The following is a 288,358-nucleotide window of genomic DNA, read 5'->3' on the forward strand; positions in this document are numbered from 1 at the left end:
AAATTGTAACCTTTAGGCTAGGTTCACACTATTGAGAATTGGATTTGGGTTCACCACATCCGATTCGCATGACAGGAGAGTGTGACCGGCTCTCAGGGGAGCCGGTTCACACATCTCTGAAGCGGCAGCAGAGCACACTGCAGAAGGGTCCTTTGTGTCTTTGGCTCCGTTTCAGGTCTAAATTCAGGTAACAATTTTCTAACCTGATTCACCCCTGAAACAAAGAGCAAGGGACGCACCGGACTCCTACTGTCAGCCGCTCCGCACAGCAGTGTGAACCATGCATCCATAGAATATTTATGAATATTTTTAAATGCGATTATTAACTTTACACACATTTTTGTGGTTAGGTATCCTTTCTGTTAGGGAAATAAACAAAAAAATTTAAGAAAAAAGAGCTTCATGCAGAAAGATCTTAACAAAATAACAACATGGGATAGATCAATGCACATGACATTGATTGGGGTGATTTACTAAGGGAGCAGAGACTGTTCTCTTTAGGGTTGGTTCACACCTCATTCCTGTGTGGTGCGATTTTGCACTCAATTCATTCGAATGGCCTGCTAATTGCACTGGAACACAAAAAAAGTATTGCTTTTTTTCAAAAATGCACCGCACCAAATCGTATGGTAATGTGCTATTAAAAATCCTGTATTTTTAATATACCTCACACATGTTTGGGTATTCAAAGTGGCACAGTGGTGTAGTGGTTAGCACTCTCACCTAGCAGTAAAAAGGGTTGCTGGTTGAAATCCCAACCACGACACTACCTGCCTGGAGTTTGCATGTTCTCCCTGTGCCTGTGTGGGTTTCCTCCAGGTACTCCGGTTTCCTCCCACACTCCAAAGACATGCAGGTAGGTTAATTGGCTTCTGTCCAAAATTGGCCCTAGTATATGAATGGGGACCTTTGATTGTGGACTCCTTGAGGGTAGGGACCAATGGGAGTGTGCAATGTACAGGGATAGGGGTAGACACTCACTCAGGTTGAACTGGATGGACTAGTGTCTTTATTCAACCTTACTAACTATGAAACTATGAAAGTGAACACAGGTTCACATTATACACTAATACTGACTTTGCAGCCTGTGAACAGTTTCCACTTCAAGGATGTTAAAAATGTATGGCCATGTTCTTAGGCACCATTCACATGGGTGTTCTGCCACGCTGCAAATGGTATCAACGCTGCACCCTATATGCTAAATGCAATATAGCTGGAGAAGACTCTAAAAACAGGGTTTTTGATTTACTGTAAAATCCTTTTCTTTGCATTCATTAACCAGTTCCCTTCTAGCTCCTTTATTAGGATTAATTCACTAATAATGGCCATACACTATGCAAATTGCAACAGGAACTTGTCGCTCAGTGGGTGGCCATGTGGCCACCCACACACCTGACATCCTTTGATTCAAAAAGCATACCTGGATGAAACATTTTTGGCTAAACAACCCAATCCAATCAGATGCAGCCACTGTTTAGGTATTTTGACATCCTCCAACAGTGACTCTTAGGCCGCGTACACACGCGCGGACTGTTTGCCCAACCTTGTTCGTCAAACAGTTTCGGCAAACAGTCCGCTCAAAATTTGCATGAGCGGACTTGCCCACACACGAGCGGACTGTTTCAACGAACTGTTTGCCAAACAGTCCGCTCAACTTTTGAAATGAACGGACTCGCCCACGTAAGGCGGAGGCAAATCCGCCCATTTCGAGCGCGTGTACAGGTAGGCGGGGCCCGCGAAGGAGACGTCGCGGGCTCCGCCGCCTGGAATGGGCTTAAAGGGGAACCCCAACGCCGAAAAAAATCGGCGTGGGGGTTCCCCCAAAGTCCACACCAGACCCTTGTCCGAGCACGCTACCCGGCCGGCCAGGAAAGGGGGGCGAGCGAGCGCGCCCCCCCTCCTGAGCCGTACCAGGCCGCGTGCCCTCAACATGGGGGGGTGCCTTGGGGAAGGGGGGGCCACGCGGCCCCCCCACCCCAAAGCACCTTGTCCCCATGTTGATGAGGACAAGAGCCTCTTCCCGACAACCCTGGCCGTTGGTTGTCGGGGTCTGCGGGCGGGGGGCTTATCGGAATCCGGGAGCCCCCTTTAAGAAGGGGGCCCCCGGATACCGGCCCCCCCACCCTATGTGAATGAGTATGGGGTACAATGTACCCCTACCCATTCACCTGTGAAATAAAGTACAAAAAAAAACACAACACAGGGGAAAAAATATTTTATTGCACAGCTCCGGGGGTCTACCGTCTTCGGGGGTCTTCTCGCCGGACTCCTCCGCTATGTGTGTGTAGCTCTTTTACTAGCGGAGGAGTCCGGCTTTCTTCCTCCCCGCCGCCGGCCTCTTCTCCCGACTTCGGGGGTCTTGTCCCCCTCTTCGGTTCTTCTGCCGGGCCACCGCGCCTTCTTGTAGCTCTTTTGCAGGCGGTGGCCCGGTCTTCTGTCGCCGCTGCCTTCCGTTCTTCTGTCGCCGCCTTCGGTTCTTCTGCCGGGCCACCGCGCCTTCTTGTAGCTCTTTTGCAGGCGGTGGCCCGGTCTTCTATCGCCGCTGCCTTCCGTTCTTCTGTCGCCGCCTTCGGTTCTTCTGCCGGGCCACCGCGCCTTCTTGTAGCTCTTTTACAGGCGGTGGCCCGGTCTTCTGTCGTCGCCGCCGCCGCCGCCTTCCGTTCTTGTTCTTCTTGTTCTTCTTCTTCTTCCCCAGGAGATGTTGACTCGACGAGCTCTCCGGCCGGAATGCCAGAGCCGCGCTGTGCGGTCACTTATATAGTGACAATGGGGCGGTGTCACATGGTATATGTCACATGGGTTGGTCACATGGTGACCCCGCCCCCTTACGATGTCATAGTCCCCATGTGACATCAACCCATGTGACCAACCCATGTGACATATACCATGTGACACCGCCCCATTGTCACTATATAATTGGCAGCGGAGCGTGTCCCTGGCATTCCGGCCGGAGGGAGCGACGTGTCAACATCTCCTGGAGAAGAAGAAGAACAAGAAGAAGAACAAGAACGGAAGGCGGCGACAGCGGCGACAGAAGACCGGGCCACCGCCTGTAAAAGAGCTACAAGAAGGCGCGGTGGCCCGGCAGAAGAACCGAAGGCGGCGACAGAAGAACGGAAGGCAGCGGCGACAGAAGACCGGGCCACCGCCTGTAAAAGAGCTACAAGAAGGCGCGGTGGCCCGGCAGAAGAACCGAAGAGGGGGACAAGACCCCCGAAGTCGGGAGAAGAGGCCGGCGGCGGGGAGGAAGAAAGCCGGACTCCTCCGCTAGTAAAAGAGCTACACACACATAGCGGAGGAGTCCGGCGAGAAGACCCCCGAAGACGGAAGACCCCCGGAGCTGTGCAATAAAATATTTTTTCCCCTGTGTTGTGTTTTTTTTTGTACTTTATTTCACAGGTGAATGGGTAGGGGTACATTGTACCCCATACTCATTCACATAGGGTGGGGGGCCGGTATCCGGGGGCCCCCTTCTTAAAGGGGGCTCCCGGATTCCGATAAGCCCCCCGCCCGCAGACCCCGACAACCAACGGCCAGGGTTGTCGGGAAGAGGCCCTTGTCCTCATCAACATGGGGACAAGGTGCTTTGGGGTGGGGGGGCCGCGGCGGCCCCCTCTTCCCCAAGGCACCCCCCCATGTTGAGGGCACGCGGCCTGGTATGGCTCAGGAGGGGGGGCGCGCTCGCTCGCCCCCCTTTCCTGGCCGGCCGGGTAGCGTGCTCGGACAAGGGTCTGGTGTGGACTTTGGGGGAACCCCCACGCCGATTTTTTTCGGCGTTGGGGTTCCCCTTTAAGCCCATTCCAGGCGGCGGAGCCCGCGACGTCTCCTTCGCGGGCCCCGCCTACCTTTACACGCGCTCGAAATGGGCGGACTTTCCGAGCGGGAACAGTCCGCTCATTTCGAAAGTACAGCGGACAGGCCCACACACGGGCGGACTGTTCGCTCAAACACAGTTTCAGCGGACAGTTTTTCGGAATTTCCGAAAGACTTTGTCCGTCCAACTGTCCGCTGAAACTGTCCGCTGAAAGCCCACACATGAGCGGACTGTCCGCCCAAACACTGTTCAGCGGACAAGGTTGGGCGAACAGTCCGCCCGTGTGTACGCGGCCTTAGGCCGCGTACACACGGGCGGATTGTCTGCCCAACTTAGTCCGCTGAACCGTGTTTCAGCGGACAATCCGCTCCTGTGTGGGCTTCAGCGAACTTTTTCAGCGGACAGTCTGGCGGACTAAGTCTTTCGGAATTTCCGTAATTTTGTCCGTCCAAACTTGGTTTTGTCCGTCCAAACTTGGTTTCAGCGGACAGTCTGCTCGTGTGTAGGCAAGTTGGATGGACTAAGTATGGCGCATGCTCAGAAAGGATTTAGACGGCCGAAGGTTGCATTGCAGTGTATTGGACGTCGTTTTTCTAGTCCCGTCGTACGTGCTGTACACGTCATCGTGCAAGCTTTCAGCGGACTGTCTGTTCATCGTGTGTGGTCAAGTCCGTTCATTCAAATGTTGGACGGACTGTCTGTCGGATTGTCTGACGAACTTAGTTGGGCAGACAATCCGCCCGTGTGTACGCAGCCTCAGAGTACAATAGACATGGAGGGTGATTTGTCCATCAAGCTTTATAGCATTATAGGAATCTGTTCAATTTTTTTATTTTAGCGTACAGGAAATGCAACTGGAAAACAAATTTTATATGCAAGAAAATTAGGTGTTATACATAGGGTTGCCACCTTCAAGCCAAACCTGAACACTTTCACAGTGTAATTTTTTTGTAGTACACGCTATAGGATTGTAAAATACCTGGGACACCTTTTGAGTTACCCAAAGAGAGTAGTTAGAGGTGTGCTACGGTGAACAGTGGCTGTGGCCAAATTGCAATAAGAGTGGGGGGGAGGGCTTAAAGGGGCATGGTTAAATAAAAGAAAAGCATTTGTGTACTCATAAAATATGATTTGATTTATAAAAGAAATGTCAGTTAAAATATGAAACTAGCCTACCTTAAAAGTGGACACTGTCAGCCAGTAGAACAGTGGATGATGTCAGAAGGGCAGAGGACGGTATCTGTAAGGCAGTGGAAGGTGTCAGTAGAGCAGTGGATGGTTTCAATAGGGCAGTTGACAGGGTCAGTAGGGCAGTGGACGGTGTCAGTAGAACAATGGACAGTGGATGGCATCAGTAGAGCAGAGGACGGTGTCAGTAGAGCAGAGGATGGCTTCAGTAGAGCAGAGGATGGCTTCAGTAGGGCAAAGGGCGGTGTCAAAAGATCAGTGGTTGGCATCAGTAGAGCAGTGGATGGCATCAGTAGGGCAGTGGACGGTGTCAGTAGAGCAGAAGATGGTGTCAGTAGAGCAGAAGATGGTGTCAGTAGAGCAGTGGATGGTGTCAGTAGAGCAGTGGATGGTGTCAGTAGAGCAGTGGATGGTATCAGTAGAGCAGTGGATGGTGTCAGTAGAGCAGTGGATGGTGTCAGTAGAGCAGTGGATGGTGTCAGTAGGGCAGTGGATGGTGTCAGTAGGACAGTAGATGGTGGACAGTGGATGGCATCAGTAGAGCAGAGGACGGTGTCAGTAGTGCAGTGGATAGTGTCTGTAGAGCAGTGGACGGTGTCAGTAGGACAGTGTACCTCCATCCAAAAACCTGAATCAGTTCTACGGAAAACCCAACCCCATACAAACTGTTCACAAAGTGGCACTGTGCATTCTACAACCCTTTTAAGCACCTTTTATTTACAAAAAAAGCCAAAACAATTCCAAGCAATCCACAGGTACCCCACAAATAGAGAAGAACATACCAGATTAAATATCAGACAGTGCCTGTGCACCCCCCCCCCCCCCCCCCCCAATAGAGACCTCCATTACAACAAGACAAAACCTTTCGGGAGTTGCTGCAAAGATGTGTGTGTTTGTGAACCTGTTAGAGTCTGTAATACCATGCTTTCTCCTGAAAAAGCGTCCCTGGTTGCTAGGACACCAGTTCAATGGCCCTCCATTCACTGTCTCTGGTGGCATTGGCTTCGCCAGCTTGGTGGGAGAGAGAGAGCGCACAGACAGACAGTGCAATGTGACCCAGCTGCTGGACATTAGCCCCGCTGGAGCAGGGGAAAAAGGGGGAGGTGCATGCTGTTTGGGGGTAGCTGACAGAGGGGAGGGGTAGCTGACATGGCAGAGGAGTAGCTTACAGAGGAGGGGGTAGCTGACAGGAGGGGGGTAGCTGACAGGAGGGGGGTAGCTGACAGAGGAGGGGGGCCGACAGAGGAGGGGGTGGCTGACAGAGGAGGGGGTAGCTGACAGAGGGGGGTACTGACAGAGGAGGGGGGCTGACAGAGGAGGGGGTGGCTGATAAATAGGGGGGCTGACAGAGGAGGGGGGTGGCTGACAGAGAGGAGGGGGTGGCTGACAGAAGGAGGAGGGGGACTGACAAAGAGGAGGGGACTGACAGAGGAGGTGGGCTGACAGAGAGGAGGGGGGTGGCTGACAGAGGAGGGGGGCTGACACAGAGGAGGGGGGTGGCTGAGAGAGGAGGGGGGCTGACAGAGAGGAGGGGGCAGACAGAGGAGGGGGGCTGACAGAGAGGAGGGGGGCCGCCAGAGGAGGGGGGCTGACACAGAGGAGGGGGGCTGGCTTGGTGCTGGGGGAAGAGAGTGCACAGTGAGCTGCAGCATTCAGGATTCATTAGCCTAGCGCTGCATTGACAGGGGCGAGGGGGACCGGCCTGGGACCGACTCACCACTGCCACCAATTACCAGTGGCAGTGAAATTGCCAAAAATGGTTAGCCCTGCTGGAGCAGAGGAAGGAGGGGGAGCGTGCTGCTGGCGTTAGAGCGTGCATTCAGGGCAGGCTGCATTTGCGGATTGGCATTGGCACATTATGCTGTTGGCGGGAGAGTGTGCATCCAGCGACAGGAGGGGGTGGGCAGGACACAAGATGGAGTGCAATCAGCTACAAGAGCGGGGAGACTATGCTGCTGGTGGTCTGGAGGTATGAACACCCACTTCCCACACTGGCTGGAGCCTATGCTGCTGTGTCCGGGTTTCAGGAGGAGAGAAACCCAGGCACAGCTGTCAAAACCTGAACTGTCTGGGTCATTCCCGTACACGTGGCAACCCTAGTTATACATTGGATTTCATTTCATTAACCGTTAATTTTAAAGCAACAATAGACCAGAATTCTTTATATGAAACCTTATATTGTATATATCAGACTATTGTTTTCAATCCTATCCAAGTTGGGAAAGGAGAATACAGGAAGTAAAATGTAGTTTTAGTTACCCTCTTAAAGCGGTAGTAAACCCGCAAATTATTATTTTTTTTTTTACACCTGCAAAGCAAAAGGCATAATGAGCTAGTATGCACCGCATACTAGCTCATTATGAAATACTTACCTTAGAACGAGGCCCCGACATCTGGCCCGATCCATGCCGAGGGAGCTGACATTCTCCCTCGGCGTTTCTTCCGGGTATCGTGGCTCCGGCCACTCACAGCGCCGGGAGATTTCATTCCGGCCGCCGGCCACTGACGGATTTTCAGGCCGAGAATCCCCTTGTGCGCATGCGCCGCTGCAGTCAGCGGCGCATACCGAGGGGAATATCTCCTAAACCGTACAGGTTTAGGAGATATTTTTTTTACCTACAGGTAAGCCTTATTATAATTCGAGTATACAACCACTTTAAGCTGGTCATGCTGCTCCAAATTCATGCTGGTGAGTGCAGAGGTCAGAAGAAAGTAATGTACAGAATGCAGGGGCCAGGATATAGTAATGCACAGGGTGCAAGGTAATATGTGCAGCAGTGCATAGTAGTTGAAGGATATTCCACTTTGTTCTATGCTGCAGCATAGTCATTTAAAGATTTTCTACCTTGTCCTTTGGCTTGGAGGTTGCTCACATCCTAACTCAAATTCTGTCTTTTATTCTACCCCCTTTTTTCTTGCCAGGTTTTCAATCTACAATTCATGCACACTTCCCAGTTATGAAGGCATTATCATTGGCCACCGCTGAGCAGGTTAAAAATTGCCCTGAGCAAGTTCTAGCTCAACAGTGTTTAGCACTTGGCAGTCCACAGCACAGGTGCTCTCTCAGTAATCTCCATGTGCAATCCTTCATCCAGATTCCAAAATGGTGCCTCTGGAGCCAACTGCATGTGTGCAGCAAACTCACGGGTCACACACATGCAGGCGGCTCCATTGTTGCCATTCTGGATTCTGGATGGGCAATTGCTTTTCAAGCACCTGCACATAGGGCTTGCTGAGGTTACCTGGGGGGCCTATTTTCAAGAAGACAAACTCCTCAAGACAGGGAAAGTCCCTGGCAATCGGGGCATCCACAAAATGACACACCTATATACAGGGCAGCCATCAGAAATTGACATTGCTTTAGGCCTCACCCACCCCCCGGACCCGACTCCAAACATTCTCCAGAGCCCATCCACTGGTCATCCCACCAAATCCGACCATAGGCCATCCCACGAGTCTGGTGCACCCACTTTTATTTTAACACTTATACATCTTTGGAGACTGGAGGGATAGATGGTGTGGGTGGCAATGCATTGTGAAGACTGGAGGGATGGATGGTGCTGGGCGTGGGTGGCGATGTGTCGTGGAGACTGGAGGGATGAATAGTGCTGGGCGTGAGTGGCGATGCGTTGTGGAGACTGGAGGGATGAATGGTGCTGGGCGTGAGTGGTGATGCGTTGTGGAGACTGGAGGGATGAATGGTGCTGGGCGTGGGTGGCAATGCATTGTGGAGACTGGAAGGATGGATGGTGCTGGGCGTGGGTGGCGAAGCATTGTGGAGACTGGAAGGATGGATGTGGGTGGTGATGTGTTGTGGAGACTGGAGGGATGGATGGTGTTGGGCGTGGGTGGCGATGCATTGTGGAGACTGGAAGGATGGATGGTGCTGGGCGTGGGTGGCGAAGCATTGTGGGGACTGAAAGGATGGATGGTGCTGGGCACGAGTGGCGATGCATTGTGGAGACTGGAGGGATGGATGGTGCTGGGAGTGGGTGGTGATGCGTTGTGGAGACTGGAGGGATGGATGTGCCGGGCGTGGGCGGCGATGCGTTGTGGAGACTGGAGGGATGGATGGTGCTGGGCATGGGTGGTCATGTGTTGTGGAGACTGGAGGGATGGGTGGTGCTGGGCGTGGGTGGCGATGCATTGTGGAGACTGGAGGGATGGATGATGATGGGTGCAAGTGGGGATGCGTTGTAAAGACTGGAGAGATGGATGGTGCTGGGCGTGGGTGATGATGCATTGTGCAGACTGGAGGGATGGATGGTGCTGCGTGTGGGTGGCGATGCGTTGTGGAGACTGGAGGGATGGATGGTGGTGGGCGTGAGTAGGGATGCATTGTGGAGAATGGAGGGATGGATGGTGCTGGGCGTGGGTGGCGAAGCGTTATGGAGACAGGAGGGCTGGATGGTGCTGGGCGTGGGTGGTGATGCGTTGTGGAGACTGGAGGGATGAATAGTGCTGGGCATGGGTGGCGATGCATTGTGGAAACTGAAGGGATGGATGGTGCTGGGCGCAGGAGGGGATGCGTTGTGGAGACTGGACGGATGGATGGTGCTGGGCATGGGGGGCGATGCTTTGTGGAGACTGGACGGATGAATGGTGCTGGGCATGGGTGGCGATGCGTTGTGGAGCCTGGGGGATGGATGGTGCTGGGCGTGGGTGGCCATGCGTTGGGGAGACTGGAGGGATGGATGGTGGTGGGCGTGGGTGGCGATACGTTGTGGAGACTGGAGGGATGGATGGTGCTGGGCGTGGGTGGCGATACGTTGTGGAGACTGGAGGGATAGATGGTGCTGGGTGTGGTTGGCAATGCGTTGTGGAGACTGAAAGGATGGATGTTGCCGGACGTGAGTGGCAATGCGTTGTAGACACAGGAAGGATGGTGGGTGTGGGTATGCGTTGTGGAGAATGGAGGGATTTATGGATGGTGGCGGGTGGCAATGCATTGTGGAGACTGGAGGGATGGATGGTGCTGGGCGTGGGTGGTGATGTGTTGTGGAGACTGGAGGGATGGATGGTGCTGGGTGTGGGTGGTGATGCGTTGTGGAGACTGGAGGGATGGATAGTGCTGGGCATGGGTGGCGATGCGTTGTGGAGACTGGAGGGATGGATGGTGGCGGGCGTGAGTAGGGATGCGTTGTGGAGACTGGAGGGATGGATGGTGGTGGGCGTGAGTAGGGATGCATTGTGGAAAATGGAGGGATGGATGGTGCATGGCGTGGGTGGCGAAGCGCTATGGAGACAGGAGGGCTGGATGGCGCTGGGCGTGGGTGGCGATACGTTGTAGACACAGGAAGGATGGTGGGTGTGGGTGGGTATGCGTTGTGGAGAATGGAGGGATTTATGGATGGTGGCAGGTGGCGATGCATTGTGGAGACTGGAGGGATGGATGGTGCTGGGCGTGGGTGGTGATGTGTTGTGCAGACTGGAGGGATTAATGGTGCTGGGTGGCAATGCGTTGTGGAGACTGGGGGGATGGATAGTGCTGGGCGTGGGTGGCGAAGCGTTATGGAGACAGGAGGGCTGGATGGCGCTGGGCGTGGGTGGCGATGCGTTGTGGAGACTGGAGGGATGAATAGTGCTGGGCATGGGTGGCGATGCATTGTGGAGACTGAAGGAATGGATGGTGCTGGTCGCAGGAAGGGATGCGTTGTGGAGACTGGAGGGATGGATGGTGCTGGGTGTGGGTGGTGATGTGTTGTGGAGACTGGAGGGATGGATGGTGCTGGGCGTGGGTGGCGATGCATTGTGGAGATTGGAAGGATGGATGGTGCTGGGTGTGGATGACGATGCATTGTGGAGACTAGAGGGATGGTGCTGGGCGTGGGTGGCGATCTGTTGTGGAGACTTGGAGGATGGATGGTGCTGGGCATGGGTGGCGATGCATTGTAGAGACTGGACGGATGGATGGTGCTGGGCATAGGTGGCGATGCTTTTGTGGAGACTGGGCGGATGGATGGTGCTGGGCATGGTTGGCGATACGCTGTGGAGACTGGACGTATGGATGGTGCTGGGCATGGGTGGCAATGCATTGTGGAGACTGGGGAATGGATGGTGCTGGGTGTGGGTGGCCATGCGTTGGGGAGACTGGAGGGATGGATGGTGCTGGGCGTGGGTGGCGATGCATTGTGGAGATTGGAAGGATGGATGGTGCTGAGTGTGGATGACGATGCATTGTGGAGACTAGAGGGATGGTGCTGGGCGTGGATGGCAATCTGTTGTGGAGACTTGGGGGATGGATGGTGCTGGGCGTGGGTGGCGATGCATTGTGGAGACTGGACGGATGGATGGTGCTGGGCATAGGTGGCGATGCTTTTGTGGAGACTGGGCGGATGGATGGTGCTGGGCATGGGTGGCGATGCATTGTGGAGATTGGGGAATGGATGGTGCTGGGTGTGGGTGGCCATGCGTTGGGGAGACTGGAGGGATGGATGGTGCTGGGCGTGGGTGGCGATACGTTGTGGAGACTGGAGAGATGGATGGTGCTGGGCGTGGGTGGCGTTGTGGAGACTGGAGGGATGGATAGTGCTGGGCGTGGGTGGCGATATGTTGTGGAGACTGGAGGGATAGATGGTGCTGGGTGTGGTTGGCAATGCGTTGTGGAGACTGAAAGGATGGATGGTGCCGGGCGTGAGTGGCAATGCGTTTTAGACACAGGAAGGATGGTGGGTGTGGGTGGGTATGCGTTGTGGAGAATGGAGGGATTTATGGATGGTGGCGGGTGGCGATGCATTGTGGAGACTGGAGGGATGGATGGTACTGGGCGTGAGTGGTGATGCGTTATGGAGACAGGAGGGATGAATGGTGGTGGGCGTGGGTAGGAATGCGTTGTGGAGACTGGAGGGATGGATGGTGCTGGGCTTGGGTGGCGATGTCCTGTGGAGATTGAAGGGATGGATGGTGCTGGGTGTGGGTGACGATGCATTGTGGAGACTGGAGGGATGGATGATGCTGGGCATGGGTGAGGATGCGTTGTGGAGACTGAAGGGATGGATTATGCTGGGCGTGGGTGGCGACACAATGTGGAGACTGGAGGGATGGAGTAGATGCTGGATGGGGAATAAGATGATTGAGTTGCATTGTGAAAATGGATGAGGATGACTCAGGGTGGGGATGAGAGTTACATAGTGAAGAGGCTCTCCAAAATGTAGCCCTCATCTGCACCCATCCATTTTCACAATACAACTCAATTATACCAGCTTGTCAGCCTCAGGGTGTCCCATCCAAGAAGGAGCTAAATAAATTCCAAATAAAATCTACAGGCAGCACAGGGGGCACAGTCAGCAGCACACATTAAAATTTTGCGACTTAACCTCCATGGTGCATTCTCGGATCTATCTGCATGCACCTGTTATTGCTGTGTCCACATGCACCGTTGACAAGCTGGCCACGCCCCCTGCCCCTGTGCTTACCAATCACAATGCAGCAAAGCCAGCAGCAGCCAGCAGGCTCCGCCTCAGCAGGGAATGCTGCTGGGGATTTTGCCAGTCTGAAAAACAGCATTGGCTGGTGCTCGGGTAGCGGTCTTGTTAAATTTCATTACTTTGTGCAGAATACTTAATAAATGCTCTGCATAGCCACAGCCAGCGGGGAGGGGGGGGGGGGCTTGGGTTGGACTTGGGAGGGGCAGGTGAAAGTAGGTGGCAGAGGCTTGTCTTGTTTATGCTTCTCTGTAGGGGCACACAGATTAGCCGCAGAGCTGTTACAAGATGAATTTCATGTTCTGCTGTAGGGGGGAGCGGGCCCTGGCCGGCCGGGTCTCTAGGGATACTTTGGCCCCTTTTATGAGTACTGCCTGTGCTCCCCTGATGGTGGCCCTGCCTACATAAACTGTACCCGTTTATTTGCATTCTTTTCTCCCCCACAGCCTTCCAAAGTGCAAAGTTAAGATGATATTTCTCAGCTTCCAGAAGGAAGGAGGATTGGAATTGATGTCACATACTGCACAGCACAGAACTGAGTGTAATCTTGAGACCTGAGTGGAGGGAAAGGATACGCCCCCCTCTACACAGCCTCATAGAGAAACATGCCCATTTGAGGCTCTCCGTCAGCTTCTGTTTGCTGGGGATTACCTGGTGTCTGGAAAAACATTCAGAAGTTATTCATGCAGACAGAGGAAGGAGAGAGCAGACAAGATCGACATTTGCCATGGATTGAGGCAAGTACACACTACATAACATACATAGTTAGTAAGATTGAATAAAGACACCAGCCCATCCAGTTCAACCTGAGTGAGTGTCTACAATTGTCCCTATCCCTGAAATATAAAGATATACTTTGTTCATTTTTTATTTTAGAGGTTTACAAGCTCCCCCGTTCCCCAGTAATACACAATGTGCACAGTGCCCCCAGAGGCTGGAGGAATACTTGACTGACCATAGAACAGAGTTACCAATGTATAGCTGTCAATTCTTCCAGGAAATCCAGGAGACATTTGGTATTGGGGGGGGGGGGGGGGTCTTCTCCCAGGTCTCCCAGAGGTTGAAGAAAATCTGTTGAGTTTCTGGAAAATGATCAGTGACCAGAAAGCCCAAAACCTGTAGGCTTCATCTTTCCTCCTCTCTGTATATGATTGCAAAGTTTATGGGGGTTAGCTGGAACAGAGGGAGCAGTGGTGGAGCATGCAGAGGTGCTGTCAGGCAGCAAAGTCCGAGGTGTTGGGGTTCTGCATTGGGGTGTTGTGCAACAGGGAGGTTCAGAGTCAGGGGTCCAGGTTCAATGGTAGATGTGATGGGTAACAGGGAGATCAGAGTACCAGGGGTACTGGGATCTTCATAGGCTCCAATCCAAAAGCTGTCTTATCTCTTCACTGCACATGACTGCCATCCTCCTTCCTGCTTTTACCACCCCTCTTACATACCCCAACTTCACTCATTGCTGCACCCATGCCCAGTCTCTGTGTTTGTTACCACTACAGTGACACACCTTTCTTTTGTTTGTATATTACAAACTGTAACAGCACCCCGCCTTCCCCCTCTGCTTCCTGCATGTCCCCTACCTCTCCAAAGCACTATATATGCGGGGAGCCATCCAGCCAACACCTAGCCCCTTAAACACATTTTCCGCCACTCCACGTTTACTGGGTGCGATGCACCAGGCAGTGGGATCCCCTGCTGCGGCCAGTGTATTGATCTCCTTACACCAGCCGCAACCTTCCTCCCCCCCAGGCACCAGGGTCTGGCAGGCACACCTCACTCTTCTTCCCCATGCTGTGGGCTTTTTATCAGTGCTGTGATACATTGTTGCCCTGTGGAATATTTATCTGTGCTGTGTCCTATTGCCACCCCTCCTATACACTCAAGTTCCCCAATAAACACCTGCACATTGGGTCCCGTGTGATTTGCCTCCATGTGCTCTCTCTCTCTGAGCTCTTAGTCTATCACACTAACATAAATATAAATGTTTGAAAATTTTAAATTAGAGATTAAAATCATTGGAAAGGAACATTTACTGCGCTTCCTGCTTTGCAATAAAATTTAAAGAGCAATGGAGTTGATTTACTAAAACTGGTGTAAAAAACTGGTGCAGCGGTTGCATGGTAGCCAATTAGCTTCTAACTTTTTAACCACTTCTGGACCGCCCACCATTGTTATATATCGGTACTTTGAAGGAAGATATTGTTGTTATGGCAGCAGCTAGCTGCCATAACCCCCGGTATCCTCTTCTTCAGTGAGTCGCCACAAGATCACTTTTATCGGTGGTGGTGAGGGCCCCCCTGCCTCGATCCGTGCCCTCCGCCACTTACCGGAGCCAGCGGCGGAGGCGATCGCGTCCTTCTCATGGTCTGACATGGAGCCCCCACCCATCTCCATATCATTGCGGAGCGGAAGCGTCATCAAAACGCCACTTCCGCCTATTGCTCTTTTTGACCCCAGATCTCATATTTAAGAGGTCCTGTCATGCTTTTTTTGTATTACAAGAGATGTTTACATTCCTTGTAATAGGAATAAAAGTGACACAATTATTTTTTTTTTAAAACAGTGTAAAAAAAAAAAAAGTTAAAATAAATAATAAAAAAAAAATGTAAACGTGCCCTGTCCCAGCAAGCTCGCGTGCAGCAGCGAACACATATACGTGACTAGTGCCCGCATATGCAGACGATGTTCAAACCACACATGTGAGGTATTGCTGCGATCGGTAGAGCAAGAGCAATAATTCTAGCTCTAGACTTCCTCTTTAACTTAAAAAAATGCAACCTGCAGAATTTTTTAAACATCGCCTATGTCAATTTAGAAGGGTAAAAGTTTGTCGCCATTCCACGAGCGGGCACAATTTTGAAGCGTGACATGTTGGGTATCAATTTACTGTTGTCTTATTTTTTTAATAAAAAAAACTGTATTTTTTCCCCCCCAAAAATACACTTTTGTCTTATTTTACTGAGGTCTTATTTTTTAATTAAAAAAAGTGTGCTTGTAAGACCGCTGCCCAAATACGGTGTGACAGAAAGTATTGAAACAACCGCCATTTTATTCTCTAGGGTGTTAGGAAAAAATTTATGTTTGGGGAGTTCTAAGTAATTTTCTAGCAAAAAAAACCTGTTTTTAACCCGTAAACAACAAATCTCAGAAAGAGGCTCGGTGCGTACTTGCCCGCTGCTATGTTGTGCTATTGAGTGTTATAAGACTCCAAAACGTATTAACCGGATCGCTCATACCTATACCCACTTTCTAAACGTGTATCAATGTGCAAAATTATATTCAAAAGTGGTGCTGCTCTCCCAAATGCTAATGTGCTAGTGTCCCTTTTGAATCTGCTTGCATAGCAATTTTCAAACTCAGCATATCATTTCAAACCATATATAACATTAACAAAACAAAAAATGCATCAGTTCATAAAATGTCCTTTGGTATGAATTTGCTTTCATAAAAAAGCAGGCCTATGTTCACATATCCAAATGACTGCTTCATTAATTAGTTTTCATCACTATGTGCTCCAGTCATCAACATGCATTAGCGATAATCCCCTAATTCGATGTGCCCTCACCTGGGGGATAAGTCCAACCAATGGTCTATATGCGCTTTTGTCCCTTGCTTGGGATCTGTTTTATGATGTTTCACTCCTTAGCTGGCGATCCTCAGATTAGAATCCTCCTTCTCTTACACTTATCTCCATAAGCCAAAGTCGTGAAGGGAGAAAGTTAGACATAGTGCTTTATCTTTTAAAACAACCGGTTTATTGCTGGTGCTTAGAGTGCACCAAACTTTAAAAAGCATTCAGTCCTCAAAGTGCGGGTATAAGACAATCAGACAGTATTTAAACAGTATGCTCACAATTCTCGCCTCAGCGTGACAACAGATCAGCCCCTCCCCTATGTGTTACGCCACAGGATCCCGTGGCTTCCTCAGGGGGATTTCCTCCTGAGCATATGCAAGTGAATTCATGCCAAAGGACACTTTATGGACTGATGCATTGTTTTTTTTTTAATGTTATATATGGTTTGATATGATATTCTGGGTTTGAAAATTGCTATGCAAACAGATTTAAAGGGACACTAGCACATTAGCATTTGGGAGCAATAGCACTTTTGAATATAATTTAGCTTCTAACTTGTTCACTGAAGCATTGACAATAAAACATGGAAGCTGATTGGTTTCTATGCAGAGCTGCACTATATTGTGCACTCTCCAGTTTTAGTAAATTAACCCCACTAGCAGCTTCTCAATATGATCAGTAAATTACAAGTTCATTAGCAAAATCCATATTCCTACAAAGTACTTTATTACATGACTTCAGTGCAGTCCTTTTATTGTACGTATATCTTGATATTTCCCAGTCTTTCTATCTTTACCTGTGGAACATTTGAAGAGTTGTAGATAAAAGATATAGAATGAATGTGAAGTAGCGATTTTATCCCTTTATTGCAAGAAATGAGGGCTAGTATAATAAAAACATTTTCTATGATTTTCTTTTTTGTCAACCTATACTTTTATATGTTAAAATAATGGGCTTCATCACATAAAGTGAAATCATCAATTCTGAAAACCTGTGTCCATCCACACACACACAGATCTTCAGTGAACCTTACTAAACCATCCATGTTACAGAAATAAAACTTTCTCTCCATAGACTTTAACTTAAACTTTACAGACAAGGAAGCAACTAACATGTTAAAAGCTACTTTTCACAGTTCTTTTCTTTTACATGTACCATTGAAAACAGCTGTAATTCTGTACTCTGTCTTGGCAAAAAAAAAAAAGATGCAGCATTATCTGTGTCTGCTTTGGCACTCCCCAAAAAAAATCAGTTCTGCAGCTACTGGAATGGGCATGTTATTATTCCATTCACCTTTCAGGAGAAAGACAAACATAATCAGACTGTTAAAATGCAGGTAAACATATGTATGGTCAATAAAAATGGGTTGATAAACATGATAGATAGTAGACAAGATATATAGATAGAAGATAGATAAAAGACAAGATATATAGATAGAAAATAGATAGTAGACAAGATATATGGATATAAATTAGATAGTAGACAAGATAGATAATAGATCTATAGATAGAAGATAGATAGTAGACAATATAGATAATAGATCTATACATAGAAGTTAGATTGTAGACAAGATAGATCGATAATAGTTACAGATATATAATAAATAATATAATATATAATAGATATATAAGAAGCTATATAGATATTTAGTGAAGTTATAGATAGATAGATAATAGATAGACAGTTGGATAGATACCTTATTATTTAAACTATTACTCCTAGTATTATTATATTTTAGGTATTTATATAGCAAAGTCAATGTACGCAGTGTATTACAAATTGAACATCCGCATAAGTCCCTGGCCAATGTACAGTCTCCCCTAGATTTACCAACATTATGTAACATGAAGACAAACCTAAACAATCTGTATAGCTTGTATTCATGCAACATATTGATGGTACATCTAAAGGAGATTGCACAACCAGACTGTACAGTTTATGGTAAACCTAAGGACCCTTCCTGGCATGCAAAATAAATAGAGACAAAGATAGCTTCTTTTTAAAGTAACACTTCTATGGCTCGAGAAATTGATTCCTTCTATTTTAAGTTAGCATGATGGGGGTAGATATCAAAATATCAATTATGACTGGAGCTAGGTACGTATTTTTCAAAAAATATCACTTCTCTACTAGATAGATAGAAAGATGGAGAGATAGAAAGATAGAGAGATAGAGAGATAAATAAATAGGTACCTTCTTTTTATAATATCACTTCTATGATAAGTTAGATAAATACCTTCTTTTTTATAATATCACTTCTATTACAAGAGAGACAGATACTTTTTTTATAATATAATTTTTTATGACTGGATAAATAGATACTTTCTTTTTATAATATCACTTCTATGACAAGATAGATAGATACCTTTTTTTTTTTTTTTTTTTTTTTATATCACTTCTATGACTAGATATACAAATACATACCTTCTTTTTCAAAATGCCACTTCTACGACTGGTGGTAGATAGATATAAAAATAAAGCGATTCATAGTTCTTTTTCCAAAATCTGCCTGGTATGACCCCTCCAGAATGCAATGAGTTAAAGCCATGTGTTTTTCCCACTGATAAAGGCTTGGCATTGGGCCAATACAGGGGGGTCTTGCTGTGAACTCTTGACAGCCAGAGGGGCACCCAGACTCCGACAGATCTTCCCAGACAGATAAACCTGGACCGACAAACACGCAAGCCAAACATGCCACCAAACCCAAACAGATTAACAGATAAATGTGTACTAATACAAACACCAACTTCAAACTGAGAGATATTACAGCAGTTAGTAACAGAAAAAACAAAAAATCAGCCCATTGAGACAGACCCAGACAGACACATAGCAGACACATGCCGGTTGCTGTGCAGGGAAAAATGTGAAATGTTGGTGGGTCAGGAATGGAGGAGGTGTGCACACATTTTTTTTTTTTTGTCGAAAGAATGTACTTTATTTTCTATATAAAATAGATAAAAACAAATACTTTAGTGGGGTACAAACCACCCTGTACTGCAACGCAGCGCATTAATACACTACACAACAATATGCATCCATGGATCTTACCTGATGGACATGGCAGAGCAGGGGCAGACGCTGAGCACAGGGGAGGGGGGCAAGAATTGGACAAGACCACCAGACAGCAGCAAGACACCCCCAGACACACCCACCCACACACTCACAGCACCGACAAGTAGATAAAGTTCCAGCAATGTTCTCACATGTCAGACGTCACATTCCCAGACAGCTCCAGACAAGGGTCAGACACACAGCTCCACACATAAACAGGTGAAGCAATAGTAAAAAGTGGCCAGGCAGAGAGAGAAAACAGACAGCCAGGGACTTAGAGGAGAAGGAGGGGACAGAGAAGAAGGGGGGAAATCAAGAAGTGGGAGAGGAGGGGGCAGACTGATCTGTCCAATTCTTAGACACAGACACAGGACAGACATAGGGGCACAAATCAGGGGGAGATCCTGACACACTAGACAGAGGGAGGCACACCACAGGGGGAACAGACACACACAGGGAGAAGTGGCAAATAAACAGGGGAGGGACACGAATCACCAAAATCTCAGAAAGAGATAGGCTTGAAGAACAGACCTGCTCAGACACAGGGAAGGCATCAGAGGGAAAAAAAAAAAACCAAGGCAGCCTCTCACCCAGACAGCCAGACTTCAATCACTCACTCAGGTAGACAGCAATCAGACAGACTAAAGAGTTCCCATTCAAGCTGGGAACTTCGTGCACCATGCTACCATTCGTGCTGCTCACTCTCCTGCTGTTGACTGTTAGCCGATGCCACCCTATCCCTGGAGGGGACACAATGCAGACGGGTGAGTCACACCAGACCCCCCCCCCCCCATCCCACCCCTCCTCTCTTCTACACCTCCTGCCCTGGATGAACCCCATGCACTCTACAAACTCTGCCGGCACCATATATGGATCCACTATTGGTGGTCATACACGCTCCCGTAAATGATCCATTTCTTTTCCGATCGATCTCTCTCGATTAGGAATAATCGATCTATAGTCGACAACCCATTCGATCTATATGACACACACGGAGAAGTGGATTTCAATTGATAATTAGAAGATGCAATCAAGATCGTTATCGATCACATCTTTGTTTTCCCCATGCAATCTCATAATCAGAAAGACTATAGAATTCATGAACAAAGCATCTCAGTGCTGCTGATTGATGCAATACAATTGATAATTTTCCGCCTTGGCCGATTAACTCAGTTTGACTGAATCTGATCTAAATGAATTGGAAGAAAAATTATGTATTTTTGATTATTTGCAGATTTGATAATTTTGAGCAAATTGCACATCGTTCAGATAACAAAATTGAAGCGTGTATGGCCACCATAAGGGCTCATTCAGCCAAGAACTCAGCCCCTTGCAGCAGTCAGAGCTGTCTGTTTCCTATTTTTCCACAGCTGAGCTACGTTCAGGCAGCCCATAAAAACTGAATGGGTACACATTATCTTTGCAGACAGCTGAGTTTGACAGGTGTATGGACCTGGGTGCACAGCCTTTCTATCGGAGTCTGTGCACCCGTCCCTGCGTACCTGTCAAACTTGACTGTACACAGGCAATAGTATACCCATTTATTTTATATGAACTGCCAGAACACAGCTCAGCAGTGGAAAAAAAAAAAAAGAAACAGACGGCTCTGACTACTGCATGCGATTAAGAACCTGTGTGAATGAGCTCTAAGACTGGAACCAGAACCAATTAGCTTCTAGTTTTTATTTTCAAAGCTTAACTGAAGAAGCTGAAGCTTGGTTACTATGCACAGCTGCTCCACATTCTGTCTGCACCAGTTTTAGTACGTTCTACATGTACATCCCTTTACTCAGATGCTAGAAATACACACACAAAGATAATGGCCTGCTGCCTGCTTTTACATTTTTATTGCATACTGTCATCTTCCATTTTAAGGATCAGTCATAACTAAAAGTGGGTAACTTTTGAATGAATATTCCCAACCCTCTTCTATTGCACAATAGATTCATTTTCCTTTTTTATCTTATATTGGCCATGCACTGTTCAAATTTTAGCCAGTTCCTGGCGAAAGTCTATCAATGGATGGCCCTCTGGACCCCCTACCGGCCAACATTCCTTGGCTGAATAATCAAAAGAGCTAGGCGTAAAATGGTCAGTCGAAAAGCGGCTGCATCCAGTCAGCAGGAGATTTGTCCATCCGCACTGTGTAGCATGGATGGAGGAGCCTGCGAGCCAAATGTAATAATGTTAGCTAGCTTTAGTGCCTGTTTACACCTGTGTGTCTGCGATTTAGTTGCATTTTGTTTGTGATTTTTTTCAATGAGGGTTGTAGCATATTATGAGATGCTATCACACTATTCCTCACAATGCTGTAAAAGAGAGACATAAGGGTATAGATCGTATTTTTTAGATTGCGCTGCAAAATAATGTAGAGTTGTGAACACTGATTATTTCGGGCTATGTGAACTTGCATTGCAGTGCATAGCCCCTTTCAAACCTGTGCGATTTGTCTCACTTCAGCCGTTACACAACAAGAGGCATCCCAATACTGTCTATGGGGCTCCATACACACCTATGTAACACACTTTCATGTGACTTGGAAAAGGTACAGGTGCTTCTTATGGTGTGACTTTTTGCGTTTCTGGCCCTATAGACTTCAATGGGAACACATGAAAAACATATGAAAATGCAGACACTCCAGTGTAAACCATCAAACACTGTGCACATTTTGTCAGGTTCCTGATGAACCAGACCAAATTTGCTTCATGGATGGCCCCTTCTGCCTGACTTTGACTGAAAAATCAAAGGAGTTTGTGAGAAATTGTTGGCCAAACAGCAGGGTGCATCCGATCAGATGCAGCCACTGGTAGATAATCTGATAGCCACTGGTGCTGGCTGACAGACTACAGTACAACAGCCCAGCAGGGGATTGCGTCCATCCATGCTGTTTAGCATGGATGGGGAGTCTGTAAAGTTGTTTTTGTTTAGCTCACAGGTTGAATCAAAGAAATCAATTTGTGGCCAGGCTTAACCTCAGACATCAGAGTTCACCAGTAGAGACTGGTTGTGATCAAATGCACCATATACGGGGCAATTTTTCATAAGATTCAGCACAAATTTCATATCATCAGATTGTTGGTATAATTGCAAGTGAATGCTTGTAGCTTATATAATGTCATTTGCACAATTGCAGGGAGGTTGGTCTTTTTTTCTCATTTGGAAAAGTAGCAGATACATTCTAAGGTGGCCAGATATGTATAATTTTATGATCAGTTTAGGTAGGAACTATCGCAAACAAGAGATTCATCATCACTTAAGATGTCAAACAATGCAACACATAGGGAACCCATTAAAATACGATTGATCAGAAATGATCTATTGAAAATGATCATTAAATTGACTTGTATGATCAGTTGTTGACAAGCGTGCAGAAAATCGATTTAGTCAATCAGAAGTTCACAAAAAAATTCCTTCGCTGTTTATCAATTTGCAAGTGTCAAAATGAAACAAAAGCTCACTAAATTATTTAGAGGGTCTGTGGTTTACAAATCTTATTAAATTTGACCAATTAAGTTGCATTATATGATAGATATCGATACACATATCGCATCTTTAGGTTATAATTAGCCTTGATAGGGCCACCTCAGTAACCAGCCAACATTTGCACAGTGGCCAACTTTACATTGTATTTTTTGACCTGACTGCACCCATGTATTATTACTGCAGAAATATAATTATTGAGTACATTTAAATGTATAGCATGTTTGCCTACATATAGGATAATTCATGTAAGTGACCACCTATTCTTTTACTTTTACTGATTGACTAGATGATATCACACAGTGACTTATATAGGCAATCCCTGGGTTACAAACAAGATAGGGTCTGTAGGTTTGTTCTTAAGTTGAATTTGTTTGTAAGTAAGAACAGGTACATTTTTAAGTGTAGCTCCAGCCCAAAAAAATATTTTTACATTATTTGGATAGCATAGAGAAGGGTTAACACCCCTGTAACATTTGTTTTGCTGCCTTTGCCCCTGTTCAGAAGATTTCCCCTTAATTTCTGTCCCTGTGACAATTGGATTTTGAAAATGTTGGGTTGTTGTACAAACAAGGATTGGTGATAATTCTTCAGTGGAGACACCCTTTTCCCATGATAACTCTAATGCCGCATACACAGGACCGGACTTTCCACCAGAATAAACTCAAATGGTCTTCCCAATGGAGTTCCGACCGAACGGACTTGCCCACACACGATCACACCAAAGTTCTTTTCGAACACGATGACGTACGATGGGATTAGAACAGGAAGTTCAATAGCCAGTAGCCAATAGCTGCCCTTGCGTCGTATTTGGTCCCTTGGACCAGCATACAGACGAACGGTTTTCCCGATAGAAATTGATTCCGTTGGAAATATTTAAAGCATGTTCTATTTCTAGGTCCATCTGAATTTTTGAAGAAAAAAGTCAGATGAAGCCCACACACGATTGGACCTTTTCTGCCGGAAAGACTGGTCGTGTGTACGCGTTATTACAGGAGTGAATTTTCCTTCCCAGGGGTAGATTTCCTCTCACTTCCTGTTGTCTCCCTTCGTTTGTAAGTATGAGTCGTTTGTAAGTTGGATGTTTGTAACCCGGGGACCACCTGTACTCACTTCAAAAATCCAATTGGAATACAAAATTGAGATTTTTAAACATTTTTTATATAACCTGATTAGATAATCAGCCCCACAGATTTTTGACTAACCAGAAGAAACATATCTAGATAAATTTATAGATTTTATGCAGTTTGGTGTACTTTCTGACCTTATACTTTCATACATTACAGTGAAAATTAGGTCATGCAGTGCATTTAATTTATTGCAGATGTACCTGTTCACTTGCATGATGTAAGATGCATAGCTGCTCTCTGGTTTTTGAAATTGCCCCCATAAAAGGGCAAGGGTTTATGGAAAGTTCGGGTGGAATGTCTGAGGCTAGGCATGCCTGAGCAGATTGTTTGTCTGGGTCCTTTCAGAAGGACATCTAAGCCGACACTAACCTCACAAAGGGGCATCATCTTCATCAAGAGCCTTTGACCGTACACTTTGGCAGGGTTTCTTGACTAGTGTCAAATTAGAGACCTTTTCCGTATGATGTGGTTGCAAAGATTTAAGGAGATGCAAAATGCCCACTTTGATCCATGCTTGATTTTCCTGGAAAGACGTCATGTAAATAAAAAATCAACTGATGCCACTTGTCCTTGGCCCTCTTGCTCTGTTTCTGCCTTGGGTTTTACACAAGTTGTTCCTATATTAAAATTTGCTTACTCTTCTTCTGAAACAATACAGGGCCTCACAATAAAATGGCCAGAGTTTAGTTTAGGCTCCTGGAGTCTGTGTTTTCTTTTTTTTAGGACTGGGAAAATTAATTCCTCGATTAATCTTTAATTTTTTTGATCGATCAAAATACTTTTGATTGGTACTCTGGCTCTTTGTGTGCTGGTTGCATGTGTTTTATCTATTTTTTAACCATTCTTTTCCTTATTTTCACCTAGTAATCTGGCAAATAGCATACTTCATATCCCAGGGTGACTACATCACTCCTCCGCTTCACGTCATGGTTATCATCCTAGGCTGCTCTCCTTATATGAACTTCAAACATGTCCATATCTCTTCATCTTTATTACACTTGGGCCAGGGCAATTGGTAGTTTACAGTGGATAGCAAGGAAGGAAAATATAGTATTTCATCCTCAAATTTAGAGCAGAAGCACAGCTCACTCTGATACCCCTTGCCAGCAGTGGCTGGCAGCCCTGTAGTCAATTGTAAACACAGACCAGGGGCTCTGGTAGAGGGGAGCATGGTGAGCTGAATGATTTCAATGCTTCTGCTGTGAACATTCATGATGAATTGCTCCACTTTACCTGCAGCTACAGAGGTGGGGCCTGGCTATAAATTTAATTTAAATATGTAAATGTCCATATTCCTAATTTCACTTTAAATGTAGTGATTACATTTTGGATTATATGTTTAGTTTTTTCAAATGTGTTAAGTGTTATTTTCGAGCATAAAATATTATTGAGTTCCAATGCCCTGATATAAAACTGTCACCCATATTCAGATTTGTTTTTCAGTTAACTAAAAAGAATTGGTGCAGAGCACTGGTAAATCTATATAGTTTAGCATTTTTTGTTTCATTGTTTTTTCCATACTGCATTAGATGTAGCACAGAGATGAAAGAATTTCTCTGGTGTATTTCTGCAGGGGGAACATGCTGGCTCCTACAAGGTTCAAGTTCGACCTGCAGCTTGATGCTGTTAACAGCAGTAACATGGGATGAATGTTGTGGAGATGGACACCTAGACACTGCCTGGTCCAACTATACTGACCCCATGAACAAGATAGGCCTGCTGGGCTTCCTAGGACTGGTCAACTGCAAGCCCTGCAGAGGTGAGCCACAAATATGACTGGTGTCCTAGATGGATGAAATTAAGTAATTCAAGGCAAGGTGGTAGAATTTGAAGATTGCATGGGTACTGCAAATGTACTATACCTTCTTTTTTACGTGCCTAATAATATGGAAATATCAAAAGCTAATTGTAAGGTCCAACCATCAGACTACACTCCTCTGGGGGAATTGTACAGTCCACATAGAGAAAACCTTCATGGCTTAAAAACTGCTCACTTCAGTTTTTTCAGTGTTTGTTCCCCTAGGAGACAAAGTACATGTAGTACTTGTTCCCATGTTTCTATGTGCTTTATAAGCCTAGCTATGAGGTTACACATGCCACCCCTTTAACTCAAGGCCAACTGACAATGTAGCTAGCAAGGATATAACTGTTATAGGGCATGTCTTGCCACCAGGCCACTTGCCCAAGACAATCAACAAGAGGAATGCAAAGGGAAGACAGGGATGTCAGTCTCCTGTGCCTTTGCATTCCTCTTAACACTGCTTACCCTGGGCAAATACTTAGACAGGTGGCGATTATCAAATGGTTGTCTCCTGCCTAGCTACGTTGTTGGATGGCTGTGAGGGAGAATGGGGGCACTCTTTATATACTTGTAACTAGGCTTCCAAAGCTTGAAGGAACATGGGACAGTGTACTACATGCACTTTGTCTTCTGGGGATAGAACAATAAAATAAACTTAAATAAGAGCTCTTCTTTAATTTCCTAATTTATTTGACCCGCCTGCTCAAATCAGTTTAGTTTAAAGGAAAAGCATAAATGAAAACTAAACAAAAACTGTTCATTTTATTTGAAGTGGCATGTGATTAAAGCATGTGGTGTGTTAAGGAAAATTAACCTTCAGAACCCAACTATTGCAAGCCTCTGCGAAGACATCAAGGAGGATTTTTTTACACACTAACAGAATTAGTAGCAAGGCTATTCAGAAAAGCAGGTAGGCCTATGGAGAAGCTATGTGAGAGTAAAATCATTACTTCTTTAAATAGCTGTAATGAAATCATGGAGCACTGGTTGCCCTTAAGCTCATTATGGCATACAAAGCTGTGTAGGGTAAAACCGCTCCGAAGCAGCCTGTGGAGATCCCTGGCTGCTATGTGAATCCAGGATGCCTGCCTGGTCCGCAGCCAGACAAAAATGTAAAAGGAAAAGGAGGCTGGCGGCACTTCCAGGAATAACTGGGGCAATCCGCAACTATTACCGTAAGCACAGGAGTGTGAAACTGTGTCTGCTGACCAGTTTGTACCATGTTTGTCATAGCGCTGTTCTTATGGATTTGAAACAAAGAAGTACTTTTATTCCTGAAAGTCCAGCCTCCTTTTCCTTTTACTCATTATGAAATATTTTACATTTAGAAAAGGATACCCAAATGCAAACATTTGACATATTAGCTCCCACGATAGAAAACACAGAGGAGCAGCCTTGTAAATTCCATAAACTCTAGATTAGAGAAATTAAATGCAAATTTGTCCTTCCTGACAATGACCCGAAGTCCTCTCAGACAGTGGTACTCTTACGGTACTTCTTTAGTGTCTTTGACAGCGAAACATAAATAATTATTTAGAACAGGAACTTAACAGTTATGTAAAAAAATCTAAGAAAAATGAAAAAAGTTGTGCTTGATTAACCCCGCTAAAAATGAATAAAATGTGAATATGGATCAAAAATGGCAATCCAAAGGGTATTGAACCCAAGAGAAGTGAATATTACCTAAATGAGTAAAGTGAAAAGTCAATTGCACATATAAATAAAAAAATTGGTACAGACGTGAACGTCTCTGAAAGGTGAATAAATAATCTTAAATGCAACAATGTTCTCAAATAAGAAAGATCCAGTAAGATGAAATGTTCAAGGACTTTCACCACCATCGCCAAGCAAAATGGAGATCTCCGTGTGATAATCACTCAAGTGGGGACTCTTACTGGAAGGAGTGGACCTCCTGTAGCAGCGAGGTCAAAAGTGCCTGCAGATATAGCCCTCTGCAGGGTCAGAAGGCACGTCCCATCACAAGGATTCACTGGCAGTCTGCAGCAGTCTTCCTCAATATCCTGTTACCGTCCAACTCTCCTCCTAGAGATCCCGGTCCTCCAAATATCACAGAGCGTATGAAAGAATAGGAGCTCCAATAGTATATTATCATCAAAAACATATTTTATTACTTAAAATCCATGGTTGGATTTACATACAGTGAAAAAAACGTTTGCTGGCAAAACAAAAAATTCAAACACCTGCACTTCCGGGGTCATGTGGGGAATGGAATGGGACTAAAGAGTCTTTGTATACTTTAATGAAGGACTTAAATGATTATGATAGGGGTATTGAATTTAAGTATGAGGCAGATCTACATACCATAATTTTTTTAGATCTAAAAATATGGGCAGATGGATGCCAGCTCTTAATTTCCACCTATTCAAAACCACAGATAGGAATTTAGGAATTCCTTCATTCCTTGTAATAGTTGTCACCACCATTCATGGTTAGATTAAGTTCCAAAAAGCCAATATATGCCCCTAAGATGCAATTTTACTAAAATAGAAGTTTTTAAGGTACAGGCCAGTGTTTTAACTAACTGGTTCATCGAGAAAGGTTACTCTGCTCAAGTCCTAGATCAGAGACTGTTGGAAGTTCAAGAATTGAGTAGGGACGACTTCTATTGAGAGACCTAAAGTGACCAGTGAACAAACCGATTTCTCTTGGCCTTTTGTCACTGGATAATCCCACTAACATGTTTCAATTAAAAAACTTGTGCGTAAACACAGGTATATACTGAAAAATTATCACATGCTTGGCCCCATTCTTCCTGATAGACCACGGGTGGCATTTAGAGGAGCTTCTTCCCTTAAGGACTCACTAGCCCCTAGTGCTTGTGATCCCCCTAACAACAATAAATTAATGTTATTCCAGAATCTAGTAGGATATTATAAATGTAAAATTCCATTTCCACTAGCACTACCCAAGAATTTCAGATAAAATCCTTTATTACATGTTCGACTTCCCATGTAGTTTACCTTCTAATGTGTCCTTGCACATTGCAATACAAGGCATTACCTTGAGGTCCATAATCAAAACCCTAGAGGTACCTCCCTTATAGGTATAGATAAGTTGAAGTTACACTGGAGAGGAGGACCTAAGAGGCGTGCCATCTCTAAACTCGAAATTAGTTAGGTATACAGGGTTAAATGCCTCAGGCCTTTGGGCCTTAATGCAGATGTGGAAATGAATGCTTTTATTGATAATGCCTAATATTATTATTTATTTTTGCTTATAACCATTTTTTACTTTAGATTGTAATTATGAGTTGGGATTTTGTCTTTGAGATAGATCTAATATCCTTTTTCTGATACATCCACTAGAGGTACTCATCTCAATGTGACGACTAGAGACTAACTGGAGACTAACTGGAATTAGGTTTCAGACTTTTTTGCATCACAATATTTGTTTTTTATTCTCATTTATATCTATCTCATCTGCGGACTTGATCCTTTTGTCTATCGACAATTTTATTCTTCATATTTTGTGTCCTTGTTTTAGACAGCCCAATTGGTTCCCATATTTTGAAGTCACATTGAGACTTGGTTCTATTCTTCTCTATGTAATGAGCATTAATTCGATATACAACAGTTGCAATATGGTGGCAAGGTGAAAATGAGGCTTGGTTTCCTTGTTGTGCTATAAATTGGTGAGGGCTCAGCTCATCGTCCGTACCCCTGGAAGATATCATGTATGAAGAAAGCATGTCAGGCAGAGCTACACGCTGACATCATCACCCCCCACATGACCCCGAAAGTGCGGATGTTAGAATTTTTTGTTTTGCCAGCAAACTTTTTTTATGCTGTATGTATATCCAGCAATGGATTTTAAGTAATAAAATATGTTTTTTAAGTTAATATACTGTTGGAGCGCCTATTCTTTCATAAGCTCTGTGGTATTTGGAGGACCGGAATCTCTAGGAGGAGAGCTGGAAGGTAGCGGGATATTGAGGAAGACTGCCCCAGACTGTCAGTGAATCCTCGAGATGAGACGTGCCTTCTGACTACGCAGAGAGCTATATCTGCAGGCGCTTTTGACCTTGCCGCTACAGGAGGTCCACTCCTTCCAGTGAGAATCCCCACTAATTGAGTGATTATCACATGTAGATCTCCATTTTCCTTGGTGGTGGTGAGAATCATGGAACATTTCATCTTGCTGTATCTTTCTTATTTGAGAACACTGTTGCCTTTCAGAGACGTTCACATTTGTACCAATTTTTTATTTATTTATATGTGCAATTGACTTACCACATTACTCATTTAGTAATACTCACTTCTCTTGGGTTCAATACCCTTTGGATTGCCATTTTTGATCCACATTCCCAAGTTATTCATTTTTAGTGGTTCAATCAAATAAGCACAACTTTTTTTGTTTTTATTATTTGTGTTTGCATGAATATATCTCATGTTTTTTGTTGCTGCTGTTTGCATATTTTGATTAAATTAGTGCTGTATACCACTTCCCTATAAAGAAAATCTACACTAAGGGGTCCATTTATAAAAAAAAAAAAACAGTTGTACAGACGTTCTATGCTTTCTCTCAGTGGTCACAAATAACCCCTGTATTTTACCTAATATGTTTATTTCCTGTGATCATCAGCTTCATCTAGTGGCAATAAAGGTGTATTCTTATGATAAAGAAATTTCAAGCCACTAGATGGAGCTGATGTTCGTAGGAAATACACGTTAGGCAAATTACGTTTTCTTTTTTTTTGTAAATAAGCCCCTTAATATAAAAAAAAGTAAAGTAAAAGTAAAGTAAAAAAAGAAAATGCATTGCTTGAATTAGATCATGAGCCTAGTCTCTATGCAAGGATGAATAATATGGACAGATGTATTTTTACACCTAAACTCTGTGTAGATATACTAACAATATTGTGGATAACAAATGGTGTTTCTTACATAGATTAATGTATCCTATGTCAGAAATCTGTGTCTTTGTCCAGAAACTAGTTGTTTCAGCTCTGGTTTTCATGAGTAGTTTCATGTTATTGGAAGACGTCACCCAAACATCCTCAGTTTATTGAGGCAATGTGGATGTGATCACACCAGGGGTGTCTGCTGTCGAACATCCTTGCCATGATCAAGATCAGGTCTCCATCTGGCTCTGCCCGTTTTAATAGCAGGCAGGTTGTGCTTTAAAAAAGCACAGCTTCTTATTGGGACATACTCATAATCCCTGATAATGACTATTGCACTACCTTCAGAATCAACCAATTCAGTCGGGTGCATTATAGGTTGAAAACAGGCTTTGTAACAAGGAACATAGGGCCCCTCGTAACTCCTTTCCAGAGAAGGAAAAGGGCTGCAATTGACATCACATTTAACAAAACATGATTACAGTATCTGTAAAATACATGGCCTATATGGCCTTTAGCTCAAGGATTTTTTAATGTTATTTTCTTAATGCAGACAACTGTGATGGGGTCCAGTGCCCCCCTGGAAAGACATGTATTGTGAAGGATGGGCGTCCTCAGTGCGAATGTGCCCCTGACTGTTCAGGACTCAACGGTGATATTCCTGTATGTGGCTCTGATGGGAACACTTACCAGGATGAATGTGAACTTATCACCCACAAATGTCGTGGACAGCCAGACCTGGAGGTCATGTACTATGGAAAATGCAAAAGTATGTAACCCATTTCCCTTATACTGTTGTCTTTTGCATGTCTTTCTATACTAGTGATAATAATATAGGAAATATCTATGTAGGCATGTTTATTTATCACTAAGTGATTGTCTTTGAACTGTGAAAGGACTAATTTACGGCTTATTTAGTCTTATGTGTTCTCTCTGGTATTTAAGGTGCCTGAAAGTGTATTTTAATTCCTCCCCTTGTTAAGGAATGGAGCTGTTTAAGCATGTAGCACTTAAGCAACACATTAAGTCTAGGTTCACATCTATGCGGTTGTGGTTGATGCATTTTTAGGCACATTTTGCGGTTTTAAACCCATGTTTTTGATGCGTTTTTGCATGCATTTTTCATGCATTTTGCGTTTTGTGTTTTTTTTTTTTCTGTCCCTAAGGCCTAATTCACACCTATGCAGTTTGCAGTTTTCATATCGCAGGTGCATTTTGACTTTTTCAATACACGTTTTTCATCCATTTAAGTCTATGGAACCAAAAACCAGAAAAAAGTCCCGGGCCCTTTCCATTAAATGCACAGATATGGTTTCCTATGGATATAGTTCAGATTAAGTGGACTGTAGTGTGTTTCTGCAAAACTGAAAACGCACAAAAAAATGCATAGGTGTGAACCAGGCCTTCGGGTTGAACAAGGTTATATTTCCTCTCATAGGCCGGTGATACTTCAGTCTGGGTGTGGGCCTTCTGGTCTCAAACTAAAGATTCTGCAGGTGATTGCTCTTTCTCAAGCTCATTTTAAACAGACCCATCATCCTCTGACCACTTCATAGGCTCATTTGCACAAGCTTTGCTCTCTGAGATCTGCATTTTAACATCTAAAAACCTGCACCACCAGAACCATGTGCATTGCATGCATTTGAGGCGTAACCCCATTCAGTTGAACGGGTAATGTTCAGTGAACAGTATTGCCTTCTGAACGTGGGTGGGGGGAGGATAAAACATTGTGGCCCCAGCATGTGTATAACCCAATCCACTGCCTTTTCATCTTAAAGTGGAAGTAAACCCATCGATTTAAACAGTTAAAAAAAAAAAGGCATGCCAGGAATGCTAACTGCACATTGGCTGTGCTCTCAGCCAAACTATCAAACCATCCAATGGCTGGTGTCATAACGAATCACATGTGCAGCACCATAGCAGTTGAAGATTAAACAGAGGCAAAGATGGCAGCTTCCTTGGCTGAAAACGATAGAGGAGTTTACTTCCACTTTAAGGGAGAGTGGTTAGGGAAATGGTGAAAACGATTGACCATGTGTTTTTACCCCCCCCACAAGTGTAAGCATAGTTAAACAGCACTAGCCTGTGTTTTACCTGGTCCAGCTACAGTCTCTGTTCCAGCATTATATCTATTAATTATTCATAACACATTTTTGTTACTTTTTCAGATACCAAGCTATGCAATGGAATAGCATCCTTAAAGGATGTCTCCAACTTAAAGCCTCAATGCACTGTTTAATTGGGCAACTGTGTGGAAAATTAGGTTTAATGTTGATAAAGTTATGCATTTGGGGGCTAAAAATATGCATGCATCATATACGAGGGGGTAGAACTAGGGCAATCCATGGTGGAGAAGGATCTGGGTGTTCTGGTAGATCATAAGCATCATAATAGCATGCAATGCCAAGCAGTGGTTTCCCAAATGAGAAAATCCTTTCTTGTATTAAGAGAGGTATGGACTCTAGAGAGAGAGATACAACCATGTTGTACAAACCATTAGTAAGACCTCATCTGCTTTGGGCACCATTTCACAAAAAGGATATTGGGGAACTGGAGAAAGTGCAGAGAAGGGCATCAAAACTGATAAGAGGCATGGCAGAGCTTAACTATGAGGAAAGATTAGCTGAACTAAGTTTATTCTCTTCAAAAGAGGAGATTAGGAGGGGATATGAACAACATGTATAAATACATAGGTAGTCCATATAGTTTGGTGTAGAGGCATTCACTTTAAGGACATTACAGAGGACAAGGGGACACTCTTTACGGCTGGAGGAAAAGAGATTTATCTCCAAATATGGAAAGGCTTCTTCACAGTAAGCTGTGAAAATGTAGAGTAGATTGCCTTTATGACCAACTCAGTAGATTGTTTTAAGAAAGGCCTGGGTTCTTGGCCATCTTCTTATTACCCAGGCCATTTTTTATGTAGAGCAACAATTATTTTTTTCAGATCCTCAGAGGGTTTTTTGTCATGAGGTGCCATGTTGAACTTCCAGTGACCAGTGTGAGAGAGTGAGACTGATAACACCAAATTTAACACACCTGCTCCCCATTCACACCTGAGACTCTAACAAGTCACATGACACCAGGGAGAGAAAATGGCTAATTGGGCCCAATTTGGATGTTTGAGGGGTGTATTCACTTTTGTTGCCAACAGTTTAGACATTATTGGCTGTGTGTTGAGTTATTTTGAGGGGACAGCAAATTTACACTGTTATACAAGCTGTACACTCACTTCTTTACATTGTAGCAAAGTGTAATTTCTTCAAATTTATCCTATGAAAGGATATAATAAAATATTTACAAAAATATGAGGGGTGTACTCACTTTTGTGAGATACTGTATGTAACTGTGCAACTGCTTCTGTATATACTACCCTATTTCCTCAGCTACTGCACTTTACCAGCCTTTGCACCCCTAATGCCACGTACAGACGACCGGACTTTCTGTCAGAATAAACTCTGACGGAGTTTCGAACGCAATGACGTACGACGGGACTAGAAAAGGAAGTTCATTAGCCAGTAGCTAATAGCTTTCCTTGCTTCGTATTTGGTCCTTCGGACTAGCATACAGACAAACGGTTTTCCCGATAGGAATTGATTCCGTCGGAAAGCTTTAAAACATGTTCTATTTCTAGGTCTGTCAGACTTTTTGAGAAAAAAAGTCAGCTGAAGCCTACACACGATTGGAATATCCGATGAAATGATTCCGTCTGACCTTTTCTGCCGGAAAGTCCGGTCCTGTGTATGCAGCATAACTCTCTACTCTGCTAAGTTTCTTGGTTTTTCTATAGCCATTGCATACTTTTAGTTTGTTGGTGGTATGAGATTTGCTTACTGTATAGTGTGATGATGGTTACAGATTTTCCTGCAGCAATATGAGTCACTAATTAAATTAAACCTCAAATTTTTACTTGAACTGCAGAAATATTTACCTGTCAGCTGGTGTGAACTCTGTCAGGGTCCCATCAGCAGAAGACTTCTCTTTCAATAACACCTGTTTACTGAGGAAATGTGTGAAACTGTGCCACTGCCTCAGACAGCCGCATACAGCGCCGATAATCAACCGATAGAGGTGGATGTGGGGACAGCAGCTGGGGGGACACAAGTTGAAAGGCTGGCCATAGGCCAGCCAATATTTTTAGGAGGAGCCTGAGAGGGCTATTTAAACCTCCTCCTCTGTCAGGGCCAGTGTTGTTGGGATTTCTGGGTGATGCCGACACTGCTGGCTCCTTGCTGAGTGACAATCGCGTGTTACGTTGGGGTGGGGGTGCAAGGCACTAGCGGGGATACCATCCGCCGGCCACCCACCCCCTCTTCACTCTGATACCCTTTTGTTTTTCAGCTTTTCAGCTCTTTTCTCCTGAGCTGATCCGACGCCACGTGGGGGCTGCCCACCTGCTTTCTCCCGGTGTTACCGAGGGGGGTGGGGGGGTGTATCGGCTGCCCGCCAGCTCCTCTCGCCAGCAGATCTGGGGGGGGCGCCCCCCTGCTTCTCCCGGTGTTTCCACTGGGGGGAGGGGGGGTTGATCGGCCGTCTTTCCGTCCTCCACCTGCGCTTTCACCTCAGCTCTCCTGCTTGCAGCCCGCCCACTTCTCCCGGTATACCCGCCGGGGGGAGGGGGGTGATCGGCTGTCCTTCACCCACACTCTCCCCTCAGCTCTCATGCTGGCAGCCCGCCCGCTTCTCCCGGTATTCCCGCCGGGGGAGGGGGGATGATCGGCCATCCTTCGCCCACACTCTCCCCTCAGCTCTCATGCTGGCAGCCCACCCGCTTCTCCCGGTATTCCCGCCGGAGGGGAGGGGGGGTGATCGGCCGTCCTTCACCCACAATCTCCCCTCAGCTCTCCTGCAGGCAGCCCGCCCGCTTCTCCCGGTTTTCCCACCGGGGGAAGGGGGGGGCGATGATCGGGTGTCCTTCCGTCATCCACCCACACTCTCCCCTCAGCTCTCCTGCAGGCAGCCCGCCCCCTCCCCCCTGTATTCCCACCGGGGGGAGGGGGTGGGCGGTCGTCCTCCACCTTGCGATCTCCCCTCGGCTCCGGGTGGTCAGTGTGCAGCCGCCCGGCGCTCATGGGGTGGTGTTCGTCCGCCTCCTCGCGCCTGCTTCCTGGGCTCAGCCCCCCCCCCCCCTCAAAGAAGGAAAGGGGGAAAAAATAAGGGACAGGATGGCTGTGGAGTGTATGGCACACATTAGCAGTTAAATCTATACTTGTTTTCAGTCAGCATTTTCCGTCATGGCGTTCTGTTCAGCATTTTCCGTCATAGCGTTCTGTCCAGCTTTCTCTGTCAGAGTGTTCTGTCCAGCATTTCTGTCACTGCGTTCTGTCCAGCATTTCTGTCACAGCGTTCTGTCCAGCATTTCTGTCACAGCGTTCTGTCCAGCATTTCTGTCACAGCGTTCTGTCCAGCATTTCTGTCACAGTGTTCTGTCCAGCATTTCTGTCACAGCGTTCTGTCCAACATTTCTGTCATAGCGTTCTGTCCAGCATTTCTATCATAGCGTTCTGTCATAGCGTTTCTGTCCAGCATTTCCGTCATAGCGTTCTGTCCAGCATTTCCGTCATAGCGTTCTGTCCAGCCTTTCCGTCATAGCGTTCCGTCCACCATTTCTGTCACAGCGTTCTGTCCAGCATTTCCGTCACAGCGTTCTGTGCAGCATTTCCGTCATAGCGGTCTGTGCAGCATTTCCGTCACAGCGTTCCGTCCAGCATTTCCGTCATAGCGTTCCGTCCAGCATTTCCGTCATAGCGTTCCGTCCAGCATTTCCGTCATAGCGTTCTGTCCAGCATTTCCGTCATAGCGTTCCGTCCAGCATTTCCGTCATAGCTTTCCGTCCAGTTTTTTCTGTCATAGCGTTCTGTCCAGCATTACTGTCATAGCGTTCTGTCCAGCATGCCTGTCATAGCGTTCTGCGCCCGGACTTCTGTCATAGCGTTCTGCCATAGGACTTCTGTCATAGCGTTCTGCCATAGGACTTCTGTCATAGCATTCTGTCCCTGGACTTCTGTCATAGCGTTCTGCCCCAGGATTTCTGTCATAGCGTTCTGCCCCAGGACTTCAGTCATAGCGTTCTGCCCCAGGACTTCTGTCATAGCCTTCTGCCCCAGGACTTCTGTCATAGCCTTCTGCCCCAGGACTTCTGTCATAGCCTTCTGCCCCAGGACTTCTGTCATAGCCTTCTGCCCCAGGACTTCTTTCATAGCCTTCTGCCCCAGGACTTCTGTCATAGCGTTCTGCCCCAGGACTTCTGTCATAGCGTTCTGTCCAGCATTACTGTCATAGCGTTCTGTCCAGCATGCCTGTCATAGCGTTCTGCCCCCGGATTTCTGTCATAGCATTCTGCCCCAGGACTTCTGTCATAGCGTTCTGTCCCTGGACTTCTGTCATAGCGTTCTGCCCCAGGACTTCAGTCATAGCGTTCTGCCCCAGGACTTCAGTCATAGCGTTCTGCCCCAGGACTTCAGTCATAGCGTTCTGCCCCAGGACTTCTGTCATAGCGTTCTGCCCCAGGACTTCTGTCATAGCGTTCTGCCCCTGGATTTCTTTCATAGTGTTCTGTGCCAGTTTTTCTGGCTCAGCGTTCAGTCTCAGTGTTCTGGCTCGGAATTCAGTCTTAGCATTTCGGTCATAGCGTTTCTGCCTCAGGATTTCTGTCTTTGCATTTCTGTCTCAGCGTTCAGTCTCAGCGTGTTTTCGGGCATTGCATTTCTGGCCAGGATTCTGCTGTTGCGTCGCTGTCTCAGTTTTTCTGTTATAACATTTCTGCCCCAGGATTTCTGGCATTGCATTTATGTCTCAGCGTTTCAGTCTTGGTTGTTGCTGTCATTGCGTTTCTGCCCCTGGTTCTGTCTCTACGTTTCTGCATCAGCGTTAAGTTTCAGCGTTTTCTGTCATGGTGTTTTTCATCATGGCGTGTTGCATTTCTGTCTCAGCGTTTCTGTCTTTGTGTTGCTGCCAGCATGTCTGTCATAGTATTTCAGCCTTGGCCTAGCCTCAGAGTTTATCAGAGGGGCGTCGTTCACTCATGGCATACTCTGGTAGTCTTTCGTCTTTGTTGATTGTCATGTCCCATCGTGTCTGTGTCATGTTTTGTGCCTGGGTCAGGTAGCTAGGGCTCACACGTCAGGATCTGTCACGTCTCTAGATCCATATGGGCTGAGGTTTTCGTTTGTTAATTGATTGTTGTCCACAATCTTCTCGCCCGTATACCATACGTCATACGTTGCATGTTCATTCACCACATCCATACGACTACCCACCATGGCCTGTGGGTACACGAGCCCTGAGTTCTTCAGTTAATTACCTGTCTCTGCGCTGCTGGTTACTCGGGCTCACTTACCACTTACATGTGGGTGGGGGGGGGTCCATCGTCAGGTTCATTTTAGGTGCAGTGGTCTTGACTTTTCTGCTCATGTTTCATTCTTAGTTAGGCAGGGGGGTATTGTTGTTTTCATGTCTGGTTGTCTGTCATTTCTCTAGTTTGTGTTTCAGGTTGGGCCGTCTTGGCATCCATACCAATATCAACCATGCTTGCACTCACTTCTTTCAGCCCGGCTGTTGTTGGGGGCTAGTTGATTGGTGATGATGTAATTTCACCACTGGGCTCACCCTTGGGTCAGAAGCAGTCGCAATTTTTCTTCAGTTGATGTCCTGTTGTGTTGAGGCCCTGGTTACCGCCCAGGGATGTATAGTCTCTCTCAGGGTGTGTGCTAAGGCACGTCCCCGTGACGGTCCTTGGGTGGTAGGTTGGGCAGATGTCATAATGATTCTGGATTCCACTCTTGGCTCTGATCTTGTCTAAGTTATTGCCTGGAGTTCTACTTGGGGACATCAGTCCAGTCGTCTTTTCCGATCCCCAGCTTGTTCCAAGTTGGGGGGGCTTTGGTATGTCTGTATCATGCCATGGGACTATTTCCCCGGGAGGGAGTCTGGCCCTCCTTGGTTCAGCATTCTGACTCAGCTGACCGGGGTTCTGTGTCCGGCATGGTTTCTCCATTTTTGACAATAGTATTGCCATGGTGCATGGGCCTTATCCGCTTACTCCATCACATCCATCAGGTATCCAGCTTTCGCACTCCTTCTAGTGGTCATTCACCCTCTTGGGGGGGGTTATGTCTCTGGGCTATTTCACTGGTGTTCATTGAGGTATTTCGCCATAATTTGCAGGGGTTCCTCGGGCCAGGCCTTTTTCCTTTCCCCTCACGTATCCTCTCATTTCACAAGCAGTTCATTCTTGGGTCTGGGTGTCGCGGGCATCAGGCTCAATTCAAACTTTCAGGGGATGTTCAGTTGGGTTTGGGGTAGTGTCGCAGGTTTGATAGGGGGTTCCTTCTCATCACCAAGTCAGGAGTCGGTGTGTTCTTTTGCCACAGCAAATACTTTCCTGTTACTTGCTGGATACCTACTGTTGCCGTCCGGGAGCACACCTTTAGCCGTGATGGTTCATTACCTTCCCTTCACCTAAATTTTGTGTCTTTTTGCCCTCTTTTCAGGCATACTGACCAGCTAGGCCAAGGCACACCTCAGGCCTTCGTTCTTAGGAGTATCGCATTTCCCGCTTTAAGACTCTGACTACAAATGAAGTTCACAGTAGACAGTATATCATTGGTGCAAGGGATGTTTTGTATGACTCGTGTTTTGTATGCAACTTAGGTTTATAAGAGTTATTGGGGTTGATTTCCTAAATTCAAATATGCTGTTTACTTTTGCCTGCGAAGATGCACTTTGCAAGGAAATGTTACCCTGAGCTTAGTGACTGTGGTGAAATCTAATTTTTAAAAGATTACCCAATCATGTTCAAGGAAAATAAAAAATAGCATTTTTGCTTGCACGTGGTTTGATGATAGAAATGAGAAGAACTTCAACTCATTCTCTAAGCTCTGGAAAAGATTCTCCTGAAACTTCCCTTGCTAAGCTAGCACTTTATTTGCTTTCTTTTTTTTAAGCTTGGATATTGAAAAAAAAAAAAGAAGATGCATATACAAGCTACGCATGTTATAGCATTACAACAACATATTGTAGCCCAGACTCGTAACTGACAAAAGATACAAAAACTGATGAAAAAGCATGTACATATCGGAGATTATAAGAACAGCAAACGTGCCAGAATCACCAGATAAATATGTGTGTGCACATGCATCATAAACAACCACACAAAAAAGAAAGCTTACATAGAACGGAAAGACCAGAGTAAGCAATGTTGAATAGAATAACTACTCTAGTAAGTAGGTAGTACTAGCTTGTTCACCTGAAGTACCCCCCAGAACAAATTGTCACTAAAGACACAGTTACCGCTGTTGTCCCAACAGATTACAGTTGTACTCCGACCTCAAACTCAATTAAGGGTAGAGACAGTGAATCAGAATAGGACAAACTCAGGGAAGGAAAGTAATTATAATTCTAGTGTAGAGTCAGAAAATAAATGTAACAAGGAGTCACTAGTGTCCCGTATGTCTAACCCAAATTTTGGTGAACTTTCCTGTACACTCTCTCGCTTTATAAGTCAGTTTAGGTTTGGTTAATTAAATGTTTCTATAATCCAATATACAGGGGGTCAGAGCGTATCCAATATAACAAAGTGGTCTTCCTTGCATAATAAAGCAGTGAACGTAGAAATTGCCTGGCCCTAGTAGTAAGCTCAACATCATGGAACACCACCAGGAGGCACAATTTGGGGCTGCAAACATTAGGGAGGTCAAAATTTGCCAAAATAAATGCAGTAAATGCAGGCCAAAACAGTCTGACCTTATTACAGGGCCAGACCATATGGAAGAAAAAATCCCCATGTTCAGACTCACACTTGTGGCATGTAGGGGTGGTCCTTTTATGCATTAAAAATAAGTCTTATTTTCCTTTAGTAAATCCACTCGATACAGTTGTGCTCATAAGTTTACATAACCAGCAGAATTTATGATCTCTTTTGTCCATTTTTTCAGAGAATATGAATGATAACACAAAAACTCTTCTTTCACTCGTGGTTAGTGTTTGGCTGGAGCCATTTATTATCAATTAACTGTTTACTCTTTTTAACCACTTAAGGATCAAACCTCTTTTTCTTGGTGTTTACATGTTTAAAACAGTTTTTTTTTGCTTGAAAATTACTTAGAACCCCCAAACATTATATATTGTGTTTTTCTATAACACCCTAGAGAATAAAATGGCAGTCATTGCAATACTTTTTTTCACACCGTATTTGCGCAGCGGTCTTACAAGCGCACTTTTTTGGGGAAAAAAATCACTTTTTTGAATAAGAAAAAGACAACATTAAAATTAGCCCAATTTTTTTATATTGTGAAAGATGTTACGCCAAGTAAATTGATACTCAACATGTCACGCTTCAAAATGTCGCCCGCTCGTGGAATGCCATCAAACTTTTACTCTCAAAAATCTCCATAAGCGACAATTAAAAAATTCTACAGGTTGCATTTTTTGCGTTACAGAGGAGGTCTAATGCCGCGTACACACGACCGGACCTTTCGAAGGACTAAGTCCGACAGACTTTCGACGGAGTTCTGACAGAGTTCTGGCGGACTTTCCGAATGAACAGACTTGGCCACACACAATCACACCAAAGTCCGACGGATTCGAATGTGATGACGTACGACTGGACTAGAATAAGGAAGTTCATAGCCAGTAGCCAATAGCGGCCCTTGCGTCAGTTTTTGTCCGTCGGACTAGCATACACAAGAGCGGATTTCTTGGTAGGAACTGGGTCTGGCGGAGTTCTGGCGGAAAAATTTGAAACATGTTCCATTTCTAAAGTCTGTCAGACTTTTGCAAATCAAAAGGCCGCTGCAGCCCACACACGATCGAATGGTCTGCCGGAATCATTCCGTTGGACTTTTGATGTTGAAAAGTCCGGTCGTGTGTACGCGGCATAAGGGTAGAATTATTGCTCTCACTCTACCGATAGCGGCGATACCTCACATGTGTTGTTTGATTACCGTTTTCATATGAAGACGGTACTCACATATGCGTTTGCTTCTGCATGCGAGATCGTCAGGATGGGGCCCTTTTTTATATTGTGAAAGATAATGTTACGCCAAGTAAATTGATACTCAACATGTCACGCTTCAAAATGTCGCCCGCTCGTGGAATGCCATCAAACTTTTACTCTCCAAAATCTCCATAAGCGAACAGAGCCTGGCACACGGTCGCCAAATGCTCGTTCAACACAAATACCCTAGAGGCCGCATATAAAGTAATGTTCCGATGGTATTGGGTACCTGCCCGCACGGCTCGGGCATTCCCTGGGAGTACTGACAGATGCTTCCGCAACTGTGGACAGCGAGGTGATGTCATGCACACATGGTGGGCTTGCCCAAGGTTGGTGGGGTTCTGGTCTAGGATCTTTGGTTTACTGCAGACACTCTTTCATCTAACGATTCGAAGGGACGCTAGGCTAGCTCTCCTACATTGCCCGGTTCCTGGCCTGCGCGGCCCTCAACAGAAGCTGTCTACCTATCTGTTTATAGCGGCCAAGCGGACCATTGCCCAAGCCTGGAAGTCACAACGGGTAGATTTTCAAGAGGTTAAGACACGCATGACTGCTATGTTACTTCAGGAACGTATGTCCAGTATTGTCCATGATTCTCATGCTAAATTTCTAAAGATCTGGGAGCCGTGGATCTCTTATGAGTTCCCCACGCTCCAAGCGGCATGCCTGGGCTTGGTCTAAATTCCCCTGGCGGGGCGTCCGAGCCCGAGCTTTCCCCCCTTCCTTTCCTCCCCCTTTTTTTCTCCTTACCCTTCTTTCTTCTGTTCCCTGTCTCTCTTCTCTCTCCTTAGTAATCTCTCCCATTGCTAATAAAAACTGCTACCTCCCATGGACGGGGGTAGTAGGAACAGGGCTTACTCGCAGAACATGATTAAGGGACGAGTTGTTTGGCACTGAACCAGTCTAGATTCCATCTCTTGCTCATCTCCCTTCCTTATCTTGAGTTTATTAGAAATATATTGTGATGGTTAGCCCTTTGGATTTATATTCATGATTAGTGGCCCCTGTGAGGGCTCACAAGGAGTTGATTGTAATCTCTTGTTTATTACTGTTTATTCAAAAATTCTCAATAAACATATTGAAACAGAAAAATCTCCATAAGCGACAATTAAAAAGGTCTAATGCCGCGTACACACGACCGGACTTTTCGAGGGACTAAGTCCGACAGACTTTCGACTGAGTTCTGACAGAGTTCTGACAGAGTTCTGGCGGACTTTCCGAATGAACGGACTTGGCCACACACAATCACACCAAAGTCTGACGGATTCAAATGTGATGACGTACGACTGGACTAGAATAAGGAAGTTCATAGCCAGTAGCCAATAGCTGCCCTCGCGTCAGTTTTTTTCCGTCGGACTAGCATACACAAGAGCGGATTTCTCGGTAGGAACTGGGTCTGGTGAAGTTCTGGCGGAAAAATTTGAAACATGTTCCATTTCTAAAGTCCGCTGCAGCCCACACACGATCGAATGGTCTGCCGGAATCATTCCGTCGGACTTTTGATGTTGAAAAGTCCGGTCGTGTGTACGCGGCATAAGGTTAGAATTATTGCTCTCACTCTACAGATAGCGGCGATACCTCACATGTGTTGTTTGACTACCGTTTTCATATGAAGACGGTACTCACATATGCGTTTGCTTCTGCATGTGAGATCGTCAGGATGGGGCGCTTTAAAAAAAAAAAAAAAAAAATCTTATTTATTTTACTTGATTTTATTTATTTTTACACTGTTTTTTTTTTATTTTTTTTATTTGGATCACTTTTATTCCTATTACAAGGAATGCAAACATCCCTTGTAATAGAAAAAAGCATTATAGGTCCTCTTAAATATGAGATCTGGGGTTAAAAAGTTCTCAGATCTCATATTTGGACTTAAATGCAATAAAAAAAAAAAATTGTCATTTGAAAAAACGACATTGAAAAAATGTGCCTTTAGGAGGTATGGGCGGAAGTGATCTTTTGACGACGCTTTCGCCCTGCTATGGTATAGGGACGAGTGGGGGCCATCTTAGCCTCACTCGTCTCCATGCCACAGACAAGACAGGTCCCGATCACCTCTGCTGCTACCGACGGCCCCGGTAAGTAGCGGAGGGCGCGGGAGAGCTGCAGAGACCACCATTATTGTACACACGACTGGTGCCTGAAGAGATGGATATCTCGATTGTGGCAGCAGCTCTTCAAAAAGTGGACGTACATCGACGTACATTGTCGTACGCTAGCCGTAAATGGTTAAATCATAATGACAACAGAAACTATCCAAATTACCCTGATCAAAAGTTTACATACTCTGGTGATTTTGGCCTTATAACATGCACACAAGTTGACACAAAGGATTTTGAATGGCTATTAAAGGTAACCATCCTCACATGTTATCTGTTTGCTTGTAATTAGTGTGAGTGTATAAAAGGTCAGTGAGTTTCTGGACTCCTTGCATCTTTCATCCAGTGCTGCACTGACATTTCTGGATTCTGAGTCATGGGGAAAGCAAAAGAATTGTCAAAGGATCTGCGGGAAAATGTAGTTGAACTGTATAAAACAGGAAAGGGATATAAAAAGATATCCAAGGAATTGAGAATGCCAATCAGCATTGTTCAAACTCTAATCAAGAAGTGGAAAATTAGGTGTTCTGTTGAAACCAAACCACGGTCAGGTAGACCAACTACCCACAAACTTCAGGTGAAATACAGGACTCTCTAAAAAACATGTGGCGTGGCTGTTTGAAGATGTACAATAAGGAGGCACTTGAAGAAAGATGGGCTGCATGGTTGAGTTGCCAGAAGAAAGCCATTACTACGCAAATTACACAAAGTATCCCACTTACAATACGCCAAACAGCACAAAGACAAGTTTCAAACCTTCTGACACAAAGTCATTTGGAGTGATGAGACCAAGATTGAGCTTTTTGGCCACAACCATAAACGGTACATTTGGAGAGGAGTCAACAAGGCCTATGATGAAAGGTATGGAGGTGGATCACTGTTGTTTTGAGGATTTGTGTGCTACAAAGGCACAGGAAATTTGGTCAAAATTGTTGGCAAGATGAATGCAGTGTGTTATCAAAAAATACTGGAGAAACATTTGCAGTCATCAGCCAGGAAGCTGCGCATGGGACTTACTTGGACATTCCAACATGACAATGATCCAAAACACAAGGCCAAGTCCACCTGTCCTTGGCTACAGCAGAATAAAGTGAAGGTTCTGGAGTGGTCATCTCAGTCTCCTGACCTCAATATCATTGAGCCACTCCGGGGAGATCTCAGACGTGCAGTTCATGCAAAACAGGCCAAGAATTTACAGGAACTGCAGGGTTTTTGCCAAAAGGAATGGGCAGCTTTACCATCTGAGAAGATAAAGAGCTTCATCCACAAATACCACAAAAGACTTCAAGCTGTCATTGATGTCAAAGGGGTCAATACATGGTATTGAGAACTGGGGTACATAAACTTTTGATCAGGGCCATTTGGGTAGTTTCTGTTGTCATTATGATTTAACCACTTCAGCCCCGGAAGATTAGGCTGCTCAATGACCAGAGCACGTTTTACAATTTGGGACTGCGCTGCTTTAACTGGTAATTACACGATCATGCAATGTTGTACCCAAACAAAATTTGCTTTCCTTTTTTTCCCACAAATAGAGCTTTCTTTTGATGGTATTTGATTGCCTCTGCGGTTTTTATTTTTTCACAATATAAACGGAAAAAGACTGAAAATGTTGAAAAAAATGAAATTTCTTTTTCGTTCATTGACGGACACAGCATCTTCATCTTGACCTTAGCGTTATATCTCCCCTTTAGGACAGGACTAGGCATAAACATGTTAAAAACAGCAAAACTGCACAGTACCGCCCAGGGGGCGGTCCTACTGGCTATAACCCCTCACACTGCATCCAACAGCTCAGCCTAGTGTAGGAGAAGGACCTGGCTCTTGGTGGGACCATTGGTCCTGGGAATTTTTTCTGAATTTTTGATTCCTGTGATCTAAAATCAACAGCCGGGCTGGGTGACAGGCTGGATAATATACATCCTTGTACTCTCCCTAGCAAGCCATCGAGTGTGAGCAGACCTTTGCTACGCGCTGGGTCAGCCACGACATGCCCCATTTGATCCAGGGGCGGCCGGTGAGCTATATGCTCCAGGGCACACATATGACCGGGCTACTGCTGTCCATGTCACAGTGTGCCGTGGCCGACAGCCACCCTGTACTGCTCAGGTGATGGGTCTGTCCGTGGAATACATCCAGCAGACCCTGCAGGAGAGGTAAATATGGTTCCACCTGTCTCGGCAGGATGGAGCAGCTGGTCATTCCCTGGGAGGTTGACTAGGGGGTCTCTCACTCTCCCTTTCTTCTGTCCCTTCCCTCCTCCCTATGCTATGGGCCGCTGTGTGACTGGGCACATGGGGATGCGGTGCACGTACCTGGCTCCGGGTCCTGGCAGGGGGCTGCGCTGGGTGTTGAGGGTCCACTCGTCCTCTTCCCTGTTTCTGGGTCATGGTGGGGTGTTTTGGTGTGTATGCCATGTGGGAAGGCTGGCCATTTTTCTGTAGCCACAGCCAGGTTTTTCCTTTTGGCCATTTTCTTGAAGTCCGGCGACCATTTTCCCGGCGACCTCAGACGTTTTTTGCCGAGGCGACCTGCGGCCATTTTCTAGTAGCCTCAGCTTATTTTGCCTCTAGCGCTGGGTGCTTGTTTCCCTCAACAACAGCGTGCTTTTTACACAGATTACCTCGTGGCTGACACAGGGAAGAGCGGACAGCAGCAGCACAGCGCGGTACCAGGGTCAGGGTGGTGAGTACTGCGGGGGGCCCCTCAGTTTGTGGCAGCTCACCACTTAGGTCCCTAAGTGGTGACAGGCGATTGTGGGTCAGCATGGCGTCAGAAGCTGGCGCTTCTTCCCAATACATCCCTGTTATGGCAGCTGGTTCCCCTATACCTGTGGTGCCTATAGATGCTCTGTTGGCGGTCCTGGAGGCCTTTGTTGCCTGGGTGGAAGCGGCATGCAGGCGCAAGGGGGCTAAAAAACGCCCCTCCCCCACCATCTTCTAGGTTAAGCTCTGATTCAGACTCGGGTCCCGCTGTGGCAGACGGCCCCTGTTCTGACATGTCAGAGGATGCGGACCAGGACCGTTCGGACAGTGAGAATGACTCCATGTCCAGGCCAGCGCAGGAAAAAGCGCTTGTATCAGCACTTATCACAGTGGTGCGGGATACCCTAAAGATGGGGGATACGATGGGGGCATCTACAGAGGTGTCGGTCCCTTTCAGGGCCCACAAGCCGGCCCGCACGGCTAAGGTGTTTCCTTACCCAACTTATTTTGATACGTTTATTTACAAGGAGTGGGGAAGACCACAGCGGGCCCTTTCAGTCCCCAAACACATGGCAGTGCATTACCCCTTTGAGGAGAGTTTCCTGAAGAAATGGACATCTCCTCCGATTGTTGACCTCCCGGTATCCAGGTTAAATAAGGTAACCGCGATTCCGGTGGAAGGGACCCCTGCTTTCAAGGACCCTGCCGACAGGAGGGCCGAGGCATTTGCCGGGTCCATGTTTACGGTGGTGGGGTCAGCATTGTGGGTGTCACAGATGCTTACTGAAAGGGCTAAATTGTTGTACCATGAGTTGGAGAAGCAACAGGCTTCTCCGGTCTGCGTGGAGCTGGCAGATCAGTTGGCGCAGGGCCTTAAGTATGTCTGTGATGCGGCCTTAGATACGGCCCCCTTGCTCACTAGAGCCTCAGTATCAGCAGTAGTGCTACGTCGCCTGATTTGGCTGAAATGCTGATCTGCATCTAAGAAAGCACTGGCGGATTTGCCCTTCCAGGGAGAAAGCCTCGCTGGATGACATTATTAAGAATGTTACTGGGGGTAAGAGTACGTTGCTCCCACAGGTAAGGAAAGGTAAGGAGCCATGCCGTAGGCAAGGGCCCTCCTTTTCCGCTCAGAAGCAGATTTTTCGTCCGCCCAGGTCGGCAGATAAGCGTTCCCAGCCCGACAAGGTGCTCGCTGAGGGACAAAAGCGTCCCTGGTTTTGCAAGCCGAATAAGCCTGCGAGCAGATCTGTTACCGCATGAAGGTTTGCCCCCGCCCAACTCTCGGGTGGGGGGTCGCCTTCGGGTGTTTGCAGTTTGGTGGACCTCCCTACTTTCCAACCGGTGGGTCTGCAAACTGGTTTCATCAGGATACAAGATAAAGTTGTTCTTGTCCGCCAAACAGATTTTTTCCCTCCAACCTTCATCTTCTTCCGGCTCATCGGGAAGCCCTGTTCGGGGCAGTACAGGACCTGCTGTGGCATGGGGTGATGGTGCCTATACCGACGCCGTAAATGTTTCGGGGATTCTACTCCAATCTGTTTGTAGTCAAGAAGGAAGGGGTCCGTCCGGTCCTGGATCTCAAGGTCCTCAACAACTTTGTGAAAGTACAAAGCTTCAGGATAGAATCAGTTCACTCAGTGGTCGCTGCACTCCATCAGGGGGATTTTCTCGCATCCCTGGACATTAAGTGACACATACTTGCATGCCCACATATTCATCAAGCATCAAAGGTGTCTGCGATTTGCACTACCAATTTGTAGCTCTCCCTTTTGGCCTGGCATCGGCACTGAGGGTCTTCACCAAGGTGCTAACCCCAATTCTGGCTTTGCTAAGGCAGCGAGGGCTCACAGTCGTGGGTTACCTGGACAACCTCCTTCTGAGGGCAGCTTCCGCCTCAGAATTAAGGGAGGATGTGGCAATCACCATGCAAACTCTTTGGGAGTTTGGTTGGGTACTGAACCTCCAGAAGTCAGTGTTGGTGCCGACTTGCAGTACCTGGGCTTGCTTCTGGACTCCTCAGAGGCGAGAGTCTTTCTCCCTTCAGACAAGCTGCAGACTCTTCAAGCATGCGAGTCCTGGGTCTCATCGTAGCCACTTTCCAGGTGGTACCATACCATACCAATTCCACACTCGAGTCTTGCAAAAGGAGATCCTATCCAAATGGGACAAATCTCCGTTGTCCCTGGATTGTCAATGCGAGAGGACCTTCTGTCGCAAGGTCCAATACTTAATCCTGCTTTACCATAGCTGGCTTTAACGGCATGGCTGTTGAAAGCCAGGAGCTAAAGGACGGAGGTCTGTCGGATTCAGTAATCTCCACCATACTGAGGGCACGGAAGTCATCTTCTCTGAAGATTTATCATCGTATCTGGAAGGCCTACATCTCCATGTGTGAGGAGATGGGAATGTCGTCCACGCACATACTCAGTTTCCAGGATCCTGCTGTTTTTGCAGCGAGGAGTGGATCAGAAACTTGCATTAAGCACCATTAAGGGGCAGATATCAGCTTTGGCTGTCTTTTTTCAATGACCCTTGGCGACTCATTCATTGGTGAGTACATTTGTTCTGGGGGCTCCACATGTGGCCCCTCCGGTTCGACCACCGCTGCCTCTGTGGGATTTGAATCTAGTGCTCTCGGTGCTTCAGAAACCGCTGTTTGAAAATATTAGGGAGATCCCCTTATTGACACTTTCTCAGAAAGTAGTCTTTCTAGTGGCTATTACATATGCCAGGAGGGTTTCTGAGTTGGCGGCCTTGTCATGCAAGTCTGCCTACTTGGTCCTCCACAAGGATAAGGTGGTGCTGCGCCAGCAGCCTTTGTTTCTTCCAAAGGTTGTTTCAGCTTTTCATCGAAATGAGGACATTGTGCTTCCATCCTTATATCCTCGGCCATCCCACCCCAAAAAGGTTGCTTTGCATTCCTTGGACATGGTCCGGGCTCTGCGGGTATATCTGTCTGCTATGGCTCCTTTTCAGAGGCCGCACTCACTGTTTGTATTGGTGGCTGGTCCAAAGAAGGGCCTGGTGGTCTCGTTGGCCACCATTTCTCGGTGGATCAGACAGATTGTGGTTCAGGCTTATGCCATAAGGGGGGAGGCTCTAAAATATCCAGATAGCACAAAACCTCTCCAAATGACCCCATTTTGGAAAGTAGACACCACAAGGTATTTGCTAAGAGGCATGCTGAGTATTTTGCAGCTCTCATTTGTTTTTGAAAATGAAGAAAGAAAAGATAAAAAAAATGTTTCTTTTAAAAAAACTAAAACTAGTTTTTTTCAAAACTATGTGACAAAAAGCGAGATCTGCAAAATACTCACCATGCCTCTCAGAAAATAGTCTGGGGTGTCCACTTTCCAAAATCAGGTAATTTGGGGGGGGGTTTGTGCTATCTTGGCATTTCATGGCCTCCAAAACTGTGATAGGCAGTGAGCAGTGAAATCAAAAATGTACGCCCTTAGAAAGCCTGAAGGCGGTGATTGGTTTTCGGGGTCCCGTATGCAGTTAGACTCCCAAAAAGTCTCACACATATGGTATCCCCGTACACAGGAGAAGCAACAGAATGTATTTTGGTGTGCAATTTCACATATTCCCATGGCATGTTTGAGCAATATATCATTTAGTGACAACTTTCTGTAAAAAAAAAAAAAATTCCCCCAACTTCTGGCAAAATATAAAATATTGTAAAAAAGTAGAGAAAGTGCGCCAAACGAAGTGCAGTATATAAGAAAAGGCATTTATTAAAATGAAAGCATACAGCCAAGTGGCTACTCACAAAAGTAAGTAATAATCGGGCATGTAGGTAAATAAGGAGATTAATACATGACATACATAAAGAACTTTGTGTTCCATTTATATGCATGTAAATATGCTGATTATATAATAATAATATATATTGTTGTATCCGTAGTTATAATCCTTTTTGACCTATTTGCTGCTATTGGCCTTAGGCCTAAGAACATCTAGTAATCCCTGTAGATCATCTCATATATATTGTACATACATTTAAGTAGACATGTGCATTCGTTTTCGTCCGAATTTCAGCATCCGAAAAACGAAAGATCCAACATAAATAAATGCTTTATTTTCGTTTTCATTGTTATAACAGTTCGATATAGAATAGGAGATTCGACATGACTCTGACAATAACAATCTGTCTATAGAACCTGTGGTCGAATGTATCTAACCTTACCTCTATTAGTCCAAGATTATATAGAGAAAATATTCGACAGAGAAAAAAGATTTGACAGAGAGAAAAGATTCTGCAAGTTACTGTCCTAAAAAGTGTTTGGGGACCCGGGTCCTGCCCCAGGGGACATGTATCAATGCAAAAAAAAGTTTTAAAAATGGCCGTTTTTTCGGGAGCAGTGATTTTAATAATGATTAAAGTGAAACAATAAAAGTGTAATATTCCTTTAAATTTCATGGGGGGGGGGGTGTCTATAGTATGCCTGTGAAGGGGCGCATGTTTCTGGTGCTTAGAACTGTCCCTGCACAAAGTGTCATTTATGCAGGAAAAAAAGTCCTTTAAAATCACTCGCAGCTATTATGAATTGTCGGCTCCGTAATACAGAGAACACTCATTGAAAGTCATTGATAAAAAAAAGCGTGGGGGTCCCCCAAATTCAATTACCAGGCCCTTCAGGTCTGGTATGGATATTAAGGGGAACCCTGCCTCAAATTTAAGAAAAAAATTGACGTGGGGTTCCCCCTAAATATCCATAACCAGACCCTTCAGGTCTGGTATGGATATTAAGGGGAACCCCGCGTCAAATTTAAAAAAAAATTGACGTGGGGTCCCCCTAAAAATCCATACCAGACCCTTTATCCGAGCACGCAACCTGGCAGGCTGCAGGAAAAGAGGGGGGATGAGAGAGCGGCCCCCCCTCCCTCCTGAACCGTACCAGGCCACATGCCCTCAACATTGGGAGGATGCTTTGGGGGTATTTGACCCCTCAAAGCACCTTGTCCCCATGTTGATGAGGACAAGGGCCTCATCCGCACAACCCTGGCCGGTGGTTGTGGAGGTCTGCGGGCGGGGGGCTTATCAGAATCTGGAAGCCCCCTTTAACAAGGGGACCCCCAGATCCTGCCCCCCCCCCTGTTTGAAATGGTAAGGGGGTACAAAAGTATCCCTACCATTTCACAAAGAAAGTGTAAAAAATAGTTAAATAAGACAAACACACTTTTGAAAAATTCCTTTATTAAAAATAAAAAAAATAAAAAAAGATTCCAGCGGTGATAATCCACTCTTGCTATCCAGCGACGGACGGTCATCTCTCCAGCGATGGCTCATCTCATCCAGCGCAGCGAATCCATCCTTCTTCTGTCTCCATGGAGGAGACACTGCAGGAATTCAGGCGGTCTGACGTTTCTTATATACGGAGGGCGGGGCCATACGTCACCTGACCCCGCCACCCTCTGACGCAAGGGGAAACCTGGGGTTCCCTGTGACGTATGGGTGACCCCGCACCCCTCTGATATAACACAGGCAGGTTTCCGTTACATCAGAGGGGTGCGGGGTCACCCATACGTCACAGGGAATACCGGGTTTCCCCTTGCGTCAGAGGGGGGCGGGGTCAGGTGACGGGTGGCCCCGCCCTCCGTATATAAGAAACGTCAGGCCGCCGGAATGCCTGCAGTGTCTCCTCCGCAGAGACAGAAGGATGGATTCGCTGCGCTGGATGAGATGAGCCATCGCTGGAGAGATGACCATCCGTCGCTGGATAGCAAGAGTGGATTACCACCGCTGGAATCTTTTTTTTATTTTTAATAAAGGAATTTTTCAAAAGTGTGTTTGTCTTATTTAACAATTTTTTACACTTTCTTTGTGAAATGGTAGGGGGACTTTTGTACCCCCTTACCATTTCAAACAGGGGGGGCGGGATCTGGGGGGTCCCCTTGTTAAAGGGGGCTTCCAGATTCTGATAAGCCCCCCGCCCGCAGACCTCCACAACCACCGGCCACGGTTGTGGGGATGAGGCCCTTGTCCTCATCAACATGGGGACAAGGTGCTTTGAGGGGTCACAGACCCCCAAAGCATCCTCCCAATGTTGAGGGCATGTGGCCTGGTACGGTTCAGGAGGGAGGGGGGGCCGCTCTCTCGTCTCCCCCTATTTTCCTGCGGCCTGCCAGGTTGCGTGCTCGGATAAAGGGTCTGGCATGGATTTTTAGGGGGACCCCCACGTCAATTTTTTTTAAAATTTGACGTGGGGTTCCCCTTAATATCCATACCAGACCTGAAGGGTCTGGTTATAGATATTTAGGGGGAACCCCACGTCAAATTTTTTCTTAAATTTGAGGCAGGGTTCCCCTTAATATCCATACCAGACCTGAAGGGCCTGGTAATTGAATTTGGGGGACCCCCACGCTTTTTTTTATTTATTTTTTTTATTTTTTTATCAATGACTTTCAATGAGTGTTCTCTGTATTACGGAGCCGACAATTCATAATAGCCGCAAGTGATTTTAAAGGACTTTTTTTCCTGCATAAATGACACTTTGTGCAGGGACAGTTCTAAGCACCACAAACATGCGCCCCTTCACAGGCATACTATAGACAACCCCCCCCCCCTACGAAATTTAAAGGGATATTACACTTTTATTGTTTCACTTTAATCGTTATTAAAATCACTGCTCCCGAAAAAACGGCCGTTTTTAAAACTTTTTTTTGCATTGATACATGTCCTCTGGGGCAGGACCCAGGTCCCCAAACACTTTTTAGGAAAGTAACTTGCAAATTAGTCTTTAAAATTTGCACTTTAGATTTTGAACGTTGGAGTCCCATAGACTTTAACAGGGGTTCTAAAGTATGCTATATACTAGCTCCGTCGAATCTTCTTTATACATTTGACAGACACCATAAGCCTTCAAAGACAGATTCGACCGTAATTCATCTGGATTTTCGGACGAATGCAATTTTTGAACGAAAAACGAAATAAATAAAAACGAATTTCGGGAGTAACTAAATAAATTAAGTTTTCGGACGAAAACGAAATTCCGAAACAAAATATTTTACTCTGCACATGTCTACATTTAAGGCTGTTTCGGTTTTATTATGATAATATTGCTTTTATTATAATCTAAATAATCCCTTTATAAATATATACCCTATAACAAAATATAATATATCGTTTTATATAATAAAATATCCCCAGTACTATACTTTGGGCCCTTATACACACACAGATGTGTTTTCATATAAATAACCCTTTCTATACATATATATTGTTCATACCAATACACTCAATATACTCCATGCTGAGTCGCACTTCCGGTTTCGGCTACCCGACCGCCCGGACGCTGCAAGAGAAGCCACACCATTGTTATTAGAGCAAAGCGGCGTCTTTTACACCACCGCTCAGGACGCCGAGGAATTTCCACCACTGCCCTCTTTCTTGGCTTGCCAGCATTACACCAGCTCAGCATCACCGTGGATCTACCCGTGACGTGGATTAATCTCCTTATTTACCTACATGCCCGATTATTACTTACTTTTGTGAGTAGCCACTTGACTGTGTGCTTTCATTTTAATAAATTACTTCTTATATACTGCACTTAGTCTGGTGCACTTTCTCTCCTTTTTTACATTGCATCTTTTAGAGAACCCTGCTTCTCCTCTCAAGATTGATGCTGCCGACGGTGCATCCTCATTTTATCTTATTTTATTTTGGACTTTTTAGTCTATTTACCCTTGTTTTTATGTGTAAAAAGAGACTTAACAGTGACTGATCCCTCGCGCCATCTTATCCCATGTGTGTTTTTATCCTAAAATATTTCATGGACTCAACATGCCTCTCAGCAAATAGTTTGAAGTGTTTTCTTTCCAGGATGGGGTCATTTAGGAAGTTGTGTGCTATCTTGACTTTTCATGGCCTCCGAAACTAGTTAGGAAGTGAAATCACCATTTTACACCCTTAGAAAGCCTGAAGGCGGAGCTTGGTTTTCAGGGTCTTGTACACGGCTAGGCTCCCAAAATGTCTCACACATGTGGTATCCCTCGTACTCAGGAGAAGCAGCAGAATATATTTTGGGGTGTAACTTCACATATGCCTGTGGCATGTTTGAGCAATATATAATTTAGTGACGACTGTGCAAAAAAGAAAAAAAAATTGTTTCCTGCAACTTGTGGCAAAATTTAAAATATTCCATGGACGCCACATGCCTATCAGCAAATAGCTTGGGGTGTCTACTTTCCAAAAAGGGTCATTTGGGGGGGGGGGGTTTGAACTGTCCTGGCATTTTAGAAGCTTATGTCACACATCACCCACTCTTCTAACCACTTGAAGACAAAGCCCTTTCTGACACTTTTTTTGTTTACATGGAAAAAAAAAAATTTGCAAGAAAATTACTTTAAACCCCCAAACATTATATATATTTTTAAAGCAAAGGCCCTACAGATTAAAATGGTGGGTGTTTCAATATATTTTTTTCACAGAGTATTTGCGCAGAGATTTTTCAAAGGCATTTTTTCAATTTTAATGCAATAAAACACACTATATTGCCCACATGTGTGATGAAATAAAAAAAGATGATCTTATCCCGAGTACATGGATACCAAACATGACATGCTTTAAACGTTCAACAGCAACAAATTACATATGTTTTATAAAAGCCTTTACAGGTTACCACTTTAGATTTACAGAGGAGGTCTACTGCTAAAACGACTGCCCTTGATCTGACCTTCGGATGATACATCACATGCATAGTGCAATTGCTGTTTACATATGACACCAGACCGACGCTTGCGTTTGCCTTTGCACGTAAGCACGTGGGACAGGGGTGCTTTTTTAACTTTTTTTATTTCATGGAATGTAAATATCCCCTATGATAGCAATAGTTAGTAACAGATATTCTTGTTTGAAAAAATTGGGGTCTCTGATCAGCTCTGTCCACCCACTTCTAATGATAGGCATGCATGCACCATTTTTTTTAACTGTGGTAGTGAACTCACCTCCTACAGTGCTGGAGTCACTGATTTATGTATCGTGGGAGCAAACGCTGTTGCTGTCAAGATTAATAAATAAGTGCTGCAGCTGAATGGCATACCTGCTAAGCAAATTATGGTTAACAATAAAACAGGGTAACATTACAGTATAACAGTAACGCAATCTGTGACCTAAAAAATATATGCCGAAGCATGGGGGCAATCCGCCCCTAATGTTAGGATCAAAACGCTCCTCCACCCCTGCCCCCCATGCTTCGGCATATATGCTCTTTCCTTATCGTACATCACAGGACACAGAGCCATAGTAGTTACTATGTGGGTTATAGGCCACCTTCAGGTTATGGACTCTGGCACGCCTTAAGACAAAAAGTCCACTCCCTATATGCAGCCGGATCCATTCAAAGTGTCTTTTAGGCCAAATTGAATGGTACCCGGGCCTCGTCTCTGAAGAAACAAGGTTTTGCCTGTAAATACTTCTCTTTTTAGAGAGCTGGACCCCGACCCCCCCCCCCCAGGATCCAGTACTTTTGGTATTAAGGCCATAAAGTTTTACTGGCAGTGGTGCTATTACAGGTCCAGGATTGTGGGTTTCCCCGATGATCCCCAGCTCCTGAAGGTTTGTTAATGGAACCCACCGTGAAGGGTGAAGTTTGGGTCTGTTGGTTTTACCACAGAAAACCCTGCGTCAGGAAAGGGAAGTGGAGTTTTCTAAGACATTTTTGAATTTTCTTATGAATGTCTCCTTTAGTTTAGTGAATGTTGTCACCACTGGGTGCTGTATAGAGCACATACCTTCTCAAGCTTCCTCAGAGAGCTTGTGTTGTGTCCGGATCAACAGCTTCCCTCCAGCCAGCAGCAGACCTCCAGGAAGTCTGGTGGGGTTTTCCTCCCCACCAAACGCCGCCACCTGTGCTATTTTCTCCCCCTCTTCACATGGAAGAAGGACCAGGATTTAAAAAGAAAAGCAAATGGCATGCCGCCCTACTCTGTGACTTTCAGGCTCCCTGCTCGCCATTTTTCCCCCCTCACTGTACGATCCCATAGGATCAGAGGGGGACTATAGGCAACAGAGGGGGCGGGGCTTAGCATGGCGTTGGCATCCTCCAACATCCAGCGTGGGAAAATGTGTTTTTTAAAAGCACCATGGCTACTGCTACAAGCTGCGGAGAGACACAAGAGCAAGAGAGGCATGAAAGAAGTTTGGTGACACAGGCATTCCTTTTTTACACATTTACTATTTGCATCAGGCTGAGCATTAATAGCGGCGGCAGTGGCTGACTATTGCTCAAGTAATGGATGTGATTTCTTGTGATAGTACCTCTGCTTTGTGCATCGGCTATGTTCAGAAGGGGGGGGGTTGAAACACCTCCAAAAAAGGAGCTAAAAGGGTCTCCCTCAAGCTCTGGAAAGCCTACTCTACAAATGGCAAATTGCACTGTTTTCAACTCTGCAGCCCCTGTTCATTTTACTCTTTTTCCTCAGCCATGGTAGGTTTAAAAAAAAAAAGAAAATTTAGCGAATTTAATCGCATCCCAGTGTGGTCAATATGCGACAGGTTTTCTTCTATTTTCCTAGGACCCTCAGACTGAGGAGCTAGTGGCAGGAGAAGATTAATTCCCTCAGGGAACCGTGGTAAGGCTGATGACTCCTATTCTGAGGTGTCAAATGTGGGAGAGTCAGCTTTCACAATCTGTAAGATTGATGGTACAAATTCTCCACATTTATGTACCCTTAACTGAGTGTTTGGGTTCGCTAAAGCCTCCTCAAGCTGTACACGCCTTTTCCTGTCCATTCTTTGGAAAGGTTTTTTGTATCTGGAGGATCACCCAGATAAGCAATATATTTTCCTTTGTAAAAAGTTTTCACACTTTATCCTATGGTAGAGAAAATTCACTAAGTAGGGTATACCAGCAATTAACACTACTATATCCTTTGTGAGTAAGTTTGACTTGTCCGACAGACAAACAGGTGTTCAAGGTTATCATGCTCAGCAGGTCCAGGAGGCAGCTTTATGTTTGCAATAGTTGCTATGACAGATTCTATTCTTTGAGCTTTGCATCCTTCGCTAAGCATCATATAAGAAGCTCCTGGCTAGTTTTCCTTTTTGCGGTAAAAAAGGCTATCTGTGCATATTTTGCATAAAATATCCAAACAATTTCAAGTAAAAAAAAAGATACCCTTTTTGCCATATAAGTGGGGTAAATGTATTTTTATTTCAAAGCTCCTTCTGTACCAAGGGCCTGCCATCAGGTTCAAAGGCAAATCCTCAGGGTTAACCCCAGGAACAAAAGAGGTCTTGGGGGAGGAAGCCTACAAGATACTGTAGCCTTTTTATGAGGAGGTGCCCTTGCTTGCTCAATAAGGAATTCTTTTGCAGTTCTCAGGGATCTGGCAGAAGGAGTGTCAAGACGAATGGGGGACTTCCTTAATAGCTTCAATGTACAAACTGGAGTTTCAAGAGATTTTCTCTCCTCGTTTTTCTCACCTAAAGATCCAGAGAAAAATAAATATTTCTCTCAAGCATTGGACCATCTTTTGGCAAAATGGTGGCCCCCATGTAAGAGCAGAGGTTTGGTTAAATCCAAATGGACATTCTGGATCTCAAAAGATCAAAAATTAAATTCCTGAATATAATCTCTCTTTTTTTTTTGCATGAAGTCAATCCAATCTGTTATCTCCATCCTACAAGGAGGAGAACTTCTGGAGTCAATCGACGTCAAAGATGCATATCTCCATATGCCTATTCCCTTGTTCACTTGTAATATCTACTTTCAAAGTGGAAAATCTTCATTTTCAGTGTGTAGCTCTGCTTTCTGGTCTGCTGCACCTCGAGTACAAAGGCTCTGGCTCCTTTTTTTAGCCAGATTGAGGGCCCAAGGTATAATGATTGTGGTTTACCTTGTCAAGCTGTTCTTGATAGACCAGTCGGTAGCCCACTTAGAACAAAGTATGGTCACTACATTCGACTACCTGGAATATCTAGGTCGAATTCTCAGCCTAGGAGAAATCTTCTTAAAACCATGAAGAAAATACTTGGGTCTGATCATAGGTACATCCAGAAAAGGGGGTTCGTACCCCAGGCAAAGATCAGCACCAGAAAGGAACTAATTTAGGTAGTCGAAGCAAGATGACTTTCTCCTATTCAACTTTGCATGAGGTTGTTGGGAAAGATGGTGGCTTCATTCAAGACCGTTTTTTATGCTCAGTCTCATTCTAGACTCCTGCAAAACAGTATCCTATCGGCTTGAAACAAAGGTCTCTACATTCCCAATATGTCTGACTCCAAAGCCTTAAAGCCACAACACCCTGATAGTGCCAGATCTTGTCTGATCTTGGAGGCTAAGCAGGGTCAGGCCTGGTTAGTTCCTGGATGAAAGACCACCTGGAAATACCAGGTACTGTGAGCTGGGTGCTCCGGAGCCTCACTTTATTGTAAACAACCTCTGCACAGGGGAAAATTCTTCCTTCCTTCAGTTACCTGGAAAATAGTAAAATGGTCTTGCCCATTAACATTTTAGAAATTCAGGCAGAACACTTGGTCCTGAGGGCCTGAACGTTCAGTATAAGGTATTGTCCTACCAGGATTCAATCTGTCTATGTCACAGCAATGGCCTATATTAATCACCAAGGGGGAACAATAATTTGTGGTGCCCAAAGAAAGGTGAATCTTATCCTATCTTGGGCATAAAATTGTAGGCGGACTACTTGAGTTGCCAGCAGTTGTTCTCGGGAGAATGGTTCCTTCACCCTGATATTTTCCTGTCAGTATGTCGAGGATGGGGGATCCCAGACATAGATCTGTTTGCGTCCAGGTTCAACAAAGAAATCAACAACTTTGTGTCAAGAACAAAGGATCTGCTAGCATGCGGAACAGATACCTGGCTATTCCCGTGGAATCAGTTCTCACTGATTTGTGCATTCCCTCCTATTCTGCCTGCGTGCACGACTTCTTCACAGGGAAAGGAAGTCATTGATTCCAGGAAATCTTGGTATGCAGAGATGGTAGAGATGGCAGTAGGGGACCCATGGACCCTACCTTCACAGCCGGACCTTCTCTCGCAAGGTCCAGAGTTCCATCTTATTTTACAAACGATAAATTTAACGGTTTGGCTATTGAGACCTGCACTCTGAAGAAGCGTGGGCTGTCAGTGTCACGATCTGGAGGGAGGCCGAGATGCTGAGAGGGCTCCCCTTGCGGCCGAGTGCAGCACAACCCTGAAGATGAAACAGGGATGCAGTGCCCACAGTAGCACAGGTTGCCAGGTAGCAGCAGCAGATGACAAGAGCTGAGCAAACAGGTCTCCGGGGGCAACCGTGCTGGGAAGTCCAAGAGAGGGATAACAGAAGTCCAGTAGCAGAGTCAAGGCCAAGCCGAGGGTCAAACACAGAAAATCAGTCCTAGGATCGGAGCAATGGGTCCTGAGCTGAAGACCGGTGAGCAGGAGTCTAAGCCAAGCCGGGATCGGGTGCAGGGAGCAGACAAGGGACGTCGGGTAGGGATGAGCCGAACACCCCCCGGTTCGGTTCGCACCAGAACTTTCGAACGGACCCCAAATTCGAACGAACTTTAGAACCCCATTGAAGTCTATGGGACTCGAACGTTCGAAATTAAAAGTGCTAATTTTAACGGCTAATATGCAAGATACTGTCCTAAAAAGGGTTTGGGGACCTGGCTCCTGCCCCAGGGGACATGGGTCAATGCCTAAAATGTTTTTAAAAATGGCCGCTTTGGCGGGAGCACTGATTTTAATGACGATTAAAGTAACAAAAAAAAGTGAAATATTCCTTTAAATATGGTGCCTGGGGGGTGTCTGTAGTATGCCTGTGAAGTGCCACGTGTTTCCCGTGTTTAGAACAGTCCCTGCACAAAATGACATTAAACGGAAATAACGCCATTTAAAACTGCTTGCGGTTTTAATGTTATATCTGGTTCCTGCAATATGGTTGAAAATCATTGAGAAAAATGGCATGGGTAGCCCTCCCTGCCCATTACCAGCCTATTTGGGTCTTGTACGCATATTAAGGGGACCCCTGTACCCATATTAAAAAAAGGAAATGCGTGTGGACCCCAGGCCCTATATACTCAGAACAGCAGTATACAGGCGGTGCAAACAAGACAGGGACTGTGTAGGTTTGTTGTGTTAAGTTGAATCTGTTTGTAATTTTCAACTGGTACATTTTTAAAGTGTAGCTCCAGTCAAAAAAACTATTTTTAAGCTTTTTGGAAAACATAGGGAAGGGTTATCACCCCTGTATAATTTGTTTTGTCGTCCATCTTTTTTTATCTCACTTGCTGTTGTCTCCTTCCGTTTGCAAGTAGGAGATGTTTGTAAATTGGATGTTTGAAAGTAGGGGCCTGCCCTATATGCTCTGCAGAAATGGCGGAACAAGGTGTTGGTTTTACCACAACATTGTAAGCCCTCAAAGTGACTCTTGGTGGGCGCTGGAGCGCCCTGCTGTGAACGATTATATCAAGAATTGTAATTACATGCCATTGTTGAACAGTGGTAGAAAAATGTGACCTTTGGTGGTTGTGGTGCTGGTGCCACAACACTATAAGTCCTCACCGTTACTGTGGGTGGGCACAGGAAGGGGCCCTCCTGTGAAATATTATATCAAGAATTGTAATTACATGTCCCTGTTAAACAGGGGCAGAAAAATTTGGCCTTAGGCACTGCTGCTGGTGCCACCACACTGCAACCTCTCCCATATACTCTAGTTTTATTGCAGGAATTAGCCCTGCTGCAAAGCATTGCATCAAAAATTGTAATTAAACGCCCCTGTTAAACAGGGGCAGAAAAATTGGGCCTTAGGCACTGGTGCCACCACACTGCAACCTCTCCCATATACTCTAGTTTTATTGCAGGAATTAGCCCTGCTGCAAAGCATTGCATCAAAAATTGTACTTAAACGCCCCTGTTAAACAGGGGAAGAAAAATTGGGCTGATGGCATCAACCAGAACCAGAAATGTTCTTCCAACATATCAGCGGAGGAGGAAGAGGATAGACAATCAACATAACAGGACAGTCACTCAGCATCAGCATAGGCAGTCTTGAAGGGATGTGATATTTCAAAAAAAATTATTCTGTTACATCAGCTTCAGGTGCTTGGTAGCTGTGGGTGATCCAAGACTGATTCATCTTGATGAAGGTCAGTCGATCAACTGATTCGGTGGACAGGGCGCACCCTGTGATCGGTAACAAAGCCACCAGCAGCACTGAAGGTGCGTTCCGAAAGAACGCTGGATGCAGGACAGGCCAGTAGCTCAATTGCATACTGTGCAAGCTCTAGCCAGTGATCCATCCTCAAGACCCAGTAAGCCAGAGGATTTTCGGTGGGAAAGGTGTCCAAGTCTGACCTTGCCCCTAGGTATTCCTGCACCATGTAAATCAGGCGCTGGCGATGGGTGCTGGAACCGATCATACCTTGGGGCTGCGGACTAAAAAATTGTCTGAAAGCATCAGTCAGGCGGCCACCTTCTCCACCGCTCCTTCTGACCGATGCCTCAGCAACACGTTGTCCAGGACCAGGAGTTTGTAACCTCCCAGTCTCTGGGAACGCGTTGCACAGACCTTTCTGCAAGGCCTCCCGGAGATGTCTCATCCTCTGCTCCCTCTGCGATGGCAAGATAAGGCCGGCAACCTTACCCTTGTACCGTGGATCAAGGAGAGTGGCCAGCCAGTAATGGTCCCTCTCCTTGATCCGAAGAATACGAGGATCCTTCCGCAGGCTTTGCAGGATCAGGGAGGCCATGCAGCGTAGGTTAGCTGAGGCATTCGGTCCGGAGTCCTCTGGGTCACTAAGGACAACATGATCCGCAGCTACCTCCTCCCAGCCACGTACAAGTCCACGTGTTTCTTGGGACTGTAAATCATCCCTACAAGACTGCTGCTGCTGCTGCTGCTGATGCTGAGTGCCAGCCTCCACCTCCATGCTGACACAATCATCCTCCTCCTCCTCTTCTTCCTCCTCATCCTCTTCCTGTGTGATGGGTGGCACAGCAGGAACACTGTCTGGATAAAGGGGGCCTTGAGAGGCAAGGAAGTCCTCCTCTTCCTGCCTCTGTTCTGCCTCAAGTGCCCTGTCCATTATTCCACGCAGCGTATGCTCCAAGAGTTGGACAAGAGGTACAGTGTCACTGATGCATGCACTGTCACTGCTCACCATCCTTGTGGCCTCCTCAAACGGTGACAGGACAGTGCATGCATCCCTGATCATGCCCCACTGGCGTGGTGAGAAAAAACCGAGCTCCCCTGACCCTGTCCTGGTGCCGTAGTCGCACAGGTACTCATTGATGGCCCTCTGCTGCGTGTGCAGCCGCTGCAGCATGACCAACGTTGAGTTCCATCTGGTGGGCATGTCACATATAAGGCGGTTCTTGGGCAGGTTCAACTCCTTTTGGAGCTCAGCCAGCCAAGCACAGGCATTAAATGATCGGCGGAAATGCACACAGACTTTCCTGGCCTGCTTCAGGACATCCTGTAAGCCGGGGTACCTGCCCAAGAACCGCTGCACCACCAGGTTAAGGACGTGAGCTACACAGGGCACATGGGTCAGTTGTCCCTGTCGGAGGGCGGAGAGGAGGTTGGTGCCATTGTCACAAACCACCATTCCTGGCTTAAGCTGGCGTGGCGTCAACCACCTCTCGGCCTGCCCCTGCAGAGCTGACAAAACATCCGCCCCAGTGTGGCTCCTGTCCCCCAAACAAACCAGCGCAAGCATGGCATGGCATCGTTTTGCCTGCGTACTTGCGTAGCCCCTGGAATGCCTACGAAGCACCGCTGGTTCTGAGGACAGAGCACTGGAAGAGGCCATGGAGGAAGAAGAAGAGGAGAGGGTGGAGGAGAGAGGTGTGTCACAACCAATAGTAGCATTTTGGAGGTGTGGTGGCGGAACAACCTCCAACACTACTGCACCTTGTCCTGCATCCTTCCCAGCTGCCAGAAGAGTGACCCAATGGGCCGTGAAAGACAGGTAACGTCCCTGTCCATGCCTGCTGGACCATGAGTCAGCGGTAATATGCACCTTACCGCTGACCGCCCTGTCCAGCGAGGCAAGGACATTGCCTTCCACATGCCGGTAGAGAGCCGGAATCGCCTTCCGTGAGAAAAAGTGGTGTTTGGGGACCTGCCACTGAGGAACCGCACATTGTACAAACTCACGGAAGGGGGCCGAGTCTACCAACTGAAAAGGCAGCAGTTGAAGTGCTAGCAATTTAGCCAAGCTAGCATTCAACCGCTGGGCATGTGGATGGCTGGGAGTGAACTTCTTTCGCCGGTCCAGCAGCTGGGGCAGGGACATTTGCCTGCTATAATCGGACGTGGGTGTACCGCTAGCAGAGTTCCCGGAAGCACTTGGCTGTGACACACCTAATTCTACACCTTCATTCCTCTCAGAGCAGGTTTCAGAGAGGACTGAAGGTCTAGTAGGGTTGGAGATGCCAGCTGATGAGGAGCAAGGAGAGGTCTGCTTTGTTCTTTGGTGTGGGTCTTTGAGGTACGCTTGCCAACGAGCTGCATGGCAGGTCAACATATGTCTGGTCAAGCATGTGGTGCCCAAGCGGCTGATGTTTTGGCCATGCGAGATACGCTTGAGACATATGTTGCAAATAGCAGCGGTGCGATCTGATGCACTCGTCTCAAAAAAGGCCCACACCAAAGAACTTTTAGAATAACACGCAGAGGCAGCGCCCTGCACAGGCGGAGCTCTGCGGTGTGATTCAGTCGGTGTGCTGCCCCTAAGCTGGCCCCCGGAGGGCATCCTGCCTCGTTGGACATGTGCCTCCTCCTCCTCTTCCTCCTCCTCCTCTCTCCTTCCAGGCACCCACGTGGAGTCAGTGCCCTCATTATCCCCTCCCTCTTCATCGCTGTAGCAAACCTGGCAGTATGCTGCAGCTTGTGGAACATGACTGCCAGATTGCTGTCCTTCTTGAGCATCCCCTCTCTCTGCGCTCACGCTACTGCCTTCCTCTAGCTGAGTGTCATCATCAGAGCCCACAAAACACTGGGCATCCTCCTGGAGCATGTACCCAACACTGTGCTCAAAGAGTTCAGGAGACTCCTCAGGAGGACGTGGTGGGTCTAGGGAAGGAGTCACTGATGATGACATTGAGAGGAGGGAAGACGATGCGTTGGCAGCTGCTTTGCTAGTACCCTGAGACTGGGTGAGAGAGGATGAGGAGGATGAAGAGGGCTTGGTCATCCACTCTACCAAGTCGTTGGCATGTTGCGGCTCAACATGTCCAGCTGCCGAAAAGAAGGACAAGCGTGTCCCATGGCCACGTGCTGATGACAATGCACCGCGTCCACGACCAGCACTGTTGTCTCTAGACACAGAGCCTGCTTGCCCTCTTTTTATCGGCTCGCGCCTGTCTGCCTCTCCTTGCTGGCCTTCCAGACATGGTAATGGCCTGAAGGGAGTTGGGTAAAAAAGCAGTTGGGGTCCTGAAGGCTGGGGACTCTGGCCCAGCACTACCCGGCACGACCTGAGTAAGCCTCTTTAAAAGATAGGTCCACATTATTTCTGTGTTTGCTAATCAGTTGTGCCTCTGTATAGCAATGTTCTATTAGCCACGACCAATGTAGCAGGGTAATAGCGCTGTCTGTATTGCGAGTAGCTAAGGTCGTAGCAGCTCCTTGTGTTTATGATGCTTATATGACTTGCACGTTTGTATGTCTTGCATTTTTTCAATAAAATCTTTTATGGATAAAAAAAGCAGTTGGGTAGTGTATATTGTGCTAGAGGCACACAACACCCACTAACTCCTGCAGATGCCTTTATTATAGAACACCAGAGATAAAGGGGTATATACAGATGTATACTGTGCTGTGCTGGAGGCACACACAACTTCCAATAACTCCTGCAGATGGCAAGTGGTCTCAAATAGAGAAGAGCTATGTAGGTGGATATAGCGGTATGTACTGGGTACAGAGCACACAGACAGCACGCACAAGCTCCTAACACTACTGACTGCAAGCTCTATTATAAAAGATAGATCACTAGCTATATAGGTGAGGTGAATATAGCGGTGTATACTGCGGTCAGGGCACGCAGAGAACAACCACTACACAACAGCAAGATCGAAAATCGTCCGAAAACGATCGGTGTGTACTGTGTTGAAGGTACACAGAACACCCACTGCTTCAGACGCCAACACTCTACACAAGGCCGCCGCGCTGGCGGCCTTATATAGTGTGGGGCGTGCACTACACAGCCTGAGCTATGATTGGCCACAGGCATCCTGCCTGTGGCCAATCATGGCTCTCCTCGCTGCTGGCGCTGCGATTGGCCAAGCATGCGGGGTCACAGTGCATACTTGGCCAATCATGAGCCAGCAATGCACTGCGCCATCTCAGTGCATTGTGGGCCGTGAGCGCCACACGAATTTGGCGCGAACGGACCAAAATGTTCGGACTTCGCCGAACGGACGAACAGCCGATGTTCGAGTCGAACGTATGTTCGACTCGAACACGAAGCTCATCCCTAACGTCGGGTACAAGCCAGTGGTAGGAGCCAGGAGAACAACAGGAGCAGGTCAAACAAGCCGGGTCGGTACACAGGAGATCAGACAGCAGGAATCACGGACACAGGTACACAGGAGAGCTGACGATAATCCAGCGATGCAGCAATGTCAGGCGAACATTTAAATAGGCAAGGTGCCTAGGTCACGTCGTGTGCGCGCCAAGGTGTTCGTACGCCTACGTCGAGTACGTTATGCGTTCGTATCACCACCGTGTACGCACGCTTGATCAGACGTAGCGTCGGGCGTTCGTCTTGGAACTACATTGCGCCTCCGTGTGCGCTGACGTGCGTTAACACGAACGTACCTCGCGAGGTTGCGCCTATTTCCCTGACAGTCAGGTTCCGTAGCTTTTGTACCTTCGGGTCCTCCAGTCTCTTAAGTGCCCTACTTTTGTTGTGTCTCCCTCCCTTCAGTTGGCATTACTATGGAACATCCCACATAGTAACTACTATGGCTCTGTGTCCCGTGATGTACGATAAGAAAATAGGATTTTTAAAACAGCTTACCTGTAAATCCTTTTCTGTGAAGTACATCACGGGACACAGATGTCCCTCCCTTCTTTTGGTATACATGTGTATTGCTTTGCTACAAAACTGAGGTACTCCCAGTAGTGGGAGGGGTTATATAGCGAGTGGAATTTTTGTCTTAGGGCGTGCCAGTGTCCATCACCTGAAGGTGGCCTATAACCCACATAGTAACTACTATGTCCCGTGATGTACTTCAAAGAAAAGGATTTTTACAGGTAAGCTGTTTTAAAAATCCTATTTTTTTTAACAGTGGTGGTGAAATCACCTCCGACAGCGCTGGAGTCACGGCTTTACGTATCGTGGGAGCAAACGCTGTTGCTGTCAGAATAAATAAACCCGTGTTGGAGCTGAATTGCGTACCTGCTAAACAAATGATGGTTAACAATAAAACAGTATAACAGTAAGACATACAATACCTGCAAAGCAAATACAATAAAACATAGTAAAAATAAAAATAAAACATTACAGTTCTAAAATACAGTAACAACAGAGAGAGAACAATAGTGAGCGAACAATAGAGCAGACATTAGAGAGCGAACATAAGAGAGCGAGAACAATAGAGTGAGAGAAGAAAAATAAAACCAACTATTTTTGGCTTTTTTATTTTATATTTTTTTGTGTGTTTTTTTTTTTTTTTTTACTTTTATAAAAACTTTAAACTGTGAATATTCCAGATTAGGGTCTCTCAAAATGTGATGGCCATCTCATCTTTCGAGACCCTATATTAGTGTGCCCTAGGACTGTGTAGTGCTGTACCCTACGTTAATACTGCACTAGTGTGTGGTAGCATTTGAAACAGTCACCAATGCAGAGACTAGGTTGGTCGGGACAATAAAAGCGGGTGTCACGCCTAAATTGGCAAGGGTACCAGGGAGGACATACGAAAAATGCCTCTCATGCAGCCGGCTCACTGCATTTGCGTTGGGAAGGTGGGGCATAGCACCGTCTGGAAACAGAAGGGCTGTGATGATCTCTTCCTGGAATTTTAGGAAGGATCCAGTGCCTCCTGAAGCTTTGTATAGAACAAAAGTGTTCAGCAGAGCCAATTGAATTAAGTGTACAGACACTTTTTTGTACCGGCATCTGGCCTTATGGGCAATTAGGTACAGCACCAACAACTGGTCATTGAGGTCCACCCCTCCCATGTTAAGGTTGTATTCATGGACACAGAGGGGTTTCTCCACAACACCAGTTGCTGTAGGAATTTGGACTATTGTATCTGCGTGAAGGGAGGACAGAAAGAGAATATTCCGTGAATCCCTCCACTTCACTGTTAACTAATTATTACACTTAAAGTAGGCTCTCTCCCCTCGTCTAATTTGGGATTCTACAAACCGTTGGGGGAAGCCCTGGCAATTAGATCACACGGTGCTACATGCGGCAATTCCACAATCAAAAAGGTGACTAAAAAGTGGCACGCTCATGTAATAATTGTCCACGTACAAGTACCCTTTCCGAATAAGGGTGACACCAAGTAACAGAACTTATGTATCTTGACCCCATATCTGGCACTGTTGCTGGGAAGATACTGTTTGATAGACAAGCGGCCAGAAAACGTAATCAGGGACTCATCAACGCAGACAACTTGATCGGGAGTAAACAAGGCTGCAAACTGGTGGTTGAAGTGGTTTACGAGGGGCCGAATTTTGTAGAGCCGGTCAAATCCAGGGTCACCCCGAGGATGACAGAGTATCAGTGAAGTACATGAACTGCAAGATCTGCTCATATCGTGTCCTGGTCATGTAGGCAGAAAACATGGCCATATGGTGAATTGGATCAGTGGATCAATATGACCACAACTCACTGTTTTTAGTTATGCCCATGAGGAGGGATAGGCCCAGGAAGGACTAAAATTTAGAAACCGTAATAGGTTTTCAATCTCTGGCAAGGGTCAACTGAGGATTAGCGCCAATGAATTAAGCACCATACAAATTGCTTTGATCCACAGTAGATCTATAGAGAACGTCTGTGAAAAACAGCGAATAAAAATCAAATGACATAAAATCAACTGTTTCCACCTGAATTCTGGTTTGGCCAGTGAATGGGGGAAGTATGGGTGCTGCAGAAGTGGTGGGCTCCCAATTCGGATTGGCAAATGCAGAAAGAAGGGCACTATGGGCTAGAAGTGTCTGAGTTTGTCTTCTTCTTGGTGGCTGCGGGACACTAGTTGTGCTAGCCACCTCACCAGCTTGAACTGCACTTATAGGATTTGTCATGTCACCAAATGTTACCGCAGTGCTGGATGTACAACCAGGATGTACTAGGCCGCTGGTGCTTGCCAGTTCACCAGAAGAATGAGCGCCACTAGTACTGGCTCTCTGCTCCAAAAGAGAGCCCTGTGGTTCTTGCACCTTAATGACAGAAGAACGGGGTCGGGTACGCCTGGTCTTGGCAGGGAGCACAATTCCGTCGTCAGAGCTATCTGTCAGGGTGCCGCTGCTGTCTGCCATATTCTGAGCCTGAATCTGAAAGATGGGTGGCTTCCTCTTCACTATCTGTCATGCTCAGAAACGTGTAGGCCTCTTCACTACTGTACCCTTGATTTGACATTTTGGTCTCTAAATTTACTGGTACAGTAGTGAAACCCACAGGAAAAAGAGCTCCTGACTGTCAGCGACTGCTTCAAATGCTACAAAATAAACTGTTAGCGTTCGCAGGGATCAGGCCTGACTCTGCTAATGCTGCAGTTATGTGTTTAGTGTTTTTGTAAGTGACAGTGATTGATTGATACTGCACTCGGGTGGGCTGGGCAGATCCCGCTAACACTGCGTTTTTGGTAAACCCTAAACAGCTGCGGACGCTAGTATAGATCTGATCATATATCGATCCATTCAGACACTATACTACTAAGGGAGGTGTATGGTGCATGCGTGGGTGACACTGCCTGGGGCGACACACACCCTATCTGACACTAAAAACTAATATCACCCGTTGGGTGATCAGGGGGGTTAAACCTTTATTTAGGTAATATACGGTGGGTGCCCTGACGCTTTAAAAGAATAACTATCTAGTCAGCATCACCCGTAACAGTAATACGGTGATCACTGGTGACAGGGGGTGATTAAGGGGTTAAACTTTTATTAGGGGGGTTAGGGGGGGTTACCACTAAGTACCCTAACACTGATTTTTGTCACTAATGACACCAGTACAGTGTTCAAGAAAAATATGAACACTGCACTGGGTGACACAGTGACATGGGGTGAAGGGGTTAATTGAGGAGGCGATCGGGGGGGGGGTGACAATCGTACCTACGTGAACTGGTGTCAGTGTAGTGTTGGTGCACTTACTCTGAGATGTCTTCTCACCTCTCTCTGGAACAAAAAGACTTCCACGAGGAGAGATGACATCACTTCCCCTGCTGCATTTACACTTACACAGGCAAGGCAAGGATTTAATTTGCCTGGACTGACCACCAGGTCTAGGCCAGAAATTATTGGCTTGAGCCTGGAGCCTGATCGGTTCTAAAGCAAATCTGATCGTCGTGGCCGCCTAGGAGGCCCTGTGCGACTTATAGCTACGGCACTTCACCCAGCCTGGCCAACCTGCCGCAGTTATACTGGTCCGGAACTGATTAAAAAGAGTAAACACAGTTGCTTGATAACAAATGGCTTCAGCCAAACACTAACCATGAGTGAAAAAATTGGTTTTTGTGTTATCATTCATGTTCCCTGAAAAATGGCCAAGAAATCATAAATTCTGCCAGGGTATGTAAACCTATGAACACAACTGTATATAGTATGAGTGCCTAATGTAGAATATAGCTTACGGACTTATAAATAGTCAAATCAAATGTGAAAAAGAGAATAGCAACAACTTTGGAATGAGCCTTCCGTCCATCAGAAGCTGTGAGAATTACTTTAATTTCTGTAGCTTTTTACTGATTGGTGTTAACGCATTCACAATAAGGTCTGTATAGTGACAAATCACAGGAGACAGTTAAACATTTATTTACTAACCTATTGCCACGTGAATTTTTCTCTGAAATCAACCATTTCTTTTGGCAGCTGCTATGTTTCAGCTGACACACACATCAAGCCGCTGGTGCGCACAGGAATGTTTTCAGCCACACAGAAGCCAAGCACAGCTTCCGATTACTCCATCAATAGCAATAAAAAGCAGAGTTGTTAGAAAAGCTTAAACATTTTACAAGCGCTGAATAAACAAAATGGTGACAGAAGGACTTAAACACCATAACACTATATCGTGTCCATACATGAATGCTGTTTTATAATTGCTCCTGGTAGAACACACATATGAACATGTAGATGAATATTTATATAGATTCATATGCACACTTATACTTTGTATTATTATTACAGTAAAAATATTTTTTAATATACAGTGGTACCTTGGATTACGAGCATAATTCATTCCAGAAGAATATCAAAGTGAGTTTCCCCATAGAAGTCAATGGAAACTCAGATAATTTGTTCCACAGTCTATTGTATGCAGTACATGTGGCCAGAGGTGAGGGGCGCCGGAGAAACTCGAAAACCGCTTGGACCCACTCAGATGCACTCAGAAACACTCGGAGAGGCTTGGAAATCAAGTCTTCTCAAAGTGTTTCTGAGTGTTCCCGAGTGCATCCGAGCGGCTCAGAGTGTCCCCCCGCACCTCTGGCCAAAAGCGGCACTGCACACTGCAGAGGCTTGAATCCTGCTCATTTTGTAAGACAATGCTCCCAAACCGAGTCAGGATTTAAAAAAAATAATAACTCCTATTGCGAAATGCTCGTTAACCATGTTACTCGCAATCCAAAGTATTACTGTATTCTTATATCACTTTAGTCTGGGCACACTCTCTGAAGTAGCTTTGGTAACATATATGCAGGCTTCTAGATGGTTATTTGGCTAACGGTCAGTCAATCACACCACCTTCTTCATCACATATTTATTATTAGCTTTCAATCATCAGTATATTTCTTTCTCGGGTATCTTTTAGTATCTTTTAGTTTTGAATTATTGGAAAATGATGGCTTAATATAGTAAACAAATTGTGTATTGCCTTGTTGAGTACCTGTGTATTGTCTTGTTGAGTTTGAAGCCCTATACACACTATCAGATTTTCTGCAGATTTTTTTATTCAGATTTACCAAAACCATGTAGTGCAAGGGCCTGCCTGATTGCATACAAATTGAAACTCCTAAGGTTTGACCTCATATTATATGGTTTTGGTAAATCTGAAGACAAAAATCAGCAGAAAATCTGATTTGACTTGAGTGTCAGGAAGCTAGTTGTTAGGTAATTTGGACAGAGTATAATCTTCAGTCTTCATTAGTAGGTACGATGCCCGGTGGGTATGGAGATGCGACTCGGCGTACATTTTGCAGCATGTATGCGTTCCTTGATCATCTGATCAAGGGCGGATAATGCTGTGCAAAATGTAAGCGCATTGTTTCCCTGGAAGCCCAGGTTCTGAATCTGGGGAAACAACTGTCAGCACTAAGACATCCCTTACTAAAGGAGAGTCAGGAACGTACACGGCAAGTGCCAGCAGGGGCCAGCACAGGGGCAGGTAGAGACAAAGAGGTGCAGGCACTAGGAAAAAGTAGATGGGTGACAGTCAGGAAGTATACAGGGTGAAGTTCCAAGGAATCTGATCCAGGGCTGGAGTATCCCAATAAGTACGCTCCATTGAGTGACATTGGTGAAACCAGTCAGGGACCAGCACTACTAGAGCTGAGGGACTCTCCTAGCTGCCGAGGGAAGAATTCCTCCAGTGAGAGTGGGGGGGGGGGGAGCGAGGGGGAAAGGAAAGACAGATTCTGGTGGTAGGGGACTCAATTCTTAGATGGACAGAGAGGGCAATCTGTAACAAAGACCTGAAGTGCCAAACTATATGTTGTCTACTGGGGGCTCGGGTTCGGCATATCACGGATCTGGTAGACAGATTACTGGGAGGGGCTGGGGAAGACCTGGCTGTCATGGTGCACGTTTGCACCAATGACAAAGTCAGAGGCAGATGGAGTGTCCTTTAGAACGATTTAAGGGACTTGGGAGCTAAATTGAGGAAAAGGACCTTCAAGGTAGTATTCGCAGAAATACTACCGGTACATTGAGCCACACCAGAAAGACAGAGGGAGATTAGGGAAGTAAACAAGTGGCTGAAGAGCTGGTGTAGTAAGGAGGGTTTTGGGTTCCTGGAGGACTGGGCCAACTTCTCAGTCGATCATCAGTCCTATAGAAGGGATTGACTGCACCTAAATGAGGAGGGTGCAGATCAGCTGGGAGTAAAGATGGGGTTTTTAAACTAGGGGACGGGGGGCGGGGGGAGTAGGGCCCAGAAGTAGAGATAGTCAGCATTGAACATATTGCAGAGGGTTGTATTGGGGGCATTAGTGGTAGGTTGACTAAAGCACATAAACCCAAGGTAAGTATAGTAATAAGTCTTAGTTGCAGTCTTGGAACACCCAATAAGAGGATAGTATGCGACCAGTCTAAACTATGTGGCATGTTCACCAATGCCAGGAGCTTGGCGGACAAGATGGGTGAACTAGTGATACTGTTGTACGAGGAGAAGTTAGATTTTGTGGGAATTTCAGAGACCTGGTTCAACAGCTCTCATGACTGTCTGGCAGCCATTCAAGGGTGTACCCTTTATCGCAGGGATAAAGAGGGTAAAAAAGGGGGAAGGGTCTGCCTATATATCAAGAATAATGTGCAAGTGAATGTGAGAGATGACATCACTAAGGGGGCTAGGGAGGAGGGGGGAATCCTTATGGGTAGAGCTCAAAAGGGATGAAGCTAAGGGGAAAATATTACTGGGAATATGTTATAGGCCCCCTAACCTGAAGGAGGAAGGGGAGATGGATCTCCTATCACAAGTTGGATTAGCAGCTGGGAATGGATGGGATGGGAAGTGTTATCATAATTGGGGATTTTATTTATCCAGACAGACTGGGCGGAGGGAACCACGCATTCATCTAAGGCTCGCCAGTTCCTAAATGTCTTGCAGGACAATTTCATGGTTCAGATGGTAGACGCAACAACTAGAAATAGAGCGTTACAGGATCTGCTGATTACCAATAATACAGACCTGATCATGGATGTGGAAATACGGGGCGATTTAGGAAACAGCGATCACAGGTCAATTGGCTTCAGCATAAATCACACAAATAGGAAACATAAGGGGAATACAAAAACACTGAATTTCAAGAGTCAACTTTCCTAAACTACGAACCTTGTAATGCCTCGTATACACGATCGGATTTTCCGACAACAAATTTTTTTTTCCGAAGGATGTTGGCTCAAACTTGTCTTGCATACACATGGTCACACAAATGTTGGCCAAAGATTCAGAAAGTGAGAACGCGGTGATGCACAACACGTACGATGAGCCAAGAAAAAGGAAGTTCAATAGCTAGTGCAGCTCTTTCTGCTTGATTCGGAGCATGCGACGGACTTGTGTACACACAATCGGACTTTCCGACAACAAGCTCACATTGAACAATTCCTGACGGAAAGTCTGATCGTGTGTGCGTGGCATTAGAAGGCATAAATTGGGATAAAATGTTAGGTACAAAGAACACGGAGGGGTTTGCTTTAAGAGCATATTAAATAAAGGCCAATGCATCCCATCAGGTAATACATTTAAAAGAGCGAACAAAAGTCCTGGATGGCTTAACTCCAATGTAAAATTGCATATAAAAGCAAAGGAGAAGGCCTTCAAAAAATACAAGGTTGAGGGATCATCATCAGCATTCAGACTTTATAAAGAATGCAACAAGAAATGTAAGGGTGCAATAAGGACGGCTAAGATAGAACATGAAAGACACATAGCGGAGGAGAGCAAAAAAAATCCCAAGAAATTCTTTAAGTATGTAAACAGTAAAAAAGGAGAACAGACCATATTGGCCCTATAAATAATGATGAAGAACATCTGGTTACAAAGGATGGGGAAATGGTGAAGGTATTGAATTTATTCTTCTCCTCAGTCTTCACGAGGGAATCGGGGGGCTTCAGTAACCAAAACTGCAGTGTTTATCCTCATAACACATCACAGGAAGCACCTCCATGGTTAACAGAGGACAGAATTAAAATTAGACTTGGGAAACTTAACATTAATAAATCACTGGGACCAGATGGCTTGCACCCGAGGGTACTTAGGGAACTCAGTCAAGTAATTGCCAGACCATTGTTCCTAATTTTTACTGACAGTCTACTGACTGGAATTGTACCAGCTGATTGGAGAAAAGCCCAATATTTAAAAAGGGCACAAAATACATCCGTGGGAATTACAGACCAGTTAGCCTAACATCAATAGTATGTAAACTCTTGAAGGGGATGATAAGGGACTATATACAAGATTTTAGTAATTAGCAGCATGAGCAGTAGTCAGCATGGATTCATAAAGAATGATTCTTGCCAAACCAATCTATTAACCTTCTATGAGGAGGCGAGTTGCCATCTAGATAAAGGAAGGCCCGTAGACGTGGTGTATCTGCATTTTGCAAAAGCATTTGACACCGTTCCCCATAAACATTTACTGTACAAAATAAGGTATATTGCCATGGACCATAGGGTGATTACATGGATTGAAAACTGGCTACAAGGGGGAGTTCAGAGAGTGGGGATAAATGGGGAGTACTCGGAATGGTCAGAGGTGGTAAGTGGGGTCCCCTAGGGTTCTGTGCTGGGACCAATCCTATTTATTTTGTTCATAAATGACCTGGAGGATGGGGTAAATAGTTCAATCTCTGTATTTGCGGATGATACTAAGCTAAGCAGGGCATTAACTTCTCTGCAGAATGTGGAAACCTTACAAAAGATCTGAACAAATTAATGGGGTGGGCAACTACATGGCAAATGAGGTTTAATGTAGAAAAATGTAAAATAATGCATTTGGGTGGCAAAAAGATAAATGCAATCTATACACTGGGGGGAGAACCTCTGGGGGAATCTAGGATGGAAAAGGACCTTGGGGTCCTAGTAGATGATAGGCTCAGCAATGGCGGGCAATGCCAAGCTGCTGCTAACAAAGAAAACAGAATATTGGCATGTGTCAAAAAGGGGATCAACTCCAGAGATAAAATGATAATTCCCCCCTGCTCTACAAGACACTGGTCCGGCTGCACCTAGAGTATGCTGTCCTCAGGAAGGATGTACTGGAAATGGAGCGAGTACAATGAAGGGGAACAAAGCTAATAAAGGCTCTGGAGGATATTAGTTATGAGGAAAGGTTGCGAGCACTAAACATATTCTTTCTGGAGAAGAGACACTTGAGAGGGGATATGATTTCAATTTATAAATTCTGTACTGGTAACCCCACAATAGGAATAAAACTTTTTTGTGGAAGGGAGTTTACCAAGACAGGTGGGCCACTCATTAAAATTAGAAGAAAAGAGGTTTTACCTTAAACTACGTAGAGGGTTCTTTACTGTAAGAGTGGCAAAGATGTGGAATTCCCTTCCACAGGCGGTGGTCTCAGCACGGGGGGGGTGGGCATTGATAGTTTCAAAAAACTATTAAATAAGCACCTGAAGGACCACAGCATACAGGGATATACAATGAAATACTGGACATATAATCACACACATAGGTTGGACTTGTGTCTTTTTTTCAACCTCACCTACTATGTAACTATGTAAATTGGAAGCGTAAGACAGACTAAACACATTAGATGGCTGTTGGCAAAGTATGTACCACCTGGCTGCTGAACGATTAGTGACAGATAATTCTAGGATCATGCAATTACGTATTGGGTGAACTTGCATGTCCATGCAGGCTTGAGAGGGAGATTAAATTGTTTTGGTTAGAAGAATCTACTCCTGCCACTCAGCTTCCCCTTGAGCAGGTTCAGCCAGGGTTGTTGGGGTGGGGGCTAAATGTACATAGAAAAATTGGACAAACATTCTTTAAAGTCTATAAAGCGCACTTGGGCGCACAATTGAAAGTGATTTTAAAATACTTTTTTTCCTTTGCGAAATGGCACATTGTGCAGGGTCAGTTCTAAGCACCGGAAACATGCGCCCCTTCACAGGCATACTATAGACACCCCCCAGGTAGGAAATTTAAAGGAATATTACACTTTTATTGTTTCACTTTAATCATTATTAAAATCACAGCTCCTGAAAAAACGTCAGTTTTTAAAACTTTTTTTTGCATTGATCCATGTCCCCTGGGGCAGGACCCAGGTCCCCAAACACTTTTTAGGACAGTAACTTGCATATTAGCCTTTAAAATTAGCACTTTAGATTGTGAATGTTCTAGTCCCATAGACTTTAATAGGGTTCTAAAGTTCACACGAAGTTTAGGTCTGTTCGCAGATTCTGGTGCGAACCGAACAGGGGGGTGTTCGGCTCATCCTTAATGGGGAGCATGTGTGTTAAATTTGGTGTTATCGCTCTCTCATACTGGTCACTGGATGTTCATCATGGCAAAGAACTTTATGAGGAGCTCTACATAAAGATGGCTGAGGCTATAAGAAGATTTACAAGACCCTGAAACTGAGCTGCAGCACAGTGGCCAAGACCATACAGCAGTTTAACAGGAAAGGTTCCACTCAGAACAGGACTCACTATTAGTGACCAAAGAAGTTGAGTGCACGTGTTCAGCGTCATATCCAGAGGTTTTCTTTGGGAAATAGACATATGAGTGCTGCCAGCATTGCTGCAGAAGTTGAAGTTGTGGGGGTCAGCCTGTCAATGCTCAGACCATACGTCGCACGCTGCATCAAATTGGTCTGCATGGCTGTCATCCCAGAAGGAAGCCTCTTCTAAAGATTATGTACAAGAAAGCCCACAAACAGTTTACTGAAGACACGCAGACTAATGACATGGATTACTGGAACCATGTCGTGTGGTCTGATGAGACCAAGATAAACTCATTTGGTTTAGATGGTTTCAAGCGTGTGTGGCTGCAACCAGGGGAGGAGTATAAAGATAAGTGTGTCTTGCCAACAGTTAAGCATGGTGGTGGGAGTGTCATGGTCTGGGGCTGCATGAGTGCACTGGCAAGCCACAGTTCATTGAGGGAACCATGGATGCCAGCATGTACTGTGATATACTGAAGCAGAGCATGATCCCCCTCCATTCAGAGACTGGGCCACAGGGCAGTATTCCAACATGATAACGTCCCCAAACACATCTTCCAAGATGACCACTGCCTTGATAAAGCTGAGGGTAAAGGTGATAGACTGGCCAAGCATGTCTCCAGACCTACACTCTACTGAGCATTTGTGGGGCATCCTCAAATGGGTGGTGGAGGAGAGCAAGGTCTCTAACATCCACCAGCTCCGTGATGTCATCATGGGGGAGTGGAAGAGGACTCCAGTGGCAAACTGTGAAGCTCTAGTAAACTTCACACCCAAGAGGGTTAACCACCCTGGTGGTATGATTATGTCAGATTTTTGCGTCTCAAAGCACATACATCGTTTGGCATAAAAATTTGGCGTTTTATATTGTAGGCCTGTAATTCTTAGTAATAATGCACTTAAATCTGTCCAAACAAGAGTCTAGTAGACATTCCAGGTATGGTAAAGTTTGAAACATGAAATCATAAATTATAATATATTAACACAGTGGCACAGTAGTGTTGGGCGACACAGTGGTGTAGTGGTTAGCACTCTCACCTAGCAGTAAAAAAAAGGGTCACTGGTTCAAATCCCAACCACAACACTACTTGCCTGGAGTTTGCATGTTCTCCCTGTGCCTGCATGGGTTTCCTCCAGTTTCCTCCTACACTCCAAAGACATGCAGTAGGCTTCTGTCCAATATTGGCTATAGAATATGAATGGGGACCTTGGATTGTGGGCTCCTTGAGGGTAGGGACCAATGTGAGTGTGAGATGTACAGGGATAGGGACAGTTGTAGACACTCACTCAGGTTGGACTGGTGTCTTTATTCAACCTTACTAACTAACTATGAAAAAAGGAAGTAAACTCTCCCACTCTGATGCTTCTTTTCATTTAGTCCATTATAATAAGTAATTATCAAACTATAGCCACTGTAATTACTGTTTAACCACCTCAATACAGTGCAGTTACACCCCCTTCCTGACCAGACCAATTTTCAGCTTTCAGCGCTCTCACAGTTTAAATGACAATTACTCAGTCATGCAACACTGTACCCATATGAAACTTGCGTCCTTTTTTCTACACAAATAGAGCTTTCTTTTAGTGGTATTTAATCACTAGTGAGTTTTTTATTTTTTGTGCTATAAATAAAATAAAACGTAAATTTTGTGAAAAAAATGCCTTTTTCTTTGTTTTTGTCATAAATTTTTGCTAATTAGTAATTTTTCTTCATACATTTTGGCCAAAATGTATACTGCTACATATCTTTGGTAAAAATAACCCACATTAGTGTATATTATTTGGTCTTTGTGAAAGTTATAGAGTCTACAAACTATGGTGCCAATCGCTGAAAATTGATCACATCTGATCAGGCCTTCAGTACATCAGGTGAGTCTCATTTCTTGAGACACTAACAAGTCAGGAAAGTACAAATACCCCCCAAATGACACCTTTTTACAAAGTAGACATTCCAAGGTATTAAGTAAGTAGCATGATGAGTTTTTTTAAGTTGTCATTTTTTCCCACAATTCTTTGCAAAATTAAGATTTTTTTTTTATTATTATTATTTTTTACAAAATTGTCATATTATCAGGTTATTTCTCACACACAACATATGCATACAACAAATTACACCCCAAAATACATTCTGCTACTCTTCCCGAGTACAGCGATACCACATGTGTGAGACTTTTACACAGCCTGGCCACATACAGAGCACCAACATTGATGTAGTACCTTCAGACGTTCTACGAGCAAAAATGACGCATCTCATTTCTCAACCACCTATTACATTTTTGAAGGCCCTGGAGTACCAGGACAATGGAATTGCCCATAAAATTACCCCATTTTGGAAAGCAAACACCCCAACATATAATCTGTGAGGCATAATGAGTCTTTTGAATGGTTAATTTTTTTCCAGAAGTTTTTGGAATATGTGGAAAAAAATTAAAACGCATTTTTTTTTACACAAAATTGTCAATTTATGAGATATTTCTAACACATAGCATGTATATAGCAAAAATTACACCCCAAAACACATTCTGCTACTCCTCCCGAGTATGGTGATACCACATGTGTAGGACTTTTACACAGCCTGGCCACATAGAGAGGCCGAACATTGAAGTAGTACATTCAGGCATTCTAGGAGCATAAATGACACATCTCATTTCATTCCTACCTATCACACTTTTGAAGGTCCTGGACCACCAGGACAGTGAAATTACCCACAAAATGACCCCATTTTGGAAAGCAAACATACCAACGTATATTCTATGAGACATGGGCTGCAAATAGGTACTGGGGTACTCTGATGGGCTGGAGATAGGTACTCTGGTACTCTGATGGCCTGGTGACAGGTACTCGGGTACTCTGATGGCCTGGTGACAGGTACTCGGGTACTCTGATGGCCTGGTGACAGGTACTCGGGTACTCTGATGGCCTGGTGACAGGTACTCGGGTACTCTGATGGCCTGGTGACTGGTATTTGGGTACTCTGAAGGGCAATGACAGGTACTCATATGGACTGTGACAGGTACTCGGGTACTCAGATGAACTGTGACAGGTACTCGGGTACTCAGATGAACTGTGACAGGTACTCGGGTACTCAGATGAACTGTGACAGGTACTCGGGTACTCAGATGAACTGTGACAGGTACTAGGGTACTCTGATGGCCTGGTGACAGGTACTCGGGTACTCTGATGGCCTGGTGACAGGAACTCTGATGGCTTGGTGACTGGTATTTGGGTACTCTGAAGGGCAGTGACAGGTACTCATATGGACTGTGACAGGTACTCGGGTACTCAGATGAACTGTGACAGGTACTCGGGTACTCAGATGAACTTGACAGGTACTCGGGTACTCAGATGAACTTGACAGGTACTCGGGTACTCAGATGAACTTGACAGGTACTCGGGTACTCAGATGAACTTGACAGGTACTCGGGTACTCAGATGGACTGGGACAGGTACTCGGGTACTCAGATGGACTGCGACAGGTACTCGGGTACTCTGATGGGCTGTGACAGCTACTCGGGTACTCTGAAGGGCAGGGACAGGTACTCATATGGACTGTGACAGGTACTCGGGTACTCAGATGAACTGTGACAGGTACTCATATGGACTGTGACAGGTACTCGGGTACTCAGATGAACTGTGACAGGTACTCGGGTACTCAGATGAACTTGACAGGTACTCGGGTACTCTGATGGACTGTGACAGGTACTCGGGTACTCTGATGGACTGTGACAGGTACTCGGGTACTCTGATGGACCGTGACAGGTACTCGGGTACTCTGATGTGCCGTGACAGGTACTCGGTACCCTGATGGGCCGTGATAGGTACTCGGGTACTCTGATGGGCCGTGACAGGTACTCGGGTACTCTGATTGGCTGTGACAGCTACTCGGGTACTCTGATGGGCTGTGACAGGTACTCGGGTACTTTGATGGGCTGTGACAGATACTCGGGTACTTTGATGGGCTGTGACAGGTACTCGGGTACACTGTTAAACCGTGACAGATACTTGGGTACCATGATGGACTGTGACAGGTACTCCGGGTACCCCGATGGACTGTGACAGGTACTCGGGTACCCTGATGGACTGTGACAGGTACTCGGGTACCCTGATGGACTGTGACAGGTACTCGGATACTCTGATGGACTGTGACAGGTACTCAGGTACTCTGATGGACCGTGACGGGTACTCGGGTACCCTGATGTGCCGTGACAGGTACTCGGTACCCTGATGGGCCGTGATAGGTACTCGGGTACTCTGATGGGCCGTGACAGGTACTCGGGTACTCTGATGGGCCGTGACAGGTACTCGGGTACTCTGATGTGCTGGGACAGGTACTCGGGTACTCTTATGGGCTGTGATAGGTACTCGGGTACTCTGATGGGTCATGATAGGTACTCGGGTACCCTGATGTGCTGTGACAGGTCCTCGGGTACTCTGATGGGCCTTGATAGGTACTCGGGTACTCTGATGGGCCGTGACAGGTACTCAGGTACTCTGATGTGCCGTGACAGGTACTCGGGTACTCTGATGGGCTGGGACAGGTACTCGGGCACTCAGATGGACTGGGACAGGTACTCGGGTACTCTGATTGGCTGTGACAGGTACTCAAATACTCTGATGGACTGTGACAGGTACTCAAATACTCTGATGGACTGTGACAGGTACTCTGATGGACTGTGATTGACAGGTACTATGAGGGGTGGTGACAGGTCCTCTTTATTGGGGGGGGGGCGCAATCAGTGTGATTGGTGTACACTAGGCGGTAACGAGATGTTACCGCAATCTCCTCCTCACACACGATCGGTGTGTGAGGAGGAGAACAACCCGGTAACATCTCGTTACCGCGGTTTGTTTACATTTTAGTGATCGGCTGTGATCCTTTCACAGCCGATCACGTGGGTAAACAGCCGGCCAATGGCTGTTTACCAGCGTCGGTGACGAGCAGTGTTCCCGGGGAACATGCCGCCACTGACGCGCAGCGCGCTCGCGATCGCGCGCATGCGCCGTGCACAGCCGGGGTGTGACCATCTGTGATCGGCCGTGACTTCATCACGGCCGATCACGTGGTAAACAGCCATAACCAATGGCTGTTCACCCCCTTCGGTGGCGAGCGGTGTCTCCGTGACACGCCGCCACCGAAGAAACAGGGATGCGCGCGCCCGATCACGCGCATTCCCTGTTTAAATGGGAGGCCGTCATATGACGGCCTCCCGCCACAATAGGTGCGCCGCCTGGCCGTCATTTGACGGCCGGCGGTCAGCATCTAGTTAAAGAAACTTTAAAAAACTTGTTTCCAGGGGTAAGGCAGTGCCATCTTAAGTATTGTTTTCTGAGTCCGCAGTAGAGTGTATTTCCGCCCTTACATTGAGCACTTCCTGTACTGTGAACCAAGCCTCCTTCTCAATCCAACATTTCTATGGCAACCCTGCTTCCCTGTTCATTGCTGTCTTGTTTTATTTCATAATATTTACTTGTGCTGGTTATCTAGTGTGTGCCTGTGTGAGTCCTATCAGCTTCAGCTGATAAGACTGCAGTAATGCTGTCTCATGCCCTGCTTTACTCTGCATGTGATGTCACATTGGGTGTAGGAGGAAGCTCTGAGTGATTATGCAGCCTCCTGGGAGTTCAGTGTTGTGTGCTGTAGGAAGTCCTGATAACAGATAGATAAGCACATAGAGAATGTGCCGTAAATCAGGGAAGATCTGGGCATGCTCAGTGACGTAATTCTAAAGAAAAAAAAGGATTACAACAATACTTAGCAAGTAAGGAGATATCTACAAGCAGTGTTCATTAGGGTTTTTTATGCTGATTTACATGAAACAAAGTTGTGGGGGAGGGTTTACAACCACTTTAACTAACTATAAATAATTATAAAAAAAATAATAATGTAATAATAATAAAACAAATTTCCTCACAATTCACTATTGTTCAATTCTTCAAGTGTTCTAATTTACTATCACTGTTTTCTAGCTGGTCTAAAACCACTTTTGACGTAAAGGGACACTTTTTGGTTGCCATGGACGATATCAAGTTTCCAGGCAGAAAGAAGACTATACAGTATATAATATAAAACTGCATGTAGGGCACTGGACAAAGCACTAGGGACAAAAGAGATGTGAAATGGTTTAATACAGTAATATAATCTGTAAGATTACAGTGTACTGTATGTGTTATGTTTTGCATACTTTTTGAATTTACCACCGGGCTCCGCCCCCACGTGCCGTTACGCTCGCAGGGAACAGAGCCTGAAACACAGAGGCATCCGGTGGAGGACATAGCGGGGAGGGGGCAATCGCAGGATCCTGGTGACAAGGTGAGTATGCTGCACCAGGATTATGCAATGCAATCCCGAGTGTGCGAGTGTCGAAGTTACCGCTAATGGTAGTGAAATTTAACCCCGAGTCACACTCGGGAATGCCGCCAGGAAGGTTAAGGCAATTCTGGAAAATAATGGTGGCCAAACAAAATGTTGACACTTTGGGCCCAATTTGGACATTTTAACTTAGGGGTGTACTCACTATGTTGCCAGCGGTTTAGACATTAATGGCTGTGTGTTGAGTTAGTTTGAGGGGACAGCAAATACACTGTTATACAAGCTGTACACTTACTACTTTACATTGTAGCAAAGTGTAATTTCTTCAGTGTTGTCACATGAAAAGATATAATACAAAAATTACAAAAATGCAAGGGGTGTACTCACTTTTGTGAGATACTGTATATGGGCAAGATACAGCAGATTTAAGTGTCCTTAATAAAGCAGTGCAGGGGCCCTCTTGCAAAAATCAGAAGTGCTTAAGGTGCACATTGAATTAGTGTAAAATAAAGCAGTGTAAAACAAAAAACTAAAAATTGTTAAGTTGCAGCTTACCAATTCTTAGATGTGGTGGCTGTATACGTTTTTTTTAACCTCTTTTCTTTTTTTTCACCTGTAATCCAGCCAGTAAGTCTGACATTTTTCAACAAACCACACTTAAGCCCCATACACACTATCAGATTTTCTGCTGATTTTTGTCTACATATTTCCCAAAACCATGTAATGCAAGGGCCTGCCTGATTGCATACACATTGAAAATCCTAAGGTTCAACCTCATATTATATGGTTTTGGTAAATCTGAAGACAAAAATCTGTAGAAAATCTGATAGTGTGTATGGGGCTTAACAATAGTAAAAACTGTTGCTGTAACTGCTCATTATGCCACGTACACACGACTGGTCCAAATACGACGCAAGGGCAGCTATTGGCTACTGGTTTATTGAACTTCCTTTTCTAGTCCCGTCTTATGTCATCACGTTCAAAACGAACGGACTTTGGTCCGTTCAGTTGGAAGTCCTCTGGAACTCCATCGGGAAGACCGTCAGACCTGTTCTGCCGGAATGTCCGGTTGTGTGTGTGTGCGTGCGGCATTAGGTGTTAGAAGGAGTTCGGCTTAATTTTGCTATCAATATAAATCTGTTTGTCCAATGCTACCCTCTCCCCAGACTGATAATGCTGCTGTCCAAGGGTGTCTGATTTACTACAGACACTCTAATGCCCCGTACACACGATCGAACTATCCGGCGGACTTGGTCCGCCCGTGTGTGGGCTTTGGCGGACTTTTTTTTCCCAACTTTTTGTTCCGGACTTAGAAAGAAGGTTTGACTCAAAATTGTCCGCCGGACTCGGTAGTCCGCCCATCTGTGCCCTAGTCCGCCAGACTTTTGAAATGCACGGACTTGCCCACACACGGAGAAAAGTCCGTTCATTTTGAACGTGACTCCAGGTAGATGGGACTAGCGAAGGAAGTCAATGTCGCTCCCTTCATCGGCGAGATTGACACCTCGCTAGCCCCGTCACCTGGTGTAGACTTAAAGGGCAAGCCCTACGCCGATAAAACGGCGTGGGGGTCCCCCCCAAGTCCATATCAGACCCTTATCCGAGCACGTAGCCTGGCCGGTCAGGAAAGAGGGTAGGGACGACCGAGCACCCCCCTCCTGAGCCATACCAGGCCGCGTGCCCTCATCATGGGGGGGTGCTTTGGGGAAGGGGGCAGGCCCCCCCCACCCCAAAGCACCTTCCCGACAACCCTGGCCGTTGGTTGTCGGGGTCTGCGGACGGGGGGCTTATCGGAATATGGGAGTCCCCTTTAATAAGGGGGCCCCCAGATACCGGCCCCCCACCCTATGTGAATGAGTATGGGGTACCATGTACCCCTACCCATTCACCTGGGGAAAAAAGTGTAAATAAAAAACACAACACAGGTTTTTAAAATAATTTATTAGACAGCTCCGGTGGTCTTCTGTCTTGGGGGGTCTTCTCGCCGGACTCCTCCGCTACCTTCTGCTCTTTTACTAGTGGAGGAGCCCGGCTTTCTTCTTCGTCGCTACTGCTGTCCGGGGGTCTTCTTCCGATTTCGGGGTCTTGTCCCCCTCTTCGGGGGTCTTGGCCCCCTCTTCGGTTCTTCTTGCTGGGCCTCCGCTTTCTTCTTCCAGCTCTTTTACTAGCGTTGGTCCGGTCTTCTGTTGCCGCCGCCTTCACTTCTTCTCTTCTTCTTCCTTGAGATGTTGACTCGACGTTCTCTCTGGCCGCAATGACAGGGACATGTTGTGCGGCGACTTATATAGGGACAAGGGCGGGGTCACCGGGTGGTGTCACATGGTGACCCCACCCCCTTATGATGTCACAGTCCCAGCATCCTCCGGGACCGCTGAACGGCAGCGGCGATGAAGAAGAAAGCCGGGCTCCTCCGCCAGTAAAAGAGCTAGTAAAAGAACAGAAGATAGCGGAGGAGTCCAGCGAGAAGACCCCCAAGACGGAAGACCACCAGAGGTGTCTAATAAATTATTTTAAAAACCTGTGTTGTGCTTTTTTATTTACACTTTTTTCCCCCAGGTGAATGAGTAGGGGTACATGATACCCCATACTCATTCACATAGGGTGGGGGGCCGGTATCTGGGGGCCCCTTATTAAAGGGGGTTCCTGAATTCCGATAGGCCCCCCGCCCGCAGACCCCGACAACCAACGGCCAGGGTTGTCGGGAAGAGGCCCTTGTCCTCATCAACATGGGGACAATGTGCTTTGGGGTGGGGGGCTTTGGGGCCCCCCTTCCCCAAAGCACCCCCCCATGTTGAGGGCACGTGGTCTGGTATGGCTCGGGGGGGGGGGGCGCTCACTCGTCCCCACCCCCTTTCCTGACCAACCTGGCTACGTGCTCGGATAAGAGTCTGATATGGACAAGGTGACGGTGCTAGCAAGGTGTCAATCTCGCTGATGGAGGCAGCGATATTGAATTCCTGTGCTAGTCCCGTCTACTTGAAGCCGCGTTCAAAATGAATGGACTTTTCTCTGTGTGCGGGCAAGTCCGTTCATTTCAAAAGTCCGGACTCCTGCCATAGTCCGGCGGATTGTCCGCCTGACCTAGTCCACCGGAAAAGTCTGATCGTGTGTATGCGGCATAAGGCCCACTTGCACACTGCAACATTCTTCAGTAATGTGCACAAATGCCTATTAACATATTGTGAAGAACGAGAACATGAGAATATGTTTTCGCACATTTGCGTGAAAACACGTGTGAAATTGAATGCGTATATGCGAAAATGTGTGTAAATACACGCAAGTACATACAAGAAAAAGTCTTTGAAAATGTAGATGTGCAAGAGCCCTAAGTGGATGTGGGAACACCCACAGCAAAAATGTGCTTCTATTTAGCAGATGTGTGTATGGGGGGCGGGGGGGTACTGCTAATGGCACTCCCACAGGAGTATACAGTATAGAGTAGTAGCCCTGTATTGTAAATATACTGAATTTTAGGAAAGCAGACAGTTGCCTTTATCCCTTTTTTTGTAGAAAAATGTTATCTTCATTGTCTACTTTTTAGTGATCAAAAAACTAAATGCAAAAAGTCAGATACTGTTTGCAAAAGAACTGATTGTTTTACTATAAATTATGGTTAGGTCTTATGCACACAGATGACTAAATGCTGCAAATTCCTCTAGAGTAAAATCCCTGGTATTTTCTCCCACATCCTGGGTGCAGCAGGTGCCACATACAGTTTATGGAATATTTCCCTGAAGTGCTATTTTCCAGTTTGGGGGAAAAACATCATATGCACATTAGTGGGTAAATGCTGATGCAGAAGCAAAATGATTACAGTTGTGGTAATCTTTACCCCTCTTCAATATGCCTTACCTTTTACATTATTGTTTTCCTGCCAGCATTGTTAGTTGCATAGTAGGTGAGGCTGAAAAAAGTCCATCAAATCCAACCTATGTGTGTGATTATATGTCAGTATTACATTGTATATCCCTGTATGTTGTGTTCATTCGGATGCTTATCATATTATATTTAATATAGTTTTTTGAAACTATCGAGGCCCCCCCGCTGAGACTACTGCCTGTGAAAGGGAATTCCACATCCTTGCCGCTCTTACAGAAAAGAACTCTCTATGTAGTTTAAGGTTAAACCTCTTTTCTTCTAATTTTAATGAGTGGCATGTGTTTTGTTAAATTCCCTTCTGCGAATATCACTATTGCGGGGTCACCAGTATGGTATTTGTAAATTGAAATCATATCCCCTCTCAAGCTTCTCTTCTCCAGAGAGAATATGTTTAGTGCTCACAACCTTTCTTCATAACGAATATCTACTGGACCCTTTATTAGCTTTGTTGCCCTTCTTTGTACTCGCTCCATTTCCAGTACATCCTTCCTGAGGACTAGTGCCCAGAACTGGACAGCATATTCCAGGTGAAGCCGGACCAGAGTCTTGTAGAGAGGGAGAATTATCGCTTTATCCCTGGCGTTAATTCCTTTTTTAATTCATGCCAATGTTCTGTTTGCTTTGTTAGCAGCAGCTTGGTATTGCATGCTATTGCTGAGCCTATCATCTATTAGGACCCCCAAATCCTTTTCCATCCTAGATTCCCCCAGAGGTTCTCCACCCAGTGTATAGATTGCATTAATCTTCTTGTCACCCAAATGCATTTTTCTACATTAAACCTCATTTGCCATGTAGTTGCCCACCCCATTAATTTGTTCAGATCTTCTTACAAGGTTTCCACATCCTGTGGAGAAGTTACTGCCCTGCTTAGCTTTGCATTGTCCGTAAATTGAACTGTTTACCCCATCCTCGATGTCATTTATGAACATTCTTAAAGTGGAATTCCAGTCAAAACCTAATGCTAAACCTACTCTATGCCACATTCTAAGCTGGATCTATCTAACCCTGTAAAGCAAAAATTGCCATACTTAACTCTCTGAAGCCGATATGGTCCAGTTTCCATTGGCAGATGCTATGTGCAGGAGAGAACCGACAACGGCTAGGAAGTGGCGTTGCCTATAGAGTTACTATGAGGCTTTCGTTAGCTGCCTCTCCTGCACACGCCTACACATTGAAGCCACCGCTGACAGCTCAGCGTGGGACCTGATCGGAGTGGACACAGAACAGGTAAGTACAACAATTATTACTTTACAGGGCTACATGGAATAGGCTTAGAATGTGGCCAAGTGTAGGTTTACACTTTTAGGTTACTTTGATCTGTTGTGGTGGTACTGCAATAAAATGCAGGTATTTCTGCCACTTTCATTGCCACCATGGCTCAGAATGTGCACTGGAGGCCAGACCTTGCAGTGACAATAATACCTCTCTTCCTCACCCCCACCTATAGAGCCTGATTGACAATACATCAAGCACCTGTGTCATGTCTGATAAGTGTTTATTTGGGTTTTTAAAAAAAATTAAATCAGTTCCTAATGGAACATGACTAGTTTGTATATTACTGAAAAGAGCCTCTTCAGCAACTCTTAGGCCCCTTTCACACTGGGGCAGGAGCGGCGTCAGCTGTAAAACAGTGCTATTTTTAGCTCCGCTTTACTGTTGTTTTAGCGGCGGTATTCACCCGCTAGCAGGGGCAGTTTTACCCTCCTGCTAGCAGCCGACAAAGGGTTAAAATCACTGCAAAGCTTGCCGACGGTATAGCCGCGCTGCCCTATTGATTTCAATAGACAGGAGCGGTGTACACACCACTCAAAAGATGCTGCTAGCAGGACTTTTTTTACTGTCCTGCTAGCGCACTGCTCCAGTGTGAAAGCCGTCAGGGCTTTCACACTGGAGACACAGGAGCAGCTCTTTCACTATTTTTAGGGCTGTAGAGCCTGCAAAGCACCCCAGTGATGTCACCGGTGGTGGTGTGTCGGTGATGTCACAGGCTCCTGCTTACTGGAACATCTCCTAAACTGTGCACGTTTAGGAGACATTTTATCTACACGTTAGCTCCATTATAAGCTTACAGTACCTGTATGTGAATATCAAATTCAGCAGTTTACTACCACTTTAAAGCGGTTTTGTACACAAAATTGCAAGTTCATCTTATCCAAATCGCTTTGGACCATAGATGCAGATATGACCATTGAAATAAAATAATATGCAGTATTTACCTTATATCTGTAATCTTTATGCCGACTTCCGGGCTCTCCTCCCGTGAGAGTAGGCGTGTTTATCGGCTTCGCAATGATCCCTGGGAACTATTTTAGCTATTTCCCAAGAATCCGTGGGGGACACAGTCATGGCGAAATCTCGTGAGTTTTCGGAAGGAGGACGCCGGTCACGTGACGAGGGCGTGTCCGAAATTGCCATTTTCAAAGTGGGCAGGCAGCTGTATCTGCCATTACCACTATAGCACACGAGGCAAGAGGCAAGAGGAAGCGAGATGGAGCGGTAGATGCTGGGAGCACAGCGTCATCGCATCCAGGAAGTAAATGCTTGTGGGCTTCAAACGCCCACAGTGAAAATGGAAACCGCCGGACTGCATTTTTAAAAGTTATCCTTAGAAATGAAATCGTCACGCCAGGGGTTAAAAAGACGCCGATTGTGACTACAAAGACACCTTAGGAATCTCCCACCAGTGACATGGGTAAAAAAAAAAAAATCGGCAGCGGAATCCCGCTTTAAGTAGAATGGACATCGAACACCAAATGTCAAAGCCATGAAGGACGTTTTTAAATCTGTCACTTTTTGTGTCCATGCTATTCAAATATTGATTAGTAGCAGGATACTTTGACATTAACAGAAACAAGCCCAAATATTGGGACGCAAAGAAGTTTTTTTCTTAGGAAGAATTAGGGCACTGACTCGCCGTATTCATGTCATTTTTTGGCAGCAACTTCATTTATGAGCAACAATTTTCGAGGATGAAGCAGATGAAGAGCAAATTAGAGCCAAAATATTTGATGAGAACTTTGAGAATTGCTACTACTTCCTCCAAACCAGAGTTTGATGCGTCAGTTAATCAAAAACAGTGTCAAATATAGCACTAGTTTTATGTTGCCCTCTTTTACAATAAAAAATATTACAGAAAAATTTAGTTTTATTGCTCAGTTAGGTACATTATCTTTATCATTGATTGTTAAAGTGGTTCTGAAGACTGAAAGTTTTTTTTACCTTAATTCATTCTATGCTTTAACGTAAAAAAAACTTCTGGGTGCAGCTCCCTCCACGCCCTAGCCCCCCCATATCCACCATCTTGATCCAGCAATGTGCATGAGAACAGCGGCTTTCTAGGGTCTCTCTCATTGGCTCACACAGCAGTGAGAACCATTGACTCCTGCTGCTGTCATTCACAGTCAGTGAGCCAATGAGGAGAGAGCAGGGGAAGGCCTGAAGTGTGCTCCGTGTGTAAATGGACACACAGAGCATGTCCCTATTGCAAGAAGCTTCCTAATAGGGGCACTCGACAGGGAAGAGGTGCCAGGACCATCGGTGGGGGACCCAAAAAGAAGTAGATCGGGGCTGCCCTGTGCAAAACCATTACACAGAGCAGAAAAGTATAAAAAAAAAATTGGATTATCTTTTCCTTTAAAAACACTTTAATTTGTGATCTGCCCAACTTTTTCTGCTTATCAGCTATCCTTATTGTTAGTGTATTTTATGTGTGGCCTAAGACAATTACTCTTCTTTCAGTGTGGCCCAGGAAGGTAAAAAGGTTGGACACCCCTGTCTTAAGGTCAACAAAACAGTCAAATATTTTCTTCAAGCCAACTCATCTCTCACCTTCTGCTGGTATATATGAATTGCAAAACAGATTGTTGTATTTGCATTATTTCTCCAGTTACAGAGTTACATAGTAAGGCTCCATGCACACTGGAGCTCATAAACTGCAGTTTATTGGAGTTTGGGTGTTTTTTTTAAAAGCCCATAAACTCCACTCTATGTTAGCCTATGTGTCCATGCACACATGGATGTTTTTCAGCTTTAATGAGCAGTGGAGTTTATGGGCTTTTTTCAGAAAAATTTGCGTTCAAAGTGCCGTTTTTTAACACAGCCAAAAAATGACAAGCGCTGATAAACGTTCATAAACAGTGTTCGGCATTCTATTTTTTCAATGCACACGCTAATAAACGCTCATAAACGCTAGTACAAAACACTGTTAAAAGCAAGTTTTTCAACCAGCGTTTTCTGCCAGCAATCTGGTGTCCAGAAAAAGCTTTTTTGAGCTTCAGTGTACATGGAGCCATAAAAGGAAAAAAAAACATACAATACTATATACACAATCCTTTACCAAAAGTTGAACCAGAAAAAGGCAAAAAAAAAACAGCAAAGCATGAACCAATTTGCCCCAGCGGGGGAAAAAAATCCTTTCTGATGGATCCCCCAAGAGGCAATTGGGTGTTCCCTGTATCAACTTTACCTATAAATGTTAGTACCCAGTTATAATATGTACATTTAGGAAAGAATCCAGGCCTTTTTTAAAGCAATCTAATGAGCTTGCCAGAACCAGCTCTTGAGGGAGTCAATTCACATTTTTCACAACTCTTAATGTAAAGAAACCTTTCCGTATTTGGAGATTAAATCTTTTTTCCTCTAGACGTAAAGAGTGCCCCCTTGTTCTCTGTGGTGACATTAAAGTGAATAACTCAACACCAAGTTTACTATATATGGACCGCTTATTTATTTGTACATGGTGATCATGTACTCCCCCTTAATCTCCTCCTCTCAAGAGATAATAAATTTAGTTCCTCTATACTTTCCTCATAGCTGAGTTCCTCCATGCCTCCTATCAGTTTTGTTGCCCTTCTCTGCACTTTATACAGTTCCCTGAAATATCCTTTTTGTGAACTGGTGCCCAAAACTGAACTGCATATTCCAGATGAGGTTTTACTAATTATTTGTACAGTTGCTTGGTTTTAACCATCTGAAATAGAGGAAGGTTTGTCAATGATATATGAATAGAGCCCTGTCATTTAGAAACCATGGCTCAGAAATTTGAGGAAGTTGTGGATTCAAACCCATTTTGACATATTTATGCTTTTGTCTTGCAAAACTTTTGGGTTGTTGTATCCCTAGAGTAATTACATAAATTTACTTAAAGGCTCCTGTATGATAGTCTAAGTCCCGAATTCAGGTAATATGATGTACAAGCTTAAAGTAGAAGTACAACCAAAGCTCGTTTCCTTATACTTCTTCTGTGGATCACAGGAGTGCAGTTCGTTTTGCACTTCTGTGATCCGTTTTTAGCAGACAGTGGAGGAAGTGTGCTCTCTGCTGACGTCACAGAAGTCGGTCCAGGCTCTGCACCATCATAAAGTCATGATCCTGACGAAGTCAGGATCTGCCAGATCCCTGGACTGACACCCAGCTCAGCCTTTCAGCGAGCCCCTGAGAGCCTGAGCCAGCCGCCCCCTCCACAGCCCAGTGCTCCAGTGAGTGAGGAGGGGGCAGAGCATAGAGCTCTGGCTGTCAGTCAGAAGCTCTCTACTCACAGAGCTGTGAGAACCAAGTGATCAGCGATGTTCGATTGCTCGGTTCTCAGTGTAGAGGCGCCAGGGGACAGATGCTGCATCCCCCTAGGTAATTTACGTATGATTTAAAAAAAAAAACTGAAACCCATACTTCTGTTTTAATAAATCATAAAGTTGACAAAAAAACATCCCTTTACATTCCCCAAGTCAGTTCCTTCATTTGTATCTCACATACAACTCTGAGACACTGCAGGTAACAGCAGGTTCAGCAGGACAGTCATTTTTTCCAATCCAGAGAGCAGTAGCTAGGACTAGGTGTATCCAGTTGTTGATTGACACGCTACAAACTTGTGAAACGTAAGTGGCAAAGATAATAGCCACGCCCTCCTTCAACATTTTTTCTTCCTACCTGAAAGTCAACAGCCTACCTGAAAGTGCAAACTCTGCAATAGTTCAATAGCAATGTAGTATCATTGCCACACCATCACAGGAAGCTGCATTAGGTGGACTTCAGTTCAAACAAATGGCAACCACCCCAACCCCAAGCTGGCCTTGGCAGCAAGGAGCACCTATGTGGCACATGTCAAAACACAACAAAGCAAAATTCCCAGCTCAACTTACTAGCCAGCTTGCAAGAAACCAAATTGTCTTGTCTAACAGTTCATGTTAAAACCAGGGATTTAGTTTGCACACATTTGCCAGATTATATATATATATATATATATATATATACACAGTGGTGTGAAAAAGTGTTTGCCCCCTTCCTCATTTCCTGTTCCTTTGCATGTTTGTCACACTTAAGTGTTTCGGAACATCAAACCAATTTAAACAATAGTCAAGGACAACACAAGTAAACACAAAATGCAATTTGTAAATGAAGGTGTTTATTATTAAAGGTGAAAAAAAATCCAAACCATCATGGCCCTGTGCGAAAAAGTGATTTCCCCCTAAACCTAATAACTGGTTGGGCCACCCTTAGCAGCAACAACTGCAACCAAGCGTTTGCGCTAACGTGCAATGAGGCTTTTACAGCGTCCTGGAGGAATTTTGGCCCACTCATCTTTGCAGAATTGTCCTAATTCAGTTACATTAGAGGGTTTTCGAGCATGAACGGCCTTTTTAAGGTCATACCACAACATCTCAATAGGATTCAGGTCAGGACTTTGGCTAGGCCACTCCAAAGTCTTCATTTTGTTTTTCTTCAGCCATTCGGTGGTGGACTTGCTGGTGTGTTTAGGATCATTGTCCTGCTGCAGAACCCAAGTTCGTTTCAGCTTGAGTACACGAACAGATGGTCGGACATTCTCCTTCAGGATCTCTTGGTAGACAGCAGAATTCATAGTTCCTTTTATCACGGCAAGTCTTCCAGGTCCTGAAGCAGCAAAACAGCCCCAGACCATCACACTACCACCACCATGTTTTACTGTTGGTATAATGTTCTTTTTATGAAATGCAGTGTTCCTTCTACGCCAGATATACTTGGACACACACCTTCCAAAGAGTTCCACTTTTGTCTCATCGGTCCACAGAATGTTGTCCCAAAAGTCTTGGGGATCATCAAGATGTGTTGTGGAGAAATTGAGACGAGCTTTGATGTTCTTTTTGCTCAGCAGTGGTTTTCTCCTTGGAACTCTGCCATGCAGGCCATTTTTGCCCAGTCTTTTCCTGATGGTGGAGGCATGAACGCTGACCTTAACTGAGGCAAGTGAGGCCTGCAGTTCCTTGGACGTTGTTGTAGGGTCTTTTGTGACCTCTTGGATGAGTTGTCGCTGCGCTCTTGGGGTAATTTTGGGCGGCCGGCCACTCCTGGGAAGGTTCACCACTGTTCCATGTCTTCGCCATTTGTGGATAATGGCTCTCACTGTGGTTCGCTGGATTCCCAAAGCTTTGGAAATGGCTTTATAACCCTTTCCAGACTGATAGATCTCAATTACTTTCTTTCTCAATTGTTCCTGAATTTCTTTGGGTCTCGGCATGATGTGTAGCTTTTAAGGATCTTCTGGTGGACCTTACTGTGTCAAGCAGCTCCTATTTAAGTGATGCCTTGATTGTGAACAGGTGTGGCAATAATCAGGCCTGGGTGTGGCTAGAGAAATTGAACTCAGGTGTGGACAACCACAGTTATAGTATGTTTTAACAAGGGGGCAATCACTTTTTCACACAGGGCCATGATGGTTTGGATTTTTATTCACCTTTAATAATAAACACCTTCATTTACAAATTGCATTTTGTGTTTACTTGTGTTGTCCTTGACTATTGTTTAAATTGGTTTGATGTTCCGAAACACTTAAGTGTGACAAACATGCAAAGGAACAGGAAATGAGGAAGGGGGCAAACACTTTTTCACACCACTGTATATATATATATATATATGTGTAAACTGCAGGGCCCCTTCACGCCACACCAGTGTACTGCATTTCTGACTCTATAAAATTTGAGAGCCTCTAAATTTGGGGCTCATATATAATAATGGATAGATTCAGGGCTGGTATGCTTGGAGGGAGCCCACCCTTCCCGAAAGGCATAGGAACGCACTGGACACCCAGCAACAGCACAAGGTAGACTTCACTGGCAGGATCAACAGGTATTTGTGGGACTTTGGAGGGGGGACTAAAAAACACATTCAGTTATTATTAAGTACTACAGCACATTTTTTATTTATGGGCATATTTGTCTGTGCTTGTTAGAAATCTAGGCAGTTAAAATGGGGCACAGCTAAAAATGTGGAAGATTTGATTCAGTGAAGAATGTATTTCAAAACAATCAGAATAATCATAAACCTAAGCAGCCAAAATGATGCAATTTCCAAAGTTACTTGCAAGAGTCAAGCTCTCCCCATCACGCACCCCCCCCCCCCCCCACACACACACACACACACGTGCACGCACGCACGCACACACACTTTTCTACCCCCCTTTATTTTTCAGGGATGCTCCTAGTCTCAACAAAAAAACAAATTGCAGGGTTTGGGAAGCGAGAGAAGGCAGATACATGCCTAGCTTTTATATGAAAAGTCAAGATATGCATGCCCTTCAGCTATCTACATCTCTGGGTGTATTAATGTGGTTTTCATGACGGTAAAATAGGTTTATGCAGGTTTTTAGCATGTGAACTGGCTAGGTCAGCAGGTGAATGTTGAAAATTGCTTAGATTCACAGTAGCAAATTTAGTAAGGGCCACCACAAAGCTAAGTGTAACTTGCATATTATACTTAACTTCACCAATACAGCAGAAAAGGTGTTTCCCTGAGTTCTTTGAGAATCTCTAACCTGTGGAGAATCACTAGATAATTTTTACAGTTGTCTAACGCTCAGGGTATGTTGCTATTAACCAGTTAAGCTTGGGATAAATTAATCCCAGTTTAAAAAAATAAATAAAAAATTCTACTGATTTAAATTGTACTATAAGTGTAGGGGGTTGTGTCACAGTGTTCTAAGGAGCTTGCAGACCACAAGGTGCGGTTGGTGAGCAACACTCTCGGAGTGATTGGGCAAGTGTTTTGTCATCAGACCGGCTCAGAAATTGTTCAAGTGATCTTGTTTTAAAAAAAGACACATAATTACTTCCAGTGTGGCAATCACTGTTTAAGTCCATTTCCCAGCAAGGTAAAACACTGTCTCCTTGCTTACTTTCAAGTTTGAACAAAGACATAATATGAAATGACGCACTTAATTTAGTTGCTTGCACTCAACGAGGAGTTGCATACCACACCACCTACTAAATGAATACCAACATACCAGACATTCAGTGTGGCCAAGACAATAGTAAAACATATGTAATACAGGAAAACACCTTCAGGATATCTTGAATAATGCTTTCAATTGTACATTATTGCACAAAACACTTTTTGTTTTCCCAAGAAACAACTTATGTGCTGTATTTCCCTCTACTGTACAGTTCCGTGTCTACAGTTTTAGGGTAATCCTATGCTATACATACAATATATTCATTTTTAATATGTCAGCAGTATAGAAATGTTAGAAGAAAAAAATTACAGCCAAAGAACCAACATGACTAAAAAAGAGGAAAGAAATAAGTATAAATGAAGTAAATAAAGGAAATACAAGTGTTCCAGAAAGAAGATGAGCAATTTGAGGAAATATTAACTGAACCATATGCTTAAAGTATAAAGGCAAAACTTTATATTTTCTTTTTTCTTTTTGTTTCAGATAGAGTGGGGAGGGAATAGAACACCTGTCAGGTTGTTATTGCTATTTGACCCCGTTAGACCCCTTTCACACCAAGGGCCTTTTTGCAGGCGCTATAGCATTAGAAATAGCGCCTGCGATCCACCCTAAAACAGCTGCACCATTGTCCCGAGGGCTTTCACACTGGAGCGGTGCGCTGGCAGGACGTCAGAAAAAGTCCTGCCAACAGCTTCTTTGGAGCGGTGAAGGAGCGGTGTGTTTACCGCTCCTCCACTGCTGCTCCCCATTGAAATCAATGGGGCAGCGCTGCAATGCTATTGCGGCGTATTGCTGGCGGGTTTTAACCCTCTCCTGGCCGCTAGCGGGGTGTAAAATCGCCCCGATAGGGGCCGAAATGCGCCGCAAATCTGACCGTAAAACGCTGCTAAAAATAGCGGCGTTTTACCACCGACGCTATGGGCGGCGTGGCGTGAAAGGGGTCTTAGGCTGGATTCACACCTATGCATTTTTAGTGCTTTTTGCATTTTGCAGATTTGCACTACAGAACGTATTCCATAGGAAACCATGTTAAATGGACTCTAGTGCAAATCTGGAAAATACAAAAAGCACTAAAAATGCATAGGTGTGAATCCAGCCTTAGGGAGATTCACCCTCTCTAATTGTCCTGGTAACTGCATGGAGAGTGAAGGTGAAAGAACATCCCAAATTTTGTGCTGTCAGCAGAACAGTAATGTGGGGGGGGGGGGGTCTTTACATAGGCACACCAGCTCTAGTGACCCAGGTGACAGCCACGGATTCCATCTCTTTGGATGGATTTCCTCTCACTTCTTTTTTGGCTATGGAACAGGAAGTAAAGGCAAATCTCCATAATGGGATATCAGATTTGCACTGCAGTCCATTTAACATGGTTTTCTATGGAACACGTTCTGTAGTACAAATCTGCAAAATGCAAAAAGCACAAAAAATGCATAAGTGTGAATCAGACCTTAGGCTCAATTCACACCTATGAATGTTGTTTTTGAGCGTTTCTGCAGTGCTTTTTGCCCCCCCTGCCCCAAGGCACCCATCCCCACATTTTGAGGGCATTCAGCCTGGTATGGTTCGGGGGGGGGGGGGGGGCGTTTGCTCGTCCCCTCCCTTTCCTGACCTGCCGGGCTGCATGCTCAGATAAGGGACTGGTATGGATTTTGGGGGGACCCCCAGGCAATTTTTTTTACATTTTGGGGGTCCCCTCCGAATCCATACTGAACCCAATGGCCTGGGGGGAGGGGGCACGCAGTTTTTTTCACGATTTTTTTTTTAGCTGGCCTTTTTTTTTTTTTTACATTCAGCGGGAAGCCAGCTGAAGGATAAGGTGGCTGGCTTCCTGGCCCCCTCCTTAGCAACCAGCTATATACAATGTAAAACAAAGAAATAAGAAAAAAAACGCACAGCGCAAATCGTGGTTAAAAATGCAGTACTTGCGTTTTGGATGCAGGTCCATTGAATTCTATTACATGCAAAATGCTGCATTTTGCGGGAAAAAAAGTCCCGACCCTTTCAAAAAACGCAGAGGCACAAAAATGCATTGATGGGAGCATGTTTCATAGGAACCCATGTTAAAAAATTTCCCTGCATTTCTGCAAAATGCATCAAAAAGCACATTAGTGTGAAACGAGCCTTACTCTATCCAAAATGGAAAAAGAAAAATGTTGCCTTTAGTTCTAATTATTTATAGTATTGTTGGCAACAAACCAGTTTGACTGGAGGCAGAAACTCTTAGGGCAAATAGATCAAAAACACATGGTCATATGGTTTTCAATGGCATAGTTCACACCAGTGTGGTCAGTTCCAGTGCTTTCCAGTTCCAGAAAAATAAAACATGCTGCATTTTTTTCTGCATTGAACTGTACTGTAACACAGTAAAACGTATCAAAAAGTACCGAACACACCCAAATGCACCTAAAATGCACTGGAACACAGATCTTTATTTAAGGTAAAGAAAAAAGAGGAAAAAGTTACTGAAACGCATTGAAAACACTTAAAAAAAAATAATATGCAGAACTTATCCGGACTGCGTTTCCATGGTGTGAACTGGACCTTAAGGCTAGATTCACATTTGTGCTTTTCCAGATTGCGTGCAAAACTACATGCTTTCCTTCAATGACAAAAATGCGCAGCCCTTTTTTAGACACACAGTGGTGCCATTAATTAATGGCACCTCCATGCATGCAGCTAATGTGTGCCAATATTCAAAAGGGTCATTTAGTGTGTTTTTTATTTCATCTCTTTAAAATAAATAGGATGCCCTAAACAGGACACACGGAAATGCGCAAGTGCTTCTTCGCACCTGCATAGGTGTGAACAAACAATAAGCCTAGGTTCACACTGAATGCAAGTTTGAAATCGTGTTCAGCTGAACTCGAACAATTTCAAACCAGCATTTCAGTCTGACTTGGGGGGGCGATTTGAGAGGCAACTGTGTAGGTTCATGCACAGATGTCTATTGAAATTGCCCCAGAAGTCACCAAAAGTAGTGCAGGAACTACTTTTGGAAATTGGTGCAGTGCCGCAAAGTCAGCGTGATTTGGATGGTGCCGTTGCTAGTTAGGCTGCGATTTGACATATCAAATCGCGTGTCAAATCGGCCTGGTCTGAACAAGGACTAAAAGGTTTAAAGAGGAAGTAAACCCTTCCAAACAACTTGGACCTATAGGTAAGCCTAGATTAAGGCTTACCTGTAGGTCCAAGCAATATCTCCTAAACCTATATGGTTTAGGAGATATTTTCCTGAAAATGGGCACCGCTGTCTACGGCGCATGCGCCGTAGACAGCGGCGCGCAGGCGCACTAAATGCGGCAAATCCAAGAATGTATTTGCCTAATTTGTCGACTCCCGTGCGCATGCGCGGGAGTGACGTCATCGCGGCTTCGCCGTATGGCAGCGGCGGAGCTGCGCGACGTGACTCCCGTGCGCATGCGCGGGAGTGACGTCATCGCGGCTGCGCCGCTGTGATTCGTCGGAGCTGCGAGACGCCACCAGCAACATGGATGCGGCGGACTACAGGGGACAGCGGCGACTTCGCTGGCTCCTGTGTCAGGTAAGTGACACATAATGAGCTACTATGCGATGCATAGTAGTCCATTATGCTTTACCTTTGCAGGGAAAAAAAGAGGAAGTAAACCCATCAGGGTTTACTTCCTCTTTAACATGCTGCTGGAATAACACTTTTAAGCATTGTATGATCGCTAATGGTTTGCATTTCAGCTGCAGAGCCTTTACCTTGTAAATGTTTTATATGTCAATGTGTGAGAGTACAGTTTTGAAATAATTAATTAATATGTTAGTAAGGGCAGGTTTTTTCTGCTTTACAAAATCTTTTATTAGCATGTCAAACAGCACATAGTGTTCTCTGGCAGTGATTGGTTTCAGGAAGCATACAATCTGCAAATAAGGGAATTTTTTGACAGTTGGATGCCATATTGTGTATGCTTGTTCTTGGGACATTACGTACAGACATAAAGGTAATTTAATGAATCAAGCTTTTTCTCCTTTACTTACAAAAAGAGTTGCAATTGTGTCCCGCTAGTCCTCTTATCAGGCAAGTACCCCTGCCAGACAAAAGCATGTCCTTCATATTTACTTGAACTGCAGCAACACAGTTTTGTCAAGAACCCCAGGCTACTGACTGAGGTTTTTATGGCTTCTATTTTTATCTATAAGCGTTGGTAACCAGCAAGGTGTTCCTTCATGGCTACCTGTCACTTCTGTTTTCCAGCGTTACTAATCTCACAGTCTAGTTATGGCTATATCTTTACATTTTACCTTTGGATTGATTTTTTCTGTAGGCGTGTTTTTTTTTTCATATCTGAAGAGTGAATAAGAGTGCATAAAAAGTAATTTCAGATTCTAATAGTTATCATCCCTTAGTTCCTTAGTACCATTTAAAGGAATACTTCACTTTAATATCACACTACGAACTGACAGTTCAGACATGAATTGGATCGCATGGGTGTGAACACCCTTGCAATCCGATTGTGGTGCCAACCAAAAAAAGGGTCCTGTACGAGTTTAGTTTGAATGTGATATCAGCCATACTATCTGTATGGCTGAAATCGCATTGCACGGACATCGAATGTGATTTGCACTGCAGTGCGGTGCAAATCACATGCGATCTCACAACACGTACAAGTGTGAACCGGGACTAAAAGCCCCTTTCACATGGGTGTTCCGTTTGTTTTATTCAGGATCCATTGAAAGTGTCTTTTCAGGCCGAATTGAATGGTACCCGGGCCTCGTGATGGAAGAAACGAAGTTTGGCTCATAACGCTTCTCTTTTTAGAGAGCTGGACCCTGGGATCCAGAGCTTTGATTTTTTCAGCCATAAAGTTTTTACTAGCAGGGTGCTTTACGGGTCCAGGAGTGTGGGTTCCCCGAGGGCCCCCAGTTCCTAAAGGTTTTTTCTAATGGAGCCCACCATGAGAAGGTAAGATTAGGTCTGTTGGTTTTTACCACAGAAAACCCTGCGGCTGGAAATGTAATGGAGGTTTGTAAGGATTTTTTACATTTTATAATGAAATGTCTCCTTTAAAAAAGTGAATGTTGTCATGCCTAAGAGTCACCACTGGGAGCTGATGTACCTTGACATGCTTTCCTCAAAGATCACGCTGTTTCACAGAAGCAGCAGGTTTCCCTCTGGAGCTCAGACCTCCGGTAAGATTGGGGGGATTTTCTTTCACGCAACACCTCCCACCTGGACAAAGCATAGGGGGAAGCCAAAAATGATTGGCGATTCCGCTCCGTTTTTTCACAGCCCCTGCTTGTTACAGGTCTCCTCCTCACCACCCCCCCCCCCCCCCCCCCCCCTACACACATGTTGATCCCGTCGAATCGGAGGCCCGTGAGGGAAAACTCTTGAAAAGAGAGGGGACATTATGGAAGGGGCGAGGCTTAGTGCAGAGTTGGCGTCCTCCAGCGTCCAGCACGGAAGTATTTTTAAAAGCTCAATTTTTCCTGGCTGTAGATGTCGGAGGGAGACAATAGCAAAAAGGGGCATGTAAGAGGTTGATGACACAGGCATTCCCTGACACATTTACTAATAGCATCAGGCTGAGCATTAATAGCAGCGGCAGTGGCTGCACTGCTCAGGCAGTGAATGCGATTTCTTTTGGTAGTTTCCTCTGCTTTTGTGCATTGGGCCAGAAGGGGGGGTTGAAACACCCCCAAAAAAGGGCTAAAAGGGTCTCCCTCAAGCTCTGGAGAGGGAGTGGCTGGTCAGAGTGAGCATCGGGGCCATGAAATGTTATCAACTGTTTTAAACACTGCAGCCCCTGTCTATATTACTAAAAAGATATTTTTTCCTCAGCCATGATAGGATTGGAAAAAAAAGGTTAGTGGCTTTAATCACATCCCATTGTGGGACAAAATGCTTCAGGTTCTCTTCCATTACCCAGGACCCTCAAACTGAGGAACTGGGGGTGGGAGAATATGAATTCCCTCAGGGGATCATGAAGAGGCTGATGACTCCTCTTCTGAGGGGTCAAATGCGGAGGGGGTTCAGCTTCACAATCTGTAAGATTGATGGTGCAATTTCTTACTGAATGGACCATCCAACATTTACCATATTTATCAGCATATAACACGCACTTTTTTCCCCTTAAAATCAGGGGAAAATCGTAGGTGCGTGTTATACGCCAATCCCCCGCCGATTGTGAACCTCACTGCGGCTTTCGGCTGTTCTCAGTGGCTTTCAGCCACTCTCGCAGTACTGCGCAGAGCTGGCGAAAGCTGCCGAGTGCGGCCAAAAGCCGCCGAGAATGGCCGAAAGCCACAGAGAACGGCTGAGAGCTACTGAGCGCCGCCGAGATACACAGGACATCCGGCTCTGTATCTCTATTTTTAAACCGCAAGGCTGCAAATGATACTGACAAGGCTGCATATGCCACTGACAAGGCCTCATGACAAGGCTGCAGATGGACACTGACAAGGGTGCACAGATGGACAAGGCTGCAGATAGACACTGATAAGGCTGCATTGATGGGCATTTAAATGTAATTTTTTTCCTTAAACTTCCCTCCTAAAAGTTTTTTTCCTTAAAATACCCTCCTAAACTTGGGGTGCGTGTTATACGCCGACACGTGTTATATGCCGATAAATATGGTATGTACTCCTAACTGAGTGTTTGGGTTCGCTAAAGCATCCTCAAGCTGTGCATGCCTTTCCTGTCCATTCATTGTTGGAAAAACTTTTCGTAGAGTGGGATCACCCAGATAAGCATTTTTTCCCTCCTAAAAAGTTTTTCACACTTTATTCTATGGAGGAAAAAATTCACTAAAGGTGGGGTATACCAGCAATTAACGCTGCTATATATTCTATGTGAATAAAAGTTTGACTTGTCCGGCAGACAGTGCTCAAATGCTTAGGGATCCAACAAATAAAAAGTTGGAATTCTTATTAAAAAAAAAAAAAACACTTTTTTCTCTGGCAGATTGAGTGTCTCAGTCTGCGCTGACAGTAATTGGTTAATTGTTGAGAGACCAGTTTGAACAGGTGTTCAAGGTTATCCTGTTCAGCAGGCCCAGGATATGGCAAGCTACTAGCAGCTTTATGTTTGCAATAGTTGCTATGAGAGATTATATCCTTCCGGCCTTGCACCCTTCGCTAAGCGTCATGCAAAAAGCTCCTACCTATTCTTCCTTTTTTGCTGTGAAACGGCTGTTTGGGGATGATTTGGGTAATCCATCCAAAGACATTCTAGTGGAAAAAGTACCCCTTTACCATTTAATAAAAGGAGTAAACGTATTTCATTTTAAAAAGCTCCTTCTCCTGTGCCAGGGGCATCAGCCTCCAGGCAGTCACGTTGGCCTCCATCGCCAAGTTCAAAAGGTAAACCTCTGGGTCAATCCCAGGGAAAAAATAAGTCTTGGGGGAGGAAACCTACAAAATACTAAAGCCTCCTTATGAGGAGGCACCCCTGCTCTCTCGAGTAGGGGGAATACTTCTGGAGTTCTCAAGGGTCTAACAGGAAGAGTGTTGAGACAGACGGGGACTTCCTAAATAGCTCCAGGGTACAAACTGGAGTTCCAAGAGTTCCCATCTCCTCGTTTTCTCATATGAAACGTTCCTAAGGATCCAGAAAAAAAGAAGTCTTTCTTTCAAGCATTTGACCATCTTTTGGCAAAAAGTGATCATGGCGGTCCCCATGTAAGGTTTGAATGTTCAGTTTACGGAATTGTCCTGCCAGGATCCAATCTGACAATGCTACAGCAATGGCCTATATCAATCACCAAGGGGGCACAAGAAGTTGTGCGGCCCAGAGAGAGTTGAATCATGCCCTATCTTGGGCAGAAAACAATGTACTTTGCCTATCGGTAGTCTTCATTCTAGGAATAGAAAATTGGCAGGTGGACTACTTGAGTAGCCAGCAGTTGTTCCCAGGAGAATGGTTCCCTCAACCCCAACCCCGATATCTTCCTGTCAATATGTCAAAGATGGGGGACTACAGACGTAGATCAGTTTGCGTCCAGGTTCAACAAAGAAATCAACAACTTTGTGTCAAGAACATAGGATCCGCTAGCATCGCAACAGATGCCTTGCTATTCTCATGGAATCGGTTCTCACTGATTTATGCAGTCCCTCCTATTCTGCCTGCGTCCACGACTTCTTTGCAGGATCAAACAGGAAGGAAAGTCTGTGATTCTTGTGGCCCCCAGTGTGACCCAGGATATCTTAGTATGCAGAGATCATAAAGATGGCGGGAGGGGTCCCATGGACCCTCACACCACATCCAGACCTTCTCTTACAAGGTCCGGTATTACATCCTACCTTATAAACACTAAATTGAATGGTTTGGCTATTGAGTCCCACATTCTGAAGAAATGTGGGCTGTCAAGTTCAGTGGTATCTACCTTGGTTAATGCAAGGAAGCCGGCCTCCAGAATCACATATTATAGAGTCTGGAAGGCATATGTCGGCACCCTGGGAGGTATGTCATAGGTAGAATCCTTGACTTTCTGCATATGAGATTAGAAATTAAGCTGGCCTTGAGTACATTCAAAGGCCAGGTCTCAGCCTTATCGGTATTGTTTCAATGACCACTTGCTTCACATTCTTTGGTTCATCGTTTTTTTTCAGGGGGTAACGCGGCTTAATCCCCCGGTTAGGTCACTCCTGATCCCTTGGGACTTGAATTTAGTTTTGTCGGCGCTACAAAAACAGCCTTTTTGGGCCGATACGACATATTCCTTTGGTCCTTTTGACAAGGAGACTCGTTTTTCTGGTAACCATTTCCTCTGCAAGCAGAGTATCAGAGTTGGCTGCTCTTTCTTGTAAAGCGCCATATTGTTATTCACAAGGATAAGGTAGTATTGTGTCCTCATCCTAACTTTCTACCGAAGGTAGTGTCAGGTTTTTATCTAAACCAGGATGTTGTTCTACCTTATTTTTTTCCAGAACCCTGTTCTATGGAAGAAAAATCACTAGTCTCTTGATGTGGTGAGAGCAGTCAAGGTCTATTTAAAGGCGACTGCTCAGATTCAAAAAACAGATGTTTTGTTTGTGTTGCCTGAAGGTCCTAAAAGAGGACAGGCAGCATCAAAATCTACGATTTCTAAATTGATTCAGTAACTGTTCAGGCTTATGGTTTAAAGTGGAGGATTCCACCCTCTCAAATCAAAAGCGCACTCCACTAGGACTGTTATTGCTTCGTGGGGGTGCATAACCAAGCTTCCATGGTTCAAAGCTGCAAGGCCTAAATTGGCCTTCAGTCCATACATTTACCAGATTTTATCAGATGAATGCAAAAAGGTATGAGGATATCGCCTTTGGGCATAGTGTGCTGTAGGCAGCAGCATAACTCCTCTAGTCTCATGTTGCCCTAATTCTGTTGTGTCTCCCTCCCTTCAGTTGGCATTGCTCTGGGACATTCCACATAGTAATTACTATGGCTCTGTGTCCCGTGATGTATGACTAAGAAAATAGGATTTTTATAACAACTTACCTGTAAAATCCTTTTCTTTGAAGTACATCACGGGACACAGAGGTCCATCCCCTCTTTCTGGTATACACGTGTATTGCTTTGCCATAAAAACTGAGGTACTCCCAGTAGTGGGAGGGTTTATATAGGGAGGCAACTTCCTGTTTAGGGTATGCCAGTGTCCATCACCTGAAGGTGGCCTATAACCCACATAGTAATTACTATGGCTCTGTGTTCCGTGATGTACTTCAAAGAAAAGGATTTTACATTTAAGCTGTTATAAAAATCCTATTTTTTCTGTTTAAAAAAACAGATGTTGACGGAGGCGGATGTAACTGGATGATCATCTGCTGACATCCGCTTGCCCATAGAAATACATTGAAGTCCGTTTATCATTTGTCAGTGGATGGATAAAAAACAGAAAAACAGCGCCTCGTGTGAAAGGGGCCATACTATGGTCCCTCAATAAATTATAAACTTAGTGCCCCCCAGCTGATGCAAATTATATTCTTAGTTTTTGTCTAGAGGATGATGTAAAAGAGCAAAACTCCCCATTCTCCACTGTACAGCAGGGGTTTGTCTTCTGGTTGCTTGCACTCCCTCCAGAATGTGGGCAGGCACTCCGATATCTCCATGTACAATGTGGCTGTGGATTCTGCATTGTACGTGAGGGTGGTGACATGACCAATCGGAGATTGACCCAAAAAGAGACTTTGGGAGACCAGTCTTCACTACTGGAACTGGCATGGGGGACTGTGGAGTAAAGTATGCTATACTCATTCTTGATATGGTCCCTTTGAAAAAATTAGCAATATATCATGCATCAGCTATTGGGTGTGGAGGTGGTTTTATTTACTAAAGAGAGTGCAAAATCAGGCTCACTTCTGCATAGAAAATCAGCTTCCAGGTTTTTTTGCCAAAGCTTAATTGAACAAGCTGGGGCTAGAAGCTGATTGGTTTCTATGCAGAAGTGAGCCTGACTTTTTAAATAAAACCCAAGGTCTTTTCTTGCAGGAGTCTACTAAACCAAACACAAATCTTTCAATACTCATTGTCTTTACAAACTGAGAATTCACTGAGAATTCTACTTTATTCACGTGAAAACAAATGGAGCTGTGCTAAAAACGTGATATATGACATATGAAAACAGTGATAATGAAACCACGTGTATATATAAAAAAAATGTGTATAAATTAAATGAAAATGAACAGAAACGTGATATATGATGCTGATAAACCATGTGAGTAATTAAATATAAATGAATAAATACACCCAAAAGTATCTACAAATCAAATGGCGACAAACAGTGTATCACAAATAAAGTGCATGTGTACACAATAAATATTGGTGGCCAGAATGTCCTCCTAATTTCTCCCTGGCCCAAGCTAGGATTCTAAAAAGAGAAGACCTCACTCTGCTCAACTGTCTCATTTTGGAGACTTTTATCTGCTCAATTGCAACAGCCTTAGCCCAAGGTACACTCTGTTTATGACTACTACCTGTGGTCTCTTAGTTTGTCACATCATATATTTATGTACTACAGTATATAATTCCCACACAAGCCATTTTGTAATTGTTATTAAAAAATACATTTCCATTTCAGTCTGCAGCAGTTTTGATTTTCTAAAGCTGTCAAAAAAATTGTAATATTGCTTTCCTTATGGCAACCAGATTTGTTCTGTATTTATTTCCTACTTTTATGACCGGATCACTCTTTTTCCAAGAAATCTGCACTCAGCAAATCAAATTGCAGGCAGCCCCATGCAATAGCAGCCTAATTCTAGTAAGAGACGTTCTAAGCCTTTTCCTGTGCTAAAGGGGACACAGATACTGTAACTTCATTCTTATTACAACACAGTGAAAATGAAAGGTGACCTTCCCATTTAGAAACTAGAATTGAGAAAAGACATGGTAAGGCTAACATAAATTACTTCTTATATGCATATGAAAAGGTGTGACTCTTTAAAAAAATAATTGCTAAAATCCTTGTAACAAATATGGTTCTCATGGTGGGGATTGATTTTTTTTTTCCAAGAGTTGTTTTGAGATACACAGTCAGTCTACCACTTATAGCTACTACTATTGCTATAGATACTGCTTCTAGATGTTTGGACAGTAGGCAAAACAAATCACACTACTTGATTTAGTGGCTATAAATCTGCATGGACTAAACAAGCTTAGTTTAGCTTAGCACCCTAAGGAGGTAGCATATCTCTCCCCAGCTCCATTTCAAGCTGAAGATTCTTCTATCAATAGCTCCTAGCACTGTTACAAAGAACCTTTAGATCAGTGGTCTCCAAACTGCAGCCTTTCCCAGATGCGGCCCTTTGCTTGCCTTTATCCCAGCCCTTGAGACACTATTCTTCATTCTGGCATAAACAATTAGGTATTATTTCTCCCAATGACACCAATGATGGAGCATAAATTCTGACACCAATAACAGGGTATGATTCATCCCTCTTACACCAATGATGAGGCAGTATCCCTCCCACTGATACCAATAATGAGGCACTATTCCTCCCACTGACACCAATGATGGGGGCATTGTTCCATCCACTAATACCAATGATTTGAAACGAATCCTCCTCCATCTAACCACAGGGACGCTATGTAATGTTTTACTCCCACTGACCACCGAGCCTGATGCATTACCCATGCCCAACTGCCCACAGTTCAGATCCCCTAAAATTTGAAGGACAATAAATGAATCCTTTGTTTAGAAAGTTTGAAGACCCCTGCTTTAGATCCTGGATATTCACCACAGCAGCCATGTTTTATCACAGTGTGTACCAGATGCCCAGGTTCGCATAGACACTGCAACATTCATTACCAAAATCTATATGCATACTGGGTCCCCAGATTTAGATACCCACTATAAACTTTTAAGTTCTGCATGTCATACCAGACCCCTAGATTAAGATATATTCTGCATGAGCCTTACCTGGCTCAGTGCCATTAAGGACTTCCAGATTGTGACAGTTACTGAGAGAACAACCAAGAGTGGTGAGTAAGCAGTATACTGAGAGTTCAAATGTGCTGTAGTCGCCAAACTGCATCAGGGATATAGCAGATTGCAGTACTACTCTGCTTGCAGCTTCTACCACTGGCTTAGGCATTTACAGTGGCTACATGGACAATATGTATATAGCCTAGTATTTTTTTCCTGCTGATTCTGTTAGTACTACACTCCTTGTCCAAGGGTGACAATGCATTTTCACAGTTTTGTATCTATAGAGAGGCAGCATTGTCACCATAGGCCAGAACTACAAACACCTCCCTCTCTCCTCTCCTCCATACAGGGATTCTGCAGTCATCAGAGGTAATTGGAAACAGTATAATTAACAGAGAGCACAGAGTTTTCAGGAGACAAAGTTTGTGATGGCTTGGTGTGCAGGTACTGCTTACAGTCAAGCGATCCAAGTTGAAAAAAAGAAAAAATACATCTAACCTGCCCTCTCTACATCACTCTCATGGATACAGCCATGCCCATTCTGCATTGCTATTTGTTACCCTCCTCCCACTACTGAAAACTTGGGATTCAGGCTGGGTTTACATATGTGGGAATTGAATGTGGTTTTCCACACACCCAATTAGCATGACAGGTGAGTGTGACCAGATCTCAATGAAGCCGGTGTTCTATCGAGAAATGCTCTCCATCACAAAATGCCTCAGATGGGTCTGCGTGTGCGCGGTACACAACCTCACTCTAGCTGAAATGTTGATCAGCTGGCGGGACATCAACACCGCACATGAGGCAGTATCTGACAAGCTTCTAAAAGCCGAGGGAGAATGTAATTGTCAGATTCTGCCTCTCTATTGCGGGGCAGGTCTTTGTGTGTGTTGAAGGGCGGGTTTTGTGTGTGTTTTAACCTGCCCTTAGACACAGCCAAAACTGTTTAACACACTCAAGCCACCATGCAGCAGACATGAAACAGACTGCTCAATACAGCCATAACCTGCCCTGCAACAGTGAGGCAAAATCTGACAATTTCATATTCTCTCTGCGCTTAGCAGATCGTCAGACCCATTAGAGGCATTTTTCGTCACTGGGCATTTCTCAATAAAACACGGGTTCACAGATGTCTGGGACAGCCAGCGGATTGCAAAGGGGTTCTGTGAGTGTTTGGATCTGGTTCAGGTGCGAATTCATGCAAAAAAATCAGACCTGAATTTCACCTGACCCAGTGAACAGACACACACCGGACCCCAGGCAAAAACCCACTGGCGCAGATATGTGAACCTGGGCCTCACTATTGAAAACTTGTGGCTCCTAACCCCTATTATATACACCCTGATTTTCCCCAGGGACTGGGATTCCTGGCACCCATCTCTTATCTGCAGGGCCGCTGATAGTAGTACAGCCAATCCTCCTGTAGAGGGCCCGAGCTCTGCTAATTCAAGAGAGGGGCCTGGGCACCTGCAGAGCAGGAGAGCCGGCTGAACTGCCTTCTGACACCTGGGGATGCCCTTGCGGCCCTGCCAGCTTTCTCCTTCTGACAGGGGATCAGTTCTACATACTGGAAAAGTGTCCCCATCTGGAGCAGAGGGAGACAGCTGCAGAGTCTCTGCCTGTGCCTCTGGGGTCCTGATACTAACCCTTCATCAGTTGGCAGCATTATCTCTGGTCAGCATGATGAATGAGCAGGAAGTTTGCTCTATCTCCTCCCTGACTCCTGACCTCTGATCCGCCCTATGATGGACATAACACAGGGACTGGGCATGACTGTGAGCCAAGTCAAGTACACTCGGCTCTGCTCGGGACTGCAAGAGGACCCGAGAGCCGCCAAGAGGACCCAAGAGCTGCCAAGATGCACAGGACTCTGTATCTCGGTGGTACCATTTTTAAACTTCAAAACTGCAATGACAAGGCTGCAAATGACACTGGGGCAAGGCTGCAAATGACAAGGCTACACTGACAAGGCTGCAAATGACACTGACAAGGCTGCAATGACACTGGACAAGGCTGCAATGACACTGGACAAGGCTGCAGATGGATGGGAAAGGCTGCAGATGGATACTGATAAGGCTGCATTGATGGGCATTTAAATGTAACTTTTTTCCTTAAACTGCCCTTCTAAACGTTTTTTTCCTTAAAATTCCCTCCTAAACTTGGGGTGCGTGTTATACGCCGATAAATAACATAATGTATACAAGGTAGGGCCTGAAAGTGGATCAAGCCAAGGGGCCCCGCCACTCTGAGTCCTGCCTTGACCATAAGCCAGGGCTGGCATTTCGCTCAACAACTCAACGAGCCGCTGAGAGCCTGAGCCAGCCGCACCCATCTCCTCCGCAGCTCTGGGCTCCAGTGAGCGGGGTGGGGGGGAAGAGCAGAGGGTCTTTGCTCACAGTGCATTGGGACCTGAGTGATTAGCAGTGTTTAATCAATCAGTTCTTAGCCGTAGAGTCAGTGGGGGACAGATGCAGCAATGGACCAATGTTGCCTCCACCTAGTTAAGTATGACCTCTTTTAATCCACATTGAGGTTAGCCTTGACTGCTTAGTCCTAATTAAGCTTAAAACTGCTTCCATGCCCTCCTGACTCCTAACTAACCTCTATATGAGGGATGCTTATACTTACTTAATCTCAGGGTGCTCTGGTCCGGTCATGTAATCTCCCCAAAGGTCAGCTTCATTGGAGAGGAGATTGCCAACAACTCCTGGAATTCCGGGGTGGTGATGTCACCCTTAGGCTTACTATGGTGCTTCTGCTGTCAGTTGTCCCTCCTCTCCCCTGAAGCCAGCCACTGGTAGCCAAGCATGTAACCATACCAAAGCATCCTTCTACAGGTAGTTAGTATAGGTGTTAGAAGGGGTAGGAGCAGTTTTAAGCTTAGTTTGTTTCAAGCTTAGTTAGTTGTAGCCTGGATTTATACTTGAAGTACTGTAACAGATGTTCATTAACATGAAGGTCCATCCCCACTAGTGGCCCTGTTCAGGGCCAGGACAAGGGGGGAGCTAAGGGGGCACCTACCCATGGTGCAGTGTGGAAGGGGGAGGGTGCACTGGAAGCTTTGGGCTTCTCCTGTGCCTTACTAACGGTCATGGGAGTTGCCCTGATGTCACTACTGAAGCTGCTGGTTTTTGTGTCTGCCGGCCCACTCACCACCTGTAGCACAGAGCTGAAGCAATTTTGGAGCACTTCCTTGACTCTATGTTAAAAGATACAGGAACATGACCTGAATGGATGTTATAGTGTTGAAGCAGAATAAAAGTACAGTGCAAGGATATTATATTGTACTCAATTAACAATTAATGGTGCCACAAGCGCTATGCTTGTGGATTTGATTTGAGCATTGTGCATATAATTGCTCACATGTACTTGTAAGAATTCTTACAATGACTATGTGCTACTTGATGGATTATATTGGAAGCCCTGTGCTTTATGCATTTTCTCTTTTTTTATGCATTAGTGTTTCTTTACACTTGCAGTGGGGGGGGGGGGGGGGGGTTTACTGCCACCCAACACGCAGTGCATATGGCTGCAGCATGATAGGGTGCCGTTTAGAGCGAGCTATCACCCGCTCACCACCGATCAAACTCCTCTGAAAAGCAATCCAAGTGTCAACCGTTTTTCGGTGGAACAGCAGACCTTACCACAAGTGCTGAGCCCTTACTGCTGATTTGGTTGTACTTGACAATACTTAAAACATACTTATCACATTTAGTGATAACAATGTCCTTTAACATATATAAAATCTCTATACAAATAAATTATTGACATACTGCGGTGTGGGATGTTGTTCCCAAGAGGCGCATCATCCTAAAGGCTTATTTACAAGTGAGGCAGGCTCTGGCACCCCTCTGAAAAGTGTTTAGCAGTTGGTGTGTATATGTTTCCTTCTCACCGCCTGATGTAACCCCTTATAATTGCACACAGTTGCAGTGCAGCTCCATAAAACTGCATTAGTCACATTTGACAGGCTGCACCACCCGCTGAAAGCGACATGCTGTTTAAGCCCAGCATTGTGGCAGCAGAATGTGTATAGATATGAGTAGCTGTATCTTTAGTGTTCAATAGGGTAGTTCAGTAGGGTAGTCATTTTACTGCACAGTGATATTATACTGTATATATGTTAAACACATTGTTATCACCAGTATTTACATTTTTTTGCACTTTATTTTTTATGTAGTCTATATCATTTGTGGTTTTTATACAGCAGCTAAGGATTATTTTATAACGATAGGAGCACAGACTTTATATTGTTTATTTACTTGCTTTTTTGTGAAATGAAGGATTCCTGCATTGTCAGTGAATACAGTTTATTCCTTTTAAGTGTGCTAGTCTGCACTTATGACCCCTGGGTTATGCATTTTTGACCCAGAGAGGAGTAGGCTCAGGTTTTATTTAACCATACTCCTTTAAACCTCTCCCAGTGTTACCACGATGTGGCCACACATACAACACTGCACCACACATCATTACACCATTCAATGTTCCCATTGATGTCTCAGGTCTTTCACACACCTAGCAACACCCCTACTGAGAGGAATGACTACAGTGTCACTCCTGTCAGAAGGAGCAGGGGTCCCTATAGCTGATGGGGGGAGGATTCTGCTCTCCTCTCTCCCCAATAGCAGTCTACTGTGGGTAGGAGAGAGAGGACACCCGCTGAGAACACACCTCTGTCTCAGCATGGCACCACTGGGGAATGAGGGCAGACTGGCTTTCTTCCTGACTTCCCTTGTTATGTGACATATCACAGGACTAGAGAGGGGAAGGAGACACCACTTTCATTCCCAGAAAGCGCCTTGGTGTGAACTGTGAGCACACATGGGGGGGGTCACAGTTTGTCATCTTTGCCCTGAGCACTGGGTGACCTCGTCCCATCTTTGAAATATTGCGTAATCCTATATGAGGGGTTTTCCTTAACCTTTGCTCAATTGCAATAGTTCCCAGGATGAACAGAGGTGACTGTGGCCAGTGGAGGCACAGCCAAAAGGAAAGATTTGACAGATGGTCTAACACTTCCCTACTCTATCAAAAACGATAAAATCTGAAAAATTCCTTTTTTAAAGAATAAAGTTTTATAAAATAATAAGGCACACTAGCAAAAAAAAGAACAATTAATGGCAGAGATAATCGTCTACAGAGAGTAGCCACCAGAACGGATATGGCTCAGAAGAGAAAGTAAAACGAACACTAAGAACCCACAGCAGTTGCGGGCTCAGGCATCCACTTGGGCAACTTCATTAACAAGATCTGTATAAGGAGGGAGAAGAAAGACGAACCTCTGCCGAAGCAGACTCAACTGGAAACTAGGGGAAATGCAATTTACTGTGAACGTGAGGCGCCTAAATAATTTGGTGTAGAGTTACCATTGGTGACATTTTTTTCCAGTACATGTTGGGGGGGGGGGGGGGGGGGGGAGAAAAGAGCACAAAGGCAAAAAGAGAGAAAAAAGAGAGAAAAAAAAGATGGTAAGGGGGGTTTCCGACGGTGTGGGGGGTCAACCTGGAGCTATTCCAAGAAGCAATTGCAAGTGTCTAACATCCCAGTCTTGGATATAAAAAAGTAATTTGGGGTAAATGTGTGATAATAGGATGCCATAGAGTTTGGAGACGGTGTCTTGTCAAATAGCATCCTCCATCGGATAGTGTCCGCTGCGTACACAGGAACACAGATTCCGAAAATTGACGAGGATGAACGGCGCCTGCGCCGTGAGTCCAGGTTCTATCCCCACTATCCAAGTGGACATAGAGTTAGAATAAAAAGGAGCCGAGCGCAGCGAGGCCGAGCCCGAAGCGTGGCGAGCGAAGCTCGCCCGCGAGGGGCCCTCTAAAATTCACAACCCTATGTCCGCTTGGATGGTGGGGCTACCACCTCCACTCACGGCGCAGGCGCTGTTTAGCTTCGGAGATTTGCAGTACGGAGCGGACACTATTTGATGGCCGGACTCTATACGGCAGAACAACGGCATGCTGATTCGGAAAGGCATAGCTCTTCAAATTCAAAAAATTATTTTACATACATTTTGCATAATTTAACTGAGAACATGATGTAAAAATGTATGGGGTTACCTTTACTAAAACCAAATGTGCAATTCATTGTGTGTCTAGAGATACAGGTAGTTGTCTATTTTGATAAGTCACACAAATCCAGGCATAATTGATACTTACTGGTCTGAATATGCACTGATTTAAAGATTTCTTTTTAAACAGGACCTGAAAAGGATCTTGTCTATAAGGTACACTATCGGTGATAATAAATAAATTAAATTATGCAATTGATTTGGCTTCATCATTACATATTAAATGTTATAATCCAATGCACTGCATGAATATGAAAGCTTGAAATTCAGAAGTGTTCCCATGATAAACATGCGTGATTTATATGTACAGTGCAGGGTGTGTACTAAGATGATCTTTGGGTGGCCTATGTTGCTCTGATTTGTCAGTGAGGAATGTTGTGAAGTATGCCTAAACCACCCCTAGTAGTACAGCTGCAACAATCATATGCTTTGGAATCAATATTTTCTGGGGAAATTATCCAAGCCTCTCTGTGACTAGAAATCCCCAGCTCTGTAGAGGTAAACAACCCACAGATCTCGCTTTCCATCAAGCGGTTTTAGCTATAAAGGCAGAACATATCAAGCAGAAAAGCAAAGAAAACATACATTCATATTTTCTTTTTAGTAGATATATTAAAGGGGAAATCCAGACCAAACTGGAACAGAATTGTGGCCCATTTTAAGAACTTTTCCCTCACTTCCTGTGTGATCACTGGGACAGGAAGTGAGAGTCTTTCCAAAAAGGACATGGACAAGAGTTTTTGAGGGGAAGGGTCAGAATCTGTCAGGTTTTGTATTGTTGTCAGTTGTCACAAAATTTTTCCCTGGCAGTACATTTTCAGCCTTGCCTATTTCTAGCCCATTTACTTCTGCCTCTGGTGCTTGATGGACAACTGTTTTGCTCTGTATGCCTTTGAATTTTCAATGAAAAGCATTGCAACGGGCATACTTCCTGCCTGCAGACACCCAGTGTCCCACAAAACCAATCAATCAATTTCAATTTTTCATGTGTGTGCGCCTGCCCATTGTAATTTGTTGCCCTTCTGAGTCTTGTCTCCTATTAAGGCAAAAAAAACATTTTTATTTTTTTATTTTGATATAGTAAGTATACTTTTTTGCCTTATAATCTACCTTAATCACATTGCTAATTTCATATTGTACTTGTCTATAGCCTAAATACTAAAAATTGCACTTAAAACTGTAATTTTGTAACTATTGGAAATGCCAGTAAAAACTTTGCTGTGCCAGTAAATTGTGGGCGTCGCATCAGTAAATTTAAATCTGGTAGGTTGGCAACGCTGAGACCCAGCAAGGAGCTGGACAGCTTTAATCTCTCAGAGGTATAATGATAACTAATTCCTGTTTGGAGGGAAAACAAACAACAAACAGCATGGTTATCAAGGAAAAGGAACCAGTCCATGGAAGAAACAGGTACCAGCCAAGGGAACCTGGGAAAAGGTCCTTGAAATACAAGATTAGCTGACTTAGTAGGAAGATCTTAAGCCCCTACTTACCTGAGTGGACTGAGAACAAGAACTTCATTAAGAACAAGAACACCGTACTTGGGGACATAGTCAGATAAACACCTTCCAAAAATAAAAATCACCAGGGAAGAACCATAAATGACTACAATTACAACCTGAAAGTGGTGTGAAAATGACTACTGAGTCCAGTAGAGAAAATTTGATCCCGTAGCAGAATATTTTGGCAAACAGGAAGTGCAGAGACATGGCTTAAATCAGGAAGTTCATGAGAGGAGCAAGGAGTTCAAGGTTCACCAGAAACAAGATACAAGGCAAGGTTGTCTAAGGGATCAGGCTGAGAGCTATCCAGAATCTCAAGCGGCACAGCGAGAGAAGCTACAGACACTGCAGAGGTCCCATCATGCCTTGCTCCCATCCCGCAGATCCACACATGAGATTTCAGCCGCTTGCACCATGACATCACATGACATGCACTGCCCGAACACACTATAGCAGGCACTCAGAGATGGTCTTGGCTGCCTCCAGACCAGAACTGTGCATGAGCAGCTCAGAGCTGTGTGCTACAGCCATTTTTTTTACTGGCAACCTTTTCCTGTCACTGGCATTTACTGGCAGGAGAAAAATGCCAATTTTTTACAGGCTGCCACTAAAAATACTGACAGTTGGCAACACTGCTCAGCCTGTGGGTCATTGCTGGTTAGCAATCTTGGTCGTGAACATCTGTCCAATTTTCCATGTGATGTCTCGTCTGATTACTGACCTGGAACAAACCCATAAACGTATCCAATCTCCGACCACCCAACTTGCCTTATCCGATGCCAGACTTAAATTGTTGAACTTGTTCGAACAGAAATACCTGTCCATTAGGGACAAACCATGTAAACTGTTTTATGTCGAAGCTAACAAACCAGGTAGAATGTTGGCCAGAGCCCTACATGCTAAAAATACATGCCCTACATGCTAAAACTTCTATTCCTAAACTCAAACGACCTGATGGCCAGCTTACACATCATCCAAAAGACATTAACAATTGTTTAGTTCATTCTATGACACATTATACAACCTCCCACCACGGCCTGCAAACATGTTACCTGAGGACTTTTAATCTAAAATTGATGACTATATTGCTACCACAGCACTCCCGACTATCCCTACAGACATAGTTCAGGATCTTGAGCAAGCATTTACTGAGGACAAACTTGTGCTGGCTATATCCTCCCTCAAACCTAACAAAAGCCCATGCCCAGCTACTCGACCTGTTTCTATAAATCCTTCCGAGACTCCCATTCACCTCTTCTCATAAAAATGTATAATGACATCTCCAGGGACTCTCCTTTCCCAAAACAAGCACTGGAAGTCTTACCTAAACTCGGGAAAGATTCTTCACTATGCGGTAGCTTTTGCCCCATTTCCCTCACCAACATTGACATTCGCTTATACTCCAAACTACTGGCCAATCACCTTCTTCCAGCTATACCCGACCTTATACACCTTGACCAAGTGGGATTTACCCCCAGGAGGGAGGCCAGGGACAATATCCTTAAAACCATTTCTCTTTATGGAATATCCCAAAAATGCCAAATCCCAGCTTGCTTGATCTCGGTCGACGTGGAAAAAACATTTGACCGGGTTCATTGGCAATTTCTAGAGAGAACACTTCAACAAGTGGGCATTGGGCCCAACATGCTATGCAAGAGCCTGACTCTCTATGACAATTCTATGGAAAGGATACAATCTAATGGCCTCCTATCTGACCCAATATGGACTCGTAATGGAACCCGCCAGGGATGTTCCCTGCCGCCATTACTATAACTACTCACTATGGAACATCTTGCCATGGCCATACGACACAACCCCAACATTCAGGGTCTTTCTATTAGCCATCGTCATTATAAATTATTCCTTTATGCTGATGACCTTTTATTATACGTCACCAAGCCTCACACATCTATACCAGCCATTATCGAGGCATTCACAGAGTTTGGATTGGCTAGTAACTTTAAAGTAAACTACGATAAAACGGAGGCCCTTAACATCTCCCTACTCAATCCAAAATTAGCCCGAGTTCAATCTTTATTTATATTTAAAATGGCAAAATAGTGTCAAATACCTAGGGATCCAATTTCTTACCTCTTTGCCCTCCCTGACAGATTTAAACTACACACTCCTAATAAGAACATTGCGAACATGCCTTGCCTCTTATGTGAAAAAAACATTTCATGGTTTGGTCGATTGAATGCTGTCAAAATGGACAAAATGGACATTATGTGCCCACATGTTACCCCATTTTGGGACAATATTCTCCAGATATATTACAAACTTAAAACAATCCTAATGAACCCCGCTTAACTGTCTTATCTATGTTACCGGGGTTATACAAACAAATCAAGAAGAGCTTAATTCGCCATTTGCTGACTGCTGCACGTTCAGTTATTGCTAGATCTTGGCGTGAACCAGTGGTCCCCTCTCTAGCAGATTGGGAAGTCAGTCCTTCTATTTTAAGATTATGTGTACAGGACCATTGGCTGTTTAATGATTGTAACTGAATTTCCCACCCGGTAGTGACAGAGAGCTGCTGGAGGAATCCCCTTTTTTACAGGCGATGCATACTAGCACATTATGTAGGGTTTTTTTTCTTTGTTAATTTTCAGACTTTACTGCTTTACTTAAACTTATTCTAATAGACATAAGGATTGGAAATTAATGTCACCTTTATCCTCTTTTATGTTATGCTAAGGAAAAAATAAACTGTAGCCACAAAGTCAGACAAGCAACGACTGCTGATCTATTGAGTAACTCATGGCATACTGAAAAGCCATCTGAAAGATGAAAAGTAGCGAACACATTTGGAGAAAAAGAAGTCACTCACAGTTAGGCTGTGACCTCCTTTGCAGCAACTCTGAGGCTCTTTTGTCTATGACAGTCCTCCGCAAATGACCTCATTATACGTTTATTAAAACAATCCTGTGTGCATCTGGGTCCTTCTTACTCTGGCAAAATTGACCATGTAATTACCCACACAAGCATTCTCAATCGTTTGTTCATTTGGCAAGACCAATTGATTTAATGCTGACTTACTATAGCAAAGAGATTTTAGCATAGGCAGCTGGCTGCAAAAGTGTTACTCAGCTGTAAGCGGGTCTTTGCCAGACTTCTGCTAGCAATAGAGACTTCTAGCTGCAGAGGAAACAGTGGACCAGCAACTGCTTTTCTGATGGATTTGAGTTGTCTAATCAGAGTCAGCATTGCTGTCATTTGTGTGCATGTATCACTGATTATTAGATCTAATTAGGGAGTATTGTAAAGAGTCAACTATACTAATTATTTAAATTTAGTTTTATTTTGTTGAAGTGGAAACCTTTAAATTATAGTTTGAAAAAAACATTGAGATCATACATCTATTCATTAAAAATCATTACAGCCTGTTTCACACTTTTAATTGTACATGCGATGGATTACCACAGGTAGGGCAGGGGTCTCAAACTGGTTGCCCTCCAGCTGTTGGGAAACTACAAATCCCATGAGGTAAGGCTCACATTTACAAGCATGACTTCCTCAGGCAGAGGCACAGTGGCGACTCCAGCTTTCATATTTATGGGGGGAACAAGGACAAAAGAAGGGGGGCCAACTATAAAATGCAATTTTATATATATAAGGATAATAAGGATTGGGGCTTTAAAGAAACAGGAAAGAACTAGGCAGAATGATTTGCTGATTTCCCAGGTGCGCTCTCTCGTAGCTACTACACAAACGTTCACTGGCTGAAAGCCCATCTTAAGGCCTTGCTGAAAGCCAGAGGGGAGCTGAAAGATCTGCTCTAACAAAAGATGGCATGGACGAGACACTCCCTATTTGAACTCTCAAATAAACCGGGCTCGATGCTTGCTAGAGCCCTACTTGGCCCGATGAAGCGCACCTTCACCCTTTATATCAAAACTAGGCAGGGGAACAAAGTACATACCTCCAAGTATATAGCGGTGGAATTCTGTGGCTACTATTAGAAATTGTATAACCTGCACCCGGGGGAATCCACTGAGACCTTAGCAGCCAAGACGGAGTCAGCTGGTGAATACATCAGGGCCTCCGGCATGCCCACATTACCGGATTAAGCTCATACTATCATACCTTTGTGACCTCTTTGACATCACATTTCTTGACAGCTTATAACACTCTGGAAGGGGATAGTCCCATGCCAGTAGACTCACTAAGGGCATATATATCCCTGATACCCAAAGAGGGAAAAGATCTGTCCCAGTGCGGAAATTACCACCCAATTAACTTCTCAGTATAGATTTGAAACTTTTTTCAAAAATGCTGTCAAACCGACTTCTACCGCATATCCAAAAATTAATACATCTAGACCAGGTGGGTTTCGTGCCGTTGAGAGAGGCAATGGACAACACCGTTAGGGTCTTCAATCTTATACATACGGTTCGTCCCACTAGAAGGCCCTTTATCTTGCTTTCAACAGATGCAGAAAAGGCCTTTGACAGGGTGGCTTGGCATTTTATGCGGGCCACCCTGGACCACATTGATCCAATATGCTTGGATGGATTTTATCTCTCTACTCCACACCGTCAGCGGCTGTGCGGGTAAATGAGTGGCGCTCTGAGTTTTTTTACAATAGCGAAGGGGTTGTCCCCTGTCCCCCCTTACTTTCATTCTGACCCTTGAGCCGTTTTTATTCTATATAAGAGAAGACCCAAATATTACGAGTGTACAGAAGCCCTCAGGTCATCGTAAGATCACAGCTTATGCCGATGACTTGATCTTCTTTGAATCCAATCCGCGTGTTTCGTTTCCTAATATACTAGCGGCCCTAGGGGTATATGGAGAATTGCCAAACTTTAAGGTCAATTGTGCCAAGTCCGCAGTGCTAAATATAACGGTCCCAGACTCAGAAGTTCACAGTATGTGCACGTCCTTTGCGTTTCAGTGGACAGAGAAATCAATACGATATTTGAGCATTGATATCACGCCGGACTTGGCGCACTTGTATCTATATAATTATATACCCCTGCTACATAGATTCAAAATACATGTTTTTACAAACTTAAGGTTGCACCTGAACTGCAGTTTAGTTTGGGTGAAATTGTCCAAATTTGGAGCTCAGCATCAGTCTGATTGGACTATGGGATGTTCAGTCTGGCCACAGGGGGAATTGTCTCTTCTGGCAGGCATGGAACTACAGTCTGGTTGGGTGCTTTAAGATTACTCTCTCTCGGAGCCCGCCCAGTGGGAGTGGCGCTCTTGCTGTGCTTTCTGGGAGAGGGAAATTAAGATGCAGACGTCCCGTGGTTTGGGGTTGCAGTCCAGAAGGATGTGCTGGCTTCATGGTCCTGGTCCTCCTGACCAGTCCCCAGGAAGGCTATGGCCTGGGGTGCAGATCCTCCCGACTTGTTGTCTCAGGACTGGCTAGCCCGAGGCAAGGAAACTAAAGGAGGATTCTGAGGTGTTTGGGTGCCATCTCTGGTTTGGGAGAGACCCATTAGCTTCATAGCATTCCAGGGGAGGACTCTTCAGAAGAAGACCACATACGGGTTGGTTTCTTAGCAAGAGCCTGGAAGGGCTGAAGTACCAAAGTGAATCCGGTCTCGTGGATATTGCCAAGCTGGCTGAAAGATCCAGGTATCAGACGAGTGTTCTGCAAGTTCAGTTTCCCACGTGTTCTACAACAACGTCTGTGACAGAGACTTATCCTTGTATGTTCTACAACAACATCTGTGGCAGAGACTTGTTCCTAAGTTAAGCACCTTGTTGGCTGCTAGACCTTGTGAGAGAGGGACTATACAACCTGAGTGAACATCCAGTTGTGAATTGCTATTCTCTGGATGCAAAGTAAGCAAGTCCTTTAATTTTTTGACTTTGGCAATAAGACTGCCTGAACTTTCATCCTAATCATCTGATCCCAATTTAAGAGACTGTTCATTGTTTACATTTGCAAATAAAATCCCTTTATGCGCATTCTGTCGTCAGTCTCTCAAGTTACTGGGCCATCTACCACGGGACACCCCTAGACATGAATTGAGGAAAAGAAGGTAACGGTAAGCCCAATTAAACCAGCAGCTCCTTGTTAGTGCTACATACATAATATAACTGGGCACTGACAGTTACATAGTTAGTCAGGTTGAAAAATGTCCATCTAGTTCAACCAAAAAAAAAAGTCATACAATCCCATATACACAATCCTACACCCACAGTTGATCCAGAGGAAGGTAAAAAACCCCAGCAAAGCATGATCCAATTTGCTCCAGCAGGGGAAAAAATTCCTTCCTGATCCTCAAGAGGCAATCGGATGTTCCCTGGATCAACTTTACCTATAAATGTTAGTACCCTGTTATATTATGTACATTTAGAAAAGAATCCAGGCCTTTCTTAACCACTTCAGCCCCAGAAGGATTTACTCCCTTCCTGACCAAGCCCTTTTTACGATATGGCACTGTGTTGCTTTAACTGACAATTGCGTGTTTTTTATTTTTTGCGCTATAAACAAAAAAGAGCGACAATTTAGAAAAAAAAGCAATATTTTTTGCTATAATAAATACCCCCCAAAAAGATACAAAAAAACACATTTGTTCATCAGTTTAGGAATATGAATGCTTCTACATATTTTTGGTAAAAAGCATATGTTGATTGGTTTGCGCAAAAGTTATCGCGTCTACTTTTTATAAGTAATGGCGGCGGTCTGCAATTTTTATCGTGACTGCGACATTGCAGAGGACAGATCAGACACTTTTGACATTATTTTGGGACCATTTATACAGCGATCAGTGCTATAAAAATGCACTGATTACTGTGTAAATGTCACTGGCAGGGAAGGGGTTGAACACTAGGAGGCGATCAAGGGGTTAACTGTGTTCCCTCAGCATGTTCTAACTGTAGGGGAATGGGCTCACTAGAACATGACAGAGATCACTGCTGCCGATCACTGGGAGCAGTAGATCCCTGTCCTGTTGCTAGGCAGAACAGGGAAATGCCTTGTTTACATCTCCCCATTCTGGCCTCTCTGTGCCACGATCGTGGTCCACCGGTGGACAAAGAGTCCGCGGGTCCCACAGCACGTGTGTGCGCGCCCGCTAGCTGCTGATGATGCAGTAATGTACAGGTACTTTGTTTTGCGCACCCGTGCTACTTTGCCGACATATATTGGTGTGAGCCGGTCGACAAGTGGTTAAAGCAATCTACTGAGCTAGACAGAACCACCTCTGGAGGAAGTCTATTCCACATTTTCACAGCTCTTATTGTGAAGAAACCTTTCTGTATTTGGAGATTAAATCACTTTTCCTCTAGGCGTAAAGAGTGCCCCCTTGTCCTCTGTGTTGACCTTAAAGTGAATAACTCAACACCAAGTTCACTATATGTTTGCTTTAGAAACCACAGCTTGGCATTGCATGCTATTGTTAAGCTTATGATCTACCAAAACCCCCAGATCCTTCTCCACTATGGATCCCCCTAGTTGTACTTCCCCTAGCATGTATGATGCATGCATATTCTTAGCCCACATGTGCAAAACGTTACATTTATCTACATTAAACCTCACTTGCCACATAGTCGCCCAACTAAACAGTGCATTGAGGTCGGCTTGTAAGTTAGAGACAAGTTAGAGACATCCTGTAAGGACGTTATTTCACTGCATAGCTTAGTGTCATCTGCAAAGACAGAAATGGTTTCATCCCAGACCCTATATCATTTATAAAGATAAAGTAAAAATTAAGGGTCCCAACACTTAAGGGAACCTTGGGGTACACCACTGATAACCTTAGACCATTCAGAGTATTGCCGCGTACACACCATCAAACAATCCGGTGGAAAAGTCCGGCAAACTCAAGTCTGCCAAACAATCCCCCCGTGTGTAGCCTCCGGCATACTTTTTTGACCCGAAAGTACGGCGGACTTAGAATGCCGTGTTGCACACCAATCTTTCCGCCGGACTCGCATTTCGGCGGACAATCCGGCCGTGTGTATGCCAGTCCGCCGTACTTTTGAAATGAGCAGACTTTTCCCGCCCGGAGAAAAGTCCGCTCATTTCGAGCGGGTCTCCAGGTAGGTGGAGCACGCGAAGGAGACGTCGCTGGCCCCGCCGCCTGGTATGGACTTAAAGGGGAACCCCAACGCCGAAAAAAATCGGTCCCCCCCAAGTCCACAACACCCTTGTCCGAGCACGCTACCGAGGGAGCGCCCCCCCTCCTGAGCCGTACCAGGCCCGCCCACCCCAAAGCACCTTGTCCCCATGTTGATGAGGACAAGGGCCTCTTCCCGACAACCCTGGCCATTGGTTGTCGGGGTCTGCAGGCGGGGGGCTTTTCGGAATCCGGGAGCCCCCTTTAATAGAGCTGAAGAAGTTAATTAATAAATTTGCCTTCTCTTTGTCCCCAGTCACTCACTCTAGATTATTTTGTGAAGGGTTTATATGCTCAGACCTGACCTTTTTACTATTAATATATTTGAAGAATTTTTGGGGGTTTGTCCTATTATCTTTTGTAATATGTTATTCGTTTAGAATTTTTGCGTCCTTGATTTCCTGTTTACATATTCTGTTATATTCTTTGTAACATTTAAACGATGATAGCATTCCTTCATTTTTATATTTTATTAAAGCTAATTTCTTATTATTTATAGCTTTTTTAACTTTGGCCATAAGCCACATAGGTGTTATTTGAGTCTCCACCTCCTAACATTTGGTGGCCTATAACAAGCTCCAATAATTAACTTAGAACTAACTTAGATCTATATGCAGTTCCACCCATAATGCTTCAGCCACATCTCACCCTCCAACAACTAGGTCCTCTTTCACACTCGCTTCGAGATCACTTCTCACATAGAGACAGACACCGCCACCTTTCTTGTTTACCCTGTCTCTCCGAAAGAGTGCATAGCCCAGCCATGTGAAGAATGAAGCCAAGATTCAGCAATACCGATTACATCATAGCTCTCCTTGTGCACCAGAGCTTCCAACTCACCTATTCTGCTTGGCAACTTCTGGCATTGGTGAACAAACACTTTAATGCATTATTACATTTTGCTCTGGTGTTTTGCATATCTTTTTTAGTAGTACAGATAGCACTATCATTTCCAATGGTTATTTATAGTGTGACAGCAGGCAGGTAAAATCACCTGGTTGCATCCAGGATGGAAAATATGTATGCCCCAGATTCGGGCTTTATGCTGACTTATACCACTAGGGGAAGTGCTGGGAGTCATGCAGAGGGAGTTAATGAGCCCAGCTGAAGTGGGCTCATTAAGACCTCTATAAAAAAAAAAAAAAACAGCATGCTTAGGCAGATGCTCCAACCTGGAACCAGTTCTGTGTTTGTGTAGACTGGGGAGTATGGTAACTGTCTATGTGCGGTGAGTGAACACCTGTGTGGCAAACTCCTAAAACAGGGAGATAGGGACTGGGGCAGCACGAGGCGGCACCTAGTTATTAGATAGGGAATCTACGTGTGTAGTAAGCGGTCAAGCTGACCAGGATTTATTTGCATGTTTCTTTTTGTTTTGCTGTTATATTAACACCTCATATAGTATAAATAAACTGCACCTTTGTTTTTTTTTCACCTACACTGTCTGCTGTGCATGATTTTGTGTGGTGAACCCATCCAGGGGGTCACACACACCCACTGCCGAGCTAACTCCCTCACAATAGGTAAAGTTGATCCAGCGAAAATCTGATTGCCTCTCGGGGGATCAGGAAGGAATTTTTTCCCCCTGCTGTAGCAAATTGGAGCGTGCTTTGCTGGAGTTTTTTACCTTCCTCTGGATCAACTGTGGGTAAAGGATTGTGTATAATGGATTGTATTTTAGTTTTATTTTTTTTGGTTGAACTAGATGGTCTTATGTAACTATGAGAAAATCGTAAGAAAAATTCCAAATGAGGCACGATCATTTGATATTCGTATAGTGTCTGTCTTAAGGGGCTGTTGTATTAACAAGACATGGCTTTCATGTTTAGATAAGTCACCCTCCTTCAATAAATCTAATTGGCTTGCCTCCAAATCACATCTCTTGTAATAAATTTTTGTATGAATGTTCCCTACAGCAGGTGTCACATGAGCTTTCTTACTTATGGCCGAAGCTGTGCCAATACTTTATGAGATGGTCAGATCATGCTTAAATGTCTTGACCAACAACTATCTTCAGGTAGTATTTCTGAAATATATATATATATATATATATATATATATATATATATATATATATATATATATCTATATATAGCAGAAAAGGGATTGCTGCACAAACAAAAGTACATTTATTGATAAAATTTACATCACATTCAGGTAACGTTTCGGGCTAAGCATGATATCGCCCTTCCTCATGACCACATACCTGCAATAAAAATTGTAACCAACTTCACATATAAAGGCATATAGCTCACATCTATCATTAATCAGTTAATTACATTCAGCTGGAATCAATCTCCACAAACCACCCCTTGTATCTCTCATACATAATTTTTATATCTATGGGTATATCTGAACAATAGCTAAAAAAAAATGGGACAAAAGGACGCCTTCCCTTGAAGATAGTATGCTGAATCATGTACTTCATCCAAAAAAATACAAAGAAAACAATCAATGAATCATCAAAATTAATTTGTACCATGAAAAAAACTAAACGGCAAACAAAGAAATCTCATAATGTGTGGCCGTATCAGCCAATATCTGGCAGATCGGTCAACACATATAGAGACTTATACCATCATAAAAATAAATAAAGATCAAAATCTGTATTTAACCCTTTAGGATATAAAGAGTCTAAGCGATTTATCCAGTAAACTTCTCTTTTTCTCAATTCCAATTCTCTATTCCCCCCACGTCTATTAGTTGGAATACCATCGATTACCATATATCTCAGTTGAGAAACCAAATGGTTCATTTCTAAAAAATGTCTAGAGAGAGGTAATTTATCATTTTTATCCCTAACAGAATATTTATGTCTAGCTATTCTGTCTTTGACTTTTTGTGTGGTTTCACCTACATAGATCAAACCACATGGACATTTGATGATGTATATGACATATGTAGATTGACATGTTAAATGATCTTTTATAGGGATATTGTAACCTTGAGTCAGATGATTAACCACTTAACCGGCCCATAGCCGAATGACGGCTACAGGGCGGTTGTTTAACTCTGGGAGGCCGTCATGTGACGTCCTCCCAGAATTCCGCTCTCCCCCTGGGGCGCACTCGAGAGCATCCGTGACCGCTGGGTCCACAGGACCCGGCGCATCACGGTAAATGGCCGCTCATTGCAGCTGTTTACCACGTGATCGCTCTGTCAAATGACGGAGCGATCACTTGTAAACAAACTGGCGTCATGTTATGACGCCGGTTCCTCCCTCCCCCTCTCTGTACTAAAAATTTAAAGCGTCGCCTATGGGGATTTTTAAGTAGCGACGTTTGGCGCCATTCTACGAGCGTGTGCAATTTTGAAGAGTGACATGTTAGGTATCTATTTACTCAGCGTAACTTCATCTTTCACATTATGCAAAAATTGGGCTAACTTTACTGTGTTTTTTTTTTTAACCACTTCAATACAGGGCACTTTCGTCCCTTCCTTCCCAGCCCAATTTTCAGCTTTCATCGCCCTAGCGCTTTCAGTGACAATTGCACATGTCATGCTACACTGTACCCAAATGACATTTTTATCATTTTGTTTGCACAAATAGAGCTTTATTTTGGTGGTATTTATTCACGACTCCATTTTTTATTTTTTGTGATATAAGCGCAAAACTAGCGGAAATTTGGAAAAAAAACAATATTTCTTTTTTCTATTTTAAAAGAAATCCAATAAAATCAAATTTTGTCATAAATTTAAGCCAAAATGTATTCTGCTACATGTTTTTGGTAAAAAAAATTCTGTTAAGTGTATAATAATTGGTTTGTGTGATCACAGACATATGTACGCAAATGATCATGTACATATGTGTGCAGGTGATCACGTACATATGTGTACAGATAATCATTGGGACATGTGATTTTAGTGGGACATATGTGGGGGACATGTTTTTATTATTAGGGACATGTGTATTTATTATTTGGGGACATGAATGTTTTGGGGACATGTGTGGGGACATTGTGTTTATACTGTGTGGTGTGTTTACACTGTGTGGTGATTTGTGTTTACACTAGACTGGTGATCAGTGAGTAAAAAGCTGTAAAAAACAGCTCATACTCACTGATCATCAGCCGGCTGCAGCGATCTGCTCTCCTCTCCTCAGCGATGACTTCTGTGTGAGGAGAGGAGGAGCCAATTGCCTAGCAACCGGCTGTTTGTTTACATCACATGACGCCCGTGATTGGACACGGCCGTCATGTGATCAGGAGGGCCAATCACAGAGCCCTCCTGCCGATCTGAGATGCGCCGTGTCTGGGTGACACGGGCGCATCGGGATCGCGCCGCTGCGCGGGCAAGCGCGAACGATCCCGCTCCTTCTGATGGACGTTCCTGAACGTCCTATCAGAAGTAGACGGCTCCCACCCGGCCGTATATGTGCATTGGCCGGGTGGGAAGTGGTTAAGCACAAAACTGTTTTTTTTCCCAAAAAAAGCATTCGAAAAATTGCTGCGCAAATACCGTGCAAGATAAAAAGTTGCAACGACCACCATTGTATTCTCCAGGGTGTTTGCTAAAAAAACATGTTTTGGGATTCTATGTAATTTTCTAGCAAATAAATGATGATTTTTTACATGTAGGAGAGAAATGTCAGAATTGTCCTGGGTGCTCCAGAACGCCTGATGGCGCTCCCTGCATGTTGGGCCTCTGTATGTGGCCACACTGTGTAAAAGTCTCACACATGTGGTATCGCCGTACTCGGGAGTAATAGCAGAATGTGTTTTGGGGTGTAATTTGTGGTATGCATATGCTGTGTGTGAGAAATAAACTGATAATATGACAATTTTGTAAAAAAAAAAAGGAAAAAAAATCTTGATTTTGCAAAGAATTGTGGGAAAAAATGACAACTTAAAAAAACTCATCTTGCCTCTTACTAAATACATTGGAATGTCTTCTTTCCAAAAAGGGGTAATTTGGGGGGTATTTGTACTTTTCTGGCATGTTAGGGTCTCAAGAATTGAAATAGGCCGTCAGTACTTTAGGTGTGATCAATTTTCAGATATTGGCAGCATAGCTTGTGGACTCTATAACTTTCACAAAGACCAAATAATATCCACCAATTTGTACTTATTTTTACCAAAGATATGTAGTAGTGTAAATTTTGGCCAAAATTTATGAAGAAAAAATTACTAATCTGCTAAATTTTATAACAGAAACAAAGAAATACATTTTTTTTACAGAATTTTCTGTATTTTTTCTTTTATAGCGCAAAAAATAAAAAAACGAGCGGTGATTAAATACCACCAAAAGAAAGCTCTATTTGTGTGAAAAAAAGGACAAAAATTTCATATAGGTCCAGTGTTGCATGACTGAGTAATTGTCATTCAAAATGTGAGAGCACCGAAAGCTGAAAATTGGTCTGGTTATTAAGGGTGTTTAAGTGCCCAGTGGTCAAGTGGTTAAAGGACTTCCCCTTAATCATGCTAGAACATTGAATACATGACAAACAAGGAAATGAACCATAATTAGGAGGTCCCAAAAAAGTAACCCGTGAAGTGGGTGCCCTATACTGGTCAGATCTTACCAATCGATTGTATATGGTCCTACCCTTATGGTATGAAGGTAAAGGGGAGAAACGAAACTCAGGGACAGAAGGATAATTTTTGCTTATTATGGACCAGTTTTGTTTTAATAATATTATTAATTTTATTAGAGAAGGGATGAAACTGAGAGATGAAGGGGATCCTTCTGTGTGTGTGTGTGTGTGTGTGTGTGTATATATATATATATATATATATATATATAATATATATTATATACACACACACACATGTAAGAGCAATCATTTCTGCTATTAAAAAAAGAAAATAGAAGAAAAAAGATTGTTTCTCTGAATAGTGTGTTGAACATGATCACATGACTGCATTTCCTTCAACATGCTGCCAAACAGACGCTGATATATACAGAATCTCTTGGCAGCACTATTTGTAAGACCTACTTGCCAACAGTTGAAAACAAGTTAAAGAACTTTTCTGGGCAGGTGCATATGTACATGATATATGAAGAATGGTAAGTGCCAACAGACAGCATCCACATGCAGTAAAAAGACATGACCACTTTATTTTCATTGGGATTTCAACTCTATAACATAGACTTGAAGTAAAAAAACAAAAGATTCTTGTATAGTTTTTACATTTCATGATAATTTTCAGGAAGATACTATTAGTGGTAATACAAATACTTTAAAAAAAATATTTAAAAATAAATGTGCTTTGATTCTGGAAAAATTATTGTTCAGTGTGGCTTAGGTGGATAGTGATGTCTAGGGATAGACTTTCACAATTATTTAAAGCTGAACTCTATTCACACTAAATACACAAATGAATTACATATAAGGGCAATGTTTTACCTGCAAAAGAATTAGTATTTCTCTAGTACCAAGATTTTAACAGCCCCATTACACAGTAGAGCCAGGCAGATGACACCTTTTTCCTGTTAGGGTAGATTTAGACATTCTATTAAATCTCCCTTTCTTATCGTACATCACGGGACACAGAGCTATAACCCACATAGTCAGGGCTGGACTTACCATTGGGCTTGACTGGGCTCAAGCCCATGGGCCCCACCCAATAGGGGACCCCACGGGCCCTGCCAAAATTCATAGCCGAGTGTACTTAGTTCAGCTCCGCTCACAGTTACGCCCAGTCCCGCCCTATGATGGACATAACACAGGGACTGGGCGTGGCTGTTAGCCGAGCCGAGTATACTCTGCTACTCTCGGCTCCGCTCGGGACTGCAAGAGGACCCGAGAGATGCCAAGATACACAGGACTCTGTATCTTGGCGGCACCATTTTTAAACTTCAAGGCTGCAAATGACACTGGACAAGGCTGCTGATGGATGGGCAAGGCTGCGGATGAACACTGATAAGGCTGCATTGATGGGCATTCTAAAAGTTTCTTTCCTTAAAATTCTCTCCCAAACTTGGGGTGCGTGTTATACTCTGATAAATGCGGTAATGTACACAAGGTAGGGCCTGAAAGTGGATCAAGCCCAGGGGCCCCCACCACCCTAAGTCCTGCCCTGCACATAGTAGTTACTTATAGGCCACCTTGAGGTGATGGACACAGGCACACCCTAAGACAAAAAGTGTACTCCCTATAGAACAGCTCCCACCTCAGTTTTTGCCAGTGACTAAGGTGTTGGTCACGAGTAAAGATGTGCTGTGCTGAGCTCCACTGAAGCAATCCTTTTTTTTTTTGCGAATTGAATGGTACCTGGGCCTCGTATCCGAAGAAACAAGGTCTTGCCTGTAGCGCTTCTCTTTTTTTTAGAGAGCTGGACCCCGGGATCCAGTACTTTTTGGTATTAGGGCCATAAAGTTTTTACTGGCGGTGGTGCTATTAGAGGTCCAAGATTGTGGGTTTGCTCAATGATCCCCAGCTCCTGAAGGTTTAACAGAACCCACTGTGAAGGGTGAAGATTAGGTCTGTTGGTTTACCACAGAAAAACCTGCGGTGGGAAAGGTAAGTGGAGTTTTCTAAGAAATTTTTAATTTTTTTTATGATTGTCTCCTTTAAATTTAGTAAGTGTTGTCATGCCTATGTGTCACCATGGGGGGCTGTATTGAGAACTTACTGCCTCATGCTTCTCAGAAAGCCCACGTTGTGTCTAGGAAGCAGCAGTTTCTTCTTCCTTCGGCCAAGCAGCGGACCTCCGGTAAGTCTGGGGGGTTCCCTCTCCCCACCAGATGCCCCTCTGTGCTGTTTTTTCTTCCCCTCTTTTTGGGGAAAGAACGCCAAAAGAATTGAAAAACAACAAAAATGGCGCAAACGGCATACCGCTCGGCGACTTCCAGACCCCCCTCGCCATTCCTCCTTCCTTCCTATGGATCCCATAGGATCAGGAGCCCGCGCTTGTGTGGGAAAGAGCTCTTTTTAAAAAAAAAAGAGGGGAAGGGCCGTAGGTGACGCAGGGTTTAGCACGGCGTTGGCATCCTCCAATGTCCAGTGCAGGAAGGTATGTTTTAAAAGGCACCATTTGTGCTGTTACATGCTGCAGAAGGGACACAAGAGCAAAGGTGGCATATAAGAGGTTTGGTGACACAGGCATTCCTTTTGACACATTTACTACTGCACTAGGCTGAGTATTAATAGTGAGAAGAAAAAACTAATATTAAATGCACTTTATACGGCACATGAGTACTCTATCTAAAAAATTGTAGAAATATTTTATTTAGTTGTCACAGATTAACACACATAGAACAATCACATGTATATAGTACAACAATTATTTTCGTAAAACAAGGTATTGCTGTAACCCATACTGCCTGATCACTGATATTCTCCAGTAAGGCTTATAATGTAACACGTGGTATAACAATCAATAATACAAAGCCATTGATTTGGTATCCGGTAGCAAAAAAGTATTCAGAATCCCAAAAAATGGTGTCAGGCGTGTGGGTCCAGATTTTTAACTAGCAAAGTGTCTCGACATGTTCCACGCTCAATTAGCGCTTCTTCAGGAGCTATTCACAGGTAGGCTTTAATAACGCTGTATATAAATATTTGTCAGCTTGCTGGTAAGCAGGCAAGAGGTGCTATGGGGATGTTAAAGGCGGGGAGTCAGTTTGCATATGCCCATCACAGTTAAACTCCTCTTAACCAGGGGTAAGGTGCCAGGCGTGTCGCTGGATGATGGAAGTAGTGGTCTGAAGTTGATGCTTTGATCAAGTGTCTAAACGACAGTATCGCCACCTAAATAACAAACTCTTGGGGGAGGGCAAAAACATCCGCCATAACCAGTTCCTTCCGTATCTATGACAATGCTATACCTATATCGGAATGTTGGCACATTAATATTAGTGTGTTCGCAGTGTCACCCTGTGATACATATTGTCTTTTTATACACTTCTTAATTCTCATGAGTATTAATAGCAGCGACAGGGCTGGACTATTGCTCAAGCAGTGGATGCATTACTTCTGGTAGTATCTATGCTTTGTGTATCGGGCTATGGTCAGAAGGTGGGTGAAAAATGCCTCAAAAAAGGGCTCTAGAAGGACTGCTACAGTCACGCGGAAGCCTAGATCCATCCCAGTAAAGATGGCATCCTCTCCTGAGAGTAAGATGGCTGGTCAGAGTTGCAGCCGCTCTTAACACTGCAGCCCCTGTTTATATTACTAAAGAGGTTTTTTCTTCAACCATTTTAAACTTGGAGCAAAGAATTGATGCTTTAATTGCATCCCAGAGTGGGACTAAGCGCAGCAGGTCCCCATCCATCACTCAGGACCCTCTTGCTGAGGAACAAGGAGCAAGAGATGACAAATTTCTTTCAAAGGACCAGGAAGAGGCTGAAGTTTCCTCTTCCAAAGAACCTGATATGGAAGTGTCAGGTTCGCAGGAAAGATTGTTGGTACAGTCTCTCACTAAATTGGTCCGCTCCACATTTTTACTGCCAATAACACAGTCAAGTCGATGAGCCCACTTCTGGTTTGGGTTCACTAATTCCTCCCCCATCTGTCCATTCTTTCCTATCCATTCATGGCTAAGGAAACAAATGTGTTCTGAGTGGGACCAACCAGATAAACAGTTTTTTCCTCCGAAAAAGTTTTCAATACTTTATCTTATGGAGGAAGAGTTTTATAAGAAATGGGGAATTCCAGCAATTGACGCTGCTATATCCTCTGTAAATAAAAACCTGACTTGTCCAGTAGACAGTGCTCATATGCTAAATGATCCAACAGATAAGAAGTTGGAGTTCCTTTTTAAAAACTATTTTGTTTGCAGGTTGTCATTCAACCTGCGCTGGCAGGGATTGGCGTTTCTCAGTCCTAAAAGGACCAGTTTATAGAGGTACTCAGTTATTCCTGATCAGCAGGCCCAGGATTTGGCTGGAATATCAGAACCGTTGTGTTTTACAGTAGATGCTATGAAAGATTCTATTCTCCAAGCCTCACGGCTCATGCTAGGGCTGGTACACGTGTGTTGAATCCTATGGTTGAAAAATTGGTCAGCCAAAGCGCCATGCAAAAATCTCTTGGCCAGTTTCCCTTTTCATGGTGAACGGTTGTTTGGAGACAATCTGGATAAGTATATCCAAAGAATTTCTAGTGGGAAAAGTTCCTTTTTACCAGTTAAGAAGTTTAAGCATTTTTCTTTTAAACGTGCTTCTTCTCCAGTGCCAGGGGCATCAGCCTCTGTGCAGTCACGATGGCCTCCACCGGCAGGTTCAAGAGGTAAACCTCAGGGTCAGTCCCAGGGCCAAAAAAGGACCTGGTGGAAGAAACCCACAAAACAGAATACTAAAGCCTCCTTATGAAGGTGCGCCCCTGCTCACTCGAGTGGGGGAAGGCTTCTACAGTTTTCAAAGGTCTGGCAGGAACAATGTTAAGACAGATGGGTGGCTTCCTCAATTTCTCTAGGTTCCAAACTAGAGTTCCAAGAGTTTCCGTCTCCTCGTTTTCTGAGATCAAACGTTCCCAGAGATTGTCAGAAACCATGAGACAGAAGTACAATTAAAACACACTTGTTTATTAATAAAAAAAAAGGTAAATAGAAAAAGCATAGTCAAGCATAGCCAGAGTCCAGTAACCAGATCAGGTAGTCAGCCAGGCCAGAAGTCAGGGATCCATGTAGAGCAACAGCAAGCAGGATAAGGAGCCAGAAGGGATGTCAGCAAGCCAGTCTTTAAACAAACCACAGGAGATGGTTTCTAGTGATGTGACCACGATGAAGGCAAAGGTGAAGTGAGCTGGAAGGCTTTAAGTAGGCAGGTCAGATGAGCATCATCAGGTACAGCTGTTAACTGTGGAGAGAGAAGAGAGCTGGCAATTAGCCGACAGCTGAGCGGCCAGCCCAGAGAAGGAAGGGCTAAGCCAGCCCTGACAGTACCCCCTCCTCAATGACCCCTCTCCCCCGGAAGGCCACCGGGCTTGAGGGGAAACCGTCTATGGAGCTTGCGAAGGAGGACAGGGCATGTACGTCAGAGGATGAAACCCAGGAGCGTTCCTCCGGACCGTACCCCTTCCAATGCACCAGGTACTGTATGCGCCCACGGAACCTACAGGAGTCAACAATGGATTGTACCTCATACTCCTCATGGTTCTCAACCTGAATAGGGTGAGGACATGGCACTGTGGTGGTAAATTGGTTACAGACCAACGGTTTCAATAAGGAGACATGAAACACATTTGAGATGCACATACTAGGAGGAAGGTCCAACGTGTAAGCCACTGGGTTAATCCTGCGAAGGATACGGAAAGGCCCAATAAACCGAGGTGCAAACTTCAGTGAGGGAACGCGAAGCCGGAGGTTGTGAGATGACAGCCAGACCCTGTCCCCAACCTGGTAGGAAGGCACAGGCAGGCGGTCAGCATGGAGTCTGTACCTATCATTGGCATGACCCAAAGCCTCCTGGACTTGTACCCAAGTGGAACGAAGACCACGGAGATGCTCCTCTAATGCAGGAATACTCTGAGGAACAAACGAGTCAGGCAACATGGAAGGTTGGAAACCATAATTCGCCATAAATAGAGACAATCGGGAGGCAAAATTCAAGGCACTGTTGTGAGCAAACTACCCAAGGTAATAAGTCAGACCAGTTGTTATGATGGTCAGAAAAATAGCAACGTAGGAATTGCTCCAAGGACTGATTGGCTCGTTCTGTGGCCCCATTAGACTGCGGGTGATACACAGAAGAGAACGCAAGCTGGATTCCCAACTGTGCACAAAAGGCTCGCCAGAACCGGGAGATAAACTGACTGCCCCTGTCCGAGACAATCACCTTGGGTAGCCCATGTAAGCAAAAGATCTCCCGAGCAAAAATGGAAGCCAGTTCCCTAGAGGTGGGCAACTTCTGAAGCGGAATACAATGACACATCTTTGAGAATCGGTCAACCACCATAAGGATAACAGTGTTGCTTGGGAGTTGGGCAACTCCACAATGAAATCCATAGACAGGTGAATCCAGGGTCTCTCTCCATTGGGTATGGGTTATAGGAGGCTCACTGGAAGGTGTTGTGGAGTCTTACTCTGAGCACACACGGGACAGCCAGCTACGAAGGCAGTAACATCAGCCCGTAGACTAGCCCACCAGAATTGTTGGGAAATGGCCCAAATGAGTGGATTCTTCCCAGGATGGACAGCTGCCTTGGGAGAATGGTAAGTCTGGAGCACAGCAGTACGGAGACTCTCAGGGACAAAGCAGCGGTCACAAGGTTTATCAGGAGGAGCATGGACCTGTGCAGCAAGAATTTTGTCACCCAAAGGAGAAGTAAGACTGGTGCGAACCGTAGCCAAGATTCAATCAGGAGGAATCATAGGAACCGGAACCGACTCCGACTTGGAAGTGGAGGAAAATTGTCGTGACAAGGCATCAGCCCTTACATTCTTAGTACCGGGTAAGAATGAGACAATGTAATTAAAGCTTGACAAGAAAAGAGCCCATCGCACCCTTCTGGGAGAGAGTCGCTTAGCCTCAGACAAGAATATAAGATTCTTATGGTCAGTAAGAATAAGAACACCTTCAAGGAGATATCTCCATTCTTTCAGGGCTAAAATGATCGCCAACAGCTCTCTGTCACCAATCTCATAATTGTACTCAGTAGAAAAGTAGCCACACGGATGCATAGCGAAGTTGAGACAGAAGGGCGCCAACTCCAGTCTCAGAAGCATCAACTTCTAGGATAAAAGGCAATGTAGGATCAAGATGTGCCAACACAGGAGCAGAAACAAAGGCAGCCTTGAGTCTCAATGGCCTCAATGGCCCCAATGGCCTTAATGGACTCCGGAGACCAACTCTGTGGGTTACCGTCCTTTCTGGTCATATCAGTCAGGGGCTTGACCAGAGACGAAAAGTTACGAATAAACTTCTGATAGTAGTTGGCAAAGCCCAGGAAACGCTGCAGAGGACATAAACCCACGGGTCGAGGCCACTGTAGGACTGCCGAAAGTTTCTCTGGGTCCATCGAAAAACCAGCAGTGGAAATTACATAGCCCAGGAATGTAACCTGTTCACGATGGAACTCGCACTTCTTCAGTTTACAATAGAGATTGTTCTCTCTTAGTTTCTGAAGCACACGACAGACATCTGTGTGGTGGCTCTCCAGGGACTTGGAAAATATGAGGATATCATCGAGATAAACCACCACACACAACTGCAACAAATCCCAGAGGACATCGTTAATAAATTCCTGGAAAACTGCCGGGGCGTTACAAAGGCCAAAAGGCATTACCAAGTATTCATAATGGCCTGTTCTGGTATTAACCGCAGTTTTCCACTCGTCGCCCTCCTTAATGCACACAAGATTGTATGCCCCTCTCAAGTCAAGCTTCGTGAAAACCGTTGCTCCCTTGAGGTGGTCAAATAACTCTGTAATCATGTAATCGGGTAGGCATTCTTAATCGTGACACGATTGAGACCCCTATAATCTATACTATATACTATAGAGTGTGGAAGGCATATGTCTCCTGGTGTTAATCCAGGGGTTGGCACCCCAGAAAATGTCATAGGTAGGATCCTTAAATTTCTGTCAGGAAAGGCTTGCTGGGAGCAACAGTTCCACGTGGGTGTGGGCACGTGTGCGTGCAGGCGCGCGGTTGTTGGCGCCAGAAGCACTATTTAAACTCTGTCATGACAGGGGAATCTTACTGCCTGATCTACAGCGTTCCCTGAGAGATTCCTGTGTTCCTGATCTGTTCCTGAGATTATCAGCATGCCTTGGGACTATCCTTGCCATTTGCCTGCACCTGACCTTGGCCAGTCCACGACCTCACTCCTGTCTAATCCTCTGGCTCATCTGCACCAGTCCGTTACTGACCCGGCTTGCCCAGTGACCTTCCTTCAGTCTTCTGCATCTGTACCTGTACTGCTCTCCTGTGTTTGACCCGGCCTGGCTGACCTTCCTATGTCTCAATTCCTGGGACCATCCACCTGCATCCTGTTGGTACCTGCCTCCCAGCTTCAGATTCCAGTCTGCTGCATCTCACCGGCTGTTCCAGTTGTCTCAGCTATGTCCAGAGCATCAGTCCTGCTTTCCAGCTGTTGATCCTGCCAGGCACTCATGCATAACTAAATCTCCAGTACATAAAATCTAATGGGTGTAATTAAATTGTAATGCATTAGTTAACATTTCTCTACACTTTCCAAACTCATTATATACCACTTTAGTGAAAAATCTCATATGTTATTATTTAAGGTATTGAGGTATGATCATACACTAGAGACCAATGTTAATTTTGAAGTTAAATTTCAATTTAGTTTTAGTCTTAGTCTTTTGACTAAAATGCCATTTTAGTTTTAGTGCTATTTTAGTCATCTCAATTGTTTTAGTCGACTAAAATAGTATTAATTTAGTCGACTAAAATGTTAAAATTAACACTGCTGTAAGCTCTACCAGGAGCTGCGAGTCAGGACTGTAGGGGAGGCCTCCTTCTGCATATTGGACTCAATAACCAGGTGCGTGACACGTACAGATGGGATTAGAAATAAAGGTTTGTGAGTACTATCAAGGGCCAGGTGTTGGCCTTATCTGTATTTTTTTTCAACGACCATTTGCTTCACACGCTCTGGTTCATAACTTTATTCAGGGGGTAACATGGATTAACCCACAGTTAGGTCACCCCTGAACCCTTGGGACTTAAATTTACTCCTATCAGCTTTACAAAAACAGCCTTTTGAGACAATTTGAGATATTCCCTTGGTCCTCTTGACGAGGAAAATAATTTTTTTGGTTGCCATATCATTGTATCAGAGTTGGCTGCTCTTTCTTGAAAAGAGCCATATTTGATTATTCATAAGGTTGTATTGCAACCTCATCCTAATTTCCTAACGAAGGTAGTGTCAGGTTTTCATTTAAACCAGGATCTTGTTCTGCCTTCATTTTTTCCAAAACCTCGTTCTGTGGAAGAAAAGTCATTACATTCTCTTGATGTGGTGAGAGCGTTCAAGGTCTATTTGAAAGTGACCACTTCGATTTGTAAAACAGATGTTTTGTTTGTATTGCCAGACGGTCCTAAAAGAGGATAGGTAGCGTTGAAATCTACTATTTCTAAATGGATTTGTCAAATGATTGTTCAAGCTTATGGTTTAGAAAATTCCTTCTTTTCATAGTAAAGTGCACTCCACCAGGGCTGTTAGTGCTTCTTGGGCAGTGCATCACCAAGCCTCCATGGCTCAGATCTGCAAGGCCACAACTTGGTCTTCAGTCCATACATTTACCAGATTCTATCAAGTAGATATAAAAGGTCATGAGGATATCGCCTTTGGGCGCAGTGTACTGCAGGCTGCAGTATAAGTCCTCTAGTCTCTTAGTGCCCTATGCTGCACGCCTAAATGTGGCCTTACTGTTGTAGACTGTAGAAGTAATACAATGGTGTCCTCTTCTACCCCTAGCCTGTGAGTGGGCAGCGGTAGATTCAATAAGTTATCCATGTGCTCAGTTTAATATTTCAGCTGTAGACTCTTTTGGATACCCACAGTTTTTACAGGTAAATAAAATATGTTAAATGCGTGTAACATCTTCATGGCACTACCTGCCTGGAGTTTGATTGTTTTCCCTGTACCTGCATGAGTTTCCTCCTGGTACTCCTCCTCCCACACTCCAAAGACATGCTGGTAGGTTAAATGGCTTCTGTCTAAATCGGCCCTAGTTGGTGTATGAATGTGGGTTAGGGACAATTGATTGTAAGCTCCTTGAGGTCAGGGACTGATGTGAATGTACAATATATGCGTAAAGCGCTGCATAAATTGACGGCACTATATATTAAATAAATAAAACAAATCAGATGGTTGTTAGAACAAATGGTTGATTTAATGCACAGTGTGCTGCAACTATTATATTGGTTGTAAAATTAAAGGATTATGCACAATCTGTACTTTATTAGCTGCAGTGCAGAGCTGGAGAGAAATTATCTGTCTGTCTAATAGACCCCTGGTACAGTATATAGTTACATAGTTGGTAAGGTTAAATGGGTTGTAAACCCTCACATTTTTTCACCTAAATGCATCCTACTCATCTGAGCCCGTAATTCTCACACCAGAGACGCGCTCTTCCCCTCTGCCCGTTGTCTTGGCTCTTGATAGATAGATTGATAGCAGCGCAGCGATTGGCTCCTGCTGCTGTCAATCAAATCCAATGACGCGGGTGTCAGGGGGCGGGGCCGAGTCTGGAATTCTGTGTCTATGGACACAAATGCTGGACTCGGGAGCGTGCCCGCATTGTAACCCCCCATGAGATAACCCTAAGGGGTTATACGATGCAGAAGTCGAGGATTGGGCCACTCTGTGCAAAACAAACTGCACAGTGGAGGTAAGTATGACATGTTTGTTATTTAAAAAAAAAAAAAAAAGCAAAGCTTTACAATCACTTTAAATAAAGATACTAGTCCATCCAGTTCAACCTATGTAGGTGTATGTATGTTCATGTCGATAATTTCCCATATCCCTGTATATGGTATTCAATAAGATGCATGTCCAAGAGTGTTTTAAAACTATCTATACTTCCCGCTGACACCACTGATTGTGGAAGGGAGTTCAACATCCTTGCCACCCTGACAGTGAAAAAACCCCTACACAGCTTAGGTTAAACTGCTTCTCCTCCAATCTCATTGAGTGGCCCCATGTCTTCTTAAGCCCCGTACACACGAGCGGACTTTTCAACATCCAAAGTCCGTCAGACCGAGTCCGTCAGACTATCCGATCATGTGTGGGCTGCAACGGACTTTAGCTTCGCAAAAGTCTGACGGACTTTAGAAATGAAGCATGCTTCAAATTTTCCCGACGGAACTCCGCCGGACCCGGTCCCCTTCGAAAAATTCGCTCGTGTGTGTGCTACTCCGACGGACTAAAACCGACGCTAGGGCAGCTATTGGCTACTGGCTATGAACTTCCTACATCGAATCCAGTCGTACGTCATCACGTTCGACTCCGTCGGAGTTTGGTGTGATGGTGTGTGTTCAAGTCCGTTCGGTCGAAAAGTCCGCCAGAACTCCGTCGGAACTCCGGCGGAACTCCTTTGGAGGTCTGTCAGACTTAATCCCTCTCGTGTGTACGGGGCATAAGACTCCCTGAGACTAAATAGTTTTCTACTTATGCTGGGATCACCATTGAGGTATGTGTATATTGCTATCCTATCAACTCTCAAGTGTCTCCTCTCCAGGGAAAATAAGTTTAATGTTTGTAGTCGTTCCTCATAATTAAGTCGCCTTTTTAATATTGTTACCCTTCCCTGAACTCTCTTCAGTTCTAGCACATCCTTCCTGAGGATTGGTGACCAGAATTGGACAGAATGATGTCTCCATATAAGAAAACCTGTTTTATGGATGTTTCCGTAAAATAGAGCCTGCTCATACTATTACATAGGGGATCCTCCTTCTGATAAATGGGGAAAAAAGGTTTAAAACCTAAATTATAATAAAATAAAAATCTCCCTGCACACAGAGCTGAATGCAAATGTGTATGTAAACAGGGACTGTGCAGCACTTGAGAGATGTTGCTGCAAACTTTGGTGTGAGAGCAGTAATTCTGGAACCATTATTCCTGTTGCATATGGACAATTTCACAGGCTCACATAATTATAAGGCTTGACGTTTTTGGTATTTTCTTGACGCAACCCTTTCTTTCATATTTTAACAAAAATGTGGGTATTATATTGTGTTTGTGTGCATGACAATTAATTTTAGCATATTTTATTGCATTTTTTAATAGAAAAAACACGTTATTTGGGAGTTTTAAGTAATTTTCCAGCAAAAAAATTCTGATTTTTTACCATGTGTGAAAACAAAAATTACAAAATTGCCCTTGGCACAAAGGAGTTAATGAGTACATAACTTGATAAAATTGTATATATTAAAGTTGCTGTGGGATGTATTTAGCAGTCTGTGTGTAGTTCAGGTGTAATCATGACACTGACAGACTTGGCGGAAACCTATTTATCGACTTGGCAGGAACTTTATCTAGCTGATTAAACTGCTCACATTTTTGTTGGAGACAGATATGTAGAATGAGGCAATAAAAAAAAAAAAACAGTATTACCACCGACCAACTTTCAAAACTATTGATGCTTTCATTAGAAATGTCAGCTGTAACATTCTCCCCCTCATGCCCTGCATATGAACTGGCATAGTGTAAACTATTGTACAAAGCAGAGCTAGCAATTTGGCAATCCCATAATTGGCTGCAAGAAGAGCAATGGTAATATTTTTTGCTAGTTGATGACAGCTCATATGAATACCCATGAAAGCTGAATTTCAGACACATACACAATAGTATATTCCTTCACAAATAATGATATGCATACAACTAGCATACTTGAATCCATCTTGGTATAGGCCTCTGTCATGTTTTACATACCAAAACTCAGACTGGGAGATTAATTCTGGATCCCCTAGTAACAACCAGAGATTTCCTCACTTTGAATGGATTTTGTTTCACTGTCCTGATGTGACTATAGGACAGGAAGTGAAGAGAAAGCAGAAAGAATGGGACACAGATGACGGGAAAAAAAAAAATACAGGGTTTATAGCCCTCATTTACTCTATCTAGTTTAACTATAACAGAACAGTGGTGACTGGTGGTCAATATTTTGGGGTAGAGGGGGTGGCAAACAAACTTGGCCCCTTCCAAGGGCTCCCCGGCCAATTGGGTCTCAGGACCCGCTCACTGGTTGGCCGGGAGGAGAAACAGTAAGACATTAATGAATATTAATTTGCTAATGTCACACAAGTGGATGGGGTCGGGGTGCAGAGTCCACCCTTTTTGAAGCCAATTAGAGCCTCTGGCTCTAAACACATGCTTCAAAAAGAATAACTAATAATACCCACATTGAAATTCATGCGTCCAGCGCCCTGCATGGAGATTAGGAGCCGGGTGCATGGATTAGGGGGGCAGGGCCCCTGCACTCCTAATGGATGGGCCACTACTGACAGAGAACCATATTTAGGCTGTTTACCTAAAGTTTTGTTTTATAATATTTTCTTTATAAAAGTAGATAGTGAGTAGCAGTCATTGTAGAGCTGTTCTGAAATGTTAGTCTGATTGTACTGCCTGATCAGTATAGAATTAATCCAGAAAAAGGGTGTGGACTCTATGATTAATTACTAAAGGTAAAAATAAGGAGACTTGTACCATCATCCAGGAATCTACAGAAAAGGGTTGGAAGCCTGGTCTCCAACCAGGCTACCATACGGACATGGGGGCAATTGGACTATCACGGTACAGTAAGATGATAAAGTTCAAATATATAACAGCCCAGTGGGAGGAAGTTCTAACCTCCTATGTGCCCACAGTCATTTCAGCTAGGGACAAACTTATACAGTTAAGATACCTTCACCAAATAGAGTAGTGGTAGATCATAAGCTCACCTTCACCAAATAAGCATACCTTCACCAAATAGAATAGTGGTAGATCATAAGCTCAATAATAGCGTGCAACGCCAAGCTGCGGTTTCCAAAGCGAGCAAAGTCCTTTCCTGTATTAAGAGAGGTATGTACTCCAGAGAGAGATATATCATTTTGCCCCTGTTCAAATCATTAGTAAGACCTCATCTGGAATATGCCGTTCAGTTTTGGGCACCAGTTCTCAAAAAGGATATTGGGGAACTGGAGAAAGTGCAGAGAAGGGCAACCAAACTGATAAGGGGCATGGAGGAACTCAGCTATGAGGAAAGATTAGAGGAACTGAATTTATTCACTCTTGATAAGAGGAGATTAAGGGGGGGATTTGATCAACATGTACAAATATATAAGGGGTCCATATAGGGAACTTGGTGTTGAGTTATTCACTTTACAGTCAACAAAGAGGACAAGGAGGCACTCTTTACGTCTAGAGGAGAAGAGATTTCATCTCCAAATACGGAAAGGTTTCTTCACAGTAAGAGCTGTGAAAATGTGAAAGACTCCCTGCAGAGGTGGTTATGGCCAGCTCAGTGGATTGCTTTAAGAAAGGCCTGGATTATTTCCTAAGTGTACATAATATAACTGAGTACTAAAATTTATAGGTAAAGTTGATCCGGGGAAAATCCGATTGCATCTCGGGGGATCAGGAAGGAATTTTTTCCCCTGCTTTAGCAAATTGGATCATGCTCTGCTGGGGTTTTTTGCCTTCCTCTGGATCAACTGTGGGTATAGAATTGGGTATATGGGTTGGTATGATATTTATTATATATATATATATATATATATATATATATTTTTTTTTTTTTTTGGTTGAACTGGATGGACTTGTGTCTTTTTTCAACCTGACTAACTATGTAACTATGTAACCAAATGTATTATACCCCACACAGACTATTTAGGATGGGCAGAAGAGATTACCCTGTTTGCCACAAGTGCCAGGTGGCAGATGGTACCTTTATTCACATAGTGTGGGAGTGTGGTAAAGTAAGACCATTGTGGTCACAAGTGTCCCAGTTTATTGCAGATACTTTTGATCTCCCGAATATATGTAGCCCACTTTTAGGACTCCTGGGGGTAATAGAGGACGAGGTGATGAACAACAATACGAGACAGTTCTTACGATTATTGTATTACTATGTCAGAAAACTTATAGTCTTGAACTGGATAAAGAGAGATGTTCTTACATTATCTGCATGGAAAGGACTGGTTAATGTTACATTTTTCAGAATGACTTATGAAGTGAGAGGTATTAAGAAAAAACGTAAAAATATGGGGAAGATGGATGAATTTAAAGGAAACTACACCATGTGACATCTAAATGACATGACTATATACCACTGTTGAATAGTGTTCAGTGAGAGATGCTACAGGGAAAAGCTCATCTTGGGGGGGAGATGACGGCACAAATAGTTGTGGGGGTATCAACCTCCATGGTTTTGGTTTATAAATTTGTTGTTTTTTTTGGTTTGTATTTTGTTTTACCATGCCATATGTTGATGGATGATACAAACCGTAATTATTACGGGCAAATGGTAAACTGCACACACAAAAAAAACGCTATATGTATTAACATATCCTTGTTTATGAGTTGTACAACCTGGAAAACCATAAATAATGCTGATGCCTTGTTGATTATGGTTGAGAATGTATTCTGTAAATGATGCTTTCTTTTTTATGTATATACACTTGGCAAATAAAAACTAAAAAAAAAAAAAAAAAAAAAAATATATATATATATATATATATATATATATATATATATATAAAACAGATGTACAAATATAAAAATAAAGTTTTATTGATGCAGAGATAATAATCAATAACAAGTTAAAAACATGATGACAATTCACATATATCACCACAGTAACCCCAAAAGGGGACAATAGCAGTGGGACAATAGAATTTAATCCAGCATATTCCAAACAAATTGCATTAAGTTGTATAAAACAGAATGGATGAGAATATTTTTTTTTTTAGTAATATCTAAATATATATATATATATATATATATATATATATATATATATATATATATACATATATATATATATATATATATATATATATACATATATATTTATGGTCAAAGCCCTATGGCCGATACGGATATGAACAAGTAGCCTCTACCATAAGATTAACCACATGAAATGGACCTGAAGTGTGCCCTGGTCTGATGGTCGGTATACCAAAATAGGGGGGCATACCCTAGATTAGAAATTAATATATGTGAAGAGAAATGAATTTGAGAAATGCCCTGGAAAGGGGAAGGGAGGGTGGGTGCCGCTCACCGGAAACCGACAAAGACCACAGGCGAGCGGGCTGGTTAAATACCCTCCGGGCTCCTCCCATAAATTCAGGCCACCACACTGGCCTTCTTACTTATGGTCAAAGCCCTATGGCCGATACGGATATGAACAAGTAGCCTCTACCATAAGATTAACCACATGAAATGGACCTGAAGTGTGCCCTGGTCTGATGGTCGGTATACCAAAATAAGGGGGCAAAACATTCAGGTAGGGGTGCAGTTTTATTAGTTTTAGCATAATTAGTTGAGCAAGTTTGGTGAACGCTTGTGCCATTTCCACCCGAGGATTGGGAATGTACCGGGCGAGGTAGGCAGGGTCCCAAGTGCTTAGTCTTTCAATGACGTGACTTGGGACCCATGCCAACATGCTGCCAAGGGTGCTCAAATTCTAAAGAGTGTCCACGGTATGGACCGGGGACGAGGTGTAGGCTGTGTAGAAGAACCCCATGTGTTTGGGAAACTGGCAGGTACACAAGTGTTGGCACGAAAGCAATAGGGAACTAGACTCTACGCGTTCCGGTAGGAGTGACAGTAGGTAGTCAAGTGCGGTTACTTGATACCAAGCCCTGCTTCTCTATAGAAATGGACGTCCATCCTGGAGTCAGATTGCTGGGTTTTAGACACTGCAAGGAGGAGGATGAAATGAAGTTGGTAGCGAGCCAAGTAACGACTATGCAGAACTTGGCCTGCAGGATTGCTGAAGGCCTGGAATGAACATACAATGGACATTCAACTGGTGCCACCGGGCTAACTGCAGCGGTCTGCGCAGGAAGGACACAACCGAGATCGGTCCAGACCTGGCTTCAATAACAAGATGAGCCTCGGCCCAGTTGTCGGTGGTGAAAGCCACAGCCTGTCCTGTCCTGACATGACCCCAGATACGAGAGGCTGTCATGACCGAGTATAGTCTGAAGAGGGAGGAAGTCAAGGTAACCGGGGTTTAGGAGTATCCCTGATGCCATGGTCCTGTAAACCAGTGGTGGCCAAAAATTTCCGCGAAGCCTGTGTAGGCTGTGGCATCTGTCGCTACCAGGGGCGACAGGGGCATCGTAGACGGTTTAAACACCGATACATCAATCCATGCAGTAAGGAACCTTCCGACATTGACAGGTCTGCTATTGCCACGGCATCTAAATTAAGGATCTAAGAAGGGTCCTGTGTCCGTGAGAGGAGGACTAGGAGGCGTGACATAAAGATCGATCCTGGGGAATGGCCCGTATTGCAGATTTGAACATTCGTCAGGTAGTGTCTGTGTAGAACCTGGCTGCCAGTGCTACCAACGATAAATTGGCTAGGCCAGGGAAAACCACAAAGGGCCAGGTAGATGGCCGCTTGGATGACTAGACTGGGGAATATGCGAGGATTTCATGTCCCTAAAGATGGCAGTTGTGATGGGCGAGCGTTTTCCGTTGGCTATGGGTGATGCCTCTGGATGCCTCGAAGTGGGGATCTTGCTGTATGAGCCATAAAGACAGGTGGCTCTCCGGGCCCTGTAAGGATGAGAAATGCTGAACGCTGGCTAGGTATAGCCTGAGCGTGTTACAGGAAGAAGCCAGTTGCGTGTGTCAACACGATCCAGGTGCTGGATGGAAGTTGAACTCAACTATCCTAAGGGAGAGACCGACAGACAGGAAACGGTGAGTGGCTTGTAAGAAAAGCCACAGGAGACAAGTGGCCAACTAAGTGCTGCTGAAAACGACGTGTAGCCAGTTTGTGTGCCACTGAGAATGTGTGCTTGCAAAAGAATGATTGCAAGACGTTATGCTAAGTCGCGAGCCTTGGCACGATTGCAAAAGTAGTGTTTAAACGTGTGCTTGCGACAATTGCGTGGGAGTTTGTCACTGGAAATGTGTTCATAGTGACTGTGAGAAATTCGTGTTATCGCATGTGCTTTGCGAAGACTGCAGGAGTTGTGCTTGAACATGTGTTTGGGCGCGTGCTTGCAACGATTGCAAGATGTTATGCCAAGATGCGTGCTTGCAATGATTGCAAGATGTTATGCTAGGATGCGTGCCTGCAACGATTGCAAGGAGTTACACCAGGATGCGTGCTTGCCACGATTGCAAGATGTTATGCTAGGATGCGTGTGTGCAATGATTGCAAGAAGTAATGCCAGGATGCGTGCCTGCAATGATTTCAAGGAGTTATGCCAGGATGCGTGCCTGCAACGATTGCAAGAAGTTATGGTAAGATACATGGGTAGCCAGGTCGGAAAAGACAGAAGTCCATCCAGTCCTAACCACAAATCAAACACGCACAACCCGACACACCCAATTCTACACCCACAGCTGATCCAGAGGAAGGCAAAAAACCCCAGCAGAGCATGGCCCAATTTGCTACAGCAGGGAAAAAATTCCTTCCTGATCCCCCGAGAGGCAATCGGATTTTCCCTGGATCAACTTTAAAAATAAGTACCCCGTTACAATGTACATTTAGGAAAGTATCCAGGTTTTTCCCAAAGCAATCTAATGAGCCAGCCGGAACTGCCTGCTAGCAATGATTGCAACAAGTTTGTGCCTGGACATCTGCTCGCAATGATTGCAATAGGTCTTATGCTCGAATGCGTGCTAGCAATGATTTGCCAGAGGTCTATGCCTGAATGTATGCTTGCAATGATTGCAAGAAGTCTATGTTTGGATGCGTGCCTGCAACGATTGCAAGAAATCTACGCTTGGATGCATGCTTGCAATGACTGCAAGAAGTCTACGCATGGATGCGTGTTTGCAATGATTGCAAGAAGTCTATTCTTGTATGCGTGCTTGCGACGACTGCCAGACTTCCATGCTTGAATGCGTGCTCGCAACGATTGCACGAAGATTATGCTTGATGCGTGCTTGCAATGATTTGCAAGAAGTCTATGCTTGGATTCGTGCTTGCAACGATTGCAAAAAAAGTCTACGCTTGTATGCGAACTTGCAACGACTGTACGACGTCCATGCTTGAATGCGTGCTCGCAACGGTTGCCAGAAGTCTACACTTGAATGCGAGCTTGCAACGCTTGCGAGAAGTCCAGGCTTGTATGCGTACTCGCACCAACTGCAAGACGTCCCTGCTTGACTGCGTACTAGCAACGATTGCAAGAGGTCTATGCTAGGATGCGTGCTTGCAACGATTGCTAGAAGTCTACGCTTGGATGCGTGTTTGCAACGATCGCAAGAAGTCTACGCTTGTGTGCGTCCATGCTTGGATGCGTGTATGCAAAGATTGCAAGAAGTCTATGCTTGAATGCGTGCTTGCAACGATTGCCAGAAGTCTGTGCCTGGGGATGTGTTTGCATGTCAGATGCGACCGACTCGAAACGGGGCACTGTATACTACGGTCCATTTAATGAAAACCTGTTATGACAGAGGCATAAGCCGGTCATGCCGTGACTGTGACTGACGATGAACCGGACTCTGGAGCATGCACTGAAATGAGGCTAAAGCACTGGGGCACACCGTAACGGATCGGTGCCTGTATGCAACTGGATTCAAAACGGAGCGCGGTACGTGGCGGTGAAATTTATTTGATTGCCATGACAGAGGCATGAGTCGGTTGTGCCGCTGTTGCGACTATCCGTTAATCGTGCATGCTGTAAAGCAAGTACTGGAATGTGGCTGAAATACCTGGGGCGCCGGGACGAATCGGTGCGTCGTAGATGCGACTGGATTCGTATCGGACGTCCTACGTGACAGTGAAATTGATTTCCCATGACAGAGTCATGAATCAGAGAACCGAAACCTGCAACCAACAATGAATCCTGACTCTGGAGCATGTACTGAAATGAGGCCGTGACCAACTGGGGCACACCGAAACGAATCGGTGCATCACGGATGCGACTAGATTCGAATCGGAGCGCGGTAAGTGACAGTGAAATGAGTGACAAAAGTATGCCATGACGGAGGCCCGAATCGGTCGTGCCGCGATTGCGACTGACAACGAACGGGACTCCGGAGCATGTACAGAAATGAGGCCGAAAATACCTGGGGCACGCCGGGACGAATTGGTGCATCGTAGACGCGACTGGATTCGTATCGGAACGTGATATGTGACAGTGAAATGATCCCATGACAGAGACCCGATCGCTTGCAACGAGCGGGCTCTGGAGCATGTACCGAAATGAGGCCAACACAACTGGGACACGTCGATCGAACCTGTGCGTTTACCTGAGAAATGCGACTGGTTTCGACTCGAACGTACTAGGTGACAGTGAAATGATTCCCATGCCAGAGACCCGATCGATTAGCCACGAGCGAGCTCTGGAGCATGTACCGAAATGAGGCCAATGTAACTGGGACACGTCGATCGAACCTGTGCATTTTCTTGAGAAATGTGACTGGTTTCGACTCGAACGTACTAGGTGACAGTGAAATGATTCCCATGACAGAGACCCGATCGATTAGCCACGAACGAGCTCTGGAGCATGTACCGAAATGAGGCCAACGTAACTGGGACACGTCGATCGAACCTGTGCGTTCGAGAACTGCGACTGGTTTCGATTCGAACGTACTAGGTGACAGTGAAATGAATTCCCATGACAGAGACCCGATCGATTAGCCACGAACGAGCTCTGGAGCATGTACTGAAATGTGGCCAAGCAGTTAGGGGCACACCGGAATGAATCGGCGCATTTAGCGGATGCGACTGGATTCGAATCGGAGCGCCGTGCGTAACAAAATGAGTGAAATGATGAAATGACCTACGTGAGCCAGCCATGGCAGAGGTAGGAGTCGTTGTGCCGTGAGACACGACTGGCAACGATTTTGACTGTGGAACACGGTAACGAGACTATAACAAGTACTAAACAGTGCAATTTTTTCCTACCAGCAATATCTACCGAAATGACGCCCGTGAAATGAAGGGCGCTGCGAAATTGGAGCGTGTTGAGTGATAACAACCGGTATCATGACGAACGACTCGATATTTCAGGTTTTAACAACACTAAAAATAGTACAGGAAGGTCAATCGAGACCCTTACCTGCGGCAGTCGAGCTGGCGACGTTGTACAGAGCCGGCGACGTTGTACAAAACGAACGGGAAAGAAACCACGAGAGAGACGTTTTGTCCGAATGGAAACGAAACACGAGCCGTCGGCCTAGTGACGTAGTGCCGCGCACCGGAAACCGACAAAGACCACAGGCGAGCGGGCTGGTTAAATACCCTCCGGGCTCCTCCCATAAATTCAGGCCACCACACTGGCCTTCTTACATATATATATATATATATATATATATATATATATATATATATATATATATATATATATATATATATATATATATACACACATATATATTGCTCCTGGTGGCCAAGTTGCGGCCCAATGACCCCTGCAGACGGTATTCTGTGTTTTCATTATCTAGGTGCGTATTCTTTCTTAGATAAATAGTAATAGCAATGATCTCTGTTCTTGTGTAATGTGTCCGTAGTCTCCAACAACTTCTGCAGTTTGTCTGCAGTTTCACCATCTCTTGAAGCATCCCTATATTGTCACTTCCATTTGCATGTCTTCAGTCACCGACCATTTTCTATAGTATAGCTACAGTTTCTGACCTTGTTGGAAGCCTGCAGTCTCTGACAGCTTTTAGTAGCATAACGTTTACTTAATATGTGCGGCCCTTTTGTGATGTCAAGGGTGCACTATAGGTCCCTATATTAAGAAAACTGACCACCAGAGATCTAAACACTTAAAGTAAAGATGGAAACATGTCATGTTTACTTCTTTCAATCATTTCTTCTTGCTTGTACAATTAAATTGTAATGCCAGCAGCCAGCTTTACATAAAGTTAACTGTTGTATATGTTTAGAACCACATTTGATGTCAACGTGAAGGAGAGAACAGTATAAAAATGGCGAGTCTGTCACTATGAAAATTCCGACGCTAGGGGGAGACTTGTTGCTGTAAAATACTTTGACTAAAGTTATTCAAGACTTTCCTAGTGATATTAAAATACCAGAAAACAAGCTGATTTCTGTGCTGATGGAAACAATTTGCATTGTGCTTTTCTGGGTAGGCAAATCATTATCTAAAACCTTCAGTAATTTTTGTTTTTCATGCAATCCACCATCCAGGATATATAATAACATTCCTCCTCCTTAGTTTTGTTAGAGGAACTGTGTGCTTTACTTTCCGTTTGTTACTTCTGAGATTTTTTTTTTTTTCCTTTTTTCTTGGAAAGTGAAAAGAAACACATTTTGTATTCTTAAGAAAAGCAGCAGAAATCAGTGTAAACACTTGGCAGCAGGAGAAGGAACAGTCCGTCCGCTCAAACACATGTCTTACATCTTCCTAACTCCTCCAGTTTAAAGAAATACACTGATTGCATTCATCCTCAGTCTGTGGAAACTAGTGCAGGACTTATTTAATATGGCTGCAGCATGGAGTTGAGTAATAACCTCAAATTCTGCTCTTATGCAGGGAGGAAAAAAAGTTGAGCTTTGATCTAGTGAAATGATCCTACAAGGAACCATGGATTTTTTTTAAATGTTAGATAACCCCCGAACAAAAAATGTAATCTATTACAGCTTACCTGCCCTAAGATTTGGTGGGCTGCATTTGTTTGCTTTTTTTTTTAGGTTTTATTCCTTTTATTTTCAACATGTGATTCTGCCAGTCAGTAACACGAGTTCAGTCCAAGAATGACAAGATCCACTCGTCTTCTGTATCAGGACAACAGAAACAAGACAGGACTACTAATACCCACCCCTCTCTCACTGTCTAACATAGATGGGCATGGTACTGTAGTCCACTGGGTTGGCTGAGAAGAATATAATTGATAATAGTCACAAGATACGGAGAGTGCAAAAAGTTATCACAGGTCTTCTGGCAAGATCAACGGGTATTTTTTTTTTTTACTTAAAACAGATATAACATTTTCAAGGATATATTTAACAGACCTGAAGAGAAGTTGATGGTTAGGGATTACATACACTTTAGGATCTGTTCTTAACCACTTGGACTTCAAGTGTTTAAAACAAGCTCATGGCTGCAGCCATTAGCTTTATGTCGTTTTTTCAGCCGTCTATTGGCTGTTCAGTAAAAGTGATTCAGGTGGCTCTATAGCCTGGTTACCTGCCCCAATAGTGAGAGCAAGAGGAGATTGAGGAACATCCACTCCCGAATCTCCTCTGTGAGTAAGGAAGTGGGAAGCCATAAGTGTTTAATCACTTCTGGTTACATCCATTCCCCGAATACTGTGGCTGAAGACGCAGCTAGTATAGCATGATCTGTGCTTGATTAAAGAAAAATTCCAGGTATTGATATTTTATACATAGTTACATTGGTCCAGCTTGGAGCTTGACGTCATGTTCCAGGGAGGAGCTGGTCACTAAATGGTGTAAAATTTAGCTATATAATTTACCCATTTGTTGCTTGATTATATTCATACAGATTTTCTTCTGGAATAACAATCAACCAACTGATCAGCACAGCTAAAGTCTACAGCATCCTATGGCCAGTAGGGCAGAACATGCTTGTCCAAAGGATTAGTGGAGTTGTGTTCTTTCATTCTGGCTCATCACTTGACATCATCTATACTCTCTGCTCTCAGAGGGAACAGAATGAATTTAGACAAGCATAAAGCAAATGAGAGCAAATGTGGATTTCTGGAACCATTTCATGGGGGATAAATGTACACAGCATTTCAAAGACACAAACACAAAACAATTGAAAATGGAAACATATAGCATATATGCAATTTTTGCTACTTGCATTTAAGGAATAAACCTCATAGTTTTTTTAGTGCTGATCCAGTTTTCTCTTTCTTTGTCACTTTCTTTTTGGAACATTTAAAGAAACAGAAAAGCAAAAATCAACTTTACAACAGCTAATTTTAAAATATTCCTGCTAGGATTGTAGCATATATGATTGGAGATATTATAATAATAAAAGTATAGAATTTTACAATAAATAAGCTATGTATAGGACAGAAAGAAAATTTACAACTATCAGCTAGCAGACAGTTCAAGATGCTACAATGACACTGTCAATGTATGAAGTGAGCGTGTGGATCGCTTAATAGCCAGAGGTTTTGATGGCCTAGATCAGTGTTTCTCAACTCAGTCCTCAAGGTGCCCCAACAGGTCTTGTTTTCAGGCTCCCCATTATTTTGCGCAGGTGATTTGATCAGTTTCACTGCCTTAGAAATTACCACAGCCATTTAATCTGAGTGAAACCTGAAAACATGACCCATTGGGGCACCTTGAGGACTGGAGTTGAGAAACACTGACCTAGATCATGGGTGCTCAACCTGTGGCTCTCCAGCTGTTGCCAAACTAAAAGTCCCTTCATGCCTCTACTTTTGGGAGTTATGTTTGTACCTGTCAGCTTTGCAATGTCTCATGGGACTTGTAGTTCTGCAACAGCTGGAGGGCCACAGGTTGAGCACCCATTACCTAGATTGATAAAGATCTCAGAAGCAGCCAGTTGTGCTAAGCATTCCTTTCTGCTGTCTAATACAGAGACAAATTATTTAAATTACTGTGGACCACAATAGCCTATCCTTCATCAGTTTTTTTTCACTGCCAATTAGAGGCCATCATCCTTCTCATTACTCTACAACATTGAGCATGAGATCACTGAACCTCTGTCTCCTTAGGTCCGTGCACCCACTCACCATAGAAATTACAAGCGGTCTGACTTTTTGTAATGGATTTTTCTTTCATGGGCAATGTAGCATTGAGACTTGAGTATTGAGTATTAGGAAGGAACTCTGAAAACTTGCTGTTTGAATCACTTAAAAATATAGAAATCTTCTGGGTGACCTATGGTGGCCTGTTCAGCATCCTAGAAGGCACACTGCTAACGCAAAACTTGTCTGCTGCAGCTAATGTATGGAATACAATGATGCTCTGTGTCTTGGAAATCAATAGCTGTTCTATTTTCTTCCAGAATCGTGCTCCAATGTGGTTTGCCCAGGGACACATTCTTGTGTTGTGGACCAGACAGGAAGTGCCCATTGCGTCATGTGCCGTACATCCCCCTGCCAGATGCTTGCGTCTGACTACATGCTGTGTGGGAACAACAATGTCACCTATCCCTCTGCCTGTCATCTTCGAAGAGCCACTTGCTTCTTAGGACGATCTATAGGGGTTCGTCATTCGGGCAGCTGTGCAGGTATCTATACATTTTTTAAAGTTTATATATGGAGGATGATGCATCTTTTACAGTAGTTTATAAAGATATTAGAAGCCTGCAAAGTGCTCTATGGCCATATAAAAGCACAAGACAAGTCAAGTGTGTCCTTTATCCAGTACACCGAACTCCAAGTCTGTCATATCATTACATTCTACATTATATTTTACTCTAGTTACATCATACATTTAAATACAAACTTATTACGCAACCCCTTTATCTCTAGTCTTTATCCTGTCAATGGCAGTTGTCCTTAGCATTCCCTCAGTAATAAATGTAATAGTAGATAGATATAGAAGGAGAGGACCTAAATTAGATTTGGAAACACCTTTGGCAGACCAAGCCTCTCAAATACAAGTTAAGCATACAGTTAAATATCTTGGGGTTGACATAACCCAGAATGTAAAGGATTATATTGATTTGAATCTTAAACTACTATTGCTTAAATTTATGGATAAATGTCGGAGTTGGTGTAAAACTTCCATTGACAGTGATTAGAGGAACCAATCTTATTAAAATTATTTGGACCCCAAAATATCTCTCTCTCTCATATATATATATATATATATATATATATATATATCTGGTGGAAACTCTTTTTCGAGAACTCATCTGGCGGAAAAAACAACCTCGCATGAAATTAAAATACTTTAATGTTAGCTAAAGATGCTGGGGTCTTGCTAATCCACATTTAAAAAGTTATTTCCTAGAGTCACAGTTACAACTTTTTTTTTTTAGCAGGACGATGGTGTCGGAACCCAACCCTATACAGGGCCTGTTATTACTATTATTTAGGGAATACCCATTAATCTCCTTATTGGAGACAAGAAATCTGCTACAGGATAAAGGGTTTCTAATGGATAAAATTATTTGATAAAGTTTGGCAGGAAATTAAAAATACAAAAGTTACGGGGTATACTTTTTTATGCTGTACTATATATGGAATAATTTAAAATGTGAAGAACTGATAAAATTGGAAGGGTTTGATCCAGGGGAAAAACCTGGGTTGTGGTATATGTCGCAACTATTCCAGAATGATATATTGAAAACTTTATTCAATTAATCGAAGAATATGGAATCCCGAAGCAAAGATTCTTTTAATACCTACTGCTTAGACATGTTACACAGGTGCAGGCCAGTTCCTTTAAATTAGAACTTAGTAAATCTAGGATAATATCATTGTTGGATATAAAAAAGCCTAAGCAGTGTCTCATATTGCGAATATATGGGGTTTTGTATAATAAGTTCCAAGAATCGGTAGTCATTCCATCAAGGACACAATGGACATGGGGCCTATATCAGATGATCAATGGGCAATGACATCATCTACAGTTCCTATTGTTTTCTTATCCTCCACGCAAAAACAAACCCAATTATTTATTTTACATAGAACCTATCGTACACCAGAGAAGCTATTTAAGTGGCAACGTAGAGATACCTCCCTCTTTCCTAGATGTAACGGGGGACCTGCGAATTGAATACAAATGTTATGGCAATCCTGCAAACTCCACCATTATTAGCAGGGGGTAGTTGAGACCATTTAATGGTGTGTTCGTAACAAAATTGCTGATAGATCCAGGCATTAAATATGGTAGAGGAATCTAGGGTTCCGGATTTTGCTTACATAGCAATATTAGGGAGTCTGTTTCAGGCTCGTAAATTAATAGCACAAAAGTGCATATAAACGTACCCTCCAACAATGGCAGAATGGAGAATACAAATAAAGGAAAGTATGATAAAAGAAAAGTATATTTTTTTTACATAGAGGTTGCCCAGGGAAATTTGAGAATATCTGGAAGAGATGGTTGGATGTTCTTGAATCCGATATGAGAGGAGATGCATAAAACATGGGAAAGAATGTAGAGAGGGAAGATTGGTTTAGTTGAATTTTTTTACTATTGTTAATTTTTTTTTTCTATTGTGTATTTTCTATGATTGTTATCATGTACTTGCTTTTGTTTTGATTTTAACAATTTCTATATAGAAGTTGTTTTGTTTGGCATATCACATGTGTTTGCCTCTTCCTTGACTCCAGTTACAATCAGAATTACTTTGGTTTCTTTTTTGTTTCATCTTTTTAATTCTGTGCACCGTTGAAGGCTGAATCAAAAAAATATTTATTCCTTAATTGTACAGAACAAGATACAGGATTAGTATATGTAATATGGGGTGTATATATATATATATATATATATATAGTTACCTACAGGTGAATAGACATGGGCAAAAAATGCTTCAGTGAAATCCTCTAAAATAACACATCCCAATCCCAGCAAGACATCATCCTTTTAAGTTTACCTCTCTTGTGTTGAGGTTTTGAATTAGGATGTGAGGCCAACCTGTAAAGTCGCTTAGAGTACTAGGTCCTGTGTGGCACGTGATACATCATGTTGAGTTGGCCACAGGGTCCAGGGCCCTGGCCTGCCTATGGTGGAGCCCTGTCTCTTAAATGCCCTTCAGGGGTATGCCCATCATAGACCACCAAAACAAGATGGGGCTGGTCCCTATTACCCTGCCCAATATGCAAGACATCTGCCACAGGAAGAATTTTTTTTATGTCACTGTAGGATGTAATGTAGGATGCCTCCTCAAGCAAGATTTACAGTATATTTTAATGACAAGGTTTAACACCGTTTTCTTTGGCTTGGTAATTTTAAGATTATGTCATAAAATTAATATTGATATCCTTTTTTTTCTGTTTACAGAGCACTCAAAATTTTCCATGGATCTTGATGATGCAGTGAAGAACTATGTGTGAAGTCATCATGATTTAATAGCCATGTCAAACTTAGCACAGGGGCATTCCATGTGTATATTGTACATAGCGTGAGGCATATTTATTAACTGGAATTGTTATTTATATGTATCAGACAGACAGACTCCACTACCCAAGCACACTCATAACAGAGTTAAAGAGCTTAACTCTTGCAAACTATAAGGTGGTATGATAATTTGTTGAAAATGCTATGTTTTATTAATCTATTGCCACTATGTATTGGTGGACACAGCCCATGTTTAAAGAGCATTTTAAATGTGTACCTAGGGCAAAAGATAACTTCCCTCCATGTTTTCCAAGTTTGCATGGAGGAGTGCAGAGAATATTAGCCCGTACTAAGCTATAGTATACTGTAACGGTACACAAAGATGATATTGAGACCACTGCCGTACTGTCACCTGAAGTCACAAAGGAAAGCTAAGGGACATTGTGAAACAGATATAAATGGCCGTTATCGTCAATTATATTACATAAGTTAATGAATCAAAGATTGCCATCGCCCATCCCCGCCGCCCCCCATAACAGAACACCAGAATGATACCCACATGACATTTATTTAGAATACATTGATTGTTGTAAGACTATTGTATCATATGACATTTGTTGCTGGCATATCCCATGCCAGTATATGACAGCCACATCAATGGGCTTTCCATCATTGTATAATCCCCATCTCCTGTTCAGTTTTGGGTGTAACTTGCCTCCTAAATGTAAAGGTCAGAGACCACAGTGCTATTTTTTTCTATTTTTCTATCTCTTGTTTCCTTTCTCTTTTTTCTATCCATGACAATAAAAGATACAAATGTAATACATATTCATTGTTTCTTTAATGAAATTAAATGCTACTGGGTCTAGAAGATTAGCCTTGTTTATATCGTTCTATAAACAATATTCTTTTATACATTATTCACATTATGCATATCAGAAATTCATTTTGATTGGATGCCCATATTTGTTTGCTTTTATATGTAAAGCAGCAGGAAAAGCCATAAGATCTGATTCATAAAAACTGCCAAACAAAACATTAGGACAAAAATTAAGTTATTGCCAATAGCAACCAGTCAGGTTTCACAAAAATGCAGTCAACAATAAAAAGCACCCATCCTTCATTCATAGAGCTTTCAACAGATAGATTCATAATGAAAGCATCGGATGGCACCGCAGAGACCACAGCAGAATGATGAAACGCTACCAGGCGCGGACTGACCATTCGGTCACTCGGTCACGGACCGAAGGCCCGGCCACTAGGGGGCCCCATCAGGGTTGTCAGCCATAATAAAAACCAGGGACAGCATGTAAAAAATCTGTGTTTTTTTACTCCTGTCCCTTAAATGTCCCTTACCGACATACTTTTAATGTAAAAATCCTGAGAGAGTGTAGTTGCCCCACCTCTCCACTGCCTCCTCAGCCAATGGGAAAAAGAGTGTACTCGCCCCCTTCTCCAGCACAGCTTATTTGAGATATGAGCAGGAGATGCCGACAGCTGGAGGAGAGAAGAAGGAAGAGGAGGGGACAGCCTGCAGCCTGACAGAAGGTAAGCAACTGAGTTGAATGTATTATTATGAGTGGTTTACCCTTGTCAGCAAGGGGGAGGGGGGAGGCCGTGTTTGCTCAAGCAGGGCTCTTCCTGTCTCTGAAGCAGTTAGATCGTTTGTCTGAGGAGAAGTGAACTGCTTCTGGAGGAAGTACATGTCCTGAATGTCTCCCCCCAATCTCTGCTACACCTCCCTACTCATTACCTGCCTACCAGTACACAGGCACAGTCCCCTCCCATGCATTACTACTTCCTGTGTCTGTGAGCTGCTGGGGTACTACAAGTCCCAGCATGCCAGGAGATGGAGGCAGCAGCGTGTTCCATTAGACTTTTTTGGGTAAAAAGTGCTGGTGTGTGTACTGTGTATGTGTATACTGTATGTGTACTGTGCATGCTTGTGTACTCTGTGCATGTGTATATATATACACATACTGTGTGTATACTGTGCATGCGTGTGTGTGTATACTCTGTGCACGTGTATATACTGTGTGTGTGTGTATATGTATATATATATATATATATATATATATATATATACACACACACACACACACACATATATATATATATATATATATATATATATATATATATATATATATATATACACACACATAGTGTGTGTGTGTGTGTGTGTGTGTGTATTAGGGATGAGCCGAACACCCCCCCGGTTCGGTTCGCACCAGAACTTTCGAACGGACCCCAAATTCGTACGAACGTTAGAACCCCATTGAAGTCTATGGGACTCGAACGTTCGAAATTAAAAGTGCCAATTTTAACGGCTAATATGCAAGATACTGTCCTAAAAAGGGTTTGGGGACCTGGCTCCTGCCCCAGGGGACAGGGGTCAATGCCTAAAATGTTTTTAAAAATGGCCGTTTTGGCGGGAGCACTGATTTTAATGACGATTAAAGTGAAAAAAAAAAGTGAAATATTCCTTTAAATATGGTGCCTGGGGGATGTCTGTAGTATGCCTGTGAAGTGCCACGTGTTTCCCATGTTTAGAACAGTCCCTGCACAAAATTACATTAAACGGAAATAACACCATTTAAAACTGCTTGCGGTTTTAATGTTATATCTGGTTCCTGCAATATGGTTGAAAATCATTGAGAAAAATGGCATGGGTAGCCCTCCCTGCCCATTACCAGCCTATTTGGGTCTTGCACGCATATTAAGGGGACCCCTGTACCCATATTAAAAAAAGGAAATGCATGTGGCCCCCAGGCCCTATATACTCAGAACAGCAGTATACAGGCGGTGCAAACAAGACAGGGACTGTGTAGGTTTGTTGTGTTAAGTAGAATCTGTTTGTAATTTTCAACTGGTACATTTTTAAAGTGTAGCTCCAGTCAAAAAAACTATTTTTAAGCTTTTTGGAAAACATAGGGAAGGGTTATCACCCCTGTATAATTTGTTTTGTCGTCCATCTTTTTTCATCTCCCTTGCTGTTGTCTCCTTCCGTTTGCAAGTAGGAGATGTTTGTAAATTGGATGTTTGAAAGTAGGGGCCTGCCCTATATGCTCTGCAGAAATGGCGGAACAAGGTGTTGGTTTTGCCACAACATTGTAAGCCCTCAAAGTGACTCTTGGTGGGTGCTGGAGCACCCTGCTGTGAACGATTATATCAAGAATTGTAATTACATGCCATTGTTGAACAGTGGTAGAAAAATTGACCTTTGGTGGTTGTGGTGCTGGTGCCACAACACTATAAGTCCTCACCGTTACTCTGGGTGGGCACAGGAAGGGGCCTTCCTGTGAAATATTATATCAAGAATTGTAATTACATGTCCCTGTTAAACAGGGGCAGAAAAATTTGGCCTTAGGCACTGGTGCTGGTGCCACCACACTGCAACTTCTCCCATATACTCTAGTTTTATTGCAGGAATTAGCCCTGCTGCAAAGCATTGCATCAAAAATTGTACTTAAACGCCCCTGTTAAACAGGGGCAGAAAAATTGGGCTGATGGCATCACCCAGAACCAGAAATTTTCTTCCAACATATCAGCGGAGGAGGAAGAGGATAGACAATCAACATAACAGGACAGTCACTCAGCATCAGCATAGGCAGTCTTGAAGGAATGTGATATTTCAAAACAAATTATTCTGTTACATCAACTTCAGGTGCTTGGTAGCTGTGGGTGATCCAAGACTGATTCATCTTGATGAAGGTCAGTCGATCAACTGATTCGGTGGACAGGCGCACCCTGTGATCGGTAACAAAGCCACCAGCAGCACTGAAGGTGCGTTCCGAAAGAACGCTGGATGCAGGACAGGCCAGTAGCTCAATTGCATACTGTGCAAGCTCTGGCCAGTGATCCATCCTCAAGACCCAGTAAGCCAGAGGATTTTCATTGGGAAAGGTGTCCAAGTATGACCTTGCCCCTAGGTATTCCTGCACCATGTAAATCAGACGCTGGCGATGGGTGCTGGAACCGATCATACCTTGGGGCTGCGGACTAAAAAATTGTCTGAAAGCATCAGTCAGACGGCCACCTTCTCCACCGCTCCTTCTGACCGATGCCTCAGCAACACGTTGTCCAGGACCAGGAGTTTGTAACCTCCCAGTCTGGGAACGCGTTGCACAGACCTTTCTGCAAGGCCTCCCGGAGATGTCTCATCCTCTGCTCCCTCTGCGATGGCAAGATAAGGTCGGCAACCTTACCCTTGTACCGTGGATCAAGGAGAGTGGCCAGCCAGTAATGGTCCCTCTCCTTGATCCGAAGAATACGAGGATCCTTCCGCAGGCTTTGCAGGATCAGGGAGGCCATGCAGCGTAGGTTAGCCGAGGCATTCGGTCCGGAGTCCTCTGGGTCACTAAGGACAACATGATCCGCAGATACCTCCTCCCAGCCACGTACAAGTCCACGTGTTTCTTGGGACTGTAAATCATCCCTACAAGACTGCTGCTGCTGCTGCTGCTGAGTGCCAGCCTCCACCTTCATGCTGACACAATCATCCTCCTCCTCTTCCTCCTCCTCATCCTCTTCCTGTGTGATGGGTGGCACAGCAGGAACACTGTCTGGATAAAGGGGGCCTTGAGAGGCAAGGAAGTTCTCCTCTTCCTGCCTCTGTTCTGCCTCAAGTGCCCTGTCCATTATTCCACGCAGCGTATGCTCCAAGAGGTGGACAAGAGGTACAGTGTCACTGATGCATGCACTGTCACTGCTCACCATCCTTGTGGCCTCCTCAAACGGTGACAGGACAGTGCATGCATCCCTGATCATGCCCCACTGGCGTGGTGAGAAAAAACCAAGCTCCCCTGACCCTGTCCTGGTGCCGTAGCACAGGTACTCATTGATGGCCCTCTGCTGCGTGTGCAGCCGCTGCAGCATGGCCAACGTTGAGTTCCATCTGGTGGGCATGTCACATATAAGGCGGTTCTTGGGCAGGTTAAACTCCTTTTGGAGCTCAGCCAGCCGAGCACAGGCATTAAATGATCGGCGGAAATGCACACAGACTTTCCTGGCCTGCTTCAGGACACCCTGTAAGCCGGGGTACCTGCCCAAGAACCGCTGCACCACCAGATAAGGGACATGAGCTACACAGGGCACATGGGTCAGTTGTCCCTGTCAGAGGGCAGAGAGGAGGTTGGTGCCATTGTCACAAACCACCATTCCTGGCTTAAGCTGGCGTGGCGTCAACCACCTCTCGGCCTGCCCCCTCAGAGCTGACAAAACATCCGCCCCAGTGTGGCTCCTGTCCCCCAAACAAACCAGCGCAAGAACGGCATGGCATCGTTTTGCCTGCGTACTTGCGTAGCCCCTGGAACGCCTACGAAGCACCGCTGGTTCTGAGGACAGAGCACTGGAAGAGGCCATGGAGGAAGAAGAAGAGGGGGGGTGGAGGAGAGAGGTGTGTCACAACCAATAGTAGCATTTTGGAGGCGTGGTGGCGGAACAACCTCCAACACTACTGCACCTTGTCCTGCATCCTTCCCAGCTGCCAGAAGAGTGACCCAATGGGCCGTGAAAGATAGGCAACGTCCCTGTCCATGCCTGCTGGACCATGAGTCAGCGGTATTTAAATGAAAAAAATGTGTATCTGTCACAGGGTGGTGTCTGTGGATACACTAGAAAGATTAAACAGAATGCCACGTCCTGGTTATCACTTTATAAATATAAACATTAATGGGGAATTGGGGAGAAAAAAAAAAAATATGAATAAAAGAACCTTCACATAAAAGACCTCAAAAGAAAAATTGTGGGTTCAGTTGGACTTTTTAGGCATAAAAAAAGTTGTGAACACAACCAATATATTCAAGAGGAATTATTTCTATTTATTATTAAGACAAAAATATAAACAAAAAATAATAATAAATAAAAATTCTTTTTACAAACACAAAAAAATTATTTCCTCCTTATAACTACACATTTGAGACCTAATTGACATCCTATCAAAGGTAGTAAAGTCCACTCAAAATTTCCAAAAAGGAAAAACAAAGTGCATATTTATATAAATATAGAATCAAGGATATCAACCATACAGTCGACAGTTACATATATTCTGGTGCTCTACATGTTTCGCGTCTATTAGATGACGCTTCTTCAGGAGCTGATAACAGTGTTATTCCTTCATAAAATGTGTCCCAGATAGGGAAACACCGTTCCCGGAGGAGGGTAGAAAAGTTGGCACAATTTTCAAACACCCATTTTTCCAAAAAGAAAAAGGGGGGGGGGGGAGAAGAATAGAAATTGGACAATAAATGCAAATATGGGTTTAAAGTCGGTGGGATCACTTCAACAATGTGTTGAGCCCGTGGGGCTTAGAACATTTAGTTTTAGTAGGTGTTCTTAATATGTGGGTAGCCAGGAGTTAAATGGTGATGGGTACTCTGGGTATCCCCTGAGCTTTAAGTGCAGTGATCCCCTCCAGTGCAGTGATCCCGCTGAACAGCGGCCATATTTTTTACAAATAATAAACACGATAGGGGTGAACGAGCTGAATAGTCTGCCTGCTTGGTTCTCCCTCTGCCTTCCCCCTTTACCCAGTGGGAACTTGGTTCGCTATATCTGTGGAGGGGATCACTGCACTTAAAGCTCAAGGGATACCCAGAGTACCCATCACCATTTAACTCCTGGCTACCCACATATTTCTCCCCAATTCCTCATGAGTCAGCGGTAATATGCACCTTACCGCTGACCGCCCTGTCCAGCGAGGCAAGGACATTGCCTTCCACATGCCGGTAGAGAGCCAGAATTGCCTTCCGTGAGAAAAAGTGGCGTTTGGGGACCTGCCACTGAGGAACCGCACATTGTACAAACTCACTGAAGGGGGCCGAGTCTACCACTTGAAAAGGCAGTAGTTGAAGTTCTAGCAATTTAGCCAAGCTAGCATTCAACTGCTGGGCATGTGGATGGCTGGGAGTGAACTTCTTTTGCCGGTCCAGCAGCTGGGGCAGGGACATTTGCCTGCTATAATCGGACGTGGGTGTACCGCTAGCAGAGTTCCCGGAAGCACTTGGCTGTGACACACCTAATTCTACACCTTCATTCCTCTCAGAGCAGGTTTCAGAGAGGACTGAAGGTCTAGTGGGGTTGGAGATGCCAGCTGATGAGGAGCAAGGAGAGGTCCGCTTTGTTCTTTGGTGTGGGTCTTTGAGGTACGCTTGCCAACGAGCTGCATGGCAGGTCAACATATGTCTGGTCAAGCATATGGTGCCCAAGCGGCTGATGTTTTGGCCATGCGAGATACGCTTGAGACATATGTTGCAAATAGCAGCGGTGCGATCTGATGCACTCATCTCAAAAAAGGCCCACATCAAAGAACTTTTAGAATAACGCGCAGAGGCAGCACCCTGCACAGGCGGAGCTCTGCGGTGTGATTCAGTCGGTGTGCTGCCCCTAAGCTGGCCCCCGGAGGGCATCCTGCCTCGTTGGACATGTGCCTCCTCCTCCTCTCTCCTTCCAGGCACCCACGTGGAGTCAGTGCCCTCATCATCCCCTCCCTCTTCATCGCTGTAGCAAACCTGGCAGTATGCTGCAGCTTGTGGAACATGACTGCCAGATTGCTGTCCTTGAGCATCCCCTCTCTCTGCGCTCACACTACTGCCTTCCTCTAGCTGAGTGTCATCATCAGAGCCCACAAAACACTGGGCATCCTCCTGGAGCATGTACCCAACACTGTGCTCAAAGAGTTCAGGAGACTCCTCAGGAGGACGTGGTGGGTCTAGGGAAGGAGTCACTGATGATGACATTGAGAGGAGGGAAGACGATGCGTTGGCAGCTGCTTTGCTAGTACCCTGAGACTGGGTGAGAGAGGATGAGGAGGATGAAGAAGGCTTGGTCATCCACTCTACCAAGTCTTTGGCACGTTGCGGCTCAACATGTCCAGCTGCCGAAAAGAAGGACAAGCGTGTCCCATGGCCACGTGCTGATGACAATGCACCGCGTCCACGACCAGCACTGTTGTCTCTAGACACAGAGCCTGCTTGCCCTCTTTTATCGGCTCGCGCCTGTCTGCCTCTCCTTGCTGGCCTTCCAGATATGGTAATGGCCTGAAGGGAGTTGGGTAAAACAGCAGTTGGGTAGTGTATATTGTGCTAGAGGCACACAACACCCACTAACTCCTGCAGATGCCTTTATTATAGAACACCAGAGATAAAGGGGTATATACAGATGTATACTGTGCTGTGCTGGAGGCACACACAACTTCCAATAACTCCTGCAGATGGCAAGTGGGCTCAAATAGAGAACAGTTATGTAGGTGGATATAGCGGTATGTACTGGGTACAGAGCACGCAGACAGCACGCACAAGCTCCTAACACTACTGACTGCAAGCTCTATTATAAAAGATAGATCACTAGCTATATAGGTGAGGTGAATATAGCGGTGTATACTGCGGTCAGGGCACGCAGACAACAACCACTACACAACAGCAAGATCGAAAATCGTCCGAAAACGATCGGTGTGTACTGTGTTGAAGGTACACAGAACACCCACTGCTTCAGACGCCAACACACTACACAAGGCCGCCGCGCTGGCGGCCTTATATAGTGTGGGGCGTGCACTACACAGCCTGAGCTATGATTGGCCACAGGAATCCTGCCTGTGGCCAATCATGGCTCTCCTCGCTGCTGGCGCTGCGATTGGCCAAGCATGCGGGGTCACAGTGCATGCTTGGCCAATCATGAGCCAGCAATGCACTGCGCCATCGCAGTGCATTGTGGGCCGTGAGCGCCACACGAATTTGGCACGAACGGACCAAAATGTTCGGACTTCGCTGAACGGACGAACAGCCGATGTTCGAGTCGAACGTATGTTCGACTCGAACACGAAGCTCATCCCTAGTGTGTATACTGTGCAGACGTATGTGTGTGTGTATACTGTGCACTACTGTGTGTGTGTGTGTCTGTAAGTTACTGTGCATGCGTGTATATATACTGTGCATGCATGTGTTTGTGTATATACTGTGCATCTGTGTGTACTGTGCATGTGTGTGTGTGTGTATACTGTATGATCCATGTGTGCTCACTGCCGCTCAACAGAATTTGATCCAACAATCCTGTGCCCGTGAAAAATGCCCTTGTTGCCATTCGGAGCCATCTGATTGGTGCACTGCTGAGCTCAACCTCGGATCAGGCAGCAAGGCAGGTCTGGGTGCACACCTGTGCAGTGATAACATGGTGCACAGCTTTTATTCATATGCCCCACTGCCCGATCTGAGGCCAACCACTGCAGTTCACTATTCCGCAGGCGCTGGCTCTACGACAGCACATGTGCAGTTCAGAGCCTGCAACATGTGGCTTTATTTTTTTTTTTTAAAGGCCTTGCCCGCCAGCTGCCTACCTCACCAAGCACCAAGGTGAAAAGGTGTGTGTGTGTGTGTGTGTGTGTGTGTATATATATATATAAGGGGATATTCATGGAAGGTGGCACTCTGGGGGCTCTGCCGGCATCTCAAAAGTATCCAATCTGTCTGCCATAATGTCGCAGTCCCGCCGTCCCGCTTTTGCGCAAACCAATCTATACGTTTGTGATTTTATTTTTTTTAACAAAAATATGTAGAATAATACATATTGGCCTAAACTGTGGGGAAAAAAATGTGTGTGTGTGTGTGTGTGTGTGTGTGTGTATATCTATCTATCTTACTTTTTTTTTATAGTATAAAGTAAAAAATATTGCGTTTTAAAAAAAATTGTCTGCCTTTTTTAGTTTATAGCGCAAAAACTAAAAATCCCACAAAAGAAAGCTCTATTTGTGGGAACAAAAGGACATCAATTTTGTTTGGGTACAACCTCGCATGACTGCGCAATTGTCAGCTAAAGCGACGCAGTGCCGAATCGCAAAAAGTGCTCTGGTCAGGGCGGGGGTAAATACTTCCGGGGCTGAAGTGGTTAAGACTCTCCCATTGACCATGCCCATTGTTCGCCATGGTTCACTATGCATGCCACAGATCATCATCTCCCTGGTAGGGGTCCCAGTGCAGTATTTTGCCCAAGGGCCCAGGATGTTAAGGTGGCACTGCCCATGAGAGGCTCGTGGTGCCTTTACTGGGTCACCAGCTCTAGGTCTCCTGCCACCCTGCATGTCGCCGAGCTTGGTGCCCCTCCTCTAAAAAAATAAATAAAACAAAAATGGCTGCCACGTGGCGGCCATCTGTAAGCCTGGGGGCCCCATAATCTCTTATTGCCCGGTGGCCCCATAAGTTGTCAGTCCGCCCCTGAACGCTACCAGCATTCCGTTGTGATAACTTGGACTTTTACTAGTCCAATGTCATATTACTCAAATATAGCCAATCTTTCGGGGCCGTGCAGTGTCCCTTCCTCAAAATGACATAGTAATGTGACACAGCTTCTACTAATGGAGGAGGGGTCAGAAAAACTCTTGATGAATGCCTGAGAGGTCTAGCGACTTTGTTAACCTCTGCAGTACTGGGGGTTTCAACCAGCCAGCAGCACAAAGGAAACTTCCCATTGAACCATGCCTTGAGCTGACTTAAAGAAAAAAACTAAACTTGATCAAAATTGACTGGAACTGCAAGTTTCATAGGGATGATTCTGTACCTTTACATGATGAAGAATGAAGGGTTGATTTTAGATTTAAAGGATTTAATATTTAAAAAATATATATGTATTTTTAAACAATATTATCAGTTTAGATGCTATACCAAGCATGCTGGCTAATATTACTATTATAGCTCGCTGCCATGCTAATTAGAGATTGCATGACCTTTCCCACTTTAACACGAGTCTCCATAGCAGTTTGCTTTTTATTTTCTGAAAATCCTGTCCAGGATGCTGGTCATTTTTGGATGGAGGCTAAAGAATCCTAATTTAAGAAACAGCTTTAGATGTGTCGGGAGTCTCTAGGAGAGGACCTCCCAATATGTATTGTTAATATTATACACTTTAATACTGTGATAGAACCTTCCAGTCATAGAGATAGAGCTCATATACTTGGGACACAATTTCAAGAAGTCTCGTCAGCCCTGTTCAGTAAAATGTTTGTTATCCTTAAAGCATGAATAACAGCACAGTGCTTGTGCTGTGTAATTTGGCTCCCCGAATCATCTAAAATACCTGGCTGATCCTGCCTGGCTATGTTCCCCCCCCCAAAAAACTGACCACGGTTAATCATGGATGCTGAGCCCTGACATCGTGGTCAGTTTATGTGGCTCCGTCATCTGCAGCTCTCCTCTCTGCTCTCCTGTGTCCGCCTTTGGCCTTCTCCCCCCTCCCCTCCCTGCCTGTCAGCTCTGTGTGAGCCGCCCCTCTCCTCCCCTTCCAGAACCATTCTGAGCAGGGGAAACATTACTGCACACAATCACTGCTAGCCTCTCTGCTAGGATAATCTGTAATATATATTGTATTTTGTAAAATTCATCTTCATCAGCGATCACGTGTCCTCCCGTTACTGTCTTCCTCCGATTTATGCAGGGCAGCCATCAGAAATTTTGGGGCCCCTTACACAGCTTTCGGCCTGGGCCCCCTGGGGTCCCGACCCCCAACATTCTCCAGGGCCCGCCCACTGGTCGTACCACCGAATCGGCCCACTGGCCATCCCACGAGTTCTTCGGTACACCCACTTTTATTTTAACACTCTTACACCTTAATATATGAAAAGTGGATTAAAAATCATCAGTGCTTTCAATATTTAACAGTAAGGCCCTTTTCACACTGGGGTGGTGGGTGCATCAGCAGTAAAGCGCCGATATTTTTAGCAGTGCTTTAACATCAAATTTGCAGTGCAATTCAGCCACTAGCGTGTGCTTTTACCCCTTTCTAGTGGCCGAGAAAGGGTTAAATCCACCGCAAAGCGCTGCTGCAGCGCTATGCCGGCAGTATAGCTGTGCTGCGCCATTCATTTCAATGGTCAGGAGTGGTGGCGGAGCGGTATACACACCGCTCCTTCACCACTCCAAGGCTCTGCCTCTGCAGGGATGGATAAGCAGAGATCATCTCTTCATGCTTTCATTCATTCTCCTCTCTTCAGCGGGCAGACGATAACTGGGGGGTGGGGGGGGGGGGGGCACTGACAAAAATTTATGATCTCATGTGTTTCCTTCTCCTCTCTTCAGCTGCCAGCTGAGAAGCGGGGGTGTGGGGGGCGGGGCACGCTGACGTAAATTTATGATCTCATGTGTTTTTTCTTCTCCTCTCTTCAGCTGCTAGCTGAGAAGCGGGGGGTGTGGGGGCGGGGCACGCTGATGTAAATGATCTCATGTGTTTCCTTCTCCTCTCTTCGGCTTCCATCTGAGAAGGGGGGGGGGGGGTGCTGACTGTGGTGATTTTGCTCTCCTCTCTGGCAACAGGCTGATTGTGGGGGGGTATGCGACGGCCGGGCCCCTGGAGACCTGGTCCCTTACAGGTGTAATACCTGTACACCTCTGATGGCGGCCCTGGATGTATGTACTATTATTATTATTATTATTCAGGATTTATATAGCGCCAGCAATTTACGCAGCGCTTTACAATATAAAAGGGAGACAATACAGTTACAATACAATTAAATACAAGAGGATTAAGAGGGCCCTGCTCAGAAGAGCTTACAATCTAAAAGGGTGGGGCAGGTGGTACAGAAGGTTATAATTGTTGGGAATGAGTTGATGGAAGTGGTAGGAGATTAGTTTGAGACGTGATAGGCTTCCCTGAATAGATGAGTTTTCAGGGATCGCCTGAAGGTAGCAAGAGTAGGGGATAGCCGGACTGGTGGAGGTAGCGAGTTCCAGAGGATTGGAGAGTCTCTGGAGAAATCCTGGAGACGAGTGTGGGAGGAGGAGACGAGAGAGCTTGAGAGTAGGAGGTCTTGAGAAGAACGGAGGGGACGGTTTGGGTGATATTTGGAGACAAGATTGGTGATGTAGCTCGGGGCGGAGTTGTGAATGGCTTTGTATGTGGTGGTTAGTATTTTGAATTTAATTCGCTGGGTGATTGGGAGCCAGTGTAGGGATTGGAGGAGAGGGTTGGCAGACACTGAGTGGTTGGTAAGGTGGATAAGTCTGGCAGCAGCATTCATGATAGACTGAAGAGGAGATAGCCTATGAAGAGGCAGGCCAATGAGAAGGGAGTTGCAATAGTCAAGGCGAGAGATAACAAGGGAGTGAATGAGGAGCTTGGTGGTTTCATTTGTTAAAAAGGGGCGAATTTTAGAGATGTTACGGAGGTGAAGTCTACAAACTTTTGACAACGATTGGACTTGGGGCTGAAATGACAAGTCAGAGTCTAGGGTTACACCTAGTACCCTGGTGTGAGGGGAGGGCCTGATGGTTGCATTGTTGATTTTGATGGAAAAGTCATGGAGGGGGGCATGTGCAGGGGGGATTATTAATAGCTCAGTTTTATAGAGGTTTTGTTTAAGGAAATGGTGCGACATCCATGCTGATATGTCAGTTAGTAGGTTAGTAATGCGAGAGGAGACTGAAGGAGTGAGGTGAGGAGTAGACAGATAGATTTGGGTGTCATTAGCGTATAAGTGGTATTGGAAGCCATGGGCGGTTATCAAGTGACCAAGGGAGGAGGTATAAATAGAGAAGAGAAAGGGTCCAAGAACAGAGCCTTGGGGGGCCCCCACCGAAAGAGGCAATGGAGAGGAGGATACAGAGTTGTAGGTGACACTGAAGGAGTGCTGTGATAGGTAGGCAGAGAACCAGGAAAGAGCAGAATCTCGGAGGCCAAGGGAATGTAGTTTATTGAGGAGGAGCGGGTGGTCAACAGTATCAAAGGCAGCAGAGAGGTCAAGTAGTAGGAGTATGGAGTACTGGCTGTTGGTTTTAGCAGTTAGTAGATCGTTAGTGAGTTTTAGTAAGGCAGTTTCCGTGGAGTGCTGAGAGCGAAAGCCAGACTGTAATGGGTCAAGAAGGTTATTTTCACTGAGGTAGGAGCTAAGGCGGTTGTAGACTAAGCGTTCTAGAAGTTTAGAGGTGAATGGGAGCAATGAGATAGGTCTTAAGTTGTTCAGGTTGGTGGGGTCCAGTGAGGGTTTTTTTAAGTATGGGGGTGATCTGCGCATGTTTTAGAGGGGAGGGGAAGGTGCCACTTGAGAGGGAGAGATTGAAGATGTGAGTGAGGGAGCATAGGATAGAATTAGAGGGTGACCTTAATAGTTGTGAGGGAACAGGGTCCAAGAGACAATTGGTTAGATGAGCATCTGAGAAAAGTTTTGCAACCTCTTCAGTAGTAGCCAATTCAAAAGAGGAGAGTGTTGAATGTGCTATTTGGCCAGGTATGTTGGGTGGGGAAGATGTACGCACAGCGGAGGTGTCCTCGTGAATTGCATCAATCTTGTCTTTGAAGTGATTGCCAATCTCTTGGGCAGTGAGTGAGTTGGTGGGTAGAGGGGGTGGGGGACGAAGCAGAGAGTTAAAAGTTGAGAAGAGCCGACGGGGATTGGATGACAAAGTATTAATAAGAGATACAAAGTAGGCTTGTTTGGCAGCATGGAGGCAGGAATTGTATTTTAGAAGGGCAGATTTATATATGGTGAAGTCTTGGAGGCATTTGGTTTTTACGCCACAGCCGTTCAAGAGCACGACAACGTCTCTTGAGATTTCTAGTGTTGTCAGTTTGCCAGGGTTGTAATGGTCGGGGCCTGATTCTGCGTGTGGTTAGAGGAGCAAGTGCATCTAGTGATGAAGAGAGTGAACTATTGTAGACAGAGATGGCAAGGTCAGGACAGGACAGGCGAGAGATTATATCATATAGGTGGTCAGTAGCAGAATAGAGAAGAGAAGGCTTAAGGTGGCGAAGGTTTCTACAAGTGATAGTTTGCTGCTTGGAAGGATGGGTGGTTGGAGACAAAGATACAGTGAAACTAATGAGGTTGTGATCAGAGAGAGGAAAGGGGGTGTTTGTGAGGTTGCCAGGGTTGCAGAGATGGGAGAATACAAGGTCAAGGGTATCACCATTAGAGTGAGTGGAAGCATGTGTCCATTTGGTTAGGTCAAAAGATGAGGTTAAGTCAAGAAGTTTAGCTGTAGTTGGGTTGTTAACGTTGACAGGAATGTTGAAGTCACCAAGAATGATGGTGGGTATTTCAGAGGAGAGAAAGTAGGGTAGCCAGGCAGCAAAGTCATCAAGAAAGCGTGACACCGGTCCAGGAGGACAATAAATTGCTGCAATCCTCAGAGAAATAGGAGAAAACAGACAAATACAGTGCATCTCGAATGAGAGAGAGGGAGGGATGGGAAGGACTTGGAAGGTGTATTGTGGGGATAGAAGGAATCCAACTCCACCTCCTTTTTGTCCATTGGGTCTGGGGGAGTGAGTCCAATGCAGACCACCATGGGAGAGGGCAGCAGGAGAAGTTGAGTCCAAATTTTGAAGCCAGGTTTCAGTTATGGCGAGTATGTTAAAGCCACGAGAGACGAAGAGGTCATGTACAGATGTTAGTTTGTTACAGATGGAGCGGGCATTCCAAAGGGCGCATGAGATAGGGGGGCTGCTTTGAGGAAGCAGGGGGATAGAAACTAAATTAAGTGGATTGCGGTGGTTGCCAGAGGGGTATTGAAGATGTGGCTTGCAGTTTGAGAGTGGCGGCCCAGGATTAGGAGAAATGTCACCTGAGACTAGGAGAAGGAGGAAGGTGACGAACGCAAGATGGGAGTGAGATGAGCATGAGCGTATGTGTCTAGTGGCCTTGGAGTGTTTATGCCAGCATATGGATCCAGCAAATGCAGGAGATGATGGGTGCAGTAGTAGGGAGAGGGTAGGAGTGAGGGTGATATGTGCATGCTGCAGGGTAGAGGTGAGGGATAGAGTAAGGAGAATTTGAGGATAGAAGACACTGATGCGAGAAGGAAGAGAATGAGGAGCATCGTACTAGAGAGAGTGGGAATCTGACTTGATACAAAATAAATGAGAACTGCTGGTTTGCTTGTTGTCTTACAGAGTGGAGCAGAGTTCTACTATAGAGGGAGATCACGTGACCGCTTGGCAAATGTCAGAGGGAGATGTAGATTTTGGCCCCTCCCTAATACATACATCGGAGAAAGAGTGACGGGCGGTCACATGACCACTGATCAGGGAAAAGGAAGGTATTTAAAAGATAAATTTTACAAACCGGCATACGGTATATACCAGGGGTTGACAAATTTGCTTTGAATTTAGGAGCCAGTTAAAAAAATTAGGAGCCAGTTTTTTGTTTTGTTTTTAGAGTGGTATGGATTGTCAGCTCCCGGGGTAAGGCCACTCATTTTCACCCCCTATCCCTAACTCACAATGGAGCACCCAGTCAATAACTCCATTGAAACGCTGTTACATTAGGGTTATGGGCTGACCAGAAAGAGTAAGGCTGGCAACAGATGGAACTGGCTGGCACTGGCAGGTGGCACTGGTTGCCACTGGCAGGCATGTGGAACTGCCAGATGGCACCTGCAGGTGACACTGGTTGGCATTGGCAGGTGACACTGGTTTGGAACTGGCAGGTGACACTGGTTTGGAACTGGCAGGTGACACTGGTTTGGAACTGGCAGGTGACACTGGTTTGGAACTGATAGGTGGAACTATTGGCACTGGCAGGTGGCACTGGCGGTGGCACCGATTGGCAGGTGGCCCTGGTTTGAAAGTGGCAGGTGGCCCTGGTTGGTGATGGCAGGTGGCCCTGGTTGGTGATGGCACTAGTTGTCACTGGCAGATGGCACTGATTGGTGGTGGCACTGGTTGGTGTTGGCAGGTGGCACTCGTTGGCGATGGCACTAGTTGGCACTGATTGGCGGTGGCACTGATTGGTAGTGGCAGGTGGCATTGATTGGCAGTGGCACTGGTTGGCACTGGCAGGTTTCACACGGAGCACTCTGTTACTGAAATGTAACAGAGGAGCTGTCAGAATTGAGCTTAATGTCGGAATGGGTGGTAACCAGCCGGGGTGTGAAACTGACAAGTAACAGAGAGGCGGATATGTCAGATTTGAGCTTGATGTCAGGGTGGGCGGGACCCGGCCGGGGTGGGCGGGACTCAGCAGCTATCAAACACCGGCCAACGATTGGGCTGCTTAAGAAAAGGGGTGGGGCCACATACACGTAGCGGCCCGCCCAGATTCCATTGGCTGGTGTTTGATAGCTGCCGGGTCCCGCCCACCCGGCCGGGTCCCGCCCACCCCGACATCAAGCTGAAATCTGACAGATCCTCCTCTCTCCATTGCTTGTCAGTTTCACACACTTAGTGTGGCGCCGCTGAGTGTGGAGGAGGGAGGAGGACGGCAGTCAGTGTTAATGCTGCTGCATGTCTGGGGCATCAATAGTGAGTGGGCTGGTGGCAGCTTAGGCGCCAGGTTGCGATTTCTGGTCGCATTGGCGACCTGGCGCCTGGGGTTTGTCGAGCCCTGGTATATACTATGTGTTATCCTAGCAGAGAGGCTGGCAGTGATTGTGTGCACTGCATTAACAACCAATTTAACTGTATGAACTACAGCACACCCCTCACCATGCTATAGATGAGTAGAAGGGGAGATTCCTAATACAAATATCATCCTAAAGTAACAATTCTGTACCTCTATAGATGTACAGTAAGTGAGCTTTGTCTCTCTAAGACAGAAAGTGCGTTACAGGCAGGATCGCCAAGCAAAAAAAAAAAATGCAGCATCATATTTAGAGTAGAACAAAAGGCAAAACTTTTTTTTTACATTTTGGATAGAGTAAGGGGGGTTACACCCCCTGACAGTTTTTTGACATCTGTGTCCTAGAGAGAGAGAAAATCCTTCCAAAGTCACAGAATCCCTGGTTGTCACAATAGTCTTCAGAACTAGTGGAACATTTACCCTCAATTACTGTTGTGGGGACATGCTAAAGTTTGGGATTTTCTTTCAGTTTCTGTGATGACAGTAAATGGGAAAAACGGAGAGAGTGAATCTCCCAAACAGGGGCACAGAAAGCAATAAAAACCTAGCAGGTATTCTAATCCCTCTCCACCCTATCAAAAACTAGAAAAAAACACTATATAAAATTTGTACTACTGCTTTAACCACTTGAGATCCGCGCTATAGCCAAATGACGGCTACAGCGCGAATCTCCTTTGCCGGGACTACGTCTATTGACGTCGTCCCGTGCACAAGCGGCCTGCGCGCCCCCTGAGGGGCACGCGCGGCGCGCTCTGTGATCGGCGAGTCCATAAGACTCGCCTGATCATCGATCCGTGCAAGGGGTCGATCCCGACCCCTTATCACGTGATCAGCTGTCAGCCAATGAAAGCCGATCACCGGCGGCCGTGATCGGGACATCAGTCCCGATCATGGCCAGCCCTGCCAATGCCCACCTGCCCCCTGCAGTGCCAAATGTTTAAAAAGTAAGTGCCCCCCAGAAGTGCCCACAGTGCCACCCAGCAGTGCCCACAGTGCCACCCAGCAGTGCCACCCAGCAGTGCCCACAATCTGCCTCAAAGGTGCTGCACCCCAGTGCCACTTATCCGTGCCCATCAGTGTCATCTACCAGTGCCCAGCAGTGCCGCCCATCAGTGCCCAGCAGTGCCACCTATCAGTGCCCATCAGTCCCATCTATCAGTGGTACCTATCAGTGCCCATCCGTGCCACCCATCCGTGCCCATCTTTGCCGCCTTATCTGTGCCCATCGGTGCCGCCTTATCTGTGCCTATTAGTGCCGCCTTATCTGTGCCTATCAGTGCAGCCTATCAGTGCCCACAAATGCAGCCCATCAGTGCCCACCAATGCAGCCCATCAGTGCCCACCAATGCAGCCCATCAGTGCCCACCAGTGCAGCCCATCAGTGCCGCCTAATCAGCGCACTTCAATGAAGGAGAAAAATGACCCGTTTGCAAAATTTTATAACAAACTATTAAACATGATTTTTTTTTTTTTTGCATCTTTTTTTGTTTGTTTAGCAAAAAATAAAACTCCGAGCTCTATTTGTGGGGAAAAAAATGATAAAAATGTCATTTGGGTACAGTGTTGTATGCCCGCGCAATTGTCATTCAAAGTGCATCAGCGCTGAAAGCTGAAAACTGGTCTGGGACTGAGGGGGGTTTAAGTGCCCAGTAAGCAAGTGGTTAATGAAAAGAAGATCTGTCCCATCCGCTCTTCTGAACATCAGTTTTAATTTTTCCATAAAACAGCAACTATTGTCATGTTCTGTGACTCTAGCCTACCCCTTTGCTCCTGTGCCTTTTGCCTACAGTGCCTTACTGCTAGCCCATCACTGTGATGGGCATCCTCATTAACTAATAGTGATGCCTGGGTGGTGAAAGGGAGTGGGCTAGATCCAGTGCCTAAGAAACTTTGGGGATCCTGGGAAGCTGGAAAGACCTGGGGTACAAGTTCATTGAGGACATTATGTCCTATCATACAAAACATGATAACATTCTGATTTATATTGTGGGTTTATTCTAAGGCTAAGCTGGTAGTACTGTTACATCCAGAACTGCACCTAGCCATATGAAGAAAAAAAAATCTAGTTTGGACTTGTTATTTTTCCAGGACACACAGATTGCATATAGCATGGCCAAAGATTTGTATAAATCATACCTGTTGAGTAATTTTGCATGTGTGCACTTTTAAAATAGCTGATAACAATAGCTTTTGTCAATTAGCTATTCATGTGTTGTTTATGTACTGTGGTTCTATGCTGTGTCCTCTATTGCCATCTAGTGATGTTATGGGTCATGACAGCTATATATCCTTTCAGAAATCCTCTCTCCAGGTCTGAACTTTCTGTCTTGCTTTGCATCAACTACATTTTGTGTTTGTTGTTTCACATATCACCTTAAGAGACAATATTAGAATATATTTTACAGATGCCAGCATTCTATAATCATTTCTACACATTCTGGAGTATAGTAAATTGTTCTTTTTGGTCTAAGTCTACAGTAAAAAAATTTAGGGAGATGTGTGGCCTATAAGATGCTCTTATAATGGCCGCCCCTGTCAGAGTGTCATAGCATTCTATAGACCCTTAGTTACCAACCTGCAGCCTTTTGGCATTTATTGCGCCACTCTCAGGACTCCTACAGATAATAGACTTTTTTTCATACCTACAGTAGGTGCTCATTCAAGCCATTTTTTTAGACTGGATTCTAAATGGTTTAACCACTTGCCGTCCTCCTCACGCCAATATACATTGGCAGAAGGGCTTGTACAGGCAAACTAATGTACCTGTACATTGCCCTTTAAGAGGTGGCCTGCGGGCGCGTGCCCTTGGCAAGCTCCGTGAGTCGGGAGCGGGTCCTGCGATCGTCTCACGTAGAGGAAGAATGGGGAGATGCTAATGTAAACAAGCATCTCCCCGTTCTACCTAGTGACAGTGTTACTGATCTCCCTGTGATTAGGAGCAGAGATCAGTGACGTCTTACATGTAGCCACACCCTCCCCCCACAGTTAGAAACACTCCCCAGGACACACTTAACCCCTTGACTGCCCCCTAGTGGTTAACCCCTTCACTGCCAGTGTCATTTACACAGGAATCAGTGTATTTGTATAGCACTGATTGCTGTATAAATGACAATGCTCCAAAAAATGTGTAGAAAATGTCCGATGTGTCCACCATAATGTCGCAGTCACGAAAAAAAATAAAATAGTTAGCCGATCCCCGCCATTACTAGTATAAAAAAAAATTAATAAAAATGCCATAAAACCATCCCCTATTTTGTAAACGCTCTATAACTTTAGCGCAAACCAATCAATAAATGCTTATTGCGCTTTTTTTTTTTACCAAAAATATGTAGAAGAATAAATATCGGCCTTAGGAAAAATAAAGTTGTTTATATATTTTTGGGGGATATTTATTATAGCAAAATGTAAAAAATAATGTGTTTTTTTCAAAATTGCTGTTTTTTTTTTTTAGCGCAAAAAATAAAAACCGCAGGGGTGATCAAATACCACAAAAGAAAGCTCTATTTATGGCAAAAAAAGGATGTCAATTTTGTTTGGGAGCCACGTTGCACGACTGTGCAATTTTCAGTCAAAGCGACGCAGTGCCGAATCGCAAAAAGTGCTCTGGTCCGGAAAGGGGTAAATCCTTCCGGGGCTGAAGTGGTTAAATGTTTTTTTTTTTTTTCACGCTATCTTACTATTTTATGTGCTTTGCTCAGTTTATGTTTTTATAAATGCTGGAAGAAATATCAAATGCAACACAAGTAGTGTTACTTGCCTAGTGGGTGCTTTCACCCCATTCCTGCCCAGGCCATTTTTCAGCTTCCAGTTCTATAGTAGGTGAGGTTGAAAAAAGACACATGTCCATCAAGTCCAACCTATGTGTTTGATTATATGTCAGTATTACATTGTATATCCCTGTACGTTGCGTTAGTTCAGGTGCTTATATAATAGTTTTTTTAAACTATAGAGGCTCCCCACTGAGATCACCACCTGTGGAGGGGAATTCCACATCCTTGCTGCTCTTACAGTGAAGAACCTTCTACATAGTTTAAGGTTAAACCTCTTTTCTTCTAATTTTAATGAGCAGCCATGTGTCTTTTTAAACTCTTTTCCGCAAAAAAGTTTTATCCCTATTGTGGAGTCACCAGTACGGTATTTATAAATTTAAATAATATCCCCTCACAAGCGTCTCCTCTCCTGAGAGAATAAGTTTAGTGCTCGCAATCTTCCCTCATAACTAATATCCTCCAGACCCTTTATTAGCTTTGTTGCCCTTCTTTGTATTGGTTCCGTTTCCAGTACATCCTTCCTGTGCGGCCGGACCAGAGTCTTGTAGAGCGGGAGAATTATCATTTTATCTCTGGAGTTGATCCCCTTTTTAATGCATGCCATTATTTTGTTTGCTTAGCTAGCAGCAGCTTGGCATTAAATGTCTACTAGGACCCCCAGGTCCTTTTCCATCCTAGCTTCCCCCAGAGGTTATCCCCCAGTGTATAGATTGCGTTCATATTTTTGCCACCCAAATGCATTATTTTACATTTTTCTATATTGAACCTCATTTGCCATGATGTTGCCCACCCCATTCATTTGTTCAGATCTTTTTGAAAGGTTTCCACATCCTGCATAGAAGTTATTGCCCTGCTTAGCTTAGTATCGTCCACAAATACAGAGATTCAACTGTTTACCCCATCCTCCAGATCGTTTATGTACAAAATAAATAGGATTGGTTCCAACACAGAATCCCACTACCCAACTCTGATCATTCTGAGAACTCTCCATTTATCACCACCCTCTGAATTCGCCCTTGTAGCCAGTTTTCAATCCATGTACTCAGCCTATGGTCCATGCCAACGTACCTTATTTTGTACAGTAAAGGTTTATGGGGAACTGTGTCAAATGCTTTCGCAAAATCCAGATACACACTGTCTACGGGCCTTCCTTTATCTAGATGGCAACTCACCTCCTCATAGAAGGTTAATAGATTGGTTTGGCAAGAACGATTCCTCATGAATCCATGCTGATTACTGCTAATGATACCGTTCTCGTTACTAAAATCTATTATATAATCCCTTATCCTCTCCAAGAGCTTGCACACTATTGATGTTAGACTAACAGGTCTGTAATACCCATGGATGTATTTTGAAATATTGGCGCTACATTGGCTTTTCTCCAATCACCTGGTACCATTCCAGTCAGTAGACTGTCAGTAAAAATTAGGAACAACGGTCTGGCAATTACTTGACTGAGTTCCCTAAGTACCCTAGGATGCAAGCCACCTGGTCCTGGTGATTTATTAATGTTAAGTTTCCCAAGTCTAATTTTAATTCTGTCCTCTGTTAACCATGGAGGTGCTTCCTGTGATGTGTCACAAGGATAAACACTGCCGTTTTGGTTACTGAAGCCCCCCGATTCCCTTGCGAAGACAGAGGAGAAGAATAAACTCAATACCTTCGCCATCTCCCTATCCTTTGTAACCAGATGTCCTACATCATTCTTTATGGAGCCAATATGATCTGTCCTCCCTTTTTTTACTGTTTACATACTTAAAGAATTTCTTGGTATTTTTTTTGCTCTCCTCTGCTATGCTTCTTTCGTGTTCTATCTTAGCCGCCCTAATTGCACTCTTACATAACATGTTTCATTCTTTATAAAATCTGAATGCTGGTAATGATCCCTCAACCCTGTATTTTTTTGAAGGCATTCCCCTTTGCTTTTATATGCATTTTTACATTGGAGTTAAACCATCCAGGACTTTTGTTCGCTCTTTTAAATTTATTACCCAATGGGATGCATTGGCTAATGCCCTTATTTAATATGCTCTTAAAGCAAGCCCATCTCTCCTCCGTGTTCTTTGTTCCTAAGATTTTATCAAATTCATGCCTTCTAAGAAGGTTCGTAGTTTAGGGAAGTTGGCCCTTTTGAAATTCAGTGTCTTTGTATTCCCCTTCTGTTCCCTGTTTGTGTTATACTCTAGTCAATTGACCTGTGATCACCGTTTCCTAAATTGCCCCCGTATTTCCACATCCGTGATCAGGTCTGTATTATTGGTAATCAGTAGATTCAGTAACACTTTATTTCTAGTTGGTGCATCTACCATCTGAACCATGAAATTGTCCCACTAGACATTTTAAAACTGGCGAGCCTAAGCCCCGGTACACACGGTTGGACATTCCGATCACCAAATCCATCGGATCATTTCCGACGGATTTTGTTCCAAACTGGTATTGCTTACACACGGTCGGACAAAGTTGTCGGAAAATACAATCGTTCGGAACGTGATGCCGTTCGTTCGTTCCGATGGAACTACGTTGCGGCTAGTAGCCAATAGCTTTCGTCTCATAATTTATTTTGAGCATGCGGACTTCTCTGCAAACGATTGGAAAAAGTCAGATCGGATTTTGTTGTTGGAAAATTTGAGATCCTGCTCTCAAATTTATTCCATCAGAATTTCCGACAGAAAAAGTCCGATAGAGCCCACACAGGATCGGATTTTCCGACAACATAAATTGGATTGGACCTTTTCTTTCGAAATTTCCGACCGTGTGTACAGGGCATTAGACTAATGCGTGGTTCCCTCCACCCAGTCTATATCTGGATAATTAAAATCCCCCATTATGATAACAGTTCCCATCCTTGCTGCTAATCCAACTTGTGAAGGGAGGTCCATCTCCCCCTCCTCCCTCAGGTTAGGGGGCCTATAGCATACTCCCAGTAATATTTTCCCCTTAGCTTCATCCCTTTGGATTCCACCTCCTCCCTAGCTCCCTTAGTGATGTTATCTCTTACATTCACTTGTACATTATTCTTGATATATAGGCATACCCCTCCCCTTGGGAGCTGTTGAATAAGGATGAGCCGAACACCCCCCGGTTCGGTTCGCACCAGAACTTTGGAACGGACCGAAAATTCGTGCAAACTTTAGAACCCCATTGAATTCTATGGGACTCGAACGTTAGAAATAAAAAGTGCTAATTTTAATGGCTAATATGCAAGATATTGTCCTAAAAAGGGGTTGGGGACCTGGCTCCTGCCCCAGAGGACATGGGTCAATGCCTAAAATGTTTTTAAAAACGGCCGTTTTTTCTGGAGCACTGATTTTAATGAGGATTAAAGTGAAAAAAAAAAAGTGAAATATTCCTTTAAATATCGTGCCTGGAGGGTGTCTATAGTAGAATAGAGGCGTTTCAGTTCGCATTGTGCGCTATACAAGTATTTCATTCAATCTGTTTGTAATTTGGAACTGGTACATTTTTAAAGTGTAGCTCCAGTCAAAAAATCTATTTTTAAGCTTTTTGGAAAACATAGGGAAGGGTTATCACCCCTGTATAATTTGTTTTGCCATCCGTCTTTTTTCATCTCACTTCCTGTTGTCTCCTTCCGTTTGCAAGTAGGATGTTTGAAAGTAGGGGCCTTCCCTATATGCTCTGCAGAAATTTGCGCCTAAGGTGTTGGTGTTGCCACAATACTGTAAGCCCTTAAAATGACTCTTGGTAGGTGCTGGAGAGCCCTGCTGTGAGCAATTATATCAAGAATTGTAATTACATGCCATTGTTGAACAGTGGTAGAAAAATAGGGCCTTTGGTGGTTGTGGTGGTGGTAGTGGTGCTGGTGCCACAACACTAAGTCCTCACAGTTACTCTGGGTGGGTGCAGGAAGTGCCCTGCTGTGAAATATTATATCAAGAATTCTAATTACATGCCCCTGTTAAACAGGGGCTGAAAAATTGGGCCTTAGGCACTGCTTGCTGGTGCCACAACACTGCAACCTCTCCCAGATACTCTAGTTGGAGTGCAGGAATGAGCCCTGCTGCAAAGGATTGCATACAATTTTTTAATTACACGCCCCTGTTAAACGGGATGAAAAATTGGGCTGGTGGCATCACTCAGAACCAAAAATGTTCTTCTAAGATATCAGCGGAGGAGGAAGCGGATAGACAGTCAACATAACAGGACAGTCATTCAGCGTCAGCATAGGCAGTCTTGAAGGGATGTGATATTTAAAAAAAAAAAAATTATTCGGTTACATCAGCTACATCAGACAGGCATCAGTTACATCAGACAGGCATCTGGTGGTAATAGTGCTTGGTAGCTGGTGGTGATCCAAGACTGATTCATCTTTATGAAAGTCAGTTGATCAACCGAGTCGGTGGACAGGTGCACCCTGTGATCGGTTATAAAGCCAACAGCAGCACTGAAGGTGCGTTCCAAAAGAACGCTGGATGCAGGACAGGCCAGTAGCTCAATTGCATACTGTGCAAGCTCTGGCCAGTGATCCATCCTCAAGACCCAGTAAGGCAGAGGATTTTCGGTGGTAAAGGTGTCCAAGTGTGACCTTGCCCCTAGGTATTCCTGCACCATGTAAATCAGACGCTGGCGATGGTTGCTGGAACCGATCATGCCTTGGGGCTGCGGACTAAAAAATTGTCTGAACGCATCGGTCAGACGGCCACCTTCTCCACCGCTTCTTCTGACCGATGCCTCAGCAACACGTTGTCCAAGACCAGGAGTTTGTAACCTCCCAGTCTCTGGGAATGCGTTACACAGACCTTTCTGCAAGGCCTCCCGGAGATGTCTCATCCTCTGCTCCCTCTGCGATGGCAAGATAAGGTCCGCAACCTTACCCTTGTACCGTGGATCAAGAAGAGTGGCCAGCCAGTAATGGTCCCTCTCCTTGATCCGAAGAATACGAGGATCCTTCCGCAGGCTTTGCAGGATCAGGGAGGCCATGCAGCGTAGGTTAGCTGAGGCATTCGATCCGGAGTCCTCTGGGTCACTAAGGACAACATAATCCGCAGCTACCTCTTCCCAGCCATGTACAAGTCCACGGGTTTCTTGGGACTGTAAATCATCCTTACAAGACTGCTGATGCTGAGTGCCAGGCTCCACCTCCATGCTGACAATCATCCTCCTCATCCTCCTCCTCCTCTTCCTGTGTGATGGGTGGGACAGCAGGAACACCGTCTGGATAAAGGGGGCCTTGAGAGGCAAGGAAGCCCTCCTCTTCCTGCCTCTGTTCTGTCTCAAGTGCCCTTTCCATTATTCCATGCAGCGTATGCTCCAAGAGGTACAATGTCACTGATGCATGCACTGTCACTGCTCACCATCCTTGTGGCCTCCTCAAACGGTGACAGGACAGTGCATGCATCCCTGATCATGCCCCTTTGGCGTGGTGAGAAAAAACCGAGCTCCCCTGACCCTGTCCTGGTGCCGTAGTCACACAGGTACTGAGTCATTGATGGCCCTCTGCTGCATGTGCAGCCCCTGCAGCATGGCCAACGTTGAGTTCCACCTGGTGGGCATGTCACATATAAGGCTGTTCTTGGGCAGGTTCAACTCCTTTTGGAGCTCAGCCAGCCGAGTACTGGCATCAAATTATCTGCAGAAATGCACAGAGACATTCCTGGCCTGCTTCAGGACATCCTGTAAGCCCGGGTACCTGCCCAAGAACCGCTGCACCACCAGGTTAAGGACGTGAGCCACACAGGGCACATGGGTCAATTGTCCCTGTCGGAGGGCGGAGAGGAGGTTGGTGCCATTGTCGCAAACCATCAATCCTGGCTTAAGCTGGCATGGCGTCAACCAACTCTCGGCCTGCCCCTGCAGAGCTGACAAAATATCTGCCCCAGTGTGGCTCCTGTCCCCAAACAAACCAGCGCAAGCACGGCATGGCATTGTTTTGCCTGCGTACTTGCGTAGCCCCTTGAATGCCTACGGAGCACCGCTGGTTCCGAGGACAGAGCACCGGAAGAGGCCGTGGAGGAAGAAGAGGAGGGGTTGGAGGAGAGAGGTGTGTCACAACCAGTAGTAGCATTTGAGGCGTGGTGGCGGAACAACCTACAACACTACTGCACCTTGTCCTGCATCCTTCCCAGCTGCCAGAAGAGTGACTCAATGGGCCGTGAAAGACAGGTAACGTCCCTGTCCATGCCTGCTGGACCATGAGTCAGCGGTAATATGCACCTTACTGCTGACCGCCCTTTCCAGCGAGGCAAGGACATTGCCTTCCACATGCCGGTAGAGCCGGAATCGCCTTCCATGAGAAAAAGTGGCGTTTGGGGACCTGCCACTGAGGAACCGCACATTGCACAAACTCACGGAAGGGGGTCGAGTCTACCAACTGAAAAGGTAGCAGTTGAAGTGCTAGCAATTTAGCCAAGCTAGCATTCAACCGCTGGGCATGTGGATGGCTGGGAGTGAACTTTTTTCTACGGTCCAGCAGCTGGGGCAGGGAAATTTGCCTGCTACAATCAGACGTGGGTGTACTGCTAGCAGAGTGCCCGCAAGCACTTGGCTGTGACACACCTAATTCTACACCTTCATTCCTCTAAGCACAGGTTTCAGAGAGGACTGAAGGTCTAGTGGGGTTGGAGATCCCAGCTGATGAGCAAGGAGAGGTCCGCTTTGTTCTTTGGTGTGGGTCTTTGAGGTACGCTTGCCAACGAGCTGCATGGCAGGTCAACATATGTCTGGTCAAGCATGTGGTGCCCAAGCGGCTGATGTTTTGGCCACACGAGATATGCTTGAAACATATGTTACAAATAGCAGCGGTGCGATCTGATGCACTCGTCTCAAAAAAGGCCCACACCAAAGAACTTTTAGAATAACACGCAGAGGCAGCGCCCTGCACAGGCAGAGCTGTCTGATGGCTTGTATAATGTAAATGAGTTTAGTCTGGCTTGTAATAGTATTCCACACATTGTTGTTTGGGCTAATTAACCCTGTGTTGATGTTTATGATAATGTTTATTGAATTGTTAGTGAGCTAGGAGCCGAAAAGTCTTATCCCTCAACTAGTATGAGCGTTGATTTCGATAATTAGCCCATGCTAATTAGGTTAGGTTTTAGTCTTCTACTGTATTATAAATACTTGGCATTTTGGTTCTAATAAGGGAGTCAATGTTGAGCAGCTAAGCAAGTGTCGTCTTGCTTTGTGCTTGTGAGCGGTTGGAATATCTGATATCTATATTCAGACTTAGGCCGCGTACACACGGGCGGATTGTCTGCCCAACTAAGTTCGTCAGACAATCCGACAGACAGTCCGTTCAACTTTTCAATGAACGGACTTGACCACACACGATGAACAGACAGTCCGCTGAAAACTTGCGCGATGACGTGTACAGCACGTACGACGGGACTAGAAAAACGACGTCCAATACACTGCAATGCAACCTTCGGCCGTGTAAATCCTTTCTGAGCATGCGCCATACTTAGTCCGTCCAACTTGCCTACACACGAGCGGACTGTCCGCTGAAACCAAGTTTGGACGGACAAAACCAAGTTTGGACGGACAAAATTCCGAAAGACAAAGTCCGTCAGACTGTCCGCTGAAAAAGTCCGCTGAAGCCCACACACGAGCGGATTGTCCGCTGAAACACGGTTCAGCGGACTAAGTTGGGCAGACAATCCGCCCGTGTGTACGCGACCTTAGGAAGCGGTATACTGACAGAAGCACTCAATCGGAGTGTGTGATCGGATCCGTCGCAGGTAGATACAGGTGCATTCTGCGGTGCAGGCACACAGACAACACCCAGTCACCCACTAACTCCTGCAGATGGCTCAATTAGAGAACACTCAGAACAGCAATGAAGGGTAGATACAGATGTATTGTGCGGTGAAGGTACACACACACACACACACCATCCACTAACTCCTGCAGACGCCGGAATACTACACAAGGACGCCGCGCTGGCGGCCTTATAGAGTGTAGGTCGTGTACTACACCGCCTGAGCTATAATTGGCCACAGGCATCCTGCCTGTGGCCAATCATGGCTCTCCTCGCTGCCAGCGCTGTGATTGGCCAAGCATACGGGGTCACAGTGCATGCTTGGCCAATCATGAGCCAGCAATGCACTGCGATGGCGCAGTGCATTGTGGGCCGTGAGTGCCACTTGAATTTGGCACGAACGGCCCACAGAGTTCTGGCTTCGCCGAACAGTTGGTGTTCGAGTCGAACATGCGTTCGACTCGAACACCAAGCTTATCCCTACTGTTGAACCTGGTTTCTTAAATTTCCACAAAATCCAAATCTTCCTTATACAACAGTATCTCTAGTTCACCCATTTTGTCGCCAGGCTCCGGGCATTGGTGAACATGCCACGTAGTTTAGACCAGTCACATACTAGCCTCTTATTGGGTGTTCCGAGATTGCAACTAGGACTTGTTACTATACTTACCTTGGGTTTATGTGCTTTAGTCAACCTACCACTAATGCCCCCTAAACTACCCTCTGGAATATGTTCCACGCTGACTATATTTACCTCTGGGCCCTTCTCCCATCGTCTAGTTTAAAAACCCCCTCTAACTTTTTGCCCATCTTTATTCCTGGGTGATCTGCACCCTCCTCATTTAGGTGCAGTCCGTCCCTTCTATAGTACTGGTGATCGACTGAGAAGTCAGCCAAGTCCTCCAGGTCTTTGTTAGAGATTGCCCTCTCTGTCCTAAGAATTGAGTCCCCTACCACCAGAATCTGTCTTTCCTTTCCCTTCACTCCCCCCCCCCCCCCCACTCTCACTGGAGTTGTTCCCCCGGCAGCTAGGAGAGTCCCTCAGCTCCAGCAGTGCTGGTCCCTGACTGGTTTCACCAATGTCACTCAATGGAGCTTATTGGGATGCTCTAGCCCTGGATCGGCCTCCTTGGCACTACCCCCTCTACCCTTCCTGACTGTCACCCATCTACTCTTTCCTAGTGCCTGCACCTCTTTGTCTCCACCCGCCTCTGTGCTGGCCCCTGCCGGCACCTGCCATCTACATTCCCGGCTCTTCTTTAGTATGGAAGGACTTCTCAGTGCTGACAGTTTCTTCCTCAGATTCAGAACCTGGACTTCCATGGAAACAATGTGCTTACATTTTGCAAAGCAGTATTTGCCCTTGATTGGATGATCAAGGAATGCATACATGCCGCAAGATGTACACCGAGTCACATCTCCACACCCGCCGGGCATCGTACATACTAATTTAATGAGGATTGGGGATTATACCCTGTCCAAATTACCTAACTAGCTTCTTGACACTAATGTCTTGATTCCACTGAGTGGATTGGTTCGGTACAGTTTGGAAGGCCTGGAATGGTGTGGCCTATTCAGGTGAGCGTTTCCACTGCAAGTCAAACCGCAAGGGGCCATATGGGTTTAGAAAAAATGCCTAGCGTGACATCACATTAGTGCGACAAGAAACCTGAAGCTACAAACAACGGAGGTCATCCAGTAGCTCATCTTTTCTCTAGTTGCCTTTTGGTTCGTTATAATTAAAATACATGCTGCACCATATGAGAGAAGGTTGCAAGCGGCAAAGAGAAACACAGCAGAAAAGAAAACTTATAGCTTGGATATTTAGCCGGGAGAAGTACATCTTTGTACTATAGAGTAAGCTGAACCACCTACCTGAGAGAGACACAGACAGACACACACACTGACCCACCTACCTGACATACACCCTAACCCACCTACCTGACACACACACACACACACTAACCCACCTACTTGACACACACACACTCTCTGACCCACCTACCTGACACACATACACTTACGGTAATAAAAAATAAGGAAAAATCTAATATAATATATATGTTATAGGAATATGTTGCATTTTTTGTGATATGTTACAATCAGTTTTTTTTTTTTTTATATGCTTCTGCTTTTGTCAAAGCAGTGCAGATCAGTCATTTGGGCTCTCCCCCGCACCAATGAGTGGTGGGATGTGACTGTCCTGGGATTTACACACACACAGTGGGTGCACAATTTCAGAATGTCTGGGGAAACCTTCTCATACCTTTGTGCAAAGCTACGTCCAGTGATGGAGATGCAAAACACCAACTTCACAGCCAGTTTGCCTGTGAGGAAAAGAGTTGCCATTGCACTGTGGAAGCTGGCTACCAATATTGAATACAGAATTATAGGTCATCTTTTTGGTGTCAGTAAATCATCAGTGTGCTGGTGTGTGCAGGACTTCTGTAAGGCTGTCTGCACATGGCTAGCTCCTGAAAGTGATCATTTTCCGGACAGGGAAAAGCTTAAAGACATGGCTGACTACTTTGAGAACAGGAGGGGCATTCCACAGTGTGTTGGTGCTATTGATGGCTCACACATACCGATAATAGCACCACAAAAATACCACACTGACTATTTCAACAGAAAAGGCTGGCATTCCATCATCCTCCAGGGAGTAGTGGATGGAAAAGGACTGATCTGGACTGTGACTGGACTGTTTGCAATAAGAACATTTGTGGGGTGAATGTTGGCCATTATGTGCTCGGGGACTCTGCCTATCCTTTACAAAATTGGCTCCTGAAACCATTTCCTAACAATGGGCGCCTGACACCAGAACAACACGAAAACATCCAGGGCATGGGTCATAGTGGAAAATGTTTTCGGAAGACTTAAGGGTAGATGGCGGTCTCTTATGAAGAGGAATGACAGTGACATTAAACTTGCCAAATCCATGGTACTTACTTGCTGTGCTCTTCACAATCTTTGTGAAAGTCATGGAGAAGACTTCCACCAGGATTGGAGTACATCTTCAGAAGAGCCAGTACTAGTATTAGCAGCACATGATATCAAAGAAGAGTGCAGTGAAATACGTCAGGCTCTGATGCGGCACCTCAACATTTAATTTCTTACCATTCATTTTTACTAAAGTATTACTATAATTTTAATATGTGTTACATTAAATCCGACATACTCCAAAAAGTCTCTCGTCTTTTTTGTTACACAAAAAAAAATAATCTCTTTCTATATATTCTTGAAAGTAAAAATTTGAAAAATATATTAACAAATATATTAACATACTGTCTGGGTGGTGACCTGGATCACGACTGGCTCAAAGCACTTGAACAAGCTGACCAAGGACACCAAGAAGGCCTGGTTGAAGGTAGCCAACCGCTCCATCTGCTGCCGGGAGATTTCTGCCTCCTGGCGCATAGCTTCCTGTGCATTTTGATGCAGTGTCTGAAACAACCTGAGAGGCAATCAATCCTTTCCAGCTGCCTTTCCTTTGCTGCCTGCATATCCTCCATGATGTGCGCAGATCCAGCAGCAACTGTCTCCTTTCACCTGTAATATGCAAAAGACCAGAATGGTAGCATCCGTCCCACCACTGTAACCCCCCTTTCTCATCTGCCCCACCAGACTGTACCCCCCTGCTAGTCTTCTGTACCTCTGTTCCCCCTGCTCATCTGCCCCACCAATACACCTCCTTTCACATCGGCCACAATGCTCTTCTGTCCCACTGCTGAACCTCCTTCTCATCTCTTCCACCACTGTACCTCCTGCACATCTGTCCCACTGCTGATTTATTTTAAGAAAATGCACACTTACAATTTTCACTATTATCATCATGTCTTACCAGTGTTGCAGTGTGCATTTGGCGAACGCTGTGGTTGGCTTGATGAAATAGTATTGGTGCTGCTGAAAGACGTTGAAGCTCCATCATCTGAAAAGTTTGACACATCATTGGAGTCCAGCAACTGTTTCTGAAAATGCACATATGTTATATATATATATATATATATATATATATATATTTTTTTTTTAAATGTTTAGCAGAGCTAAATCCTATGCCAAGAAAAAAAAAAAAGCAGTGTGGCAGATGTGCAGGGAGTACAGTGGTGGAAGAGATGAGAAGGGGGTTCAGCAGTGTGGGGCAGATGTGCAGGGGGTACAGTGGTGGAAGAGACAAGAAGGGGGTTCAGCAGTGGGACAGAAGAGCAGTGTTGCAGATGTGCAGGGGTATAGTGATAGAAGAGATGAGAAGAGGGTTCAACAGTGGGACAGAAGAGCTGTGTGGCAGATGTGCAGGGGGTACAGTGGTGGAAGAGATGAGAAAGGGGTTCAGCACTGGGGCAGATGAACAGGGGGAACAGAGGTGGGGCAGGAGAGCAGGGGGGTACAGTCTGGTAGGGCAGATGAGAAAGGGGGTTACAGTGGTGGGACTGATGGGAATTATTTTTTTTTTTTAAAAGATTACCAAAAGGTGTCCATCATGGATTTGAGAATTGCAGTTGCAGATTCCAGACCTCCCTCCCTGCCTTGGTTTGCCGGCCTATGACCGTAAATGGTGTCGTACCACCTCCAAGTACTCCGACTATTTCTACTAAGCTCACCAAGCCCATCAAGCTCACTCTGAATAATGCTATCACCAATTAAAGTCAGGAAAATAGTTCCTGAGATGACCAGACCCTGCTGTTTGCAGGCATCCTTCCCTATCTGGACTGAACGGTGATGTGGTGTTTGTTTGGTGCTTTCCTTTGACATCAGCATTGATGTTTTTCTATCCACCAATCAGTGGAATGTATCGTGTGATGCCAGTAGCTCCGCCCTAACCGTACCGTATCATTTTCTATAGCCCCACATCTGAAGTAGGACCCTGAATAGTGCAGTATGGTTCGGTTGTATGGGCCGCTTTAATAATGGAAACACTAAAAATAGTGTACCATACTGAACCGAACCAATGCGCTCAATGGAAACGAGGTATAATACTCAACAAGACAATAAATAGGTACTCGCAGACCGATGTTCACTCGCAGACCGACGTGCATTCACAATACACAAGTACTACCTCACACTAAGACCCCTTTCACACCACGCCGCAACTTGCGTCGGCGGTAAAACGGCGCTATTTTTAGCGGCGTTTTACCGGCGGATTTACAGTGCTGCCCCATTGATTTCAATGGGCAGCAGCGGTGGAGGAGCGGTAAACACACCGCTCCTTCACCGCTCCAAAGAAGCTGCTGGCAGGACTTTTTTCTGACGTCCTGCCAGCGCACCGCTGTAGTGTGAAAGCCCTCGGGGCTTTCACACTACACACAGTGGTGCAGCTTCTTTAGGGCGTTTTGCAGGCGCTATTTCTAACGCGATAGCGCCTGCAGAACGCCCTGGTGTGAAAGGGGTCTAATACTCAATACAGCCCACGTGCACGCCCAGCACTCATGTACTTACAATACACAGGTACACACTCACCCTACACAGGTACTTGACCCGTTACAACCTCTTGCTTTCAGCTTTGTTTTTTGTTTTTAACCCTCACCACTTAGTCCAGTTCCACTAACTCTGTTGTTTGTGTGTGTGTGTTTGTGTTTTTTTTTTTTTAACTCACCAATTAGTCCAGTTCCACTTGGTCTAAGTTCTAGCAAGCTCAAAAGTGAACAGGCTCACAATGAGTTCTACAGAAGGTTATATGGGCCTTAACCACTTAACAACCGCCCATTGCCGATTAACGGCATCAGGGCGGTTGTTTAACTCTAAGAGGCCGTTAATTAACGGCCTCCTAGAATTCTGCTCTCGCGCGCCCCCTGGGGCGCGCACACGAGAGCATCCGTGACCGCTGGGTCCAGTGGACCCGGCGCATCACGAATCACGGTAAACGGCCGCTCATCGCGGCCGTTTACCACGTGATCGCTCCGTCAAATGACGGAGTGATCACTTGTAAACAAGCCGGCGTCATGTTATGACGCCGGTTCCTCCCTCCCCCTCTCTGTACCGATCGGAACAGCGGAGGGGGAGGAGATCGGTGTCAGCAGCGATGTGGGCTGCATCTGCAGTGCCCACATCGCTGCTCACCGAAAATTAACCCCTCAAATCCCTGCAAATACTCTGCATTACTCTGCAATTCCCTGCAAATACTCTGCATTACTCTGCAATTCCCTGCAAATACTCTGCATTACTCTGCAATTCCCTGCAAATACTCTGCATTACTCTGCAATTCCCTGCAAATACTCTGCATTACTCTGCAATTCCCTGCAATTCCCTGCAAATACTCTGCATTACTCTGCAATTCCCTGCAAATACTCTGCATTACTCTGCAATTCCCTGCAAATACTCTGCAATTCCCTGCAAATACTCTGCATTGCCCTGCAACACTCCGCATTGCCCTGCAACACTCCGCAATGCCCTGCAACACTCCGCAATGCCCTGCAACACTCCGCAATGCCCTGCAACACTCCGCAATGCCCTGCAACACTCTGCAATGCCCTGCAACACTCCGCAATGCCCTGCAACACTCCGCAATGCCCTGCAACACTCCGCAACGCTCTGCAATACCCTGCAACACTCTGCAACACCCGCCAATACCCTGCAACACTCTGCAATGCTCTGCAATGCTCTGCAACCCCCGCCGATACCCTGCAACACTCTGCAATGCTCTGCAACCCCCGCCGATACCCTGCAACACTCTGCAATGCTCTGCAACCCCCGCCGATACCCTGCAACACTCTGCAATGCTCTGCAACACCCGCCAATACCCTGCAACACTCTGCAATGCTCTGCAACACCCGCCAATACCCTGCAATGCTCTGCAACGCAGTACTCTGCAACACCATGCTCTGAGATACCCAGCCATAGTCGGTGATACCCTGCAATACCCAGCCATAGACATCTCCCGCCGCCCTCCGCCCTCCGGTGCTTCTACCGAATCGCTAATACGATCAAAGCCAGAATCTTTTTTTTTTTCAGGCTTCCCAGCTTAGAGGTGAGATGTGGGTCTTATTGACCCCACATCTCACTGTAAAGAGGACCTGTCATGCCATATTCCTATTACAAGGGATGTTTACATTCCTTGTAATAGGAATAAAAGTGATCAAAAAAATTATTTTTGGGGAAAAAAATGTCAAACTAAAATAAATAAAGTAAAATGAACAATAAAAAAAAAATGTTTTTTTTAAAGCGCCCCTGTCCCCATGTGCTCGCATGCAGAAGCGAACGCATGCGTAAGTCCCGCCCACATATGAAAACGGTGTTCAAACCACACATGTGAGGTATCGCTGCGAACGTTAGAGCGAGAGAAATAATTCTAGCCCTAGACCTCCTCTGTAACTCAAAACATATAACCAGTAAAAAAAATGTAAATCGTCGCCTATGGGGATTTTTAAGTAGCGACGTTTGCCGCCATTCCACGAGCGTGTGCAATTTTGAAGAGTGACATATTAGGTATCTATTTACTCAGCGTAACTTCATCTTTCACATTATGCAAAAATTGGGCTAACTTTACTGTGTTTTTTTTTTTTTAAGCACAAAACAGTTTTTTTTCCAAAAAAAAGCATTCGAAAAATTACTGCGCAAATACCGTGCGAGATAAAAAGTTGCAAAGACCACCATTGTATTCTCCAGGGTGTTTGCTAAAAAAACATATATAATGTTTTGGAGTTCTATGTAATTTTCTAGCAAATAAATGATGATTTTTACATGTAGGAGAGAAATGACAGAATTGTCCTGGGTGCTCCAGAACGCCTGATGGCGCTCCCTGCATGTTGGGCCTCTGTATGTGGCCACGCTGTGTAAAAGTCTCACACATGTGGTATCACCATACTCGGGAGTAATAGCAGAATGTGTTTTGGGGTGTAATTTGTGGTATGCATATGCTGTGTGTGAGAAATAACCTGATAATATGACAATTTTGTGAAAAAAAAAAAAAAAAGTAAAAAGAATCTTGATTTTGCAAAGAATTGTGGGAAAAAATGACAACTTCAAAAAACTCATCATGCCTCTTACTAAATACCTTGGAATGTCTTCTTTCCAAAAAGGGGTCATTTGGGGGGTATTTGTACTTTTCTGGCATGTTAGGGTCTCAAGAATTGAAATAGGCCGTCAGTCCTTCAGGTGTGATCAATTTTCAGATATTGGCACCATAGCTTGTGGACTCTATAACTTTCACAAAGACCAAATAATATCCACCAATTTGTACTTATTTTTACCAAAGATATGTAGTAGTATAAATTTTGGCCAAAATTTATGAAGAAAAAATTTCTAATCTGCTAAATTTTCTAACAGAAACAAAGAAAAATTCGTTTTTTTACAGAATTTTCGGTATTTTTTCTTTTATAGCACAAAAAAAAAAAAACCCAGCGGTGATTAAATACCACCAAAAGAAAGCTCTATTTGTGTGAAAAAAAGGACAAAAATTTCATATAGGTCCAGTGTTGCATGACTGAGTAATTGTCATTCAAAATGCGAGAGCACCGAAAGCTGAAAATTGGTCTGGTTATTAAGGGTGTTTAAGTGCCCAGTGGTCAAGTGGTTAAAGAGGAGGGCCGGTTATACAAAAAAAAAAAAAAAAGTCAGCAGCTGCAAACACTGCAGCTGCTGACTTAATCAACACACTCACCTGTCCAGGGTGCTCGCGATGTCGGCCGCCCGAGGCCGACCCGTCCCTCGGCTCTCGGGTCCCGGTGCTGCCATTCCTTGCAAGGGAAACAGGCAGTGGAGTCTTACGGCTTCACTGCCCGTTTCCTACTGCGCATGCGCGAGTCCCGCAGCTACTGCGCATGCGCGAGTCCCGCAGACAGAAGACAGAAGATCTCCGCGGAGGAGGAAGAGGAAGATTAGGAGAAAGTGCCTAGCAACAGGCATTTCTGGTAAGTAAAAAAAAAAAAAAAATTTCATTTTTTTTTTTATATTTTTTTGTAATTTTTTATATTTTTTTTGTTTTCAGGGTGGCCCTCCACTTTAAGCACCTGTCACCAATTAACACTCCCCTTAATTAGTACTCTGAAGGAAGCAAAGAAAAAAAAAAGCTGTTTAAAAGATGACAGAAAAAGGTGTTAAAAAGCTACAAAGCCCCAAAAAGAACCTAAAAATGCAACCCAGCAATCACCAGCAGTCAAAAAGCAAAACTTGTTCACACTCTCCATTTAAAGGGATTGTAAAGTGAATTTTTTAAAAAATAACAAACATGTTATACTTACCTCCACTGTGCAGTTCGTTTTGCACAGAATGGCCCCGAACCTGGTCTTCTGGGGTCCCTCGGCGGCTGTCCCTGCTTCCTCCCGCAGGTGCTTCTCACGTTCATGGGAGCTCCCTCGCATGGTAAGAAGCATCTGCGGGCGCGTTCCCGTGATACAGCCGGCGGCTATAGCCACTCGCTGTATCACACGGCCCCGCCCCCTGGCGCTCCGTGTCAGTGGATGTGATTGACAGCAGCTCGAGCCAATGGCTCCATCCACTCCACCCACTCCAGCCAATCAGCGGCCAGGCTGAACGGTGGAAAGGACGTCGGGGGGTGAGGTAAATAAAACGGGGGGGCTGGGGGCGCAGGCACTGTCAGATGTTTTTTCACCTCAATGCATAGAATGCATTAAGGTGAAAAAACATTTACCTTTACAACCTTTAAGGTCCCCACTGTTTAACAGACTGATGGTTGGAAGCTATACTTTCAATAAAAAATTGGAAAAGATTAAGGATCAGGCAGGGTGTGCAGCCTTCCCTAATAGGCCCCCTAAGGGGCTAGTTAATGTGAGTAAGTGAATTGGGGTGGATGGCGCTACCTATATGTGGGGAAAAAACCTATTCCCTAGTTTTCAAACAAATATGGACACCCTAACACACTAAAGTGCTCAAATAATTAAATGGTGGTGCTACAATCATAGATATCAACATGTGATCTACAAATACTAATGCAACCAAACCATATAAAAAATGACAAGTATATAATATATAATAATTGACAAAAATAAATTACTCCTGTGTATAAAAAAAAAAAAATGATGAATGCCAGAAAATGATTCCCAAATTCATCAAAAAAGTTAATCAAGAAATGAATATGTGTATCATCAAACAGTCCAAATAAAAAAGTCCAAAAACAGTGTGAAATTGGTGAAGCTCCAAAATAGCCAAGTGTTCAAACGATCAAAGTGACTCTTGTGCTCAACAAATCAGGTGACTCATGTACGTCCCCTTGTGGGTCCCCACTCACAAGCTCCTGATACCCCTGCAGGGGTGGTAGGCATATATGAATAACCGTTGGTATCTCCCTTGGTGGCTTTTGCAGTGGTCTGCCCATAGCCTATTATGACATACCTCACTAGCTTCTCCAGCTATTCCACCGAAACAGGGTGCCCAAACTGGTCTCCTGAGGACAGGATGAGGTCCTGGAAGGTGGTGTGTTGGGTCTGGTCCCGGTGACATAGTTGGCAGAAGATGTTCCGCTTCAATCGCCATGTAGGCTAAAACAAGCATGGGTTTATGAAAGGATTGCTATGGGAAGCACCACTGCTGGCATGCGTTCCACCAAAAACTGAAAGTGACGGCGCGTGAACTTGAAACTGGAAATTGTGTCAATGCGTTTCACCATCCCACAGGGCTTCATCAAGGACCCCCTATGTGTTTATTGCACAAATAAAAATGGGTACTTACAAAATAGATGTTAAAAACAAGCATGTAACAGCAAGAGATTGCAGATAGGAAGCGCCACTGCTGGCGTGTGTTCCACCGACAACCGGACGTGGCGTCGCCTGGACTTCAAACTGGAAATTGCGTCAATGCCTTTTGCCCTCCCATAGGACGTTATCAAGGATGGCATTTTGCCCTCTCACAGGACATCATCAAGGAGGTCCTTGATGACATCCTGTGGGAGGGCGAAACATGTTGACACGATTTCCGGTTTCAGGTCCACACAACATCACTTCCGATTTTTGGTGGAACGCACGCCAGCAGTGGCACTTCCCATTGCAATCCTTTGCTAAACCCATGCTTGTTTTAACCTACATTTTGTAAGTACCTTTTTTATTTGCACAATAAATACCTTTATCAAGCAGTACTTCACTATAGTCCTCTTCCTTTATGTCGTTTTGGACACTATGATCCACAGTTGATTGTCATAAGCATTGGAGATCTTCCTTGTATCCTGATGTGAATTTGCCATCCCTGGCCAACACTCTAAGCCTGAACGACCCCTAGACGGAAAAGCTTCCCTCCGGTGAGTGGGGACACAGGAAGGAGTGTGGCGCACCTGGATTTTTGGAGCACAATCACACTTTATAATTTGGAGCACATCATTCACCAATATATGGACATTCACCTACTAATGAATTGATTTCACTGTATTCATTGATACATTATTTGCACTACTGTGAGTGCTGTAATTTATTCATTTTATTTCATTTGTCGAGTGTATAGCACTTTGTGTACAGCAGATGCAACTTTATTCATTTTTATTTCTGATTATTTGATTTAATATTTTTCACTTCTAGCATGAGTATATATATTTAGAATATATTCCTTTCATAGCAATGTGGGAATGCCCAGTTTGCAACTCATTGGGGTAAAAAAAGAACGCAAGTTTGGCTAGAGGTGAGTGAGGATGCATAAGCTCATCTTTACTGCTCATTACCACAACACAGAAGTATAAAGGTGTGCGCTGGGAGGACACAGTGCTCAAATGCTGATCCTGGCGCATTGCTCTGTTTGCTTGTCTTATTTTTGCATTGAAATTTTCTCTGGGCAAGGCTGCTCAACGCAGCCCAAGGCAAACAGTGTGAATGGGTCTTAAGGCCAGCCTTAAAGTGATATTAAAGCCTTTGGTTTGGCACAAAGCAGCCAGGATCCTCCTCTTCTCAGGTCCCACACTGGCGCTCCTGCTGAGTGCCCCCACAGCAAGCAGCTCTGTGTGTCCATTCACGCATTGAGCCCTGGCTCGGCCCTGCCCCACCCCCCAGTCTCCTAATTGTCTCACTGCAGAATGTATCAGTTACAGAGATGAGGCTACCCATTTACAACTGCTTACAATGATCAACTTATATTTATTTATGCAAGTCTTTATCCCAAAAGGAAACAACTTTCTTGCTTGCTGTATCTGATTACAAAGTGTGAACTAGCTTCAATTTGTTAGTGTATCCGATTTAGCTAGTACAGCGAATACTCCCCTACCCGCAAACTGACAATACTGCTGTCTAAAAGTGTTCCCCGTTCCCCATGCTTCTTCATCCAGAGTGGGGGCACTGTAATACAGGAGGTGTGTTACTGGTCAGATCACCAGGTGAAAACAGAAGGGAAAAAAAGCTTATAAAAGAAAACTAATGCAGCCAACACATCTAAAGATTGGTAATGAATGGTTTTGGGTAAACCCACTTAAGGCTGGGTTCACACTAGAACATGCAGCGGTTCCCAGCAGGGGTCCGGTGCATCTCCATTTACCATTTCAGGTCCGATTTCAGCCAGAATTTTGAGCTGAATTTGCACTGAAACGGATCAAATGACACACAGGACTCCTGTGCAATTTGCGATGGAGCCGTTGCGGAGATGTGTGAACCGGCTTCATAGAGAGCCGATCTCATCTTCTGCTATGCAAATTGGATGCGGGTGATCCCAACTCTAAGGAAGACGGGGAGATATATTGTATGTAAGTTTCTACAGGCTTCTTCAGTGACTTTGCAATTTGAAATCAGAGAATCGGTTTAACTGCCTAGTGGTCATTTTCAAAAAGAGGTCAGTAATGGAAGCTATCTGCACAGGTTTCCATAGCTAAGTGTCTTTGATCATTACGTTGGAACCTTAGTCAGAAAATGAAGTCCTGATAGATCACTTCAGGCTGGCCCCTTTTACAGGTAGAGGTATGTAAAACATTAAAAATAGTGTTTAATAATAGTGTTTAAAGAGGGATTCCACCTAAAAAAAAAATATTAAAAGCCAGCGGCTATAAATACTACAGCTGCTGACTTTTAATAAATGGACACTCACCTGTCCCGGGTTCCAGCGATGCCGGCAGCTGAGGCCGATCGATCGCTCGGCTCTCGGCTGCTGCTGCCACCATTCTAGGTGAGGGAATCAGGAAGTGAAGCGAATCGGCTTCACTTCCCGGTTCCCTACTGCTCATGCGCGAGTCGCGCAGCGCAATAGGAATTGTCCGCGCTGTCACTGGGACCCGTGTGTGTCCCAGCAGACAGCGCGGCAGGACAGGAAATGACATAGACTCCCATGGGAGTCTATGCCCGGAAGTGGGTGTAAATACCTGTCTTTGACAGGTATCTCCACCCCCCTCCCCCCTGTAAGGTGCCAATTGTGACACCGGAGGGGGGGAGGGTTCCGATCAGCGGAAGTTCCACTTTAGGGTGGAACCCCGCTTTAATACTGTTTAAAATCCAATAATGCACTGTCTCACTGTGATCTGCACATGCTCAGTTGCTATCTATATTTAGGCACTGTGCCAAAAATCAGAGTTAGTAAATGCCAATCTGCTGACAGCCTAAAGATTTAGATCCCTTTCACACTGCCAGCATTTTTCAGGCGCTACATCGTCTGTATAGCGCCTGAAAAAAGCTGCTCCATTCACTCCAGTGTGAAAGTCCTCAGGCTTTCACACTGCATTGGTGCACTGGCATGGCATCACAAAAAGTCCTGCCGGCAGCTTCTTTCGAGAGGTGAACTCACCGCTCCTCCACCGCTGCTCCCAATTGAAATCAATTGGGCAGCGCTGCGATACCGCTGGATTTAACCCCTTTTCGGCTGCTAGCGGGGGGGTTAAAACCGTTCCCGCTAGCGGCTGAATAGCGCAGCTAAAACTACGGTAAAGCAGTGCTAAAAATAGCACCGCTTTACTGCTGATGCCCCCCCGGCTCGGTTTCAGAGGGGTCTTGCTGCTGCTCAGGGGCTCTGGGCTTCAGAAGAATGGACACCTCTGGCAAGAATAAACAGGAGCAATGCTTGCAGCAATTTAAAGAAACGCGTATTTTAGTAGCATAATTATAAATTAAGAATTTCCTTGCTAAAGAACTTTTTTTTATCAAGTTGTTATGGGTAAATTTCGGCTTTAATAAAGAAAATAAAAACCTTTTGATATCAAAACAACCCTACTGCTTTTTATGCATTGTATATTAGAAAACAACACAGTCAACATTTCTCTTAAACAATTGTCTTTTTATTTAATATAATCAGCACATTTACTGAACAACAGTTACCTAATTTTTCTTCATGCAAGCGACTAAAGCCAACATACCAGTTAATTAATGCTGTCTATAAAAATTGCCTGGCAGCTGCTATGAATTAATGCATTGGATATTCATATTATAGATCTGTGTAAATCAAAAATATTGAATGTGTTTTCTCTCAGGATCTGTTTATCACTGATTTAATCCAAGACATGAATGATGAAACACGAGTGTAAACATCAGGAGTAATAGGACTGCCGCAGCGGAATCCGGAGAAAGAAACCACTCCTTCAACATGATCCTCACAAAAAAGGGGTCCTCCAGAGTCACCCTATAAACATAAACCATACACAGGCATGAATTAGCTACTTGACAGAATTGTACTATGTGTCAGTAAATATCAGCTTCTTACTTACAGAACAGAACCCCTTCACGCGCAGCCCTTGGCTTGCGGTACAGATCATGGTGTCGAAGATGCTCTGTTTCCAAGACACATTACAGGCCGCAAGTGTGATCACATTTACATCTGTTTCCATCAGAACCTTGGGTAAAGTCCCAAAATCTGACACGTATCCCCAGCCAGCAACAGAGCAAGAGGTCCCAGGAAGCACATCTGTGTCAGCACAAGGAAGCTTAATGGTTTTTACATAGGGAGTAATATTGGCCGATGTGTTCAGCTGAAAATAATAAATGGCAAATTTAAAAATATAAAGAAGAAAATATATAAAAGTAGTTTTTAAGACAGTCATCTAAGACTATTCAATGTCACATTTTTGCCATGCTGTTCCACATGAGATTAGGTTCCACACTTCACAGTCATATCTCAGGTGCTGGCTTTGCTTGTTTCCGTCAAACCAATCAATTGTACAAGCAACAAGCATGAAGGCCCCTTGATTCCCCCCCCCCCCCATCCTAAGGAAAGGGAGCCTTGACTGCTGGATGCTTGGCATCTAAGTGGGGCTTCAAACTAACCAGGGAGTCGGTGTGGCTCCATTGGGATTGGCTACGATGGCACGAGGTGACTGGGTGGGCCTGAACTCTAGAAAAATTGCACGCCCCCTCTACTCTCAAGAGAAGTTAAAGTCACGAGAGTTGCCCACCCGGCCGTTGAGTTTCATCACAGCTTTCTTGGCGGTTTCACCTTGCCAGCAATTACTTTATAGGCTATGCCCTTAAGTTTAATTCCAGGGTCAGTTTAATGCCTGTCTCGCACTGATGGTGGAGACAGGCCTCTTAGACTATCCGGGTTTGGTTATGGATGCTTGCAGTATAACCGTGACTGGCATGGTTATTGGTATTATGAAAGTTGTTATACTTGATATGTTCAAAAAAGCTGTGGCCTTGCTCTACTTCCAACTTAAAGTAGTCTACTGTGTCTTTTTTTGGGGGGGGGGGGGGCAAGGTTTTGTGGTTTCAATAAGTGGGGTTAAAATAAGCCTAAGCTTCTCAGCAGTCATGGCACACAATTAAATGTAAAACAACATCCCTCCTTTATTAAAGCACCCAACAGGAACACGTTCTATTCTGACATTTTTCACACTGGGCCCAGCACTTTCTCAAGTGTGAGAAAGTGCTGTGTCTAATACAAAACATGTCAGAATAGAACTTGAAAAAACGATATCTCCCCCGGGGGGAAACAAAAGAGGTTCACCTTCAAAGAAACTAAGGGAGAAAAGCAGATAGCTACTATGGGCTGCAATAATGAAGTATAAATAAATAAATAAAAAAGTAATTTATTTAATCAGCGATAAATACCATGATTACCAAAAAATTCATAAAATACCATACCATAACTAATTCATAGATAGTCCTAAGAAGTGTTTAACCACTTGCCGACCGCCGCACGCCGATGTACGTCATCAGAATGGCACGGGCAGGCATAAGCACATACATGTACGTCCTTTGCCTCCCGCGAGTCGGGGGCCCGATCGGGCCCCCGCCCGGTGCCTGCGGCGGTCGGTTTTCGTTCGGGAGCGATCCCGGACGAGGGGACGGCCATTCATTCATGGCCACCCCCTCGCGATCGCTCCCGACGAATGGAAATCCCCGGTGACATCACTTCCTCTCCTGTAATGTAAACACAGGAGAGGAAGTGATGTATTCTCTCCTCCGTGTCGGTATTTTTCGTTCCGACACGGAGGAGAGCGGATCAGTGAGTTGCACCAACACATCCCACACACAGTAGAACATGCCAGGCACACTCACACCCCCCCTTTACCCCCCGATCACCCCCCCAATTACCCCTGCCCCCCAGTCACAGTGACACCAATGTCATTTTTTTTTTTTTTTTTTTTTTTTTGCATTGGTGTCATTTGTGACTGTAATAACTGTTAGGGCAGTTAGGGTTAGCCCCCTTTAGTTCTAATGTACCCCCCTAACCCCCCCAATAAAGGTTTAACCCCGTGATCACCCCCCGTCGCCAGTGTCACTAAGGCTGGGTTCACATTGCAGCGGTTTATGAGAACGAATGTGATTCGCACCGCACTGCAGTGCAAATCACATCCGATCTCTGTGCGATTCGAGTTCAGCCATTCGCCGCACCCGCCGCACCCGCCACACCCGCCGCACCCGCCGCAAATTCGCACGGGACCCTTTTTTTGGCCCGCAGCAGAATCGGATCGCATGGGTGTTCACACCATGCGATCCGAGTTTGCAGATCGCACTGCGATATGCGAACTGATCTGGGGGTGTCAGTAACATTTCACTGACACTCCCAGCAGTTCGCATAGGGCAGTGTGAACTGCCGCCGGGAGGCATGCGATGCGGGAACCCGCCGCGGATTCGCGGCGTTTCCGCATCGCTCCAGTGTGAACCCAGCCTAATAAGCGATCATTTTTCTGATCGCCGTATTAGTGTCACAGGTGACGCTAGTTAGGCAGGTAGGTATTTAGGTTCGCCGCAGCTTTTTATAGCGCTAGGGACCCCCATATACTACCGCATAAAGCCCCCTGATTGCCCCCTAGTTAACCCTTTCACCAGTGATCACCATATAACTGTTACAGGTGACGCTGGTTGGTTAGTTATTTTTTTATAGTTTCAGGGCACCCGCCATTTATTACCTAATAAAGGTTTAACCCCCTGATCACCTGGCAGGTGTCATTTGTGACTAATAACTGTTAGGGCAGTTAGGGTTAGCCCCCTTTAGTTCTAAGGTACCCCCCTAACCCCCCCAATAAAGGTTTAACCCCGTGATCACCCCCCGTCGCCAGTGTCACTAAGGCTGGGTTCACATTGCAGCGGTTTATGAGAACGGATGTGATTCGCACCGCACTGCAGTGCAAATCACATCCGATCTCTGTGCGATTCGAGTTCAGCTATACAGATAGTATGGCTGAATTCGTGTCGCACCCGCCGCAAACTCGCACGGGACCCTTTTTTTGGTCCGCAGCAGAATCGGATCGCATGGGTGTTCACACCATGCGATCCAAGTTTGCAGATCGCACTGCGATATGCGAACTGATCTGGGGGTGTCATTAACATTTCACTGACACTCCCAGCAGTTCGCATAGGGCAGTGTGAACTGCCGCCGGGAGGCATGCGATGCGGGAACCCGCCGCGCATTCGTGGCGTTCCCGCATCGCTCCAGTGTGAACCCAGCCTAATAAGCGATCGTTTTTCTGATCGCTGTATTAGTGTCACAGGTGACGCTAGTTAGGCAGGTAGGTATTTAGGTTCGCCGCAGCTTTTTATAGCGCCAGGGACCCCCATATACTACCGCATAAAGCCCCCTGATTGCCCCCTAGTTAACCCTTTCACCAGTGATCACCATATAACTGTTACAGGTGACGCTGGTTGGTTAGTTATTTTTTTATAGTTTCAGGGCACCCGCCATTTATTACCTAGTCTCACTAGTGTACCCCTAAATTTAGGGGTGTCTACTTTCTAAAATGGGGTCATTTGGGGGGGGGGGGTTTGTGCCATCTTGGCATTTTATGGCCTTCAAAACTGTAACGCCCTTAGAAAGCCTGAAGGCGGTGCTTGGTTTTTGGGGCCCCGTACGCGGCTAGGCTCCCAAAAAGTCCCACATATGTGGTATCCCCGTACTCAGGAGAAGCAGCAGAATTTATTTTGGGGTGTCATTTCACATATGCCCATGGCATGCGTGAGCAATATATCATTTAGTGACAACTTTGTGAAAAAAAAAAAAAGTTTGTAATTTTCCCGCAACTTGTGGCAAAATATAAAATATTCCATGGACTCAACATGCCTCTCAGCAAATAGCTTGGGGTGTCTACTTTCTAAAATGGGGTCATTTGTGGGGGTTTTGTGCCATCTTGGCATTTTATGGCCTTCAAAACTGTAATAGGTAGTGAGAAGTGAACTCAAAAAATTACGCCCTTAGAAAGCCTGAAGGCGGTGCTTGGTTTTCGGGGCCCCGTACGCGGCTAGGCTCCCAAAAAGTCCCACATATGTGGTATCCCCGTACTCAGGAGAAGCAGCAGAATTTATTTTGGGGTGTCATTTCACATATGCCCATGGCATGCATGAGCAATATATCATTTAGTGACAACTTTGTGAAAAAAAAAAAAAAAAAAAAAAAGTTTGTAATTTTCCCGCAACTTGTGGCAAAATATAAAATATTCCATGGACTCAACATGCCTCTCAGCAAATAGCTTGGGGTGTCTACTTTCTAAAATGGGGTCATTTGTGGGGGTTTTGTGCCATCTTGGCATTTTATGGCCTTCAAAACTGTAATAGGTAGTGAGGCGTGAAATCAAAAATTGACGCCCTTAGAAAGCCTGAAGGCGGTGCTTGGTTTTCGGGGCCCTGTACGCGGCTAGGCTCCCAAAAAGTCCCACATATGTGGTATCCCCGTACTCAGGAGAAGCAGCAGAATTTATTTTGGGGTGTCATTTCACATACGCCCATAGCATGTGTGAGCAATATATCATTTAGTGACAACTTTGTGTAAAAAAAAAAAAAAAATTTTTTTTTTGTCATTATTCAATCGCTTGAGGCAAAAAAATAAAATATTCAATGGGCTCAACATGCCTCTTATCAATTTCCTTAGGGGGTCTACTTTCCAAAATGGGGTCATTTGGGGGGGTTTTGTACTGCCCTGTCATTTTAGCACCTCAAGAAATGAGATAGGCAGTCGTAAACTAAAAGCTGCGTAAATTCCAGAAAACGTACCTTAGTTGTAGATGTGACAACTTTTGCGCAAACCAATAAATATACAATTATTGACTTTTTTTTTACCAAAGACATGTGGCTGAATACATTTTGGCCTAAATGTATGACTAAAATTGAGTTTATTGGATTTTTCTAATAACAAAAAGTAGAAAATATCATTTTTTTTCAAAATTTGCGGTCTTTTTACGTTTATATCGCAAAAAATAAAAATCGCAGAGGCAATCAAATACCATCAAAAGAAAGCTCTATTTGTGGGAAGAAAAGGACGCAAATTTTGTTTGGGTACAACATTGCATGACCGCGCAATTACCAGTTAAAGCAGCGCAGTGCCAAAGTGTAAAAAGACCTCTGGTCATTTACCAGCAAAATGGTCCGGTCTGAAAGTGGTTAATATACCCAAATACCTTCATGCCACCTATGTGATTATTAAAAAAATTGTTTCCATGTACCTACAACCACAAAAAAATATATAAAAAACGACACATTCATAACAATAGACCAACATAAAACACAAACGGAGGTACCTCACACACCAACCATGTCCAGAGATTGCAAATCGGACAATAGTCACTTATGTATAGTCGGAATATAAATAATTCAAATTAATTGGAATCTCTGCACATGGATTTCCCGGGAATAGTGGAAGTCCGGACTTAGAGCATCCCTTGCAGAATAGAACTTGACTCTCTCAATGTGTGGCATTCCTATTGTTGGTGCAATTAAACATATAACACTATTATATCTAAGGTTTTATATTAAGAGTACAAATCAACTACATTTTATTGATTCCAACTACTTTCTCCTGAACTGGAAAAAAAGGTCCAAAAGCAGTTCTCATCATCTTCATGTTCCAGCGCCACACTTCAAATCCTCCTCAGGCCTAGGAACCAATTCATCATCCATGTTGAATGAAACAAATTCATTGGGGGTTCAGGTTGTCAAGGACATATCCGCTGGGTTACATCATTAAGTGAGCCCAGTTTACAGGGAAATGCTATAGACAACAGACAACACATCAATTAAATGGCACTGTCCTCTGCATCATTGAGGAGCACACATTGCAATGGAATAAGACCTGGGACACCAAGCCATTAGAGTGAAAACAGCTGAGGCTGTTACAAGTGGCAATTTGCAAAATTGACCATCACATTTTTAATTGCTGCATGGTTGAAAGAAGAGAGCTTACCTTTAGCAACTGAAGGTCATTCTGTAAGGTGTTTGGGTTATATCCTGGGTGCTGGAATGATTCTTGGACAGGTGATACCTGAACACAGTCATCTGGTTGATTCAGGTTATGAGCTCCGAGAACTACCCGTACCATGTCCACAGGTCTGTAACATAAAAAGTGTTTTGCCTCTATTTCTTGTTATTGCTGCTGTAACATGATATGAATGGTAAATTCAAGACTATAATGTTTTCGAGCTTCAAATATTAAAATATGTTTTAATTTAAAGTGCATCTAAAGGCAGATTTTTTTTGACAGGGTAGAGAATAGTCAACCCAGCCCCAAGGTTTTTGTTGTCAGTTTGTGCCCCATTGTGGAAATTTTTCCTGACAAGAATCTCTCCAAAGTGAGACAGTTGTCATCAGAACATATATTTCAATTGGAAGATGTTCCTGTTCTAGTGGCAACTGTTAAAATTTATATTCAGATTTTTCCCGCTGAAATGGTCACCAGGACCAATAGAGAGGGAGAATTTTCCAAGGACAAGGTCAAATAAATTTGACTTTTATACTGTATACTTTAACATGGAAAGATCTAGATCTAGAAAAGGTCTGGGAAATGTGGGCACTGTCCTGTTTCACGCTGCAATTTCTGAGTTTCAGATGCGTTTCTACATGTGCATTTTTGATGGGTTGCAGTGCATTTTTGATGCGTTACAGTACATTTTCCCCCTCGTTTTGTTCTTCATCTCAATTGAAGACGTGCATTCTGATGCCTTTTAAATGCATTTTGTGGTGTTCCATACAGAAAAAAATTTAACATGTTCTACTTTTGTGCACTGCACTGAAACGCACTGCACTGGTGTGAACTAGAGCCCTTGAAATCCATGTTAAACACTGTCAATGTGTTTTTAATGCAGAATAAAAATGCCCTGGATTGTGTGAAAGAAGCCCTGAAAAAAGGCAATGAAATGGGCAGCTGGTGATCAGAAAGGCTGCTTTTACACTGAGGCCCTTTGCAGGCGTTAAAGTGCTAAGAATAGCACCTGCAAAGCACCCTGAAACAGACATGTGTCTCCAGTGTGAAAGCCTGAGGGCTTTCACACTGGAGCTGTGCGCTTGCAGGGTGGTCAAAAAAGTCCTGCAAGCTGCATCTTTGGAGCACTGTAGGAGTGGTGTATTTACCACTCCTAAAGCGCCCCTTCCCATTGAAAGCGGCGCTTTGTGGTTTTAACTCTTTTTCTGCTGCTAGTGGGGGTAAAAGCTGCCCCACTAGGGGCCGCATAGCGCCACTAAAACGATGGTAAAGCATCGCTAAATATAGCGGCTCTTTAGCACCAGTGCCCGCAACGCCCCAATAAACAATTAAAACTTTTTTTTGTTTGCTTTGTTAGTGAATATTTTCACACACATATATATTAACATATATTTACATGTCACATTTCAAAAGTGCAAAATTAAAAAACAAAATCAATTTATTTAATTTGTAAATGACTTTTCAATGCTTTGTACCATTTGTACCATTGCTGACAGCTGACGTGTAAACGAAACAGTTGCATTAGGTATCGGTAATTGGTATCATTAGTAAGACCTCATCTGGAATACGCAGTTGAGTTTTGTACACCAGTTCTCAAAACTATAGGTTCAGTGGCTGCGTTTGATGGCACAGTGGCTGCGTTTGATGACACAGTGGCTGTCTTTGATGGGCACAGTAGGAGCATTTAATGGGCACAGTGGTGGCAATTTATGGGTACAGTGACTGCGTTTGATGGTTCCCGGGACTCTCCAGTGGTGTCCGTAACTCCGAGACTGAGGGGTGTCACGACAGGCACATCAGCAGGTAACTTCTACAGGACATGTCAGATGCTGGAAGTCGATGGGCGGGGCCAAATAGCTCGCGCTGGAGCATGCATGCTCCTTCGACAGCTGACAAAACTCTTGAAGCACATCATATTCCAATGCCTGATCACCACTGTCATAATGTGGGTGCATTTTAAAGAAAATTAAAGCTGTTGTTTACAAAGTTACTAAGCTTAGAGCGAAGCTGCTCTTTCTCCCCTTCTTCTAGGTGTGTTTAAAACCCACGTACTTTCTCCATGGAGTTTAAATGTTCTAAAAAAAGTTTTGTGGGCTTCTTCTGTAGTCAAATCAGTGTAGAGCCAGGGCTGGTGCTACCACTAGGCAAACTAGGCAGCCGCCTAGGGTGCATTGCTGCCTAGGGAACCCGGGCCCTGGTGTTCCTACTCTCTTCTCTTCTGCAGCAAGCAACTAATTCTCAGCAGGCAGCCGCAACTCCTTTCGCACATAGTGTCAGAGGCACAGCAGGGGTGGAGGACTGTGTCTGTGTCCCGACTCCTTCATGAATGGAAGCAAGACAACATTCATTGATGAGCACTGGTGAGGCTGCCTTGATGGGCGCTGGTGAGGCTGCCTTGATGGGCGCTGGTGAGGCTGCCTTGATGGGTGCTGGTGAGGCTGCATTTGATGGGCGCTGGTGAGGCTGAATTTGATGGGCGCTAGTGAGGCTGCATTTGATGGGCGCTAGTGAGGCTGCATTTGATGGGCGCTGGTGAGGCTGCATTTGATGGTCACTGGTGAGGCTGCATTTGATGGGCACTGGTGGGCTGCATTTGTTGGGCACTTTATAAAAAGGTGGGGTATACATGGGCAGGGCAAAGGGGGGAGTCAGGGGTGGAACTGGGGGGCGGCAAAATTAAGTTTCGCCTAGGGTGTCAAAAATCCTTGCACCAGCCCTGTGTAGAGACATTAGATTCTAAATTCCTTTAGGGAATAGAAACAAATGTGCGTTAAAGGCTAACTTCACCTTTTAGACCATGTTACATGTTACATCCATATTTAGGGTGTAAAACGTGACATGGTGTAAAGCTTGTCTACCACATCAGCTATGATTCCTTGATCCAATAATCAATGAAATGCACGGAGAGTATAGTTTGTGATTGCTTAACCACTTCAATACCGGGCCATAGTCATATGACGGCCACAGATGGGATCTCCCATCCTGGGTGGACGTCATATGACGGCCTCTGTATTTCGCTGCTCCTGCGGGCTCCCGGGGGCCCGCAGCGCGGCGATCGCGGATGAGGTGTGTCCCTCGGACACAGCCCATCCCCAATCTGTGTGGTTTCCATCCACACCCCCCGATACATGTGACCGGCCGTGTCCTATCACAGCCGGTCACATGTACTGTGCCGTTACAGCGCTCGTGCACGCGCCTAGGACGTGTGCAGAGCGGTGATCGGGGATGCGGCTTGTCACCCTGACACAGCCCAACCATGATCGCAGTAAAGAGCCAATGAAATTGGCTCTTTACCACGTGACCGGCTGTGTCCAATCACAGCCGGTCACAGAATGTAAACAAGATATTACCGGGTTCTCCTCCTCACACACTGATCGTGTGTGAGGAGGAGATTGCGGTAACATCTCGTTACCGCCAAGTGAACACAAATCACACACTGATTACCCCCCCCAATAAAGAGGACCTGTCACCACCCATCAAAGTACCTGTCATCACCCATCACAGCCCATCTGAGTACCCGAGTACCTGTCCCAGCCCATCTGAGTACCCGAGTACCTGTCAGCCCATCTGAGTACCCGAGTACCTGAGTACCTGTCCCAGCCCATCTGAGTACCCAAGTACCTGTCCCAGCCCATCTGAGTACCCGAGTACCTGTCCCAGCACATCTGAGTACCCGAGTACCTGTCACAGCCCATCTGAGTACCAGAGTACCTGAGTACCTGTCACAACCCATCTGAGTACCCGAGTACCTGTCATAGTCCATCTGAGTACCCGAGTACCCAAGTACCTGTCACAGCCCATCTGAGTACCCGAGTACCTGAGTGCCTGTCACAGCCTACCCGAGTACCTGTCACAGCCCATCTGAGTACCTGAGTACCTGTCATAGTTCATCTGAGTACCGGAATGCCTGTCACCAGCCCGGAGTACCCAAGTACCTGTCACCAGCCTGTCGGAGTACCCGAGTATCCGTCACCAGCCCGTCAAAGTAACGGAGTACCTGTCACCAGCCTGTCGGAGTACCCGAGTACCTGTCACCAGCCTGTGGGAGTACCCGAGTACCTGTCACCAGCCCGTTGGAGTACCCGATTACCTGCCACCAGCCCGTCGGAGTACCCGAGTACCTGTCACCAGCCCGTCGGAGTACCCGAGTACCTGTCACCAGCCCGTCGGAGTACCCGAGTACCTGTCACCAGCCCGTCAGAGTACCTGAGTACCTATTTACAGCCCATGCCTCATAGAATACACATTGGGGGGTTTGTTTTCCAAAATGGGGTCATTTTGAGGGTAATTCCATTGTCCTGGTGCTCCAGGACCTTCAAAAGTGTGATAAGTAGGAACAAAATGAGATGTGTCATTTATGCTCCTAGAACGCCTGAAGGTACCACTTCCATGTTGGACCTCTGTATATGGTCAGGCTGTGTAAAAGTCTCACACATGTGGTATTTCCATACTCAGGAGGAGTAGCAGAATGTGTTTTGGGGTGTAATGTTTGCTATATACATGCTATGTGTTAGAAATATCTTATAAATGGACAACTTTGTGTAAAAAAAAAAAAAAGATTTTGATTTTCTTTTTTTATTCAGCGTTTTCTGAAGACTTGTGTAAAAAAATCAGTCGGAGTACCCGAGTACCTATTTGCAGCCCATGCCTCATAGAATACACATTGGGGGGTTTGCTTTCCAAAATGGGATCATTTCATGGGTAATTCCATTGTCCTGGTGCTCCAGGGCCTTCACAAATGTAATAGGTCGTTAGGTGTTCTAGGAGCATAAATGACACCTCTAATTTCCTGACGGCGCTCCCTGCATGTTGGGCCTCTGTATGTGGACACGCTGTGTAAAAGTCACACACATGTGGTATCGCCATACTCAGGATGAGTAGCAGAATGTATTTTGGGGTGTAATTTTTGCTATGTACATGCTTTGAGTTAGAAATATCTTATAAACTGACCACTTTGTGTAAAAAAAAAAAAAAATGTTTTCATTTTCTTTCCACGTTTTTCGAAGACTTGTGGAAAAAAATTAACTGTTCAAAAGACTCATTGTGCCTCATAGAATATATGTTGGGGTGTCTGCTTTCCAAAATGGGGTCATTTTGTGGGTAATTCTTCTGTCCTGGTGCTCCAGGGCCTTCACAAATGTAATAGGTAGTTAGGAAATTAGAGGTGTCATTTAAGCTCCTAGAACCCCTTACGATGCTCCCTGCATGTTGGGCCTCTCTGTGTGGCCAGCCTGTGTAAAAGTCCCACACATGTGGTATCGCCATACTCGGGAAGAGTTGCAAAATGTATTTTGGGGTGTAATTAGAAGTATGCATATGCTGTGTATGAGAAATAACTTGTTATTATGACAATTTTGTAAGAAAAAAAAAAAACATTCTTCTTTTTCTCAAGGATTGTGGGAAAAAATTACAACTTCAAAAAACTCACCATGCCTGTTACTAAATACATTGGACTGTCTACTTTTCAAAAAGGGGTCATTTGGGGGATATTTGTACTTTCCTGACATTTCAGAGCCTCAAGAAATGAGATAGGCCGTCAGTACATCAGGTGTGATCAGATGTGATCAATTTTCAATGATTTGCACCATAGCTTGTAGACTCTATAACTTTCAAAGGGACTAAATAATATCCACTAATTTGGTTTATTTTTACCAAAGAGATGTAGCCGTATAAATTTTGGCCCAAATTTATGAACAAAAATGACTTATTTGCAAAATTTTATCATAGAAACTAAAAAAAAGTGTTTTTTTCTTCAAAATTTTCGCTCTTTTTTCACTTCAGTCGCAAAAAATAAAAAACCCAGTGGTGATTAAATACCACCAAAAGAAAGCTATATTTGTTTAAAAAAAATGATAAAAATTTTGTTTGGGTACAGTGTTGCATGACTGAGTAACTGGCATTCAAAATGTGAGAGAGCTGAAAGCTAAAAATTGGTCTGGTAAGGAAGGTGTATAAATGTCCTGTATTGAAGTGGTTAATAAAAGTTCAGAACATGGTTAGGCCAATGCGTTTTAGGGTAAAAGACTCCCCCTTCTTCAGGGCTGCTACTGTTTGTAGATGGTGAGCAGAGAAAATCCCATATGGTGGGTTTGTGATATCAGAATCAGAGTTGCTTAATGATTGCTGTGTTTGCCCTGAAGAAAGGGGAGTCTTTTCCCCCTAAAGCCCCGTACACACTATCAGATTGTCTGCTGAGTTTTTCCTTCAGATTTACCAAAACCATATAATATGAGGTCAAACCTTAGGAGTTTCAATGTGTATGCAATCAGGCAGGCCCTTCTACTACATGGTTTTGGTAAATCTGAAGGAAAAACTCAGCAGACAATCTGATAGTGTGTACGGGGCTTAAATGCGTTGGCCTAACCATGTACTGTAATACTCTGTCCATTTCATTGATTACTGGTCTCTCCCTCCTCTTCTACCCCCTCTATTCATATGGGAAGCAAGCTTTAAGGCCGTAACCCATAGTCAGCAGCCCACACCCTCAAAAAAAGGGCCCACCATCTTCTTCAAACTGTAGTGGGGCAGCAATCATTGGAGGAGAACTCTTCCACCTTACCACTACCATCACCCAACCATCGACTCATGATCAACTGAGTCAGTCCAGCGTGATCTCCAACAATACAGATTGTAGTTCTTAAAGGGATACAAGTGCGGTTATTAGAGGCATACCCCAATTTTAAGTACACAATGGGGTTTATTTACTAAGCTGGAAAGTACAAAATCAGGCTCACTTCTGCATAGAAACCAATGAGCTTCCAGATTTTATTACCAAAGCTTAATTGAACAAGCTGGGGTTAGAAGCTCATGTAGAAGTGAGCCTGATTTTGTACTTTCCAGCTTTAGTAAACAAGCCCCATTGTGTACTTAAAAGTGGAGTATGCCTGTACAGCACATTTACACTTTCTACAGTTCTCTAACTGAAAGTCTGTACCGTGGTATAAACTGGAATCAGAGCTGTCTTAAAGAGGAAGTAAACCCTGATGAGTTTACTTCCTCTTTCATTCCCTGCAAAGGCAAAGCATAATGGACTACTATGCATCGCATAGTAGTCCATTATGTGTCACTTACCTGACACAGGAGCCAGCGATGTCACCGCTGTCCTCTGTAGTCCGGCGCATCCATGTTGTCGGTGGGGTCTCGCAGCTCCGCCGCTGTCATTCGGCGAAGCCGCAATCACGTCACTCCCGCGCATGGGCACGGGAGCCGACATGCGCGGCAGCTCCGTTCTTGGAAATGCCGTGCTCAGTGCGCCTGCGCGCCGCTGTCTACGGCGCATGCGCCGTAGACAGCGGTGCCTGTCTTCGGGCAAATATCTCCTAAACCGTATAGGTTTAGGAGATATTTCTTGGACCTACAGGTAAGCCTTAATCTAGGCTTACCTGTAGGTCAAAGTGTGTTGTAAGGGTTTACAACCACTTTAATGCATGGGCACCTCCATGATCTTTTCGGAAGTATCTCTGCAATAAGAGTCAGGATTGGTGCAGTTCAGGTAATATATTTAGTGAGCCCTATGTAAATGCTATCTGGTAAGCGTGCATTCTCACTGATGATTCACGTTTTTTGGCTTGGTGAAGGTGGATCGCACGGCTGATTGGCACTCCCTTAAAGAGATATCCCTTTCATTACAAAGACTTTGTTTGGACTTTTTTTCATTGGTTGTGGGTTTACTGGTTCACTTTTTTATGTATATAATTTTTTCATTTATTTATTAATCTGTCACTTGGGCTTTTATTTACTTTAATTTATTTATAATCAATTAATCACTGTATTTATTTATTGAATATATTTAATTGTAATTTTATCACTATATTTATTATAACTATATTTATTTTTGAGTATTCATTACTTATTCACGTATAAGTACATAATTTTGATTGTATATACATTTTTCTAGATGTATTGTGGTTTAATAATTTGCATTACATCATACTTGCCAACTGTCCTGGATTTTCCACGACATTCATGCTTTTTACTAAGCTTTCCCTGGCTGACCGTGTTCTAGGCAGCATCCCGGAATAAGCCTGTCACTGGGCTAGATCTGCAATCAGAATGACATCTTCCTCCACTACTTTACACATTGAAACTTTGCAGGGGAAACTGTATTGTGCCCTCCTAACTCCACCTCGTACTGTGCCCTTTTTGTTGATTAGTCTTTGATTTATGGCATGTTTTCTTACTGTTTAAAATCGATTTAATTGAAAGTATTATTAAATATGTGTTTTATTATATTATATTTATATTTTCATTTTTGAGAATCAGTGCATAAATTAACTTAAACTTTGCCCAGGGGTGCGTTATGCTATTAAGATGGTCCTGCCAGAGCTGGATGAAGCTTTGTAGGAGCCTGGCTTTGCACCCACTGATCATGGTTGCAATGGATTGCAGGCTCCTATGCAAGAAGCAATAAATGTCCTTTTTGCTAAAAATATACGTGCACTAGGTGGACTTAGCTTTTAATGTGTTTATCTCACTGGGGTCAATTTACTAATGGAGTAAAGGCTGTTCACGTAACATGTTAAAATTTACTGTTTACCGAATTTGGTGAATATGTGTTCACTCTGAATACTCAATCATAGGTGAGTGAAAGGTTGAGGTGAACACAACATCCCCTTATTCTAAAAACACAGAGAACAATCACTTTGATTAGCAAACAGTCACTATTCCTTTAATAGATCAGCCTCAGCCAATCACTGCATAATACTTCAGCATCCAAAAAAAAAAAAGCCCAGGTCACTTACATGTCTTCCATGCAGTGTGCTGCAGTTAGAACCCATTTGGGATCGATGAGGGCTCCTCCACAGAAGCTTTCGCTCTTCATCTGTAGAGACACCATGTATGGCCTGGAATGTGCTTTGGCCTCTCGTCCCCCTACAATTCTATATGCTTCTGTTTTAACATAATAATAATACAGTTAAATATATTTATAAAGTATAACAACATGTACAATGTGCTTTTCTTCCATTGGGCCCTCATAACCTAAAATAAGATATTTTTTGATGTTGAAATCTTTATATCACTCCATTTTGTTACGGGTTTAATAGGTAGACAGCTGAATAGATCATTAGTAATCAAAACAGATGGAAGTGTAATTTATTATCTGATCAATATATTTTTTTCAATTTCAGGCAAGGTCTCAAAGGAGTGCAACAAGGATTTCTACTGCGTGTAAATAGTGATTGAAACTGCTACAGACCCAATGCAACACAAACACTTGGAAAACCACACATATATGTTGGTTCCTCTCCTGAAAAATCTTAAAAGTTTATGTCTTTTTTGTTCACTATAATATCCCCGCCCCTTTTACATGGACGGTACGGTCAGGTTGGCCTGTCGGTTTTTAGGTGCACCTAATTGGAAACTCCATGTAAATCTATGGGGAGGTAGATATAAATGTACATGCATTCATTTACATTTGACTACAAATGGCGGATCACAGATAGTCTAATGTAAACAGATGCATGTCCGTTGACATCCAGCCATTCATAGATCCAACATAAGTGGTTTTAAAAGAAGTAAAAAGTAAAAAACAGAACAGGCATGGCTGTCACAAAAGTGACACACATCTGGTTCTGCAAATGACGCCCCTGTGAAAGGGAGCTTAAATTATAGGTTTTGTTTTTCTGAACAAAATACTGCAGGCCATATTCACTCTATATAGGGAATGTGCTGTAGAACTGATAATGCTGTCCATAGTATAACTCTTTGACGGACATGTACCAAGCAAATTAGCAGCAAAACAAAGCTACCTCTCAATAAGCAAAGTGTATGCGGCAGTTTCTATGTGCATTTGAGATAGGCAATTAACTGAGACAGTTTTGCACAGTTCTGCAACAGGTTTATTCCTGGAGATGAGACTTTCACTTGGAATTTAAAAAGAATTCAGGCAAAATGAAACCGTATCTGAGCACCACAAACTGTAAATGCTATTTCATTTATTTTTAATACTCAAAGCAAACTCATCCATCCATATCTATATCTATCCATATCAAGCATAGGTTTTATTTTGCTGAGAAATCACTTTGAAAAACACCCCCTAGATTTTCTAGCTGTGGTTATCATGACTAAGGGCAAATGATTCATGTAGTATTTATTTCCTGGAATCCCTCTGCCTATAACTGAGACATGTAGGCAGGAGGGTGTGCTTAGCTGAGAAAACACCTCCTTTCCTCCTTCAGAATAAAAATTAAATGACCATGAAGACTCTTGGGATGCAAGACATAATTTTGGGCTAGGCCAGGAAGCAACTGAAGAAATGTAAAAAAAGTTTAACAAAAGTAAATATAATATAACCTCCTATCCATTAATAAATGCTTGCAGTATAAGGATTAAACATAGTTACATAGTTAGTGAGAGAGTTTAGTTCTGCCTTAAAGTGGTTATAACACCTTACATATATTCAGTGACGTGGCTGGCCTTAGGTGATACACAGAGAAACAAACCCTCCTACATATATTGTACCTGTTTATCTGCAGTCTTCTCTTCTCTACATCTGTTTAAATTGCAGAATTTATAAAGCTTGTCTGAGCTGTCAGAAAACAGGGGGTGGAGAGCTGAAATTACACTCTGCAGAGCTCAGTGGTGAGGATAGGTCTGAGTTCTGATTGGAGGGAAGGGACCCCCCCCCCCCCTTCTCTTTGCACAAGAACAGAGCTGAGGCTATCAATCATCTGGAGATTCCTCCCCTGTCACCTCTTTTCTCTTGGTGTCAGGAAAACTTGTCAGAAATGACTCATGCAGATAGCAGGGGAAAAACAGCAGACAAAAATGATGCTTAGTGCTCTTAACTGAGACAAGTACACACTATATAAGGATATGCTTTGTTCATATTTAATGTCTGAGATTTACAAACACTTTAGGTAATGGTTGGTAGAAGGTTTTATTCTGTCCCTGTTCTAATTTAGAGCAGCTGGGGGAAGAGCTGCTAAAGGAGGAATTTATGAATGAAGCTACTAAATTATAAGGAATCTGTCTCAAAATCTCTCTCACGGCTCCTGTTTCACATTGATTGTATATGTGGCAAAATTGATATATGCCCCTCTTTGACTTTCAGCTGCCATTTTCTGCACATGCTGCCTATAATATTTCCCATGGGTGTTTCTTGCAATGTTATTGAACAGCATTCATGTAGCCTGTAGCTTATTCGGAGCATCTTCATTGCTGCCAAGTACTGGTTGACCTTATGTAAAACAATGATATTTTTTCTTCTTCAGAGAGCCAATAATTCTAGAGATGGTTAATCTATAAAAGAGGTTCCCACCCTGGGGTGCAAGGTGGAACTTCAGGGGGTGCGACAGAGAGTGGCTTATGTCCCTTAGTGATCAGTCATCTATCATCACTCAGCCATCTACCAGTGTGCTTTATGGTAGTAGCTGGTTATGTTGTGCTGTAGATATTAGTCTCATTGTTTAATTAAAAGGAGAGAATAACAGAACATATACACAAAGTAAATAATTGATTGGCAGAGTATTTATTTTTAAAAATCATTATATAACACAACATCTGACATAAATATTGTATATTGTTTCACTCAAAAATTCATAAATGTATATTGCTTCACTCATACAATTTGATGATTTTTTTATGCTGTTGGAGACCTTAAGATTTTAGAAGAAGGGATCATGAACCAATATCACTACAATTTGGAATGTATTATTTGTTCACCTGCAGTATTGTATGTGGTTCAAAAATTCTAAATTCGACTTCTTAATCCTCAAATTTGATATTACATTTGAAGGCGGTACAAACATTAGTCAAACCTTTTCTAGGGGTGTGGGGTATAGAAAAGGTTGAGAACCATTGATTTACATGATCAGATCTTTATATTCAGTGAAGCACATGAAACATTTTGAAGGAAAATACGTTTAGTTCAGAGATCAGATATTATTCCCTTCACATGTAAAACAAGTTCATTGTACCTATTAAGCTTAAACTATGAAACACAGCTAAATATCCAATATATTATGCCTTAAGCTCAATTTACAAAAACTTAGTTTATATAAGAAGTATGTATTACCTGAGAAGTTCAGAAGGCATAATGTTGTGGCCAGCAGCATCAAATATTTCATGGCTTGATAGTAAATGTACGACTCGCCAGAAACAAGAATAACGATCAGCTTTTAAAGGAAACTTGGCAATGTTCGTTAGGGAATTTCACCAGACCCTGGTGATGTAAGGATGGTGGCTTTTTGTGTATGCATGGAAATATATGGAGAGGAAGTATATTGTAACTGTAACCACTGAGTTATTCAGAAATTTGTTAAGATTATTGTTCATTTGAAGTCTTGGGTAATTCATCATTCCTTTTCCCTTATGTACCTGTGCCACTTTCTCACTCAAATAAACCTACAAATATTTTCTATAAAATTGTCATCTTTTTTTAAGGATCAAAACACCATGCAGGTTTGTGGTAGTTTAGCCTGTATATAGCAAGCCACAGAAGAGATATACTTATTTTTTGGAGAAGCGATTATCTAAAGCAAGCCATATATGGATCAAAATTTCACCAGTTTAGCAGGAACTGGCTATATTTTGATCCATGTATGGGCAAGCTGGTTGTACAGAAGTTGTTCTACCAACTGTTCAACCACCCTGTCATATTTTGCTTGTTCGAAAAGCACTGCTGGCTTTAACCGTCAGCACTGATCAGTGTATTCTGATGGCAGGGAAGCCTCCACACTGTCAGAATACAATAGCTCAGCCGGAAGGATTCCCCCATCCATATATCGAGTGTGTGGATAAAGAAATAAATTCTTATAAAATAAAATGACTCATCTATGGGCTGCTTAAAGAAAACTCCCTGTAAGGATTTCTGATGTAGGTTAGTGCAGATTAGCCGGAGAATGCTTAGACCTAATGGCAGGATGAAAAAAGGCTCTGGTCAAGTTGCAGGCTCCAGAAAAACCTGTTTTTCATCAGTAACTCTACAGGTGCAGGGTGAGACAAAGGCTGGGAAATGTTGCCAGATGCTGTTGCCAATAGTAACTACAGTAACCAGCATGAGAAGCACACATAAGAGGTAGTAATGGTCAGGGTGGCTGGAGTATAAGGACAAGACAAACAAAGTCAGTCACTACAGTAAGAAAAAACACAATCAGGATGCAAACTGACATGTGTGGGCTAATGGGAATACTTGTGTATGTCTCTGATGATGGGAAGGACATTTGAAGAAATAAAGGGAATGCTGATGTGGGTGTGTGATTTCTGGAGTGGAGCCTAGCAGAGAAACCTGAGGAGCAGGAGACCGAGAAAATGTACCAGAGGAAAGGGAATTAATGCAGAAACATACACAAGATAAAGACCAATTCACAGTTGACCTGTCAATGGTCGACTATGCACACATACTACTTTGATGACTCCTAAGGCTTGTAGCAGTGGGACCATGTGCTACTCAGAAGATTTTTTTTTTACGCCAGAATTTTGAAGAGGTCAGCACACTGATTGCACAGGTGTGTACTTGGATATTACCGTATATACTCGAGTATAGGCCGACCCGAATATAAGCCGAGGCCCCCAATTTACCCCCAAAAAAACTGGCAAACTTATTGACTCGTGTATAAGCCGAGGGTGAGACATGCCTGTCCATCCCTGTGTGTGTGTCCGTCCATCCCTGTGTGTCCGTCCATCCCTGTGTGTCCGTCCATCCCTGTGTGTCCGTCCATCCATCCCTGTGTGTGTGTGTGTCCATCCATCCATCCATCCCTGTGTGTGTGTGTCTCCATCCATCCATCCATCCATCCCTGTGTGTGTGTGTCTCCATCCATCCATCCATCCATCCGTGTGTGTGTGTGTGTGTGTGTGTGTGTGTGTGTGTGTGTGTGTCCAGCCTACCTGTGTCCCGAGCCTTTGTCCCGAGCCTCCGTCCCGTGCCTTGCCTCCTTGCCTCCGTCCCGTGCCGTGCCTTGCCGCCGTGCCGCCGTGCCTTGCCTCCGTCCCGTGTCGTGCCTTGCCTTGCCTCCGTCCCGTCCCGTGCCGTGCCTTGCCTTGCCTCCGTCCCGTGCCCTCTTCGTCGGCGCCTCGGCGGCCATTGTAAAATTCAAAAGCCTCCGCCTTCGCCTGTGATAGGCGGAACACTGAATTTCCCAGCAGCCTGTGTTCCACCGTCCGTAGTACGAGGATGATACGATGTCCGTGATAGGCGGAACACAGGCTGCTGGGAAATTCAGTGTTCCGCCTATCACAGGCGAAGGCGGAGCCGGAGGCGCGGCTTTTGAATGATAGAATGGCCGCTGTCTGTCTGCTCGACACGCTGATCGAGCGGGCAGACAGCGATGACTCGAGTATAAGCCGAGGGGGGCACTTTCAGCCTCAAAAAAGAGGCTGAAAATCTCGGCTTATACTCGAGTATATACGGTAGTTGTGACCTGACTATGGCTCAGGGCCCCACCCAACATTCAGGAGGTCTGTGCATGGGAGTCAGGAGGACTCCCATCCTCTCTGGGAGTCAGGTGTCAGAGAGGCTGTATGGAGCAGCCAGAGCATGCATGTCTGCAGGAGGCATGTTTAGTCTGCGACAGTCAGCAAGGAGCCGATCATGAGTAAGTTATGCGAGAGCTTGACTTTGAAGTGTAAGTTCACCTTTACAGAAAAATCTGTAAGGTGAACTTACACAGGTCCCTCTCTTTGCCCCCGCGGTCCTGCTGACCTGGACCACCGAAATCTCCTGTTCTAAACCTTGGTATATTAGTGTCAGGAGCCCAGGGCTTAGAAATCCTCTCTGCTTTCTCGTGGCATTTTCATAGCTGACAGGACGGGCTATGCGGCTGCTGATTGGTTGGTGCTGCCCATGTGACGACGCTGACCAATTAAATAGTTAGTCAGGTTGAAAACTACATGGACTTCCCTGACGAGGGATGTTTTGGACATTCAGCTGAGAGGATTTCTTAGCCGTCGGCTAATTGCCAGCTCTCTTCTCTTTCCACAGTTACCAGCTGTTTCCGATGATGCTCATCTGATCTGCCTATTTAAAGCCTTCCAGCTCATTTCTCCTTTGCCTTCACGTTGGTCACATCACTAGGAACCATCTCCTGCTGTTTGTTTCAATACTGGCTTGCTGACATCCCTCCTGGCTTCTATCCTGCTTGCAGTTGCTCTCCTTGGATCCCTGACATCTGGACTGGCTTATTACCTGATCTGGTTTATGAACTTTGGACTGGTTGACTACCCGATCTGGCTATGCATGACTACGCTTTTTCCCATTTACCTTTTTATTTTTATTAATAAACAAGTGTGATTTGATTGTACTTCTGTCTCTGTCTGTTTCATGGTTCCTGACAGTACGTGTGTCGTGGTTATGCAGTGATCTTCCTGTGTTTGCTTACCTTCCCTCATGTCTTCAGACTAAGAGGTCAGCCACTTCCACCTGGTGTTTTTTTTTTATAACCTCTCCTCTAAGCATGGCTCCACCCCAGGCCCTATCAGGGAGCCCTATATTAACCTGTGCACTGCAGGCCATCAGGGCTGATCAACCATTGTGTATTCCTTTGTGTGTTAGCTTCCTGTTTCCTGCCGTGTGCTCTGCTTCTGTTTTCCATTACCGACTTTGGCGTGTCTTGACTATCCCTGTTTGCCTGTGATCCTGACCTTTTGGTGTGTACCCGACTATTCTTGTCTGCTTGTGGCCCCGACCTTGGCTTTGTCCCTCACCATCCCTGTCCTCCTGTTGCCTACTGTTGGTGTGAGCTGGGGGTTGCGACCTGGAGCCAGTTGCAGCCAAGTCCATCCTCACCACTAGAGGCGCTGGTGAACACCTGCTGGCTCTTAGATTCCGCGCCCCAGGGAATCTTATGCTCTAACCCCAGTGGGACCTGTCCCCCGTCTGCAGCAGTCAGCCGTAGGGTCCACAACCTTGCGGTGCACTCCTGATCCCTACGGTGTGCACCTGTCACCTCGCCTCAAGGTGACCTGACAGTTTGATCAGCCATGGACCCGGCTGACATGCCGCTTCCTGCAGATGATCCATTGCAGAGTTTAGTTCGGCGACTTGAGACCCAAGAATTGCATCAGACCCAGGTAATGCGATTCCTTCAGAATTTGGCATCCCGTGTTGAACAGGTTCAGGCCTCATTAGGACCCCCGGTTCAACAACCTCAACCGCTATCTGCCGCTGCACCTATCGCATCAGTCGCAGCCACACATTCATTACAACTACCAGCTCCGGTCCATTTCTCTGGGGACTCCAAGGCTTGCAGGGGGTTCCTTAGCCAGTGCACTATTCATTTTGAACTTCAGCCCCAAAACTTCCTGTCCGATCGGGCAAAAGTCGCATATATCATATCCCTCCTGTCCGGCGAGGCGTTAGCTTGGGCCGCCCCTCTGTGGGAACTGAATGATCCAGTGGTTTTTAGCCTGATTTCTTGAAACTTTTTCGGAATATCTTCGAGGAACCAGGTCGTGTCTCCTCAGCGGCTAGCGCTCTTTTATGTCTCCGTCAAGAGTCTGCGTCTGTGGGACAGTATGCTCTTCAGTTCCATATCCTCACAGCTGAATTGAGCTGGAATAATGAGGCCCTAGTTGAAACCTTTTTACATGGCCTCTCTGATAGAGTGAAGGATGAATTAGCAGGAAGATCCCTTCCTGCTGATCTGGACAGTGTCATCACCTTGTGTAACCAGATCGATATTCGCCTTCAGGAGAGGGCCCTGGAAAAAAGACGCCAGCACTCCCCGTTCTTTAGGCAGTCTGAGCCCCCAGTCCCTTCTCTTCGATCCGAGGAGCAACCCCTGCCTGCTGAGGAACCTATGCAGTTGGGCCGGACAAAGTTATCTCCCAAAGAACGTGCTAGGCGCAGAACTCTGGGCCTATGCCTCTATTGTGGGGCCAAAGGTCATTTCCGTGATACTTGTTCTCTTCGTCCGGAAAAACGCTCATGGCTAATACATCTGGAAGGTGGAGTATTAGATCCTGAAATATCACCTTCACCTTCTCGTCTTCTCCTTTCCCTGTTGCCTCATGTCGGTGCTTCCTCTCGTTCGGTCTCAGCATATCTGGATTCCGGAGCTGCTGACAATTTCATGGATTGGGAAACTGCATCCTCCATGAGACTTACCCTTTTGCCCCTTACAACGCCATTGGTGGTCTTGGCGATTGATGGCACTGTTCTCCCAGGGGGCCCTATCTGCTTCCAGACTCTTCCTGTTAAGATGTCAGTAGGGACACTCCACCAGGAGTGGATATCCTTCCTTGTCTTACCTAAGGCTTCATCTCCTATCATATTAGGTCTTCCTTGGTTACGGCTCCATTCTCCACACGTCGACTGTCTGCTGGTCAAATCCTGGCTTGGGGTTCCTCCTGTTCCTCTTCCTGCTTACTCAAGGGTACCCCAAAAGAGAAACTTCCTGTTACCACCATCCCAGTATCTTCTGCTATTCCCATTGTATATAGCGATCTCTGGGACGCGTCCTGCAATAGTTGGACTGATGCACTCTCTAGGTCATGTGGTACTCTGGATGAGGAGCCCACCTATGAACCTGAGTCGATCATTCACTTCAGTTTGCATGACCATATACCTTTGTCTGTTCCTAATCTCCCTTGGACGCACAGCCAGGCTAACTTGTCTGCAAGTTCCACAGTTGCTATGCCCTGTGATGCGATTGAGATGGTCGCTACACCTGACAAAACTATTCAGTCGACCTCTGCACTAGTTATGCCAGTCCAGCCCATGCCCAATGAGCTTCCTGCTTCTTGTTCAGCACCTTCGGTGACCTGGCCTCACCCTACTGCTACTATGTCCGTTCAAACCCGTTTAAGAGGCTCAATCCATCCCTTGGATAGAATACCTCATTAGGCCAGGAAGGGTTTTCAATCTTTTTCTCAGGGTTCTCTGCATTCTGTTTGTGTTGCAGCTATCCAGCTTGACTCTTGTGACATGTCACTTTCTAACCAACCTGACCTCAGGGATCCACTGACCTCTGCCCAGTCTGGTGGTCCTGTTATGGATGCCCAGCTCATCTTTAAGGGTGTGGGGGACCCTGCTCAAACTCCTGATCTTCTCATGCCCTTACCCATTCCTAAAAAGCCTTTAGTCCTCAAGTCCTCTCGTCCTCTCCCTACCTCTGTTTTGGTCTCTGAGGATAATCTAAAATACGAGGTTAGTCAAGTTTTGGATGTCTGTCTGTTAAGGAGGTTCCATCTGGAGTTTCCCTTTAAGCCTGGACCCAGGCGGGGGAGGCCTCGTAAAAGGGAGGGTACTGTCATGGTTATGCAGTGATCTTCCTGTGTTTGCTTACCTTCCCTCCTGTCTTCAGACTAAGAGGTCAGCCACTTCCACCTGGTGGTTTTTATAACCTCTCCTCTAAGCATGGCTCCACCCAGGCCCTATCAGGGAGCCCTATATTAACCTGTGCACTGCAGGCCATGAGGGCTGATCAACCATTGTGTATTCCTTTGTGTGTTAGCTTCCTGTTTCCTGCCGTGTGCTCTGCTTCTGTTTTCCATTACCGACTTTGGCGTGTCTTGACTATCCCTGTTTGCCTGTGATCCTGACCTTTTGGTGTGTACCCGACTATTCTTGTCTGCTTGTGGCCCCGACCTTGGCTTTGTCCCTCACCATCCCTGTCCTCCTGTTGCCTACTGTTGGTGTGAGCTGGGGGTTGCGACCTGGAGCCAGTTGCAGCCAAGTCCATCCTCACCACTAGAGGCGCTGGTGAACACCTGCTGGCTCTTAGATTCCGCGCCCCAGGGAATCTTATGCTCTAACCCCAGTGGGACCTGTCCCCCGTCTGCAGCAGTCAGCCGTAGGGTCCACAACCTTGCGGTGCACTCCTGATCCCTACGGTGTGCACCTGTCACCTCGCCTCAAGGTGACCTGACAGTTTGATCAGCCATGGACCCGGCTGACATGCCGCTTCCTGCAGATGATCCATTGCAGAGTTTAGTTCGGCGACTTGAGACCCAAGAATTGCATCAGACCCAGGTAATGCGATTCCTTCAGAATTTGGCATCCCGTGTTGAACAGGTTCAGGCCTCATTAGGACCCCCGGTTCAACAACCTCAACCGCTATCTGCCGCTGCACCTATCGCATCAGTCGCAGCCACACATTCATTACAACTACCAGCTCCGGTCCATTTCTCTGGGGACTCCAAGGCTTGCAGGGGGTTCCTTAGCCAGTGCACTATTCATTTTGAACTTCAGCCCCAAAACTTCCTGTCCGATCGGGCAAAAGTCGCATATATCATATCCCTCCTGTCCGGCGAGGCGTTAGCTTGGGCCGCCCCTCTGTGGGAACTGAATGATCCAGTGGTTTTTAGCCTGATTTCTTGAAACTTTTTCGGAATATCTTCGAGGAACCAGGTCGTGTCTCCTCAGCGGCTAGCGCTCTTTTATGTCTCCGTCAAGAGTCTGCGTCTGTGGGACAGTATGCTCTTCAGTTCCATATCCTCACAGCTGAATTGAGCTGGAATAATGAGGCCCTAGTTGAAACCTTTTTACATGGCCTCTCTGATAGAGTGAAGGATGAATTAGCAGGAAGATCCCTTCCTGCTGATCTGGACAGTGTCATCACCTTGTGTAACCAGATCGATATTCGCCTTCAGGAGAGGGCCCTGGAAAAAAGACGCCAGCACTCCCCGTTCTTTAGGCAGTCTGAGCCCCCAGTCCCTTCTCTTCGATCCGAGGAGCAACCCCTGCCTGCTGAGGAACCTATGCAGTTGGGCCGGACAAAGTTATCTCCCAAAGAACGTGCTAGGCGCAGAACTCTGGGCCTATGCCTCTATTGTGGGGCCAAAGGTCATTTCCGTGATACTTGTTCTCTTCGTCCGGAAAAACGCTCATGGCTAATACATCTGGAAGGTGGAGTATTAGATCCTGAAATATCACCTTCACCTTCTCGTCTTCTCCTTTCCCTGTTGCCTCATGTCGGTGCTTCCTCTCGTTCGGTCTCAGCATATCTGGATTCCGGAGCTGCTGACAATTTCATGGATTGGGAAACTGCATCCTCCATGAGACTTACCCTTTTGCCCCTTACAACGCCATTGGTGGTCTTGGCGATTGATGGCACTGTTCTCCCAGGGGGCCCTATCTGCTTCCAGACTCTTCCTGTTAAGATGTCAGTAGGGACACTCCACCAGGAGTGGATATCCTTCCTTGTCTTACCTAAGGCTTCATCTCCTATCATATTAGGTCTTCCTTGGTTACGGCTCCATTCTCCACACGTCGACTGTCTGCTGGTCAAATCCTGGCTTGGGGTTCCTCCTGTTCCTCTTCCTGCTTACTCAAGGGTACCCCAAAAGAGAAACTTCCTGTTACCACCATCCCAGTATCTTCTGCTATTCCCATTGTATATAGCGATCTCTGGGACGCGTCCTGCAATAGTTGGACTGATGCACTCTCTAGGTCATGTGGTACTCTGGATGAGGAGCCCACCTATGAACCTGAGTCGATCATTCACTTCAGTTTGCATGACCATATACCTTTGTCTGTTCCTAATCTCCCTTGGACGCACAGCCAGGCTAACTTGTCTGCAAGTTCCACAGTTGCTATGCCCTGTGATGCGATTGGGATGGTCGCTACACCTGACAAAACTATTCAGTCGACCTCTGCACTAGTTATGCCAGTCCAGCCCATGCCCAATGAGCTTCCTGCTTCTTGTTCAGCACCTTCGGTGACCTGGCCTCACCCTACTGCTACTATGTCCGTTCAAACCCGTTTAAGAGGCTCAATCCATCCCTTGGATAGAATACCTCATTAGGCCAGGAAGGGTTTTCAATCTTTTTCTCAGGGTTCTCTGCATTCTGTTTGTGTTGCAGCTATCCAGCTTGACTCTTGTGACATGTCACTTTCTAACCAACCTGACCTCAGGGATCCACTGACCTCTGCCCAGTCTGGTGGTCCTGTTATGGATGCCCAGCTCATCTTTAAGGGTGTGGGGGACCCTGCTCAAACTCCTGATCTTCTCATGCCCTTACCCATTCCTAAAAAGCCTTTAGTCCTCAAGTCCTCTCGTCCTCTCCCTACCTCTGTTTTGGTCTCTGAGGATAATCTAAAATACGAGGTTAGTCAAGTTTTGGATGTCTGTCTGTTAAGGAGGTTCCATCTGGAGTTTCCCTTTAAGCCTGGACCCAGGCGGGGGAGGCCTCGTAAAAGGGAGGGTACTGTCATGGTTATGCAGTGATCTTCCTGTGTTTGCTTACCTTCCCTCCTGTCTTCAGACTAAGAGGTCAGCCACTTCCACCTGGTGGTTTTTATAACCTCTCCTCTAAGCATGGCTCCACCCAGGCCCTATCAGGGCGCCCTATATTAACCTGTGCACTGCAGGCCATGAGGGCTGATCAACCATTGTGTATTCCTTTGTGTGTTAGCTTCCTGTTTCCTGCCGTGTGCTCTGCTTCTGTTTTCCATTACCGACTTTGGCGTGTCTTGACTATCCCTGTTTGCCTGTGATCCTGACCTTTTGGCGTGTACCCGACTATTCTTGTCTGCTTGTGGCCCCGACCTTGGCTTTGTCCCTCACCATCCCTATCCTCCTGTTGCCTACTGTGGGTGTGAGCTGGGGGTTGCGACCTGGAGGCAGTTGCAGCCAAGTCCATCCTCACCACTAGAGGCGCTGGTGAACACTTGCTGGCTCTTAGACTCCACTCCCCAGGGAATCTTACGCTCTAACCCCAGTGGGATCTGTCCCCCGTCTGCAGCAGTCAGCCGTAGGGTCCACAACCTTGCGGGGCACTCCTGATCCCTACGGTGTGCACCTGTCACCTCGCCTCAAGGTGACCTGACAACGTGAAGGCCATGAATTCAGAAGATACAGTTAATCCACTTGTTGGTAATATTTTTCACAGATTGGATGAGCAATATCACCGCATGGATCAGTGTGCCTTGGCGTAACAAACGCTCCTGAATCACACGTCTCACCTGGAATCCCCCACGGTGGCTGCTCCGGTACAACCTGAGTCACAGGCCGTCCCTGCTGCTGTGCCAGTCTCTGTGCAGGCACCCGCCTCGAGTATTACCTCTATAAGAGGTATGTCTGGTTCCGCTCCGCTTCCCCAGTGATTTGGGGGTGATCCAGTTCAATGCAGAGGGTTTCTCAATCAGGTTGAGATATACTTCGAAATGCTGCCCCAGGCGTTTCCCACGGACAGAAGCAAAGTAGGTTTTGTGATATCTTTGCTTTCTGAGAGAGCCTTGGCCTGGGCTAACCCTCTATGGGAGACGCAAAAACCTGTTGTCTTGAATTACCCTCAGTTTGAGCTTCAGCGACTATGATCATCTGAAGGCAAAGATCCTGGCCCGCCTAGGAGTGACCACAGCTGTCCAGGCTCAGAGTGTGCATCGCTGGCGGTAAAAATCTGACCGACCACCCAGGTCCCAAATGCATGAACTGGTACAGCTGGTTAAAAAATGGCTGTAGCCAGAAAAACTGTCAGGCCCACAGATGGTGGAAAGAGTAGTGATGGACTGGTACCTGCGGTCCCTGTCAGATGACCTACAGCGCTGGGTAAGCATGGAGACCCTGCAACAGCTGACCAGCTGGTTGAGTTGGTTGAAAGGTACACCATGGTGGAGGACCTGCTTGGGCCTGCCAAGCATCGGGAACCCACACCAAGGGCAACCAGACCAGCCTCAGCACCTAGGAGAGAAGCCCTGCCAGACGTTGGGACCCGCAAAATTGCATTGTCTGCTGCAGAACCTTGAAGGGTGGTTCCTGTCCCAAGAAGGGGAGGCCTACAGTGTTGGCGATCCACTTCAGGAGGAGCCTATGGACCGTGGGATTGGTGGAAGAAGCTCCTTCTATGTACAAAGAGTCTGTGCCACTCATCTGGATCCGATTGCAGGACGGTTTGAGTGTGAAGTGTGGGTGAACCACCTTCCTGCCAGGGCGCTACTGGACTCCGGCAGCATGGTAACACTTGTACATGCCAGGGTGATTGGGAGACTTGGCCCTGTAAGAAAAAACCTACGCGTAGTGTGCATTCATGGGGACACCAAGGAGTACCCCTTGGTTTCGGTGTCCTATGGCCATACCTCAGTGACACAAAAGGTCGGGGTAGTGAGAAGCTTAATACATGACATTATAGTGGGGCGGGACTGTCCACTATTTTTCGAACTGTGGAGCCAGGTACAGATGGGGCTGTCAGGACAGCCAGGAGAACTGGGGACACTGGGCCTGGAAGAGACACAGAGTCTGAGGGACCTGGGCCTGAAACCCCCACAACACACCCCACTGATACAGAGATACCGGTTACTGATAATGATATTGCAGAGAATGTTAAGTTGAAGGATGATGTTTCTGTTTCAGGTTTCAAAACCGAGTTAACCTCTGGGGGGGGGGGAGTCTTAATGTTACAGGTTATGCTGGGGGAGGATGATGAGGAGCTCTCCCCGTTTCAGTTCCCGGTTGAGGAGGGTGAAGGGGAAACATCCTCAAGGCCAGTGCACCCAGATCTGGATGTACCCAGGGGTGCGTTTGGCACCGCCCAGTTGCTGGATCCTACCTTGGTCAATGCCCGAGAGCAGGTTTCTGTTGTGGATGGGGTCTCACAAATGCCAGGGGCAGATCAGAGGTTTCCTCATTGTGCGTTGAAGGGGGACTTGCTTTATCGAGTGTCTGAAAGCCGTGGGGAAACTATAGAGCAGTTGTTGGTTCCCCAACTATATAGGCGGATGCTACTTGATCTAGCCCACAACGACGCACTGGGAGGACACTTGGGGGCAGAGAAGACAGAGGCCAGGATAACCGACCGGTTTTACTGGCCAGGGGTGAAGGCTGAGGTTAAAAGATATTTTGCATCTTGTCCCATTTGCCAGTTAACTGCCCCAGTGCCCCACTATAGAAGCCCTCTGGTACCCTTGCCGATTATTGAGGTTCCATTCGAGCGGATCGCTATGGATCTCATGGGACCCCTGGTAGAGTCAGCAAGGGGGCACCAATATATATGAGTCATCCTAGGCTACGCAACCAGATATCCAGAAGCAGTTCCTTTGAGGAAAACTTCCTCTAAGGCCATTGCCCGGGAATAGAGATGGACGAACTTCCGACGGGACGTTTTGCGAACGCGAACCACAAACGCGGCCAAAAGTTTTGCGAACCGCAAAGTTCTCGGCGGGCCCCATTGACTTCAATGGCAGGCGAACCTTAAAAACCTACAGGTCATATTTTCAGCCACAAAATACTTACTAGCTGTGCACACATTGTCCCACCACATGGCCACTGACATGACACATGTATGAAGTGAATCTGGGATCGACAACTACAAGCATTCTTTTTTTATGTGTGAAATTTTGACAATTCAGGACTCAGGTGTGCATGAAGGCAATGGAGGAAATGTCAGGGTAGGCTATGAAGAGGGTGCAGGAGATGATCACCAGAGAGCACTGACACCGAGATATAGAGCACTGACACCAGCACCGAGATATAGAGCACTGACACCAGCACCGTGATATAGAGCACTGACACCAGCACCAAAATAGAGAGCACTGAGTGCACTGACACCAGTACCGTGATAGAGAGCACTGACACAGCACCAATATAGAGAGCACTGACACCACACCAGCACCAAGATAGAGAGAGAGCACTGACACCAGCACCATGATACAGAGCACTGACACCAGCACCGAGATAGAGAGCACTGACACCAGCACCGAGATAGAGAGCACTGACACCAGCACCGTGATAGAGAGCACTAACACCAGCACCAGTACTGAGATAGAGAGAGAGCACTGAGTGCACTGACACCAGCACCGTGATATAGAGCACTGACACCAGCACTGAGAAAGAGAGCACTGAGACCACACCAGCACCGAGATCGAGAGCACTGACAGCAACATTGATACCAGCAACTCGAGTGCGCTTATCGGTCACGATCCCCCCTGCTGCGCTGAACGTCCTTTCGGACAGGACACTGGCCGAGGGGCAAGCCAACAGTTCCATTGCAAATTGGGCAAGCTCTGGCCAGAGGTCAAGCCTGCCCACCCAGTAGTCCAGAGGTTCATCACTCCTCAGAGCATCCACATCAGCCGTTAACCCGATGTAGTCGGACACCTGTCGGTCTAGGCGTTCCCTGATGCTGGATCCGGATGAGACTCGTCGATGGGTCGGCTGAAAGAATGACCTCATATCAGAAGTCACCAACACATCTTCAAACTGCCCTCTTCTTGCAGGCGCTGTTGGATTGGTACCCGCTTTCTGGGAATGGGAAGTCCTCCTCTGCCAGCGCACGCGAAAGCAGAATGCAGCATTTCTCGAAGCAAGGCCTAGAAGTCCTCCATTCTGACAGCCCCCTGTGACGGTGGTAACATTTTTGCCATTTTGTGTTTGTACCGGGGTCTAAGTACCTTGCCACCCAGTACGGGTCCTTGACCCTTATGCTTTTTATACGGGGGTCCCTGTTAAAACACTGGAGCATAAAGTCCCCCATTTGCACTAAACTGGAAGCGGTGTGGTGGCCTGGCTCCTGCTCATCATCCAGGATAATGTCGTCCTCCTCTCCCCATCCACGCACAACAACAGGGATCCCAGAAAGGTTTAAAGCATGCTCTTCTTGCTCCTCCTCATCTGCCCCGGCACCATCCTCCTCTGACTCCTGTTGTTGAGTTGTCTCAGATAGAGTAGCCCCCCCTGGGAATTCATCCAGCATTGCGACTTCCGCATCTTCCTGGTCCTGCTCCTCCACGGCTTGATCAATGACACGACGCAATGCACGCTCCATAAAGAAGGCATAAGGTACCATGTCACTGATGGCGCCATGGCTGCGACTGACCAGAGTTCGTACAGGTAGACGTTAACTGCACGTTTCTGCTGGAGCAGCCTATCAAGCATATAGAAGGTTGAGTTCCATCGCGTCGGGCAATCACAAATAAGACGTCTGACCGGCAGATTGTGTCGCCGCTGAATGTCAGCAAGGCGAGCCATGGCCGTGTAAGATCTTCTGAAATGGGCCGAGATTTTCCTTGCCTGCCGCAAGATGTCCTGGACCCCAGGGTATTGGACAACGAATCGCTGCACAACCAAGTTTAAGATGTGTGCCATGCATGGCACGTGCGTAATTTTGCCCTGTTTCAATGCGCTAAGCAGATTGGCACCGTTGTCACACACCACTTTACCAACTGTCAAATTGAGCGGTGTTAGCCACTAGGGATGAGCCGAACACCCCCCGGTTCGGTTCGCACCAGAACTTTCGAACGGACCCCAAATTCGTATGAACTTTAGAACCCCATTGAAGTCCAAGGGACTCGAACGTTCAAAATTAAAAGTGCTAATTTTAACGGCTAATATGCAAGATACTGTCCTAAAAAGGGTTTGGGGACCTGGCTCCTGCCCCAGGGGACATGGGTCAATGCCTAAAATGTTTTTAAAAATGGCCGTTTTGGTGGGAGCACTGATTTTAATGACGATTAAAGTGAAAAAAAAGTGAAATATTCCTTTAAATATGGTGCCTGGGGGGTGTCTGTAATATGCCTGTGAAGAGCCACGTGTTTCCCGTGTTTAGAACAGTCCCTGCACAAAATGACATTAAATGGAAATAACATCATTTAAAACTGCTTATGGTTTTAATGTTATATCTGGTTCCTGCAATATGGTTGAAAATCATTGAGAAAAATGGCATGGGTAGCCCTCCCTGCCCATTACCAGCCCCTTTGGGTCTTGTACGCATATTAAGGGGAACCCAGTACCCATATTAAAAAAAGGGAATGCGTGTGGCCCCCAGGCCCTATATACTCAGAACAGCAGTATACAGGCGGTGCAAACAAGACAGGGACTGTGTAGGTTTGTTGTGTTAAGTTGAATCTGTTTGTAATTTTCAACTGGTACATTTTTAAAGTGTAGCTCCAGTCAAAAAAACTATTTTTAAGCTTTTTGGAAAACATAGGGGAGGGTTATCACCCCTGTATAATTTGTTTTGTCGTACATCTTTTTTCATCTCACTTGCTGTTGTCTCCTTCCGTTTGCAAGAAGGAGATGTTTGTAAGTTGGATGTTTGAAAGTAGGGGCCTGCCCTATATGCTCTGCAGAAATGGCGGAACAAGGTGTTGGTTTTGCCACAACATTGTAAACCCTCAAAGTGACTCTTGGTGGGCGCTGGAGCACCCTGCTGTGAACGATTTGTAATTACATGCCATTGTTGAACAGTGGTAGAAAAATTGACCTTTGGTGGTTGTGGTGCTGGTGCCACAACACTATAAGTCCTCACAGTTACTCTGGGTGGGCACAGGAACGGGCCCTCCTGTGAAATATTATATCAAGAATTGTAATTACATGTCCCTGTTAAACAGGGGCAGAAAAATTGGGCCTTAGGCACTGCTGCTGGTGCCACCACACTGCAACCTCTCCCATATACTCTAGTTTTATTGCAGGAATTAGCCCTGCTGCAAAGCATTGCATCAAAAATTGTAATTAAACGCCCCTGTTAAACAGGGGCAGAAAAATTGGGCTGATGGCATCACCCAGAACCAGAAATGTTCTTCCAACATATCAGCGGAGGAGGAAGAGGATAGACAATCAACATAACAGGACAGTCACTCAGCATCAGCATAGGCAGTCTTGAAGGGATGTGATATTTAAAAAAAAATTATTCGGTTACATCAGCTTCAGGTGCTTGGTAGCTGTGGGTGATCCAAGACTGATTCATCTTGATGAAGGTCAGTCGATCAACTGATTCGGTGGACAGGCGCACCCTGTGATCGGTAACAAAGCCACCGGCAGCACTGAAGGTGCGTTCCGAAAGAACGCTGGATGCAGGACAGGCCAGTAGCTCAATTGCATACTGTGCAAGCTCTGGCCAGTGATCCATCCTCAAGACCCAGTAAGCCAGAGGATTTTCGGTGGGAAAGGTGTCCAAGTCTGACCTTGCCCCTAGGTATTCCTGCACCATGTAAATCAGACGCTGGCGATGGTTGCTGGAACCGATCATACCTTGGGGCTGCGGACTAAAAAATTGTCTGAAAGCATCAGTCAGACGGCCACCTTCTCCACCGCTCCTTCTGACCGATGCCTCAGCAACACGTTGTCCAGGACCAAGGGTTTGTAACCTCCCAGTCTCTGGGAACGCGTTGCACAGACCTTTCTGCAAGGCCTCCCGGAGACGTCTAATCCTCTGCTCCCTCTGCGATGGCAAGATAAGGTCGGCAACCTTACCCTTGTACCGTGGATCAAGGAGAGTGGCCAGCCAGTAATGGTCCCTCTCCTTGATCCGAAGAATACGAGGATCCTTCCGCAGGCTTTGCAGGATCAGGCAGGCCATGCAGCGTAGGTTAGCTGAGGCATTCGGTCCGGAGTCCTCTGGGTCACTAAGGACAACACGATCTGCAGCTACCTCCTCCCAGCCACGTACAAGTCCACGTGTTTCTTGGGACTGTAAATCATCCCTACAAGACTGCTGCTGCTGATGCTGAGTGCCAGCCTCCACCTCCATGCTGACACAATCATCCTCCTCCTCCTCTTCCTCCTCCTCATCCTCTTCCTGTGTGATGGGTGGCACAGCAGGAACACTGTCTGGATAAAGGGGGCCTTGAGAGGCAAGGAAGTCCTCCTCTTCCTGCCTCTGTTCTGCCTCAAGTGCCCTGTCCATTATTCCACGCAGCGTATGCTCCAAGAGGTGGACAAGAGGTACAGTGTCACTGATGCATGCACTGTTACTGCTCACCATCCTTGTGGCCTCCTCAAACAGTGACAGGACAGTGCATGCATCCCTGATCATGCCCCACTGGCGTGGTGAGAAAAAACCGAGCTCCCCTGACCCTGTCCTGGTGCCGTAGTCACACAGGTACTGATTGATGGCCCTCTGCTGCGTGTGCAGCCGCTGCAGCATGGCCAACGTTGAGTTCCACCTGGTGGGCATGTCACATATAAGGAGGTTCTTGGGCAGGTTCAACTCCTTTTGGAGCTCAGCCAGCCGAGCACAGGCATTAAATGATCGGCGGAAATGCACACAGACTTTCCTGGCCTGCTTCAGGACATCCTGTAAGTCCTGGTACCTGCCCAAGAACCGCTGCACCACCAGGTTAAGGACGTGAGCTACACAGGGCACATGGGTCAGTTGTCCCTGTCGGAGGGCGGAGAGGAGGTTGGTGCCATTGTCGCAAACCACCATTCCTGGCTTAAGCTGGCGTGGCGTCAACCACCTCACGGCCTGCCCATGCAGAGCTGACAAAACATCCACCCCAGTGTGGCTCCTGTCCCCCAAACAAACCAGCGCAAGCACGGCATGGCATCGTTTTGCCTGCGTACTTGCGTAGCCCCTGGAACGCCTACGGAGCACCGCTGGTTCTGAGGACAGAGCACTGGAAGAGGCCATGGAGGAAGAAGAAGAGGAGGGGGTGGAGGAGAGAGGTGTGTCACAACCAATAGTAGCATTTTGGAGGCGTGGTGGCGGAACAACCTCCAACACTACTGCACCTTGTCCTGCATCCTTCCCAGCTGCCAGAAGAGTGACCCAATGGGCCGTGAAAGACAGGTAACGTCCCTGTCCATGCCTGCTGGACCATGAGTCAGCGGTAATATGCACCTTACCGCTCACCGCCCTGTCCAGCGAGGCAAGGACATTGCCTTCCACATGCCGGTAGAGAGCCGGAATCGCCTTCCGTGAGAAAAAGTGGCGTTTGGGGACCTGCCACTGAGGAACCGCACATTGTACAAACTCACGGAAGGGGGCCGAGTCTACCAATTGAAAAGGCAGCAGTTGAAGTGCTAGCAATTTAGCCAAGCTAGCATTCAACTGCTGGGCATGTGGATGGCTGGGAGTGAACTTCTTTCGCCGGTCCAGCAGCTGGGGCAGGGACATTTGCCTGCTATAATCGGACGTGGGTGTACTGCTAGCAGAGTGCCCGGAAGCACTTGGCTGTGACACACCTAATTCTACACCTTCATTCCTCTCAGAGCAGGTTTCAGAGAGAACTGAAGGTCTAGTGGGGTTGGAGATGCCAGCTGATGAGGAGCAAGGAGAGGTCCGCTTTGTTCTTTGGTGTGGGTTTTTGAGGTACGCTTGCCAACGAGCTGCATGGCAGGTCAACATATGTCTGGTCAAGCATGTGGTGCCCAAGCGGCTGATGTTTTGGCCCTTGAGACATATGTTGCAAATAGCAGCGGTGCGATCTGATGTACTCGTCTCAAAAAAGGCACCACACCAAAGAACTTTTAGAATAACGCGCAGAGGCAGTGCCCTGCACAGGCGGAGCTCTGCGGTGTGATTCAGTCGGTGTGCTGCCCCTAAGCTGGCCCCCGGAGGGCATCCTGCCTCATTGGACATGTGCCTCCTCCTCCTCCTCTCTCCTACCAGGCACCCACGTGGAGTCAGTGCCCTCATCATCCCCTCCCTCTTCATCGCTGTAGCAAACCTGGCAATATGCTGCAGCTTGTGGAACATGACTGCCAGATTGCTGTCCTTCTTGAGCATCCCCTCTCTCTGCATTCACGCTACTGCCTTCCTCTAGCTGAGTGTCATCATCAGAGCCTACAAAACACTGGGCATCCTCCTGGAGCATGTACCCAATACTGTGCTCAAAGAGTTCAGGAGACTCCTCAGGAGGACGTCGTGGGTCTAGGGAAGGAGTCACTGATGATGACATTGAGACGAGGGAAGACGATGCGTTGGCAGCTGCTTTGCTAGTACCCTGAGACTGGGTGAGAGAGGATGAGGAGGATGAAGAGGGCTTGGTCATCCACTCTACCAAGTCGTTGGCATGTTGCGGTTCAACATGTCCAGCTGCCGAAAAGAAGGACAAGCATGTCCTATGGCCACGTGCTGATGACAATGCACCGCGTCCACGACCAGCACTGTTGTCTCCAGACACAGAGCCTGCTTGCCCTCTTTTATCGGCTCGCGCCTGTCTGCCTCTCCTTGCTGGCCTTCCAGACATGGTAATGGCCAGAAGGGAGTTGGGTAAAACAGCAGTTGGGTAGTGTATATTGTGCTGGAGGCACACAACACCCACTAACTCCTGCAGATGCCTTTATTATAGAACACCAGAAATAAAGGGGTATACTGTACTGGAGGCACACAACACCCACTAAGCCCTGCAGATGGCTCTATTAGAGAACAGCAATAAAGGGTAGATACAGGTGTATATTGTGCTGGAGGCACACAACACCCACTAACTCCTGCAGATGCCTTTATTATAGAACACCAGAGATAAAGGGGTATACTGTAATGGAGGCACACAACACCCACTAAGCCCTGCAGATGGCTCTATTAGAGAACAGCAATAAAGGGTAGATACAGGTGTATATTGTGCTGGAGGCACAAAACACCCACTAACTCCTGCAGATGCCTTTATTATAGAACACCAGAGATAAAGGGGTATATACAGATGTATACTGTGCTGTGCTGGAGGCACACACAACTTCCAATAACTCCTGCAGATGGCAGATGGCTCAAATAGAGAAGAGCTTGGTGTGGACGGACACAATCAAATACTTGGGGATTTATATCTCCTCCTCTACCTCTGATTTTTGTGCCCTTAATTTGGATCCATTGGTGCAGAAGATGAGGACTAGACTGAAGGCATGGTCACATCTCCCTCTCACCTTGATTGGGAGGATTAATTTATTTAAGATGAAGCTTTTACCTGCCTTCCTCTATGTTCTCAGACATGCTCCGATCTGGATTCCCAAAAAAATATTCAGCATGATCAATTCTCTCCTGGTGTCGTTTCTCTGGGGCGCGGGTCAGCCGAGGTTTCGACTGGCGGTGTTGCAGAGGCCTTGGGGGGAGGGTGGTTTGGCGTGCCCGGACCTACACTCCTATTATATGGCGGCCCTTCTGTCCCATGCCCACAATTGGCTGGTTTCGGATGAGTCCAATGCAGCGGTGGTTCTGGAGGCGGCGTGGTTGGGGTCGTATGAAGCACTGAGAAACTTGATGTATCGTGGTCTTCGGGCCCCATTCCCTCTTACTGCCGCAATGCGAGCGGTTGTGAGGGCATGGAACGTAGCTAGCTCGATGCGCCCCGTACCTTTGGGGCACATCTCCCCGCATAGTCCTCTTTGGTTTAACCCAAACTTACCGGAATTTGGTTCTGTTCCTGATCCGGGTGTGTGGGCCAACAGGGGTATCAAATATATCGAGCAACTTTGTTTTGAGGGTAAAATACAGACCTTTGACAGGCTGAAGCAACAGTACGCTTTGCCTAACTCACATTTATTCAGATTCCTGCAACTTAACCATGCCTTTCGAACACAGTTTGGAAATGCCCCAGTGGCGTTCTACACTTCGAGGCTAGAAACACTACTCAGGGATGATGATCTCTCTAAACCTCTGTCGGCCATATACAAGGTTTTGCTCCCGAATGTTCACACCGGTCTCGAAATCCTGAGGGCAAAGTGGGAGGCGGATTCCTCCTCTTTGGACACAGAGGACTGGGAGGACGTCTGGGAGTATCCTTTCTTGCAGTTAGTGTCAGCCAGGGATAGATTAGTGCAATTTAAAATAGTGCATAGGATATATTATACTCCGCAACGTCTCCATAGAATCTACCAGTCTGTCCCTGCCTCCTGTTGGAGATGCAACTCACTCTCAGCGGATTTTATACATGTATTCTGGGGCTGTCCTCAAATAGCTAATTTTTGGGTGGAGGTGACTAACTTTATTCGGTCGGTTACCACCGTAACGGTACCTCTGTCTGTTGAAATATGTCTTTTGGGTTTGGTCGGATCGCTGGCCCCACGCCGAGCGCTCAGGACACTCCTGGGATTATTGTTATACTATGCCCGTAAATCTATTGTTCTTAAGTGGAAGGCTCCATTGGCCCCCTCTATAAATTTTTGGAAGAGCTTAGTGAACACGGCTCTTCCACTGTACAAGGCCACCTATCTTTCACGTGGCTGCGGAGCTAAATTTCATAAAGTATGGGATATCTGGACGGAGTCAAGAGACACCAATGCTGACTCGAGTGCCGACTGACAAGGTTTCATTAGGACTTAGTGGTGGCGTTCTAGGGTATTAACATGTCTGTAGCCCTGGGTCCTCCGTACAGGGGCGGTGAGGGGTTGGTTGGGGGGGTGGGGGTTTGCATGTTTCCTCCTGGGATGGCCTATGGCCTGCAGTAGAGTATGAGTGAACTAGAAGATTGTCCTGAGCAAGTGAGCAGTGGTGCTAGAGTGTACAGTGGGGGGGGGGGGGGGGGTTTGTTTTTTTGTTTTTTTTTCTCTTTCTTTGGTTGTATACGCCGGTGGCGGTTATTGGGGGGGGGGGGGTTGTTTGTTATTGTTGACTCAGGGGGTTGTAGTAGTAATCAGCCTGGGTATGCCCAATAGGCTGTAAGTTGTTCTATGTTTTAATTGCAAACTCAATAAAAAGAATTTAAAAAAAAAAATTTTAAAAAAAAAAAATAGAGAAGAGCTATGTAGGTGGATATAGCGGTGTGTACTGGGTACAGAGCACGCAGACAGCACGCACAAGCTCCTAACACTACTGACTGCAAGCTCTATTATAAAAGATAGATCACTAGCTATATAGGTGAGGTGAATATAGCGGTGTATACTGCGATCAGGGCACGCAGTCAACAACCACTACAGAAGAGCAAGATCGAAAATCGGCCGATAACGATCGGTGTATACTGTGTTGAAGGTACACAGAACACCCACTAACTGCTTCAGACGCCAACACACTACACAAGGCCGCCGCGCTGGCGGCCTTATATAGTGTGGGGCGTGTACTACACAGCCTGAGCTATGATTGGCCACAGGCATCCTGCCTGTGGCCAATCATGGCTCTCCTCGCTGCTGGCGCTGTGACTGGCCAAGCATGCGGGGTCACAGTGCATGCTTGGCCAATCATGAGCCAGCAATGCACTGCGATGACGCAGTGCATTGTGGGCCGTGAGCGCCACACGAATTTGGCGCGAACGGCCCATAACGTTCGGAATTCGCCGAACGGGCGAACAGCCGATGTTCGAGTCGAACGTATGTTTGACTCGAACACGAAGCTCATCCCTATTAGCCACTGATCTGCCTGTGAACGCAAAGCTGAAAGGAGTGCAGGGCCAGTGTGGCTCTTGGCTTCCAGGCACAACAGACGCAGCACAGCATGGCAACGTCTCACCTGGCAGCTTGGGCGGCGCAGCGGAAGAGACGCTAGCAGCGGAAAAGGAGTAGTCAGCCGAGGAGGAGAGGGAGGAGGATGGAGTAGGAGGAGGAGAAGAAGAGGCAGGCCTGCATGCAATCCGTGGTGGTAAAACCAAATCTACACGGGTGCCACGGGTTACATGCTTGACGGCCGTCAGAAGGTTCACCCAGTGGGCAGTAAAAGTGATATACCTTCCCTGCCCGTGTTTGCTAGACTACGTGTCTGTGGTCAGATGCATCTTGGCACTGACACTGTGTGCCAGAGATACATTCACTTGCCGTTGAACATGGCCATGTAGCTCTGGGATGCCCTTCTGTGAGAAATACTTCCTTTCCAATGGCCACAAATTTTCGAAAGGCCTCTGAGTCCACCAGTTTATATGACAGTAGTTGGCAGGCTATCAGTTTTGACAAGCCAGCCGTCAACCGTTGGGCAAGAGGGTTATCCGGCGTCATCATTTTTTTACACTCAAACATTTGGCCCATGGAAGCCTGCCTTTTTGCAGAAAAACATGAGAATGGCGTGATGGAAGGTGGAGTGGAGGACAATTGTGAGGAAAGAGGAGAAGTAGAAGACGAGGCTGGACGTTGAGAGCCTGGAGTGTGGCTTTGTGTGTTCCGTTGCTCCCACTGGGCTCAGCTTATGTGCCTTCTTAAGGCGGTCGTCCCTAGGTGAGTGTTGGGCTTACCGCAACTTATGCGTTGACTGCAAAGATTGCAGATGGCAACACTATTGTCAGCAGCGGACACGTTAAAAAATCCCACACTGCTGGTTGATGCCTCGTTCCTGATACATTAGCAGTCAGCTTTGTCACTCCTGTGCAATGTAAGTTCTTCCTGCTTCTCCTCCCTATCTGCTGGTCCATATCTCCCTCTGAACTCCCCTCCTCTTCCTCTCTTGTGGGCACCCACGTGACATCACTAGACACGTCATCATCGACGTCACCTTCCCCACCGCTATAATTAGAGATCTCGGAGTAGGCAACAGTAGAGACCAACCTCCTCCTTGGGCTGATCTGGGTACTGTCGTCAGACTGCTGAGTGGTGGTTGTTGCTACCTCCTCTTCCTGATCCAATGCCAAGAGTGGCTGCGCATCGGAAGTGTCTTGATATGGATCAGAAAATAATTCCTGTGACTCAAGCATAAGGTATATGGTGGTGGTGTTGGTGGTAGTGTCTTTGGGGGCGCACACAGCAGAGAGTGAAGAATAGGGTGCAGATCGAGAAGATGAGGAGGGTGCAGAAGAGCAAGGCTGAGTGAGCCACTCAACCAAGTCTGGTGCGTCCTTTGACGTAATCGCACGCACCTTCTGCAATTTTCCACTTTGGCTCAAGCCTGTTGATCCTGCCCTACCCCTACCACCCCTGCGGAAGGGCCTCCCTCTTCCTCTGCCTGTCATTTTTTAAATGAACCTGTGCCAAAAGTCTCTAGAGAAGTGCAGTATGTATGTGGAAGAAGGTATATAACACCCCGCTTCAATCTGTTGTTGTTGGGGGCCACTGGTCTATCACACCAGTTATAATACTTTTTTTTGATTGTGTTTGTCACTCTTTGTAGTATCGCTGCAGAACCGCTCAGCAGTCACGATGTGCACAGTGGAAATGCACTATACTATGCTTTCTATATGTGCAAGTATTTTATACGTGTATTACACACCTATATACTGCACACCAAATAGTACACCTATACCAGTCCTTAAAAGGACCTTTGTGGACCTAGTAGCTAGTGATTTGCAGACTGTACCTCAGTCACTACACTGATAAAAGACTGCTGCAGAAATCAGCAGTAATCTGCAGAACACCAGTCCTTAAAAGGACCTTTGTGGACCTAGTAGCTAGTGATTTGCAGACTGTTCCTCAGTCCCTACACTGATAAAAGACTGCTGCAGAATAGGGAAGCAGTCAGCAGCAGTGCATCACAACCATATATATTGTACACCTATACCAGTCCTTACAAAGAACCTTTGTGGACCTAGTAGCTAGTGATTTGCAGACTGTCCCTCAGTCCCTACACTGATAAAAGACAGCTGCAGAAACGAGCAGTAATCTGCAGCACAGCACAGCAATGCACCAGCACCCTATATATTGTACACCTATACCAGTCCTTAAAAGGACCTTTGTGGACCTAATAGTAATAGCTAGCTAGTGATTAAACTGACTGTCCCTGCTGCACACAGCGTCCTGTTCCTACACTGACAAAAGACAGCTGCAATCACCAGCACAGCAGTGCACTGAACCCTATATACTGTACTACACCTATACCAGTCCTTAAAAGGACTTTTGTGGACCTAATAGCTAGCAATTTGTGTCACTACAGTCTGTCCCTGCTCCACACCACAACCTCACCCTACACTGACATAAGACAGAATGTAAAATGGCCGCCAGATCAGGTCTATTTATAAGATAGGGGGTATGTCCAATTGTCCATGTGCTGAAATATCTCAATTGGCTGTCCTGTACCCCATGATGGATGTGTCATCATGGGTCAAAGTTCTTTCACACTGTAAACACATATGTCCGCCGGGGGAACAGCGACAATAGTCCGCCGATCGGGCGAATTGCGAACACGCAAGATTTGCCACAAACCGCCCGCTGGGCGAACAATTCGGCCATCCCTACCCGGGAATTATTTCAAATGTTTTCACGAACTGGATTTCCCAAATATGCTAAAGAGAGTGGTCCAGAAAGACGGGAAGGATTGGGATATGTTACTCCCTACCCTATTGTTTGCCATCCGGGACGTTCCACAAGCGTCCATGGGCTTCTCACCATTTGAGCTAGTGTATGGGCGAAGGCCCTGGGGGTTGCTCGATCTGGTAAAGGAAACGTGGGAAAGTGAGTCCTCACCGCACAAAACCATGGTAGAGCATGTCTCTCAAATGCTAGAGAGGGTGGCTAAGGTGAAGCCGCTGGTGAGGGAGCACATGCAGAAGGCTCAGGATGCCCAAAGAAGAGTGTATAACCGATCGGCAAGAATCAGACAGTTTCAAGTAGGAGACCGGGTGGCTGTCCTAATACCCACAGTGGAGAGTAAGTTCTTGGCCAAGTGGCAAGGTCCATTTGAGGTAGTGGAAAAAGTGGGGGAGGTAAACTACAAGGTACACCAGCCAGGGAAAAGAAAACCATACCAGATCTATCACGTAAATTTGTTGAAACCCTGGAGAGACAGAGAACAGGTATCCGCAGTGGTAGCGGTACAGTCGGGAGACCATGCAGGGATCGACCTGGTGCAGGTGGCTGCTACCTTAACTAGGCCCCAAACCCAGCAAGCAAAAGAGTTCCTTCAAAGAAATAGGGACATATTTTCAGGGTTGCCGGGTCTCACCAATATCATCGAGCATGACATTGTAACTGAACCCAATGTAAATATTCAGTTAAAGCCTTACCGTATCCCAGAAGTGCATAGAGTGGCAGTGTCTGAAGAGGTCAAAAGAATGCTCAAGTTTGAGGTCATTGAGGAGTTGCAGAGCGAGTGGGCATGTCCAATCGTGTTGGTACCCAAACCCAATGGCACTCTCCGCCTCTGCTAAGACTTTAGAAAACTTAATGAAATCTCCAAGTTTGATGCTTATCCCATGCCACGGGTAGATGAGCTAATTGAGAGGTTGGGTCCTGCCAGGTATATTACCGCGCTGGACCTCACGAAAGGGTACTGGCAGATTCCCCTGACCAAGGAAGCTAGGGAGAAAACAGCCTTCTTTACCCCGGAAGGCCACTTCCAATACAAAAGAATGCCATTTGGTTTACACTCTGCCACCGCTACGTTCCAAAGGGCCATGGACAAAACTTTGCGTCCACACCAATGGTACGCTTCTGTTTATTTGGATGACATACCCTGTTTCCCCTAAAATAAGACCTAGTGTGATTGTCTGTGATAGCTGCAATAAAAGCCCTACCCCCCAAATAAGCCCTAGTTAAAGTCCTTGTAGGTCTTCTTTTCAGGGTAGGGCTTATTTTTGAGGAAACAGGGTAGGGCTTATTTGGGTGGTAGGGCTTATATTGCAGCCAACACCGACAATCAGGCTAGGTCTTATTTTAGGGGAAACAGGGTAGTCATCTTCAGCACTGATTGGGAGTCCCATCTTCCCCGAGTTCAGGCAGTCGTAGACTCCTTGAGAAGAGCAGGATTCACCATCAATCCAGAAAAATGTTAAATTGGGGTGGAGGAAGCCAAGTACCTAGGGTACATTGTGGGTAGAGGGCTGGTGAAGCCCCAAATGAGTAAAGTAAAAGCCATACATGACTAACCAAGAAGCAGGTCAGAGCGTTTTTGGGCATAGTTGACTGCTACCGGAGGTTTAGCTCCAACTTTGCCACCATTGCTGCACCATTGACTGACCTGACCAAAGGCAGAAAGTCTGTGATGGTAAAGTGGAATGATGATGCCGAAAAAGCTTTTCAGAAGCTTAAGACTGCATTGTGCCAGGATCCAGTGCTCGTAGCTCCGTATTTTACTAAGGATTTTGTAGTACAGACAGATGCTTCAAATGAAGGGTTAGGAGCAGTCCTGTCTCAAGTGATCAATGGGGAAGAGCACCCCATAGTTTTTCTAAGTAGGAAGCTGACGGCAGCGGAGAAAAACGATGCGGTGCTGGAGCGGGAGTGTCTTGCTGTTAAGTGGGCTTTGGACTCTTTACAGTATTTACTCCTAGGCAGAAGGTTTCGGCTGGTATCTGACCACGCCCCACTGACCTGGATGAGGCAAAATAAGCACACTAATGCCAGGATGACAAGGTGGTTTCTTTCTCTCCAGAAGTTCAATTTTGTGGTAAAGCACAGATCTGGGAGACAACATCAGAACGCCGATGCCCTCTCCTGGGTCCATTGTATGATGTCAAGTGGTGCCTCCAACACCTCCACGTTGAGGCGGGGGGGGGGGGGGGGGATATATGTACAGGACGCCAAGGTCCCTTTAAAGGAGTCCCAGTAGACTTCAGGGGGTCACCCAAAATGAATGAGAAATTCCGGCTGTAGTCATGAGGAGAGGACTGACTCGCGATCCTCTCTATATTAAGAGAGAGATAGTTAGGGACCCAGAATTTGGGGGGGGCTCTGAAGTGACATTTGGGTGGGAAAGAGCCTCCCTCCCTGATTCTGCTCACAGGGGGTTAAAGGCCTTCCGAGAGAACAGCTCATAAGACAGGAAGTAGTGAAGAGGCGGTGGTGAGGAGGAGTAGGAGATTAACACCTGTCTGATGAGCTGTGTTGCTGTTTTGGAGGCTGCAAAAGATTTCTATAAGGACTCTGAAAACTTTGGGGCGAAGACCCTGCTACGGAACTGTAGGGGTTTTCTTTAATTCTTGTTTTTTTGTGCTGAAGATAAGCAGACTTTAATTTATGTTTTTGATCTGTGTGCTGAAGAAAGCCTTATTTTGATTTAATTATAAATAAAAATCTTTTGGTTTTCACCTTTGAACGGTTTATGCACTTGGTCCCGCAGAGCTATATATATATATATATATATATATATATATATATATATATATATATATATATGCAAATTCCAGTTAAAAGTGGTCAATCATCAAGGGAGACCCAAGGAACTCAGAACATGGGGGGAAACCACCTTCTGCAGAAGGAATACACTAAGGTAAGGGGGGGTGGGTTACTGATATAAGGGGGGAAACCCTTTATATCAGTGCCATTATCGTATTCACTCCCCCCTTACATCAGTGGCCCCCCTTCAGACTGACCTGGTGGTGCTGTCACTGACCTCCTCTCAGGTGCACTGTGCAGGGCTCAGTCAGTCTGCTCCAGCTTGGTGGCTCTGGTTTTATCCTATAGTCTCCTCTCCACAGTCCACACAAGTCTGACTTCTCCCTTGCCCCCCATCCTGGCGGCGTACCCACTCTTGACTCCTCTCCAGACTCCTTCAGAGACTGCAGACATGATACAGAAGATGGTCAGAGACGGCAGACATGATACAAGAGCTCAATGCAGCCTCACCAGTGCCCATGAAATGCAGCCTCACTGTGCCCATCAAATGCAGCCTCACTGTACCCATCAAAGCAGCCTCACTGTGCTCATGAATGCGGCCTCACTGTGCCCACCATTGCAGCCTCACTGTGCCCATCATTGCAGCCTCACTGTGCCCATCGAATGCAGCTTTACTGTGCCCATGAATACAGCCTCACTATGCCCATGATTGCATCCTCACTGTGCCCATCATTTCAGCCTCTCCTGTGCCCCATGTCCCAGTCTGCAGTCCCTGTCTGTGGGAAGATGTTCTGTTGATGCTCGGTATGGTACCTTGCAGGATATCTATGACGGCCAGCAGCAGGCAGGGTCTGTTCTCATTTTGGATGGGGATGGGCCACCTGCACCTTCAGCCGTCCTCATTTTCCGGCCCCAGTCAGCCTGTCCTCTGGTCCTGGGGAAGTGGAAAGCACTGGGTGGGAGCTGGAGAGAAGGGGGAGCAGAGAGTACTGGCGGGGTTGGAGAACACATGGGTGGGGGAAAAGTGCAGGGGGAGTGGAGATTACAGGGGTGGGGAGTGGAGAGTGCTGGGGGGGAACTTGAGAGCAATGGTGGGGGCCAAAAAGAACAGGGGTGGAGAGCACGGGAGGCTGAGAACACTGGGGGGGCTAAGAGTGTGGGGTGGTGAAGAGCACTGGGGGGAGCTTGAGAGCACTGGGGGACAGAAAAACAGGGCTGGAGAGCACTGGGGGGTACAAAGAGCAGGGAGGAGCTTGAGAGCACCAGTGAGGGCCAGAAAGAACAGGGGTGGAGAGCACTATGGGGGGCGGAGAGCACTGGCGGGGTTGGAGAGCACATGGGTGGGGGCAAAATGCAGGGGGGAGTGGAGAGCACAGGTGGGGTAGCCAAAAAGAACAGGTGGGGAGCACGGGGGGCAGAGAGCACTGGGGGGGGGCTGGAGAGCAATGGGTGGAGCTTGAGAGCACCGGGGGCAGAAAGAACAGGGGTGGGGAGCACGGGGGGCTGGAGAGCACTGTGGGGGGTGGAGAGCACTGGGGTGGGGGCTGGAGAGTGATGGGGAGAGCTGGAGAGCACTGGGGGCAGAAAGAACAGGGGTGAAGAGCACTGGGGGGAGTGGAGCCAGGGAGCACACGGAGAACTGGGGGGGGGGGGGGGGGCAGTAAGAGTAGTAAAAGTAGTTGGTTTGGATAGAAGGAGAATCAGGGCATATAGAGGAGATGAGCATGCAGCCGCTGAATGCTTGATTCTCCTCCTCTACCTCTTGCAAGCATTCAGCGGCTGCATGGAGGAATATAGTAAGCTCATCTCCTCTATATGCTGACCCCCTGCTGATCCTTCTATCCAGGCACACAGGGCGGCATCTCCTTCTGTGGATCAAGGAGCTGGGCCTGTGTTCGGTGGCCGTGCTGTAACATGGTCCCACCCCCCTAGACCGGCTTGTGTGATAGGCGGAACACTGATTCTCTCTACTATCAGACGAGCCAGTCTAGGGGGGTGGGACAGTGTTACAGCACGGCTGCCGAACACAGACCCAGCTCCGTGACACACAGGAGCAGGAGAGAGGGAAGTACTGCAGCTGCGAAGTGCCCCCAGGGCAGGCAGCCTACCGGGAAATCTCCCGATATCCCGGTAGGCCAGTCCGGCCCTGGTGGAGGATCCGTGGCAGACACCCCTGCCGAGGGGGTGAGTCGGCCATCGGAACCCACAAAATCGTATAAGCGGAGACATCCACTCGTGGGGGATTCTGAAGGCCTGGCGGAAACTCTGGGTGGCCCAATACCGATACCATAGGAGAGGGAAATGGTGACACTGAAGTATGTCTAAATGTGTCTCTGGCCACCAGAAGAGTGCAACCCAGTGTAGGGTGGTCAATGAGGGTCCTTGGGAGTGGTGATGAAATCCACGGCCAGCTCTTGGCTGTGTTGCCAGAGTCCTCCATCTCCATGGTCATCCAATGTTTTGCTGCTGTGTGACAGTGCCAGTCCACCAACCTGGTGAGGTATGTAGCTCTCTAATAAGCTTTCCCATCTGGGAGACCAACTCCTCCCCTATGCTTTGCAAGATGGAGAAGTTGCATTCTGATAAGAAATTTGCAGTAGGACCAGATGAAATCTCTAAACATTGAGTTTACCCGTTTGAAAAACACTGGGGGAAGGTGAATGGGGAGTACTTGTAACAAGTACAGCACCCTGGGCAGTAATTTCATCTTGAGGGCATTGCCAATGGAGAAGGTCTGCTTTGAGGCGGGTAAGGGTATGAAGTTCACTGAGTAAAGAGTGGAGGCGTCGGGGTGATATTGACACCCAAGTAACAAATTGAGTCAGTGGCCCAGTGGAAGGGGAACACCGGGCAAAGTGACATGATCAGGTCTTTTCCCCCCGTGATATTCAGAGCGGACAATTTGGATACATTAATTTGGAAGAAAGAGAGAGTGCCGTATTCCTGTAGGGACTGAAGAAGTTTCGGAAGGGAGGTTAGTAGGTCTGTTAGGAAAAAGATCAAGTCATCCGCAAATGCGGCCACCTTGTGCATCCCAGAAGCTCTGTGAAAGCCGTCGATGGCAGAATCCGTCCTAACCGTGCACAAGAAGGGCTCTAGGGTGAGTATAAAAATCAAGGGGGACAGGCGGCAGCCCTGACTTGTGCCATTATGGATGTCGAAGAAGTCAGATCTCGTTTCATTGACCTTTACTGCGGCCGTGGGGCTTTCATATAGGGGGACAGTATCCAACTCAGCATGGAGGACCGTAAACCAACGTGTTCTAGAGTGGCTCGCATGAAGGACCAGTTCACCCGGTTGAAGGCTTTCTCTGCGTCTGTGGACAGCAAGAGAAGAGGCCGATTCCAGGACCTGGCTGCATGGATCAAGTTCACCACATGGTATTGTCTCATGATTCACGGAAGGGCACGTGGAAGCAGCCTATTTGCCAAAATTCCAAAAGTTGCCGATCCGTATTCAGGAGCGCTATCAGGCGATGATTCCAGCAGTGCAACAGGTCCTTCCCTTCCTTTGGATTAAAGAGAGATGTAGGCTCGCAATGTGTCAATCGAGAATAACTCCCCTTCCGTGATCGAGTTTAACGCGGAAACCAGTGGTTGAGAAAGGGTGTCAAAAAAGACTTTGTAATAGCTCGGGGTGAGAATGTCTGGGCCAGGGGTCTTCTTAGGCTTTGAGTGGGCCAAGGCCACCCCAAGTTCCGCAACTGTAATTGGCTCCTCCAGTTCCTCTTGAACTGCAAGAGGGAGAGATGGTATGCTCGAGGAGGTGAGGTAGGAATCAGGAGTGGCCACGCCACCAAGAGGGGGGTCCGGAGTAGGGGAACAATCTAAATTGTATAGGCCCTCGTAGAAGGAGCTGAACTCCATCGCCATGTCAGAGGAAGTATTGAGCTTCTGCCCTGAAGAGCCCATGATTGTAGGTTTTCGTGTGTGGACCTCCCAGTGCTCTAGCCAGTAATGTGCCCGGTTTGTTAGAGAATTCGTACATTGTGCAGTGAGCTCATGCTAGTTTTTGCTTCCTTTTGTGGAATAGGAGCACACGGAGCTCCTCACAAACTTGTATGTGGAGCACGCAAAGTTGGCCTTATGGGAGCACTCTAGATTGCTAGGTGAAAAGTTCCTCTGTGCGGGACCTCTCCCTCTTAAGGCATGCTCCTGTTTTGATCAATGCACCGCGGATCACTGTCTTGTGGGCCTCCCATACCACTAAGGGATTAGTGACAGAGGCCTCATTGATGGCATTCACACATGGTGGTCAGGAGCTTGGCACAGATCTCTGCTGACTGGAGCAGAAACTCGTTCAATCTCCAGGATAGTGGAGTCACGGTAACAGGGCCCAGTCGGAAGGGCCAAATGAATTGGGGCATGGTCTGAGAGGGAGATAACATCAATGCTGGTAGACACCACTCTAGAGAGGTCCTTATGTGGAACCAGAAGCTATTCCAGGGCCAGAAGGTTTGGTGCACTGGGGAGAGGAAGGAATAGTCACAATCCTGGGGGTGCAACAAACTCCAGGGGTCAACCAGGTGCAGAGTATGCAGGTCCGCCTTAAGGCGCTTGAGATGAGAACAGGGGAGGTGGGAAGAACCTGTGAGACGCCAAGAAGGGGGTCCATAGCTGAATTGAGATTGCCTCCAAAGATTAGGAGCCCCTCAGCAAACTCCAATATTTCAGGGAGAAAAATTGCGGGTGATCCACGTTTGGAAAGTAGACGTTGGCAAAAGTGACCTGTCTGTCAAACACCCTTCCTTTCAATAGGAGGGAGTGACCCAGCTCATCCGTCTGCTGTGCCTCAAAGATCCAGGTGACAAACTTGGCCAACAGAATACTCATCCCCTTGGATTTAGAGATGGGAGAAACACTGTGGTACACAGTGGGGAAGGCCCTATTTGTCAGCTTAGGGATTTGATCACTGTGGAAGTGTGTTTCCTGTAGGAAAGCGACTTGAGTCTTACCCTTCCGCAGCCAAGCCTGAATCTGGGAGCATTTTTGGGCATGTTTAGGCCCCGTACATTGAGGGAGGTGACCTTGAGGAGACCCATGGTGCCGTCCAGCCAGAATGGGGCCACGATAAAGTGTGGGATCCTACCCCAGGCAGGGTAGTCCACCTGGGTGAGAGGTTGAGAATGGAATAGGTAATTAGAGGGAGGGAAGGGAGAGAAAACAAGAGAGAAAAAGTAGATCAATATATAGCAAGGGGAAATGAGGGAAGGGAAAGGAGGGGAGTAAGGCGGAGAAGTGGTGAGGGGGGGGGGGGGTTCAGTCTAGAATGTTAGGAAACTGAGGACTCCGACTCAGCACACAGGTGTCTGTGGTAGAGACGATGAAGGATGCCTGAAGTGGGCAGTTAGGGTTTAAGATTAAACAAGAAAAAACAATATATTTGGAGGTGCACAGGATGACAGCAACAAGGAACATATTATAACTGAGTAAATATGCAAGTCAACAACACTAAAATAAAACAGCATGGGAACAGCAATGACAATGATAGAGGGCCATCAAGCAAAACCAGTCCACGATGGTGCCCCAGCAGTGAAAATGGCACAGTATCCAGGCAGACAACAGCTAATGAGAACACACATATGTGCCACCTTAACACCAGGACCAGGGTCACCAAGATGGAGGGCTCAGTTGTGGACCTGTATAAACCACGTAAGAGGGTGCCGATGCGGCCTAATGACCAGCAGGGCCATTCTCTCTTCATTAAAGACATAGCCACCAGACAGGTCCTACCTCCCCCTCTGGCAAGGTGAAGATATAAACCGGTATGGTCCCTTCTGGGAGAGGGGGAGGAGAGGGGCAGGGAGGGTGGTGGGCAGATAGGATGCTTGTCCCTGCCAGGTATTGCCCAGTGGGGCCAGCAGGAAGCCAGCCGGCTCTGATACAGGTAATTTGGAGGCGGCGAGTTAAGAGGCCTGTCCAGAGACCCTTACCGCTTGCATAACAGTCTCCCTGTCTTCACCCCAATAAAGAGGATGACAGGTTGGGGAGAGTGAATAGTCACTGAAGGCCAGACAAAATATGGTGAGACTGGTTGGTAGTAGCCAAATGGCTTGACTTGACTAAGGCAGATCCCAGGATACCCATACCCTTACCTAATGTCCTGGAGGTATAGCTGTAGTGTCAACTAACTAAGACACAATACAGTGGGCCAGCAGCAAATAGTGGTACCAAGAGAGTTTAGAAATAACAAGTTGGTATAGACCTGGTCCCAGAGGTTACAGCAAGTTACTGAGTATCTCCGGGCTAGAGTGCAGGGACACCGTACAAATGGTCTAACCAACCCAGCTCTTGAAGTAGATGTTACTCTTCGGATGAGGTCGGGTAGGACCTCAGGGCCTCACGACTAGGAGCATGGGAGCGGGATCTTCGTAGCCATTGCTGTCTTGGCAAGGGTGGACGTAGAGCTTTCTGCGTAAGTAGAAAGTTATACCAATTAGGAACACTGATGACCAGTTGATCTAGGAAGTCGAACAGGTCAGGGAGTTGATCTGGTGAGCAAAGGTAGAACTTGGTTCCCTGCTTCCTTCAATCAAATGAAAGGGGTGTCCCCAGTGGTAGGTGGCCTCTGCTGCACGGATCACTTCCAGGAGAGGCCGCATAAGACCCCGCAGAGCCTGTGTTTGTCTTGAGACATCAGGGTAGATCTGAATCATGGCTCCGTCGAAGTCAATAGGGCCCCTTGACCATGCTAGGCATAGGATCTTCTCTGATAGTGAAAAAGTGGACGCGACAAAGCACGTCTCTCGGCAAGCCTGGGGGAGCTCGGCTCTGGGAGGAGGAGGGAGGAGCCCTTAGCCCGATTTCTGTCTCCTATGGTAACAGTTAGGCTTGTGCAATTTGTTTCGTAACGAATCGAAATTCGGCCGAATTTTGCATCGTTCGGACATTCGGATGCATCCGAATAAAAAAATAACGAATTACAACGAATACGAAAGAAGTTATAGCGGATATAACTAATGAATTCAACATGATTCGGTAATTCTTTAAAAATCGAATGAAACATAACGTCAGCTCAAAGTAAATCTAAGGCCGCGTACACACGGGCGGACTGTTCGCCCAACTTTGTCCGCTGAACAGTGTTTCAGCGGACAGTCCGCTCGTGTGTGGGCTTCAGCGGACAGTTTCAGCGGACTGTCTGACGAACAAAGTCTTACGGAATTTCCGTAAAACTGTCCGCTGAAACTTGGTTTGAGCGGACAGTCCGCCCGTGTGTGTGCCAGTCCGCTGTACTTTCGAAATGAGCGAACTGTTCCCGCCCGGAGAAAAGTCTGCTCATTTCGAGCGCGTCTCCAGGTAGGCGGGGCCCGCGAAGGAGACGTTGCGGGCCCCGCCGCCTGGTATGGACTTAAAGGGGAACCCCAACGCCGAAAAAAAACGGCGTGGGGGTCCCCCCAAAGTCCACAACAGACCCTACCCGGCCGGCCAGGAAAGGGGGGCGAGCGAGCGCGCCCCCCCTCCTGAGCCGTACCAGGCCGCGTGCCCTCAACATGGGGGGTGCCTTGGGGAAGGGGGGGCTGCGCGGCCCCCCCACCCAAAAGCACCTTGTCCCCATGTTGATGAGGACAAGGGCCTCTTCCCGACAACCCTGGCCGTTGGTTGTCGGGGTCTGCGGGCGGGGGGCTTATCGGAATCCGGGAGCCCCCTTTAATAAGGGGGCCCCCGGATACCGGCCCCCCACCCTATGTGAATGAGTATGGGGTACAATGTACCCCTACCCATTCACCTGTGAAAAAAAGTACAAAAAAAAAACACAACACAGGGTTAAAATATTTTATTGCACAGCTCCGGGGGTCTTCCGTCTTCGGGGGTCTTCTCGCCGTACTCCTCCGCTATCTTCTTGTAGCTCTTTTGCTAGCGGAGGAGTCCGGCTTTCTTCCTCCCCGCCGCCGGCCTCTTCTCCCGACTTCGGGGGTCTTGTCCCCCTCTTCGGTTCTTCTGCCGGGCCACCGCGCCTTCTTATAGCTCTTTTAGAGGCGGTGGCCCGGTCTTCTGTCGCCGCCTTACGTTCTTCTGCCGGGCCACCGCGCCTTCTTATAGCTCTTTTAGAGGCGGTGGCCCGGTCTTTTTTGTACTTTTTTTCACAGGTGAATGGGTAGGGGTACATTGTACCCCATACTCATTCACATAGGGTGGGGGGCCGGTATCCGGGGGCCCCCTTATTAAAGGGGGCTCCCGGATTCCGATAAGCCCCCCGCCCACAGACCCCGACAACCAACGGCCAGGGTTGTCGGGAAGAGGCCCTTGTCCTCATCAACATGGGGACAAGGTGCTTTGGGGTGGGGGGGGCACGCGGCCCCCCCTTCCCCAAGGCACCCCCCATGTTGAGGGCACGCGGCCTGGTACGGCTCAGGAGGGGGGGGGGCGCTCGCTCGCCCCCCTTTCCTGGCCGGCCGGGTAGCGTGCTCGGACAAGGGTCTGTTGTGGACTTTGGGGGGACCCCCACGCCGATTTTTTTCGGCGTTGGGGTTCCCCTTTAAGTCCATTACAGGCGGCGGGGCCCGCGACGTCTCCGTCGCGGGCCCCGCCTACCTTGACACGCGCTTGAAATGAGCGGACTTTCCTCCGCGTGTGTGGGCGAGTTCGTTCATTTCAAAAGTTGCGCGGACTTAGTACGACGAACTTAGTCTGCCGTATTAGTCCGCTCAAAAAGTGCCGTGTGTGGGCAAGTTCGTTCATTCAAAAGTTTGAGCGGACTGTCTGACGAACTTAGTTTGGGCAGACAGTCCGCCCGTGTGTACGCCGCCTTATAGTCCAATCAGCTGATTCATTTTGTTCTGGAGGTTCGATTACTGGCAAAGTGCATTCCTGAGAACTGAGTAAGCCCACGTACACACGGTCGGAGATTTTGCCAACCAAATCCGTCGGATTTTGCCCGTCGGATTTAGTCGGACGGATTGTGTCTGAAACTGTTGCATACACACGGTCGGGCCAAGTTGGCGAAAAATCCGATCTTTCAGAACATGATGACGTAATTTAGTTACGATGGGACTACATTCAGGCTAGTAGCCAATAGCTTTGATGTAGGAATTTGATCTGAGCATGCGTGGCACTTGGTCCGATGAAAATGCTCTACACATGATCGGATTAGGTCCGTCCGGCCCAGTTGGTTGGGAAATATTTCCAACATGTTGGAAAATTGGGTCGGACGGAGATTCGGACGGAATCAGTCCGATGCATACCACACACAGTCGGATTATCTGACGACACGGTCCAATAAGACTCATTCCGACAGATTCTCCGACCATGTGTACAAGGGCTTAGAAGGGTGTTTTATTGTATTTGAGCCGAGGAGAAGAGACGTTTGTTTATTGAATCTTTTAACACACACATGACAAACGACTTTCCAAACTACGAATCATTATCATGAATGTATATGCATACATAAATAAAAAAAGGTGATCAGCGCAAACTATATACCAAATATTACTACAAAGATAGAAAATCCTTGTTTGATATGTATTCTACTTCATAGATAAAGTGCAAAAAATCAATAATGATAATATTATTGGTGAATCCTAATGCAAATTGCTGCTGTGCATGCAATTATTTAGCTGCTTTACAAAACTGCTACTGTGCAAACTACATAAATAAATTATTAGCTGTGCATGCGATTTAGCTGCTGTGTAAAATGCTTTGTAATTATTATGTAATTATGTAATTATTTAGCTGCTGTGCAAACTGCTACTGTGCAAACTACGCAAATAAATTATTTGCTGTGCATGCGATTATTTAGCTGCTGTGTAAACAAATTATTTGCTGTGCATGTAATTATTTAGCTGCTGTGCAAACTGCTACTGTGCAAAATACGCAAATAAATTATTTGCTGTGCATGCGATTATTTAGCTTCTGTGCAAAATGCTACTGTGCAAACTACGCAAATAAATTATTTGCTGTACATGCGATTATTTAGCTGCTGTGCAAACTGCTACTGTGCAAACTACGCAAATAAATTATTTTCAAAAAATGCACAACACATTACCATAAATTCATAAAGTGAATAAAATAGCTGCTACCGTGCAAATAATTAAAACAAATAATTAATATAGTGCAAAATCGTGCAAATCATCATCAGATGCTAAACATTAAATAATAATTGAATGAACACTAAATAGTGCAAGATTATCATAAAGTTCTGAGTATCAAATGATCCTTTGTGTACGCCTTTAAGTGTGTAGGTGTACCAATACAGTCCTATTTATATTGAGTAGTGATACCCATAAAAGTCCATCCATAAACAGTAAACGTGCAAATTAGTGCAAAAAGTGCTGGTGTGCAGCAATGTGACAGGCAAACTCTTCAGATGACATCCACTGTGTACTCTTCGTGTGCTCCACTCAGTGCTCTCTATGTGCTTACCTCTAAACGGGTAAGAAATGCCACTCAGATATTTCTAATGATGAGTCCTCCTGAGTGTGGTAACCAGGGATGATGTCCTTAAAGAGGAAGTAAACCCTGATGGGTTTACTTCCTCTTTCATTCCCTGCAAAGGTAAAGCATAATGGACTACTATGCATCGCATAGTAGTCCATGACCCGTGTAGCCTAAAGGTTCCTTTGTAACCCCAACTTAATTAGTCCCCCAATATAAATATATATATATACAACATTAACACAACAACCATAACCTGCCCATCCTGGTGATCTCTGACGGTGACCCATAATTCCACCAAACACCAAAAGTCACTGCGGTACCCATTTAACTTTACCAGGCCTCCACCTGTAGCCGGTCGGAGACAACCTCCCGCAGTGACACATACCAGTATTCCATCCACCGTTCTGGAATACACTGGAGGGGCCGATACTATTGATGAGCCCCCCACCCCATCAGATCACCTCTGATTTACCGTCAACCGTCAAAGACCACCAAGAACACCGCCACAGCCCAAAAGGGGGACCCCCTCACCCTTGAGGGCAACCCCACACCTGCAAGGCCTTCCTGATCCCCTCCTGCAAACCGAGGGACCAAAGGTCAATGCCCACATCTGAAAGGTGAACACCGTCCTTCCGTAAATAAAGGCCAACATTAACCTCCAACTCCCGGTGACGGACCACAATCCCCCCATTTTTTGTCACAAACCGCCCAACCACCTTATTGATCCTAATGCGGGTCTTCTCAATGCTCACCTCCGACCGGGCCCACCGCCACACCGTTCTGGCCACAATATCGGACCATACCAGAATTGTCCCCGGAAACTGCGCCCGCAGGCGCATAAAGTCCGCCTTTATGTCCGCCATTATGTCCCTTACTTTGCGAAGCCCCAAATCATTGCCCCCGGCATGGATCACCAACACATCGGGGGTCTGTCCCTCCCCGCAAACCTTTCCACTTCCCTCATTACTCGTTCCCACAGCATCCCCGGAAAACCCAGCTACTTCACACATGCCTCCCTCCTGGAAATACCCAGTTGTCGTCCATCCGGTCGTGCGTCACCTCTCCGGGCCCCCCAACAAACATAAGAATGCCCCAAAATCCAGACGAGGCGCTCAGAAACTCCACCTGGAACAAAACCAAAAACAAAACAACTATCATGACACATGGAACAAAATCTGTACACAACCATTAACCAACTTCCCCCACTGCCCAATTGAACCCAGGAAGTGGGAAAAATCAATCCATTGCCAACTGCGGCCGAACATAAGACCGGAACCTCCGAGACTCCCACCTCCCAATCCTGCGAACCGCAGCTTCATCCAACCCGTACCTGGCAGCCTCAGTGGCCGCCCCGATGCGGAAGGAGTGTGATGCATAGGCTTTGCCCTCCAAACCCACTTCCGACAAACACCGCCGGAATACCGACACAAATTGAAACTTGGACAGAAATGAACCGTCCGCATGACGTAAGAGGGGGCCATCTCCCCCTGGCCTAACCTCCAGAAACTCCCGGACTGCCGCGACAGGGCAGACACCAGAACCCGGCATCGCATACAGTGACACCACCGCCCCCTTCCCCAGTTGGTCCGTTTTGGACCTGCGCAACCGAAGCCTAACTCGATCCTCGTCCGCCCTCACATCCTGCGCCAACAAACCCCCCGCCGCCCTCTTGGAAGGGCTGACCAGCTCCCCAATCCTGAACGCCCCATAAAACGCCAATGAGAATGCCGCTGTAAACAGCAACACTTCATATCGCGAACCACAAACATACCGCAACCGCTCACATATAGCCACCAAATTGGCAAACGTGACTGGTCGCCTCGCGTCCTTAGTCCTATGCTGTTTCCGATAACCTTTCAATGCCTGCCTGACCCAAAAATCCTTCGTACCATCCACCCCCCCACTCAATTTGAAAAAGAAGGCCAAACCCGCCAGTTTCCAGTCAAGGACCGAGACCGACGCCCCCGATTCCATGTACCGAACCACCAGGTACAGCACCAGCAGTCGCCGATCGTCTCCCTGATCACGCGCCCCAACCTCCTGAACCAACTCAACCCACTCGGACCAAACCTTAGAGTAAGCCGCCCAAGTGGATGCACTCACGGACCGCCGGATCCATCCTGCGGCGTGTCCAAAGGCAGCTCCCACATCAAAGCCGGGCAAGGAACTCCCGTCTCCTCCGCGCCCGGTGCCAAACTCCGGAACTTGTCCCACTGAAAACGAGACAATGAATCCGCCAATGAGTTCTCCACCCCCGGAATGTGCACAGCATAAACAAAAATGTTCAACTGCAAACACCTGAAAACCAATTGACGCAACAGTTTAATAACCGGAGGCGAGGAAGCCGACATCCGATTAATGACCTGCACCACCCCCATATTGTCGCAGTTGATGCGCAATTTCAGATCCTTAAAGTCCTCCCCCCACAGCTCTAACGCCAGTACCACGGGAAAAAGCTCCAGCAACACCAAGTTCCCAAGAAACCCAGCCTCGCTCCAAGAGCGCGGCCAGGGCTCCGCACTCCACCGTCCCCGAAAGTACGCCCCATAACCCGTTGAGCCGGCTGCATCCGTCACTAGGTCCACATCAAAGTTACTCACGGGGCCGGCCATCCACCTGGCCCTGCCATTGTACGCCGCCAAGAAGGCATGCCACACCCGCAGGTCTTCCCTGTGAGCCCGTCGCAAACGAATAAAATGAGTTGGGACCGTCACCCCCACCGTAGCTGCCGACAGCCGTCGGCAAAACACCCTCCCCATGGGAATGATTCTGCAAGCGAAGTTCAACTTACCCAAGAACGACTGCAACGTCCTCAACTGCACCTTGCGCCGTCCTTGAATCGCGCTGATCTCCCCCTGCAAATCCTCAAGCTTAGCCTGCGGCAACCTACACTCCATGGCCACCGAGTCTATCACTATCCCCAAAAAACTCAATTCTGAGGTCGGGCCTTCCGTTTTTTCGGCTGCCAGGGGCACTCCAAACCTGCCCGCGATGTGCTGCAACGTGGAAAGGAGAATCGCACACAAAGCGGAGGCAGGGGGCCCAATTCACAAAAAGTCATCCAAATAATGGATAACCGAATCAAGCCCAGACACATCCCGCACCACCCATTCCAAAAAGGTACTAAAGGACTCAAAAAACGCGCACGAAATGGAGCAGCCCATCGGCAGGCACTTATCCACACAGAATTTGTCCCGCCAGCGGCACCCCAACAACCGAAAGCTGTCCGAATGTACCGGAAGCAGACGAAAAGCCGACTCCACGTCTGCCTTTGCCATAAGCGCTCCCCGCCCATACCGGCGTACCCAGCGGACCGCCGCGTCAAAGGACGTGTAAGAAACTGTACACGCATCTGGGTCAATAAAGTCATTGACCGAACCCCCTTTTGGAAAGGACAAGTGGTGGATCAGCCGGAACTTCGAAGCTTCCTTCTTGGGAACAACTCCCAATGGGGAAACCACCAAGTCCCCCCAAGGCTTAGCCACAAAGGGGCCCCCCATCCGGCCCAACGCCACCTCCTTCCCCAACTTTTCGTCCACTGCCCCCGGGTGCTCCAAAGCCGACTTCAAATTCCCCGCCTCCGGCGGAACCACCGCCAAAGAACAAGGGATCCTGAACCCGTCCCGAAAACCCAATGCCAACAGATTCGCCGCCGCCCCATTCGGATACTTACTTAGAAAAGGAAGCATCCTTTCCACCTTCACCGGTGTCATCCCTCTTGTGCGCAACATCTCCAGCCCGTTTTCCTCGCTTGAAACACTTGGACAGCATGTGGGCCCCCCCACACCCGGAGCACTCGTGTTTAAATTTGCACCCACTCCCAAACTTGCAGGCACCCTCATTGTACTGCCAGCAGACCCCCCATTTCTTTCCGGCCGGCAGTCCTGAGGACGACGCACTCCCGGCCCCCCCCTGAAGAAACTGGGGCGGGGCCCGCGCCGAAGACATAAGCCTCATCCAGAGGCTGATGTCCTTGTGATCCCAACGCAATTCCGCCCGGACCGCCTTCCGCTGGCGGAATTGCTCATCATACCGCAGCCATGCAACTCCCCCATACACCCTATGCGCTTCCCCGATGGCATCCTTATAGCAGAAGAGGGCCGAGCATTGCTCGGGGTGAGTCTCGCCAATCACGCTAGCCAAGATGGCGAACGCCTGGAGCCAGTTTGGAAAAGTCCGCGGAATCAACCGATACCGCCGCTTCTCCTCATCATCATTCTTAGAGCTATCCGGCTTCACCCTGTCCAGGTTAAACTTCTCCAAGGGGAGCAGCGAGAAGATTTCGACATACTCACCTTTCGCTATCATCGCGCGAACCTCCGGTTTCAAGTGCGCTCCAAGCGGCCCCTCAAAGCACACGTAAACCTCGCACCGGGCTGCATCCGCGATCCTGACCACGTCGGTCCGCACGGCCGCCTCCTTGGCGACCGTCTCCCCCACCTGTTGTGTGGGCGAGCCCACTCCCGCCTGAACCACGACAGGGGCCAGGGAGGGCGCCCCCCCCCACCGCCTGCCGATCACCCTTCTCAGGGGTCCCCACCCCCGGCGCTGACCACGGCGCCGCTGGCCCCGCTGAGGGCCGCCCCCCATCAAATTTAGCCACCAACACCCGCAGACCCTCCAAAAGCTCGTGAACCTGAGCCGCGGCTCCGTCCCCGGCAGGGGCAGTCCCCGCCGACGACTCGACCGCAGCCACCGACCCCTCCCCCGCGGCCGGAACCACCGACACCCCTGTGCCTACCCGCACCACCCCCAGCAAATCCTGCAAAGCATGAGACACATTCAAAGGAACAATGGACTTACCAGGCTGACCAGGGGCACGCCCCCCAGCCGGTCTGCTCCTCTCCCGCGCAGGCGCAGTCTGCTCCTCCTCCTCCGAAAGTTCGCCCTCAGACCGATCCGAACGATCCTCCGCCAATGGTGCACGAAGCCCCCCGAGCGACGGGACTCCCGAGGCCGTCTCCTCCGCTTCCAATGGGGCCCGCCCCCGGCAGACTGAACTCCGCGACTCAGACCGGCGTGACAGACCAGACCTGAGTGCATCTCGTAACGGTCCCGCCTCCGCTGCTGCAGTCGACCGACCATCCAGTAAGCTCCGCCCCCGCGCCGGGCGAGCGGAACTCGCGATCCTGCTGGGGGTCCCCCGGGATCCATGGCCCCCTCCCGCCAGTCCACCGGACGACCCTCCTGTGTTTCTGGGGCCCGCCAAGTCCTCCCCCCGTCCCCCAGTCTCTACCACCTCCGCGGGGAAGCGGCGCCAAGTCGGCCCGTGGCCCCGCCCCCCGCGATGAGCTGGCGGCGTCCCAACCGCCCAGAGCCCACCGCCTCGCATAGCACTCGTTTGGCAGGAGGGACCGCTCCATCATCCCCAGGGCTCCGAACCCCACGATGCGGCCGCGAGGCAGGCCCGGGCGAGTAACGCGCCGGAGGCCGAGACCTCCGCGCGCGATGTGTCCGCTCACCCTGCCGCCGATCACTCCACCGCCAGCGATGCCACCTGGTCCCGCAGCCACTCCGGACCCATCACCGCCGCCGCCCGCTTCTAGCCCGCCAAGATTTCGACCACGTCCGCCATTGTGAGAGGAGCAGTGGTAAAAGCTGCCTCCTCTTCCAGATTCTCTCCACGGACTGAATTTTTACTCCGCCCACACCCTTTGTAAGGCTCCTCCCCTTCCTCCACAAAGTTAACTGATGTCCAGCCACCTGACTTCCTCTCTGCCTTGCACAAAATATTAACCCTCAATGTCCCTTAGTCACACTGTCATGCCCGGCCCTCCATTATCACTTGCAGTGTCATTCCGTGCCTTTCTTTATGTGTCACTTACCTGACACAGGAGCCAGCGAAGTCACCGCTGCCCCCTGTAGTCTGGAGCATCCATCTTCTCGGTGGGTCTCACTGCTCCGCCGCTGTCATTCGGCAAAGCCGCGATGACATCACTCCCGCGCATGTGCACGGGAGCCGCCACTCGCAGCATATCGCCTGCACGCCGCTGTCTACGGCGCAAGCTCCGTAGACAGCGGTGCCTGTCTTTTGCCAAATATCTCCTAAACCGTGTAGGTTTAGGAGATATTTCTTGGACCTACAGGTAAGCCTTAATCTAGGCTTACCTGTGGGTCAAAGTTGGTTGTAAGGGTTTACAACCACTTTAAGGCCGCGTACACACGGGCGGACTGTCTGCCCAACTTAGTCCGCTGAACAGTGTTTCAGCGGACAATCCGCTCGTGTGTGGGCTTCAGCGGACTTTTTCAGCAGACAGTCTGACGAACAAAGTCTTACGGAATTTCCGTAAGACAGTCCGTTCAAACTTGGTTTTGTCTGTCCAAACTTGGTTTCAGCGGACAGTCCGCTCGTGTGTAGGCAAGTTGGACGGACTAAGTATGGCGCATGCTCAGAAAGGGTTTACACGGCCGAAGGTTGCATTGCAGTGTATAGGACGTCGTTTTTATAGTCCCGTCGTACGTGCTGTACACGTCATCACGCACGCTTTCAGCGGACTGTCTGCTCATCGTGTGTGGTCAAGTCCGTTCATGCTAATTTTGAACGGACTGTCTGCCGGATTGTCTGCCGAACTTAGTTGGGCAGACAATCCGCCCGTGTGTACGCGGCCTAAGAGTTTTGAGTTCCCAGAGTTCCTCTTTACATCAGAGGACAGGGATCACTGCTGGAGAATCAGAGGACAGGGACCCCTGGCAGGTCACTTGGCAGAGCTCCTTTCCCATCCCAGCACTGTATACAGTCCCCCCCACACAAACACGCTACACAGGGCTGAAGCTTCACAGGGTGTATGTGGCTTTTATGTTGCCCTTCTGACCTGTGAAATTCTCTGGACAGAATGGCAGTGTAGTTGCAGTAGACAGATACACCCTGTGCAGATCATGGCTAACTGGCTGTGTTGTAAAGGAATGCGATTTCCGCCCTGCGAAGGAGGAACAGTACAGAGTGCTGTAATGGGAAAGGAGCCCAGCAGCCGGCATAGCATGCAGGGTGGAGAGGGTGGTCAGGGGGCTTTGGGGGGGGCAACTTAGATCAGGGAGGGCAAAGCCACATGACACAAAATCTGGAGCCTGCAGCCCTTCAGGGGCACCCGAGGATGTGTAAGAGCCGGTTCACACAGGGGCGACTTCAGGTCGCCCCTAGTCGCCTCAGGTCGGACAACATGTAAAAATCAATGTAAGTGAATGAGAGCCATCTTAATGCACACTACTGAAGTCGCTCTGACTTCAGAAAAGGTTCCTGTACTACTTCAATCCGACTTGTAGGCGACTGGTACCCATTGATTTCAATGGAGGTCGCCTACAAGTCGGATCTCTGTCTATACGGAGGCGACTCTCACAGAATTATCAGCTCTCAAGAGGAATGGGGTACAATGTACCCCTACCCATTCACCTGTGAAAAAAAATGTACAAAAAAAACCACAACACACAAGGGTTAAAATAGTTTATTGCACAGCTCTGCTATCTTCTGCTCTTTTGCTAGCTCTTTCACTAGCGGTGGAGCCTGGCTTTCTTCTTTGCTGCCCTTTTCTTCTGACTTCAGGGGTCTTGTCCCCCTCTTTGGTTTCATACTACTTTCATGCTTAGTAAGAGTACCTGGAGGAAACCCACGCAGGCACAGGGAGAGCACGCAAACTCCAGGCAGGTAGTGTCGTGGTTGGGATACGGACCAGTGACCCTTCTTACTGCTAGGCGAGAGTGCTAACCACTACACCACTGTGCCGCCCCCACAGTGGATGCTGGGACTGTGACATCATAATGGGCTGGGACATCATCCGGTGATGTCCCTATAAAAGTCGCCGCACGCCGCGTCCCTGTCATTGTGAGCAGAGACAGCGACGAGGCAACATCTCCTGAAGAGAATAAGAGAAAAACGGAAGAACAGAAGACGGCGACAGCGGCAGCGATGACAGAAGACCAGGCCACCGCTTGTAAAAGAGCTATAAGAAGGTGCGGTGGCCCGGCAAGAAGAACCAAAGAGGGGGACAAGACCCCTGAAGAGGGGGACAAGCCCCCCGAAGTCGGAAGAAGAAAAGAAAAAAAAGCCGGGTAGCTCCGCTACTGAAAAAGCTAGCGAAAGAGCAGAAGATAGCGGAGGGGTCCGGCGAGAAGACCCCCGAAGACGGAAGACCCCGGAGCTGTGTAATAAACTATTTTAACCTTTGTGTGTTGTGTTTTTTTTGTACATTTTTTTTCACAGGTGAATGGGTAGGGGTACATTGTACCCCATACTCATTCACATAGGGTGGGGGGCCGGGATCTAGGGGCCCCCTTATTAAAGGGGGCTCCCGGATTCCGATAAGCCCCCGCCCGCAGACTCCAACAACCAACGGCCAGGGTTGTTGGGAAGAGGCCCTTGTCCTCATCAACATGGGGACAAGGTGCTTTGGGGTGGGGGGGGCGCACAGCCCCCCTTCCCCAAGGCACCCCCCCATGTTGAGGACACGTGGCCTGGTATGGCTCAGGAGGGGGGCGCTCGCTCGTCCCCACCCCGGGTAGCGTGCTCGGATAAGGGTAGCCGGCCGGGTAGCGTGCTCGGATAAGGGTAGCCGGCCGGGTAGCGTGCTCGGATAAGGGTCTGGTATGGATCTGGGGGGGACCTCCACGCCATTTTTTCGGCGTAGGGGGTTCCCCTTAGAATCCATACCAGACCTAAGGGCCTGGTATGCTCTCGGAGGGGAAACCCATGCCATTTTTTTTTTAATTTAGCGTGGGGTTCCCCCTTCAGAACTCATTCTCTGATTAGCCACGGCAAAAGTTGCCTGGCCTGGGGCGACTTAAAGTCGTGTTGTAAGTCGCCCCAAGTCGTGTTCAAGTCGTGTCCAAGTTGCCTCTAAAAGTCGTGTTGAAAGTCGTGTCGCCCCTGTGTGAACCGGCTCTTAAGGGATTTGTTTTAGCAATTGCTGAAGGTTCTCTGTTATTGTTGGCAGGTGTTGGGGGAAGGTCACCTCCTGGAGGTGTGTGTCTTTTCCCCAGTTGTCAGGGAAGTGGGGTAAGTTGACATCCCCGGGTCGGGGGGTACAGAGAATCCCAGCTGGTACCTAGGAAGCACTGAGCAGTGCCATACCTCACCAGTGAAATCGGTCCCATCGTGGCTACAGGACGGCACTCTCCTCCTCTTGCCTCTACCATTCCTTGTTGCCAACACACAGCACAGACACTTCCCCATCCTGGGCTGTTCTCACCTCGTGCTCCTCTCCATTCAGGAAATGGCTTACAGCTTTCCCCCAGCTCATGGGAACAGAGGGGTGTGGACTGTGGAAGGCAAAGTATAAGCCCAGTACTCAAGCGTGGCTAGTGAAGAAGATCGGAGCTGGATTTTGTGGAGGATATGATAATATGACAGGGAGGCTGCAGGGGCCCCCTGGAGCTAGGGGTGGGGTTGCGATTGTAACCCCTGCTACGCCCATGGTGCAAGGTCCTACCTAAGCTATCTAGTTAATTTGTATACACCCAGGTAAAGCTAGTGCATAGCTGTCAACATTGAAAAAAAAATCCAGAAACACCTTTTTTTTTTTTTTTTTGCTGTGCGTCTAGCAATCCACTGTAAGCTGAGAATGCTTTATTTAGGGTTGGGGCATTCATTTAAAATGGTTCTACAAAAGGCATTTACATAACCTATTGAACAAATTTATTTTAAATAACTGCATATACAGAAAGATTCATCATAATAAGGACAGATACAGCTAAGAAGGTATTGCCCATTAGTAAAAAGGGTTTATGTATTTGTTTAGCTAACTAAAACTTTTAAAGAGGAAGTAAACCCTGATGAGTTTACTTCCTCTTTCATTCCCTGCAAAGGTAAAGCATTATGTGTCACTTACCTGACATAGGAGCCAGCGAAGTCACTGCTGTCCCCTGTAGTCCGGCGCATCCATCTTCTCGGTGGGTCTCGCTGCTCCGCCGATGTCATTCGACGAAGCCTCGATGACGTCACTCCTGCGCATGCGCACGGGAGCCGCCACTCGTGGCATATTGCCGTTGACCGCGGCGCGCTCAGTGCGCCTGCGCGCCGCTGTCTGTCTTTTGGGAAACATCTCCTAAATCGTGTAGATTTAGGAGATATTTCTTGGACCTACAGGTAAGCCTTAATCTAGGCTTACCTGTAGGTCAAAGTTGGTTGTAAGGGTTTACAACCACTTTTAGGTGGCCATACAGGGCTCATGCCAAAATGGCCCAAAATTTGAGCCATGGGGTAGCCCTGTTGGTACCAACCAGCTCAACAAAAGCCTGCTTCTAAATTGAAGGACCTGGGTGGAAAGCTGAATAATGATTGTATCCTATCAAATATAGCATCCAATCAGATGTAGTAAATTTTTGGGTATTCAGACAGCTATGACTGTCTAAATACAAAACTACCAGAGGACACTAAACAGTGTGGATGGTAAATCAAGTGATTTCTCATATTTGGGAACAAGAGAAATATTCATTTGAGTGGCATCATTTCACCATTTCTGATGAATACAGCAGCACCTGTTGTGATTGCTGATGGGTTGTAGGCCTTTATAGGTGGCAAAAATGTTGTGTAATAAAACTAGCAAGGAGGCAATACACTTTGAATTTTGAATCATGTAGAACAAAGCTGTACATAATGGGGGATTCTGCACTTACCATCAATGTGATAGGGAATTTACACCGATCATCACGTAGCAGAGAATTTTACACCAACCACCAATTTAAGGGGGATTCCTACTCTGACAACCAATGTAAGGAGGAATTTACATTGACAGCCAGTGTAATAGGAAATTAACACTGACCGCCATGGTAAGGGGGAGTTCTACGATGACCACCAAATTAAGGGAGGATTGATACTTACCACCAATATAAGGGTGATTCTACACTAACCATCAATGTAAGGGGGGGGGGGGGGGTAAAAATGACCACCAATGTAAGGAGAGATCAATACTGACCACTGGTGTAATGAAGAGATTCTACACAGTAATGAGAAGATTTAAACTGACCCTAACATAACAATTGCATTTATACTAACCACCAATGTAACTGAGACATCTACACTGACCAACGATGTAAAAGGGGTGATTACAGGGACTCCTGTACTTTACCCGCCTGCTATTCTCTGCAACCTTATCCACCCTTTCTTCAGTTCACCTTTGCATGCCACATTTGCTCACCTTTGCACCCCAGTCACCCCTTGCTGCTGCCCACCTTCCCCTTTGCACCCCATACCCCCTGTCCCCCTTTGTACCCCAATGCCCCTCTTCACCTTTGCTCCTCAATCCCCCCCTTACTTCTGCACATACTCTTTTATGCTCACCTTTGGCTCCTATATGTTAATCTCTTCTCTATTTATATGCGCACCCACTCCTTTTTTCACCTTTGCATCTCAACCTCCATTACCTCCATTAGCTCTTAAATGATACTCCCCTCTTCTTACTTCAACAAAAATCATAATCATAAATATAAATTTTTTTCCATAAGTGATCACGTGACCTCTGGTCTCAGCTGGATTAGGGAGTTAGAGAGGTAGGGGTGGAGATTGCGTGGGGGGCACACTATCAGGAGGCATAGAGAGGTCAGTGAAGAGCTGTGCAGGGGGGATGTGTCAGCTCAAGTCTAACCACTGGAGTACATGCAGGCTGGGCTCCCAATAATGCAAATAAGTAAACTGACCACACTAGAATGGATTTGTTTCCATGCCTGGTGTGGTCAGTTTGAAATAGGAAAGCAAGGGGACTGGCAGGATCACCAGGATCGCATTTCAAACAAAGGACGCAATGCAAAGAGAACAGGATACTTTCTTAAAAGATAAGGTTTGCCAAAGCTTTTCTGGTTATACTTCTTTTGTGGGTCACAGGAGTGCACTTACTTTTGCTTTCCTCTGACCCAGAGTCAACTTACAGTGGGCTATAGCCTGCTATTAGCTGATGTCATAGAGCCTAGGCTCTATGACATCAGCTAATAGCAGGCTATAGCCCACTGTAACATTACCAAATATATTGTCGGGTTCCTTCCAGCTGCCTGATTGACAGCTGGCTCTGGCTTTCAGTGTGGTTGAGAGCCAAAGCCAATTGTGCCCATCCCCTCTCCTGCCTGGTACTCCACTTTCTACTCTGCCACTGGAGGGGCAGAATAGAAATCAGTGACTGACAGTCACAACTCTCTGTTTTGGGAAGATTGAGAACTGAGTGATCAGCGGCCTTGTGATCACTTATTACTTGGTTTTAGATCCAACATGGGACAGCTGCAGCACCACACCACTGCTGCAGCATTGAGATGAGTATGTGTTTTTTTCTTTTTTATAACCCTATACATCTCCTTTAATACAAATACATGGTACAACAGGCACATATCATGACTCATGTACAACATATATGCATCATGCTACAACCTATAAACACTCCCCTTTCTTATCACCTCTTAAATAAAGACCGTACCACTTTTTGGAGTAAAATAGGCCGTAGCAGCCATTAACTTTATTATTATTAACAAAAACATATCAAATCTCAAAAATATATATCTCTTTTAAATAACGTAAACAAATAACATGAAAACACATAACGCACAACATTTCTGACTACTATCAGCTCCTCCTAGTGTTGGTCTTTGCAGGTCCACCAATCAGAAACCATCTGTAACCAAACATAGACACTGCGGTCCCTCTGCCATGGGTTATTAGGCCTCAAGCCGACATTCTGACTCAAAGACGCCCAGTTACCGCAGTGTCCCCATCCCATTTTCCAGCTAACCTTAGTTAACTGGTTTACCATCCTCAGGACCCATACCACCGCCAAGTCCTGACTCTGCATTCCGAACTCTTTTCCCTCCCCTGCAAAGACCAAACACTAGCCACTGCCATGACTTCTATCTTGACCTGAAACACAAAACAGACACACAACACACAAAGAGAAAGAAAAAACCTGTACTACTACTACCCATTCCTAGGGAGGGAGGGAGGGAACTTTCTTGGCACTCTGCTGCCTAGGAGAGGGTGGGGTTTACACTTTCCTATGCTAAACTACTCCCTGCCTCAACTCCTGGCCAATCCCTGTTCCCCTTACAACTTCTAATCCTATCTGCCAATGACTGTAATGTTTCCATAGTCATGACAGCCCTTTGCCTATGGATTGTTAACCCTCTTGGCACCGGGCTTCTCTGGAATATGAAATATAGGGGTAACATGAACTTTAACTTCTAAAAAGGCCAGATACTCTGCATGAATACTCCTGAAAGTGTGTGTTGTGTAGGTGTGGCTGTAGATTCACTAGAAATATGTAGGTTGGAAAACTTGTTATTAAGTAAAGTAATAAAACCACATTTCAGTGGGCACACTTGTAATCTTACATAGCTTCCCCTTTCTCATGGACATTTTACATGTTTAAAGTGGTTGTAAACCCTTACAAACCACTTTGACCTACAGGTAAGCCTAGATTAGGGCTTACCTGTAGGTCCAAGCAATATCTCCTAAACCTATATGGTTTAGGAGATATTTGCCCGAAAACGGGCACGGCTGTCTACGGCACATGCGCCGTAGACAGCGGCGCGCAGGCGCACTGAACGCGGCAGTTCCAAAAATGGAGCTGCCGCATTTGTCGACTCCCGTGCACATGCGCGGGAGTGACGTCATCGCGGCTTCGCCGAATGACAGCGGCGGAGCTGCGAGACGCCACAAGCAAGATGGATGCGGCGGACTACAGGGGACAGCGCGACTTCGCTGGCTCCTGTGTCAGGTAAGTGACACATAATGGGCTACTATACGATGCATAGTAGTCCATTATGCTTTACCTTTGCAGGGAAAAAAAGAGGAAGTAAACTCATCAGGGTTTACTTCCTCTTTAAGATGTTCCTGGGCTCTGTATGTCTTACATTTTTTTCTGAAATGTCCTAGAGGAGGGCATAAAGGTTTTATAACATGCTGTCTTTTGGTAATCTTTTGCAAACAGTGTCGTATATCCCTGTATATGTCTATATACTTCTAAAGATTTTGTATTTATACTATATCTTTCAGTTTAATACATATTAACTTGTAAAATGTGGTAACTGTCGTATGTAATTGCGGCATACAGTATAGTAATTTGCATAGACTAGCCTTTCTCAGGCTTTTTACACAGAAGAGCCCTTGAAATAACTTTCATGTCTTGGTGGACCCTTGCTAAGTTAGTTGACCTAAGGACTATGCAGGCACCATCAAATGGAAGGTCAATTAGCTACAGCTCAAGGAACCCCTACCAACCTCCGAAAGAACCCTAGGGTTCCAGGCAGGGCCTGGTCAAGGGGAGGGCAGAAGGAAAATGTTCCATAGGCATAGTGGTTTAATGTGGAGGGGGGCACCAGTGGCGTTGCTAATGCTATACATCCAGGTCACATGCCTCGCATTTCCTGTGGGGCAGCCAGCATCAGTCCCTGTCATAGCAGTCAAACAATGTCATAGCCAAGGGAAGCTTCCCCTAGGCTCCTCCTAAGCTCTGAAGTATCTTATGTATAGGCCTGCGCACAAGGGCACACTCCAATCATCACATATGCATTGCTCTGCCTGGCCTTGCCAATTCAGCAGGGGGGCCTGGCGGCAGTAAGAGGAGTTGGACTCACAAATTTTGGGCACCCTCACTCTGCAGCTATTTTAAAGAAAATTGTCCAGGTCCCATTGTTTAGCCAAGGGCCTGGGGGCAGAAAAGGACAATTTGCCACTTTTGGGTGCAGGCAGAGTGAGCTACCGCACCATGGTTACCGACGATTAAATGAAAATCCCAGCCTCTTCTATCTCAATCTGCCGGAGCAGACCAGGGCTTTAATTTAATTGTAGTGAAATGCTGTGGATGATTACTCCACCTGCACCCTAAAGTGGTTAAATAGTTCCTTTTCTGCCCCGAACCTCATTGCCCAGCTCGGTTCCGAGGAGGAAGGAACATTATCCAGCCGTTAGCTCGGTAAGATACTCCTGCAGAAAAAGCACTGCTCCCTGCTCATGGACCTGATGGTTCTTACCTAAATATCGAAATGCATTACAGACTACTTCATTCATAATGATGTGGATGAGATTTTGCCTGCATCCTTATGGGTGGCTCATAAGGTGGTGCTGAGGGGCCATCTCATGAAGCTGGCTACCACTAGGAAACACTAGAAACTGAGAGACATACATTCCCTTTATGACAGACTTTGACAGACTTTACCACCAACATGGCCGAACAACTAACTCAAGAGTTGCTGAGTCAAATCAACCAAAAGAGAAGTGCTCTTGATACCCCATTCTCGGGGGAAAGATGGAAATCTCCCTCTGGTGGTCCAAGGCTCGCTTCCTCAGCTTCGGCTATGTTTGCAGCAAGAAAGGTAAATCAATCCATTCAATCCCCACACACAAATATAAACTATGTGACTCTAATGGTAATATTACCTCTCACCCCAAGGAGGTTTTAAAGCTGTTCTCCTCCTATTATCAAAAACAGACCCTCTGCTGCATCCACCCCCCAGTCCTGGCTAGATACCCTCTCACTGCCCAAGATCAATGAGGAACAATTACAATCCCTGAATGCACCCTGTACAGAAGAGGAGATAGCTACAATTATTTCCTCTTTGAAACCCTCCAAGGCCGTGGGCTTTGATGGCTTCATGGTCCTCTATTACAAAAAAATTTGTAAATCTCTAAAATTCCCAAACTATTTAATCGTATCCTCAGGGGCGACACGTTCCCAACAGATATGCTTATGGCAAGAATCGGCACGATATGGTTGCCAATATTCATAAGTGTACCGCTCAGTTGCCATTAAGGAAACTGTGGTAAAACTTCACACCAGATGATACTACACCCCTGTTAAAATACATAGAATTTTTCCAACTATTCTAAACACATGTTTCAGAGGATGTGGTGAAAGGGTACACTCCTCCATACCTTTTGAAGCTTTAAGGTTCTACGATCTCTTTGGCAGCAGACCTTTATGACGGTGCTTCAAATAACTGGCACACCTATCACTTTGACCTATCAGATGTATATTCTGTTTGCAGATCTCCCAGAGCCCCCCCCCCCCCCCCCCCCGATCAAAAATGGTCTCACATGCTATTTAGCACTATTCACTGGGCTATAGCTTTGAACTGGTGAACCCCAACAGTTCCATGGTCCCAGGTGCTTTCTCAAATGGAGTCTATTAAATTAATGGAACAAATACACCATATTCTCATGGACTCCGTGCAAATATTTGACCGCAAATGGGGCTTTTGGCCAACTCCTTAGATTGCCAATATGGGCAGAGTTCCTCCTATTCTGCTCGGTCAACCTGCTGGATTGGGCCAAAGGAACCCTGACCTCGGATTAATATATGTACTCTTACCACAAAAATAAGCTGGACAACACAGCTTCTGATGATACACCAAACTATTAAGTATATGCAGATGTATTATTATATTGCTCTGTGTACATTTTATTATTTTTTCTTTCCTTTTGGTTATTGTTATGTTTTTATTTTACATACTAGTTCTTGGAGAGTGACACTTCTAACCTATCATGACTTCTTTTGTCTAGTCCTCCGAATGATCTGAAATATTGTTGTTTTAGTTATATATAGCAATCTCAATGCACATTATATTTTCCTGTAACTGCCTATATTACCTCAATAAAAATGTTTGTAAACAAAAAAACGAAAAAGGATTGCACCCAGTCCCTGAGCTCCAAGTAGAAAAAGCCAGCTAAACCAGGTGCTGGGGAAGATGGTGGGTTCCCACCTGTCCAGGATTTACACGGAAAGTCTGGGTTTTCAATCATGTGTCTGGGTTTCAGACTGCCTGAAACCCAGACACATTATTCAAATCGAACTCTGGCACCCCACAGCACTTCCGGCTTCCCCTCCTCTCCTTTACTGCCAGCTGCTTTGGAGATGTTTCAAGATGGAGAACGGGGGGTGGCATAAGCCATATGTCATATTAACCATTCCTTTTCTGAATGAACACAGTGAGTGTTTGGCACTGATCACTCTCTATGTTTATTTATAACTGAAGCATAGCAAACTGTGTTTCCTATGCTTCAGTTTGTAAATGAACAGGAATCTGCTCAGCACAGAGCACTTCCTATTGATTCACTGTCTGGTACAGCTATGGCTGCAGAGAAAGGGATTGGGGAATATTTGTCCTCAGTCCCTTACTCAGTTTCAAAAGTGAAAGGGGGTTGTTTAGATATTTCACCAAAGCACCCAACAGGGCTTCAAAAAAATTAGGAATGAATTAAAAAATAGTGTTAAAAAAATGCAAAAAATAAAAATAAATAAAAATAGAAAAAAAAAATATTGACACCATCCACCATCCTTACTGGCACGTCCGCTGCTCTACTGGCTGACACCATCCACTGTCCTACTGACACCAAACTCTGCCCTACTGACACATTCATTGCTCTACTGAAACCATCCACTGCTCTACTGACACTGTTCATGTTTTAATTCCTTTTTATATGTTTGTTCACATTTACTTATAGGAGGGTGTGTGTGTTTGAGCTTTGGGGTACACACCAAAATGCAATAGGTTGTGCAAACCTATGGTCTGGTAACAGGATCAGAAATTATAATGACAGACCAGGCTACTGCTGAGCAAGACAGGTCCTTTTAATGTGTCCCCTCTCCTATTGTGATGTTTGAGGGATCTCAGGAAGACCCACAGTACCAGGCATGCAGAGAATGCAGGTACGGGAGCAGAGGCAGCTCTTTAATTAGGCAAATTAGGCAGTCACCTAAGGCCTTGGGCTCACAGGGGCCACGGAGCTGTTTAATTTGCCTGTGATCAATTGTCAGTGTCAGCAGCTCTGCCTCATGAATCAGACTGAGACAGAAGTGCAATTAAATCACAATTGTTTATTAATAAAAATAAAAAGGTAAATAGAAAAAGCGTAGTCAAGCATAGCCAGAGTCCAGTAACCAGATCGGGTAGTCAGCCAGGCCAGAAGTCAGGGATCCAAGTAGAGCAACAGCAAGCAGAATACGGAGCTAGAAGGGATGTCAGCAAGCCAGTCTTTAAACAAACCGCAGGAGATGGTTTCTAGTTATGTGACCAAGGCGAAGCCAGAGGTGAAGTGAGCTGGAAGGCTTTAACTAGGCAGGTCAGACGAGCATCATCAGGAACAGCTGGTAACTGTGGAGAGAGAAGAGAGCTGGCAATTAGCCAACAGCTGAGCGGCCAGCCCAGAGAAGGAAGGGCTAAGCCAGCCCTGACAGTACCCCCTCCTCAATGACCCCTCTCCCTCGGAGGGCCACCGGACTTGAGGGGAAACCGTCTATGGAACTCGCGGAGGAGGACAGGGGCATGTACGTCAGAGGATGAAACCCAGGAGCGTTCCTCTGGACCGTACCCCTTCCAATGCACCAGGTACTGTATGTGCCCACAGAACCTACGGGAGTCAACAATGGATTGTACCTCATACTCCTCGTGGTGCTCAACCTTAATAGGATGAGGACGTGGCACCGAGTTGGTAAATCGGTTACAGACCAACAGTTTCAATAAGGAGACTTGAAACACATTTGAGATGCGCATACTAGGAGGAAGGTCCAACGCGTAAGCCACTGGGTTAATCCTGCGAAGGTATACGGAAAGGCCCAATAAACCGAGGTGCAAACTTCAGTGAGGGAACACGATGCCGGAGGTTGCGAGATGACAGCCAGACCCTGTCCCCAACCTGGTAGAAAGGCGCAGGCAGGCGTCTGCGGTCAGCATGGAGTCTGTACCTAACATTAGCATGACGCAAAGCCTCCTGGACTTGTACCCAAGTGGAACGAAGAGCACGGAGATGCTCCTCTAACGCAGGAATACTCTGCGGAACAAACGAGTCAGGCAACATGGAAGGTTGGAAACCATAATTCGCCATAAATCAAGACAATCGGGAGGCAGAATTCAAGGCACTGTTGTGAGCAAACTCTGCCCAAGGTAATAGGTCAGACCAGTTGTTATGATGGTCAGAAATATAGCAACGTAGGAATTGCTCCAAGGACTGATTGGCTCATTCTGCGGCCCCATTAGACTGTGGGTGATACGCAGAAGAGAACGCAAGCTGGATTCCCAACTGTGCATAAAAGGCTCGCCAAAACCGGGAGACAAACTGACTGCCCCTGTCCGAGACAATCACCTTGGGTAGCCCATGTAAGTGAAAGGTCTCCCGAGCAAAAATGGAAGCCAATTCCTTAGAGGTGGGCAACTTCTTAAGTGGAATACAATGACACATCTTTGAGAACCGGTCAACCACCATAAGGATAACAGTGTTGCCTTGGGAGTTGGGCAACTCCACAATGAAATCCATAGACAGATGAGTCCAGGGCCTCTCTCCATTGGGTATGGGTTGTAGGAGGCCCACTGGAAGGTGTCGTGGAGTCTTACTCTGAGGGGACAGGCAGCTATGAAGGCAGTAACATTAGCCCGTAGACTAGGCCACCAGAATTGTTGGGAAATGGCCCAAATGAGTTGATTCTTCCCAGGATGGCCAGCTGCCTTGGGAGAATGGTAAGTCTGGAGCACAGCAGTACAGAGACTATCTGGGACAAGGCAGCAGTCACAAGGTTTATCAGGAAGAGCATGGACCTGAGCAGCAATAATTTTGTCAACCAAAGGATAAGTAAAACTGGGGCGAACAGTAACCAAGATACGATCAGGAGGAATCATAGGAACCGGAACCGACTCCGACTTGGAAGTGGACAAAAATTGTTGTGACAAGGCATCAGCCCTTACATTCTAAGGCCGCGTACACACGCGCGGACTGTTGGCCCAACTTTGTCCGTCCAACAGTTTGAGCGAACAGTCCGCTCAAACTTAGCATGGACGGACATGGCCACACACGACGGACGAACAGTTTGCTGAAACCGTGCGCGATGACGTGAACGGCACGTACGACGGGACGAAAAATACGACGTCCTATACACTGCAATGCAACCTTCCGACGTGGAAATCCTTTCTGAGCATGCGCGAGACTTAGTTGGCCGAACAAGCCTACACACGAGCGAACAGTCCGCTGAAACCTTGTTTCAGCGGACAGTTTTTCGGAATTTCCGTAAGACCTTGTTCGGCCAACTGTCCGCTGAAACTGTCCGCTGAAGCCCCACACACGAGCGGACTGTCCGCCCAAACACTGTTCAGCGGACAAGGTTGGGCGAACAGTCCGCGCGTGTGTACGCGGCCTTAGTACCGGGTAAGAATGAGACAACGTAATTAAAGCTCGACAAGAAAAGAGCCCATTGTGCCCTTCTGGGAGAGAGTCGCTTAGCCTCAGACAAGAATGTAATATTCTTATGGTCAGTAAGAATAAGAACAGGCACAGTGGTACCTTCAAGGGGATGTCTCCATTCTTTCAGGGCTAAAATGATCGCCAACAGCTCTCTGTCACCAATCTCATAATTGCACTTAGCAGGTGAAATTTTTGCAAAAAGTAGCCACACGGTTGCATAGCGCTCTCAGAGTTCGGACGTTGAGACAGAAGGGCGCCAACTCCAGTCTCAGAAGCATCAACTTCTAGGATAAAAGGCAACGTAGGATAAGGATGTGCCAACACAGGAGCAGAAACAAAGGCAGCCTTGAGAGCCTCAAAGGCCTTAATGGACTCCGGAGACCAACTCTGTGGGTTACCGTCCTTTCTGGTCATATCAGTCAGGGGCTTGACCAGAGACGAGAAGTTACAAATAAACTTCCGATAGTAGTTGCAAAAGCCTAGGAAATGCTGCAGAGGACGTAAACCCACGGGTCGAGGTCACTGTAGGACTGCAGAAAGTTTCTCTGGGTCCATCGAAAAACCAGCAGTGGAAATGACATAGCCCAGGAATGTAACCTGTTCACGATGGAACTCTCACTTCTCCAGTTTACAATAGAGATTGTTCTCTCTTAGTTTCTGAAGCACACGACAGACATCTGTGTAGTGGCGCACTGCAATTTTCAGTTAAATCTACGCAGTGCTGAATCGCAAAAAGTGCTCTGGTCTTTGGCCAGCCAAATTCTTCGGGGCTGAAGTGGTTAAGGCGCCAGAAGGGGTTTCTAGGTGATTGTGTACCTGTCAGATTATAGGTCAGATATACTGAAGCATGGTCAGATCAAGTGACCTATTGATGTGGTGCAAAGTATGTGGAATCAGAAAGTACCATATTTATTGGTGTATAACACGCAACGGCGTATAAGACGTGACGCTGTATAACATGTGACGCTGTATAACACGCACCCCAAGTTTAGGAGGGAATTTTAAGGGAAAAACTTTTAGGAGGGAAGTTTAAGGAAAAAACTTACATGTAAATGCCCATCAATGCATCCTTATCGATGTCCATCTGCAGCCTTGTCCAGTGTCATTGCAGCCTTGTGTCATTGCAGCTTTGTGTCATTGCAGCCCTGTGTCATTGCAGCCCTGTGTCATTGCAGCCTTGTGTCATTGCAGCCTTGTATCAGGCTGATTATTTAAAATTGGTGCCGATCTCTGCCCCGCTGAGGGAAGAGGAGAAGCACTGCTGACATACACAAAGCCGAGTGTACTCGGCTAGGCTCGGCTCCTCTCGCAGTCCCGCCCAGTCCCACCCCTATGATGGACATTAGACAGGTCCAATGGTAGGACTGGGCGTGACTGTGAGCAGAGCCGAGCCTAGCCGCGTACACTCAGCTTTGTATGTCAGCAGCACTCACTCCGCTCACAATCAGTGGAGTGGAGATCGGTGTGTTATACGCCGATAAATACGGTAATCTATTCTGGTATAGAGCTTGTGTGAGGAAGAGTAAAATATGTAATCTCGCTCTCCCGAGTGCTGCAACCGCCAGACGTCTATCAATTTGTGTAGTAGTTTGGCTATGCGTTTTGAGTGACTTGGAGGAATGGACGATGTGCCCGTGTCTGTTGATGGTATCAGATGGATGTTGAAGTCGCCTCCGAGGATTAATTGTCCCGTCTGAAAGTCCTGTAGTTTCCCTAGCACCCCATCTAAAAATGAGGCCTGGTTCTCATTGGGGGCATATATCATTGCTAGCGTTACCTGTATGTGTCCTAATAGACCCTTTAGGAAGATGTATTGTCCCATGGTGTCTATCAGGGAGTCTTGGCATTTCCAGGGGATGTTGTTAGATATTCATATAGAATTCCTTTTGATTTGGTTGTTGGGTTAGTAGAGTGGTAGGCTAACGGGTATAATCTATTTTGTAGATATGGGAGATTGTTATTTTTGAAGTGCGTCTCTTGGATGAAAGCAATGTCTGTATGAGAGTGTTTCAGGTCATGCAACAGCATGCGCTATTTTCTGGTGTATTGCCCTTTGGCATTTAGTGACATCACTACCAATTTGTCTAGTGCCATCCTAGGGGAAGGGGGGGAATTGAGGGAGAGGGAAGAAAAAAAAGGGGGGGTGTGGGTAAGATTAGTGGGGCAGGAGGCTAGAAGAATTCAGAGGGGGGGATGAAGAGGGAGAAGGCGTAGTTAGAATAGGAAAGAAAAAGAATCAGAAGTCAATGAAGCGGAAAAAGAAATCACTCAATACAATAAAATCTGAGCCTATTTCCCTACTTCCATCTTAAATTACGGTAACTGCATATAACTCCCAGGAGGTTAAACGTGCCTCTCCATAGGATATGCTATCCTATCTGGGAGAGAGGAAGGACAGGGCTCAATAGGTGAGCCCCCAAACTTCCTGTCCACCCCGACAAAACATTATAGTGCAAAAATGATCTCTACTCAAGAGAAAAACAGCAAACTCTAACGTAATACTATAACAGTGCTAACGTGCATAAAGGAATCAACAGTGTAAACTTCCCTTGTACTATGCTTCTCACCTAGTTCCCCCTGCCCTACTCAGAAATCAACAGTGCCATCCTCCATTATATTGTATATTCCTGACCAGAGGCAGCTTCTCCTATTTCATCCCCATTTCATATCTGGTATATTTCCTTTGTATATCATGATGCCATGTGCAGGATGCTTTTTGTAATAGGTGCTGTTTGTCATCTGCTCACTCTTATTTCACCTTCATAGTTACATAGTTAGTAAGGTTGAATAAAGACACCAGTCCATCCAGTTCAACCTGAGTGAGTGTCTATAATTGTCCCTATCCCTGTACATTACACACTCACATCGGTCCCTACCCTCAAGGAGCCCACAGTCCAAGGTCCCCATTCATATACCAGGGCCAATTTTGGACAGAAGCCAATTAACCTACCTGCATGTCTTTGGATTGTGGGAGGAAACCGGAGTACCCGGAGGAAACCCACACAGGCACAGGGAGAACATGCAAACTCCTGGCAGGTAGTGTCGTGGTTGAGATTTGAACCAGCAACCCTTCTTACTGCTAGGTGAGAGTGCTACCCACTACACCACTGTACCTTCCCATTATCTTTTGATCATATTCCCCTCTCCCCAATGAAGACATCCGGCTTCCTCGATGAGCATAGCCAGTATCCCCATCTAGGGAGAGCGGTGAGAATAGAAGACCCCCCTCTCTGTCCTTCACATAACCCAGTCGTGTCTGGGATCAGAGTCTGCTTTCCAGAACTTGGTCTTTTCCTCTTTCCATATGTCTGCACACACATGTAGGTCTCTGGGTAGATTGGGAAGGGGGGGCTAAGTTTTATACCGACAATCACATTCAGGTTGGTGTCTGCAGTTTCTGTGTAGTAGGGGGTGAATGTGTTTCGGGCATACGTTTAATCCACATGTTGGGTAGCTGAGGGCACTCCGGACACATCTCCAGTAAAGGTTTCAAAAGGAGCAGAGTTGTTATCATTAACAGTAATTGTCAGTCTAGGTGCATTTAGACCTTGCATCTGACGAGAGAGGGACACCGGGGGCTGCTACTCAGGCACCAGTATAGTGTGACTAGGTATTGCGCTCAGTGGGTCAGATGGATGCCGCTGTCAGTGGACAGTTTCCAGCATGATTCAGTCCTGGAGGCGGGGGGTGCCGGAGGCGGTTGTGGATGATGCAGCAGCAGTGCAAGGGCAGCGAAAGCTGGCAGTTTTGAGTACTGCTCCATGTAAGGTGTGTGTCAAGTCTAGTGAGAAAAAGGGGGAGGGGTGGCAGGTATCAATGCCGGGTCTAGGACAGGGGTATCAAGGGAGAGTACTCACGGTAAGAAGGCTTTACATTTCACATGTCTTGGATGCAGTAACAAGCCACATGTAGCAGGGCACATGTATTCTGCAAAGTAAGCTACAGACAATATCATTGTTTGACCGCCTAAATACCAACCTATTCATCTGTTTTTATCCTGTCATCTGCTGTAACCTGATGTTCAGAATAAAAGCATCTTGTGGATGGAATCGGTATTTGGTGAGTTCAAACTATCTGATGAGGATTGTCCTCAGTAATTATATCTTATACAGGCCAGGCATAGAGGTCTCACAAGGGATAGTCGCTTCACAACAATCTGAGTCAGAATACAAAGTATATATATATAGTGCATTCAGTGTAGACAAAATATACACTGCAGGCGTTGTACACAGTATAAACTGCAGTGTGTACAATTTCTAATTTCTAATTCTAAATTGTAATTTCTCACTTCAGGCAGTGTACACAGCATATAATACAGTGCAACCAGTGTACATAGGCGGTGTACACATTATATAATAGAGTGTGTACAGTTTCTAATACACTTCAGGCAGTGTTCACAGCATATAATACAGTGCAGCTGGTGTACAGTACATAATACATTGCAGGCGGTGTACACAGTATATAATAAAGTCTGTAAAGTTTCTAATACACTTCAGGCAGTGTACACAGAATATAATACAGAGCAACCGGTGTAAAGTATATAATACAGTGCAGGCGGTGTACAATATATAATACAGTGTAGTGTGGTGTGAAACAAAAAAATCCCCATCATGTCTGGAATGCCACCAAGGAGAGGCAGATGCTCACAGGCCACTCAAATAGTGCAAGCAGCCTCTGTGTCTACAGTGAAAAGTGGTGGTGGCGGACATAGTGCATTCTCTGCAGGTTACGCTTGTCCTTTTTTTCTGCTGCTGGCCGTGTTATTGAGTCACAACATGCAGAAGAGTTGGTGGAGTGGATAACTAAGCTGTTCTCATGCTCTTCGTCCTCTGTCACCCGGGCCCATACTAGTTTGCCTTCCAATGCAGCCGCCAAAGCAGCCTATTCCACTGGGTCCTTGTCCACAGTTATTCCTTCCATAGCCCCACCATCATGCATGGAGGAGTCACCAGAATTATTCGACCATAGTGTCGGTTACATGCTGATGGAAGATCTGCACCAATTTGAAGGCTCCGATGTTTGTTCCTAGTTTGAGGAAGGGAGTAACGTGAGCCTAGAGAGAGGGGGTTCCACAGAAGGAGAAGAAACTAGCAGTCATCAGTCAAAGCAGTCAAACCCCAGCTGCAGCATACTGACAAGTTTGTTCCAGTGACAAGGAGGGAGGGGATGATGGGATCACTGACTGTACTTGGGTGCCTGAGAGAAGAGAGGAGGAAAGTGGGAAGGAGGAGGCACAGCTCCAACAAGGCAGGATGTCCTCCAGGGGCCAGCTTAAGTGCAGCCACCCTATTGCATGAGACCACAGAGCTCCATGGATGCAGAGTGCTGCTGACTCCCCGCTGACTTCCAAAAGTTCATTGGTGTGGGCTATTTTCAGCACCTTTGCAGTAGATCGCACCATTGCTGTTTGCAATATATGTCTGAAGAGGATCAAGTGCAGCCAGAACAGTAGCCGCTTGGACACCACATGCTTGAAAAGACATATGACGACCTGCCATGCAGTCCATTGGTAACAGCACCTGAAAGACCCACATCATAAAACAAGGCAGATGTCTCCTTGCTCCTCATCTGTAATCTCAACCCCTACTATACCTCCAGTCCTCTCAAAAGCCAGCACTGAGAGGAATGAAGGTATAGCAACGGGTGCCACAAGTACTTGCAGACAATCTGCTAGCAGTACACCACCAGTTGATTTCAGCAGGCAAATTTCCTTACCCCAGAATGCGGAACTATAAAAAAATACTGTCCCAGGCATCCACATTCTCAGCAGCTAAATGATAGCTTGGCCAAATTGCTAGCACTACAACTGCTGCCTTTTCAGCTTGTAGACTCTGCCCCTTTCATGAATTTGTGGAATGTGTTGTACCACAGTGGCACGTTCCAAAAAGACATTTCTTTTCAAGTAAGGCCATTCCCGCTCTCTACCATCATGTGGAAGGCAATGTTTTGGCTTAGTTGGACAGGGTGGTCAGCAGCAAGGTTCATATTACTGCTGACTCGTGGTCCAGCAGGCATGGTCAGGGACGTTACCTTTCCTTCACGTTGCACTGGCTAACTCTGCTGGCAACTGGGAAGTATGCAGGACAGGGTTCAGTGTTGGAGCTAGTTCCACCACCACGCCTCCAAAAATCTGATGGTGATTCTACCACATCTGCCTGCTCCACCCCTCCTCTTCTTCTTCCACTGTGGCCTCTTCTGCAGAATTGTCCTCTGAACCAGCAGTGCTCCCTAAGCGTTCAAGGGGCTACGCAAGCAGTCAAGCTAAAAGATGCCATGCGGTGCTTCAGTTGGTCTGTCTAGGGGGACAGGAGCCATACTGGGGCAGAGATTCTGTCAGCTCTGCAGGGGCAGGCTCTGAGGTGGTTGACACCATGGTAGCCAGGAATGGTTATATGCGACAATGGCACAAATATTCTCTCTCCCCTCACATCCTAAATTTGGTGGTGCGGCGATTCTTGACCAGGTATCCAGGCTTACCAGATATTCTGATGTAGGCCAGAAAAGTCTGTGGTAATTTCCAGTTGCCATGCAATGCCAGTGCTCGGCTGGCTGACATTCAATGCAAATTCAACCTGCCCACCAACCGTCTCATTTGTGACATGCCCACTGGGTGGAACTCAACATTGGCAATGCTGCAGTGGCTGCATACACAGCAGAAAGCCATCAATGAGTATCTGTGTAAGTATGGCACCAAGACAGGCTCAGGGGAGCTTGGCTTCTTTTCCCCACACTAGTGGCTACTGATCAAGGATGCATGCACCGTCCTGTCACCATTTGGGGAGACCACAAGGATGGTGAGTAGTGACAATGCATGCATCAGTGACACTGTTCCTCTTGTCTTCCTGCTGGAGCACACGCTTTGTGAAATCACAAATTAGGCACTGGAGGCAGAACAGCTGGAGGAAGAGGAGGACTTCCTTTCCTCGTGCAGCCGTCTTCAAGGGATGGTTTTCAGTCCCCAGAAACCCAAGGAGTTGTACGTGGCTGGGAGGAGGTAGTGCCTGACCATGTCATCCTCAGTGACCCAGAGCACTTAGAATCTCATGCCTCTGCAAACTTACGCTGTATGGGCTCCCTGATTCTGCAAAGCCTGCGAAAGGACCTTAGGATTTGTGATATCAAGGAGAGTGATCATTACTGGCTGGTAACCCTTCTTGATACACTTTACAAAAGTAAAGTTGCAGAACTCATCCTGCCTTCACAGAGGATGAAATATCTTCAGGACACCTTGAAGAAAAGCCTTTCCTGACCCTGGGGGTTAACCATTTCCTGGTGCTGGACAATGTGCATCTAATGGCGCGTACACACGATTGGAGATTCGGCCAGCAAAAGACCAATGAAAGCTTTTCGTCGGAAATTTTGCTGACCGAATTTCCGGCAGCAAAATATTGAGAGCAGGTTCTCAATTTTTCAGACGGAAAAAGTTTCAATCGGAAATTCTTGTCTCGGAAACAATTTGACGCATGCTCGGAAGCATTGAACTTAATTTTCTTGGCTTGTTGTAGTGTTGTACATCACCGCATTCCGAAAGTTCAGCGAACTTTTGTGTGACTGTGTGTATGCAAGTCAAGTTTGATTGGAATTCCATCATAGCTTTTCCAGACGAGAATTCTGATCATGTGTACGCGGCATGAGGCTTCATTCGGTCAGAGGTAGAGCAGTAGAGAAGGTGGCCGGCTGACCGGTGCTTTCTGAATGGACATGCAATGCTGCTGGAGGGCTTGTAACAGATCAAAGGGTGCGCCTGTCCTCAGACTCCATTGATAGGCTGACATTTATCAGCTATCAAGAATTTGCTAGGAATCTGGGATCCCTTGAAGAATGCCTATGCTGCCTATTCTATTCCTCCTGAACCTTTGGTGTTGCTAGCTTCCAACAATATTTTTGGTTTAGGGCACCACCAATACCCAAGGCCAAATTTTTCTGCCCTTGTTTAACAGGGGCATAAAATTAAAAAATTTTAACACATTTTTAATAGCAGGGCCCATTACTGTGCCCAACAGGAGTAACTGTGAGGGGTTACAGTGTTCTGGCACCACCAACACCCAAGGCCCAATTTTTCTGCAACTATTTAATAGGGGCGTGTAATTTCAGTTTTTGAAATAGTTGTTTACAGCAGGGCCCATTCCTGTGCCCAACACGAGTAACTGTGAGTAATATTTAACAGCAGGGCCCTTTTCCTTGTTACACCAGCAGCATGTGCTCTTCCTTGCTTTTTAAAGAGGAAATCCAATCTTTAAAAAACTAAAAAATTAAAATTAAAAGTCAGCAGCTACAAATCCTGTAGCTGCTGACTTTTAATAAACTACATGATAGACTGCTTCCGAGGGGCTACTCCCGTACATCTTTGAAAAGGGTATTCAAACCTGCTACCTCCCATACCCGACATGACCTCTTCTATTTGCATAAACCTAAAAATCAGGAAAAGTCTTTGAGGATTATTACCAAATATTCCAATAAACATGAGCAAGTAAGAAAAATTATAGGGAAATATTGGCACATATTAACGATGGATCTTGTTAGGCCGATTTGTTCCAAGTGTCCCCCTTTTTAATTTCACCACTTGCCCCCCGTCATATAGCATAATAATGGTGGCAAAGTGGTTGTGATATCCTGACCGGACGTCTTATGACGTAATCAGAATAACACAGACGGTGCCTGCCCGGGGGGGGGGGGGGCGTTGATCGGAGGTGCTATGTGTGAGTCTGACACACCGCAACTCGGATCGTGGTATGATCAACTGTGACCAATCACAGCTGATCATCGTGTGAACCAGGAAGTGCCATTAAATGGCTTTGCTCGGTTCACGCAGACAGGGTGAGCCGATCGGCGGCTCTCCCTGTCAGAAGGGGGTCTGTGCTGACAATCAGCACATTGATTATCAGCACAGCCCCCATCAAAACGTGCCCATCAGCTGCCAATCAGTGCCGAACACCTGTCAGCCTGTCCCCATAATAAACGCCTGTCAGTGCCCACAACAGTGCCGATCAGTGTCACAACAGTGCCAATCAGTGCCCCATCAGTAAAGCCTGTCAGTGCCCCATCAAAGTACCAATCAGTGTCACTCAGTAACTCCTCATCAGTGTTGCCTATCCAGTGCTGCCTATCAGTGCTGTCAGTGCTGCCTATCCATGCCGCCTATCAGTGCCCATCAGTTTTTTTTTAATTGTCGGTCTTTTTTAATTTATAGCACAAAAATTAAGAACCGCAGAGGTGATCAAATACCACTAAAAGAAAGCTCTATTTTTGGGAAGTAAATGATAAAAATGTAGATTGCGTACAGTGTTGCATGTCATTCAAATTGCGACAGCGCTGAAAGCTAAAAATTGTCCTGGGCAGGAAGGGGGGAAAGTGCCTGGTATGGAAGTGGTTAAAAAAGCTACCTCACTTGCTAATAAATTGATTTGGAATGAATATAAGAGGAAATTTGGTAAAGACCAATGCAAATACAAGGGAACATACATAGGCGGGTCCTGTGGATATTGCAGATACATGTATACTGTAAAATAAACATCCTAAAGAATGGACACGTTTTTAAACCCAAACACTTTGCAAACTGCAAAACTTTCAGGGCCATTTACAGGTTATGTTTAAATACACTATCACGGGAGAATGGCTATGCAAATTCTTTATAAATCATCCCTTAGCCCTTGTACACACGGTCGGACATTCCGACAACAAAATCTGGCGGATTTTTTCCATCAGAGTTTGTCCGAAACTGGTGTTGCATACACACATTTGGACAAAGTTGCCGGAAAATCCGATTGTACGGAATGTGATGACGTTCGGTCCTTATGATGGGACTACGTTCAGGCTAGTAGCCAATAGCTTTGGTCTCATAATTTGATCTGAGCATGCGTGGCACTTTGTCCAGTCGGAAATTCTCTACAAACGATTGGATAAAGTCCGATCGGATCATGTTGTCGGAAAATTTTATATCCAGCTCTCAAACATTGTTAGTCGGACATACCAACAGTCAAATGGAGCCCACACACGGTCGGATTATCCGACAACATGGTCTGATCGGACATTTTCCGCCTTATTTTCCGACCGTCTGTACAAGGGCTAAGAGCCTACTTAAACGCTGTGCAGCTGTTTTGTATTTGCATTCAGCCACTGATGACTGTCAAAGTCAGAGTGGGACTGAAGATCTTTACCATAATAAGGGTACGCAAATACAATTTTTATTTTTGGCATCAACAAAAATCAAGAAAAATGGCAGAAAGACAAAGAAAGGCAAGCTTTATTTCTATTACCTCTATACAGTATTATCAAAATCATAGCTCAGCCCACAAAACCACTTTTCTGCCATCAACTCAAACCCCCCCAAAAAACAGTAAAAAGAATTGGTTTGATAACCACCAAATAACAAATATTGCACACAAATAGCACACACTTAGCCATATCTGTTACTAAAGAACAAGTATGTTTCAATTCAATTACTTGCCTTTTCAGGACCTCTTGTGGTCTGACTGCAATATTACACTTTTCTATTAACCTTTACAATAGACAAATGTGCTTTAAAGGGGTTAGGTTTTTCACATAAGGGCATTTTCACACTGGTATGGGGGGGGGGGGGGGCGTTGGCAGTAACGCGCTTCTATTTTTAACAGTGCTTAACCGTTGTTTTAGCGGTGCTTTTCAGCTGCTAGTGGGGCGCTTTTAACCCCGGTCGATGACGGGGTTAATAGTGCCCGCAAAGTGCTGCTGCCAAAGCGCTTTGCAGGCACTTCGTCGGCACTGCCCATTGATTTTAATGGGCAGGGGCTCCTAAAGATAACAGTGCATACACCGCTCCGAAAGAATCCCAAAGATGCTGCTTGCAGGACTTTTTTTAACATCCCGCCAGGGCCCCACTCCAGTGTGAAAACACTCAGGCTTTCACACTTTTACTTACCTGAACCTGTTCATTCCAGCAATGGGGACAAGCACAGCAGCTCCAGCAGCTATTTCTGGTCCTCGTTGGATAGATTGATAGCAGCAGGAGCCATTGGTCTGGTGCGTTTTTGATGAGTTCTAGTGCATTTTGGTGCATTTTGTATGTGTTTTATTGCATTCCAGTACAGTCCAATGCAGGAAAAATGCAGCATGTACTAAACTGAAAATAGAATGCCCTGGAACTGACTGCACTGGTGTTAACTATGCCACTGGAAACCACATAACCTACTTTCCATGCATTTTTTATGCAGAAATAAACTGGACCACATGTGATGTGAACTGGCCCTTAAGGATAAGTTCACTTTAAAAAAAAAAAATATTAAATGCACATTTTTTTGCATTTATTATTTTTTGTAGTAGGAGCCTGTAAAGCATTGCACCAGCTATCAGCAAATCTCCGATGCTATGCAGGTCTTCTGCAGGTCTGTCAGTGTATCTGCTTTCTCGTACATTCCGTACGGGTAAGCGGGTACGGGTAAGCTGATACTCCCTAACAGGAAGAGGGATATACTTTGTTCATACAGTATTTTATGTCTGAGGTTTACAACCACTTTAAAGCCCCATACACACCATCAGAATTTCCGACGGAAAAATGTTGGATGTGAGCTTGTTGTCAGAATGCCCAACCAGGTGTATGCTCTATTGAACAT

General features: G+C 45.8%; 2 protein-coding genes across 2 annotated transcripts; one reads left to right on the forward strand and one right to left on the reverse strand.

Moving 5' to 3' along the window:
• Nucleotides 1–19,666: 19,666 nt before the first annotated feature.
• FSTL3 (follistatin like 3) lies at nt 19,667–158,397 on the forward strand. Its single transcript, XM_077475631.1, has 5 exons — nt 19,667–19,812; nt 25,232–25,417; nt 30,874–31,089; nt 154,567–154,791; nt 157,515–158,397. Exons 1-5 carry the CDS (start codon nt 19,728–19,730, stop codon nt 157,565–157,567), a joined length of 765 nt encoding a protein of 254 aa, XP_077331757.1. The 5' UTR covers nt 19,667–19,727; the 3' UTR covers nt 157,568–158,397.
• Nucleotides 158,398–200,466: 42,069 nt separating this feature from the next.
• PRSS57 (serine protease 57) lies at nt 200,467–219,000 on the reverse strand. Its single transcript, XM_077475632.1, has 5 exons — nt 218,849–219,000; nt 215,574–215,721; nt 206,818–206,962; nt 200,915–201,175; nt 200,467–200,829 (listed from the first exon to the last, which is right to left on the reverse strand). Exons 1-5 carry the CDS (start codon nt 218,898–218,900, stop codon nt 200,677–200,679), a joined length of 759 nt encoding a protein of 252 aa, XP_077331758.1. The 5' UTR covers nt 218,901–219,000; the 3' UTR covers nt 200,467–200,676.
• Nucleotides 219,001–288,358: the final 69,358 nt, after the last annotated feature.

The sequence above is a fragment of the Lithobates pipiens genome, unplaced genomic scaffold, assembly GCF_037356315.1.
Source record: "Lithobates pipiens isolate NorthernLeopardFrog02 unplaced genomic scaffold, aLitPip1_a1.2 Scaffold_13, whole genome shotgun sequence".
Taxonomy (NCBI): Eukaryota; Metazoa; Chordata; class Amphibia; order Anura; family Ranidae; genus Lithobates; species Lithobates pipiens.

What these genes read in the sequence shown, in the direction of transcription:
- PRSS57 (XM_077475632.1), bottom strand. Translation starts at nt 218,900, where the DNA reads ATGAAATATTTGATGCTGCTGGCCACAACATTATGCCTTCTGAACTTC. An exon ending in ATGCCTTCTGAACTTCTCAG is followed by an intron (nt 215,722 to 218,848) that starts GTAATACATACT and finishes ATGTTAAAACAG; the next exon opens with AAGCATATAGAATTGTAGGG. An exon ending in GCGTGAAGGGGTTCTGTTCT is followed by an intron (nt 200,830 to 200,914) that starts GTAAGTAAGAAG and finishes TTATGTTTATAG; the next exon opens with GGTGACTCTGGAGGACCCCT.
- FSTL3 (XM_077475631.1), top strand. Translation starts at nt 19,728, where the DNA reads ATGCTACCATTCGTGCTGCTCACTCTCCTGCTGTTGACTGTTAGCCGA. An exon ending in GTACTATGGAAAATGCAAAA is followed by an intron (nt 31,090 to 154,566) that starts GTATGTAACCCA and finishes ATTTTCTTCCAG; the next exon opens with AATCGTGCTCCAATGTGGTT. An exon ending in TCATTCGGGCAGCTGTGCAG is followed by an intron (nt 154,792 to 157,514) that starts GTATCTATACAT and finishes TTCTGTTTACAG; the next exon opens with AGCACTCAAAATTTTCCATG.